Source organism: Tympanuchus pallidicinctus, unplaced genomic scaffold (assembly GCF_026119805.1).
Source record: "Tympanuchus pallidicinctus isolate F22 unplaced genomic scaffold, pur_lepc_1.0 scaffold4, whole genome shotgun sequence".
NCBI lineage: Eukaryota > Metazoa > Chordata > Aves > Galliformes > Phasianidae > Tympanuchus > Tympanuchus pallidicinctus.
Window position 1 is genome coordinate 30,673,486 of NW_026294758.1, and position 288,358 is coordinate 30,961,843.

Sequence of the window (288,358 nt, forward strand, 5' to 3'; positions counted from 1 at the left end):
GACCTCTTTATAAACATATATGTTTATGGTTATCTCCGCATATTCTTGTTTGTGATTGCCAGGTATCCTTAAAGGAGCAGACATTTTCTTTCCACATACTCTTTCAGTATATAGTTGAATGTTGTGGAAATTACCTCAGTGAAGTTCATTGAGATAAACATAGAAAGAATATTGTTAACTACTAGCCCTAAAGAAAAAAAAAAAAAAGTGAAAAGATTGTAAAACAACTGGGGATGAGTCACAGAACCACTCTTTCCTGCTGTGATAATACCTTACTTGTTGTTTTGTTTTGCAAAGCCAGATGCCTTCACTTCCACAAGTAATTTTGTTTTAATTAGATTTTTAGTTCACAGACACCAAAAACTTGTTTTAATACAGACTTTGGAAACTCAAATTGGGAGTAAAGGTCAGCTTCACAAAACTCTCAGTAATTTGGCAGTGATCAAAGCTTCATGTATTTATTCTTTACGTGTCCCAGTTTTGTAATGAATTATTCTTTTGAGAATTAATGAGCTTTATAAAGAGCTGAAAAAAATCTCATGCATTTTTTTTGTTTGTTTTTACAAAAGGTGAGGCTTGGATAAAAGAAAACTCACCTCTTTAACTGCTGTTAATTGAATATTAGAGCTGCCCCATGAAGTATCTCACATGGAAGTTCTTTGACAGTGCAGTATTAGAAAACAGATAGGAAGCAGTCATTTGCCTTGTACGTCCTCTGCATGTCCTCCAGGTCCAATAAATACAAAATGAATAAAAATGCTTTCCTAGACATGATCTCAGCTGGCCCCATCTGGCCATCTGGCCAACTGGATCTTTGCTTTTTGTTATCTGTATTAAGCTAGAAGAAAAGTTCGTTTTCCTTGTAATATACTTGAAGGGAAGAATGTAAAACATTCAGTCAACAGAGTTCAAGGGGATTGCCACCCAAGAAAATGGGAATGTTTCAGGACTGCATGGAAAGTGAGGTAGCTAGGGAGAAAATCTTTCCCATTGGGTAGGGAAGAAAACAGCGACTACTGATTTATTTTCAGGCCCCTGTGCTTTGCTTTTTCACTTGCTCACATAGACCATCAGCATCTACTTGCATTAAATTGTTTATTTGAAGGGAGTGAATGGGAGTAGAATTTACGAATGCAGAGAAGACAGAAATACAAGAAAACCAAATCAAATGGGATCAACTAAAGGTTTGAAGTAGTTAGAAACAAAGGGAATTTCAGCTGTTCATCACAAGTCTTTTTCCCATTCAGGAACATTTTGTAAGCAGTTTCATTCCTCTTTGCATGGAGGCTTGATGAATCGTGGCCTTGTGCTTTCCACTAACATGCTAAGAGTAGAAATGTGTGAAGACATCTCACCATTCAGTCTTCTCAGTCACATGATGTCCAAAAAAAGAGGTGTTCTTAAAGAAAAAAATGGATTGACAATACTGTCTTTTCCCCAAATCCATTTGCAGCAGCTTTCTCAGAACACAGCTGTTTGAATAGTTTTTTGTATTTGGAGGAGGCATTGCTAACAAAGTTCTTAAATAAGTCATAACTGTTGTGATGGAATACGGGCTGGATGTACTGAAAACTAGGTGAACTCCCAGGCTGAAAGGGCTGTGATTAATGTCATAAAGTTCAGCTAGAGTCCCATCACACAGGGCTTTGTGTCTCAGGAATCAATACTGACGCCAATACTGTAACATTTTCAGTATTGACTGGTTCAAAGGGGCTGAATGCACCCTCATTAAATTTTCAGACAAGAAAAAACTGGAAGGAGCTGCTGATACACTAGATGATTGTGTTACTGTTCAGACTTCAGAAATGATCAGGCCTTATGAACTTGAGCAAATGGAAGTGTGAAATCCTGTGTCTGGGGACAAGTGCACACATGATGTGTAGCATTATGCACTATGGCCAGCTGGAAAGCAGCTTGATGGAGAAGGACCTGGAGAGGAGTCTTGTGGACAAGAAGCTAACTATATACCAGCAATATGCCCTTGCAGCAAAGAAGGTCAATAATATCCTGGGTTGTATTAGAATGAATGCCACCAGCCACTTGAGGGAGGTGATCTTTTTCTTTGCTTAGCACATGGAGTGCTCTGTCCAGTGCTGGGTTTTGCCCATTCAAGGAAATACACAGTCTTACAGGAGCTAACACATTGAGGGATCATAAAGGTGATTAAAGGGCTGTAGCATTTCCAACCTAAATGATTCTTCAGAATGAGGAGAGGCTGAAAGAGCTGAGGTTTTCAGCCTTTTCTGAGAAGACTCAGGGGAACCTTATCAATATGTATAAATTCTTGATGAGATGGCATATGGAGGAGAGAAGACTCTTTTCAGTGGTACCCAGTGACAGGGTAAGAGGCAGTTAAAGAAGACAACTCCACCTGAATGCTTGACTCTCTTTTTCTTACTGTAAGGGCATTTGAGCAGTTGAACCAGTTGTCCATAGTATCTGGGGGAGTGGGTCTCTGTCTACAGAGAGATTCAAAATCTGACAACACACTCCCAGGCTACCTACTCTGGGTGATTCAATTTGAGCAGACAGCTTACACTAGATGATTTCATGAGGCCCCATCCAGCATATGCACTCCTGTGATTCTCTTATGGACATCAAGAACTGTTGGAACCAGGGAACACAAAAGCATTAGAAAGAGTCAGTAATTTCTGCAGACTGCTACACTGAAAATATTAGAAAACTTTCCTTCATTAACTTTCAAATTTGTTATTTATTCACTTGTTATGGCGTTTTCCTCTCTTTTGTTTTCACCATGCTATTTGCAGTGTTTTTCAGCCGTGACTCTAGTTTTCTTTTCCTGTTTGCAGTAGAGAAGAAAGACTGTATATGCTCAGTGGAGAAGCTATCAGTCATAATGAATGCACTGTTCACATCTCAGAGTTAAGTGTATGTGGCTGGGTGTCAAGCCAGATGAGCTTTGTATTCCCTCCATCTTGGCTTTCTTCTTAATGGGATTTGTTTTTCTTTCTGACACAAGACAGCCTCATGGCACCTCAGCTTTTGTTTCACAGGAGTATGAATGGGTTCACAACCATGTTCATGTGCACACACATATATAGCCACTCTGCTACTAACAAGACTTATCTGGTTGCATATGCACAGAAAGATTCTCTGAGTTAACATAAAGCAGCTTTTCATAGTCACTAAACTATTTGAGGGTGAGGGTGACTGTTTCTCTTCCTGCACTCAAACCAGCCAAGTTTCATCAGGCTCACCAGACTCCAATGTCTCTCTCCCTCAGTACTTACATGGATAACTTTATCCCAAATCAAGCTGCAGAGAGAATGAAGCTGTGGGTGAACATCAAGGTTACGGCTATGTTTTTCCATTGTTCCACCTTCTTCAGTGAAAAGTCCTTCAGAGAAGGGGGTCAGTTTCCAAGGAAATATGGTATCCCATTGAATGAACACAGAGTAGGGCATGCAAACCTATCATAAGAACAGGCTTAGCAAGGCTATGGAAACATTCCTGTACAATAGCAGTGCCCAGTAGAAGAGTGAACCCTATACCTCTGTTAGGCCTACAGAGAACTGCAATGAATGAGAAAGAAACATTAAAATCAGAAACTGAAGAGCAAAGACCGGAGGAACCCCAGGCATTCATACAAACTGGAAGGAGTGGTCTTTGAGAGCAGCCCTGTGGAGAGGGACCTGGGGGTCCTGATAGATGAAAAACTTAACATGAGCCAGCAGTGTGCCCTTGCGGCTTGGAAGGCAAATGGTATCCTGGGCTCCATCAAAAGAGAGTGGCCAGCAAGGACAGGGAGGTGATTGTCCCCCTCTACTTTGCTCTTGTGAGGCCCCATCTGTAGTACTGCGTCCAGATCTGGAGCCCCCAGTTCAAAAAAGACAGGGAGCTGTTGGAGAAGGTCCAGAGGAGGGCCACAAAGATGGTCATGGGGCTGGAGCACCTCCCCTATGAAGACAGGCTGAGGGAGCTGGGCTTGTTCAGCTTGGACAAAAGAAGGCTACGGGGTGACCTCATTGCAGCCTTTCAGTACCTGAAGGGAGCCTACAAACAGGAGGGGAATCAACTCTTTGAAAGGGTAGATAACTGCAGGACAAGGGGAAATGATTTTAAGTTGAGGGAGGGGAGGTTCAGGTTGGATGTCAGGGGAAAGTTATTTACAGAGACTGGTGAGGTGCTGGAACAGGCTGCCCAGAGAGGCTGTAGATGCCCCGTCCCTTGGAGTGTTCAAGGCCAGGTTGGATGGGGCCCTGGGCAGCCTGATCTGATATTAAATGGGGAGGTTGGTGCCCTGCATGTGGCAGGGGGGTTGGAGATTCATGATGCTTGAGATCCCTTCCAACCCTGGCCATTCTGTGATTCTGTGATTCTGTGAAAGACTATTTGGTTAGTTTTGAAACAACACTGATTACAAAGAATAAATGTTTTTTAAATACTTATATTAAATATAATTATATATATAATTATATTTAGTACAAGTGTATATATATATGTATACTTATATATATATATATACTTCTATATATATACTTATACTAAAAAATGGGAATTTTTTTGTGAAATAAATTCTCATCAGAAATCAGGGTTTCTTCAAATATGACAGTGCTAGAGTTTTGCTCCAACATAAAGAGGTTTCTTTTCCTCAAATTGCAAATGTTTGTCAGAATTAATGACAGGCAGTTGTAATCAGTAATTCTCCATTCTTTTGCTATTGATGTCAAAACTAGTCAACTCTTCAGTCACATACAGTCATGCAATGGATGGATATGACCTATGTTGCTGGGCATTTTCATACTTTTAGTTATTGGCTAATACCAAGTGAGTTACTCTGGTTGATTTCTTTCCCACGTGATTTCTGACCTCTCACTCTAGTCAATTACAGCATGTCTGAGATCTCATTTAAGTCCACTGGCATAAACCCAATCATTTCTAATGTTCTTCCATGGAAGCCAGCACTTTTTGCAAAACTTCTGCCAACCTTAATCTTTTTCCCCTCAGCAGAAACAGGATGGTTGTAGAATCTCACATGCAGAGGATGTGAATTCTTCAGGATATGCACATGATGGAAGATAACTGATATGGTATAATTTGGCATACAAGGATCAAAAGAAGGTGACTGGATTTTACAAGATTGTGGCAGGCTTTACTGTCTATTAATTATTCATTATCATGGATGAGTCATTCTAAATGAAATCTACCAAAACTTTTCTTCCCTTGAAGACTGCTGTACCCAGTGATTTACTATCATTTGTGTGCCTATGCATTTAAAACTAGATCTGTTGCCATGGAAGAGAAGTGAATACCCTTACTTAATGGTAAAAAAGAACCCACCTACCTACTTACCCACCTTTCCTAGCTAGCTACCTACCTATCTGCCTGTGTATTTTCCGGCCTCTTTCGCCTCTTTTAAACAGTGAAATCATTGATTTCACTTGTGGTGAGACACTCTTCTCATCAGGTCTAAAATAAAAGAGTATAATTCTTATGTGAGGCTCTTGCAAAGAAATCTGTGATCTATTGCATGGTGGTCCTTAGAGGTGATACACAGCTGATTGACCCACTAAGATCACTGACAAATGTCTAGACAAGGTAATTCCTCCTCTGATAGATAATTCACTCAGAAACAGTCCACTACTCACAGGTCACCAGCCTTTTAGAAACAAACCTGGCACTCTTGCATCAGCCAATTGGTCTGAAGACTGAAAGTAGCAACTCTAATTATAAGAGTAGCTCTCTAACTTAAATTCAGTGTTGTAGTTGTCTGGTCCACGGATGATCCCTAGCAAAGGAGATGTTTGATATCTAAAAAGCCGTTATGCATAGAGTTAAATCTAGTTGTTGGCTGATATGAAATGGTGCTTCCCAGGACTGGGCCAGTTGCGTTTATTATTTTTGTCAACAATCTGATGAGATCTTGATGAGATTATTGAGTTCACATTCAGTTTATTTTCAGGCAACACCAAGTTACCAAGTTGTGCAGGACTTTTAGTCTGCTTAAGGACTGAAATTCTGTGCAGAGGCATCTAGATAGGCCAGATCAATAGGCCAATTCGAATTGTATGACATTCAGCAAGATTAAATGCCTTTGGGTCATAATAACTCCACATAGCAGTGTAGGCTTGGGGAAGAGTGGCTAGAAATTGACCAACAGAAAAGGAACTGGCCTGCTGGTCAATAGCTGGATGAACATGAGCCAGTACTATGCCTGATGTCATCATGATCCACATCATAAATAGTGTGGCCAGTAGGAGCAGGAAATGACTGTCATCTTGCATACAGCACTGGTGAGACTGCACCTTAAATATCTGTGTTAAGTTTTCAGACTTCCACTACAGGAAGGATATTGAATTGCTCAAAAGTGTACAGAGAAGAGCAATAAAGCCAATGAAGGACTAGAAAACAAGACTTACAGGAAGTCTTGCTGAGGGAACTCATATTGTTTAGTCTGGGGAAAAAGGGGCTGAAGGATGACCTCATACCTTCAGCTATCAAAAGGAGATTGTAGTGAGGGAGATATCAGTCTCCTTCTCTATCTACACACAAATTTCCATGAAATTCATCAAAACTCTTTATTTCTGAGACTTTTACTCCTAGGTTATATGACATCATTGTTAATGATTAAAAAAATAGAGAGTAGACAGATTAATGTAACCATGCAAATGGTTTCGTACAATGGTTCATACAGTGGTTTGTATGGACTCTATAAACTAAAAAGACTTTGGCTCCTTCTTATTCTGTGGGACTCTGCATCAAGCTACAGCTGTTTTTCAGTTAGGTTGCTTTAGGGTATGCTTAACCACCGACTCCTAACACATTATTTGTACAGTTGTCACTATCTGACTACAATGCTGAAGCAGAAAACTCTCCAAAGGAAGTGAGTGATTTAGCCCAAAGTATAACAGTGGTGCAGACAGAGTGGAAGTGAAATAACAAATAATTTGTAGAGGAAGATCCAGAAGGGAATTTGCCACTATTACCAGGAAGATTGGAAACCTGGATAAGAAATAATTATAAATAGAAAACAAAATTTTCTGTGTGGTTGCTGAAACTTGTTTAGAATATTAATTTTTTAGTTCTGCATGGGCCAAGCATGAGTGCAATATGAACCAGGTCTCTCCAGCTGAGCTTCCCCAGCTCTTCCCCAGCATCATAGGTCATTTCGAAAAGTGCGTAAATTATCTCATTCTGTTATCTGCAGGAAGGGTGAGCTTTCAGATAGGCATTCATTTTTATCCGCAAGAATAATTATCTGCTTTGGTTGATAGGCATCAGCTGGCTTTGTGTATTTGATAAATGCTGTTATTTTATGATTAGATTTTACAAAAGGAGATTAGATGAGAAAAGGCACGTAACTAATTAGTGGCAAGTAATGTGGAATTAAAAGGCAGACAAATATATGGAACAATGCTTTTATTTCACAGAGATTCAGGCACATTAGTGATTAAGCATTCAAGTCATTGTATCCTGAAATGCTTTGACCCTCAACATAGAACATCTCCATCTATATATTTGCATCTCCTGAAAATTCACCGAACACAGTGCATTTTCTCATTTACTCAGTAACTAATTTTAGCAAGGACTGATCATGAAAGAAGGCCTAGGGTAAGAGTTATGCTGACAGATTATGTTTCTGAATCACATCATTTGTATTCAGGGAAACTCATTGGTTGAGATGTTCATGTCTACAGAAGCTAATTTGGATTCAGCAAAGCATCTACACATGTGCTTTAATGAAAGTATGCACTTACATCCAGTTTTTTCAGTGTAGCCTAAGGAGGTCCTTAAGTAAAAAACCTTCTGTAATACTTTTGCTGAAACTGGGATCTGTGTTTTGGCCATTCTTTTCTAATACTCAACTCATTCAGATTTAAAGACTTTCAGATTTTTTTTTTTTAATGTCTACTGAAATATTATTTCTTCTAGTCAGTAGTCAGCCATCCGTTTCATGATATTTTAATAGATTCACAGCTGATGCATTCCACAGGTGTGGAATCAATACACTACAGCCAAAATTTTTTATTTTCCTTTTTATTTACATGCACTGGGCACGGGAAGAACGTGGAAATGGAAAGAATCCAAAAGTCAGCTCTTTTTGGATCTATTTTAACTATAAAAGCTATCACAGGGTCAGGATACATTTCTGAGGTCTGATTTGCTTGTTGCTATGCCACAAGAAAATAAAGAAATAATGTAATAGACCTAGTAAATTTGATGTAAAAATCACACTACTGAGAAATGAATTAAGGCTGAATTAAATGTTTTAGCTCCATCTTCATTTGTCGGCACATGGGGACACCTTCAGAGAAAGAGTGGAGGCATACAAACTTACAGTCTTGTTGGGAGAGTGAAGAGGTCTCAAAAAATATCACACACTCAGAAAAAAATAAAGATGAAAACATATATCATAAGCTGACAAGACAAAGATGACTCAGGCAAAAGGATATTTGTGGATATTGTTGGAGCCTCTTGGAAAGAATTTGATGAAAGGTTAGTTAGTTGTACAAGGCTGTGGCTGCCCTTGTAGATAATGCTCCTTATTGCATGGACTTCATGTTTGGTTGTACATTGTGAAGGTATAGTTTCTAGTATTTCTACCTTCATGTAACCTTGTTCCTACAACACCAATGGATCTGTAATTGTCTAACACTGAAAGAACGAATGAAAGAAATACCACGGCAGTAAAAGCATGCAATAAATTTATTGGATTTGTTTATTTATATGAATTAAAAAGTCAACTCTTATGGTTCTGCTGAGGACACAAATTATTCTATGGTGAAATGTGTATGTATACTTTTTGTGGTTTATACAGACTTGTTATTTGCAGCTGCTGCTATTTCTTTCATCCTGACACAGCAAATGTCTCTCCCTAGCAGATTTCTTTATCCCATGCTTATGTTCCTTATTGAAGTGGTTTGTGTGAAAACAAAGATCAAGACCGAAACAGGAAGGTATGAAGACTCATGAGTGCAGTATGTTGTACCATATCTTGTTATTATGGTCTGTTTGGAGACATATGCATGTAAGCAGCAAAATGTAGTAACAGCTGAATTGGCCAGCATCTCACTCACACCTAAGAGTAATTGTGCTAAAAGTATCTAAAGTATCTAAGGATGCCTGAGGGAAAGTAAAAATAACAAACAATTAAAATGTTTGTTGTGAGTTGGGAAATTATACCTACTGATCTGAATAGCTCCCTTTCAAGCTGATCTCAAACTTGGGGCTGCTTTCTCTAAACAGTTGGGGAACTATGGGTCACAGCATCTGTTACCATATAGAGTCTCAGCTGAGCATGCTGTTTCCCTCTGTTCCTTTCCTTTGCCAAAAGGAAGAGTAATGACTGAATGCTAAGCATAGATCTAGCTGGCAAAATGGAAATTCTGTTCTAAAGTATGCTTGATGAATCTTGATTCCAGTCAAAATTGGAACAACAAAGGAAAATATAACGTGAAAAGAAGAGCTGCTCTAATATGGTGAAATGTTTCATTTTGATACAGACTTGCTTTGCCAGAGAAGCCCAGGAAAACTGAAGAAGAAAGTGTAGCATTTCTTTGCCATATCTTAACAGTGTACAAGTAAGTAAAAATATTTTCTTTAGATTTCTTGCCTTTATTCTTACACATAAACTGGCACATTTTGGTAAAACATACAGATTTGGATTACTCTTATTTGCTGAATTTAAAAATTTCTGTAAAAAAAACCCAAATACTAATCTCATAACAAAAGCCTGATATGCTCTGAGTAGATCATCAGAATAATTTAAATGGATCCTCAGCTTTGGGCCAAATTCTGCCTGCAAAAGAAATCTTATAATATAGAGCTGTAAAGCTGGAATCTACAGGACCCTTACAGCACTGTGCCTATCTGCAGGCATCACAGCCCTACTGAGACACAACTCTTAATCTGCCTGACAAGATAGGAGGCAGAGGTCTTGTCTGGAGAAAGGGTAGAACACAAAAAAAGAGACAGAGCTACAGGGACAATTGGAACAGATAAGAAACCACCAGCCAAGTAGATCGAAATTGTCAGTGGTTGCCCAACAAGGAGGCCTAATATGCAGGTCTGTTTATGCATGTAAGGAAGGCAGGCCAATACATCTTTAATTCAGGTTTTATAAGCATAGCACCTAAAAAATGTTTCTGTGATATCTGTAGCAAATACTTACCTAGAAATCTGAAGTGTCTTTTTCTCCAGAGCTAGCAGAAATTGTTGAAGAGTCCTCTCATAATTTTGACTTACAGGGAAAGTACTACTTACAAGATAAAGTATTTATATTATTCTATTTGGTTGGAAAATAAAGAATGTAATATTTGCTGTACGTAGAGTAAACAACAATAAACAAAGCAATATTTTTGAAGTGAAAAATTGCTTGAACTTCGAAATGTTTTGACAAGCAGCCACAATTGACAGCTCAAGAGCAAGCAGGAACATACAGCATGTTTGTGTTCAGTGAGCTAAACAGCTGGAGGGTCTGGAGCTGCAATGCACAAACTACACTTAGCAACTGTCCAACTCTTCTGTCTCAGCAGCTATCGATCATTTTGCCACTAGCTAATCATCTTGCCACTGACCAGGACTTCCTGCAGTGTACTTAACAGTGCAGCAGTTATACCACTGTGAACTGAGAGCAAGGTGGAAAAAGAAAAAAGGAAAGGAAAAAAAAGGAAGTGGGAAGAGGGAAGAGGGAAAAGGGAAGAGGGAATTGGGAAGGAGGAAGGGGGAAGAGGGAAAGGGAAGAGGAGGGGAGGGGAGGGGAATAGGAATAGGAATAGGAATAGGAATAGGAATAGGAATAGGAATAGGAATAGGAATAGGAATAGGAATGGGAATGGGAATGGGAATGGGAATGGGAGGGAAGGGAATGGGAATGGAAGGCAAGGCAAGGCAAGGCAAGGCAAGGCGTAGTCAACTATTTTCTGTAACCTTCATAAATGATTTGTGAGCTTTCTTAATAGTACTGTTTTTATTCATTTCAATTTAGCAGTCAAACACCATATGGAATTGAATAATCAAAGATTTCATTTAAAGATGTTGAGATTAAATATCTTGAAACTTTTTTTTTTTTTTTTCTGTTTGTCCCTGAAACAGACTTATCCTTTTTTTAGGGATCCATATCAGCTATGTATTCCATTTATATATGTGTGTGTTCCTCATATAATATGAGGAATGTGGCCATAACTGATTATCAGCTTACTCCACCTCCTTGAAGTGACATCCATAGACTGATGGATTTCCAGCTGGTAACCAAGAAGCTTGAGTTGTAAAGATAAAGTTCCATGGAGAATTTTGTCGTTAATTTTCCATGTCCTTCATCTGCACCAGATGACATAGCAGAGTGGGTGCCTCGTACTCTGATTCTGCAAGGAAAGAAACAGACTGCGGCAAAATCGGGAGCGCGGTGTGAATCAGTCACAGCGCAGAGCAGAACAAATTTTGTCCCAGAGGCAGTGGCGCTCCTCTGTCTGTGGTGCTGATGCAGAGCCTGCGTCCGCGTCCTTCCGCTGACCGGATAAACACTGCTGTTTCTGCGGTTTGTTCTCGTCCACTGAACATACTATCAAACTGCACTACTGCCAGCTTCACATTCATAAAAAGTTATGGCCGTGGAATATGCCATCAGAAAGAAAATACATGGAGCACTGCTCTTATCACTGCTATGGCTGGGCAAGCTGTTATTTATACTATAGCGAAAGTCATGCATCTCTGATAAACCACATATCAGATCCCCCAAAGTCCACTCAGAATACTGAGGGAAAGTTGTGTCAGGCCTACTCTGTTCCATTTCAGAAGCAAAAGTGTTCTCCAGAATTCTTTCTGAATCCATTAGGCAAAGTTCTATGAACTACATCACCTCCTTTTTACTATGCCCTTCCTTGTCTCAGTGTTTGAAACCTGTGTAGTGATGGTGAGAGTATTGGTGGGATCTTTCCTGACTGCTAGGTTAGAGTGCCTTCTGAACAGAAGACACCAAAATCAGGCTTACAAGCATTTGAGTTTTTGTTGTATAGGTACATCGTGTGAGAGTTGAGAGTTGCATGGAAGCTGATACTTGGGGTAGCAGAGAAATCCTGAAGCTGAGAGTATCTGTGTCTCACTGAGGTTTATAGTCTGGTGACTAGTTCCTATGATGAAAAATGGACTTTGTAGTGGTGGGTGCCATGATTCATGATTCATGGGTTTCTCTGGCAGCTGTATCATCTGGAAAAAGTATGCACAGTTTGGGGACCAGACTACCATAAAGCACCTTTGGAGGTAAGTTAGGGATTAAAGCAAGAGGGATTGTTTACTTGTTTACCCCATCCTTGCTTGTTATTATTTTTTACTTTTCTGAAGACTGTCAGTAAAAGCAAAGCACATCTCTATCCAGCTGAGCTTCCGAGGTTGATATTAGGGTCTGTCTAAGACATGACTTTCTGAGAGCAATCTGGGTCAGACCCAGGTGGGAAGATGCTGTCTTGAGCACTGAAGTATGCTTTGCTGTGCCTGCAGCAGACACCAAGAAGCTACGGTAGCCAGCATCACTGCACTGTAAGCAGGCTCTTAGTCTGCTGTGCCTGCCAGACCTGCTTGCCTTTCCCCGCGAGGCTCTCCCTGACCTTCAGACAAAGTCAACCGGCGAGACTATTTTACCGTGTACTGATCACTCCATCGCGCCACTCCCCCGGCTCGGGCTCCCCCTTCTACCGTCCCCATCCTCCCCCGATCACTTCGGCTTTATAGGGGTTGCACCAACGGTAGAATCCCACCTTTCGGGCTGGTGACAAGAGGCCCGATCCGCTGTAGAACTCATGCCCTCTCCACCCAACCCCGAGAGGGCTGTCGGCATGCCCTGTGCCCGGGGTTGGGTATTACTCTGCCTGGAGCACCGTTCTTTCCTCTTCTTCAAAATCCGTCCCAAACCCGGGATGGACAGCGGACCGCAGCCTTCACGCTCTTCAGCAGGCGACCGCACGGAGGAGGGTCCTTCTCCTCCCCTCCTTGCCCCCGCCCTCCCCCCATCTTCTCTTGGGATACAGATGGATCTGGATAGGGAGGGAACGGAGAGCTCAGCCGGCGATCCCTCCGGCCACGATACAATCCAAGCGGAAGGAGAGGAGAGGACGAGGCACTGCTCCCTCCCTATTTTCTTCGCGGCCTGTAACTCTTTCCAGGACCTAGGGGATGTCCGGGAATGACCCAGAGCAGAAGACGCGGATCGCTCCCACACATTCCCACCTTTTGCAGGAGGGCGTATTTGCAGACATTTCCCTACAGTCCTGAGGATAAGCAAGGAAGCAGTGGCAAAATACAGCAGCGGGCTAATCCCTCCCCTATCTCCGCCAGGCGAAGCGACAGGGATCCGGGCGCACGAAGACAGCGGGGATGGGGCAGGAGTACACACACGGACTCGCGCATCCGTCCGCGGGGCTGGCAGCGCCGGGGACCTTCTCCGCGGCGAGCGCCGAGGGGCGAGGGCGGTGCGGGGAAGGGGCGGGGGAGCGGGAAGCAGGGGGAGGGCGAGAGCCCGGCTTCTGCAGCGGGGGGAGGAGGAAGGAGGGACCGTGTAGGTGGGATGGTCCGGAAATCCCGTGATAAAAAGAGGAGCGCGGGGGAAAAGTAGGGAGAAGCTCCGGAGTCATTCGCTCTCCTCCACTCCTCGTCCGCAACTTGCCCGCTGGCACATGGGCGCCAGACGGAGCCGCTAGCGGCGGAACGACCCGCAGCACCTGTCCGCCACCGCACAGCGCCCGCGTAGCCAGCGAGGTACAGGCGCGGGGCGGGACGGAGGGTGCCGTGTTGTGCCGTGCCGAAGGGTTGCGTGCTGGCAGCGTGAGGGAGAGCAGAGAGGAGAGGCGGCTGTGGGCACGCGGCGGTCGGTGCAGCCCTCATGGCACCGGGGAGCTAGCGCCGGGACCAGCGGAGGGAGGCAGCTGGCTGCGCGGAGGGGATACCGCTCTGCACCCGCCGTCGGTCGGTCCCCAGCTTCGGCAGGGCATCTCCCAGGGAGATTCTGGCGATGCGCTGGGATCCCCGGCGGAGAAGTGTCGCAGACCCGCGTTCCACCGCCACGGCTGCATCCCCGCCGCGCGTCTTACCCTCTCGCCCTGCCAGGCACACGCGGAGCGTTTCACCTTCAAATGCCCCCTCCGGAAAGCCAGGTGGCGGGAGGTGCGGGCGGGGAAGAGGGAAAGTTTGGAGCTTTAACGCTTTCTCTTCCGGCTGCCTGCGGGCGCGCTACCGGCCACCCGGCCTCTCGGGCCACCGCCGCTCCCCTGCCCTCTTGCCTTCACCCCCGCACTGCTTGGCATTTCCCTGCCTTGTCCTGTAGAGCCGGAGTCCGAGGGACGGCGGCTGGAAACTTGGCAGGGGAGAAGGGCGGGGGGGAAGGAAGGAGCAAAGAGCCGCCGTTTTTCCTCCGGGAGAAACCGCTCTTCTCGTGTCTGTGCCCTCCCCGCAGGCTGCCCGCCGCCGATTGCCGGACTCTGTGCATGCGAGGTGTGAAGCTGGGCTGCGCCCCTGAGCCATCGTCATGGATTTTGTGATGAAGCAAGCTTTAGGAGGTAAGTACGGCCGGCGCGTGGGGGGGTCGCATCGTCCTTTCCCCCTCGGTATAAGACATGATGGACCGCTGGGAGCCTCCGGTGGGGCTGTGACCGGGAGAACTATTTGGTGGCTGCAGAGGGACATGCCAGCCAGATTCGTGATCCCAGAGCAAAGTGCTGGAAGAATCTGAGCAGGAGAGGGCAGCAACAAGCAGACACCGAAGCCTCAAGGCAGATGTGCTGAAAGTACCTGGGCGGTGCTGGGAACCTACCAGCTGTGTCCTGCTGTACCACGCATACCTGCTGTCTTGCTTTGTGAGGCAGCAGTGGCAAGGACAGCAGGCAGATTTAATCAGAGGACTCCCAAAGAGTGACGTCTGCCTTTGTGAGGGAGCTTCTCCTCCATCCTTCCCCTGAACTTTGGGAAGACACTGACCAATAGCCACTGCAGAGAAATTTGGTTTCTGTGACCTAGCATTTGAGAAGTGATGTTTGTTAATAATATTGCTGCAATAAAAAATAAAGTATTCCCAGGAAAAATAAGGTATTCCCTCACAACCAATGTAGTTATGGGACAGATCTTTAATATGGTTTTAATATATTTCCTTCCATGTGTGATGACTCGCTTTAACCTAATGGTGGGAAGAAAAGGCAGCAGTGTGGGGAGAGAAATGGAAAACAATACAATAGTGTTTGGGAGTGAGATTTCTTTTTTCTGCCACAGTTGCATTGCCTTGCTGGTCTGCTTGTCCCAGATGTTCAGACAAAGTGAAATTGTCATTGGGATGATACTGAATACAGGCTGCCAGTGGAAAGTGTTTGGCCCACGAGATGTTTCTGATCATTCTCTCTTTTTTACTGTAACTGATGTAACTGATGTGTCCATTAATTTTCCTTTGGTTAAACTGTAGCCATGGGACTGAGAGGATGTCCCATGCATAGTGTTACTGATACCATATGCTGCAGTACATGGTAGAGACATTTACTGCAGGACAGTTTTCTGTGGCATGGAAATGTGTTTTTCATTTTTGCAAGGGATGAACTGTTTTCTCACAATGGAGCAAAATCTCATAATTAAGGATAGAGTGATATCCCAAGTTTTCACTGTGGTGTTTTGAATGTCAAGGCCAAATATGAAGAAAGGTATCTTCATATCCTGCTATTTTGTGTGATTGAACTAGATCCTATAATGAGAAAATAAATGTTCCTATGGTAGCGGTGTTGCATTTCATCACTGTGCCTGTTTGAAGGACAAATACTCCTGAGGAGAGGAGGTTTTACACAGGTTATCTACACTGTAAGGCTGCTTACATGGAAGGGAACTGGGATCTGCATGGAAAATCCAACCTGTGCAGCTGGAGATCAGATAGCCCACTGAAGAGAAATAACTGCTTGTAGACTGCAGTTAGAGGCAAGGGGTGGAGGGCTGCAGCAGTGGAGTAACAGCTGAGGTGCATGGTCTCACTGTGGGGTAGTGACTAGCTGAAGTAGGGAGCAGTGCGTGCTTGCACCAAATAGCATTTAATCTGGGCAGGCATTCATTCTAACATAATCCTGCATGCCAGGGTCAGGATTTGCATTATAACAGAAGATGATGAGAAGTCAAGTTCAGAAAGGATCTGCTGGTGGAGCCTGAGTATCTCATGTCTCCAGCAAGATGCTGCCCAGGGCGCCAGCTTTTCTGCCAGATGACATAGTATATTAGCAAGCTGTGCCTGGCATTTGCCCCTTGCTGGATAGAGGAGAAGGCTCTGCAGACTAGTAAAAAACAGGAAATGTTCATTCATTATGCAGAGATGTATTTTTAACTTAGAAATGGTTTTGAAGAGGGAGAATAGCTACTTCCAGGGCAGATATATAATAGAGAAAGTTAAGGTGCTTTTGGACACCGTTTTCCCATCCAGTGGTAAAGCCACAACTGATGCAATCATGATCCTTCTGGGAGTTCTCCTGTCTTTGAAGCAATCTCTGAACATGTTTCCTGGGTCTCCAGTGGCATGAGACAATCAGATATGCATTTCCCCGGAGCTTTGCTCATCAGAGGGGTAGAAAACAGGAAGGTGTTTTGGAAAGAGATTGAGGTGAGTTAACAAGAAAGAAAAGGCAGTTATGTTGTGTAGTGTAGGAGTTTGGGAGTCTGTGTGACTCCAGAGGATTGGGGTTATGTGAAATTAGTTTGACAGGTTATTCTGAAGCAGAATATATTCATTCCCTGACTTGTAGTTAAAGGGGGTCTGCAGAAGCTTGCTCTGTCTGTGCAGTGGAGATCTCTCCTCTGTTGTGCTGCCAGCACTGGGATTTTGCTGCTAGTCTTGGCAGCAGTCATTGCCTGGTTGTTAGCAGGCTTGAAATGTCTTTGCAAATTCTTGCCCCTTCAACGTAAAATTCCTGACCCTCTCATCAGCAGTGGGAGCTGTGGTCCAGTAAAGCACTACAAAATATTACCTCACTTGGCCAGCTGGTTTCTATGGCATTTTTATTTTTTTCTCCACTCAGGACATTTCACTGCCCTCTATAGAAAGTCCCCCCTTGTGCTGTTCATGTTGCAGTGCAGGCACCACAGATTTGAAATGCAGTCATGATTCTGATTTGCTGTGTGGGATGACAAGAAGAAAACAACAAGGGGAAACTTGAGAGCTTAAAATCACTGCTTCTGCCAGAGAAGTGCCAATGACAGCAAAAAGATATTTTTACCTTTGCCCATAGCCAGATCCATGCCACACCAACTGATATTGACACAGATGTCTCTCGGTCATTTATCTGTTTCTGTGACAATTCACTAAGTGAATATAACCAGCGTGGTTGCATGATTGCATTTCACATTAGGAGTGTTCTTTAGCAAGACAAATCAGAACTCTGTATCACTGTCATCTTGATTCATAGGCCAAGATGTATGACTTCTCAGGAAAATGTTGGCAGTGAAAGACCTAATACAGTCCCAGGAAGAATATAACTATGGTATTTTTCAATGAACATCACTTACCTTTGCACTGGTTATGTGAAAGTAAGGGATGCTTTAATACCTGACCGCTAGTCACACTGCATTGGCTCACTTCCTCTATGACTGTGGACTGGACAAACAGAGAAAATGGATTGAAGGAGAACAGATGCTAACTCTCATTAAGCTTTGCTTTGCCACCTCCTTTTACTGGAAGTCTTGAGGGTCAAGGGACTTAGGCATTTTCTTAAAGAAAAGAGAAGGGGAAGCCCAAGGAAGAGTGAGGCAGATTTCACAAATATGTGATCACCATACAGGTTGAGAAGCTATGAAGGTAAGGAAATTACACAGCCGCCAGAATAGCTCTTACTCTGCTTTATATGATTGTACTGCTGGCCCCTTTTAGCGTGCTCCTTTTATCAGCAGACAGAAGAAACATGTAACTGCTATGCCTATCCTTAATGGTGACTTCTCCTAATGTCAACCTCTGTATTAGTCACGTAACATATTTCATATCATGATGCATGTAAAGGGTACTGTCTAAATTCTTTCTTCATACTGTCCTAATCCCTTGAATTCACTGTTTAAGCCCCATGAAGGAAAAAGAGCACACTTGTGTTTCTGATTAGAAATTCACTGGGCTGTATTACAGACATTTCAGTTTTACTGGCAGCAGCTTAGAGAGAGGACTACTGCTTAGCATTGAATTCTTTATCCATCAAGATTCAGTGGAAATTTGTTCATAAGGATTCCTAAAATACAGTAGGCAGAAAACAAATGCAAGCAGATCGCCATCTGGAATATGTCAGCAGGTGGGACTGACTGCTTTCTGTCCCCCAGCTGCTGCTTTGGTTCCATTATGTATATCATAGATCTCAGTCAAGCAGAAATCCTCTTGTTCTTGAAGGTAGGCAGAGATTTAAACCCTCCCAAAGATAATGGGATTTAAGTCACTGCCCAAAAGCTCTGAAAAAGCAGGCCCTATGCTATGCTTGTATTAGTAAAGATATGAGTGTGCAAAGGGCAGCTAAGCCTGGATGGAAACTATTGGTGTTTAACAACATCTTAGCAGCTTCTTTCTCTGAAGCTTCTGAAATGCATGCTTTGCTGCTGGACTTTACTAGTTTGTGATAGGCAGATCAAATCCTTGATTTGCCCTGGAGATGTCGATAAGATTGAGCACTGTGAAAGACAACACATATCTGTCCAGGGTGGCACAGAGCATAAAACGGGCACAGTGGTTTCTGTCTTCTCCTCCTCCAACTCAGCTTTTCTCTCACATTTGCAGTTCTCTGCTGAGCCTCTCCTGCTGTGGGACCTCATGCATCACTTAGGATGAGCTCCATTGCTTATGTTAATGTTTGGTCCTGGAATGGGATTGAAATTGCAATGCAGAACTGCAAGTTGTAGCACCTAGACATAGTGCTGGTATTCACAGCTGGGGTCTCCTTTGCCTGTAATCCTTGAGATATGTGACATATGAGGTATATCGTTTTGCTGCCAGATGCTTCCAGGAGAATCTCAGCAGGAGACCTCCACCACACTGTGGCACTTGGTGAGTGCTGGGAGCCCAACTGCCTTTGTTCTCAACTTCTGAATTGTTAAGTGAGCAAATGCATGAGATGAAGGCTGCAACTTCAATCTGTAATGTGCTGTTGATCCACTGTTTTCTAGATCCTTTTTTCTTTGTCTAATGCTTTGACTACATGCATTTTAATGACATTTTGAAGATGAAGAGGTAGCATTGATATCTGATGGATACATTTTTCAGAAGGGATGATATTATTGGATTTTTTTAATGCATACTGCTGGCAAAGATATTTTCTTCAAGGAATTGGATTATGCTGAATGCAATCATGATGTCTCTTGCTGAGATGGGGGCAACAGAAAAACAAAGCAAACATAGATGCTGTATTTGTTTAAGGCCTTTTAATCTATAGCAGATAAGAATCTTCCTTGTTCTCTTTTCTTGGTGCAAGATCCTTCCATGGTAATCTATAGACATTTTTTCTTCAGGAATTCCCATTAAAACCAAGGAGAAAGAAGTTTCTCAAGGAAGCCAATCATTGCCTGTGGAGATGATCTGATGAAACCATGTAAGTCGGGGCCAGTTGACTTATTTCATCTATAATCCAAATTAGAAAAATAAATACTGGCAAAGTCCTTTCTTGTGCCTTTCTTCAGGAAAATTTATCTTATATTTGCTTACTTCTGTTAGGTCAGTTGATTTTAGAATCATATAAATGCTCCTATTCTATCTTACTTCTGTTTGCCTTCATTGTAAAATTGTACAGAGTATGTGCTCACTTAGTTTCCTTACACAAAATGAGCAGCCTTTGGCCTGCTGATCTAGAAGATCTAGAAGGTAGAAGATATGCCACGAAGAGCTTAACTAGGATTGAACATCTGCTTGCCAAGAGCCAGCTTGGAGAAGAGTGACATGGGTAATGAAGAAGTTTTCTCTCACAGAGACGGAGAAAATGAGGAAACTTCATTTGCATTAGGGAATTCATCTAGAATGATGAACTAAACATGCTTCCTCAAAGCTGTCCTCTTTGACAGAAGTTCTGCATACTTTTCATTTAAACGTTCATTGCCATACATCTGAATCTTTCTGACTTTCTTTTATTGTATCTTTCATAATGAAAGTTGGCTATCTTGGAGACCTACGGAGTGTGGGGCTTTATTACCAACTAAATACTTTTGGCACAACTTGAGTTTGTCAGTGCTGAATTTTTGGCCTATGCTGCAGAAGCAGATATGGAGATGGGTGGGAGTCCAGCCACTGACATTTTACACTTCTTCAGGCTGTCCTGGTAACAACGGACTTTGAAATGCAAGCCACAATTTTGTCTTTGTGTTGATCCTTGGGGAGCAAGAAGTTCAGATACAAGTTTTAGTACCCTCCAGGATGGAAATCCAACAGTTTTTCAGGCATTTAGAGAAGGAATATAGTTTTCAGAGTGATGGGACATGAGTCCTCAATAATGCTGAATTTTCTTCTCCCACTTCTAAGAGTTGTAGATGAAGCATACTGTGTCTCTTACAAGTGCTGTTCTCTTCCAGTGATAAGGCAGAGAGCAGTCTGCCTTGAATGCTTTTGGGAGGCTGCAATTCTTCACTACCTCTGTGTGCTCATTACGTGTGCTGGGCTCAAGTGCTTGCTTCAGGCTGCACAAAATATAGATCATTAGCTAAGCTGTGGCTTTGAGAACTGTCTTGGTTGCTGTCTTATTGTCTTACCTACAGCTTGGTTGCAAAAGCTTAGTTATAGTTAGTTCTGTCTACAGCAGGTTGGTGAGCGGTATAGGGCATGGCTGAGAAGACTGAGAATTTCCACAGGTTGCTGAGTGGATGATCATGTGGTTTGCTAAGGTAACAGCTGTAATTACAGGCATGGTTGAGGTTACTAGTGATCTTCCTATCATTGGTATGAATCACAGTGCATATTAGAGACAAAATAGCTTAAGCAAATTGTGTGTCTCTCTACTAGAAGCAAATCGATGATCATGCTGTGCAATTCAATAATTGATTTTTTTTGTGCAGTTTTAAATGAACTGATTCAAATCAGACACCGTCACTGCATAAAAGCATTAGTACAAACAAGTAAATTTAATCTACTTTCTGATGTTCATCTTACTGAAATTTGAATTTTTCTGTACATACAAGAATGAAGCTGCTTAGCATCTACTTATTGTTTTGCAGCATAAGTTGAATCTTGCAGCTTATTTGCAGAGATTATTGACCTTGCAGGAATGTCATACATGCAACAACAACAGGAATTCAGGATTGAAAGGGCGGTGCCCATCTTCTGTGGAGTATAATGAAAGGAATGAAGAAACCCAGTGTGGTAGTCTGGTGGCTACACTGCTCTCTCATTCTCCATCCTCAGCTGAAGTTGGGATGGGGGAAAATGTGATGCCAAATCCAAAAGGCTCACATGTTGAGTTGAGGATAATTTAAAAAAGAAAAAAACAATCAAAGGTCATGTGAGAGCAAAGAGAAACAATTATTCTGTACTTTCCATCAACAAGTGATATTTGGCTACATCTTGAGAAGCGGGGTCTCAGTATGTGTAGCAGTTGTTGGGAGGACAGATGTATTCATAAGGTTTTTTACTTCTCTTTACCCAGCTTTTATTGCTGAGTGTGATGTCATACAGTATGGAATATCATTTTTGACAGTTTAGGCCACCTGTCCCACTTGTGTTTCCCTTCCACCTCTTGTCCCTTCTCACCTACTAATTTTAGGGGTGTTGGAGATAGCCTTGATTTTGTGCCAGCACTGTTCAGCAATAGACAAAATATCAATGTGATGTAAGTGGTGTTATACCTAGAAGCCCTAAGAACAGCACTGTATGGAGAGAACCCCATCCCAACCAGACCTGTACACCTCAGTCTGTAATGGTGGAGCTTTTTTGATAACTCATTAACTGGTAGAATGGGAGCAATAAATGGGAAAGCAGACAACAAAGGAGAAGGGACAGTAAAGGAATTTGAGTCAATGCTTAAGCTGGCAAAAAGCTGAACTGTACATGTCTCTGTGTCCCTAGATTCACCTCTTTTCTGATGCTGAGCACAGGCAAAGTTAACCAGCAGAACAGAAGTTTGAAGCTTGTGTTTAAGGTAGCTTGGTGAGATCTGATTGTCTCAAGTGCTGGACTCATCTGTGGGAGAGCACTGAGTGTCCTTGGGAAGGTCACTTGTTTGCTGATTTAGATGGTGGCTCTCATATGGGAAACAGTTTGTGGTTTCATTATCCTGAGAGTAGAACAGGGTCAAGTGTGACCTAGGTACCTGAACACTGACTTCTTCATTGGAAGGCAATAGCTTTCCATTTTGTTCTAGTACTCCTTCCTCTGCTTCTTGGTTCTTCGCAAGACTATTTATCCTTGACTTTCTTGACTTTCATCTGCGATGACCATGACTTTCCACTATTTTATTGCATATGCTGAGAGACCTTCTGCATGTCCCTTGAAGGGATAGCAGCTGGGATCTGCTTGCTTGGTCTCTGTTCCAGTGCCTGTCCGAAGAGTAGTTACCTGCTAAATTCCTTGAAAATGCAGGTGTTAGAATTTAATTTGCAAGAGGAATTTGGAAAGAGTTTCTTAAAATGTGGGTGTTTTTTTTTTTTTGTTTTTTTTTTTTTTAAGCTTTTATACCTAGTTTGTATTTTCTCAGCAATCAAGAAGAGAAAGGCTTAGCATAAACTTGAAAGACTGTGCAAGAAAAATACATCATATCCAAACAGCTGTGTTTTTAATCTGTGACAGCCCGTTATTTTATTCTGGCATTAAGTGTATGTGTGCCACTCTTCCCTGACACCAGAAAACAAAAAAAACCAAAAGAGCCAGCTTGTAGTATTTGATGGTGATGACAGTATTAATTTTTAGGACCTAGGCATCCTGTGAGAATTCATGGCAATTTTCTTATTGCCTTTGGAAATAGCTGAGTTTCATCCAATCTGTTTCACTTTCTTTTAAAACACGATTTTCCTAATCAGCTGCAGCTGTCAACATCGTTGTTTCCCTATCAGTTATACATCAGTTGCAGTACTGAGAGTACTCTTGTCCAACTTCAATACTCTTTCAGGTGAGACTGCTCTGTTGTCTTTTGAGCACTGTGCAATTCCAAGTGTTGCTCAAGAGTAGGGTGTAGGTGTAGGGTGGTAACTGGCATGAAATTCAAACATTTGGTCTGAGTGTTTGGTTTAAACTCCTAAATTTTTTATGAAGCATGCAAATAAGGCAGCCCAAAAGAACAGCAAAAGTTAGTGCTATTTTTTTTTTGTTGGTTTCATCACTGAAGAACAAAAACGAGATCCACAAGTGGCTCTGAGTGAAATGTTTCATTCCCTGTGAATGAACTGATTTCTTTGTACTATCCTTCGGAATTATTTTTACATTAAAGATTTCTTTTTCTTCAAATAAAAAAAAAAAAAGAGGAAAAGGAGAAATTGCTCAGAAATTGCCATTGCATTACCTATGTCTGTTCACAGTCCTAACCAGAAATTAAACTGCTTGTGAGAGTGTTTAGAAAATTCTGACTGACCTATATTAGAGACAGACAGGTCTCTGCATTTTTTATTTTATTTTTTCCCCCTGCATTCTGTATCCTTAAAACTCTCTTCTTGTGTCAGTTGAACTTTCTCCTGTGTATTTTTCTTACTGCACAGTTTAAAAATCAGCTGTTCCTGTTTCATGTCAGCCAGACTGCACAGTGACAGATTAAAAGGAGCATGAAAGGGGAAAATTATAATTGCATGGAGATGCATTAAAATGCTGAAGAAAAAGGTTAAGAGGGGACACAACTTCTCTCTCTAAATACACGAGAGAGGTGAACACTGCAGTGAAAGAAGAACTATTTAAGGTGAAGGACAATATCGGTAAAAGAATAATGGGAATAAATTGGCCATGAATGTACTTGAGTCAGGAATTAAGAGAGCTTTTGTCTAGCGAAAGAGAGGAGGTGGGGAAGCCCACTGATGGGGAAAGCGGGGAGAAATAGAAACTGATTCTCAGGTGGGTTTCAAAAATTTTGTCAGTATAATTGTGCATGCTATACAAATAGGGCCAGTAAGGCAGGAAATTGTTTTCTATTCTGAGCACTTTCATACCTTCATAGCAGAGATGTAGGAGCAGACATCCTCTGAATGATCATTTATAAGAAGCTTCATGGTAACCAAGAGGTTTAAAAGAGGTTTAGTTTTTATACTCCATTTTGATGTTATTCCAGTACATGGTAGTCTCTGAATGGTCAAGGGGTCCAGCCTAATTCAGTGGGAGTCACCAGTGTGCTCCTTGAGCGAGGGTGTCACAGAGCTGTAGTTAGATTTCCCCTTTCTGAAAACTTTAGTCTTATTGTGTCTGTGTTTGAGGAGGAGAAGAATGCCATTCATATCATCTTACTCGTTCAAAGATGGTCTGAAATCAGCGGTCAGATTCAAATTTAAAGTGATTTAAGTTTCTTCTGAGTAAAACGAGTTCCATATATCCTCTGGATAGTTTTCTAGCTGTGGTATTTTGGTCCAAGCAGAGATTTTGGACTTCAAGTAACAGCAGTTTGAACCAACTGTAGTTTATGTGCTGTGGCATCAGGATCTTTGGTGTTGTATTACTGCATCAGAGAATAGCCTGAGTTGAAAAGGACCACAATAATCTAGTTTCAACCAGAGGCAGAGTGTAGGTGAAGTGGACTCACTGTGAGCCATTCTGACTGGCTAAACAGAATCATACATCACATTTTTAAACTATCCCAATGAGATCACTTTAATCTATCTGTCACCTCCTTTTCCATTTCTGTTGTATCTTTTTCTCTCTCATTTCTATTATTTCAACATGCAGTTCACATGGAGGCAAGTTTTTCTGTAATGTTGTTTTCAGCACATTTCTTCATTTTCTTGTTTTACATTACATATGAGAAATTAATTATTTCAGGGCTAAGTGTCCCTGTGGAATCTCCTCCTAATTTTGAGTAGATGTCTGCCCCAGTAGATATGTTCAAAGTGTGTTTTTATGCTAGTTTGGCAACCAAGCAAAGAGGCATATTTTGCTTGCAGGACTGAATGACTTGGGCTCAGGTGTACCCTACAGCTCTGTGAGGTTCTGTCCTCATGACTTGGTAATTTCCCACCCTAGACTCCTGCAAACTGTGTGATTACTTCAAAAGTGTGTAGCCAACAACAGCCTTCACCAAAGCTACACAGGCAGATGGCAGGAAACAAACTCACTCACATAGTAAGATACTGGCTTCTGGAATAGAAGAGGAAGAGTGCCATCCCTCTTAGTTTTCTGTGTATCATACTGCATTGCCTGGGAGCATTCTTACCAGGCAGAGACCCCAGAAAAATTCATATTTCTCTGAACACCATATTCCCTTAGCCAGTGTCCAGGTGCAATCTTTTTTGGTCTTGTGGCTGGAGCTGTCCTGAGTTAGAGACAGTGGCTTGCCCTATGCTAGAAGGACAGGATGGTTTTGCTTTTCAGCAGTCAACCAATTAAACGTTCCAGGTGATTGTGTCTGTCTGGTTTGCAGTTCCTCTCATCCAAGACATGGGTCTTCGCTGTGATCGCAGCTGTGGTGGTGTTTTCTTGAAAATAGGTGGTGAAATGCATCCTCTTGATCACAACCACAGAGAAGATGATGACTAAAGTGAAGATAGACATGCTACTGTTTTAACTGCTTCAAATCTCACGTTGTCACCCCAAGTTTTAATGCAGGGTATGTCAGTTTCAATGCTATTTTAAGTTCAACAATAGCCAACTATAGTGAACTGCCTGTCCAGACTTAAGAACACACATTATTTTTGTCTCTCAGTTGTGAACAGTTGTCTTACTGATGGTTCTTACGTGGTTATTTGCCTGATACTTATTTAGGACTCACTCGGGAGTGCATTTTGCTTTGTACTCTATAATACTAGGTCCTTTTTATATGCTTACAAAATTACTTCTAATTAAAATACAGCAATTTAGCTCATCATTAAATAGCTAATCTAGATCAACAGAGAAAATCCCTGGATAAGTCAGTGAAATCCTGGGCTTGATTCTGTTCCTACAGATCCTGAGCCTTCATGGGCATTACTCTGATACGGCATAACAAAAGTTTCAAAACTATTTTAAACATCTATTTTAAGCATGCTGTTTTGGGCAGAGATATGTCACCATACAGCAGCTTAAGACCAGTGTTTCTACAGTTTTTTTGCAGATGCAAGGAGAATAATATACAGTCTGAAAAGGATGGATCATATCTGACCATCTCCACTGCTGCAAATACATGGAAGAGGACTTTGTGGCCCATTCCTAGGGAGAGGCTGGCTAGCTCAGGGATTATTAGTTACATAAGATCTCAAACATAGCCCAAGTGCAGCACTGATGTTTTGGAATGAAGCAATTATCTATTTTGTTGACTTAAGAGCAGAACGACCTAGATTCTCTCTTCTTTTTTTTTTTTTTATTCCTTTTTTCTCCCTTTTCCTCATGAGTTGGCCCACTTAGTTGATTAAACTGCAACTCAATTATGACTGGCTGTGTTACAATTGGGAATAAAGCAGATGTAAAAAGACAAGTTGATAGTCATTTATTTTTTGCCTTGTTTGTTAACTGGAAATTATGGTTGGGATTAAATGACAAGCATTAATTCTAGTAGCTTTCAGGTGACAGACATCTCATAATAGCTTTTGCTGGCAGTATATGGATTACATTCAGCTGGAATGTGATTCAAAGAAAAGTTGTTCATCTCAAGGTGAGGAAAAAAAAGGTACTGGTCTAATTTATAAAAGATTTAAAATGAATGTTAAATTCAGTGCAAGCCCTAAGTCAGCAAATAAAGCAGCAGCCTGATTTATGTTTTATTTGAAGTGAATCCATGAAACCCGTTGATATTCATGCACTATTTATAATTTTGATGCATCTGCAAATACTCTAACGAATCACTAGAGGTATCAGAAGGGCACATAAGCGATCCAGGAAGACAGTACATATTGAGTGACTGAACTTCAGCTGAAAACAATCCATGTGACACAGTCAAAAATTTATCCTTTAGGCTAAGTACATGGCAGTTCAGTAGAAATAAACAACTAGCCAGGTAGTAAAGCCTGTTCTTAATGGAAACTAACATTGGCCAGGGTCGTATTTGTTCCCTCAGCTGCTGTTTTCTTAGAGCTTTTTGTGAGCTGACAGGACACAACAAAACTAGTTAGTTCAGGACAACCTGGGAAATAAAATTTCTCTTCCCATGGAGTTCAAGGAGGCAAAAGATCCAATGAGACTTCTAACTCCTAAAGACAGATAGAGCCAAATTGCATGCCTAGGTGGATATCTGTAGGTGTATACCTGCAGCAGAGACTGAGCTTTAGATGAGACCCAGCACCAAATTTGTTTACTAGCTCTAAGAGGAGGGAGGTGCACCGTGTGTCTTTTTGGCTCTTTCAGCCTTTGAAAGTGGGCTCATGGAAAAGTGGAAGGTCTCTTCTGGAGAGTGCGAGAAGGGTGAAGTCCTCATCAGCCTGAATTCCCATTCTACTTCAGCAATTGAGAAAAGAGGTATCCACTTGTGTGGAAAATGGTCTGGGATACTTTGAGGTTTGAAAAAGCCCCTCAGGGATCAGAGAAGGCCTCAAGGAGAAGGAAAATCACTTTCTTGCATTTAACTTTTCTCCACCAAGGAGGAGAGGTGCTCATAAGGTAGCAGTGTGCAAGAAACACCATACCAGCATGATGGCTGAGTACATTTATGTCATTAGAGCCAGATCTTCTCCCAGCACAGCTCACGTAGGAAAAAAAAAAAAAAAAAAAAAAAAAAGATCTCACTCTTCTGTCTTCACTTTGTAAGAATGAGGCGTTTTTCATCTACATGGGGAAATTTTCCTCCTTCAAGAGGGATTCATCAGATACCACAGAAGATAAAAGCCAGTGTGATAATTTGAGGGCCTTGAAGGCCCTAGAAGGCCTTGACTCAAAGCTGACTGACATCAAGGGGAAAGCTACATTTGATTTCAAATTGTCAGAGTGCCGTTTGAAATTTGAAAACATCTGACATGCTTGCGCAACATTTCATATACTTTTTGTGTCTCTTCTATGTTATGCTTTCGTATTGACTTTCATGGTTAATTTTCTGTCCTTTATCAATAACTAACACACAAGGACATGGATACTGGTCCATTCTGCAGTCTTTTTTTTTTTTTTCTCCTTTTCATGTACTTTCCTATCAAGATGTTGTCTCTTTCTTTTTCTTTGGTGCTAAGGTAGCATTCAATACACTTAACAACAGAGTTTCGAAAGGTTCTCAAGGAGAGTGCACCAGGATCAGGCTGTTCATGTGGTATTTTTCTTGAATCTAGTGACATTTTGCTAATGCTATTTGGTCAGGTCAAAGCTGCTGTCTGTGTTTCATGGAAATGCTGTTCTTCCTTGTCACCTCTTATTAGGACAGTGATGGAAGGGAGGAAGTAAAACAACAAATCTGGTATCATTGAAAGACAAAGCATTCTAGTCATCCACCACTGAACAGAAGGTGCTGTTATCTTTCTGTGCACTGCTGTTCACTTGCAGCTATGTGCCTACGGTTCTGGCTCCTGCCACTGTCTAAAGTCAGGGATTTGCTGTGGCCAGCAGTCAAGATGGGGACAAGTATATGATGCTCTGTGAAACTGTACAGAACAGCACTGTGGATTACAGAGCTAATGTATCCATGGTGCTGCTGAGAAGCTGGTATGAGCTGCCAGCAGACCATACATGCCACTGTTAATGCTGTCAGAGATTATCTTTCATTTACTTAGATGTGGTGCTGTTTCTGCTCATGGTGATGTAGTAATTTGGTGATGAACTGGATTCAAAGTGCAATTGTAACGATTTATACTGCAACAAAGTGTGTGCATTTCTCCCTGAAGAAATCAGGAGTTGCCTTTAGCTAGAGAACGTGGTGAACTTTGGCAGGAATGTCTGTCCATGTGAGAGTCGGCTCTTCCACAAGTGAGGCATTTCTCAGATCTTGGTGGCAGTGTACCCTGTACTATTGCTGAGTGTGTTGTACTGTGGACCACAGCTGATGGAGTCTGTTCACATCCTCAATTCCATCAGATTTCTACTCATCAGAATGCTCACTACACACTTCAAAAAGCCATTCTGTGAGGAAAGGGGACATTTTGTTTCCCTCCTCATCTGTTAGGTATGTTCATTGCCACACACACACACGCACACGCACACGCACACACACACACAAAACCACGTTGCCTTTGCTAATTTGCTAGCCCTGCTGAGATGGTGACCTCTCTGTGTCTCCCACTGCTGAATGCTCACAGTATCTGCAGGATACTGCTGTTGTGCAGAGTACTCTGTTGTGCACAGTAAAAATTACATGACTACATATCTTTCCACACATTTGTGGAGGTGGTACTGTTTAGCTCATAACAAAAACATTGAATATGAGCAGAAATGAACCCTTCCTTCATTGCATTGACTATATAAGGAGAGTAAGCTCAGAGGTAGAAGAGTCCCTGTTGTCCACAGAAATTCCTTGTAACTTCTAATCCTTATGCAAGTTTGTCCCAGGGAATCAAAGGCTCGCCATAATTATATCCAAGTGATTAAATGCAGTTCATGGTTCAAGCAGACACCCGAGCTTTTGTATTCTCTGTGAAATGCTCACTGCTTATGTTTGTTAACCTTTTAATTAGAGCCAAAGTTGTAAAAGGTAACTGACTGGAAATGCAGAGCACTCTGTAGAGTGTTCATTTTAACAAAGCTCCTCTTCCCATTCTATTTAACTGCAAAGCTTTGGTAAGGGAACAGCCTCATGAGTCAGTCTTACGTGCTATTAAAACTGGTAATAATTGCTCTTTAAAAACAAAGAAATTAGTTGTGTTGAGGAGAGCAGGGTTTTTTTTACCTTTACTCAAATCCTCTCTTATGCCCTTAAAAGCAAAACAAGAGGCATACACCAGGGCACTAAGAAAAAAAGGCATCACCAGCATAGTATATCATCTCCTTGGAGGAGCTGATCTACCCTTGCAGCCTCTGCTGATCAAGGACAGAGCACAGCATGTGTAATCAGCCCCTTGGACACCTGGCTGACTTTTGGCTGACTCTGTGGTCATGAGCTCATACCTATTTGGTAAATGAGGAAGAAGTGCCTGTCTAAGGATTTTTCTCCCTTTCTGGATTAGTTCATTTTTCAGAGTGAATGTGGAAATCCCAGCAGTTTCACAGCATATTCTGGGTCCTGAAGAGGTTTGAGGGCACAGAGGGACAGGCAGGGAGCTTTCTTCTTCCAATCCATCGTCATCATAGCCCCCTATCTGTAGTAGGCATAGTTATCCTTTAAGGTCTCATTCCCAGAATGTCACTGACTTCAGTTCCACAGTGCCTTTAATTGTTCAGTATTTTCCCAACACTGTTTATGCATACTGCCAGCAGACCTCTCAGTTTGAACAAGCCTGATTTGGCTTTCACCTTCACTGACTTTTATGTATATCAGGATGATTTAATTTGTCATTTGGTGAGTTCAGAGTGTATGCCTCAACCCGCAAGCCTTTCTTGAAAGATGGTAGCTGTATCCTACAAGTGAGTGAAAGCAACACAAAATAACAGGACAGACAGCGTTGCCGTCCATGTTTTTTAAGATATAGCCTTAATCTTCTGATGCAGTGCCATACCAGAATTAGCTGGCCTTCAGCTGTCTGAAAAACAGTGGTCCTTTTTGTTTCACTGCTGTGAGATCCACGTCAGACAAGTTAGCACAAGCAGAAGTATGTGGTTGTGTGCTGCAAGCCACTTTGCTGCTGAGCATCAGAGACTGTGGAGAGTGGAATGGTTTCAGTGGAAGAAAAAAAATGTAATGAAAGCTGTTTATCATTATTTAAACTTCAGCTTAATTAACTTGTGACAAACTCATCTGTGTAACTTTCCAGCTGAAGTGTTGAAGTTCCGAACAAGCTCATTACAATCCTTAAACTGATAGACCAGCTTGACAATGGAGAGTAACACAAATCATTTTAACTTAAGATTGTTTCATTACTTAACATTTTTAAAATGTGCTTTTCTCAAGTAGATCTCATACCTCTGGGGAGCATTTGCAACTTCTTCCTGTGAGTAAATGTGTGTTCCTTCTCTTGCCCAAAAGGTGATAATGAAGTCTTTAACAGGATCTATGGTGGTTCTTTGCTACATAGGATGAAATACAGCATCAGTGTATATTCTGGCCAGCAATAAAAGGAACAGGGTGAAGGTCATTTAAACATTTTCAGCAGATCATAATCACTCAGAACACTGGGATGATTTATTGTCTGCTATACTCACACTATGCCAGGAAGAGAGAGAGCTGTATTTAGTAGCTCTTCAGTTTGCAACATGAGCTATTTCCTGGCACACTGCATTGATTTCCATCTCATCATGATCTTATAATAATTGCAGAGGCAGGACAGAATTTCAGCTAGTCTCATTTTTCTAGTTTCTTCCCTGCTGTAGGTGTGACAGTAGTTTAAATCTCTCTCTCCTCTTTTTCTGCAGAATTGCTAGTGAGTCCCCACTCCCTTCTGGGGAGTATACTTTGCTTGTTCTTGAATATTCTTCTCTGGGTAGACAGCTTTGGTTTTGCAGCCTGTTTGTGTCTTGCTATTATTTGAGAGCACTTGTGATGCTAATTTTGCCCTGTGTTGCAGCTTCTTTTAGCTTGCCATCATCCAGATAAAAAACAGTAGACAATCTGGTGTGCTTGAAGGTTACTCTCCCCTCCCTCTCCCCCCCCCCCCCCTTTTCCCCCGCTTTTATTTTCGTCCACTAATGCAAACTGTTTTGTCTCCTAACAAGAAGATCTCATACTGCCTTACACTGTCCAGCTTACACTTACACTGCTGTAACAGCAGGATAAGCATCCATGCTGTCATTCAAATAATTAATTAAAATGAGGTATAGACTTTGCATAACACTCTCACTGCAGCAGATCCTTCCAAAGTGACAATGAATCAGTAGTACATGGGGTTCTAGACTTAGCAAAACAAGACAAGTGGTCTTGAGGAGTCTTTTTGTAGTTGTTTCTGCAGTGTGATGAACACACATGACACTGTCAGAGGGTTCCTGAGAGAAAGTCTCCAGAGAAAAGCAGTGTGTAGTGAGCTTAGGGACCTCCCAGAGCAACTGACTCCATTCAGGTGTTTGGATAGGCACAGGCAAAATGCCATTACCATATCTGCCAGATGGCTGTATTTGTTGAGGTGAATCATACTGCGATCATCTCCCTGGCAGAAGAGAAGGCTCCAAATGGTCACAGTCAGAGATACAAGCCAGGTTGGCTGGAAATATTTGCGCAAAAAAGATCTGCTTTTGCTTTCATATTTCCCAACCAGAAGTTAGATTTACAGCTTCATGATGACCTTTTTACTCTTTTATTCCTTCATCTCTGTTTATGCTCAACAGACACATGGAGTAAAGAGGGCTGCAGAGAAACTAGAGAACAGTCTCAGAGGAATGAGGAGCTATCCTGACAGCAGTGTTTGTAGTTTGACTGGTCTTATGTTACCAGCTGCCATAGAGCTGTAGGTATCTCAGTGAAGAGACATGTTCTTCATCTTCTGGACTTCTAATAATAATGGTGGCAAAGAATCCATAAATTTTGTCATTTGTGTTATACCAATTAATCCAAATTGTTGCCTGTGCTATATATTCTAATGTACTGCATCCTTTACAGGTGGAAGGAACAGATTACTGCATGTTAATACTACAGCTATTCCCTGTCTCTGTGTGCTCTTCAGTCTGTTTTGGTAGATGTTGATCCTCTTTTCTTCAAAAACCAAAGTGCCTTCCAGCACCATGGAAATTCTCTCAAAATAGTATTGTGCAGAAAGGGTGGCATTGAAAGCAGGGGACATCTGAGAGTTAGTTCAGTATGTGAACCCAGCATGATGAAGCTCTCGCATCTTACATTTTGACAAAAGGGAGGACCTAATTAACATGAGCTATTTCCATGTTCTGTGGCTTCATTTAACTTTTTCAGTGCAGCACGTTTCTGGTGGAATTATAGCAACAAGCAGGAGATCTCTTTCTGAAAGACTACAAAGAGTGTTTCTAAAGTTGATGTAGGTGAAGTCAGAGGAAAAATCTTCTCAAGTAGTTTTCATTTCCTAAGCTGGAAGGAAGCTTTCATAATGTCATCCTGATATCAGACAAATTCTCTTTCTTCTCTGACTCCCTTGTGGGAATTATCCTCTTCATTTGGGCAAGCCAGTGGTAGGATGAAAGTGCAGAGATGTAGCAGGTTTTCTGCACAGTAATGTAGCCAGGAGGGCTGCAGTAAAGTTAGAACTGGAATTGTTAAACTGGAACCAGTTTGAGGATATTGTTCCCATAAGTCTGTTTAAACTTTCGTTATTTCCACTGTCCTTCATTGATACTTAAGCTTTCCCATTGAGAGTATGACCACGCAAGGATATAGGGCAAGTAGAAACTTGAGGCAGAAATGAAAAGAAGATGTCCTGCAGTGGACTTCTTATGGCTTTCTAAGCTGTATGAATGCATAGGCAGATTATCCGCTGAGACAAGCAAAGAATAAATGTTCCTGCAGTTTGTCTGTGGGAGTGACAATGGTGATATTTCTTTTGTTGCTGCCCTTTATTTGTGCTCCTGGTACAAAATCATAACCCTTGCTGGAACCAGAAAAGGGCTATTTTTATATACAGGCAACACAGTGAAGAGAGGAGAGGTGGAAATGAAAGAATGTAGAAAAGATGCCATTTTCACACACAAACATAAAAATAGGAACACAGTTTAAAGGAGCTAAAAAAAAAAAGATTACAGGGGCTTGCAATGGTAGTAGGTCCCTGAAATGTTCCTGAAGTTGCTGTAAGATATACTGCCACTCTTTTTGCCTGCCAGTTAACAGAAGGAGGCATGATTTCCCGGAAGTCAGTGTAGTGTTCACTTTTGTGTATGTTGTCTATGTGTCACTGGGAGAAGAAAGGAGGAGTCGAGATGAAGGAAAAACTTGTTACCCTGTCTGTCAACCCTACCACAGACAAATTTCAAAGAGGAAAAAATGTATTGTCTTTTAGTAGTTGTGTTGTTTCTTGCCTTAGTAATGTAAGTCTTAATATTAAGACATGACTTTCTGAGCAGACTGAATAATTGGGATATTTAGCATAAGAGGATGAAGATCAGTGGGATTCCTGTGATCTTAACGGATGATTTGAAACTTCAGTCTGGAGGTACCTTAAATTAAGCCCATTGGAATATGTCCAGTCCCTGTCTGAAAAGAGCATTTCAACATGAGCAGACCCCTTGTCATCAGTAAGGGAAGGCACAAGCTAAAATGTAATCATATGTATAGCTCCTGTGCTGAGCTAGGACATTATCATCTTTTATACAGAATGAGAAAACTGAAAGTTTTGCCTTTACAGATGCTCTTCCTTGTTATTTCGGTCTTGACAGAGATCTCTGTGTGACAGAAAGTCTTACATCAATGAGAGTAACCATATACTGAGACTTTTGAGAAGCCCCGGACTATAGTCATCAAGTGCCAGAATGCCTCCCTTCATAAGACAGCCGGTAAACCTTGTTTCCTGTAGCCACTGACATGTATTCTTGTCAGCAGAAGTACCTGCTAGCCCCTCAATTTTAAACATTCACTGTATGTTCTGTTTGAGGAGAGTGCAGTCACAAATTATTAAAGCCATTAGAATGGCCATGTTTCATGTTTCTTTGCATCAGTTCCATCTACAGTATTGCTTCAGATATGGAAATACTTCTGGGTTCCTTTGCATGGCAAATTTAAAATCAAGATGAGTCACTGACAGCTAGAATTGCAGCTGAGGGGGTAATTAGCTCACAGGGACACTTACATTTTCAAAAGCAATTTTAGGGTATCTTATGATAACCTGTATTAGAATGATAGAGCATCCCAGGTTGGAAAGGACCCACAAGGATCATTGAGTCCAACCACTGGCTATACAGAGGACCACTCAAAAATCAGACTATATGTCTAAAAGCCGTGGCCAAACTCTCCTTGAACTCTGGCACTTGGGCTGTGCCCACTGCCCTGTGCAGCCCATTCCACACCCACTGCTCTGTGCTGCAGCCCCTTTCCCTGACCCCCAGCTGCCCTCCCCTGACGCAGCTCCATGCCGTTCATCGGGCCCTGTCGCTGTCACACAGAGCAGAGCTCAGCGCTGCCCTCCGCTCCTGTGAGGAGCTGCAGCCGCCAAAAGGGCTCCCTTCAGCTCCTCTGCTCTGCGCTGGGCACACAGAGTCCACAGCCAATCCTCACACACCATGCCCTCCAGATCCTTCCTCACCTTCCCAGCCCTCCTTTGCATGCTCTCTAATAGTTTTATGTGTTTCTTACATTACGGCGCCCAAATATAAGAATAGTGTTTAAAAACTGCCCATTCCCTTAGGACTAAGAACCCAGTTTTTCTGCTGGTTTGATATGTAGTAGCAAAACCAACCACATATTTAGGAAGCAGCTAGATTTCTCATAACCCTCCCTGCTGTACAGAAAATTCTCTCCCTCCTGGATGTACTGGGATACCTTTTCATAACAACAGTGAATCCTGTTTGTTCAGAAGTTGCTAGAATTTACAGCATTATTTTCAAGGACAGGAAAATATTAATGTATTGCTTTTCATAAAAGTCAGAGCTAAGGCATAGAGGCAAAGGATGTCAGTAGATTGAACCTGCCATCTTGACTGAGATCTAGTTGTGTCCCAAGTGTTCATCTTTCCTGCCATTTTAGTGGAGTGATAGAGGGCTGACAGAACGTAAAATACGATTTTATTCTACTCTGATTTTTAGCCTCAAGTGTTAGCCTTTCAAACAGCAGTTAGTAAACTGCTGGTCTTTAAAGTGAACTCAGTCACCAAGGCATATGTGATACAGAAGGAGAGTTTGCAGCAGCTCAGAAGGGACTGGGGAAGGAAATGGGTACATAACATATAAGGAAAGAAGACAAGAACGAGGATGTTCAGAAGTTTCTTTTACTGGAAACTCAAATTAAGCAAATGTGCCTTAAAGGAATGCAATGTGGAAAATTTCACTTTGACACTACTATTAGTAGAGTTTTTACTGGAGAACTCTGAGCTCCCTTCTGACCCAAAGGATTCTGTGATCTTATTCTATTGAATGGTGGTTCTTGCTGGACCTCTTGCAGAGAGCAGTCAATGTGAAGATAAAATGGAGGTGAGAGTTTGTTTAGTCTGAGGTGCTGTTTTGCACCCTCAGTAGAGATTCAGCATGCCCTTCTGTTAATCTCAAGATCTTGCTATGGACACAAAGAAAATATATCTTTTATAAGTAAACCCAAGAATTTATTGTTAGTGTAACTGAAAATGTAACAGACTAATCAAATATTTATTACTAGTTCATATTTAGTTCTTCTAGAGAAAAGAAGAGGAAAACAAATGAAAATTACTATGCAGGGACATTGTCAGTTGTAAAAAAATGCAATTAAAATTGTTATACATACACTTCCTACTGTCTACTCATCTTTGTGGTGGTATACTTACTCTTCCAGTGCTCGTTGTGGTCCTAAGGAGGATAGGTTCCATCTAGCTGAGGGTAGGCATGAGTCATCAGTGGTGGATGTCCTTCACCTGGAGAAACATGGTGGTCATGCTGATGCTTTCTTCTTTCTCACTCAAGGAGCAAGCCAGAGCCTCTTTCTTTTAATCTATATTCAGATTAAATATATGTGATGCCACAAGTTTAAATTCTTTGTACTCTATTTTACACTATCACTGTTTTTGTCAGTCTGCAGGTCTGGATTTCCTTAACTGACCATTAGTATGTTGTAAGAGCTCTTAACCTGTGCCCTATCTACTGTCACATGCTCCTCTTCACCAGTGCCTCTTATCAAGGTACCTGCTATCACGCTAGGCCTACGTTCTTCTAAACTATGCCAAATTATGCTACAGTCTTAAATAAAATCAAATTGAATAGCATTGCCTGTTTGAACTACCTTCTCAAAAGCATTATTTTAGTATAGAAAAATAAACAAAAATAAAACAAATTAGTCATAGCAACTTGGTTCCTTCCCCTTCCCCTTCCCCTTCCCCTTCCCCTTCCCCTTCCCCTTCCCCTTCCCCTTCCCCCTCCCCTTTCCCTTCCCCTTCCCACAGAATCACAGAATCACCCGGGTTGGAAGGGACCTCAAGGATCATGTAGTTCCAACCCCCCTGCCTAGCAGGGCCACCAAACGTACACATTCAGATCAGGTTGCCCAGGACCCCGTCCAACCTGGCCTTGAACACGTCCAAGGACGGGGCATCCACAACCTCCCTGGGCAGCCCGTTCCAGGGCCTAACCACTCTCCTTGTAAAGAACTTCCCCCTAACATCCAACCTAAATCTTCCCTCCTTTAACTTGGATCCATTTCCCCTAGTCCTGCTATTGTCAGCCCTTTTGAAGAGTTTACTCCCCTCCTGGGTGTAGGTTCCCTTCAGGTATTGATAGGCTGCAATGAGGTCACCCCGCAGCCTTCTCTTCTCCAGGCGGAACAAGCCCAACTCCCTCAGCCTGTCCTCATAGGGGAGGTGCTCCAGCCCCCTGATCATCTTAGTCGCCCTCCTCTTGGACCCTTTCCAAAATCTCAATGTCTTTCTTGTACTGAGGGCTCCAGATCTGGACGCAGTACTCCAGATGGGGCCTCACAAGAGCCGAGTAGAGAGGGACAATCACCTCCCTGTCCCTGCTGACCACCCCTCTCCTGATGCAGCCCAGGATCCCATTTGCCTTTCGAGCTGCCAGAGCGCACTGCTGGCTCATGTTCAGTCTCTCGTCCATCAGGACCCCGAGGTCCTTCTCTGCCGAGCTGCTCTCAAGGACCACTCCTCCCAGCCTGTACAGGTGCCTGGGGTTCTTCCGGCCCAAATACAAAACCTTGCACTTTGCTGTGTTGAACCTCATTAGGTTCACCCGAGCCCAGCCCTCCAGCCTGTCGAGGTCCCTCTGAATGGCATCCCTTCCTTCCACCATATCAACCGCACCACTCAGCTTGGTGTTGTCAGCAAACTTGCTGAGGGTGCACTCAATTCCCTCATCGATGTCATTAATAAAGATGTTAAAGAGCACCGGTCCCAAGACAGACCCTTGGGGGACACCACTTGTTACCGGCCTCCACCTGGACATAGAGCCATTGACCACCACCCTCTGTCTGCGGCCTTTCAACCAATTGCTTATCCATCGGGTCTTCCACCCATCAAATCCACTTCCCTCCAATTTGGAGATGAGGATGTGGTGGGGGACCATGTCAAAGGCCTTGCTCAGGCCCAGGTAAATGACATCGGTCCCCTTCCCCTTCCCCCTTCCCCTTCCCTTTCCCCTTCCCCTTCCCCTTCCCTTTCCCCTTCCCCTTCCCCTTCCCTTTCCCCTTCCCCTTCCCCTTCCCCTTCCCCTTCCCCTTCCCCTTCCCCTTCCCCTTCCCCTTCCCCTTCCCCTTCCCTTCCCCTTCCCCTTCCCCTTCCCCTTCCCCTTCCCCTTCCCCTTCCCCTTCCCCTTCCCCTTCTCCTTTCTCTTCCCTGCCGCCAGTACTGCATTACTGCAGGGCTGCACTTCTGGAATAGTTCCAAAGGACCAGGATGAACAGGCAGGAATGGTTGTTGTGGCTGCTTCCTTGCCTCTCATCTTCCACCTGGACAGCTTGGCCCATTCCTTTTTTCAGATTTCCTGTTTCCAGATGCACTTTGTGTGGCAGACATACCTGTGCAGACATCCTGCTCTGACAGTGTCCTTATTATCTCTTTTTTTTTTCAGCCCTGAAGGAAAGTTGTGGCTCTACCACCAATTTAATATCACTTGCAATTTCATTATTTGATGCCTCCACACTGATCTATCACTCATGCAAATGAGGATTACACAGAGGTAACAACCCAAATCTTCTGATGCTTGCTACAAATATCCTGCTTTAGAGACTTCCCAGTTTCAAGTCCAGTGCATTGCATGGAATAATACACTGACTTCTGTAGCATTTGCAGGATCTTGATAAAAATATGAGAAATGCAGTACTGCAATTTGTTTTCATGTGAGATGCAATGCAATCTCAGCTCAAGATTTATGTGTTGGACTCCTAAGACGGTTTGCCATGGATTTGAAAGGTGACCCAGCTCTCATGTGGAAACTAACAGTGAAACGTATGTAACTATGAGCAGACAACATTCAAACTCTAGTTGGGAAGGATTAAAAATAAGTAAAAATTAAAAAGTAATTAAAAGGGATAATGAATGTCCAGGAGGATTATTCCAGGAACATATACATAATATCTTTATCCAGCACTAATTATGTTATAAGTGAGGCAGAAACAGAGGAAAATTTTATGCAGCAAGGATATATGTTTATTTCTGAGAATAAGGTGCAATTTTAACTTATCCTGTGAATTTACGTACCCATCTTGTACTTTTTATGACGCGTACCAAGGCTGCAGGTCTCCTTTCAGCAGGGTATATTTTCCACTGATATTGACTACCAGAATTGCAGGCTGCTTCACAGCATGTAATAACTAAATTTTTACCTGTGGCTCTCAGAAGAAGCAACTTGTGTGTCCACTTTATACACATTTTTACTGGTGGTGCAAGCTGACTAAAGTATGTGGGAGAAAATGAGTTCTGTATGCACATGCATTTAAAAATGGTGAGAGGCTACAAATGGTCTCAACCTACTCTGTAATCTAATTTGGAAAATGTAAAGGCAGAATGAATTACAAAGGGACAGAATTTGTGCCTTGCAGTGAGTTGTAACAATTTTTGTATTTGTCCTACAGGCCAACCGGCTTACAGGAAAGCATTTTTTGCTAATAAACCTAGGACAAAGACAAATGGAATCCTGTTAAGAACAGATCATAGTTGCTGATAAAGACAGATTCAACCCTGTGGTCCTCAGCTGTGCTAGTATGCAGCAGAATTGACCTGGATCATTCCAAGTAGCATGAAGCCATGAAAGATGAAAATCTTCACTAAGATCTGGTTGAAATAAGAACTAAGCAGAAATATTATACATTAGAGTTGTGTTTGGGGCCCTACCTCAGAGTATTTCTTACTAGCTGCTTTGTGGCTACTGTGACTGAAATTCCCCCAATATTTAATTCCTAGTGTACTTCCCAATTCTACGAGTTTAATCCTTCCTTTTGAACACTGGATGCTGTAAATCTGTGAAATCAAATTTTCTGCTGTTTATAGTCAGTTCAGAAGATTCCTAGATTTCAGGATTCTGGCAGATCAAATGAAAGGACCATATAAAACTGTTGTGTGGATATGCTGGTAAAGCAGTAAATGGATGAGTGCAGTGGGACTCTCTCCCAGAATGATTTCCAACCTCCAGCAATTGTGAGTTTAGATCTAGATGTTATACCTCTTATTTAATTGACAAGCACGACCACTGTCTCAATGCAAAGGAGTGTTTTTCTAAAAATAATTTGATTGGGGATTTGAATAGAGAAGGACAACAAAGTTTGTTATTCATTAGCTTCGTAAAACCATAAACAAAAACAAAGTGAAACATCCCACTAGTTTGGTGTTTTTATTCCTCTCTTTTTTTTTTTTTTTTTTTAAATGTTCTTAGAAAAATATTGAAAATCAAAATATTTTGCTACTTATATATTAACGATAATGTACATTTTGCAATGGTTGCTCAGAAAGTAATTCCTCCTGTTTTTATTAAGTTGGCCCATAGCATTGGAGGTGGATGTGGATGGTATGGCAGTAGTGGTTGAACCCTCCTGTTTTATTGCTGTGTGATGGCAGCAGAGGGGCAGTCTGACAAAATAGCATATGACACGGAAGTGCGTATGAAGCGAAAACATTTCATTGAATTCCTCCTTGTGGAAAAACTTGTACCTACTGACGTTAACCAATGCTTGCTGAATATTTATGGAGACCAAACAGTGGATGTGAGCACAGTGAGTTGGTGGGTGGTGCATTTCAGCAGTGGTTACTGTGGGTCACCGTCACTTGTTGCAGATTGTTATGAGTGTGGCGTGTAGGTTCTTGTTGACAAATGTTGACTGATGGCAAAAATGCACAGCTAATGGTGGCGACTGTATTGAAAACTAGCGTTTTTTAGTGAGAATTTGCTCTATCAAATAGTGTCATTGTGCTCTTTGTAGCTGTTGTTGTTTCTATGGAAATAAATAGGAGGAATTACTTTTGGACTGACCTACATTATGGCATGCTTTACTGAGGGAATTATACAGTTATCTCTTGAATACTGGCAGGCGTGGGGCTACTAAAAACTTCATTTGGCTGAGAATTTAGATTTCCTCTTAACTCCAGCTCAGTTAACAAATTTATTACAGGACATTTGGAAAACATTGGGAATAAGGATGCGATGGAGTCTGGAACATGATAAGCCTTGTATTTTTGCCTGAGCTAGCCATAAGAATACTCCTGATGTTAGAAATGGATACACAAAAAACATAAAACACGTGAGTTTTTTTCACCAGGAGTCTATGTTTTGTGCACATTGTAGAACTAGCTGCTCTTGCCTTCCTTTAGGTGTGTTATATTGGAGAGTTTCCCACAGAGTGGTATACTTTGCCACTGGGAAGAGAAATACTGAGTTTAAATAAGTTTTACAGTAGCAAAGTTAGCAGGTGTGAGAAACATGTTCTACAGAGATGCTGGTAGGTGAAAACTACTTCATTAAAGATGGCAACTTAGATGGTATTTTCCTGTAGGAGAGTTACAGGGTGAAGCCTACACTTACCCTTGTTGAACTGTGGAGAGCCTCAGGAGACTGTTCTGGCCATGCCTGTTATATGGATATTCCCATGTACACTACAAATTATACTGACCTGCAGATTTTCCTGCAGAAATTTTGCACATGCAAAAAATAAAATCAGTTACTGATACTTTTTTGTAAATTTCTCAAGTGAGGGAAAAAGTATCCTACAAGAAGATAAGGAAGAAAATAGTGCCAGAATGAAGAAGCCTTGCTTTTCTTCTGCTTTTGACTTATACACAGTAACTGAGTTATCATAAAGAGCTCTTGAAATCAGGAGGACAGCCTGGAGAATGGACAGATAATGAACTGCAATAGCGTCACACAGCAAATTGTATTTACGTGGCAACCAATATCCTAGAATTTTCTTAGCATTTGAGAAAATGCTTTATGAAATTCTTTTTTGTTCTTTTATGGCTTTTCTCTTTCCAACACTGAGCAAAGCTGTCTTACGTGCCATGTGCAATGTTCATTTTGTGAGGTGGGGTGTCACAGCTATGACAGCACTTCCTACTGCACAAAAGAGGTATGGAGATCATAGCTGCCTTTTAGAGTTCTTTTTTTTCTTTTCTTTCTCTCTCTCTCTCTCTCTCTCTTTTTTTTTTTTTTCTTCTTCTCCCCTATTTGTGTCTCTTCACAAAATCTTGTATAGAGAAAGATTCCAAGGTAAGGTATTCATGAATATACAGTGACATACCTGGTGTGCTGAATTTATAAGGACTGTCAGAAAATGAGAAATAATGAAATCTTTAGTATCTTCTTTCAATTCCAGAAAAGCATAATGCTTTGTCCAGAACCAAACTTTTTACTCTCTTTACCTGTAAGACATTTACTGTTAGCACTGCTTGGATCCCACAGTTAGTGGGAGTACCCTCAGAAGCACAGAATCACTGCGCTTGGAAGGAACCTGTTGAGGTCATCTAAGTCCAACCCTCCTGCTCAAGTATTTCCTATTTACTCAATGAGGAAGAGAGAAGCCATTCCCCATGTATATCGCAATGACAGGAGTACTGGTTTGAATTGAGGTTAGAAGAGGAAGAGCACGCAAGAGTCTGGATCTCTGTCAGAGAAAAGTTAAACTTTTGTTTGGGAGCAGGCACCTTCACCTGAAGGTTTAGAAACAAGTCGAAAAATGATCCATCAGATAATGTGACACAGAAACATTTCATGAGTCATGATAAGAGAATGGAGTTTATCACTTTTTTTTAGTTCTTTTGAATCCCATTTCCCACGATCGTTTTTCCCTGATATAACTCTTCTAAATTATTACTTTAATGAGGATTAAAAATTTCTCATTTTAGGTTGTGACAAATTATTACAGTCTTAATTAGAGCTTGCACAGCCAATTTATCTTTTTTTTTCTTTTTGAGGTTTTAAAAAAATTTCAATTACTTTATTAGTAGTAATTAGCATGCTCACTGGGAATTACAGGATTCTTTTCTTTTTTGCAGATATTTGTTTGCCAATAAACTTATTTCTCCAGATGTGTTTCTTGTTCTCATCTTGATGATGTATTTTCACTTGATATGTTTAAGTTAAGTCTTTTTATTCTGATAGGACTGGTAATGGATGCAAGGCAATGTGGATGTGTGATTGCCTGTAAAAACACAGATTGCCTTTCAAATACTGCTTAGGGATCTCTGTGAATGGGAAGCCTCTCACCCTGAATGTACAGTTAGCTTCAGTCCAGCATACCATACACTTGGTGTAGCATGGTTTTGTTGTCCCTAAACATATTGAAATAACAGAATTATAGAATTACAGAATGATTTGAGAAAGAAAGAATCTTAAAAATCATGTAATTTCAATTGATCTAATGGAAAGTGGACACTAGATCAAGTTGCCCAAAGTCCCATCCAACTTGACTTTGAACACTTCTTAAGATGGGCATTCACAGCTTCTCTGGGCATCATGTTCCAAATGCTCATGATGACGAAAAATTTCTTCCTTATATCTAATCTGAATCCACTCTTTTTTAGTTTAAAGTCATTATCCCTTGTTCTGTCATCTCTCCTGTAGGTCCTCTTTAAGTACTGGAAGACTGTAATGAGGACTGTCCCAGGGGTTCTCTTCTCTAGCCCAAGCCCCAGCTCTCTCAGTCTGTCTTCACAATAGAGCTGCTCCAGCCCTATGAGTCATTTACTTATGTGTTGTTTCTTTTTTTCCCTAGTGAGCACTATTTTGTGGGAACAGTGCAGCAAAACTGTTGCAGTTGTGAACTGATCTGTATATAGAAACACATGGCCAGGGTGTTCAGTGGAGTTTGTTAAGTTGCTGTGATGTGAAATTAAGAGGCCAAGTTGTCTCTCACCATGGTAGTAACAGTCATTCTTTGTTCAATAAAATCAGTTACAGTCCCTGTCTAACACTGCTGGTCCATTTCAGGGAGTGCAAAGCTAATTAATTTTTTTTTTATTTATTTTTTTTTTTAAATCCATGGTCATCAAAATGGCTCAAGAAACAGCAAAATAAAGTCTCATCTCCTATGAACCTCCTATAATTTTGTTTATCTTTCAACTGAGCTCTCTTTGCTTCTATGCAGTGCCCTTAGTTCACCACCATTATACCTAGGTTTCCAGTGGTATTGCAGCTTTTTCTCATCTACTTTCTGCCCTTACTGAGGTTTTGTTTGTTTGCTTATTTGTTTGTTTTGGTTCTTTTATATGCAGCCCATCTGTTTAGGTGGCTAAAGAAATGCTGATTGACTATTGTGTTGGAATAGGGAAGATCAGCACCTGTGGAAGCTGCTGATTTCAGTCTGTCACCCCTTCCCTGTCTTCTGATTTTCTCATAACATGCCAAGTTTTCAAGCTGGTGTATTCCATTCCTTCTTTTCCTACAGGAAAACATATCTGAAACAAATCTGAACATATCAGTGCATATTTACCTGTTCAGTGAGACAGTGGAGATGGCTACATGTCACTACTACACTGTGGTAGCATATACAGATAGTTTTAAAGAAGCAAACTTAAAAACCAGAGGAAAAAAACCGACAAAACTACAAGATTCAGTAGATTATGTAGCAAGTATTTTTCTGAGAAATTAAAGATGTCCTATCTGGTCCTGTCAAGTAAGAGAGATTGCAATCAGAATGAGAAGGTGGTGAGAAAAGGTCTCTAGAGGCTCTGAGAAAATGATCTGTGCCTACTAAAAAATTCAGTCTTGGTCCATAGGTTCACAGAGTCCTAGGCTTCCTCCCTGGGCTGATCTAAGGGCTCTGCCAGACTATCATTTCTTTTTCTTTTTTTTTTTTTTTTTTTGCAGAGGTCAGAGAGCGGCTACGTTTTGTTCAAAGCTCGGGTTCCCAGCCTCCATGCTCAAGGAAATAAAAAGTAATTATTGCTGGCCATAAAACTTGCTGAATTCATCTTCAAAATGATTTCTTGGTTTGCCACATAAGTTAAGGGATGAATGACTGTATAACAATGGGCCTCCAGGGCAGGACTAGTTTAGTCATTCTACCTGATGCTGTGGTTGTGTCTTCCTGTTCCCTTCTAAGGGCACCAAATGCCACTTTGAAGAATGAATTCTTGCACTGCTAAGAGATGGATTTTAGTCCCAAACTGTCTGAAGACCTGGGCTGAGGGTCATTTGGGTCATTAGTCATTAGTCATTAGTTTCTTTACAAGGAGAGTGGTTAGGCCCTGGAACGGGCTGCCCAGGGAGGTTGTGGATGCCCCGTCCTTGGACGTGTTCAAGGCCAGGTTGGACGGGGTCCTGGGCAACCTGATCTGAATGTGTACGTTTGGTGGCCCTGCTAGGCAGGGGGGTTGGAACTACATGATCCTTGAGGTCCCTTCCAACCCGGGTGATTCTGTGATTCTGTGATTAGTAGAAAAGAGGTCTTCTACCTAATTAATGTTGGCTTGCTGTTGAAGGTTTACACGAGCCATCAGAGAAATAGCAGCATGAACATGTTTTTGTGTCCAAGATGTAGAGAAGATGGGGACAGTGACTATCTCCCCTGAGAGGCATGTTTGACTTCCGACAGATGGAGGCAGAAAAAAATGAAAGTGTTAGGTGTGTTGCCCTAGGTGTGTTAGGTGTGTTAACCGAGATTTGGTTGGTTATGACACCAAGTGATGTGGAAAAAGCTGAGCTCTAGGCTGCTTGGTTATCCACTTTCATGTCAAAACAACACCAAACTCTGCTCTGCACTACTTAACAAATGAGATTCTAAAGAAATTGTAACTGCCTGTCACTTTCATCTTCATTTTGTGTGTGTGTGTGTTTCTTTATACATAGAGAAGAGCAATTTATCTTCTGAGGTTTTGAAGGCCCTACTGGCCTCCTATGCTAGGAAAACTTAAAGAAGGTGCTTGTTGTAATCTCCAGAGACAGCATTAGATCCAACTCTTATGGATGTTTTCTGCAATAAGCCATAAATACCTAACATCAAACAGACCTAATGTCACACAAAGGTCACTTGATTCTATTTTGAACTCGAAGGAACTGGCAGTGTGGACATTTGTCTTGGATAGAAATGTGTCTTCATTCATTTGTATTCACGCTCGTATGGGCACAGCCATGTTCAATCCCTTCAGCTGCTCAGTAGAGTCCAGGTAATCTCTGCTGAAGATTGAAATGATCCATAGCCTTCCCCACCACCTTTTGTCCCATTGGAAAACACAGGACATCATATTTTCTGTTTTTCGAGGGAGCTGTGCTGAGTGAGACCAGAGCTGTTGTGGGCCTCCTTGCCTGGCATCTATGGGAACACCTAGGCTCTTGCTGCAAAGTGCTAGTGCCTTTTTTACTATGTATGATTATACTGCAATGCTCAGCTTCTTATGCCATCTTTTTGATGAGCATGGGTTCTCCAAAGGTGGGCTTTCTCTACAACGACTTTTCTTCTGAGACCTCCGGTAAGGTCTGCTGTTGATAAAAAATCAATTTCTTCTTCTGCCATCTGGGATTTCACAGTTAGAATGTAGATTTCATCTATATGGAAGACTAAGAGGTAGAGACATGTTGAAGCCTACTGTGCTCACCTGCACCTTAAGCTATAATGAGTCCTAAAATGACTCACTCTGCTTCTGTAGTAGATAAATGTATGAGATATGGACATAGACCTTTTTTTCAGACTGGATGCTTAATCGCGGACCTTGGATATTCTCTGCTTTGACATAACAGTTATATTTCATTCCCTACTGAAGGACATTCTGTCATTATTTCTGTAATAAATTAATAAGAGTAGTACAAGGAAAATGCATGGATATGAATAACTTAAGATAAAAGTTCTTCAGCTTAGTCAGATCTCTATCACTGGATGAAGCCTGAGGGCTTCAAGACTTGCATTTGTTGTTTTCTTGCTGGAGACCAAATTCATTGACTTTGTCCTTTTGCAGTAGATCTTCTACCAGATCTCAGACACACCTTTGCATGCGTTATGTCCGACTGCAAAGCAGTTTTCATGCAATGGGGTTGAGGGAATTTGATCAGCCTAATTAACCATTCCTTACTAAATCCCGAGGTTTCTGGACTGCCCCTCGTACTGAGAAGATATCTCTATGTTAAGCTGACTCTAGCTTTGTTGGAAGTGGTTTGCTGACATCTAGCCCTCTTCTAAAGCTCTGTGGGAGCTGTGGAATAAGCTGTGACAACAGCAGAGCGGGTGGTTTCTGATCTCCAGGGCTGAATTTTTTTTCTGCAGGCAGCTGAGGATTGCACAAAGTTGTCACAGGGTTCAGCTTGTTATGAGGGTAGCACAGAAGTCATACTAAGGTAACTTCTGTTTCACTGTGCTTGTTAATTACTGAGCTATTAAAAAGCTGCTTGGAATGTGTTTTTTCCAATATTCAATTAAAAAATTCCAAGCTGTTATCATATGACTCTAGAGGTGCTTGGGAAATCACATCAATGCCAAGAGAGACCTATGATGAGCTTGTAAAAGCCTCCCTTTTCATGATCAATATGATACAATTTGGGCTTAAAAGACTGGTCAGGTATTCTTTCTTGACAGACATACACTGAAAATGTAGTATAATCACTCCTAAGTTCCAGGGAAGGAGACTGGTAGTACACAGCACCACTCATGTGTGGACCATGAAATAACAAGGCTTTTGGAAGCTCACTGAAGCACAGAAGATGTGTCACTAAGTGAAACTTCAGTACCACACCATATCTGAGCTCAAATATTGGTTAAAAAAAAAAAAGGCATGTTGCAGTGCAGTGGAACTTGTGGTACAAACAGTGCATTTACCTTCTTTGATGTAAAGCGGATGCTGTCAGGTTATGAGGTAGCAAAGTCCATATTCAGAAGTAATTACAAGGAGAATGCAGAAGACTAAATTGTTGAGCACAGCAGTGATTTACTTGTGTTAAAACAGGGTTGTCAGAGAAACTTAAATTGTGTTGAATCATCGCTTCTAACACTTTTAAATTACAGTGTTAGCTCTTGCTTAATGAACTGGATATCAGAAGATTCTAAAATGTAAAGTATTTTGGAGAGTACAACAACTGGCTATGTTGCAAGGCATTAACATTTCTCTGCAGTTGAAAACATAGGCCAAGAAATTTTTATTTGTATTCTTTTTTTTTTTTTTTTTAAACAATTTTGTCAGTCATATGCTCCTTTGACTGTAAACACTAGTTAGATGATGTTTTGTTTTGGTGACACTGTAGCCCTGAATTCAGCAGGAGATGAGATCACTCTCCAGACATTAATTATTACAAGCAAAAGATATTGAAGCTTAAGTTCTCCTTTGGAGGATATTTTTCATCCCCATGGGGTTAACTGATATAGGGTCTTTGAATACAGGATGTATTCATATATTTTTTCTCTTCACAAGACTTAAATACAGGTATGTCTTCCTGTTCCTTTAGGCAGCAACTCTTTCTCTCTCTGCTCCCTCAAAAAAGGCCAAGGTTCTGAAATCCAAAAGTCATAAAGAGGAATACGAACGTGAAGAAACAACTTTTAAAACAGTACTTAAAGAAAATAAGTAAAAAAAAATATTATAAGCATGTTCCCCCTGCCTCTGTAATTAGGAGATGTGTCCTCTTTCAAGCCTGAGTTTCAACCTCACTCCATGCTCTGTTGTATTTGCAGGGCAATATAACAGTGTATTTCAATATATTTAGAATATAGCAATACAGCAATTTATTGCAAGATATTTTACACCTTCCCCTGCACAAGAAAATCTCTTTTTATCACTACAGAGCTTCGGTTGTGGCTATATCTTCTCCTATCTGTATCATCTCACAAGCTAAACCTCCAGTGTCTAGACTCCCTGCTACTCAGAGGTACAAGGAGATATGGACTGTCTAGATTGCCTAGAGTACTTCAGATCAAACAAGTAAAACATTGTCTGAAAAGAAAGGTTGCTATTTAATGAGTTATAATCAGTGTGCTACCAGGTAAGGAAGGCATCTAGAACATACATTTGGTTTTATAATTTGACAAAAACTGCAGAATGCCAGGGGACTGCACAGGTTTATTAATAGCAAATTGAAAAACCTTGATGATCAAATCTGTTAGAGCCTGAATGCTTGGAGACACCAGAGTTACAAATCTTTAATTGAGCTTTCCAAATTTCCCTATAACATTTTTAAAAATATGGGACACCATGTGATTCTCTGCTCATGTCTTCTGTATCTGCTCCTGCTTAGCGCTGAATGTGTGAAAACTCATCCTCTGTCTGCTTTTGAAATCTCTGGGGGAAAGAAAAAATGGTTGTGCTGGGATACAGATGAGGAATAGTGCAACTGCAAGCATTCATGGCAGCCCATCAAAATCTCTTTGGAGAATTTGTGATTGTGCCTGTGCAGGCATCAAAACTGTTGAGCTCCCAAATGTTCAGCAGAATAGCCTGTATCCACACCCAAATGAAGCTAGGTCAACTCAATCTTCAAATGCTTCAGATCTCATTCCCTGGGCCTGTCCCCCAGACCTGAGCTTTGCTAGCCAACTCTGTTATATGTGTGTGAAACAAAGTAGACCAGATTAAAAATTAATTCCTTGCAGGCTGTGTCCACAGGAGAGCTGATTCTGGAATTAGTACAAAAGGTCTTGTCACAGAAATCCTACGTTGGTGTCTGATATTTTCCAGTTACCTACTGCACTGTTCCCACATTTATCTGTGTAAGAAAAGGAAGGAGAGAAAGAGATAGAAGATGAAAGGTGGTAAACTAAATCATTTTCAAGCAGCGAGGTCTGATACTTCTTCAGTAAACATTTATCTTCAGTACTGCAGTTTTGATTTCCATCTGTCCTTTTCATTCCTCCTTCCCACCCAGGAGGCTTATTCTATTAGTCAAGGTATTTTGTACACTGGATGACTTCTAACAGGTTATCCAGAAAACTCTGGTTACTCTCAAGGATGTGAATGTTAAAATAGGGACTGTAAAAGTCTAGATCTTTCCTCTTTTCATTTATGATTCAGATTGCTCAGTTAGACACATTCCATACCTCTATTATGAAGTATTTCTGTAGAGCAAATATAGCATTGTCTTATATTTCTAGTAGATCTTAGGCTTGCATTCATAAGATTTTTTTGTTTCCAGTTCCTGAGCTTGTTTAAAATTGTTGTGCATTTCTTATGTACATTCAGCCATGGGTTTTGTTACTCTGCTAAGAATTTTAGGACTGATATTCAGTAGAGTGTCTTAGAGCAAACTCTACAAACTGATGATTCTCTAGAGGATACACAATCAAGTTCATCTTAAGATTTATCTGCATGTAGCTTTCTTCTTGAAGATCTCATTTGGGACTGCCAGTTCAAGATGGAATCCAGAGCAGTCAAATTCCCTTTCAAGGATGCTGCTTTTTCCTGTAAGCTGAAAGAAGTTGTGGAAAATATTCCAAACAGCTAGTTGCATTTTGTAGGACTTTTAGATTTAACAGTGTAGAATTCTTACCAGTGGTTAAAAGTGGGTCTGTTCCTGACCATCATCAGAGGAAGCTGTGGAAAATTAATATATTTTGATTCTGTACTTGGTTTTTGTTGTTTTATTTTAGATTTTGTTTGATTTTGGTGTGTGTGTGCGTGTTTTTTTTTAATAGAACTGGTCCTTGTTAGTGATGTAAGAGTGATAATATGTGCGCATTTTAAAGTGGTGCCTAAGCAAAGAACTGTCTAAATATTGATAATACTGTAAAAACAGTCATGCAAAGCAGTTCAGCAAATATTTTATTATGGAAAATGAGTGCTCCTCGTACTATCAGCTCTGTATTTCTAGCCTGATTAATATTTACCCTTATTTTAAAAAATGTCATGTATGTTTAAAGTATCCCTGAGCAAAAACTTTCATTGAAACCATATTTGCAAGGCGATAAATTTGAATAAATTGTGTGTGTGTGTGTGACTGAAATGGGACAAGATGTCACACCAAAGAGACACTAAGTGGAAATTCCAAGAGAGGCGTGGAAAATTTGCATGTGGCCACAGCTTACATCTTTTCTTTAATGGTAACTGAGCTTGCAGTGTTCTCCAAGGAAGGGAGGTGTTTAGTAAGTGTCTCTACTGGCACAAATGACATAGCCACAGCATATAAAATCAGTTAAGTCTTTCCATTCCAGCGATATAAGAGCTTCTACAAGACCAGAAGTTTTAAATTGTGTATTGTCGATAAGTTTTTTGAGAACTGAGAGGAGTCAGAAGAAAATTTTAATTTCTTGAACAGTAAAGTGTTGAAAGAAAAATGAGTGGACTCAGCTTCAACAGCATACTGGGGGGAAAACAAACCAAAATAAAACAAAACAAAAAAATCCCACAAGCAAACATCTGGTTCAAGGAAGATAAATGCATATTTGTGTGATATAATTAATGTCAACGGATAGGAATTTTCTCAATAGCTTATCATGTCACATTATGCCAGTTCCTTCTAGAAGAACCTGACATATCAGAGTTAGAGTACTGTTGATATAAAATTGTTTATCTGGATCTTTATAAAGCATCTGACACTATCTTCTAGATATTATCCTGAAGAAATGGGTTGTTCATGGCTTGGTCAGGTATGTAGTTCACTGACTTAGAACTGACTGGATGATCAGGCTTAGGATCATACTGCATAAAGTTCAATCCAGTTAGTGGCCCAATGTCAGTGGCATCCCCCAGGGTTCACTGCTGGAGCAAGTTTTATTTAACATCTTTGTCGGTGAACTGGATGGAAGGATTAAGAGCACCCTTAGTAAGTTTGCAGATTATACCAAGTTAGGTTGAATGTTGATCTCTTGAGAGTAGGAAGCGTCTCCAGAGGTATATGGGTAGGATAGGTCAATGGGCCAAGTCCAATCTCATGACGTTCAGCAAAGCTAAGTGTGGAGTGCTGCACTTAGGTTATAACAATCCCAGTAGTTGGACTTCTGGAAGTTGTATGTAATGTCACTGAATAGTTTAGGAAATCCATGCAGAGCATACTAAGTGGATTGAAGCTGATTCCTGGATCAAGCTCAGTGCCCCTTTAAACAGAGATGGAGTATTCACAATGTGCACAGTTGTGTGGCTGGCAAAGCAAGACCTGGTGAGCCCATACTGAACTGATTGGATGCAAATGTCATGGTCAAAGATACCCTGCTGCCAGCTGTCTAACTAGGCCCAGGACCCAGCAATGAGACAGTGAAGAACCACGGAAGATCTTCTGTCAGGTACTCAGTAATAGCTTTCAGATGTAATGCTGTATATTGTGAGCTGCAACCTGGCTATTGACAGGCCAGGCTGTGCTCAGCTGCTGTAGTTCATTGATTGATGCCTTGAATGCAATGTAAAGCCCAGTGAGAGGATTATGTTTAGAACTGTTCTGACAGCTAATTTACTGTAGCAAATGTTGACAAGTACATTGCATGTATTTCTGAATGCAGTATGTACCAAAGCTTTAAAAGCTGCTGTACCAATAAATTAGTTTTTAGCAGCATCAGATTAGTACTCAGAGCAGATTTATCTGATGGCTGCATATGAGTCTTACCTACACAGTAAATAAGGCAGCTATCAAGTCATTCTGAGATCTTGTTCGTGTTTTATATTAGGCGCAAGAAAATTTCAAATTTCCATGACAGAGGGAGAAAAAGAAAGTTGACAATGCAAAGGGATCAGCACAGAGTTTTGATGGAGCTTGTCAGAAAATGAAATGATCCAGAAAAACCTGTTTATTCAGTTAAAAAAGGAGCTAGGGCATGTCAGGGGCAATCCCTTCATTACACAGTTTGGGCAAAGAATTAAGGTTGCAAGATTTTGCTAAATTTTATTAAGAACAAGTATGCTTTAAGATGTGCAAAGGAATGACAAAAAGTGCCTGTATGTCAGGCCTGGAAGATGTTCAAGTTTTTGTGTATTTTAGCAGCAGCAGCAAATGTAATAGAACAGAAGAGTAAAAGCCAAACCAGTACAAGGCGTCAATTCCATGGCAATGTAGAATCTAGTCCAAAGAAACCAAGATGAGCAAAACTCAACATTACGTGGGTCTGATGATTGTCTTCTGATGCTGAATGAGGTCCGCGGGGGACTTGTGAAGAGACAGTGTCCAGAAGGCAGGAGGCACTGAGTATCTAAAGAAGTTATGGAAAAGTTTAATAGTGGCAGATCTCTGGACTAGAAAAAAAAAATCTAGTTTAACTCAAAATAAAGGCAGGAAAGAACAGGAAATGAAAGTACAATGATCCAAATGCACCAGAGGAGTCAATAGGTAGCACTTTGGGCTGTAGAGCCACCTGGGTGACAAATGCAATTTTTTTTCCCCTTAGCTTTCGAATCAGCTGATGAGTTATCTTAAGTACATGCTCTCTGTTCTTGGGAAGACCTTCCTCTAATTAGTGGTCACACAGGCAACCTGCTTCCCTGTGAATGTCTCTTCACTTTGAGTACAACTTTTGCTTCAGCATGGATCATATTTACAAGCCTGCATTCCCACTTTGGTCTGCATCGCTTTTTCTGAAGATTGTCCCAGTACATACCAGAATCCTTCTGATTTCTGTTCACCCAATGTCCTTTAAGATCCTCTGTGAGAGACAATCTGTACAAACCCTACCAATATACAGGCAGATTTGAATATTGTTCTGTAAATATTTCTCTGATGAAACATTACATTATTTCCCCTTAGTTGGGATGGCAGGAGAAAGGATGCAGCTACCTGTAGAAATCTTTGTTTGATAGCCCTTAATGAACTAGGTGGAGTTAGGAAAAGAATGCCATCGGGAATGGTCTGTGGTAGTGCTGGCAGCAGGACTGGGCAACTCATTGTGTATTACAGGAACTGTCTTCTGGAGTAACCTGGGCATCTTTCTGTGCCATAGTGCTACTGCTTGTGGTGCCTGGGGCAGCTGGAAGTCACTGTATCTAGCAATGTTAACTGTTCCTGACCAGTCACATATTACTAGGCCAGAGTCTCTAGTTATTGTAGTTACAACAAAGTCAACTCAAAGTCTTTTATTAGTGAACTGTATTTTGTGTAGTCCTTGTAAGGTGGAGTGGCAGTGTGGTGTCAAATAAAAATAATTTGAGGTGTATGAGAGGATACCTTTATAATTATATCATTATATGTTTCTATAGTTATCCTGATATTACAACTAAACTCAAAGACACAATTAGCCTTTGTATAGAAGTGCCTTATGCTCTTTTAACCTGCATGGAAGCATACAACAATGGAAGTCAAAACCCTTTCTACTTGAGTCTGCTTTATGATGGGGTTCTATGGGCAGCTGAGAATACTGGAGGTTCAGAAAACTGTTGCTCAAAATGCTTCATAGACTTTCAAGGCCTCCCTGACCACACAAATGTGGCCAGTTTCATTTTGCAGATCCATCTCAGATGACTAAAAGATGTCTAGAATTGAAGAAGTTAGGAAGATAATTTCAGGTAAGAAAAAGAAGGGACAGGAATTAATGGTTGAATATATTGAGTACCAGCAATATGTGACTCTAACCAGTAAGGAGAATCATTTTTTGAAGAGATGCTAAGGGTTATTGGTTACATGATTCTGAAGGCTCTTGAAAGATGATCTGGTGTTATTTTTGGCCTTACATATGTGTTGGAGTGGTGCCAGGAGAGCTGCTGACTCTGGGAAGCTCGTGGGGACTGCCTGGGGAAGGAGGGCAGCCATGCGAGGGACCCTCCCATGTTGGACAGCAGTACAGAGATACCAGGGAAGAGTGGTGGAGATGGAGTGTTATGGACGGGGCGCAGTGCCCATGCATGTTCTTATGTGCTGCTTGGGGGGAGGAGGTAGAAAGATACGGATAAAGGGAAGGTGGTTTCATTTTGCTTTCAGTTCTCACTGCTCTGTCTCTCATTACCAGACAGTAATTTACACTAATCTCTCTTTTGATGAGTCTGTTTTGCTCATGATGGTAATTGGTGAGTAATTTCACTTTCCTTACCTCAACACATGAGATTTTTCATATTTTCTCCCAGTCTTCCTGAGGAGAAGGAGTAGGAGGTGGTGTTTTCACCCTACTGAGGTCAAACCACAACTGTGGTTTCTTCACAGAGGAAGAAATTCTGTAGTACGTCTCTATCCACTGTCAGAGGAACCCTGCAAAAATCTGTGCTTAGATGTTTGGAGTTACAGTGGGAGGGCATGTATGAGGGAGAGCATGAGGACCAGGCACCAGGTCCTGTCATGGCAAGTGCTTAAACTTCCATATATCTCAGCTGCACTGGGGTGCAGCATTCTGTACAACAAGATCTTCAGTCAGGTTTCATACACATGCAGAGGCATGGATAGAACCTTAGGCAAATGACTGAATAAAATGTAAAATTCCTCAGTTTACTTGTTTCCCTTTTTCTTTCTCAGAGAATCCACTAGCAAGAATATTTGCATTAGATAAATAGCTCCACAAATTTGCAATTCAGATGAAAAGTACTTGTGTCAGTGTTTGACAAAGCATGACCAGTGGGGCGCCCTCTAATTCTATCACTGTGTAGATGGGACGATGAAAGATTATTGCTTGCTGTATTTCATATAGACAGCACATTGCCCATCACAGATTTAATCCTCATAGCTGAAGTTTCACAACTGTTAATGGAAAAATACTGATGAAGTAAATTCTTTCCTGTTGAAACAGCAGGCCTCCGTTTTAAGATTTTTTTTAATGGAACAATTTTCAAGCTTCTAGACTTAAAGATTAAAGAGAGTATACGTATGTTCTTGAAATAAAATGATGTGATGAATAAGCAACAAATCTTTTATCTGTTCAATTATAAAATCTGTTTAAGGACAGGAGGTGGGACTGACTGTGGAGCTTACAGAAGTGAGGGTATTTGCCTATGAGTGTGCATGCCATTATGTTTCTGAGGCAGACTATTTAGAAGATACATAGTAAATAGAACTCCCAGTGCTTTCATCAAATTCATATACAATTCTGGGCCAAAGGGTCTGGTAACACATCACTGGAATTATCTAACAGTCTAGTCTTAATAAATAATGTTAGAAAATAGCACTTGATGAAGGGCTTGGTAGGAACTCCTTTTTCTGTGGTAGTGTCTGATGACAATTTTGATGTCTAGTTAGTGTGAGCTTCAGTTTTACACAAAAATGTGGCGTTAGTCTGTGTACTGAACTCCAAAACTCTGAAGCATGCTTGGAGATCTCAATGGTCTAGCTATTTCAAAGCTCATAGTTTGATAAAAGAGCATCTCTCATGTAGCAGAGAAGGACAACATGTTAGCTACCAAAGCAAAACAAAATGATGTGAAATTGCAAACTGGCTATACTTGCCTGTGAGAACATTATCTCCCAAGCACCGTTCTGAAGTGAAAAATCTTGTTTATATCCTCAAGATTACTATCAGAAGTAAATATCAGAATGCTTAATTTGAATGCCTGTAACCAAAGAATCGTTGATCTTGAGTGGTAGGCTCTGTGTTCTTTACGTCATAGACAAATTCTTCACTGTGACAGGCCCCACCTGCTAAAGGACAACATTCTTAATGTTACAATTACTTTATTTGTTCCTTCATTTACATGTTTCTGTGCCTATTACGTGGTTTGCAGCCTATTTCTCTACTTAGTCATCCACAGATGCTATGAAAGAGAAAAAAGAAAACAGAAAGATTATGCCAAAAAAATGGAAATCCATCTTGGCAACCTAAAGTCAAGTGTCAATAAATCTTCCTCATATTCCATCCTTATCCTTAGTGTTGTTTTACGATTGTTTCCTATGAAACTAGGGTCAGTTGGATGTTGAAAATGCAAAATCATTCATTTAGAAATGCTGTGTATTTGGGGGCAGGACAAGTTTACTTTTCAGAAAGAAACTAAGGATTTGTTTTTTGTCGCTGCAAAGAGTTAATGTGTGAAAGTGATGTCAGCATGAACTCAGGCATCTCTCTCATGGTAGAGTCCATTTCTATGGTCTGAAGGAATTCCCACTCCAGCTAAGAATGGGATGGAATGGAGTGCAGTAATTTAGTATGTTATATATAGTGACTTATATTTACTTATTTTACTTATCAGGAGATCTTGTCGGTGGAGCAGACTTAATGTGTATAAATATTCTGATGGTAACAGCCTTTTTTAGACTTTCAAACACCAAAAGATTGTGCATGCCAAGTAGTAATGTTGTAAAATAGACTCACGTTGCCTTCATCACATGGAATAAAAAGCTGCAAACGAAATCATCTCTTTATGGGACATCAGAGAAGATGAGCCTAGCAGAAATGATGGTAGAATTTGTAAAGTCACTCTCTCTCTCTTTTTTTTTTTAAGGACTCACACAAAGGCATTGGGTGCCATTCCTCCTCCTTGACCCAGGCCCTATTCTGAATCCTGATAATCTAAAGGTATTAACTCTCAGTTAATCTTTATGCTGACTCAGGAACATCTGAAATACAAAGGAGTTTGTTTATTCTTTGGATCTTTCTTCTTCATTGTCCTGCAAATGGAGTCTAAGTTACACATTTACAAGAATCTACTGCAATTCATGAGAAGTGCTGACTGCACATACACAGCACAAAATACACTCTTCTTCACAGATTTCCTCAGATTTTTTTCTGTTAGTGGACACAAAAAAGCTTTATTTACTGCTAGAAGGTCTTTCTAATCTTTGATCAGCAAGCACCTTTTTACTTAATTTGACAGATATTCACTTTTTGCTGCTGAGAAGGTAGTCTCTTTAAATCTTTTTTATCTTTTCCCTGCATAGAGTGAATGGCATAATTTTAGTTTTTCATAGAAGAAAACGGGAAGTTTCTCAATCTCGGCCCACCTGTTTGTAAAAATGACGCTGAATCCAGTGGCACTTGAGATTTCTGATAGATTCAGAATAACAGTTCTTCTTACTAATTCCTCTGGAGTGCTTTTGTTAAACATCTCAATGCTGAAACTGACCTTTTGATGTTCTTTCTTGTGTCTTCCAAGTTCTAAATTAGGCTTTCAGGTATGGTTGACAGTTGAGCAGTCTTGACCACCACTTGCAGTACTTGCTCCAGAGCTCAAGTGAAGAAATTCTATTAAGGGTTGAAATTCTGTGCTATTTAAGTAATAAGCTGTTGCAATGTAAATCCACATGAATTCAAGAAGTCAGAGTTACAGTCTTACACAACAATTTTGGTCTTCTAACACCTGGATAGGCATTAATAGAAGTGTTTTGTTTTAGGATTGTGTTCTTTACTCTTTCGTTCATTCAGTATTTCTGTGAGCTGAGGTAAATTTTGAGATGTAAGACATTAAAATATTGCTTTGTTCATATTTGAATGAGAATTTATAATCTCATATTCTGCAGCATTTCAAAATCTTCAACAGAAAAGTTCCAGAAAGGTATTTTTATAGCCCAAAATTATTTCATGCCCTTCAATTCTCTTTCGACTTTAATGCAGTAAAAAGAAAGTACAGAAATGACATCAATTATTTTTCTTGCTCAATTATCTCCTGATCCCTTGAGCTTTTCTGAATAATTCTATAGACTAAGGTAGCTCCATACTATGCTGAAAAATGCATGAATCAATAGCAGACATGGCCTATATATTAAAAAGGGATAGAGAAGCAGCTGCTGATGGAAGACCTAAAATAGAACAACCACAGTTTCTACAATCGAGGCTGTAAGGTGACTTGCAAGAGCTGTTTACTTCCTAGGTGTTTAACAGTACTGTGACTCTTTTTCTTGTTTCCTGAAGTACACTGTTTCCTGAAGTAAATTGCTATGAAATTCTGGAAAAAACTTTGCTTCCCTTCTTTTATGAGCACTGGTGCTGAGATGTGCATGTCCCAGCAGGGCTGTGTAGGTCTCACTCTGACAGAGAATGAGATGCCATGAAATTAAAGCACAAAGAACAAACCTATTTGGGCTCTTCTAATCTATTCTGTGTATGCAGGTTCTCTTCTGAATGATGCATAAACAGTGCTGCTGAATCAGGCTGTTTATAATGTTCAGACTTATGCTGCCTGGTTTTAACACAGAGCCCTTGGAAGTTGATGGCAAATGGGGTGGTCGTTGTCACATCTCATCCTGATAGCCTTGACTCTTACCTTTCTTGTATTTTTTGGACAGGAGAAGACAGAATTTCTTTGCATTTGGTTACACGATGTGGCCAGGCATTGGCTAGCACTTCAGGTGGCCATGTGAATCTTTCTCAGTCAAATGGCTTTCACAATTTATTTTTCAAAAAAGGGAGATTTCTTTATATTGACATCTTCAGAAAAGGCTGCGAAACAAATCTCATGTTAGTACACATAGATGGAATGCCCCTAGATTTGTCAGCAAATGGAAACAAATTGAAGCAAATCCAACCACCTTCTGTAGGAACTGTATCACAAATCTTTTTGCCAACATGAAAAGAGAAAGATCCATAAGCACAAATGTTGGAATGAAAGAGAAGGCCTTATCTCACTGTTGTAAATATGAGCAACAGAAATTTTATGTTATTCAGTTTGGGAGCAGAAGATATTTCCTGCTATTCCCAGATATTTTAAGCAAATTGTCTTTTCTTGGAATGTTTTTAATCATGAGAGACTGTGTTCAGGTAATCAGAATAGACTTACCACTCAAAAACTGGCAGGAAAAAGTGACTCTGTGTGTGTGGGGTGTGTGTGTGTGTGTGTGTGTGTGAGTGAGTTATTCAAATGTCAGCTTTGCAAACAGTGGGATGATATGCTTGAAATTCTTGACAAAAACATAAAGTCACCTTGATTGAAGGGAAGATAGTAATGCAGAGTTCCTGATAAACACTAAATACTGCAGCAGAATGTGGCTGGTGCATTTGAAAAGAGACAATAACCAGGCCAAATGGCAGCAGCTGTGTACACTGAATAAGGAAACATAGGAATGCAGCTTCTGACACTCTTTATCTTCTTTTAGGAATTTCAGGCCTCTCTTGCTTGGATACAGATTTCAGAGAACTTGCAGACCAAGCATTCCATACTGAATCTTCTTCCTGACAGGATAAATATTTTAAGATTTGTAAATGAAATACAATAATAAGAGAATAACTCCACAGTGACAGTTTTGAAAATAAGCTCACACATCTTGCCTGGTTATTAGACTTGAAGCATGACCAGTACTTAACAAACTTTAAATTAATCTGACAGAATTATTTTCTTGAGTTATATTTTCATCCTCTAAAATCTTTGGTGATTTGAATGCATTTTCAGCCTTCTGTTTGCACTTCCAGGCTCTTATAGTATGAAACAATGTAATATGCTAATAATTGCTTTGCCTTGTGAGATTTCTTATTTTTTTTTTTTTATAAACTAAGCCATAAGGTTCAAACAGAAAGATATTTCAGATCTTAGAGATCTTAGCTTTTCATGACTGAATTTTGTCATCTTAGATCTCCAGAATGCTTTGAACTCTGTTGGGTCTAGCTGCTCCACAGTGCTTTCTCTCCACCTTCCTGGAATCTTTTGTTGTTTCTTTTTATTTATTTATTTATTTATTTTTCCTTCCAGCTTTCTGAAAGTAGGCCACTTAGTGACCTACATGGATTCCTTGAAAGGCCAGGCAAGCACCTTGCTAAGTTGAATAACAGCAACCAGAGCCAAAGCCATGGGAGATTGAACTGTGCTTTAGAAAATGCTGGGCGTAGTTTGCTATTTCTTTCATGAACTAATTCTGTCTGCAGATGCTATTAGCTCAAAATTAGGAAGACAGATGGACAGACAAATTTATTGCAACTCAGTTTTAGTGGTCTGGGATACTCAGTGCTGCATTCTAAGCTTGCCTGCACACAGCAGCATGTTACCATCTCATTTCAAGAAAACTTTTCTCCTGAAGTTTCACTGTTGCCCCAGAAGAAAGGTTATGAGATGTGTGGCTTTGTGGGGAATGAAGAGACCATACATGCTGCGTAACTTTTACGTGGATTAGAGACAGCTGTGCTAAGGGCAGCAGGAGATGAGAATGGTCTGAGAGCAACTTTGGAGCTTTGACACAACAGCATAGTAGCATGGAGGTAGGTCCATCAAGCCACAATGATGGACAGGCCCACAGATCAGTGGCAGCAGAGTGCCAGCCTGGGCAGGACTGCTGGAGGAAAGCAGGCAGAACTTGTCAAGTGAGCCCAGAGGAGGGAACAGCCTAGGGCTGTGCAGTTGGTGATACAGTGCCTCCTGCAAGAGATGCCACTCAGACATCATGAGGTTTAGGAGCACCTCTCATATGAAGCCAAAAGCACACTCCTCTGCCTGCACTGTAGCAAGCAAGCCCTTGCAGCCTGGGAGTCATGTTTTGCACCTTCATTAGAAAGACACTGCAAAGTACACTGTCCCTGTTCTTCAGGGATATATACCTGTATCCTTTTGACAACTCTGGTGCAGCCTTAGCAGATGTTTAGAAGGGCAAAAATTGCAAAAGATGCCACACAACTACCTCTGCTTAGGGAACTTTTCAGAAATTGCAAATAAGTCTTTCATTTCAAATGTTATCATGTCTTTTAATGAGCTTCTTGGGGTTATGACATGGATGATTTCAGAAGCTGAAAATTTCTGAAGAGATTTATATTTAATTGAGGGAAGGTGGAGGCTTTTGATAGCTTCTGTTCTGATAGTCCTGGAGGCACACTTTGCCTTTTGCTGTCTGAATTTTTCCTTCTGGATGAATTTATCTGTCTGGGGTTTTATTTATGTTCCATCAGTGCAGCATCCTAGATAAAACTCCCACGTAGACCTGAAATAGACCAATCTGCAGGGAGAAGATGGAGTTAGTCTGGCTAGCAGATGCAGTGTTTGTGTGTGAATATATATGTTATGTTTCTGTCTGTTGGTATATAAGAACTGCTGAGAGCAAATGAAATTAAAAGACATTCCTTCTGGAACTGGTGTGTCTGCAATCACTGTTATTTCAAATTGTAAGTCTCATTGCTTCTCTGGAAAACTGTCTCTTCAACTTACAGCTTGGACCTATTGACCTTCAGGCTTGTGAAAACATGACACATAATTAAATCATTGTACAGAATCACAGAATAGTTTGGGTTGGCAGAGACCTTAAAATTCATGCAGTCCAACCTCCCTGCTGTGGGCAGAGCCATCTCTTATTAGATCAGGCAGCCCAGGGTTCATCCAGCCTGACCTTGAACATTTCCAACGATGGGGAATCCACAGCTTCTGTGGGCAACCTGTGCGAGGGTCTCACTACACTTTCTGTGAAGAATTTCTTCCTTGTACCTAATCTAAATCTACCCTCTTATAGTTTAAAACTGTTGCCCATTTTCCTGTTGCTGCATGCCCTTGTAAAAAGTTTTTCATCCGCAGCTATCCCCAACTTCTTCTCTAAAGGTCTTGTCTCAATACCTTCATTCACAAGTCTGTACTTATGTATGGAATTGCTACAGTCCAGGTGCAGCAGCTTACACTGACCCCCTGAGAGACACTACTCATCACTGAACTCTACTAGACATTAAACCGTTGACTGCAACTGTCTGTATGTCATCCAGCCAATTCCTCATCCTCTGAGTAGTTCAGCCTTCAAATCCATACCTCTTCAGTTAAGAGGTAAGGATGTGGTGTGGACCTCCTCAAAGGCCTTACACAGTTGCAGATAGATTACATCAGTTTGTCTTCCCTTGCCAACTGATGAAACCACTCCATCATAGAAAGCTATTGGATTGACCAGACACAATCTGTCTTGGTGAATCAGTGCTGGCTCTCTCAGATCACCTCCTTATCTTGCATATTTTTAAAGATACCTTCCAGGAGGATCTGTTCCATGGTCTTCCAGGCATGGAAGTGAGATTTACCATTATGTAGCTCTTAGAGTCTTTCTACTCATTTAAAAGAACTTTATCTGACTGACATGACTTTTCACATATGATGGAGAAGGGCTTGACAATACGACTTCCCTCAGATCTAGATGCATCTCGTTGTCATCCTTAGATTTATGCAAGTTCAGTTTCATTGAGTGGTCTCACACAAATCTTCATTCACACTGGGAGGGAATTCTTTGTCCCAGTTCCTGTCTAAGGTTCAGGGACTTGAGAGACATGAGTGAAAAAGTGATTGCCAGCAAAGACTGTGGCAAAAATAAACAAACAACACAACAACAAAAAAGAAACCACAACAAAAAAGCACTGACAGAAAAGATGTATGTTTACATTTCTTCAAGTAGAACTTGATTGTATGCAATAATATGTGGTTTATGGCCACCTAATCATAAGAGATCATTTCAAGTAATATTTTTTACTGTTTGATATAGTATCCCCTACCAATAACAATGCAGCTGCTAAGAAGCATCCCAACACCAGTGTATTTCTACTGGCAATCATTTAGGCTTCTTGAAATGTATTAAGAAAATATATGATGGGGTACTTACTACCTTTAAGAAGTTCATGCCCTTTTACAATATTCTCTGATAATCTCTCCGGTTGAGATGTATAACACTTGCTTAAACATGTCTTCCTGTTATGGAGAGATGCACAGAGATACTTCATCAGAAGAGCTCAGCCATCTGGGAAAGGCTCATCACCTTTGAAGGTGAATCACCCAGTTGAAGATCTGGGCCACAGCTCTTTTAAAACATTATGGTGGGAAGGTGTTGTATTTCAGTGATAGTTTTGCTTATTTCCAATCCTTCTCTTCCTAGTTCCCCTATGCAATATTATTTCTTCCTGCCAATAGATTCTCTTTGATCTCTTCTTCAAAGAGATATGTCTTCCTGGGAAGCCCTGCTGGGGCAGAGGAGGAGAGTGGTTTGCAATCTTCCACTTACTGGGGAAGTAACTGACATGGTCCTAACATCTTTCTAAAATACCTTCTTTTTCTTTTTTTCTTTTTTTCTTTTTTTCCTTTTCTTCTTCTTTTTTTTTTTTTTTCTTTGTTTTTTAATTTAAAAAAAGTTTTTCATGCCTGTCATGCTGCTAAGCAAATTTATCAGATTTCGACTAACAGGAATATAGATCTACATAACATTTTTTAACCTAACATGTATGTTCTGAGTACTATGGAACACAGAAGTCTACATAATGAGCAAAATTTAATGTGCCTTCCTGGCAGCAGATAAGTGTTACTTACCTCCCACCAGAGGGAGAAATTATGTCAGGATGTTGTTCTGACTATTTTTTCAGTCTCATTCCTCTCTTCAGAGAGGCCTTAGCCTGCTGCCTATTGTGAAACACTGTATGTATATCTATTAAACATGTCACCAAAAATCCCACTGTGTTGTATTGCTACAGCCTCTGCAAGCTGTTCTTTAAAACGACAGGGTGTTTCCTATCAGCAGGACTGTCTAAGAGGCTGATGTCTGGGCTTCCTGGGTAGGCTTATTATCCTCATCAATCAGAAGCCACAGGGAAGACTTTGATTTTCCAAGGCAACAGAGAGGATCTGGAATCTGTCACTAGAATAATTTTCAACCTGCCATTAGGAAACCTATTAAACCAGCAGAGATTTGCACACTTTCCAGTGTTGTTCTTTCCTTTTGGCTCTTTCTTGGGGAGCTGCACAGTGAGTGGAAGTGAATGGAAAAATAAACTGAGACAGAAGAAAACTGCTGAGCTAATTGTGGTTGCCTGTGCTAAAGTGAATAATTTCTGTGAAGCAGTGAAAGGAGAGTGAAACAACTATAAATCCCAGGCAAATAAATACTGTGGCAAGTAGACCTGCTTTCAGGTTCATTTTTCTTGTAGAAGTAGGAATTGCACGTGATTAATGCTGGGATTATGCAATGCAGGTGGTCTCCTGTGAACAGGATGCCTTTGTCCTCTTTTCCAAAGTAGAGAGTCAGCCAGCATGTCTAGAAGATAATTGTCCCCCTAAAGCAGATATTTTACTTGACCATCCCAAGCTTTTTAACTCCCTGGACTAGACCTCATTGGCTAGTAACAGACCCTGCACAGCCAGTTTGTGGCACCTGGATAAACAGTTATTCTTTATAGCTGCATGCTCACCATGTTACAGGAGGTGAATGGACAAGACAAGCATTTGCCAGGGATTATGGACCAGAACAACAACAGAAGCCCTGCCACCACATTTATGGTAAAAGTTGCCCCTTCTTTTCAATTGTGGACTTTTATAGGGTATCCTCTAGGATTGGAACTGCACCCTTCCAAGTGTTGTTATAGAGATGTAGCTCAAAAAAGCCTATCACTGGAGATTTTATCAGACAGTGAAAAAGACTGAAATCCTTGAGAAGGAGGAAATGAGGGTGCTGTGAAGCTCCCTCCCAAATTTGCATAAAGCAGTTCTGTAACAGAGAAAGCAGAACCTCCTGTTCTGTTTGTCTTTGTTATTTCTGTCAGTTTTAAGCTCACTCTCAATCCCCTTTCCAGTCACAAAAGCCGGAGTTCTTTCTTTTAGGGAAAAGATTTATATAATATATATTTTAAAAAGCAGTTCATACAGTGAATGAATAGCTTCAAAAATGACTAAAACTATATAAATACAGGGTGTCTGAAGGCAGATCCAGTGTTTTTCTAATCATTCACAGAATAAGTAAAAGTCTATGGGCGTTCTAGGTACCATGGAGGAACAACGACTTTCCAAACAGTACTCAGATTAGCAGCTCATCCTGATACACTCAGATCATCCCCCATCATCTCTGCATCGTTTTCTTTTCTGTTCCCTTTCCTGCTTTCTTTACCCAGTAGGGAAACAGTGGTTCAATATCATCTCAGTGTTGTGTGCTGAATGATGATGATTGTTTCAGGCTTTTTCTTTTTTTTCTCCTGCTGCCTTGTAGAAGGATTTAACTGACAGGAGTTAGGTAAGAAAAAACTCAGGAACCTGCCTGCTGTGTTTGCCTCAGGAATAGGGAGGCAAGTTCCTCCTGGCCACTCCTGGCATGTCTGTAGTGCCTGGTCCTTGAAGGCCCACCAGTGGGCACAGGCACCAGAATGGGATTGGGGAGTAAGATGGCTCCTGCAGTATATCTCTTTGTGAAGATGTTTGCACGAAATATGCAGAAGTGAAAGCCTATCTTTTGTCTTTGAAAAGATCTGCAACGAGGTGATAAATTAGCTTAGTATTATTAGTATGATGGTGTGTTCCCAGTCCGGGCCACCATTGTTAGGCAGGCTTGCTGGTACCCATAGTTCTGCTCACATTGAGCTTTGCATGTACATCATGAGGTGTTGCCTTGTATGAATGGGTTGGAGGTGCAGGTATGCTCTGTAAACACACAGGCACACTTTGTATTTGTAATGATATTGGAGTATAAAGTATGCATGAAGGGCTGCGGAAAAACTATTTGCACAGGTTTTCCAGTCAGATCTTCAATAGGGCCTGTTTGGTGTGCTCATCACTTTTCCCAGCCATTCTCTCTGCAATCACCAAGAATGTAAGTTCTAGCAGTGAACACAGTAACATTCATCCTTTTTTAAGGGCTTGTGTGCCTATTGAGACAATAGCAAAAGGGTTTAGCCCTGGGTTTGAATGTTGTAGAAGGATGCACTCAGATGAAAAAGAAGATGATCTCCTGTAGAATGTGAGATGTGTGTAGGTGTGGAGCTTGAATTTTTTAACCTTTCAAAACCCACTTGCAGTAGACTGAATCAATAGACCTTTTTACTGACCTTTGGTTTGTTTCTACTGTAAAATCTTACATTCAGTTCATTCACCTGAGTTTGTACCACCATATTGTGGCTACTGACATGAAAAGTCATTTTGTGACATCAGTAGCCATCTGCCATACAACATGTTTATGTATCAGAACACAATTGTTCATGCTGCCTTGTAGGCTTCATGAGAGATAGCAGAAGAAAGAACGAACGAACGAACGAACGAAAGAAAGAAAGAAAGAAAGAAAGAAAGAAAGAAAGAAAGAAAGAAAGAAAGAAAGAAGGAAAGAAGAAAAATAGAAAGAAAATGAAACTCAGTCAAGGAACGTAAAATGATACAACTAGGAAGTGTGCTTAATTTTCAAAAACAGGTAAAAAGAACACTGAGTCTAATGCATACAAATGAGTTACCACTGACAGGCCATCAAAAGTGCTTTCACAATTCCATTGTAAGATGCAGTACTTGCTCCAGCATGGAAACAACCCTATCAGGTCATTCTAAATAATACTTATTAGCCTAATGGTTGTTTGTAACTTTGTCATGAAATAGGAGCTATGATTGGCCATAGAAAAATAAAACAAAGAATGACTCCTATAGTTTCACTGTGGGTCTTAGTGACCAATGTCACCTGGTCTCTCCATATACATTGCTTAGATTTACTTAAAGACAACTCATTAAATTCTTGTTAGTGCAAAATTAAAAGAATTTAGCACTCCTGCAAAGAAATAAATCATAGAATCATAGAATCCTTAGGGTTGGAAGAAACCTTTAAAGGTCATCTAGTTAAGTTCCCCTGCAATATTCAGGGTCTACAACTCAATCATCTTGATCAGAACCCCATACAGCCTGGCTTTGAAGGTCTCCAGGGATGGGGCATCCGCATTTCTGGGCAACCTGTGCGAGTGCTTCACCACCTTCACCATAAAAGACTTTTTCTTTATATCGAAGTACGAACATTACTCTGAAAGTGACAGAGCACTGGAACAATGAAGAATCTCCCTCTCTGGAGATATTCAAGGCCCATCTGGACTCTGCTGTGTGATCTACTGTTGGGAACCTGCTTTAGCAGGGATTGGATTTGGTGATCTCCAGAGATCCGTTCTGACCTCTATGATTTTATGGTTTTGTGTGATTCTGACTGAAAGCAAACCAAATTGTATTGCAGAGCTACCCAGTTGTTGACTACAGCTTTGTTCACTGTTTTGCCTTCACCTCTATAATGTTTTGACAGCAGATCATACAGAAGACTGGCAAGGTCAGATCCTTGGGGCGATGTGTAGAATGAGACTGGTCTCTTGCATTCTCATTTAGTTGAAAGGTAATCTATCCAGTAAGGTAAGCAGGGAGAGAAGAACAAAGTAAAAAAACAAATCTATGTGTTGTAAACGAAGTAAGCTGAAGCTCTGAGTGTTCATTTTTGACTCCCTGCATGGCCGTTTGTATTTTACTGCTGGATAACTTTTGGACTACCATAGCTCACTGCTTGATATGTTCAGACTGACCTCACTGGGATCCTTCCAACTGTATTTTTCTGTGATGTTTCGTAAAACTAACCACTGAAACTGTTAGGCAATGTCACTGACCCAAAAATACACCTCAGGCTGTAGCTTAGCTCAATGAGCAAAAATGCAAATCAATCTCATTTGTTTAAGATTTTTCAACTGAGTAGATACGAAGTGAACAGAGCTCCATGTCTGCTTTGGGATTTGAGAGTTGAATTGCATCAAGAATTTTTTCACTTAGTGCAGTGATAATTATCCCTTTCAGAGATCCCCACTGCACCAGAAGGAGCAGAAATTGGCCTTTCCAAAGTTGTTATGATTTCTCAAGTACTTCTTAAGCGAACTTAGCATTAGTGGCTTGTTTACAGAAGTGAGATCTCTAACGTATTTCATAGGTGTGTTAGTTAGTTGATAAATTGTGATGGCTCCTTTTGGAGCTATTCAGTACTAATGTACAAACATGGTATTTTGTTCACACAGGTACTATTTTGGTAAAGCATATGATACTTTCCTGGAAGGCTGTTACATTTTTGCTCAAATTTTAGTAGGAAGAAATCAGTCTCTTTTCAGCTAAAGGATTAATGCGGTATTTACCTTTTGACTGGGAATTGGTATCTCATGTCTAATAAAACTGTAGAAAGAGGAGACCCTGCACCTTTGTCTCGGACCTGAAGGAGTGTAAGGCAGATATTAGAGGAATCTTTGTCCTTGTCTTTGATGAGACATGCAAACATCTGCAAGAAAACAGCTTTCTAAAGTGAGAAATGTACTGTTTTGCACCAAAAATATTCCTAAAATAGCACTGTTTTCTTTTGTACTACTTTCAAGTGGATCAGGAGGAGAAGTAGGTCTACTTTTTGTACAGGATCATAGTGGCTACCCTCTTATTGTAATGATATAATGTAAAGATAAGATCTTTGCTTCTGAAACAAGTGAAGCAACCTGGATTATTGTGGACCAGACCATCTCTGCCTTTCTCATTTCCATCAATTGGATAGAAAGGCCAGGGTTTCTGTTGGGCTTAATACGGTGATTTTAGATTAGTTTGTAATCTCTGTTGCTCATGACAACTTTGATAACTGTATGTTGAGTTATAACAAACTCTGCATTGGAATAGGCATCTCCTCGTTGAGGTGGACTCAAAGAAAGAAGAAATTGTCAGCTTTTTTACATCATGTATTTCAGGAAAACACAGAGTCCTTGAGCAATGTTGGCATCTACTATCATTGCTGCTTTAATGATGAAGAGATGAAAAAGGGGAGATGTAGCATGTCTGAAAAGCTAGTTATGTCTGAAAAGCTCGTAAGATACAAATTATACGTCTTAGAGGAAAACCCAGAAAAGAGCACAGATCTGCCTGGGTAGAGATCTTGAAAAGCAATTCACACAGTCTACTTTTTGCCTTCTGCACCTGTAAATTAGTTTGGGTCTTATACTCTGTCTCAAATTAAGATAAATTTGGACATTAACTTGCTGATCAGATGACTTTACTAGATCAGAATAGCTAACATGGAGCTTGCAGTGTAAGACAAGGCAAGGAGTCTACGTGAGGTATAGATGTCTGAGATAGGTATGTAAGCTCACCAAAGATGGGTGTGTGCCTTGCCTGGAGCCTAATGTGACCTTGGACTCTGTTGGTTGTGATTCAGGCACTGTAGGAAATGTCACTGATAAAACTGTAGACATAGAACTGAATCACTATGAATTGAAGGTCATAGTGGGCTTCCACTTGGTGTAATGGGAAGCCAGATAGCCATCAAACACTGAAATGTCTGTGAGCCCAAATCTGAATTTAGCCATCCCTGTTGGGATTTTGCCCTGGTTATGATACATGCGCTTTCAATATATCTAGCTCATTTTACACTTAACATACAATTAATTTGCTAGAGAAAAGTAAACAGGTTGAAGATGCAGTTTGATATTTAGATGAGGGAGTGGGAAAGCAGAAGCACAGCTTGTATTTTGTCTGAAAGAGTCTCACATACTGATGTGTACTTTGGCTACAATGGAAGACCAAGCTTGTATCACATTAGCCAGAAGGAGTAATCTGCAGGTACCTCTGTAACATGAAAGAGGTTTGGCCAGGAACATTTGGATAAGAACTGATTCCTTTGGATATGATTCACATTGCAATAAATATTTGCATACGAAAGTACTTTGTTTATTGAAGACTCCAGATAAATCTTAGTCCAAACTTTCCTGCCAAAGTAGTGATTAAGTGTCTTGATTTCTAGGCAGATGAAAGAATCCCGCAGTATTTGCTACAAGGTTTTTTTATTAATAGCAAATTCGCCTTTTTTTTTAGCACCGTACACAGTAAGTAAAATGGTAGAGGTCAACTACTAAACCAGCCATGAACTAATATGTGCACTGTGGCCAAGATAATAAAAAGTTTCTCTCCAGTAGTATCAATAATATGATGTTAGTTCTGGTTCTGAAGTGATGCTGCAAAACGAGTGGCCCATTCTTTTTCCAGTGTGATTAGCTGCAGGTGTTTAGATAATAGCATGAAAGTCATGCTGCTGTTTTAAAAACCCTGAAACATCAGTTTCCCTATCTGTTCAGTCTAAATATGGCTTAGCCACAAATAGTAGTACCAAAACATCCATCTCCTGGGCTTCCTGTCATGTAAGGCAGGGCAAAATGAGTTGCCATCTTTTACTCTTTTCAAAGTATAAGTTCTAAAAGGGAGGCTATTTTGATAGTAGTTATTGAATGTTTAAGAGAGAAATGTATTTTTAAAGCCGTTTTTCTGGCCTATATACAAAACTTTTTACCTGCAGAATTTCCTCAGGGCATTAATGTTTCAAATAACCCTCACACTGCTGCCTCTGACACCTGTGATTTAGAAGGGGAATTTCCGTAACATCCTCTGAGATCTAAGCACACATATTTATGCAGCCCTCTTGAAGACAGGCATGAGGTGCTATTTATCTGCATTATGGAATGAGTTTCATGTTAAAGTTGTTCTGCTGATTTGACTTAATTACCTTACCTGAAGTAAGTGGAAATTTCCATCATTCTTTGCTTGATTAAGAATGCCCAGGGTGCTCCTATTAATCTTTCTCTGCAAGTCATCCTTAGAAATGCTCTTCTGTACAGCTTTTGCAGAAAAGAGCTTTACATGACAATATTTTGGAGAATTGTTTTCAATAATTCTTTTTCTTTTTGAACCAGTAACAAATTGAGCACTGGTTCCACTGGTTGATTTTGTGTTTCATTTTCCTGTGTAAAAACTTGATTGGTGTCTGTGAGATTTTAGTACCTCACTAAAACTACTGAAGGATCTTAGGAGATGGTGCTCCTATGCCTGAGGTCAGGATGTCTAAGAATTTACTTTCCATCAATTCAGATGTAGGATCTGTTTGGATATGTGCTCTGCAACCTTGCCCTTGCAAAATGCACTTTCATTTAACATTTGTACTTGTGAGATCTGACAGAACCGCAGCACTGATGTCTGTGGGGACCCACTGAGATTGTTTAATCTAATCCCCTTCTCATGAAGTGGCATAGAACAGTCCTGTAAAATTCTAAACATCTCTGCAGAGGGAGACTCTGCTTCCTCTCTGTGCATCCTTTTTAAAAAAAAAACTACTTTTCTTATGATTAAATGGGATTTGCTGTGTTTCAGTTTGTGCCCTTTTCCTCTTGTCCTGGGCGCCATGGAGTGGCCTGGCTCCTTCTTCATTCCCTTTCACTAATTGTTTATGCATACTACTGAGACACTCCCTGGGCCCCTGACCCTTCTTGGCTCTGCGCTGAACAGTTCCAGCTCTCTCAATCTCTCTTCATATAAGAGATACTTCAGCTCCCTAATCGTCCAATTGACCCTTAGCTGGATCACTCCAGTAGCTCTGCATCTGTTTTGTATTGGAGAGAGCTCAAAGCTTGGCACAGCACTCCAGATAAGGTGTAGAGGGCTGAGTAAGGGGGAAGGCTGAGTAGAGGGAAGAATAAGCTCATGTACTCAGCTGGCAATGCTCTTTTTAATGCAGCCCAGTACGTTGTTGATGTGCTTTGCTGGGTGTATTGTTCACTACAGCCAGAAAAATGACAGTTTGCCCTTGTTCTACATCTCTTAAGAAGTAAGGATCAAAAACACGTTCTGGAGCTTTAGCCACTTCTGGGTTCATCCTGTGGGCTTACCTAGGGGTACTGGAAATATGCTGATTTCAAGCTCCTCACTGATTAGTGATCACTTTGGCATTCTCTGTCATACCTTTATGTCAAATTAGATGTTATGATTGGGATGGGAAAGAAGACAAAAAAGACGCTAGCTTATCATATGAACAGATTCAGTGTTTCCTTCTGCGTTACGTCAGAAGCTTCAGAAGACATGAGGACAGAAGTTCTGCTCCCTCTTGCAGCTTGCTCCTGTAATTGTACTGTTCTAGCTGTATGCACATAAATTCTCTGGAGCCCCACTGGTCAGCAGAAGCTGCTATCTAGGGGATGCTAATAGTAAAGCCCAATGTTTAGGAAGACAAAGGAATTTAGAAAAGATTTTCTACAGCAAAAGTTATGCAGGAGATTGGAATTAAAATGTACTGTAACGTCTTGTTTCTCATAATACGTTTTCTTCCAGTTCACTAACAATGGTACCACAAAGCATTATTGTACCCATTTAGAATGTGCCTTTGAAATATGTGGTGAATTGGGAGAGTCTGTGAAGATCTTGGAGCTTATTCTTGCTCCAGTAGGTGTTTTATGTGTTGAATAGCTGTAAAATCTAATGCTTAACATATTCAAAATCTTGGTCTTGTCTGAGAGAGAAAAAAAAAAATCATTCTTTGGATGATGAACAGAGGTGACATTATAACTTAATGATAACCTGGAAGAGTGCTTAGAGGGCAAAAAAAATCATCTCTTTCTGCTGTTGAAATCTGGTTCTTAAGTAACTAGCATATTATACTGTCTGGGTTGCTCTAAGTGGAAAGAAAGTAAAAGAGATAAGCTTGATAGAATACTGAACCCAAAGGAGTTTAACAATCAGCAGAAATTTATTTATTTATAAATAATATTTTATTGAGAGGAATCCAGAAATTAATGGTCATCAGTTATTTATACACAGAAAAACCTCCTTAGTGATTTATCTGCTGTAGGAATGTATGACACAGCTAGATTGCACTGCTTTTCTGCTTTCTATCGAATTCTAGCATGTCTCGCTTATAATTTCAGTTAGCCATTCTTGCATCCAAGGTAAGAAAATATTAATGAGGCTGAGTGAATTTGTTCCCAAAATGCCGAGGAGGCAAAATGATAGTAGACACAGGCTGATGGTAGCAAGGGAGCACAAATATTTCAGCTGATTTGTTGTGGGGTGGATCTCTGAGTGTCTTCTTTTACTCCACAGGTTTCCTAACAGTGTGGAAGTATCTAGAGACTTGCGATTAGCTTAGCTGAATGGAGGCAGTCATATTTATTATTTCCCACATGTCTAAAAGCCATTTATAGATGCTAGATGTTGTTAGGCATAAAATGATCAGCTTTCCCATGCTCCTCTATTGAGTATGTAAAGGCACCCTTTCTCTTTCACATTTTGGAGGCACTGGAGAGCTGCTTGCAGTTCTGGGTTTCTTTCAATTTAGAGCTCTGGGAAAAGAAGTGCTTTGGGAAAAGAAATGCAGGTGGAATAAAAAGAGAGAAAAGCCATGCAAAAGCTCACATCTTCACAAATTCTTTGGTGATTGTTAGAGACATTGATCATCAGGAATTGTTACCCTGACATACTGCAGATGTGTCTACCTGCAAGAACCAATATTCCACTATCTCCACTCTGGGAAGAGTAACTTGTAGAGCCTGTGAAAATGTCTTCCCCACATTTAACCTTTAAGAATGCCAATGAAGTATTATTTGAAAGGATTTCACAAGTCTCTTTCCAGTCTAAACCCTCTTGAGTGGGAGAAATGCGGAGACATGGCATCATGTTGGTTTTCCTACATTTTTACAAGGTTGTCTTCCTCTTGTGCTTTCTCTAGGGGCTACCAAGGACATGGGAAAGATGCTGGGTGGGGATGAGGAGAAAGACCCTGATGCTGCCAAGAAAGAAGAGGAGCGACAGGAAGCCCTCAGACAAGAAGAGGAGGAGAGGAAAGCCAAGTATGCCAAGATGGAGGCTGAAAGAGAAGTTATGAGACAGGGGATTCGAGACAAGGTAGGGATCTGGCTTTCAGAACGCACTGAGTGACTTACAGTGCTCAACGGAGAACTGCTGTTTTCAGCTGATTTGTAACCAGTCCCCTGAACACCCAGGTTAAAGCCAGGTGATTACTCTGGCACAATGAGCTTTCTATTTTGTGCACTGTTCCTGGATCTATGTACCTGATTAAACACACCTTTCATAACGAGAAGCACTGGAATATTGAAATAGAGAGTGAAGGAGTGAGGTGAAAACTGTTTTTCTCATCTTCTGTTAAATGCTCACATTATTCCAAATGCTACAGGCTTCTTTATGTGCCTACAGGCTTCTTTATGTGCTCTCCAAGCTTACATTTGCTGTTTATGGGGAGTGTCATCATTCACTGTGCTTCTGAGAGATAAAGTCTGTATTACTTTGGAGGCTTTATTTGTGTCGATGGTTGAAATGGCACCAATCTACTCAACTTTTTATATTTGGCTGCCACTACTTACAGGAAACTCAACTAGAAAGAGAGGTTCAGTTACCTGAGGAATTTAACCATTGGGAACCAATCTCGTCTACTGAATTTAATTGCTGATTCTTGGAATGTCACCATTTAGTGTGAAAAGAAAACAAATAATTGTGAAGATTCAGAATGAGACTGAAAACAAATGTGTGAAACAAATCTTTATTAGAGAAATTAGCTTAATCTAAGATTGCTGAAACTATTTTTACAATGCATTGGGTTTTGGGGATTTCTGTGTGTACAAAGAAGGCACTTTTGCTTCCTCATCCTCAAGACCAAAACAGCCTCTTTTGAAAAACTGAATTTTATAGGAAGAGGTCCTGGAGCTCTTGGAAACAGCATGGCTAATGTTAATGGAGAAGTTCCTAATAGTGAAGACTTGTGCCATGGTTTACAACATTTGCCAAAGAAAAAAATGTCTGGAAAGGAGTAGAGGCTAAGTGCGAGGATGGGGTATGGTAGCTCAGCTCTCATGGCGTGTTCAATAACAATTTTAGACAGAAAACTGTACATTAAATGAGGAAGTCCTGCTAAGTATAAGAGATATACCATGCGCTGTGCCTACAGTGCAGTAGGAAAACCTAGGAGTATCTGGGGGAAAGCTTCAGGTCTCAACACATTGCTGAGAGTGCCTGTGCATAAACAAAAAAACGACAACATGAGGCTGACCTTCTGATGCTACCATTATGATTCAGGACAGAAATGTGAATAAGGATGTGCTGCTCTTAAGTCATAGAGCATCTTGGAAAGAGGTATCAAGAACTGTTCTGCAAATAAAGAATTTGGGGCTTAAGCTTCTAAGAAGGCATAGAACTTAATGTCAATCATCTGGCTCTGACTCTGCTTCTGCCAGACAAGGGTATTCATATGATCCTTAAAGAGAAGGTATTAGTTATAAGACAGACAGATTCAGAAATTTAACTTTGTCAAAATCTGTTATTTTGGGGGGCATATTTAGTGAGTATGTATCCCTGTATTGTAACATTTTAATATAAATATGTTAACGTGTGCACTGTGTACTTACTGTGTTTTGTGTGTTTCTAAACATTGACATGAGTCTGATTTTGTCATTAAGAACTGTGATGAATTTCTAGTTGCAGGTACCTGGCCTAATGCCTTTTTTCCAACAGTCACTATCTGCTCTTCTTTGCCACTGAAGTGACAAGATAGATGGAGACTGCATTTGTCTTGATATTAGATAAACAAAGATAGATGTCACCTGAAGTGTTCACTGTTACAAATCATAGGAGACCTTGACCATCATAGAATAGGTGCAGACAGTTTAAGCTTGGCTGAAACATCTAGCCGATAGCAGTTTCCCATGGACATTGACAGCTTTGCTGAGTCAAGCTGAGTACTGGGTGTGGAAGTCTCTTGGAAATACATTGATACCTGATCAGTGTTGCTTTGAGTGGCGAATTGTTGGCTGTGCATAGAGGGTAAATTGGAGGAATGTTGTTTGATCTCAATCAAAGCTCTGTACTGCAGCTCTTACAGTAATGTGGTGGGTTATATTTGATATTAGCAACAGGGTCTTGTGAAATGCAGGAACCCATTCACTGGTTTACTCTTGTGGGGATAATCTCAGATAGCATGGCGGTTGAAAGAGGAAGCTGTTTTCTGCAGAATCAGAGAAGACAGATAAGGCTATAGGAAGGAGCAGTTTGGAATTTCTTTTTTTTTTTTTTTCCTTTTTTCAGCTTGACGGATGTGAAAAAGGGAGATTGCTTTATCCTGGCAGAGATCAATTTGATCAAGTATTGTAACTCAGTGACTAGAATTGTGAAAATAGTTTCAAAAGACTAGAAAAAAGCAATTGTTTTATTTCCTTCCTTGTTCATTTAGGAATGACCTTTGACTCTTTAAACAGAAGTCATTTTCATTTCCTGGAAACAAAAATGTAAAAGAGTATAAAGCCAAAACACAGATTCTGTGTCAGATAATAGAATCTGTTGTTAGCAAGTATGAACTATATTTGAGAAGTTTTAAATGTTAGACATCTCTCAGATGATTTTTTCCTTTTTATGTGAAGGAGTAAGAAATGAGCAAGTAAATTGAGAGTGTGAGTAAAAATAGATTATTTATTCAGAAGACGAGTTTGAAAGTACAGCACCTGGATCACAGACTCACAGCCACTGACACACCGTTAGTGTGGCCCAGGCACAGCTCAGAGCATAACAGCTTCATGAATCAGCTAGTATTGCTCTACGCAAGGTCAACTGAAGCAACTGATTTTTCATGTTGTTTTGGACTTTCTACCTTGGTACTTCAAGAACTGTCATGAATAACATCTCTCTTCTATGGCATCAGGAAAACATGGGAGCCATGGTGGAGCTTGAAAGGAATGATGCAGTACATATGCTCCAGCTAACTTCTGGTTTTTAATCCACTCTGTTAAACTGAAGTTACATATGAACTCAGCCAACATGGCAGCCAGGCGCAAGGAATCTTTAGGGTAATGAAAGAATAGATTATGCTGCAACCAAATATTTTTTCATTAAAAAATACAAAACATTTTTGTCTAGAAATAATTTTCAAGAATGACATTTGGAGATGACATTTTGAATTTTTTTGGCACCAGTTACTACGTGACATTAAAGCCAGCTCGTTCCTAATGTTAAAGTTCAGACTCTGATACAAAAATGGATTGATAGTGTGTGAAGAACTTCCTCCTACCCCAAATCCTATGTATGGAGCTTGCTTTCTGGCCTGATCCAGGTCTGACCCAGGCTTGATCTGAATGCTGCTGCTTCATACATTTTCTGGATTCTTCCACAGCTGCCTCTGGGGAAAGGTGTCACACTGGACTGCCACAGACAAAACTGCTGAGGGGCCTTTAATGCCCCTGAGCCAGATGAGTCAGTTCCTGATGCTCAGATGGTGGGGCAGTGAATAGCTAATATCTCTTTTAGCTTGATAACAGCCTAGCACCGGAGCTATCAGCATGCCATGCAAGAACAGCCATCTTGTTTCCAGTGCTCTTGAGTTGAATATCCTACTCCATAACCTTGTGTTACATACCTGCATACACAGGCTGTGAAATCTATTTACTTTTCTCACTGTTAAAATGCCTAATTACTTAATTACACAACTGTTTCCTTCATTGTGGTGGAACTCAGGCCTGAGAGAGCTCTAGGACGTGCTTTGTGATTAACACTCCACCCATCTCAGCTGCTAGTGAGATAATGCCTGTAGTATGGCTTCCTGCAAATCTTACTCATGCTTTGGAAAACGGATATTGCTGAGTGCACGCTGAAAGTTAGCAAAAGCTTGGGACTGTTCCTTACAGAGATGGGTTTCAATGAGAAAGTATTTAAGCGTGGTTCTCTGTTCAAATGGCTTGGCTTCAAGACAGAGTTCAGGTTTGTAGTAGTTATTGTACACTCAGTTCTCAGTGTAAAATGGGGTAGTGTCTCTCACGTAGCTTGTTTTTGACTAGCCTTATGTGCTGTAGAGAACAAAAGTGAAGTTTACTTATATTGTAAAGAATTTCTGCCCTGAAAGCTCAGCTTGCAGTCTGCATAAGAAACATAAATGTGGCAAAGAGAAAATTCAAAAACATTCATAGTTGCCTCTATGAATGTAATTTACTTTGCTGGATGCTGTTTAAAGATTGTGACACACTGCTTAGTGGCACAGTCGTGTTCTGTTTGTGATACTAGAAACCACACTTCTCTCATTGCATGCAATGAGCTGAACTGCTTGTTTAATAAGCAGGTGTACAGTACTTCATCTCTGCCATCCCAGCCTCACTTACTAGGCAGCATCTTGTTATCGTTGCTGTGCTTTCTTTAGCATAGTTGATTAAGATACCCACAAGACCTTTACCTGAAGTAGATATATCTCCCTAATTCTTCTGAGATTTATTTGGAAAGGGAAAAAATGTTTGTTTGCTTTCTATATTCTGAGTTTAAAAAATAAATAAATAAATAAAATCATTATGTATTTAAAGCCCTGGTGGCAAAAGAATGCTGACATCTCTTTGCATCAGCTGGCCCTGCTATGCAGCACTTGCTTGTCTCAGTGTTGGCTGGCAATGAGAAAATGGTGTTGAGAATGCTGGTGTTTGCTCCTGTAGGCAGCATATCAGACAATAGGAAAATGTGCAGTCTTTGTTCTGGTTAAATGTGAGTCCATCTGTCTCTTGATTAGAGCCATTATTTCTTAGCTTCCATTTAAGCAGTTAAATGCTCTCAGTTGATTAGAAATTTTCATCTGTAGGCAATAAGATTCTCTGCAGTATTTGGAAATGTCCATGTCCTATGAAAAACATGAAAAATTTTTTGTTCTTTGAAGATATTTGGACTTCCGTAGTTTCAATATCTCCATGATTGAAGTTAAGTGATGTTAGAATATTTGGATTACTGACAGTTGGAGAAGTTAAGGCTTTTGTACTCTCCAGAAGGAAAGTATTCCTATAATACTGCTTTCTTCTTCCTTTTTATTTTTTTTACTGCTTTCGAAACTCACTTTTAGTGATAAATCGCTCAGACAAAAAGACAAGCAGAACTTTCAGCTCTAGCCTTAGATTCTTGTTTCATATAATCAACATGCAATGTAACTATGTAACATAATTATTTACTTTATATTTCATTTGTATATTTGCATCTGTGACTGGTCACAGGGCAGAAGTAAACCAGAATGTGACCTGACTCTCTTTTCCAACAGTTTCAAACCTTCAAAAATATTCTGCAAGCTCAGCTGTGCAAACTTAACTTTGGTAAAACTTTGTTGCTATGGAATAGCTTCACAATGCTAGCTAAACTCTCCTGTGTTAGTGCATTTATGGAACATTTCATTCTTGGCTAGGTACTGGCAAGAGGTTTAAAAATTCCTGTTAAAAGGTATGAAATTTCACAGCTTGAAAACCCAGTTCTGAAGATTCAGTCTTCATTAGGAGGAAGAAATTTATATTACATTTTTCATTGAAGGCTATCAACAACTGGAAAAAAAAAAATAAATAAAAAAAATTGTATTCTTTGTGTGTCAAAAGATGAGGAAGAGATTTTCCTCAGTTCTACAATTCAAATAATAACATTCACATCTCAGTGAAACAGCCTGTCTGTTCCCTTTTAAATCATTGGTATTAAACCAGTGATGTGAACTTTTACCAGCATATGTGATCTAATTAAGCATTAAGCTGTGCTTATTGTTGTTCAGTGTGAAAATGTTAAGAGATTTTCAGAAATATCTATGTATTACATAAATTGAAAGATTTTATTTACTTGAGTCTTTTTGTGCTTTTGATAGTTTCAAAAAGCCCAAAACCTACTGTAAAGAAAAAAAACATTCCTTGCTTATTTAGGTTAGTGCTATCTGTGTTATAGACAGGAGAGTGTTTACAAGTGCCTCACAAGCACTCTGACTATGAGAAAGCAGTAGATCTGATTATGATACTCCCAGTGTGATGCTCTGTAGGACAGGGATTGCATTGTGCATTCACAGAAGTAAGCTGTTGGGTGAGAGGATATAATCATAACATCACTAATGATGATGATCAAGCAGAATTGCATTCTTTACAACAAATTAATCATGGCTTTCTCTGGCTATAAGCTGCAAGGACATGTCCTGAAGTGTTTAGTGCATATCTAGACAGATTTGATTCATTGGCTATTGAGGACTGTGGAAGCTGGATTAAATGCAGGCAGAGTAAAGGAAGGGAAGGACATTTGCAGGTGAGGTGACTGAGGGGGAACCATACCACTGTAGGTCATTTTCATACTGGCATTTGGAGACAGTAAAGATGATAAAGACAATTTGAACTGTACTAGACTTTCCTCCTGCCAGAACTTCTGTACCAACCTGATCCATGCAAGGATGTCCTGGCCAGCCTGTGTTGTCTCTGATCTAAATTCTCAAAGTCTCATATCACTTTTCTCCGTAACATTGAGTAAAAATCTTTTGTATGGAACACTTCAGAGTAAAGGCCATTAACATCTTTCTAAACTACCTATTTTTCTTCTCCAGCACTCTCAGCCTTTGGAATTACTCTTGCCAGGTTTGCATTTCTGCTTTGTATTTCTGTAAAAGTCTCACTTGGCTGTGAGGCAGGTGGCAGTCTTTTGGAAAAAGACTGACAAACCTCCAATACCAGAGAGCACAATTAGAAAGCTGAAGGTTAGCAAAGTTATCTGGATATGCCTTAGTTCAGCAGCATCTCTTGAAGGCTGAAAGAAAGAACACTAACCTCCCAGATGTACTTTTCAGCAGGGACTGCTGTCCCAGCCAAGGAGCTTGAGGGCCAGTATTAAACAGTCATCTTTGGATTTATTCAAAGAAATCTGTACTTAGCTAACCCTTGAAATTTCATCTTTATATTTCCATGAAAGTTTCCAGGATATGCAGTATGTCTTTGTTTTCATGAATCCAGCCACATTTATAGAATTCCCTAGGAAGTCTGAATGAAGGTGTATTTGCAAGGTCTTAACATTAAAATAACTGATCTTCCCTAGTGGGAAAACCTTTGTGGATTCCTCTGTGTGTTGTAGGTTCAGGCCATTTTTAACATAAGCAAAAAGGAAGCACGTTTCAACTCAAAAAAAAACCCAAAAAAACAAAACCTGACATCTCTCCATCAGTAAGATCTAGAGGTTCAGTTATTTAGAAGAACTCAGCATGTTCAGTTTCCAGCTGCTTAATCCCCAATTAATACCTAAGGGTTCACCCTGCAGCTCTTTTTGTGCAGCTCTACTGTAATTTCATTCCTACATTTCTTGCTAATCCAAATTTACACCAGTAGATGTCACTTTGGATACTTGCTAACTAGATCCCATTGGGTGATACTTCTGAACTTACTGAAATGTCTCTTGAAATACAGCTTTTTTTACCATTATGCACTGATTGGGTTGCCTTTAGAGTTATTCTACTGAAATCCTCACTTAAACTACTTCTGTTTTACTGAGCTGGTTGGCAAAACCCATGCACATTGCTGGCACGAGGATTCACCAATTCTGGATTGAGTGCAAAATAAACCCATGGAGGTGACACACAGTGATTGGTGCTGGGAAGACTTATGAGTGGTGTCTCAAGACCTCCTGGCTTCTTGAAATATGAACTCCAGACATTTGGCTCTGGCTTGTAAAAGCAAGAACAGTAGATCTCCCAAAATAGGATATTGCAAGCTCTTTTCCAGTATCATTGTAACTGAGCATCTGTGTCTGACCAGCCACCGCATCGGAGAAGCTGTTCTGTCACCTCACTGTCCAATACATACCGGGATGGCATGCGAGGATACTCCATTGCCATATGATCTGTTCGGAAACAAATATCCAGCATTTCCATTAAGAAATTCTTTGTAACAAAAATCTCCTCAGCCCTCCATCAGTAACCCATCAGTTACTTATTCATGTTACCTCCAGAGGAAAAGTGGGAAGACAATAGCTGTTGGTAATTTTTTTGTCTCATCACACTATACAACCTCTTTCTCTTTCCCCTGTGCACTTTTTTGTGTTGGTTGAACTACTGTTTAAGGAGTTCGTTTGGTTTGGAGGTTTTGGGGTTGTTTGTTTTCAGAGCAAACTGGCTACACTGCAGAAAACAGTATGCACGGCCACTGTAGATTGTCTAATTTGAGTGCAAATACAAAGAAATATGTATATAGGAAGAGATTGAATAGATTTTATATAATTTGAAAGATACTTTTTCTTTGTACATGCAAATGGAAGAAGATTAACACAATGGGAATGTTTGCAGTGTGACAAAACCTTTATTTATTCTAGTTTGAGTAGCAGTCTGCATTCATCTTTTTCCATAGCCTGAGAAAGTGCAAGGGTGACCTGCCCTTGTTCAGACGACTAGCAGTGATTTGCAAGTGGCTATGATTGAGTTATTTGAGCTATAGCAAATTTGGTGGTAGCATTTACAGCCATTCTGTCACTGACAGATCAAAATAACTGTGTGAAGAAGGAAGGAAAGCTTCCTATATGCTTGCTGAATCCATTGTTCCTTCATTGCAAGGTCTGCAATCTTCCAGCACGGTAGACACAGCCCACGGTGTGTCTCAGTTTTGGCCATTCATTCTTGCTGGTTTTCCAAGGCAAGAACTTTCCAAGCTCGTAAAAATGGAGCTAAGAAAAATATGATGGCTGGTCTTTTCAGAGTATTTCTGCCTGGATTCACTATGAAAAATATAATAATATCATTCATCTCAGGAAGGTAGCTCTATTTCTGCCTTTTTGATGCTTCTTTGCAAATGGAAGTGTAGCCACATGGTGCTTTTTATACACCAGCCAGCAAGACCTTATTATGCACAAAATGTTTTCTTCGTCAAGACAGCTCCAGAGTATGTATTTTAAGTGTATGTATGGCATTACTGTTGGTGAATTACAGGTGGAGAAACTGAGTCATGGGAAATGGAAGCAACTTGCCCAAAACCATGCAGTAGCTGAATTGGAAATAGATTTCCAGAGCTGGATGCCTAGCGTGTAATCTGATCTTCGTGAAAATGGATTTTCTTCTCTTCCTCATACCCTAGGCACTTCCTCAGGCAATAATTCATGACAAAAGTTACGAATGTGGAAGCAGAGACCATTTCAGACCTTGTTCCCCTTGCTACTGCTCTCTGGAAGTGGCTGCATTGCCCAAACTGCCACTTGGAACTTTCTTAGCCAGCAGAGCCAAGACCATCTGGAATTTAGCTCTTGACTAAAACAAGGATATGAGCACACTCTCTTTGTACCTATAGGCAGAACATTTTATTTATTTCTTTCTTGTTTTGAGGAAAAAAAATATTCTTTCTTCAGCAAAAAAGCCCCTTAATCAGGATAGTGTAAAATTTCATTAAGTGACTGGAGGAACTTTGAGTTCACAGAATCACAGAATTGTAGGGGTTGGAAGGGACCTCCAGGGATCATTGTGTCCAACCCCCCTGCCAAAGCAGATTCCCTACAGCAGGTCACACAGGTAGGCATCCAGGCAGGTCTTGAACATCTCCAGAGAAGGAGACTCCACAACCCCCCTGGGCAGCCTGTTCCAGAGCTCCATCACCTCACTGTAAAGAAGTTCTTGCACACATTTGTGCAGAACTTCCTATGCTGCAGTTTCTGGCCGTTTCCCCTTGTCCTGTCTCCACTCACCACTGAAAAGAGTCTGGCCTCGCCATTCTGCCCCCCAAACCTTAGATATTTATAGACCTGGATCAGGTCCCCTCTCAGTCTTCTTTTCTCAAGGCTGAGTTCTTTCCAGCACCTCCCCCTCATATTTTTTTTGTTTAGTCTTTTAATATTTTTTATATATCCTATATCTTTTTAATATATCTTTTAATATAGTTAGACTGTTGTAGATCATGCTGCTTGTGTCAGCCTCAAAATGCAAATGGTATGGAGGTAATTTAATCAGTACTATTGTCTGTAATAAGTACAGCTACAGCATTACATCATTTTTTTTTTCCCATGTACAGCTGTGGGATTGCTTTTTTTTTTTTTTTTTTTTTTTTTTAATGTCAAGCTAATTCAAGGACTGTCAAGGTCATGAAATAGGATATTAAGGTCTATTTTATTTTTGCTAAAGCCAAAGGACTCTCACTACTGCTTCAAATCAGACATTAGCTACATTATGTCTCTTATATTGGCAGTTCATTATCTGAATCTTGGATGAATAGACAACTTACCAGGACTTAATGAGACTAGTGGAATTACACCTGCTTGAGAAATCAGCCTGATGCCTTCACTGTTCTGCTAATGGATACAACATTCTTTGCTGTTAAAAGTTATCAGAGCTAGACACAAGCTTTGAAATGCAGCTGCTTCCTTACAGCAAGATGTGACTTCATGCTAACCTCACTGTAAAGTTACGCTTTTATTCTGACATTGCTTGGAGTTTCATCAGCATAAGACTGTCAGAGAGAATTAGTCACCTCATGTGCCTGATAGAAGATGGCTAGTAGAGGGTCAGATCTGAATTTGGGCAAATCTGAGAAGTTTAGGGCATGCTTTGCTTGTGGTAGCTGCATAGTCTTTGCCTGCCTTTGCAGTGCATTCCCTATGGGCTCTAACTGCTACTGGTGATGCTGAGGAAAAATGGAGAGTTTTCATATTGTCTTAATTATTGGAAGAGATTATTCAACATTTATAATATACCTGGAGGAAGATTAAGGCAGCAAATTAAGCCAAATGCTATCCAATTGACTTATTACAAATTCTAAGCAACTAAGGCATGTGGGAAAGATGGGAAAGTTAGAGAGAAATCCTAGTGAACGGTTTACAAAGCAGGAATAATCACCACCAAAAATCCAGTGACATCTCATTGATCCATAGGGAGGCAGCAAGGTGGTCAGGGACATCTTGTTAACCAGCTTGGCTGCAGTTCGGTGGAGGGGATACCCGTTCTGCCTTGTAACTCCTTGGGTTTTTATCCTATTTATGGTCGCCAGGGGTAGCAGTTGGTTGCCAAGGGCACTTCGGTTTCATTCATCGGGACTTGCTGTAGTTGTCAGGAGCATTTATGTTTTGTTCATCAGGGGCATAGGTAGTTGCTAGGGGCACTTATGTTTTGTTCATCGGCAGCAGCAGTATGTCTGTAGTACACGCCCCTCCTGTTGAGTAATCAGCAGCTGATAACACAGTTGTTGCATGGTGGGCTGCTAGGTATGCTCACTGCCTGCGTGGTGGTCCCCTCCTCTGAGGTGACACCCATAAGCCAGCTTGAATGCTCAAAAGAAGCAACAGCTAAAAAGGTTTCTCCTGTTTGCCTAGCTACATATGTTTCACTTACCGCTGTGCTTATTGTAACCACTAACTCCAAAAGCTTGTTGATCAGGTTATGTATGGATGGGTGCTGCTGAACAATTTTGAGCCAAAAATTGTTCCAGCTTCTTACATATTCCTCTCATTGTCAATTCACATGGCCTTCTTAAGGGCCTCAGGACTCAGGAGTTTCCTTCCTCACTGGCCAGTTTTGAGGCAGTTCTGAAGTAAACTTAACTTATTCTTACCAGACTACAGTGTGAGACGTCCAGTCTGGGGGTGCGGACCAGGCCAGCACTCTTGCTGATTCAGGAGGAGGTCTGTGGCCTTCTTCAGACCATGCTGAGGAAGATAGAGAATTTGCTTCTGGGGGAGAAGTAGCACCATGTCCACAAAGCCTTACCTCAGCCTCCTCTGCTTTGGCCTGAACAAACCAAGGGACCTCAGCTTCTCCTCATATGTCTTGCCTTTCAGACCCTTCACCACCTTTGTAAGCACTCTTATCTGGGTGCTTTCTAACGGTTTTATGTCCTTCTTATATTGTGGTGCCCAAAACTGCACAATGCTTGAGATGACGCCACACCAGCAGCCAGGATACACTGCTTAGAGTACAAACTCAGCTTCTCAGCATACCGGGAGAAGGAAAGACACAAACAGCCCAACGTTTATAACAAAGCAGCTGAAACTAAAGCTCCCATACACAAAGCTAGAAATGAAATGGAAAGGACCAACTGCGCCCTGCGATGCACCAGGCCCAGCACTGTCAGCTAGATGAGGGGAGGGGCTTGTCCCATTGTGCAGCCTCAACTCCAGCACTGCCTGCAGGCTGGGTGCCACAAACATGAGGGACATGAAACTACAAGGGAGTGTCTGAAGGAGGGTGATGAAGATACTAAAGGGTTCAGAGGGCAAAATGCAACAAGAGCAGCCGCATTCCTCGTGTGTGCTTAGCGCAGAGCAGAGGAGCTGAGAGGAGCCCTCATGGCGGCTGCAGCTCCTCACAGGGAGCGGAGGGCAGCACTGAGCTCTGCTCTGTGTGGCAGCGACAGGGCCCGAGGGAACGGCATGGAGCTGCGTCAGGGGAGGGCAGCTGGGGGTCAGGGAAAGGGGCTGCAGCAGAGGTAGGCGGAACAGGCTCCTCAGAGCAGTGGTCATGGGTGGTCCTGTGTGGGGCCTAGGTGATCCCTGTGGGTGCTTTCTAATATTCTGTAATAAAAGTAGTAAAAAGATATTGCAGAGAAGCAGGGGTTCAGCCTCATTAAGTCTGTGTTCTTTTTCCAGCTGCTTATCTCGCTAGAAAATTCACACTTGCTATCTTCACATTTACTGTGCTCTGATGTTGTTATCACAGATTTCCATGCACTGCAATTAGGAGGGGCTATTAGGTTTGTTGAGACAGCAGGAAGCTAGCAAACTGCCTCCAGTGAGTTGAAAAGGAGCACCTCCACTTTCTGCAGTCAATCTAAAATCAAATGACAAACAAGACCTTTCTGCTTCTAAATGTTTTCAGTTAGTCTAGCATAACATGGGCTTTTAGTTCAGCTGAGGAATTTGAGTCTGTAGATTAAGTTTAGCTGAATTTACTGTGGGAGTGGGGCTGGGAGATTTATGAGAGCAAGACATCTGGGATATTCTCCATCTTCTTGGTGACTATTCATACCTCCTGACCTCCTTGCCACTATTACAGCCCTTCTCTGTTGTGTTTGTGCTCCTCAGAACCTCTGACAGGGGAGGTAAATGTGAAAATTTAAAGCAGCAACAGAGAAAGATATTTATGGAACAAGTACAGATCTCCACAAAGCCTTGGTGCAGAGTCCTCAGGAAATTGAATGGATCTGTTCCTTGATCTCACATGTAGACATTTAAATCTGAGGTGGTTAACTAGCCCCAAGCTTGCTTTAATTAACTCCTAAAAGTTTGACAGTGTTTTATAAATTAAGAAGTACAACACCAATGTTTTTTATCATTGTGCCAACTAGTCTTCCAGTCTTTTCAAATCTGTCCTTTCTAATTTAGAGAAACAGTTCTCACTCTTTTGTTACCTCCTTCTATAAAAGTGGCAATAATTCTAATATTCTCAATTCTGCTGTGTGCTTTTGTTCTTCGTGTGCCTTTCTCCTATGTTGTCTTGAAGGAGGAGGCAAATTGCAAAGAAGGAGCTGAGGACCACAGATAAAACTGAGCACTGCAAGAAAGTCTTTGTGTTGAAGTCTTGCTGGGATGTCTGATGTATGTGGACAGTGAGAGGACGATGGACTTTCATCTCTTTATAAGCAGTTGAAAAGAGTTAGTTTCATTTCCCTGTAGGGAGAGGATGCTGTTCCTGTTCTGTTTCTTAGAGTTTGTTGCAAAGGAAGATAATAAATTGTCAGATTTCAGTGCATAGAGAAAAAGTTTAGTCGTTTTTAAAAAAATTTATTAGGAATGGTGACAAGGACTTATCTACTTTTGGATGAATGGCTATTCTTTTGTGATTCAGACTGGGTGTTTGGCAAATGGCTTGGGGTGATTTTGTGCTGCTACAGGCTTTAAAAGTGTACATGGGTGTTGAAGGACGTAGGAGCAGCTCTGTGGCTTCACTTTAGAGAGGTAATAGGAGAACCTCAAATCAGAAACTGTCAGATGGGGCTATTCCTGCTCCTGCAGGGGATCTGACACTGTAAGGGAAAGAGGAGAAAGCTGGCTTAGGGCTGCTCTGCTCTGGAGGCACTTTCCCTTGACAGAGGTATGTGATCCCTTGTTCAAACTTTTATTTTCTTGCAGATTTAGCATTCAGCTTAGTTTGACAGGCTTACTAAGAGTCAAGGAGAAAGGCCTGTCATTTACGCTGGTTGTAGTCTGCCTGTCACTCTGATGTGTCACATTAGAGCCTGTCTAAGAGTCACCCTGTGCCCTTGCGGTTGGATCACAAGTCTTTTCTATGAGATCTTTGGCAAAACCTCTGAGTGAACTTAGTTGGCAACTACAGTCACAGTAGTTGAGGATTACTCAAGACACCAACATTTTTATTGATTTTTCTATCCCACCCTCTAGCTGAAAACTGGTGCTATTTACATTGCATGGTCGATTTGTGTTCACAGCACTGCTCTTTATCTGTGCTTGCCTCACAAATGCAAAATAGGATTAGAACATGAATAAAAAAGTAAGACTCTGTTCTTCTTCCACTGACTGATTGTAAGTTTCCAGGGGGCAGCTTCCCACTGCAAAATACAACTATTCCTCATGAGTAAACTTGGGATTTTAAATACTGAGAGCAATTTCAGCTCTCTTGTACTTGTACTTGTACTTGTACAATCTTGTACTGAGTTAGATCTGACCTGCCTGAAAATTCTTTGTCTTTTTAATTTAATGATGCACATAACCAAATGAATGTAAGAAGTTCTAATAGTTTGATCCCATTAAACTGACTTAAATCTGTTTAACATAATTATGAAACCAGAATGTTGATAAAACTTAGGCAAAAGTTTTCATTCTCAGTTAACATTTTCAACAGGTGTCACTAATTGGACACTTCTGAGACCTACATTTCCAGTGACTTTGATATCTGTGGTGATTTTCTTAGCTCATTCTGAAAGTAATTCTCCTATTCATTTACATGGAAAATACAAAAGTTACAAAGAGCACAATAACACCACTTGATAGAGCAAATTCTCAGCCACAAAACATTCCTTTTCAACACAGCCATCTCCACTAGCTCTGCATTTTTGCCAATGATGAACAGGAGCCTACATCCTGTGCTTGTAACAATCCATACTAGCAGAGGTAGCCCACGGTTTCACAGCTGCTATGATTGCTAGGCATTATTGCTAGGAGAACATTGCCTATGCAGTCCGGCTTTCACTGTGCTCACAGCCACTGTTTCATCTCCAGAAACATTCCACAAGCACTGATAAATGTCAGTGGGTGAAGTTTTGTCCACACAAAGCAACTCAATGACACACCTTTGCTTCATACACACTTTGATATCAGAAACCATTGTCTCAGGCTGCTCCTCTGCTGCCATCTGCTATATGGCAATAAAATTTAATGAAATATTTGTGGGAAGGTTTGACCTCTGCTGCCATACCACCATCTGCCTCTGACATTGTGGGCCAACATCATAAAATAGGAGGCATTACTTTTGTGGTATTCCTTGCATACAATTAATGCATATAGTGAAATCCTGGCAGGAGATGGCATTTCAAACCACCTCCCTACAGCGTGTATCTTAGTAAGCGTCTTAACCACAACACAGTGTGAATGAGAGTACTGGTATAAGCATAGTGGCTTTATGAACAGTGCCAAGGATGTCTTTTTTACCATCTGCTTTTAGTAAGAATATCCAGAACTGAGAACATATACTTTAGGCTTAGTGATTCTTTTGATGGATACGGACTGTTTTCCTTTTAATGGCCTGAAGTAGGAAGAAATTTTATTGTTTTTTTTCCCAAAACATAATTATTGAAATCCTTGAATTTCCCCAGCTTGATGTAAAACACTGATGAGGATCCAGCTATTAATTTACAAGGGAGTGTGTAATTCAGGTGTATTGAGGCCACTATATTTTGTCTGTCCTGATATTACCAAACAGTATGAAATTGATTCCTGTACCTCACACGTACGCACAGTAAGCCCTGAATACACAACATAACACTGCTTTATTAGAAGAATTTCTTGACATTTGCTCAGTGATGACTCACAAATAACGTTGTTAAGCTCTGCACTATTATGTGCGTTTCTTTGTACAAGATTCTGATGAAGCCTGAAATACAGATTTAAAACCTTTGACACTTGGTAAGCATTCTTTGAAGGAATTTGGGAAGAACCACATGGGACAAAGCTGTGCCTCTTCCTAGTAAAGCTGTCTTGCAGCAGAACTTCCCCATGCATTTTGTAATCAGAGCATCATGATTGCAAAGTAAAGCAGTTGCTTGGGAGATACTAAAAATGTCACAGCTCCTATAATTAAAATCAGACCTGAAAGCTCTGAAGTGTTGACAAAGTAAAGTTATAGTTTTTAAAGCACCTGGGTCTTGCTAGGAGAATTGAGGTCACTCAAGCTTTACTGTAATCAAGGGCACAATGAACAACTTCACTAGATGAATGAAAAATCAATCTGGAAGCTGCATCATGGGATGCCTCTGTAAACAGACTAATTCATAAGCTGGTTCAGAACTAAGAAAATGCTACATTGGATTCATTTATCATGATTTTAATTAATAAAACACAGTACAATGAAATTCAATGAAATTTGTGATCTATGTGTTTCCTAATATCATACTTTCAAACACAGCTCTCCTTTCTGTAAAACCTGGCGGAGTTGCTTGCAGTATTCTCCTCGCCATGCAAAAACATAAGATGGTTTACAAAATCAGAATTCAAAGGCAAGAAATTCAGTTATGTGCAGTGACTGGGAGAATTTTGGTCCCACCTGGGAAGTGCACCATGCACTTAGTTTTAGTGTTATCTCTGTCATGAGGGCACTGTAATAGGGGCATGCCAAAGTGAGAGGAGAAGATGCAGAGAGGGGGTATGGTGTGGACTAGCTTTATGCACAGCCTGTCTTCCTCCGTGCTTTTGACAATTTGGTTTATGATACTGCAAGGACTTGTCTGGCTCCTTTCTTAGCCAGCTGCCTTCAGCTGGGAGGCAGAACGTTTTTGGAAGATAATACTACAGCTAAGAGCAAAACACTCTGTGTGAGAGAAGTGCCAGTATTGATCCTGATACAGATTGCGTCCTAATGATGACAGCAGAGCTTAAGTTTGCCACGGTTCCCATCACTCATGTGCACAGAGTGTTCATTTAAGGAGCCATCCCATTCGAAAGACTACCAGAGCATAGCAAGAATAGATACATACAAGCTTCTTCTGAGTCCATGTCCTTTTGTATCTCTCACCCCTGGAGGAAAAAAATGTTGAATCTCGATTAATTCAAAGTCACAGTAGGTTGCTGATTACGAGCACAAACAAGATAATCATGCATGACTTTTTCACTTAAAAAACAATCAAACAAACAAACAAAAACCATCGAACAACACTTTATACTAGCTACAGGTTAAAGTAACTGACATTTTTATTTAGAATTCTTAAACTGCAGAGAAATGATCTACAGTATTTAATTTGTTTAAATGCAAATTTATGGATTAGTAAAAGAGCTGTGATATCGTTATGCTAATCACAATATTTTTCATGTTTTCCACTAAAAGACAGTTTTCCATTTCTTTTGTTTCATTTTTTTATTTCCTATTCCTCCCTTCATGTCTTCAATACACCATGGAAAAAAAGCTCTTCAGTATTCTCTTCAGGTTCCCATTCTATTAGATCTGGAGCATTCTGATTCTTTGTTAGCCAAAGAAAGTATTCTTATCGAAAAATGCAGGGTTATTTTACCATGTATATTGCACATACTGCAAAGGAGAAGGTTTGCATTCATTTCTATGTAAATATTTAAACTCTTTCTGTGTTGAGTTTTTGTGGATGTTGGTCGTTTCTGGTTTGTCTAACCTAAGATATCAGCCCTTCTGCTACATGACCGCTTTTCAAACAGTCTGTATTTGTTTTTTGCTCTTAAAACAGTATCACTGTTCAAAGAAAATTTTAGAACTTGATATTATAACTGACAATCAGAAAACACTCACTATAAATTAAATAGGTCTTTCCTATGTCTTTTGTCTGTTTAAGCCATAACAGAACATAATTTTTACTAACTCATAGCAAGGCGCAAAATAGAAAAAAAAAAATCAGTCAAGATTTAAAGGCTCTCCTTTAAAAAAAAAAAAAAAAAGAAAAGAAAAGAAAGCTTCTGTATGTGTGGTAAGTGGTGGTAGAGGTGGTAGATACCTGGCAAGTATTTCTGAGGCCAGCTGTGCAGCTGCTGGTCACTCCCAGTTCTCAGTGCATTCCTGGACAGCAGGTAATGTCTGGTATGAGCTGCTGGGTTCTGCTGCATGCAGGAATGAAGTGCTATTAGCAGAGCTTAGACTATTTGCAATGCTAAGTTGGGAGGGATAATCATGAAGAAACTGAGGAACAATAATACAGTCATTGTGATAAAATGTTGCAAAATTTATAAACAAGGAAAAAGAGCAGAAGTAGAAATTTAAAACTGATAGAATTAAGGGCAATAAAAAGGTGATTAAAAAAAATGTATTGAGAAAGAATAACCCCAACATTATTGATTTGCCATGAAGTGAATGCTGTAAAACTATTAATAATATTGGAAAGTGCCAGCGGTGGTCAATTTTTTTTATTTTATTTTATATATATTTTTTTTTTTTCTGGGAAGAGGAGACACAAATAGTGTATATAAGGTGATTTTTTTTTAAGTCAGTCACGACCGGGCAGTAACAGCTCTGACACATTAAAAGAGCAAATTTAGATGTCCGATATTGTAGATACTAGGAATTGGGCCACTGAGATCGATATATCCAAAAAAGAAATATAGGTAAGATAGTACCAGTGAGTTTGTATTTGACAGTCTTAGGATGAAAGGCTGAACTGACTCTTGTGTATGTTTAGAAGTTTGATTCATAATGTCATAGGATATTCTTAGGTATGGCAAAATATCACATATGAATTGTTAGCCTTAAATATATATTGCCAGCAGAATCCCTGTCAAGTGTGTAGTTCCTAGCTGAGTCTTGTGAATGATTAGTCCAGACTAGTGAAGGTTTACACTAAGGAGATAAGGAGAGGCTATAGAATGTACAGAAAACCTCTTTCCTTTACAGCACATCAGATGAAGAGCAAGAAATAACATAACATGAAAAATGCAATGAATCATCATTGGTAACAATGTTGTAACAATGCTGTAGGCAGAGTTCATTCTAGCCAACAAGCCTGCAGTTCATTGATGAAAATGAGAGGAGTTCCATTACTCTTAAAAATAGCAGCTCTACTCAAAACCATTGTTGAAATTTATTAAAATAATAAAATTTTAATTTAAAGAAGAGGAAAAAAAAAACATTTCATGGTAAAAATACATTGTGTGCAGTCATAAATTGTTCTGCATTCTCTCAGACAATTACAGGCAGGAACGAAATTGTGCATTGGATGGTGCTAGGGTAGGATCATTGCTCTGCTTGCTCATGATTCTACTTCACCTAACTACTCCTAAGCCACTGGTGATACCAGAATTGAACAATCAAATTTGAAATATGAATGGATTTCTGATAGCTTGCTTTCCTCTCTCCTGGCTGGAGTGAGAAGAGGGAGGGATATAAAAGCTTGAAAACTCCCTGGACCAAATTCTTCCTGAAGTTTTCATCCATAAAGATAAATTTTATGCTGCCTAAAGGGCCTCTCTGTTTTGGTCAGTGTGCCTCTAAAAGTCCTATCTAGTGATTGTCAGAGAAAAAAGCATTACCAAAAAACTGATATTGAAGACTTTTCAAGAAAATGCATTAATTTGAAAGGCATTTTACTGAGTAACTGAAGAACTGTATGTTTCTGTCATGATGAAACAGTCCTTTCTCAGACAGTATTTTTCTTTAATATTTTAACAGTTCTTCAAAAGAGGATTCATCATTGAGAGCAAGTAAAATGACCTCTGTAGAGCAATGCCTTAATTTTTATAAGACAGATCGATTCAGCCTTTGTTTGGAACTCACTTCCATGTAGTACAGCTCATTTTTATTAATAAAGAGCAATTTAATTGAGGGAGAAAATAATGAAATGTGCAGAGCTTATTCCAAAACTGCAAATTATTGCACCCTTTGAGTTTTTGTTAACACTAATAGCAAAGCTACCACTGAATTCTTTGGTGCAGCATAAAATGTAAACAACTGGTCATAAAGAGGTCAAGACAACAGAGAGAAGAATACCAAAGAAAGGAGGCAAAATAGGTTAAGTGAGATCAGCAAGGTGACAGAGCAGCTTCATGGTAAAGCTCACGAAAATACAAGTTCTCTGAAATTTTGGATCTGTTTAACTGTGTGGGTCTTCAGCACTGGAAGGTGATCCCAGTGATTTCCAATACCATAAACAAGAAAGGAAATTCAGCGGAGATTGTTCACTGGTATGAACAAAGGCACAGTCATGTGCTTTAGACCCTGGCAGAGTAGGCAAAATAGTATACTTTGTGCAAATACTCTAAAACTTTCCCTTGGGGTCCTATGCTACCATGGGAGAGCAGAGCTCAGCACTGCCCTCCTCTCCCTTTGAGAAGCTGCGGCTGCTATGAGGGCTTCCCTCAGCAACTCTACTCTGCGCCGAACACACTGAGGGACCTCAGGTGCTCTCAGACCTCATCCTCCAGATCCTTTATAGTCTTTGTATGCTCTCTAATAATTTCATTTCCTTCTCATATTATGAACTGCACCAGCACTGGAAGTAAGGCCAGAGCAGAACAGAAGGGACAACCCCTTCCCTCATCCAGCGGCAGCACTGGGCCTGGTGCTACGTAGGGTATGGTTGTCCTTTTGGGCTACCAGAGCAAACTGCTGCTCATGTTCAACTTGCTGCTAGCAAGAACCTGCCGATCCTTCCCTGCAGGTCTTCTCTCCTGCCTCTCATCCCTCAGTCTATACATGTATTCAAGGTAGCATCATCTGAGATGCAGAATCTGGCACTTGTTCTTGTGACTGTCTAGTTTGCCAGAATCTCTCTGTAAAGCCTCTCTGCCTTTGAGGATGTCAACAGCTCTTTCTAAGTTAGTGTTAGCAAACTTACTTAGTATGAGCACTTATCGTTACTACAGCCATGATCCTCCATCTTAGGACTCCAGGGGTATCAAGGCCCATCACTTGTGTTGAAGACAGAGGAAGAAGGCATGAAATGCTTTTGCTTTATCTGCATCCCTATTTGTGAAGTGACCATCCTCACCAAGTAATGAACCAATCTTATCTCCAAATAAATCTCTTATCTTCCAAATACCTTTTCAATGGTTCCAATGCCTTTGTGAATTATAAAATGTAAATTGGTAAAGAGCAAGGAAGTCGTTAACACTCAAAAGGATAAGGGTACCAACTGGAAATATGTACATCTCTTCTTTTCCCAGAATGGAAAATAAGGAAATCATCTCTGATCTGCATCTTTAGATCAGTAAATTCACATCAGTCTGTAAGCTCAGTTAAATCTCATTATGAAGACAACACTTAATCTTAAAGCATAGGATGGTAAAACATAGAATTGTTTCATATTTATCTGGTATGTATCTTAGGAAGATTTAAGAGCTTTTCTTTATTCTTTATTTGCATATTCCGAAAACATAGCAAAGAGCTTCTTTGTTTCTGACTTTTGTATGCATTTTGTATGTCAGTAGTAAATGAACAGTGTGCTTTACGAGCACATATTGAAAAAAGCATTCATATCACATTTCAGTTTTTCTTAAAAAATAAAGACATAGTCACCAAAAAAGAATTCTGAAAAAATGGATTTCACTAAGTATTGAAGAATTAATTGGTGTTGTCTTTTTTTTAAAGAGCTTTGAAACTGAAATGACAGAGAACGGGAAGATTATGTACAAAAATGTTCCTCCAACAGTATGTTCTTGCAACTCTGCTCTAAAGTTTTAAAAGAGAAAAGCCAGTTAACTGATTTGTTCTTCAGGAATCAGATCTGGAGTCCCTGTCAGGACCTACCTGGATGCTTTCCTGTATAACTTACGGTAGGAAAACTGAATTAGCAGGTAGTTGGACTTCCAGACCCTACAATTCTGTGATTTTGTGATTCTGTGTAACTCAAGATGTGCAGAGAAAAAGAAAGCTGAACCTTTTCTCCTGGACTTTTATCTGTAGGAGCTCTCCAGCTCAGCAGCATAATTGAAAAAAAGGTCCACAAGTCACTGCTGGGAATAGATAGAGTTACTAAGGTGGGGCATCAGGCCTGACATCTCAAGAGCTCATCTATTCCTGCTGCACATTGAAATGATCATATCATACATTATCCCCTAACCTGAGGGGAAGGTAACAAATATTGTTAGAGTGACTGGGAAGCCATGAACTCTGTTGGAGAAATTTAATGTGAGGGGAGACATCTTCCTTTTTCCAGTGGAGTGCGAGAACAGAATCTAGTGAAGTTGATTTATGATTCCTCAAAGAAATAAGTCCTGCATTTAAAAAGAGCTAAGAGCTGGCAAGCAGCAAGAAGTCATGTTTTAAAGAAATGAGACTTGCTTGAAGACAATTCTGGAACTGAAACTGCGTCCATGTGTAAGTACTCCAAGAAGTATACTAAATCAGCATTAAATGAATGTAGTTTGCCCTTGATTATGTAAGACTCCTCTCTCTTTCTTTTTGTTCGTGCTGGCTATTAGCTGTGAAATTATGTGTTTCATAATGTACACCAAATCCAATTGGGATAACTGTGAATCTCACAGCTATTGCCAGCTTTCATTAGGAGAACCCCAATGTATTCCCAGGCTGTTTCCATTTCTGTAGAAGGAATTGAACAAACATGAGGAACAGGGGGAGAGAGAGAGAAAGGAAGAGGAACCTTGCTGCTTTCTCATTTTAGAGAATCAGGCAGAATGAGAACTAGTAAGTAAGTATCTATTTTAAAAAACTTAACCTCACAAGGAGCACCCACAGAGTTTGGAGTCAGAGGGAAATGAAATCAACTGAGGATTGAGCCTTGGGAGTATTTTGTTATCACTTTAGAGATAAACAAGTTCATTATGGAGTTTGCCTTATCAAGCTTTAGCTATCTATTTAGTTTATAGTCTCCACCTAAGCTGGTGGTCAAATGCTTCTTCAGTACTCAGCAGAGAGGAATGTATCTTCAAGGGCAGTGTCCTAGTTACCTACCTTGGGACAGGATGTATTGCTATCTGCATTATCCATCTCTCTCACTGACTAGAATATCTCAGAACAGATGTTTTACTCATAGCTGTTTCAAACCAACCAAGGTGCTCTTTCTACTATTCTACTATTAAGAGAGCTTATTCTACTATTATTAGATTAATTGCAAAGTTTTTATGGGGAGCATAATGGAGGCTTAATAAGTAGTACCTTAGTTCTTCTTAATCTTGTTAAAGAATCACGGCTTCTTTAAGTATCAGCTTGCAATCTGTGAGTCTGTCTCTCTGCACACTATTCTTTCTGACTCACTCGCTTGTGTGATGAGTTTAACCTTAAGTGGATATTGGGCGCAAAGCCGTCCTCTTTCCCTCCTCGAGAGACAGGAGAAAAAAACAAGGAAAGTTGCTGGGTTGAGAGAGAGACAGGAGAATGAGCATTTCCTGTCACGGAAAAAACAGATTCCATGAGGAGAAATTAATTTAATGTATTACCAATTGAAAGTAAGAGTAGGATGGTGAGAAACGACAACAGAAATAAAATCACGTTCCTCCCAAGCCACTTTTTTTCTCAGCTTTTCTCTTTCAACTACCAACATTTCTTACCTCCTCCCACAGGAGTGACACAGAGAGATGAGGAGAAGGGGTTGCAGGCAGTCCGTAACAGGTCTTCTCTTCCATTCTCTCCTTCTCAGAATTTTCCCCTGCTCCAATGTGTTTATCTGCCATAAAGGGTAGTCCTTCCAGAGCACACTACTCCACGCGGGTACCTACAGGCTGGGCAAGGAGGGCCCATCCCTCCATGAGCCTCTCCTGGACTGCAGGAAGCTGCTGCTCTGTGCCTAGAGTGCCTCCCACTCTTCTCCTGTGGTGAGCTGGGTGCCTGTAGGCCTGCCACTCTTTACATTTTTATTCCTGCACACTCTCACATCTATGGCACAGCATGTTTTTCCCTTTTTTAAATCTATCAGTGAAGCATCATGATGTTGGTTGACGGGCTCAATTTTGGCTTGTGGTATGACTTGAGCATAGGGCAGCATTTGTACTTTTCTCATAGATGCTACCTCTGCAGTCCACTCAGCTATAAAAACATTGCCAAATACATTGTGTCTCACCAGGCTTTTTCCTTCGGGCTTTGGAAATGTCCGTCATTTTTAAATCATAGTGCAAGGGGGAATTATTCTTTTGTCTAGTGTTCTTGCCTTTTGTTTTGAACATACATTCCAGATGATATTCCAGAAGGGAAAGCCACCGGGCAAAGTGGGAAAAATGTTAACATCAGCTAACTAAATTCATTGAAACAAAGCTCTTCATCATTGTCTGTAGTGTTGCTGACACACCCCCAGCATGAGCCAGCACCTCCTCTTGGGGGTGTCATGCCTGCTCTGATAAATTATGAAGTTAGTACCCCAGAAAAGTTTCGAAATACAACCTCAACAGTTAGACAAATAACATTTCCACACAGCACTACTGTATAATAAAACAGTGTGTTCAGGTCATGCTGCAAAGCAGGTGTGAAATGGAATGCTGATAGGATAGTGTAAAGACAGCTATGATCATGCTGTCAGGGAGATACTTAGTCTTCAGACAGTAAAAGACTACGCATCTCCAAAGCTCCTACTTTCTTCTCCTGACACACCTGTGGGAGGTTGATTATGTTTTGGAGGGAACTGAGTCTGATGAAGAGGAGGCAGGGCTGAGGAATATGACACACTGGGAAAGTGACAGGCAAGCTGTTACTGGTAAGGGTGCCCAGAACATACGAATATATAAATAGGAGGAAAATTTTTTATCAGTAAGCAAACTGATAATGCAAACTGAAAATGCATCGCATTTTCCACTCTCTTTGAAAAAACTTCAGTTAGAAGCTTGTGCCCATCATAGTAATCTGCACACAAATTTTTTGCCAATGTGAAAGCTTCCTATTGCCCTCCTCCACCCAATCCAAGTCCTTTTGCCTAAATTCTTGTAGATGGGGGATTCTGTCCCTCAAGCCATGTCAAGCCAAGAGCAACAAGTGGCAAAAGAGAAACACATGCCTCAGCATTTGCTAAGCAAGATCAGAGAGGTAACATACCTGCTCAACCTCCTGACAGAGTTCTAGGAGCCACCCTTTGAAGGGCATGACATACCATCTCCTTTCCAGTTCCGCAAACCCAGCCAGCTCAGACACTCATATTCTATTGTCTATTTCTATTGGTTTCTATTCTTCTGTTTTGCTTGTCCAGCCCTGGCTTTTTCATTTCTATGGCTCCCACTGTGCTGAGTTGTTTGCTGACTTCTCTTTTTAGAGTCCTTTCCTTTCTAGTTTTTCTCAGAGACAATGTTTTTTGTTTTTTGTTTCTTTCTGATGATGTTAGTTTCTGTTTCCCTCATTCCATTTGTTTTAGTTATTCTGTGGGTACCTGCATGACAGTAATTTCTGAAATACTCTACTGGTAGCAAAAAAGTCCATTTAATGAACAAATGTCTTCTTCTGTAACAGCAGACATTGAGATTTCAAAGAGATTTTCTTCTTTCTTCTCAGTAAACACCATTCATGAAAAAGTTCCAAGTTTTAGAAGCAGATTGGATTACCAGGGCATGGTGAGGCTTGGGAAAAAAAAAAAGAAAAAAGAAAAAAAAGTCTCAGCTGATCCCCAAAAGCTCGTTTTCTTTTAGTTATTCTTTTTACATTTTAAGAATATCTATTATGACTGTTCATTAATAGCCAGAAGAGATGGAAGATGGAAGATGGAAAGATGGAAATTTCTGAAGTGACAGCACTCCTATTGGCTCATTACTCCGTTAGGCATTCGTGAATGCTTTATGAAGGGAAAAATATGGCAAAGTACTAAATAGTGATTGAAGACATGCAATGGCATGGTCAACTAAGCATGCTTTTGGTGTGCATGGTTGTGCTGTGAATTCAGGCTAGATTACTGATGCGTTTCTTTCTACATATTCTTTTCCACTTTACATCATGCATGGTTTTCATTTCTGTCAGGCTGTAAAATCTCTATCATACATACCGCCATATCTCTCAGGAGTGCCCAAGGAAGTCCCAAGAAGAAAGAACTAGTTTTCATTTTTCAGTCATCAGAGCAGCCCAACAAATTCTTTGACAGATCTCTCTCTAATTTGCCCTGCAATTCTCAGTTTGATGCGAGTCACAGAGCTCCATGGGACCTGCCCTTACGTAGCATTTATGATGAGAAACTTACGTTCTCTGATCATGGCCAAATAACAGAAGTGATGAGAATGGGTCAGCAAGTGATTCCACCAGAAGCAATTGATGAACAAGCACCTGATTTCTAGTGCAGATTTTGAGATACCAGTCTACACCATTTGCAGGCTGTTGGAATGGTGGAAGCTTTATTTTGCAGTAGTTGATCACAGGTGACATCAGTGTTCTGAATTTGCAATAGCAACCCTGCCATGCAGCACTATAGAATTATTCTTTCTCAAAGCGGAACATCATTCATGCTATTCAGTTCATTGTTAAGGATGCAATAGGTATTCTCTCTCACTAAATTCCATTCGCTACAAACATGACTTCTATAGCCTACTGAGGAGCACGAAGACTGTGGTGACAGATGAAAAAGGTCTAAGGAAAGGTGACAGGCGTCCCTCTGAAGGACTACAGAATGTGAATAAACACTTAAATTTTCTTACTTTCTCTTTTTAGCAAGAAGCATTTGACCCATTTTTAAAGCATCTTTATGTTGAAGTTCTCCTCTTTATTGCTGGTTGAGGGGACTGAGAAGTACTTTTTGTATTTCAGACAGGATTGTTAGTTGAAGGCTTGAAACTGACTATTAACCATCTTTGATTTTTCTGAATCGTGGCTCTCATCTTAGAGCATTACTGTGGACTCCCCAATAAACTGTCAGGGCATGTGAACTAATTAGATCCTAGCAACAGTGGGGTACTGCAGGATTTCTTCCACATGGAATACCCAAAGACCTGATGACAAAAACAGTCTCACAGCAAGGACTAAAGATAATCACCTAACTAATCATTCCTGAGATTTTACTATTGCAGAGTTACATTTTCTTGCGCTTTCAGTGCAGTCAATATTGAAAAGGAAAAAAAAATCCAAGTGAAAAATTTGGGGGAGCTTAATGTCCTGTAAACCTTTCAGTCAGGGGATATATTTAGGACACAATAATTTTGAGAATAGTATGGAAGTAATTTTTTTTTTTTGTAATTTAGTGTGGCATCACAACAAGCTGTGACCGTGTTTCTAAGCAGAAATATCACTGCAACTCCTTTGGTAGGATAAATGTTACTGGTGTTCTTTGTCCACAAAAAAGAAATGAATCCTCTGTCTTATGTGTCACTTAGAAATCTAGGAAAATTACAGCTGAGTACCTAAAGGTCAGTCTATGGGATTGTTTTTCCTCTAGGTTCGCTGCCAGGATTCTCAGCAGTATTGATATGAGTGTCTGTTTTTAAACTGGTACTGTCAGTTGACCCTCTAGACTCTGAATATTTTTGCTCCTAATATTTTGAATTATTACTGTTTTTTAATTCTAGTCTTGTGTAACAGTTATTAAGCCACGAGTTTATGATCTATTGTCTTTGTTTGGATTGAATTTCTTTTTTTTTTTTATTTCCCTCAAATCTGCCGTCTAGAGGACTGCAACTGAATACAATTATTCCTTACAGTAAAGTGCAATAGAGAAGAAAAATGTGGCTGGAGCTTACTTTCAATCACATGAAACAATATCCCTCTCTTGCCTTCTAAATGCTTTTTAAGTTTCTTCCTGATATGCAGTGACATGCTCTGTCCTCCATCTGTTTCTTTGATTGTAGCACACTTTTACATATTCACAGAATCACAGAATGGTTGGAAGGGACCTCAAGGATAATGAATCTCCAACCCCCTGCCACAAGCAGGGCCACCAACCTCCCCATTTAATACCAGATCAGGCTGCCCAGTGCCCCATCCAATCTGGCCTTGAACACCTCTAGGGATGGGGCATCCACAGCCTCTCTGGGCAGCCTGTTCCAGCACCTCACCAGTCTCACTGTAAAGAATTTCCCCCTGACGTCCAACCTAAATCTTCCCTCCTTCAACTTAAAACCATTTCCCCTTGTCCTGCAGTTATCTACCCTTTCAAAGAATTGATTCCCCTCTTGTTTTTAGTCTCCTTTTAGGTACTGAAAGGCTGCAATGAGGTTGCCCCGCAGCCTTCTTTTCTCCATGCTGAACAAGCCAAGCTCCCTCATCCTGTCTTCATAGGGGAGGTGCTCCAGGCCCCTGACCATCTTTGTGGCCCTCCTCTGGACCCTCTCCAACAGCTCCCTGTCTTTCTTGTACTGGGGGGTCAAGAACTGGACACAGTACTACAGATGGGGCCTCACAAGAGCAGAGTAGAGGGGGACCATCACCTCCCTGTCCTTGCTGGCCACCCCTCTTCTGATGGATCAGGATACCATTTGCTTTCTGAGCTGCAAGGGCACACTGCTGGCTCATGTTAAGCTTTTCACCAAGACCCCCAGGTCCTTCTCTGCAGGGCTGCTCTCAAGGACCGCTCCTTCCAGTCTGTATGGATGCCTGGGATTCCTCTGGCCCAAGTGCAAAACCTTGCACTTTGCCATGTCAAACCCCATTAGGTTCACCCAGGCCACCTTTCAAACCTGTTGACATCCCTCTGCATGGCATCCCTTCCTTCCACCGTGTCAACCGCACCACTCAGCTTGGTATTGTCAGCAAACTTGCTGAGGGTGCACTCAATTCCATCATCAATGTCATTGATAAAGATGTTAAAGAGCACTGGTCCCAAGACAGACCCCTGGGGGATGCCGTTCATTACCAGCTTCCACCTGGACATAGAGCCATTGATGACTGCCCTCTGTCTGCGGCATTTTAACCAATTTCTTATCCATCGAGTGGCCCACCCATCAAATCCACATCTCTCCAATTCGGAGATAAGGATGCAGTGGGGGACCATGTCAAAGGCCTTGCTCAAGCCCAGGTAAATGACATCACATTTTCTAGTGTGCTACAAAAAGTAGGGACAACTTCATAATAAGTTCATAAGACAAGTTCATAATAGCAAATGTTGATGTCCACAGAGAAATGAATGCATTTAGTTGCATTCTAGAGATCTGATGTAGAGAGCTTATGTACATCATCTACTTTAAAGTTGAATTTGAAATTCTGGTTCAGCTTCTGAATTTTGCCCGGCTCCAACCTTTGGTCTGTCAAAGTACTTGTGATGAATAAGGTAATGAGACCTGGCTCAGCAAGCACAAAGCTAGCAATATGGAATCATAATCATATCTAAGCTTCGTGAACAATGGATGAGTTCCCTATCCCCTGGAGAGAACAAGCAATAATTCCTTTGCCCGTTATATGCATCTTCACTATATTCTGCACAGGAAGACAAAGTTGACCCCTCATCTTACCAGTTCTTATCCAGTGGAGTACCTGTTCTTGTAGAAACACAGGCCCATGCTTACCTTGACTGGACTAGAGCTCTGAAAATAAAATAGAACAATATAAAACACACACACACACACAAATAGCTTTTCACACACAGTAAACAGAAGCTATGGTAAGTAAATAGTTTTATCTAATTCAAATTACTGCCTTGTTGTCAATGGCTCTATGTCTGATTGGATGCTGGTGACAAGAAGTGCTGTCCCACAGGCATCCGTCTTGGGATTGGTATTCTTCAACATTTCTGTCAGCAACATAGACAGTTGTTCAAGTGTACCCTCAGTGGATTTGCTGATGATACTAAGCTAAGTGGTGCAGTTAACAGAACAGAGGGAAGGGAGATCATCCAGAGCAACCTAAACAGAAAACAAAACAAAAAATTGCAGGAGGCAAGAAGGAAGAACATCTTGATCTTAAACACATAAAAATACATACATGTATATATATATATATATATATGTATGTATGTATATGTATGTATCTTACTGTGGTGGGTTAACTTTGGCTAGTTACCAGGTGCTTACCTAGCCACTCTCTCACTCCCACTCTTCAAGAGGACAGGGGAGAGAATGCAATGGAAAAACTAATGAGATAAGGACAGAGAATCACTCATCAGTTAGCACCACAGGCAGAACAGACACTGCTTGGGAAAAATTAATTTGATTTATTGACACTTACTAACAGACTAGAACAGTGAGAAGAAAAAGAGCAAGCTGCAAATATGTTTCTCACATCCACTTTCTTCTACCTCCTCCACCATAAGAGGTGCAGGGAAATGAGGTACACAGAAGCTGCAGTTAGCCCATAATGCTTCATCTTTGATACTGCTTTGCAGTCACTGCCTTTAATTTCCAGTGAGGAATATGTACCTTTCTTCTTATCCTATCTCAGGCTGCTTTAAAAAATATCATTGATCTGGATTTCTCTACTTGAAAACCCCAAGGTAGGTTCTGGATTTTCCAAAACACGTAACAGGTTTAAGATAAGAAAATGTAAAGTATTCATCTTAGCCCTGTGTTCAAGAGTCATTGTTGTGATTTTAGCAAATCCTCCAGGTAGCAAAAACTCAATATTTTGGAGACATGTGTTCTTTTTCATGAGTCAGATATTCTCTGCTTACTCTGGAGATTTCTTCTCTGATTACAATATTCAGCAGCATACAATATACAGGATTCACTGTTATTCAGCACTAATTTAATTACCTCCACTTCTGAAACTTTCTACATCTCATTCCCTCTCAGTGATACTGAAAGGTCTTGTTTTAATGGGCATTGTGTATAAAGAGGAAGCAAATTAATATATTTGCAAACACAAGAAAAAAGAATGCGTTTTCTGCTGTATATTTAGAAAACATCATTATACGTATATTGGATATTTATGCCTGCTATTCTTTTTTTCCTAAAGAACAATAATTTTGTGCACAAATTGCAGTCCACACCAGCTCAATGTGGTAATAGAAAGAAAAGTATTTTGTCTGGGACAATGTAGGACAGTCCAGGCAGTGGATTACTAAGCAGAAGGGCCAATTCACTTTGTTATACAGTAAGCACCCACAGCTGATCAAGCTGAAACTTGTTTCCCATCTTCCTGTTCATGTCCACTTCACTGAAGCCAGTGGAAAGCATTCCTTGATCTGAGTCAGCAGCTGATTCACAGTGTCTTGGATGCTAGAGGACAGTAGGTATTCCTATAGGAGTTTGTTGCAGTCCCTTGGCCAACTGTAACAGAAAACAGATTTGTTGTTCTTAGGCAAGACTGTGCAGAGAAGGAGAAGAAAGTGACCATCAGATCACCACAGTGTCACCCTGCCATTGGAATATCCAGGAGGTGCTGATGGGACACTAGTAAAGAGCAAGTGAGAATTCTGAAGTCCACATTCATGTCTGTTCTGTACATGTGGTGGAAGCTGAAAGCTGTACATCTCTGTGTGCCTGTCATGGGAACTCCATGAGGTATAGGCACATCTGAGTGCCATGAAAGAAAGATGGGCCTGAAACTTGTGATGGAGGACATGATTCAAGGTATGAATGAAGAGCTGGTGTGATTTTTACATAGCTGAATACCTAAGCTAGCAGAAAGGAGTAAAGTAATGCAGGAATTCCTGGAGAAATAGTGCCTTGGAGGAAGTTAGGGAGTCAACACACACAAGCTTTGTCCACAAATAACCTCTGCTGTTGGAAAAGCTGGCTGAAAGATTCTGATGCACCTCAAGAAAATGGCCCAAGTAGATCTGCTCGAGAAGAATTGAGGTTCTGTTAACAGATCAACTTTTCTTCTTAAGTGCTCCCTTCCTCCCTTCCAAAAATTTTATTTCTCTTCTTTCTGTGTGCCACCTCCCTCCTGGTTCTGTTCACAGAATCACAGAATCACAGAATCACCCGGGTTGGAAGGGACCTCAAGGATCATGTAGTTCCAACCCCCCTGCCTAGCAGGGCCACCAAACGTACACATTCAGATCAGGTTGCCCAGGACCCCGTCCAACCTGGCCTTGAACACGTCCAAGGACGGGGCATCCACAACCTCCCTGGGCAGCCCGTTCCAGGGCCTAACCACTCTCCTTGTGAAGAACTTCCCCCTAACATCCAACCTAAATCTTCCCTCCTTCAACTTGGATCCATTTCCCCTAGTCCTGCTGTTGTCAGCCCTTTTGAAGAGTTTACTCCCCTCCTGGGTGTAGGTTCCCTTCAGGTATTGATAGGCTGCAATGAGGTCACCCCGCAGCCTTCTCTTCTCCAGGCGGAACAAGCCCAACTCCCTCAGCCTGTCCTCATAGGGGAGGTGCTCCAGCCCCCTGATCATCTTAGTCGCCCTCCTCTGGACCCTTTCCAAAATCTCAATGTCTTTCTTGTACTGAGTGCTCCACACCTGGACACAGTACTCCAGATGGGGCCTCACAAGAGCCGAGTAGAGAGGGACAATCACCTCCCTGTCCCTGCTGACCACCCCTCTCCTTATGGAGCCCAGGATCCCATTTGCCTTTCGAGCTGCCAGAGCGCACTGCTGGCTCATGTTCAGTCTCTCGTCCATCAGGACCCCCAGGTCCTTCTCTGCCGAGCTGCTCTCAAGGACCACTCCTCCCAGCCTGTACGGGTGCCTGGGGTTCTTCCGGCCCAAATGCAAAACCTTGCACTTTGCTGTGTTGAACCTCATTAGGTTCACCCGAGCCCAGCCCTCCAGCCTGTCGAGGTCCCTCTGAATGGCATCCCTTCCTTCCACCATATCAACCGCACCACTCAGCTTGGTGTCGTCAGCAAACTTGCTGAGGGTGCACTCAATTCCATCATCGATGTCATTAATAAAGATGTTAAAGAGCACCGGTCCCAAGACAGACCCTTGGGGGACACCACTTGTTACCGGCCTCCACCTGGACATAGAGCCATTGACCACCACCCTCTGTCTGCGGCCTTTCAACCAATTGCTTATCCATCGGGTCGTCCACCCATCAAATCCACTTCCCTCCAATTTGGAGATGAGGATGTGGTGGGGGACCATGTCAAAGGCCTTGCTCAGGCCCAGGTAAATGACATCGGTCACCTTCCCTTCGTTCACCAATGCCGTCACTCCATCATAGAAGGCCACAAGATTAGTTAGGCATGACCTTCCTTTGGTGTTCCTGTGTTTCACACACAACTGCACAAAGAAAACTGAAGTTTCCTGACTTTGCTCTGTTCTCTTCCATTACTCATCAGCCCTCTTCCACTGTCACAGTGACAGAGATTTGGTTAACGTAGTTGTCAGCAGCACATCTACGTGACTAGAACTCTTGGACGCACACATGCATAAATACAGATGCACAATCCTATAGACTGATTTACCTCTCCTCAGGGAGCAGAGGTTTCACTGCTCCCTGTGTGTCAGGCTCTGATGCTTTGTGTATCATCGGTCATAAAGCACAAAGAGTCAGATAGGTGAGCTGCCTGAGCTGCTTGTGCTGATACTGTATGGCATAGCTTAGAATTAAATGGAGTGCTTGTGGGGAAAAAATAGTCTTCTCCTTTCAAACATATTGAAAGACTTCCCCAGAAGTTTTCTGGGACTGCATTTCTCTCCTTCACCATAGCAACTCGTTCAACCTCAAGCCAGAGATAAATGAATTGATTAAAAAGACAAGCGGACAAAAGGGAAGAGAGGTGAGAGGAGGAGAGGGGAGGGTAAGAGAGGGGAAACAAAATAAGTTCAGCAGGCTGAAATGACTTCACTGATAATATTCTACACACCATAATGGTACTCCAGATTTACACCACTAAAGATGTGGCCATTTGAAATGCTAATAGCTGCTAGCAGCTTTTCTTATGTAGTCTTAGTAGGATAGAAACAATCTCATAACATATGCCTGACTGTTTCTTAACCAGAGCTTAGTCTACACATTACCACCGCCCTGATTATTTCTCCTTCTGTCATTGCTCTAGGCTTTCTGCAGTCTTGTTTTTTGAGACGGCTGTGCAACTGAGAAGGAAAAAGTGCTGGAAAAGTATCCCCTGCTCTAGAAGCACTATGGCCATCTGTATTTATCCATCTCTTTTGGATTGTATCTTCCTTTATTTCTGTCATCTCCAAACACAGTCTTTATGCCAAACAATACATAAATCATGTTCTCACTGCTTTGCCTAGATACTGCAGACTGCTAAGTGGCCAGCCTGCTGTGCTCTCTGACCTCAGCATCCCTCTACTTCTGTTTGCTGATTCAGACTTTAAATCACAGTAGGAAACAGCAGCAAGCTGCGTTATGCAAAGGCTGCATGGCCATTGCATTGCGACAGGCCTTTGCATACCTCCAAGTGACCCATGTTTTTCTGAACACTTTGCTGCATAGTTTGGAGAGGATCTGTTACCTGGTTCAGCTACTACACATACAGTTACAGAGGTGTGTATGCATTATGACCAATGGGACTGTCTTTTTCATCTGCTGTTGGATAGCACAGAGGACTTGATCATCTAGGAGTGAACACAGTACAGAAGTAACCTTAGGAAGAATATTTCAGTTTACCTGCTGTGAACACAGGCAGTTGTCAGCTCTGTTTCCTTAGCAAGCTGGAAAAGCAGGTATTCAGCAGTACAAACCTGTCACCTTCTGCCAAATCAATGTGTACTGATAGAAGACCTTCATCATCATTCAAGGCCATCTGTGGAGTGTTATCATTTGTGTTTCTTGCTTTGGATCCTTAAACCAACTTCCTTCTAACAGCCCTTCTGCACAGCCCTGATTTCTGTCTTTTAGCCTCAGCAAAACACAGAAACAATTGCAAACATTCATTCATGAGCCTTGCTTGTTGAGGCAGCTCGCCAGTATGTACAACAGCTGACTCCTGCGCACAGTTATTCCTTTCTCATGCCATTCCTTTCCTTTCATGGCATTTCTGCTAAATCTTTTGAACAAGCTGAATTACTTTGTCAAACAATTTCTTGGTCACTGTTATAAAAAAAAAAAAAAAAAAAAGAGGAAAAAGATGAGAGAACCCAAGAGTGAGTGCTCACTCAGTTCTACCACAGACTCACAGACTTCCTCAATTAGATTGCAACTTGAGGTATCTGCACTGGTAGTTCAGCGACTCTTGACTGTAGACAACATACTACCAATTCATAAAGTACCGTTTAAGAATAGACAAAGTCATTCCTATTCTTTTATCTTAATTCTGTCCATGAAATAATTCACTTCCTGGTATGGGATAAAATTCTCAGAAATCACAGCATTGGCAGTAATATATTTAATATAATTTGATTGTCCAGGGAGAAGATCTTCAAACTGGTTAATGTACAACATTTGTTTAAATTTTTATATAAGATTCTAATGTTTTCATATGAAAAGTTGGATCTTCTTTTAGTTATATAAATTAAAAATTTGAATGACCATTTGAAATAAAAACTAAAATTTGTTTTAGAGGACTGTCATATCCTGTTTTTTTTTTTCACTTCTCTCTTCCAAAAATGTACTGAAGCATGAAGCATAAATATATTTTCTGCAAATAGCTTCTCTTCATGCTAATGAAGAATCCCAATTAAAAAAAAAAAAAAAAAAAAAGGCTAAAAAAAATTGGAAAAGTGCTGTACAAGTCCCATCTGTGCATAAAATATATTATGGGTCAGCAAAGAATAATATAATTCTGTGATTCTGAAAGGAATCATAGAATCATAGAATCACCAAGGTTGGAAAAGACCTTCAAGATCATCCAGTCCAACTGTTCACCTATTCCCAATAGCTCCTACTAAACCATATGCCTCAACACAACATCCAGCCTTTCCTTGAACACCCCCAGGCTCAGTGACTCCACCACCTCCCTGGGCAGTCCGTTCTAGTGCCTGACCACCCTTTCTGAAAAGTAATACTTCCTCATGTCCAGCCTGAATCTCCCCTGCCGTAGCTTGAAGCCATTCCCCCTGGTCCTATCACTGGTGACACGAGAGAAGAGGCCGACACCCAGCTCACTACAGCCTCCCTTCAGGAAGTTATAGAGAGCAATGAGGTCTCCCCTGAGCCTCCTCTTCTCCTGGCTGAACATTCCCAGCTCCTTCAGCCTCTCCTCATATGGCCTGTGTTCCAGACCCCTCACCAGCTTTGTTGCGCTCCTTTGAACACGTTCCAGGGCCTCAATATCTTTCTTGCAGTGAGGGGCCCAAAACTGGACACAGTACTCGAATTTACTCACCGCTTTGTGGAGACAAATATCTTAAGTATTAGCTTTCTGTTTGTATAAGCTATGAACTACAAATTAGGCATAATAAAAAAAAAAATGATGCTGAGGGGTGGAGATCTTTGATATGATCATGGTAAGGAATTCATAATGGACATTCCCATATAAATTAATTAATAATTAAATTAATATTATACTCATTTTAACCTGGTGTAGTTAGAATTTACATTGCTGAAGTGTTCACAAAGTTAAAATTGTGTTGCATTGCCTCCTACGATACTGACCTAAAACCAGGCCAGGACCAAATGACTGCACACACACACCAATATGATGAACAGCAAAATGGCCTTTATTACACGTGAACTCTAGCTTATATAACCTATGTGCTTTGTCTACGCCCCTAAGGGCACGTGCCACACATCAATCATAGAGCAGGGAGAGGGCCTATCGCGTCACATCCCATGGGGGGGTCTCGCAGTTGCTGACAACAAAATTGGACAAAATGATTTTTAAGAAAAACCTTAAAATATTGTGTTAATGAAAAGGGATTGCCCAAAGTACATAGAACATTTTGAAAGTGAAGCAAGCGGGATGATTTTTTTTTCTACTCTCTGGAAGATCTCGCAGCCTTCTTTGGAACATTTACTCAATTTTGCCAGAAGGACACTTATTTTTTCCACTGTTTTCAAAAGAAATTACTTTCTGTCCCCAGGCTTCCAATGTTGTGGAGTTAAAGATCAATTCTAAGACTTGGACTTTACTCAAAATTTGTTTCAGGCCTGTTGTGGTGGATTAATTTTGTCTAGACAACAGGTGCTCACCTCACTCCCCTTCCCCAACAAGATGAGGAGAAAATAAGATGAAAAAGCTTGTGGGCTGACCTAAGGACATGGAGTTCATGCATTAATTACCATCACAAGCAAAACAAATTTAGTTTTGGGAGAAAAGCTTAATTTACTGCTTATGAATAACTAAAAACAAAAAAAAAAAAAAAAAAAAAAAACCCACAACAAATAAACACCTATCTCCTACCCCTCTTGTTCTGAGGTTCAATTACAAATTCAGTTATTCTACCTTCTCCCTTGCCTGAGTGGCAGAGGAGAATGCACAACGGGTGTTGCGGTCAGCAGGAGAATGGAAAGATTGAAAGAACATTGCATTGGTATTCTCTTTGGTAATGGAGGTAGAAAAAATAATTTAGAACAAATAATAAGTGAAACCTAGCAGGTTGAAAGATAAATCTTTTCACAATACCTGTGTCTTTTCAGTTTTCCAAATTTCTTTGAATTAAGAAGTCATCTCAGAAATAATCAGGGCAGACTTTAAAGATAGAGAATTGTAAACTTCAAGAGTAGGTGCGAATTCTTCACTGCAGAAGGCTTTTAGTAGAGGACTTGTTTATGTCAAGCTGGCCACTGTGATATCAAGGTGGGCAAGCTGTTCTCATTGACTTCTCTAAATGTATATTTTCAATTTGGCTGATACATACATTCTTTTGCTGTTGTTGTTATGGTTTACAATGTGAATGAAATTTCATAGACAGTACTGTGTAAAAAAAGGCATATTGTAATTTATACAGGAAGCAAGTAAGGAACACGTTCTGAAAATTCTTTTAAATGCTGAAAAAACTTTTAAATGCTCACTCACCTACTGATTAAATTAATAATTCCAGAGACGGCTGTATTTGTTCGTATGTTCAGGCACAGATTCTGTTCTACCTTTTGGCCATACAAAACCAGTGGGGAGAAAAATCCTCTAAAGAGTAATGTAATCATTCATTAGTCATACATCAAACTTTTCCTAGAAATTGAAACTGATAGCTAGCTTATATGCAGCATTATATTCAGGAAAACTTAAAAACAATGTCAAGCTTCTCAGAGAACCCTGGAAAGATGAGGTATTTACACACTGGGAGAATAGCGACATTGCCAGTCATCCTCAATGACAACAAGCAGCCACGAACAATTCCCAACACTGTGGGTGGTGCACAACTGTCTTCTGGGGTGTCTTTTTTGCATGTCTCCAGGTGCCAACTCTCCAGATGTAAACACTGTGTAGGAACTTAAGGGACTTTTAATCACTCTGACATCTCTTGGTGGGACATCACAGCTGGCCATAAGCAATCCAGGAGATTCCTGGAATGCACTGATGAATCCACTGATGATAATTTTATTCTCCAAGTGACAGAAGAGCCAATGAGAGAGGTTCTATGATGGACCTTGTTTTTACCAACAGGGAAGGTCTTGTGGAGAATGTGGAGCTCAAAGGCAGTCTTGGCTGCAGTGATTATGAAATGGTGGAGTTTAAGATCCTTAAAGCAGTGAGAAGGGCACCAGGCAAGCTCACTTCTCTGGACTTTGTGAGAGCAGGCTTTGACCTTTTCAAGGATCTGCTTGGTAGAGTACTGTGGGATAAATCTGTGGAAGGAAGACACACCCAATCAAGGTGGTTAATATTCAAGGATCCCAGCAAAGAAGGCAAGAGGTCAGGAAAATACATCAAGAGACATGAATAGATGAACACAGAGCTCCTGGCCAAATTCAGAACAAAAAAAAATCTACCAGAGGGTAGAAGCAAGGACAGATATCATGGGATACAAAAACTTTGTCCAAAAAGTCCAAGAGCTACTAATCAAGTTGAGGAAATTGAAGACCAGGTTGAATTGAATTTGTCCAAGGGCATCAAGGGCAACAGGAAGGGCTTCTGTAAGTATCTCAGTAATAAAAGGAGGAATCGGGGAAATGTGGGCCCTTTCCTGAAGGAAACAGTAGACCTGGTTACCTGGGACAATGAAATGGTCAAAGTACTGAATGCTTTCTTTGCCTAAGTTTTTAACAGCAGAACTGGTCTTCAGGAATCCCAGGTCCCAAAGCCCAGGCTGAATGGTGGAAGAGGACTAGGTCAGGGAATACTTAAAACTGAAAATTTACAAGTCTATGGACCTTTATGGGATGTATTCATGAGTCCTGACGGAACTAGTTGGTGTGATTTCAAGGCTACTTTTTATTATCTTTACTCGATGGCAAGTGAGAGAGTTGCTCAAAGACTGGAGGAAAGCAAATACCACTCCTATCTTTAAAAAGAACAAGAAAAGAACAAGGGAATACACCTTGATGCTTGGGAAGGTGATGGAATAGCTAATCCTGGAAATCATTTCCAAGTACTTGAAAGAGAAGAAAATAATTGAAAGTTGCCAGCATAAATTCACCAAGGGGAAGTCATTCCTGACCAGTCTGAAAACCTTTTGTAATGAAATGGATAGATGAGCCTGACATATGAGGGAAAAGCAGTGATTATTGTCTTCCTGGACTTAATTAACTCTTTTGGCATTGCACCCCATAAGTTCATCATAATGAAGCTGTTGAAGTATGGGCTGGATGAGCAGACAGTGGGATGAATCAAAAAGCTGGACCCAGAGGGCAGTTGTCAGTGTATCCCAGGGATCAGTACTGGGTCAAATCCTGTTTAACTTTTTCATTAGTGATCTGGATGATAGTAAATAATTTTTTTTTTTTTTAAAGTTAAAAAAAATGCAGAACAAAACTGAAGGGAATGACTGACTCATCAGTTGTTCATGCTGTCACACCTAGAGACCTTGACAGATAGAGAGGTCAGCTGGCAAACACAAATACAGCCTCTGATACTAAATTTTGTGGAACTAGACTTTTAGAAAAATGTGAAATTATTCTCATCCTTCACATGTTTTAGAGGTAATGCAATTTTTTTTCCCATCTTCAGAAAAGCCAAAGAATGAAAAAGGCCCATTATATTTTTTGGTTGTATACGTATTTTTTTAAGTTCTTTATTAACTTAACACAAAACTTTTAATGTGAAGAAACTACAATGCTTGTGTTCATTATTTTGTTCCTGTTACTTTAAGACTCTCCTTTCAACTTCATCTGAAGCAGTTTCATTTCTAAAGAATGCCACTTTTCCGTGCTGCAAAAAATTACAGCATTGTGTTTTGATTATAGAGCATTTAATTTTAACACTGAGTAATCAGAGCTGACCCCTTATCAGAAAGAAATGCTTTTGATGAAATTACATCTTTCTCCAAGGAAGAATATTTTTTTCCAAAACATAAATTACATTCGGGTATTAAATAGGTACTGGGAGTTTATAACTGCTTTTCTTCATGTTACAGCATCATGACTGGCAGCAAACAAGAAAAACACATTTTTGCACTTTCAGCTTTTGCCAGTAAGTTGGTACAGTGGAATCTGGTTTTCTCTACTGGTCTTTCAAAGTGAAGATTTCTCTCCCAGGCCGCTATTGCTCTGCACTGCAGCTGCCCATAAAACTGGCCATACATTATAAAAATTTAAGGTCAGTCTAGCACCATGAAATTCAGAAAGAACAATCAGTAAAAACTCCGTAAGGAAAGACAGAAAAACAGGCTGACAAGTATAGTCCTAATTCTTTCATATAATTTAGGTTTCCCTTAGTCAGAGGACACAGTTGCACTTGAGTGATTGCTTTTGTTCCATAGATTCTGATCCCTGGATGTTTATTCAATAAGTTCACAAGCTACAGAATCCACCAGCCATGAAATGATACTTGAAGTGAGAAGGAGTTGCAGATGACTGGTGGATTACTGTGATCTGTGTGGTCTTTATACTGCTTTTCTCCTCTGTCTGGCAAAGGAAAGTCCTGTGTGCAGACAAAAGATGCTGGGGAACACCTGAAGACATTAGGTGTAACCTGGGAGAAACACTTGCTACGTGTGTCATTTCCGCTGCAGTGCTGGCTGTGTTGGATCTTCTTTTCCAGCACTGAGCTCTGTGGCTGCGAGCCAATCAGACGTTTCCTTAGCCTCAGATCACACCATTTGTCTTGAACGTCTCTTCCATGAAGTCTGATTTGACTGGCATTTGACTAGGTATAAAAATCGTAAGATGTCATTAATGAACATTTTGCCTTGGAAGAACTGATTTAGAGTATCACTTGATATTTTTTAAGTTACTGGCTTCAGTTTTACAGAATGTTATCCTAAATATGAATGATGATGGAGAAAAGAACCAAAAATATTGCCTTTGTTCAGAAATGTTTAGAAGTTTCTTGTCAAAACGCAAAGCATCTGAAGTCAGAAAGTCGTGACAGCAGCAAGGATTTTTCTGTGCTTCACTTGTGAATATTTGGGCCCTTCTTTATGGGAGAAATGAAAAGAGCAAATTGTGAAAAAGACATTTACTTCATGTCTGCTCAGCTGTTCTGTACTATTGATAATGAGAAAATACTGGATACTTTGTACCAACACAATTCTTTGATCCTTTTGAAATCATACCTAATTTTCTTTTCAGAGAGGCCTGTGCCTGCCAAATGTTTTGCTCACATTTGCAGGATTTTAAATTGGTTAGTCAATTTATACTTCTTATATGCTGAGAGCAATCTTAATTCCTCTATTAAAATTTAAGCAGAAGTAAGGGAGTGGCTCTAACACAGCAAGAATCTTGAAGCTGACAGCTGCTTCAGCAAACCTGAGTGCCCTTCCCTTCCTCATGGAGGTCAAATGCTTCTGCTGTAGCTGAAGTAATTTCAGTAATGATGAAGGCAGCTTGAATATATCTTTGTTGCTGTAGATTTACATATGACAGTTAGAACTGATTTTGGTTTTGTCATCTATCACTATTATCTCAAAAATTTCAATGCAAGGACTTCTGCATATACCACTAAAAACCGAGAATTGCTGAAATGTATGAGGGCTGAAGAGTGATAAGAGCTAGAGATACAGGAATTATTTTCCTTGGACATGCCTCCAAACTAGAAGATGGAAAGAAAACCTGAGTCACTGTGGGAGTAGAAATACTACAGCACTGCTCTCCCCAGCCTCATTCACTCAGGCATATTCTTACTCCCCTATTAAATTTAAAAATTTGAATACAAAGTCATGAAATGGAATTCCGGTTATTCACATAAAATCTTACTTCCATGCCTTTACTTCTCATTTAGAGCAGTGAATTTCAGGAATCCATTATGCTTGCAGGCATAGGAATGTTTCTCTCCAGACAGGATGTGTCAGCTTTATTTTAATTCATGTAGAGTTTGGTATGCCAATCAGTGTCTTAAGAAGGTTTATTTTTACTGAGAGGTCTTACCTCATCTCAATCTGTCTAGAATTGTCATTTTTATTTCAGTCTGCCTGTCTGTCTTAACCACTTTGCTCTACATTGTTGATAATTAGCTTTTCCTGAGAATGAGGTCTTGCCTCATCCGTATTATTTTATTATAAAATGTTGCAGATGGAATTTCAAAATTATTTCAGATGATCATAGAATCACAGAACGGCTTGGGTGGAAAAGGACAACAGTGATCATCTAGTTTCAATGCCCTTGCTATTTGCAGGGTCATCAACCACCAGACCAGGCTGCCCAGAGCTTGGCCTTGAATGCCTCCAGGGATGGGGCATCCACAACCTCCTCAGGCAACCTGTTCCAGTGTGTCACCACCCTCTGTGTGAAAAACTTCCTCCTAATACCTAAACGTCTGCTTAGTTAAAACCCATTCCCCCTTGTACGAGCACTATTCACCCTCAAAAACAGTCGTTCCCTCTCCTGTTCAAAAGCTCTCTTCAGGTTCTGGATGACAGCCTTCAGCATCAGATTTAATAGATAAGAGAAAGGATAGGATTAAGAATAGTAGAATACCATTCAGAAACTGACTTAACACAGCTGGTATTGTCTTTGCCAGGCCCACGGTTCCATGGTCCCAAATTCTCTCCTGTATTTGTTTCTGAATGATCTCAGCATCTGACCATCTTGTCTTGAGAGTACTGTCTGTCCACTGGGCTGTATTTAAGGGACAGCTTTAGAGATGGTAATTTGGGTGTCTTCGAAAAAAGAAAAGCGGAACATTTGCAATGGTGTGAATATTACAGAATATGAGGCACCACACACAACAGATCTCTTGATCAGCCAGCCTGTTGAAAGGGTGACTGACAATGTGTTATCTTTTCCCTACAGTATGGGATAAAGAAGAAGGAGGAAAAAGAAGCAGAGGCCCAGGCTGCACTGGAAGCTAATGCTGAAGGAAGCCTGACTCGTCCAAAGAAGGCTATTCCTCCTGGCTGTGGGGAGGAGGAGGAGGAGGAAGAAGAGAGCATTCTAGACACAGTCATCAAATACCTACCAGGTCCCCTGCAGGACATGTTCAAGAAGTAATAACTGCAGACTGCTAGATGGGCATAAACAGTACTGCAAAGGATTTCTCTTTTGCCCAATGGGGATTTACAATCTTGCCATCCATCACGCACCTCTGCCCTCTAATGCTCACTAGGAGTCCTTTTGCTTCCCATTCTCCACTGTCTCTTCCCTTTGCCTCTACCCCAAGACTCATCAGTCCTTTTTTTTGTACATAGTCACATCCAGTAGATGCCTCTGAATGGATGTACAGATTAAAAAGCTGCAGACTACACAACTTTTATTATAAGCCATAGTATTATGTATGTTAAATAAGGCAACTGTACATTAAGCATAGAAAAGGAACAACCTCACATGTATTTTGACCCAAAGCAAGAAGTGCTCACTCAGTGTGAACAGTATCCTTTTTAGTTTTATTTAATTATTATTACTGATAATAATTATTAATTATTTTTATTAACGTTCTTGTTGATTGGGTCACACTAGCCATTTGTTGTTGAGTACATCTACCCTTGGAAGGAATATCTCAGTTCTCCCATGGAAGCAGAGCTTTTCAGTTTTAATTCCATCACTGGCATAAATAAAAAATCATTTGGAAGCTAAATCATGCATGACTTACACAGCTGACATCACTCAGAATGATAGAAGAAGTGAGTCATCTGCCCTCAGATGCTGATAGAAGTTAAATGCCTCAGAATCTAAGCAAGAGTCATGTCACTTTGGTAATTAGCCATACACTTAACTTGGAAGAGCAGATTTGGTCTGACAGGTGCCATATAGAGAGCCAGAACTACAGTAGGGTGTGTGGTACTATTAGAGGACCTTTCCACTCCTAGGAAGTCAGAGACCAAGAATGTTGGCCTCTGATTAACTACACTTCCTCTTTCTGCCCAGTGCCATATTTGACAATCTCGTTCCCAGCAGTGCTTGCAGGAAAGGCATTTGATCTCCAGTAAATTGTCATTACTGTATTCTACCCATCCTTCAATGCAGTTGTGGGAGAAAGTGAAAGTTAGACAAGACACTGGAGAGCCAGAAATTCTAAGTTTCCTACATTTCCTGCTAAGTTGCTCTGCTGCCTTGGAGAGATAATTCATTTTTCTGATTCAGCTCCTTCAGCTGTTCACAGAATCACAGAATCACAGAATTGTAGGGGTTGAAAGGAACCTCCAGAGATCATCGAGTCCAACCCCCCTGCCAAAGCAGGTTCCCTATAGCAGGTCGCACAGGTAGGCATCCAGGCAGGTCTTGAACATCTCCAGAGAAGGAGACTCCACAACCCCCCTGGGCAGCCTGTTCCAGTGCTCCGTCACCTCACTGTAAAGAAGTCCTTGCGCACATTTATGCGGAACTTCCTATGCTGCAGTTTCCAGCCGTTTCCCCTTGTCCTGTCTCCACTCACCACTGAAAACAGTCTGGCCTCGCCATTCTGCCCCCCACACCTTAGATATTTATAGACCTGGATCAGGTCCCCTCTCAGTCTCCTTTTCTCAAGGCTGAACAGACCCAGATCACTCAGCCTTTCCTCATAGGAGAGAGGCTGTTAAACTGAGCTTTCAGTCTACACCTACTGTAAAAGGATGTAGTAAGGATGGATTGCACAGTTCTTTTCCAGTGCTTTGCAGGAGCTAATTAATATTATAGTAGTGTGTATAAAAGTATGAGAAAGTCGCCCTCTTAACATTGTCTTTAATACCTTAGCCAGACATAGCTACAGATGTTTTCCAGTACGGCACAGTAAGCATTGAGTAACTAAATAGGAAAAGCCAAATTCTTCTGGAGATGTTGATTTGCTAGTACAACACACACTCAATAGATTTATTTTGAACACGATCCCTTGCTAAGTTTTCTGGACTGTCATCTGAAAAGGTGATCATAGTATTTTTGTATTTGGCTACATAACTGTAATAGCTGCTGTAAGAGCATCACACCATCTCAGTCTCACAATCTTATAGGATAATCACAGAACCATAGAATCAAAGAATATCTTGTGTTGGAAGGAACTATCGAGTCCAACTCCACTGCTATCCCAGGTTTTTCTTACACTTAAACAGGTCCACCTAATTCAATGATATGCTATTTCTTTTTAGAAAAGGTAGTTTCCTTTCCTTGAAGGGTGAATCTTGGCCTCCCCATTAGTTTTTCAAAATTATAACATTATGACACTGTATTAAAGTGGTAGGAATCTACTGACTAAAAAAGGCGGAGAACTTGTAGTTCACCAGCATGCATCATGTACAGTGGAAAAGTACCATCTCCATGTCTTCATGGTTTGCCTCACAGAAGTAGAACTGTTTACAACAACAGAAAGGAAAGCAATATCTCAGATCGTTTTCCTTTCTGTTGTTGTAAACAGTACTACTTTTGTAGTAGTAATTAAGCATTTTACCCTAATGGAAATTACTTGATTCACTTGTTCAGAATAACTGACCTTACGCAAATATTCCTGTACTTTTCTGGATACAGAATTTAAAGAGATATTTGTCATCCTTTCAAGTAAGTATAAGCATCATAGTTAAGGCAGTGAGCCTTAACTATGTAAACTAGTGTGAATTATGTGTTTTTAACAGCATCTTGTACAGCAGGAAAAAAAATACCATGAAAGAAAATAAATATATTCATTTGGTCCTATTCTTATTTGGGTATATCAGCAGTCCTTGCTGCTTCCCAACTAACTTCAGTGGCAAGCTTCTATCAAATCTAGGGTGGAAGCTAAGGATGTTTAACTGATCTACAAGTCAAAACAGGCTGATAAAAAAGCAACTTGTTCTGGGTTGGATCTACAAACAAGACATGCAAATTGCTGAGAGTTTGTGAGTGAAATGAGTGTGTCCCACTAAGACTTCAAAGACCCAGAACACTCTTTAACTCTGGATCAGTACTTGGGTAGTGCTGAGCAACATACCATTTTCTAGGGAGAGTGTCCTACTCACTCCATGCAAATTCAGCAACTATTAAAGTAGCAAAGCCTGTTTAAGTAAATTAAATAAAGCTTATTTAAGTAGATCTCAAACAACTCAAAACTCTCCTGCCACAAAGGCAGCAGGTTTTTTTTGATGCTCTGAGAGAGAATTAGATCCAGCACCCCTGAAAGCTAGAGAGCCTGGATCTTTGCTCCAGCCATTCATTGGTAGTGAAATCTGTTGACACATTAATGTCACATCTTCTGAAACACTCTGACTGATGTGAGTGGTTGGTCTATGTTCCCCAATGCATAAGTCAAACCAGCACAAAAGTTCCCCTGCTAAAAGACATATATTCATTCATTTATAATCTCCCCTGGTCTTGTCCTGGAGGAGTGTACAAACAAATAAACAACAGGATGAACTCATACTGCTTTGCTTTGGATTTCCCTAAGGTTTGTTTGTTGACCTATCCCTAGCCCCCCATCAAGAACTCATTTCTTCATCCAGTCAAATATTGCCCGTGGGGCAGAAGCAAGGTTTGCTACATGCTATCCCTTACGTTGGACGATACTGCCAATTGTTTGTTGGTGTTCATTCTTCCCGGCACCTTGACGAGTGCACTTGTGTGTGGAAGAGGAAGCAACAGAGGGTCAGGAGAGAGAACAGAGGGATATTTGATGTATTTTTTTCTAATTGTGCCTCAACAGCTGTGCCGTTGACTGGTCTAAGTCAGAATCTTGTGTAGCCTATGCTCTAATGTCATAAGCAGGTAGCATTGTTCCCACGCTCAAAGTATTAAAAAAAAGGTATTTCTTTTTGTGAGCTGAGCCCATGAATGGTGTGTACATCTAGATCCAAACTCTGAAAAATGCTGTGGGAACACTGTGTGGAGTTTGTTACAAGCCAGGCTCACAAAGCAGGAGCAAAAGGGGAAGTGGTTTATTGAATAATATTTGCTGAGCATTTTTCATTGTGAGAGCTTTCCAGCCCAGCCATGTCATCACTTCTGTACTTCAGCTCTTCCAGCCCACAGTAGACCTACTTCATGGACAGTAGAGTTCAGCTAGTTGTGAGCTGCCAGATATGAATTTTCATTTTAATTTTCAATTTCTTTCAATAAAGAAACATGACAGAAGACCTATTACAGGCACTGGGCAGATTTTTCTTGGTTTTGTCTCAGATAAACTTTGGCACCTTGTATGAGTTCTGGGCCTCTCCCCAAGGCATTCCTTTGTCTCCAAAGTGCCTAAGCCACTCTGAACAGACTCAAAAGCAGGCACTCCCCCCTCCCTTGTGCCCGTTCTTTCTCCTTCCCCCTCCCACCCTGCACTACAAACATGGTGCACAAGACCTTTGGCTGATGTATAGGTGTGAGAAGCATTGTCAGACACTATCCCCCTCAGGACACAAGCAGGCATTGAAGCACTTGAACAAGACCAAAGATAAGTATGGTTCATTCTTTGGATTCTGAATTTCTCTTTGTCATTCCATGCCATTGTTTCATTTGTGTTGCTGGTCTGTTCAATCTCAGGTAAATGAGGTCTTTTTTTCTTTTTTTTCTTTTCTTTCTGCCCCTCCTCCCCCCCCCCCCCCTCCTCCCCCCTCCGCCCTGTTCTTTTTTTTTGGGGGGGGGGGGGTTGGATTTTTTTTTTTTTTTTTTTTTTTGGTTGTTTGTTTCAGGTGGCAGGTGTTGATTAGTTTTAATTTACACAGAAATGTTGGTGGCTAGAAACTGCAGCCATTTTCCTTTGCAGTTCCAAGACCCTTCTGGTTACCAACAAATTCAAGGGGCCTCCATCTTTTGGAGGGCAAATGAGTTTGCCACTGACCTTTGCGAACTCATACCTATCTTTAGAGAAAGCCATATGAAATCAGACTGCAATATTAATTATGAATGATACTCGTGTTTAAAATAAATAAAATGAGATACAAGATCATGTGCTAGATCACTCTGGAGTTCCTCAGTCTATGTTTCTAGTACCATATGTTGGCTTATGTCCTTCCTAGCCCCTTTCCTTCATCAAAAAACACCACACCAATGCTGCTTAGTACATCCTTTTGCCAAGCTTACTGTGCTAGAATAAGCGTTGTTAGAAAGCAGCTGTTGTGACCTCAAAGTAATGTCTAATGTATCTGAAACCTGTCTGTATTCAATCTGAATATGTTATCAAGATACTGTTTCTTCATGTGCTGAGTTAGTAAAATGTTTCAATACTGACATTAAAATATTGCTTGTTTTCTCTCTCTGTTCTCCACTGTTGCCCACACACATGCACAGAGCAGAAGTCAATCTAACAATGCATTTTCTAGTAGAAATACTTCTTTAAGATGCATGCAGTACTCTCCAAAAAGCAGCCAGAAGATTATTTGAAGTATAAACCTTGTGAATGTAAATTTTGTTATTTGCCTGCTACTTCTTCCTGCATGATGTAGATAAATGATATGATGTTCTTTTAAAATGGAATCACAGACAATAAAAAAAAAAAAATAAAAAAAAAATTCATACATTTTGCAATGCTTTCCTATGAAATTCCTACACAAGGAAATGAAAGTAATGCTGTTTGAGGTTATGGATAGAATGGAAACATATCTGAGGAGAAACATGGACATTCTGTGATTATTTTAATACTGATAAGAGCTGGCATCTACAGATGATTACCATAAATTTTAAATAAGTTTTGCTATTAGGAATTAGTTTCCTTTAGGAGGAACAGAACAGAAAACCATTCCTTGAAACAAACTACAGGAATGTAACAATGTGCAAACATATTTGAATCTTAAAAGCGTAAAAAGCTGATTTGCAATGGTATCAAATTTTTCACTAGATCCAGAACATGCGATACGCATAAAATTCATGGAGTGACAAGCTGAACACAGATAGTCCTCATTTTACTTCTTCAGGGATGAGTCAGAAGTTGAAATGTTGATCATAAAAGCATTGCATCATTGTGGAAAAAGAAAGTAAAATAAACATCTCATGTAAGAAATGTTGATACTCTTTCCCCTGGGAAAACTCTCCTTTGAGAACAATGTACATATGATAATTTTTATCTTATTTTTATTTTTTGTTTATTTTATTTTTTTTATCAGGAAAAGCAGCCACAGGGGTCTTTTATAGAGCATAAACCTATATTATTTACATCCCATAATACCTACCCAGACTTTGAGCCCAGCATTGCTATAATGAGGACACACTAATGTCACTGCCACCTATGTGCTCAGGAACAGGCTTTTCATTTGCTCTATGCACAATTCATGATGTATGCTTGATGAAAATAGCAAGGGAAAAAGGTACCTTCCAATGATTCCCCTATGAACTCAACAGAGTCAGAATAACCATATCACACTAGTGTGTTATGGGAAAGGATTTGGATGCCAGAGAAGAAAAGCAGGTGATTCTAACAGGCTTCATTCTGGAATAGCAGTGAATTATTTCTGGAGCTTCTTCTTTACTATTAAGAATACAAAAAAATCATTCTACTTTTTCCTGCTTTAAAAGTTTACTTTGTCAGGAGAAACTTTCTTGAGCGGAACAAGACAAAGAAATCAGGATGCGCATCATGACTTCTTATAGTGAAAAAAACCACTCCAGTTATGAAGTCATTCATGATCCCTGCTTTAGGTATCATTGCATTTTAGGATGCAATGATCAGCCCTCTTATAAGCTCCCAGCACTTACAACGACGGAGACACAGACCACATACTTGGGGAAGATACCCAACTACTAAACGAAAAGCTGAGTGCAGTAATCCCCACCACAGGCTATCTTAAGTCTATTGTATGGCTTCATTTCATGAAGTACCACAGACAATCTAGGTCTCACAATGCCCTCTTTGAAACTGGGACTTGAATATCGGTGTGTTTTATGTACTGACATCACAGGATGTTTGTGACTATTACCATAAGTTAAAGCAAGCCAGTCAAAAATTCTCAACCAAGATTTTTAATACTCTCCCTCTGAACACTTCCTCCTCTCTTTGGGTGAAAAAGGCTACAATTGCATTGAGACAGTCCTTGTTCAAGATAGCTATGCTGCACACTCAGTCTTCAGTGATTTTTCAGATGGTTTGAGATAGGTGGTGAAACAATAACTAAGACATACAAATGTCTGGAGCATGCAACGTCAAATATCTATGCTTTCTTGAGCCTTCATTATTCAAAGGGGAACAGAATTCTGTTTGGTCTGTGGGATTGCAATTATTTTTCCAGATTTTTTTCCTTCAAAACAATAGTTTTTTGTGAGAGGGTTAGGTATAATGACAAAGTATATTTGGCCAAATATACTGTATATTTGGCAAGCCCAGGCATCAGCTGCAGAAACTAAGTGTGTTTTCAGTCAGAAAATAGATTATTTTAAACTTTTGTGTAAAATGTTTCAGATGGACTGGGAGTGATTTAGAGCACAGTGTGCAATAACCGCATGATCAAAAATGTATTTCAGTTTATTTCATTTTTATTCAAAAATTATTTCTAAATTCACATGAAATGGATCAAAATCTTTCAACCTTTTCAACAAGTGATTCCAGAATAAGTGAAAACAAAGTAAAGGTCAGGTTGCATTGGAAGGAATACTATATCCTGATATGGAATTTAGGTATAAAATGTTATGTTTTATTTTAGTTTCCACTTGACCAGTACCGAAATAACCAGAGTATATTTTCAATCACAGTAGACTGAACAAGGTGTCTGAAGCTCACACAAGATTGCTATAGGACTCTTTATTAATCTGATTTCTTAGACAGATAATCTGTGAATTTTCTACATAGAAGGACCCAATATCTAGCATCTGGGTTTTTAACTGTTGAAAATGAGACACCTTTCCAAGTTTCTCTATTTTATCAGCAGCTGAACAGACACTCATCAGATACTCAGTCCTCAGTCCTTTTTTTTTTTTTTTTTTGTCTCTGTGTGTCTGTGTGAAGATCATTTCAGGTGAATGAATTTATAAATGAATAGATGAGAAATCGAGATTATCTCTCTGAAAAAATGTATCAGTAATGAAATGCAGAGAATTAGGAAGAAAAATCAACTACTTTTAGCTTTTTTGTTTGTTTGTTTTTTTGTTGTTTTTTTTTTTCCCTAAGTCATAATTTAAGACATTCTAGCATGTCTATTCCTAACTGTTTGTGAACAGTCAGGTTACAGACTGAGAGCCTTTATTTAGATGATTGAATAAACAACTAGATTTTACAGTACTAAATGGGAATGAGACACGAAGAGTGTGGAGGTTTTTCATGTAATATTACAGCATATCATTAGGAAGTTCTTTATGATCTCTTGTTTTTCCCTATAAGAGAGATTCTGCATCCCCTGTGGTACTGCAGCCATTTTTAGTGAGAAGATGAGCCAGACAAGCTTAACAGACTCTGACAAAGAGAGGAAAAATAAAATGTCTACTACTCAGTTAAAATCATGGGCTGGCAGATGGTGATTGCTCACAATTATTTTTTTTCAGGTCAGCCCAGCACAGCACTGATCTACATTCAGAGAGAACAGAACATTTTAATGGAAATTTCCTAAGCAGAGGATACAAATTCTCTCATTTACCACGATTGTGAGAAATAGCACAACCACAGGAACACTACAATCGTGCACAAGAACAGGCTGTGTAGAGCCAACCTCATACTATTAACATGGGAGCACACTGTCCAGTTATTATTTTTCTATTCACTTACCCAATAAAGAGCTCCTCATTTACCCTCAAGGGCAAAGTAAGGATAATGAGGATAATGATATTGATGCCTCTTTGAGACCTGCCAAAGAAAAGCACTGCAGAATTATGCGTTGTTGTTTACATCCACAGCCTTCTCTGAGGACTCCTCCAACCCATATCTCAACATTACTTAAGTAATGCATGGCAAACTGACTCTTGGAAATGAGATGAAACAAATGAAAAAGATGCAGTGTAACAAAAGGCTATCAACAAAAAAATTAGAGCAGCAACAGTGACAGTCAGACACCTAGGTTTGTTTAGTGTTCAGATGGAAATGAATTTGCCTGTAAAGTCCACTACATACTTACATAAGTGGAGCACATGGCAAGCCTCTTTAAATAGCTAACTGTGGTTCCAAAGCAGCTTAGCAAGCAGAAGAGACATAACCACTTCACTGCAATTAAATGTTAAGGGAAGGTAAAATTGACGCTCTATTTATTTTTCCCTACATGAACTGACCCAAACTTCTTCAAACCTGGCATTTAAAGTAGCCATCTTTTCACTTAGTGTTCCTTCTTGTTTCTCAGCGTCTGCAAGCGTTTTGTACTCAACAAGTATCTTTTTGCCCTCATTTCCTTTCTCAAATGCTGAGACTAGACATTCCTGCCTGATCAAGACACCCTGTAGATGTCACATGTTGAGCTTTTCCCCACGTAAAGCTGAGAGGGAATGTGTTAAAGAAAGGGGGGAAGAAGGCTCTGCTTGGCCTTCATTTGCAGCTTAACAAGTTGGTGTCAACAGGCATTGAGAGATCACTTCAATAACTTCATACTACACCTACAGGAACACAAAAGCTCTATGGCTGTAAGTAGAATCTTCAGACTTTACACCTTGCTTCCGTACCTTCTTCCATATGCTTCCCTTCCACAGCTCCTTCAGTGGTGCATCCTGATTCTTCTTTATTTGTTTACGTATGCATTTGGAGAGAATGTAAGATCTTTGACAACTTTGAGGTATCAACAAGCCAGGAAGATAGACTTGCTATCATTGCTCACAGATAATAGCAGCTGAGCTTGCACAGCACTTCTGTAGTGTTGCCAGGGGATTCCTTGTGCCTGGGGGCCTAGCACTTGCTTCTCCAAAGTGACAGGATTAAGATGCTTATTTCTCAGCCAGGTTGGCTCCAGTTCTTTCCCAGGAGTGCCTCACCTACACTCATGCAGCATTTTTGCATGCAGACACCACAGAGTGTTCAGATAAGTAATGTAACAGCAGCACCTGTCAGCTTGAATTTGGAGATAATGCACAACAGCCTTTCCCTAGTGTTTGGCAGAGAGTGTCTGGCTGTGTTCCACCTTAAGTCTCCACAGGCATATAACACCATTCTGCTTCATTAATTGCTGGGAGCTTAAGCTTATAGCTATCACAGACTGCCTCACTATCACCAAAAGACTTTGGCAGGTAACAATGAAGACATTCAATTCATACTTCTCTGATGAAGACCAAGAGCTAAGGAGGGAAAAACAACAACTCTCTTATTCAAGAGGATTAATTATGCCTAAGCTTTCTATACTATTGAGACAGGATTATGAAAGTGTGATGAAGAATGACAGATCAACAAGAAATTTATCCATACTAATGAGCCTACAGTTGGATTGGTTGTAGGGAAATTGATTCAGAAAAGAATGATTATTCTTACCATTTCCCACTGGGTTCAAAAATATAGTGAATTGAAAAATCCTCCAATGCCTAGAATTTTGCTCTACCTAAACAAAAAATACACTACATACAAAGTCATATCTTTGAGTTGAATGCACCTCTGAGCAGAACTGTGATCGTGTGAATAGACATAATCTCAACATGACTGTTACATTCTCACCCCCTCAGGTGAGCATTCCTTCATTGGGGTTTAATTAAAACATGTCACATTTTTCCTTAAGGCCCTCCCTACTCTGGCCTCAGTAGGGGCTGAGCAAATCCTTATTGCTGAGTATTGAAGAAAACTCTTCTCATCATGCTCTGAAATTGCAGCTGTCAAACTGACCTGTCCAGTTTCTGCAGGAGCACATTTTGTTATAACAATTGCTATACTCAAACAAATATATATGTAAGCACACTACTTAGTCCTAGAAATACTGTTAGATGACCACATGATATAACATGTCATAACTTTGGCTGACAAATAGCAGGTAGAAGACATTTCTGGAAAATCTCTATCTTCCCTAGGAATGAGAGTCTCTGATTAGTGCTTAACTCTACACTGTGCACACAGAGCAATTCCCCTGCAAGTGGTATCCATCACACTAGACATCAACATTGAGCAGAACAAAAGTACTTATGTGAGGATCAGCCTGTGTCTTAGAGGCTTCCCACCTTACACAGAATCCCTTTATTTAGGGAGAATCTGATTCTTGTATATGACAGATGCCATGTGACTCTGCTATGCTATTGTGCCAAGTGGAAGCTGTAATCCTAACAAGCATGTGGCTGACCAGCTGCCATCCTGTGGCAGGAGGTGCATGGGAATAATGAGTTACAAATGATAGTGTGGCTGGTTTTGAAAGTAAAGGGCCAAGCAGCACTGGGAAACTAACAGTTTTGCAGGCTGACTGCAAAGTACAATTCACCTTCCAAGGTGCAGTGAACATACTCCATATGTGCCCTATCAATATGCCACAAGATGAGCTCTTGTGAAAGACTAAGGAAGAAGTTGAATGGCCATGGCACTTCATTAAGACACACATCTGTCTGTGAGGGAATTTCCTCACTAGCTCCCCACTCCTGATCCCCTGCTGTGGTCAGTCTTGCTGCAGAAATGTCATTTTTAGGAAGGAAATACACTACTAAATGTCTCCATGAGTTCCTACATTCAGAGTGGTCCGTGTTTGGTACTAGTGTCCAAGAAAGCAGAGAAATTAAACCCGTTTATATAGAGTACAAAATATCTTCCAAAGGAACATGAGATGGGGCAGAGTGGAGGATGAGGATATTCAAGAGAACAAGGTTACTTCTATCATCAGAGTCATGCATGTTTTCTATGGACACATAATCCAAAATTAAACAGTGACAAACTCCAGCCTCAGCTAGCAATGCTTTCTCTACCATGTCCCCAGAGATCAGATCTGTCAACCCATTTTGTAATTACCCCCCCAAGTTTCTCACTAAATTCAGGCTTAACTGAAAGCACAGGCTGCTTTCTAATAGAACCATGTGTAAAACAGTAACAGATGAACAAATAGATTCTTTTTTTTTAATGTCTGCCTTAGATCTCTCAGACATAAAAGCCTCATGGTTGAGAGCCAGTGTTTGCTCATGGTGAGAGCTCTGGGCAAAACACAGCAGCCAACCATTTCAACTCTGTTTTAAAAGAGCAATAAGTGAGCTCTTTCAAATCCTCTAATTCAATAACCATAACTAAGCACTAATATTTTAATAGCAGTCACTACAGAAAAGAGTCCAGTGGGACCACAACATCCAAGGCAGGCATTTCTTCAAAGTGTAGCTCATCAGGACTAAAATAAACAATTATTTCTTAGGTTAGGTGAAAGTGGGGGTAAAAAACAGAAATCAACAAACCAGATCTGCTTTTAATAATAATCACAGTTTTGTAGTTAAAATCCTGTAGGCATGCATGCTTTTGTAACTGTCAGATGACTACATGAAACTAACAATAATGGCTGATAGGAGCAGTGGAGGAACTAATCTTGCAGCAATAAACACAGCCTTCAAAACCAACCTCCCTTAGTTAAAACAAGACTGCCTGAATGCTGGGGGGCTAATGAGAAGCTGCATATGACAGCAATTGTCCGAACTGGCTACAAGTGAGTATGACCTATGAAAACTGCTCAGCAAGTCCAGAAAGCATATGAAGTTTCTGGAAGAAAAAGCTACTGTTAGATGTGCAGTTAAATAAACTCAGATACACACAAGCATGCACTCACTGTCTAATGCAAGCACAATATCAAAACCTGCAAAAAGTTCAGAAAGTTACCTCATAAACGCTGTGCTCCTGGCTAGCAAATGTCTCCTTTCACAGTAGCAAACTTGAGATGAGAGCTTATTTTTTCAACATTTTCTTAGCTTTGAAACTTTGCTGGCAAAAGGCAAAGATTCAGCATTTGTCTCTCACTTGACAGTAAAATTCCCCACATCTGAGAATACTACATGATTGTAACCTAAACAAAGTGGGTGAGCACCAAAGTGAAAGATGAACTTTCACTTTGAAAGTGAAGAGAAGAGCTCTTCGTCATGTCATGAGGAACTGACTCATTCCAGTGGTGTCAAATTGGATCCCAGAGGAATTCTGGAACGTCACTTGGAATGAAACCAGTAGATTGAGTCCCCAAACTGGGAGCTAGAGGAGCTCTCTTCTGCTGCCTCTTTTTGCTGCCTTCCACCTGTAAGTTGAGTTCACAGCAATGTTTTGTATAGAGCCAGCAGCAGAAGTTTCAGCTGATGCTCCCAGAATATAAATTGTAATATAGACGTGTATTTATGTTGAAGAAACAAATTGCTAAGACACGGGTGAACTTGATTTATAAATTATATAAAACCAGTAGAATATGGGGAGTTTAACTCTTATGCCAAGGATTAAAGAGTTTTTTTGCAAGAAAAAAAAAAACAACAACAAATACCTGAAAACTCTAAGGAGTTTTCCTTTTGCAAGAACTATCAGAAGGAGTCTGTTTATAGATTTTTGTCTTGTATCTGAATTTTACATTAATTACAAATGCAAAATAAATGAAGATTTCAAACTTTTAGAGCTCGTAAAATATTCAAAAACATGCTTCAAGATCTAGAGAAATGTTCTTCTCTTATCTCTTTACATGCTGTAAGACAGAATTTGTTAAAAAAGAGAAGAGAATGAAATTTAGGTCTGTAATCCATAGCACTAAGAAAATACGTGCTCAAAAGTAGAGCTTTAACAATCAGTGAAAAAATTCATTGTTAAATCTCAGTCAACATTGCATTTTGACTATGTTGTGCATTAAAATGTGATGCATAGAGAAATGATAATGCTCTCGAAATTTCTATTACAATAAAAGACTAAAATGAAAGTTTTATACAGCTGAAGAGCAGCACAGCAAAGACAGAGTCATGAGTTAATAGGCTGCAGAGTCTTGGGGATGGGAAAGCAGTGGTGAAAAAGCTGTTGGATTCCTAGAGAATGCTTATAGATAGAAAATAACTTACTCCTAGTAGCCCGTTTCTACTAAATTTTTATACTAAATATTAATTTTAGGAGTGTGAAATAATTTACAAAAAAAAAGGAAAAAAGTTTACCACCTTTGGAAGAAAGGGCAGGTAACTCAGGAAGAGTATGAGGATTTTGCTAGGATGTGCAGAGGGAAAATGAGAAAGGCAAAAACCCAGCAAGAACTCAATCTGGCCACCACCCTAAAAATAGCAATATGCACTTCTACAAATACATTAACAACAAAAGGAGGGCAAAGGAGAATATCGACCTTTTACTGAATGCAGTGGGGAACATTACTGGCAAGGAAAAAGAAAAGGCTTTTTTGCTTCCTTCTATGTTTTATAGTCAAAACAGCTTTCCCAGAGTACTCAGGTCCCTGAGCTAAAAGTCTGGGACGGAGATCAGAATAAACTCCCGTCTACATCACAAGGAAGCAGACTGCAACCCCACCTGGACTATCAGAAGTACATGGGATCAGGGAGAATCCACCTGAAGGTACTGTGGGAGATGGGGAATTGGTTGCTAAACCACTTCCTATCATTTACCAGCTGTCCTGGTCAACTGTGGAGCTAAGAGATGACTGAGGGCTTGTCAATATGATACCCATCTACAAAAAGAGTTGGAAGGAGGATCTGGAGAACTACAGGCCTGTCAGTGTGACTGCAATATCGAGGAAGGCAATGGAGCAGATCATCCTGAGCTTGATTACACAGCACATGCAGCACAGCCAGGGGATCAGGACCAGCCAGCATGGGCTCATGAAAGGCAGGCCCTGCTGGACCAACCCAATCTCATTCTGTAACCAGATGATCCACCTCATGAATGAGGGAAATGTAGTGGATGTAGTGTCTAGATTTTAGTTAATCCTTTGATACTTTCTCCCCCAGTATTTTCCTGGAGAAGCTGCCAGCTCATGGCTGAGACTGGTGTGTTATCTACTTGGTTAAAAAAGGGGCTGGATGGCCAGGCCCAGAGAGCACTGTTGATTGGAGTTAAATCCAGCTGGTGCCTGGTCACTGGTGGTGTTCCCCGAGGGTCAGTATTGGGGCCCTTCTTTTTTAGTATCTTTATTGATTATTTCAATGAAGGGATTGAGTGCACCTCCAGTAAGTTGTTAGATGACACCAACTCAGAAAGAAGTGTCAATCTCCTTGATGGTATGAAGGCCCTACAGAGGGATCTGGTCAGGGTGGATTGATGCGCTGGGGTCAGCTGTATGAGCTACAACAAGACCAAGTACTGGGTCCTGCACTTTGGTCACAGCAACCCCATGCAACACTAGAGGCTTGGGGCAGAGGTGCTGGAGAGCTGCAAGGAGGAAGAGAATCTGCGGGTGTTGGCCTACAGCCATCTGAACATGAGCCAGCAGTGACCGTGGGTAGCCAAGAAGGCCAATGGCATCCTAACTTGTATCAGAAATAGTGTAGCCAGTAGGATTACTGAAGTGACCATGCCTCTGTACTTTGTCCTGGTGAGGCCATACCTCAAGGACTGTGTTTAGTTTGGAGTCTCTGACTACACTGAGGCACTCAAGTGTGTCCAAAGAAAGGCAATGAAGATGTTGAAAGGTCTGGAACGTAAGTCTTACAAGGAGTGGCTGAGGGAGCTGGGATTGTTCAGTCTGGAGAAGAGAGGCCCAGGGGAGACCTTATTGATTTCTACAAATCCCTGAAAGGATGTTGTGGTGAGGTGGGACTTGGCCTCTTCTCCCAGTTGAGGGATAAAGAGTGGTCAGGCATTGGCACAGGCTTCCAGGGACTTGGCAGAGTCACCATCCCTGAGGTGTTCAAGAAGCATTTAGATGTGACACTGAATGACATGGCTAATGGACACGGTGGGGATGCGATGATGATTGGACTTGAAGATTTCAGAAGTCTCTTCCAATCTTAATGACTGTGTGATACAAAGCAGCAGGGACTAAGCCATTCTGTTCCAGCTCGTATTTGTGCTCGATTCTCATCCTACAGCAGGAAGAAGGAGGAGCTCTTGTAAGGCAGACCAACATAGAATGCTACAAAAGTGAGACCAGCATTGTTTGCAAGCTAATCTATCGTATCTAATGCTTTCTTAGGCTAAAATGAATCACTACTGACTTAGCATATAGAAACTAATTCAGACTAGAGCATTTACCTCCTAGAAACCTGTGGTTATCACACAGAAAGGTAGCATCAATCCTCTGTTACTCGAAAAACTAAAGCTTTAAATTGCAACTTAGTGGATTTTGTTTTGGCAAAGATTAGAACATTTTCTGTTGGTTATGAGTTATCCCTAGAGGAGCTTTTTTTCTAATAGTTATTCTTAGGAAGAGGTTAACATTTTTTGACATCATTTAATTGTGTAATGGTTGAAAGTCACTTCATATCATTTAGTAAAGATGCTGGTTTAATCTTTTTTCTTTTTAAATTAAATTTCCTTCAGTGATGTATTTGCATTATTAAATCATCTTGCATTTACAAGAAGATTTTGAAAACAATATATTTTTAGAATGACTCATGCTCAATCGATCATCTGTATGGGCCTGCCAGGATGAAGCAGGCTGCAGAAGGCACAGCAGAGACAAAATTTCCCCCAGAGAAGGATGCAGACCAATGTAGTTCACTGCAGCACGCACTGCATCAGTCTTAAACCAGAGCTATAGAAAGGGCTTATGTTAAAAACCTGGAGTGCCTTAACATCAACAGAAGGAAGGATATTTTCATTGTCTGATAAAGGTCATTATTTTTATTTTTAATTTTAGAAAAGGGTTTTGATCAGCACTGACAAGAAACTTAGGATCAGAAATGGCACACAGCTGTCAATAAAACCCATGCTTGGAAAAATGAGAGGTAAAACCATATTCTGTATTTCAGGATTGAGACAAGCAGAACTGAGTGTAGAAGCTCCTTGCTATACTCATTAATTGGCAAAGTCACTCTGTCAGATATCTATCCTGCCTCTTCTACTGGTCTCCTGATAATTTTACCTAAACCAAAAAGCTGAAGAAGAGTCTGTCTTTATAAATGGGTTCCAAAACCCACTAAATCAACACAGTTGTTATGCACAATGGACAGATCTCCTTGCTATCCCAGGTCTTATCTCAGAGTTTTCCAGCAAAAAGGGAGAAGATCTCCAGACTGAGTTCTGAAAGGAGTGACTGAGTGTCTCACTTAGCAACTCTGAAAAACAGTACCCCAAGGTCAGTCACTAGTCTACAAAAAGCAGTTCCTGCTTTTTTATTACTCACTGTGTATGTCTACCTCTTGTCTTCAACAGATTGCATGTAGAACAGTAGTCTAGCTACTGTTTTGTGGGAAAAATTTTTTTTACCTTGTTGTACATTCTTTCCATAACAAGAAGAAATTTGTATTTGTACTATCAATACTCCCATAGGACAGCAGACGTGCAGAGAAAGTGACAATCCACCTCCATATTACAATATGCTCAGCTTCATCTTCACCTTCTCTCAATATCTTCTCTCAATTACAGCACTGACATTTTGAATGAAGCTTAAGAAATGTTTCTTGCCAAGTAAACAACAAGAAAAGTTAAGGTATTATTTAGATATTTTGGAGAATTAGAAATGCCATTCTGAATGGGTTTGATTGCCTGCAAGTATTTTTATAACTAGTAACATAACTGATGTATAACATTTATAACTAGTAACACTTCACATTAGTGCTTTCTTTATCCATGGCCTTTGCAGGTCAGATGCTGAGGAACATATTTTTTAAAGAATGAGTGTACTTTCCTTGAAGACATGAACTATTCAAAGGACCAATGAGTTTTCCAGAAGAGAACTCAGCTTTGGCAAAATCATCTTGTAAAATAAACCATCCATCATAGTCCTTCTGATCTGACCTCAGATGTGGTATATGTGCTGCACATTAGAACTTCCCTAGAATTTCATAATTCTTCACCTTCTTCAGCCCTTTTCGTTACTTTCAGGCAACAGACACCTTGCAAATGAATATGAAAGGATGTCTGAATCTGATACTTTTTTTTCACAGAGGGACTTTAAATTACAGAAAAACCTATGCTGAACACTCCACTGCTCCTCAGATGCTTTGTAATTTGCACTCCTCAACAGCACTCAAAGTTATAGTTAAAGTTTCTGTAAGGCATAGTAAATTAACTCAGTGACACTGGAATCCAGGCTTTGATGTTATGTTCCTTAGCCTCAGTAAATTTCAAGCTCAAAAAATAAAAGAATTAGTCAGCATCAGACAGAAGTTTTCCACATCTTGTAATCTACTTTTAGCAATAGCTCTGCTATTGTACTGTCATGGTTAAATACACATTCAGATACCGTAAGGATAGAAAAAAAATCTAGTCATCTTCATAGCACACTGCCTATGAATAAAACTTTAATCATCTTAGAAGTTTCAAAAAACAGTTAAACGGTTTCTAAGAGTTGACCAACTAAAACCTGGCCCCAAGAAGGACTCCTGTGCTATGCTTTGTTTTCTAGTAAGCTTGTTGTTTAAAAATATCCTGTGCAATAAATGAACAAATGAACAAATAAATAAAATATAACAATCTGTGAGAAGTTAAATGAATTTTTGGGGTGAAAATGTCTTTGCTCATTAATAAGAAAAAAGAGCAGGAATTTGCTTTTTTTTTTTAGCTTACTTCATAGTCTGTCAGCACAGTCACACTAAGCTGTAAGTTTGAAAATTAATTATCCCCAGTATCTCCAATGAAACCCTAGCTAATCCTCTGTAATATTTCAGCTGTGTGATACAGAGGCAGTGAGTTCAGAACAGTTCCTCACCCATCTGATGGCACAAAAAGCAAATTCTGCTTTCAGAAAGCCCTGGAGTTAATTTGGTGTTAAAATGGTTCAACTGACTCAAGGGTTGTCTGTCACATTTCTGAAACAGACAGCTAATTTTCTTCCATCTTCTTCCACTCCAGCTGTTTCTCCACCCATTACTGCTCCCATTGGCACAGCTTGGGATTTCTCCTGTTACAGGCACTCCTTACTCCTCCATCTGTGTGTCAGTGCCAAACTGAGTTTCTGATTCCTACCATTTTCAAGCTGTAATGGTAGTCATTTTGCCTGGTACTCTCACAGCTGGTCTTTCCAGAATCTTGGAGCACCAGTTGTGTTACTGGGAATTGCATTCCTGGAGCACCAGGAACTCCTGGAATCCTGGCAATTTCCTTAGCTTAGTGCTGGCTAGTAAGCAGGCCTGATGCCTGGGGCAGCAGAAGTTTCTGCTCAAGCAGTACTCATGAAGTTTCTTCTCTGGTGCTGTTCCCAGGGCCAAGGAATTTTGCTAACATTCTATGTTCCCATTCAATAATTTGTTTTCTTTTTTGACTTAATAAGGGTGAACAACATCATAAGCAAAACTAGACACAAAGGTGCAGTTTTTACTAGTGATTTTAATAATACCAGTAGACACATTAACAAGTGTACAGGAAATAAAATGGCAAAAATATTTTAAAAATACTCAGCTTTTATGGTGATCGGTACTAGGAAAACATTGGAAATGCACTGCTTATTTTGTTCAGTATAACCTAACCCTTTGGTTCCTATAGCATTGTGTGTACAAGATAAAACCAGCTGAAGCATATCTGGGTGCACAGTCTCACAGTAGAAGTATTAGAAAAATGTTCTGAGTGCTCACAGTGCCAGCTGAAGCACAGACTCCTTGAGCTGTGTAAAACACTCAACCAGAAACACCCCCTGGTCAGGAACAAGGAGAGCAGCTGGCTATTAGGCTGCTGACACTCATGCTGGGTTACTGCCAACAAGGGGCTGAGAGCATTGTGCAGGCACAGTACCAGACATCTTGGGATTCTGGAATCAGTGCTCTGACAGGTTTTCAGACATTAATCATTTGCACTTCAGTCTTACAGTTTCTTGTTTGCTTAAACTGTTGTTTCCAGGGCTATATATGGGTGTCAAGTCTATTGCCATCATCCACTAAGGTTATTATAGTAATCGAAATGGGTATTTTTCCCTATGACCCCAAGTATTTTCTCCAGGTTCTTAGATCAAGCTGAACCTACTCAGATATTAGGCTTCTGAAAGCACTCAATGGGCAAAGCCCTCCATATATTTTGTCTAAAAATTAATAGACAAAAAAAAGCAACTTGCTACATCAAAGTAATCTTAAACAAAAATATTCTGAAAGCACTCTGAATACAAGAAACTGCTGCCTGCATTTGTTCCTCCTAGGTTCTCCAGTGACTTACCATTGCAGAATTTCACAGGAAACAGCTCTCTAAGATGTCTGTCTCAGAGGGCCTGTGCCAGGCTTAGTAAGGAACCAAATGAATTAATCACATAGTTCACACAAAGAGACTGCATCAGATATTTGTCCTTGTAAATCTCAACTGCACAGAATAATAAACCATCCCAGGGATGCTGTGTTGCCTGGAAGGGGCACTGCAGACCAAGTGGGATGTCTTCTCCTAAGTTCAAAGTCATTCCAAGTCTCCAACTTCTTCACAGAATCCCAGAATTGTAAGGGTTGGAAGGGACCTCTGGAAATCATCCAATCCACTTCCCTGCTAAAGGAGGTTCCCTACAGTAGGTTACACTGTAGGGAAAGCATCCAGAAGGGTCTTGAATATCTTCAGAGAAGGACATTCCACAGTCTCTCCGGGCAGTCTGTGCCAGCACTCTGTCATCCTCACAGTAAAAAAGTTTTTCCTCATATTCAGATGTAATTCCCTGTGTTTCAGTTTGTGCCCATTGTCCCTTGTCCTGTCAGTAGGTACCACCAAAAAGAGCCTAGCCCCATATACGTGACTCTCACCATTTAGATATTAATAAGCATTGATAACATTCTCCCCTCAGCTTTCTATTCTCCAAGCTGAACAGCCCCAAGTCTCAGCCTTTCCTCATACAGAAGATGCTCCTGGCCCCTCATTATCTTTGTAGTCCTACACTGGACCCTCTATTGAAATTCCATGTCTTTCTCGAACCGGGAAGCCCAAAACTGGACATAGTAATTGAATTGTTATCTTACTGGGCAGAATAGAAGGGGAAGATCACCTCCCTTGACCTGCTGGCCACGCTCTTGGTAATGCATCCCAGCATACCACTGGCCTCAAGGCACACTGCTGGCTCATGGCCAACTTACTGTCCACCAGCACACCCAGATCCTTCTCTGCAGAGCTCCTTTCCAGCAGGTCAGCCCCTAGCCTGTATTGATGCATGCAGTTATTCCTCCTCAGATGCAGGACTCTACACTCGTCCTTGCTGAACCTCATAAGGTTCCTCTCTGCCCAACTCTCCAGCCAGGTCATTTCAGGCTTCCTCGTTTTAGAGACATTTTAAAGCAGTTCAGCGATTGAATAAAAGCAACGAAGAGGAGAACGATCTGCGTAGCCTTCTTTCATTTTCCATTTCCAGTGTGGAAGGAGGTGAAGTCAGTGAGCCTATGTTTCATGAAATCATTCTGGATGTTTCTCTTCAAATGGAAAAGAAGTAGCAACATGTAATTATCCTTGGATTCCTGAAATATGGTGATGAAATATTGATCCAAATACCTTTCAGGATCTCTTCAGCCTGGCACTGTTAGGTTAGGACAAGTCAGACAACTGCATGAAAAGCTACTGGATATGGGAACTCAAGAAAAAGCTGTTCAGACCAGCTGCTGCTCTGAGCAGTTCTTTCCTTGCTCCACAGCTGCTGCCCTGAACAGCTTTTTTTTTTTTTAGTTCCCACAACTAGACTACAGGTAATTTCCCAAACTCTGCTGTAGATCCATCCTGCAGATATTCTTCTCAAATCCACTACTTCTCTCAAAACAAACCATGGCCTGCATTCTTCCGAAAAATCATACACAAGAATGTTGATTACATGAATTATTAGCTGGTGTATCACCACAAGTAGTTTTGTTTAGCACAACAGACAAAATCCTTTCACCCTGATAATCTCTCTCCAAAATAAATCATTGGAATGCTCTGAAGTCATTAACAGTGTTGACTTCATAAAGAAAGCATCTTCTAGATTTTGGGGTAGGGAGAAAGAGACATTTCAGAGGCAGACTGATAAGATGAAAATGTATGAAAAGGGAAAGAAGCAGTTGCATTATTTCAGTAACAGAATCAAAAGTGTTCTTTTGGTAAATATTTCAGCTTTATTTTGGTAAATGTTTAATTCCAACTGAGGCCTTTCTATATGTTCTTTAGTAAAGTAATTTATGTTCTTCAGTGAGGTAACGTGCCAATCAGAAGTTTCTTTTTCTCATAAGCTGCAGCAAAATGAATTTACCCTCTGGAAACTGGCAGAAATGAAAGGAAAAAGAAAAAAAAAAAAGAAATAGAAGAAGAAGAAGGAAAAGAAGAAGAAGAAGAAGAAAAAGAAAAAAGGAAAAGGAAAAGAAAAAGAAAAAAGGAAAAGGAAAAGAAAAAGGAAAAGGAAAAGCAAAAAGGAAAACCAAAAAGGAAAGGAAAAGGACAAAACCAAGATAATTTCATCTAGTTATTATTTAAAAAAACACACACACACATCCCATTATTTAATTCTTTACCATTGGCAAGGACACGCTTTTCCACTAGGAAGCTTTATTAACACAAAAAATTAATGCTAGAACTACGTAACACTAAAAACGAAGTGGAAATTACCCTCACAATGTCTCACAAGAGAAATGATCCAAATGCCCAAGCCTGCCTTCTCCCACATGCGAAGAGACACCAGTCTAGTAGTGATATGACAGAAAGGAAAACAATTTGTTGGGTTTGGGAAAGCTTTCAACTGTTCTGGTTAAGGCGAAGTACATCTGATGGTTCACAGCTCACCTTACAGACATCAGCTTGCTTCAAGATCACTTTCAAAGCTTTCATTTCATTGACTACCAAAAAATAAGACAAGATTTCAGAGCTGTAATCAGCTATTTCCTCCTCCTGCCACTGGTGCTTAACATTAAACTGATGATTTATGGCTGTTTAATATTTATAACTTTTATCATTTATCATCACAAACAGATAGCAAGACTCAACTGCGTATCCCATGTATCACAGCCTCTTTATATAATCTGTACCCTTAATCATTCCCTGATTAAAGGCATGTCAGCTCCTCACTCTCTTGGGCTAACTCACTTGGCTAGAAAACGTGCCTCTCTGGTATGTCCTGATAAACTGTCTGGTTGTCATCTCATTTTTTCTGATCTTGTGCCATCAATACATAAGGGAGCTGAGGTGATTTATGCTACATCAGCAGAAGGAACATGACGTTCAAAAGGTATGTCTGTGTACATAACATTTTGCCTTAAAAATATGTGAGAAAAGAATTTAAACTTACTGGTATTTAACTACTTATGATCAGAATTTTCTAATGACATTTCTTTCACAGGAAAGGCAGAAAAAAATTCAGATATTGTCAAAACAAAATATTTAGCATAAAAAATCTGTTTTTCATTCAAAATCAAAATTCAGTAGGAAATCTGAACAGTGCTGCTGTAAGACTGAATTCTTAAAATGTCTGAAGTTTTCAAATTCTTACCTCTAAAAAATAATTTTATCTCATCCAGTTCAGGGCAAGAATCTGAAATCTTTATTTTTCCATAGCATTACTTAGAGGTGGTTTAATTACTTTCTTGTTAGTATCTTCCTGAAGATATCCCTTAAACTCCCTTTTAATTTTACTTATTTATGGATGGATTTCATTAGGGCTAATAAATAAAGAGCTGTAAAATTAATGAAATTTTTATGACTGGGTCAATACGTTCCCTAGGAAATGGTAATTATCCTAGCTTTACCCTCTTCAGAATTCAGAAATTCAAGCACATTCTTATCGTTTAATCATTATGAATTCCTTTATCACAATCCACAGCTGTCTCCAGTGTCCTGCCACTTCATCATCTTTCCTAAGAGGCATCTGCATCACCCTATTCTCTACGCACCGTGCATCAGTATCTCTTCCCATCCACATTTGTGCTCTGAAGTGTCTTCATAATGCTAGATAAAAACTGTCTGGCATGATTTGAACTCTGTGCCAAATCACATTCAAAAAGGCAACCTGTTTGGTGAATACTTATTCACAAGAAGGAAGTGCTGGACTTCTGCGTATTTTTGTGTAATGAATTCAAAAGCGGATATGCAAACATCTATGATTCTAATCTTCTAATCTGTATAATTGCAGAATAGGGTGGTGTTGCAGGACCATTTCATTCCCCTTCATTTTTCTACCCTTTATGTGAAAAGATGACTGGCAAATTTGAGCTGGGTTTTTGTTGAGCTGACAAAAAATAGTGTTCGTGCTTTGTTTTATTTTTCGAACATGTTAGCATTAAAGTCAAGCCACTAAAAAATCTCAGAGTTTACAATTAATGTTTCAGATCTTATATGATATTTCCATTCTTATTTTCTAACCAATGCTTTTTCAGTTAGCTGCAATTCTTGAAGACATTCTTGTTTTGTTTTGCTTCTTTTGTTGTTTCATTTTGTTTTGTTTTGTTTAATTTTCCCTTGAAAATTGTGCTTCTCTTCCAATAGCGTTTATTTTTTACTAATAGCAACTCACTTCTAGTTTGAACTAATTGCTTTTTATAGTCTCACATGGACCAAACTTATATGGCAGGACTTATTTAAATTCTGAAACGTGCTTGACTGTTCAGTTTCTTCTTTTCCTGTTGAAGCATACTTTGTAAATTTGTTGTTGGGGAACTGCGAATATTTTTTTCATAAACATTAACAATAAACAACAAAATGAAAAAGGAATATTTCCAGAATAAATTATTTTTGTTTACGCTATGATATTGTCAGCAAGGACTATTTTGCTTTCTTGGCATTTTTCCATCCAATTTCTTTGGAGCAAGTGACACTGCAGTTCCTCTGCATAGAGCAGTGATGACAACTATAAGCTTGATAGAAGGAAACAAAAAGCAGAAAAGAAAAAACACAAACCCTGCAGGGCTGTAGGCTGAAAGAAGAGTTGAGTCAACAGGGATGATTTTTTTTTCCCTTAGTCGTTATTAACTTTGTCCTTGGTCTTGCACTGAACAGTTGCAGAAAAACTACTGCCTAAAGATAAAGTCAGGAACAGATACTCACACAGGCTGCTTATTTCTCTTACAAAAGAGACCAGAGAAGGCCCATTCACCAAACAGAAACAGATAGAAGCTGTAGGCTATAAATGTTGGTCCAGTCCCAATGGACCAAAACCAGATAGTGTGGAATATACAGAAAGCAGATGTATCAACTATTAGGGGGAGACATGCTGGAAAAGACAAAAGGGAATCCCAGGGCTGCCAACTGCTAATTCCAGCAAAGGAGAACTTCTAGTACAGGAAGCATAAGGATTTAAACAGAAACCTAAACCTCTTCTAGTTTCAGATTACTCTGATTAACAATTTATTCTGGAAGTTTCACAGTTCACAATAGATGTGAACCTCAAACACTAGCATTCAGACAGCCAGAGAGATACGTAAGATGCTTATGGCGTCAGGCTCTTTTTAGATGTCTTTAAAGAGAAATAACAAGTGATTATCCCCAGTGAAATGCTGGACTTCTACTTGTAGCCTAGAATAAAGATAGTGGAAGAGGAACATTAAAAAAAAAAAAAAAAAAAAAAAAAAAGGTACATTCTCCAAATTTCTCAAGTTCTTTGTATTTATTTTCCCAGTTATGCTAGCTCACATCCTAATCAGGGAGAAGTAAGGCAGAGAAGTGAATGAACTAGAAAGTGAATGCAGTATCGTGAGGTGATGAATTCCAGTTTCACCTCTCAGAGATCTATTATGACATTCTACTATAACCTTACCAACTGTATTTGTCATTTACTCTAACAGTTCCTCAATGTTTTGCATTATATCATATCACATTTGTATTTTTGTTGGTATCCCAGCTTCAGAATTTCCTTTCCACATATGGGAATCCACATAGCTGGGAAGAATAGTCCTCATACACCTTCCACCATCAGCAAAGATTCCAAAATGACAGTGTAGGGATTGGCTAAAACATGTTGAGGCACACATCACACACCTGGCCTAAGCTCTGCATGATTTTCTGTATATTTATGGGGCCAGAAATCTGATGATTCACTGACATTTGTGGAGAAAGATGCCAATTTTTCCTGTGGGGGTCCAGCATGAGCCTTAGCTTATTCAATTGTTTCACTAATGACAAGGAAGATGGAGAGGAAAGTGCACTTGCAGCATTTGCAGATGACACTGAACTGAAAGGGACGCTTAGAGGTCTGGATCAGAATTCAAAATTATCTTCACAAATTTGAAAGACGGTTTCAGGTCAGCAAGGTTAAATGCCATTGAAACAAGCAGTGTGTTTTAACGGGGAAAAAAGCAAATGTTCAATTACAAAAAAAAGTAGACAGACTAGAATGTTAGGTGTTTGGAGATTGGCAGAAGCTCACAAACTGAAAATGCAGGAGGATGCTACTGGACCTGTTGTGGGATATGTTAATAGGACTACGTTAACAGGACTATAGAAAGTACAGTCTAGAGAGGGGGAGAGTCTGCAGTTCTCTGTCCAGCATAAAGCATCACACTTCAAGAAAAAAAGAAATACTCCTCTCGATTCTTTCTGCGTACAAATGAGATCTGAAAGAAATTAGAAGACATTCTGGTTATCAGTTTCCTCTAGTTGTTTCCAGCTCAAGTCATGAAGTCATTCAGTGGAAGAATACAGTGCCAGAGAGCATAGCTGAATGAAGGGCATTGGATGATGTGGCCAGGAGGAATTAAAGATACAACAAAATAGGAATTAAGCAGAGCTACCTCAGCCCTCACAGGTTAGAAGGCAAAGTCTACAAAGCCCTATTATGGAGAAGTCCCCCAAACACTTTCTATGAATATAAGCTGGGGTGTCCCACTTAAGTACCTGTACACTAACTCATGCAGTACTGGGGAACAACAAGATGAGTTAGAGATGTGCACATGGTTGCAGGGCTATAATTGTATTAACATTGCAGAGATGAGGTAGGATGGCAGCCATGATTGGAATGATGCAGTGGAAGGATAAGGGGAGAGACGAGGAGGGGGTTTTACCCTTTACGTCATTGAGCATGCTTTATGTCGATGAATGCATGACTGAACATGACTGAAAGTTTATGGGTTAGGATTACAGTGAGAACATAATTATGGGACACTGTAGTGAGGGTCTGCTATGGGCTCTAATCATGCAAATCAAGCGGATTAGGCCCTCTACAGACAGACACAACACTGAGCTCACAAACCTTTATCCTGATGAGGAACTTCAAACATCCCAGTATCTGTTGAAAGTACAACATAGCAGGGTGTAAGCAATCTGGGAGGTCTCAGATTTCTTACTACCTGACATGCATTTCACAGCAGTGGAGATCAATGAGGTGAGAGCAATAGCTATTGTGTACCTAACTTCAGAAAGGCTTTTGACATTTACTCCCTTAAAAACACAAAAGGCAAGCTGTGAGCTAGAACAATAAAATATGAATTATATGAATGTTATTATATGAATGATATAGGGGCACAGGGGGCAGTGATCAGCACTGAAACAAACTCTCAGGTTGCCCAGAGAGGTTGTGGAATCTCCTTCTGTGGAGATATTCAAGACTCGTCTGTATGTCTACCTGTGCAGCCTACTGTAGGAAATCTGTTATAGCAGAGGAGTTGGACTCTTATGATCTCTTGAGATCTCTTCCAACCCCTGCAATTCTGTGATTCTGTGTAATGGTGCAGAGTCTGGTTGGAGGCCAGTAAGTACCAGCGTATCCCAGGGGCCAGTACTGAGTCCAGTCTTTTTCAACATCTTTGTTAGTCATCTGGATGGTTGTCTACAGTCTACCTTCAGCAAGTCTGCAGATGACACAAAGCTGGGATGTATAGTGGATATAACATTTTGTTAATATGCCCTCAAGAGGGAACTGCAAAGCATCTTTGAGAAAAGGACCTGGGAATCCTGATGAACACCATGCTGAACAACAGCCACTAATGTGCTCTTTTGTAGACTTGCTTGAACAGAGATTGGACCTGATGATCTTCAGAGGCCCCTTTTAACTTGACTTCTGTCATTTTGAAATTTATTATGAAAAAAAAGATTAGCTTTTCTAAGGGGACTGCATGGGCTTCAGTTACTGTGATCATGAGAAACAAGGCTGGAAGCATAAGCATAAAGAATCCAACAGGCATTTTCATGTCTGCTTTTGGGAGGCATGGCACTGCCACCAGAATTTCTGTGGCATGTTTCTTTGTTAACCCTATCCAAAGCAGCAGTGCTATTGCTGCAAGATACTCTTCAGTGGGTGTGCTTAAAAAAACTGAAGGAAAACTGCAGTTACGTGATGAAGAGAAGGTTGGTTAAGTGCAGGAAATGCCAAATTTCAATTGAGTGGGCACTAATTAATTGAATTTTGTACCAGCACAAAATTCATTTTGTAATGGTTTTTCTGTGGACAGAAATTCTAACATGCAAACCAGACTCATTTAGGCTCTTGATTCTGTGAAAAAAGATCATTTCCACTTTTCACAATTAGCTTCTTCAGGTAACTGAAGAATACAGAATGCATCATTGTTTTGTCTGTGCTTAATGCTTTGATACATTAAAAAATTAAACATTTTCCATCAAATTCAGCACAGCTCATCTGGGTGCTCAGTGTTCAGTCAGAATCCTAATGCCTAATGTCTCCTTCAGCCATTAATCTACATTGTGTGACAATACACAGCTAGTTTTCTTCTTGCTTGCTATTTTCCCCCATGTTTTCTGTTCTGCATCTTTTCAGTGAGCTTACACAGAAGCCTGAAGTTTCCAACTAGCACATAAAAATGCATATAATTTTTGTCAGAACTACTGTGTTTTGATCTGAAGTTCAGAAATTTGTTTTTCAAAGACAAACCCCCAAATTGTTCTCTGCACAGCTTCTGTTGGTGTTTTGTTGGCAGTCGGTTCTGTTTTCAGTAAAATAGTCCTCAAACTGAGGAATGACTTTATATAAAATGAAAAATTTAACTTCTTACCCATTCCATGGTGCAGTCCAATTCAATCTTTCTCAGGTCATATCATGTATTAACTTAAATGTTTTTTTACATTTACAGGAGTTCCTGTCAGGTCACTTCTGTTTTCTTATTAAGTTAATTTGAGCAATTCAGAGATTAATCTATTTAATATTTCTTGGTAAAGTAAAACCAAAAGAAAATATTACAGTGAATCAGGGTTAGCCCAGTTTTGGTGTAAATGTTTTTATTGGGTTAGTGCCAAAACCTTTGTTCTTGTTTTCTATGATTGGATTCTTTTCTACAAGTACGTTATTTATTAGCTTAAAATATCCATTTAATGAGATGTATGAAAGATGTATGAAGCTCTGTGGCAGGCCAAAACAGTCTGAGATTCCAAAACAGAGGGGAAAAAAAAAAAAAAAAAAGAAAAATAAAGAAAAATAAAAACAAAACTATCCCACCAATAACTCCATTCTTTATTAGGTTGCTCTCGATTGTTTAGCTACCACTTTTCCAAGTGTTTATGACCAAGTCTAATACACAGACATTTCTCTGGAAAAATACACAGACATTTCACTTTGGAAAAAATCACACATTTCAAGTACCAATTTATTGCTCTCTGAATTAGAATTCAAACATAGATAAGCAACAGTTGTTGTGGGATTCAATTTGTGTAATTATTTTGTTCATGGAAATTTTTTATTATTATTATTATTGTTGTTAATTAGTTTGTTTTGGAGGTGGCGGGAGGAATTTTGCCTTAGTATTTCTAACAAAACAGCTCCAGCTAACCAGGAACCCTGGTAACACAGGAGAAAAGTAAGCAGCAATTTAGCTACCTGGCAGGATAGAATACACAGCTCTGCAAGGTTATGTGGGACACCAGAATGTTTACTCTTTGAAGAAGAACTGCAGGACTGATGGGTCTTGCAAAATTTGAATGAAAAGGAAAGGAGGGAGAACAAGCAGTGTCAGGCAGCAATCTCACTCTCTGTCCCACATGCCAGGGGCCAGCCCTCACTGATACTTTCTGATATTTGATCAGGCTGGAGCCTGATCAGAATTCGCCACAGGTCCACGATGCCAGCGACTGCAGCCCATGAGACCTCAGTGCCAGACCCTGGGCTATGGGGATGTGTAACCTCCAGCCCTTAGGGCAGGAGCTGAGCATGTCCCCACCCTGCTGCAAGGCTGGGCAAATGCAGGGCTCTGTGCCTGAGGCTGGGGCAGGATCAGGGAGCCCAGAGGCCAAGCAGGTGAGGCCTGGGTTGAAGAGGCTGGAGGAGATGGCCATGCTCCTTATAGTGCTTAACAGGCTCAGCTCCACAATTGCGTGTGGTAAATCTGGCAGAGAGGAAACTTGCTCTGGTAGTCACTTTGACTGCTGCATCCAGATCCAATCAGCAGACATCACAGGACTTGTTTTTGCCTCTGACCTCCAACTGGCATGTGTCCATGCTCAATTGGATTCCCCCCAACCTCTCCTATGTGAGCAAAGGGATCTGCAGCCAAACAATCAGGAAGAAAGGCAGAACTGCTGTTGCTAGAGGCTATCTCTGATTTGTTCCATGGTTCAGCTAACATACTCTCATTCTTACAGCTACTTTTTCCAGAAAGCTAATTTACCAGGAGATCAAACCAAACACTAAGAAGAACTGAATCAAAATAGTGAATAGTCATCAGCTTATGTCATCTCATCTTACAATATACCACAGTCCTTAATAAGTAACTTCCAGCCAATAAGCTTTTCTGGTCAGTAGATCTTTTCCCATCAGTTTTTTCCTCTCATGAAAGGATGCTTTGCTTAGTACCTGTAAGCTACACTGCCCTAAATGGCAAGTGTGAGCACAATCAAGTTATTCTCAAAAGAGGAAGAGTCTAAGTAGAATCTTAATTAAAGATTATTTAATTATTTAACTAATTCAAGATTAATGTGTTTGTCTTTGCTTGTGAAATTCCATTTTTCCACAGCTGCTGGAGAGCTCTTTAACATGCTGCAGCATAATATATAGTACCTACAAGACATAATAATAAATGATAATGTGTAGGTTTGTCCAGTCCATTGTGTTTGGCCATAGCTTAGAACACTGCAACAGAAGCAGCTTTGGGAGATAAGCAAATTTCTGTGTGTCACAGTAAAGACAGCGTAAAGAATCCAGCTCCATCTCATGAGGAGAAGGGATTTCTTTTACCTCTCTCAAGCATCTTTTTAACCTTCCACAAGATTTTTTAATGGTAATATAAAAGAGCTTCAGAAACTCCTCACACCAACCACAGATTTCCAAGGGAAAAGAATCTTGAGAACTGTGGCCTCCATGGTCTCTTTGTGCTTAGGAAGCTGAGAAGCAGCTTTTCCCAGATGTAGACATATCTGTTCAAATTGTCTAGAGTGGAAGAAAAAGTTTTGGTTCTCTTCTCTCTCTCTCCAGCATGCATCTGCTCGTATATTTCATACACAGATATGAAGTTTGATACAGATCTTCATTCATATAAAGCCTCCCTGCAGATGTCTTTCCTCTCCCAGTATTGCAGAAAAGCATCCTAAGTCAGTGACAGATTAAAAAACCTTGGTCTGATGTATTCACAGGCTTAGGATGAGACACCTCTCTGCTTCCAGAAATGTAGTTAACCACAGAATCACGAGAGTAATAGAATTGTAGGGTTGGAAGGGACCTCTGCTAGTCCAACCCCCTGCTAAAGCAGGTTCCCTATAACAGATTGCACAGGAAATTTGCCCATGCAATTCTTGCGCATCTTCAGATAACAAGACTACAGAACTCCTCTGGCAGGCTGTTCTAGTACTCTGTAAACTGAATAAGTTTTTCCTTATGTTCAAAAAGAGCGTTGTATGTTCTAATTTGTGTCCATTGCCCCTTATCCCTGGCTGCCACTGAAAAGAGGCTGGCCCCGCACACTTGGCTCCTGCCACTTAGATATCAATAAGCATTCCCCTCTCAATCTTCTCCAGGCTGAACAGTCTGAGGAACCCAGAACTGGACATAGTACTCACCAGAACAGAGTAGAGAGGGAGGATCAGCTCCTTTGACCTGCTGGCCACACTCTTTTTAATGCAACCCAGGATACCACTTGTCAGCCACAAGGGCATACTGCTGGCCCAGGAGCAACCTGATGATGACGAGAACCATGAAGTGATCTGCTTGGTGTTGTGAGTGTTTGATGACTCTCCAATAATGGGAGGCTATTTATTTCTCTGACATGTTTGTCTTCAGATTTGTAAGTTACATCTAGTACATCCTATTGTGTTGTGGTACATTATGCCAAAGAGCACTTCAAGACCTATGGACAGAAGAATTTCACAAGGAGTGACAAGCTCATCAAAACACACGTGAATCTAAATATTGTATACACGTAATAACAGTGTTCTTCCTGTTTGTTGAATTTAATTTAAGGAAGATAGCAAGGAAATCCTGCAAAGAAACTTCATGATAGCTGAAGAATTCAGAGCTGGTCTATAAGAAGATTACAGACAGATAATTGATTTCAAAATAAGAATTAATAATCTACTAAATAATAACTCGCGAGAAGATCTCAGGATCTATAAAGTCTGCAAAACTTTTGAAGGTGCTATTAATCTTTCTTTAATAAACTTATTCTCAATAGAATTTTTAACTGTGCTGATTCTAGTTAGCTTGGAGTTTGAATGATTACTACCAGCTATGTGATTATTATGATGGGGAAGATATCTCTTCCATTTATAAGTGACATTTAAGATATTCATGAGCCTGTATGCACACATAGAGAGCTAAAAATAGGCTCAAAAATTATATAAAAAATAGGAGATTGTAACAGAGAGTGGTGTGCTTTAGGGAAAAAAAGAGAAAAATATGCAATAGTTATTTTAAAAGCCCACCACTTACAAAGCATGATCATGAATTTGTATGAGAATATATCTGAAGTTTATAGCTTTGAGATTATTTCCTTGATTGCCTGAGTAAGACTTCACCAGCACAACAAAACCTTCCTCTGAGCAAACTGACAATAAAGACAAGTGAAGGGATACCCAGCCATTCACTCTTCCCACAGGCTATCACAAAAAGGGGTGGCTCCTTAGGGAGGGAGCCAGTAGTGCTAGATCTCCTCCTAGTTGTACCCTGGGCTCATTTTCTCCCTCCTGACGTATCTTACTATCACCTGCCTCAGCAACATGTTCAGTATGAATTAAGTAGCCTATTAATTCATTCCTTGGGAAGGAATAGCTAGAGATCACCAAGATATTTAAGATGAGTGCCAATAAAGCTAAAAGGGCTTCACTGAGGGGCTTGGTACCATATAAACCTGAGAAGGAAACTGGGGAGAGAAAGTGACATACCCAAAGTCAGTGGCACAGGGTGGAACAGTTCCTGTAAGACTACAGTTATCTGACATCCAAATCATTTTTCCAGCACTCTCGTATGCAGTAGAGATAGCTATTATGAGTTGTCTAACTCTTAGAACAGCCATAATGTCCCTTCATGGATGTTCTAAAATACTATGTTTCCTCCCTAAACATGCAATGTAGGTCTTGGGCTTTTTCTGGTCTGGGCCCTGTTTATTCCCTGTGGCTGGAGACCAAAAAAATGTGAGACCACTTTAAGCGTCCCAAGTGCAGCATCTTATTCTCTCTTCCATAGCACACCTGGTAGTCTGGTAAGGACTGACAAAAACTTCGGTTTCCCAGTCACAATCAAAGGGAGCTTGTATTCTAGTGCAAAATAATGTTGTAGACAGTGAGCCATTTCCCAGTCTTGATCTACCGTATGGCCCACATTAGGTATGCTGCTGCACATTCATAAGCACTCTTCATTTGCTTTGCAACTCATAAGTTTACATCGTACAGACCCACTCCTACTTCCTCTGTGAAACAAACAGTATTAAGGACTGTGAAGATGAGTGGCACAGAAATTGAAATTGCTCTCAAAAGCTTCATTTGACCCCTGCTGTGCAAAGACCTGCCTGCTTTCATTTCCCATAGCAACTCAACACAGCTCAGTCTGTTCCATTAAATTGTTTATGAAGTTTAAAAAAGCTAAGGGCAGGCTGGCAGGGCCAATGCTGGAGCTGCCTAGGTGAAAGGGAATGGAATCTAAAGGGTCTTTCTGAATGCTGCTATGAAGGTATGAATTGGCATGATAACTGGGCAAAAGGTCTGGGAGAAGAAGCTGATGTGATAATACTGAAGAGGTTGGGGCTGAAAAATGCATAGAGCAACCACTGGCTCATCAGTACGCTGCTATCTCATTTAGTCCATCCTGTGAAGGGATGAGGAAATGCAAAAGAGGCTGAGGTAGAGCTTTCCTGCTGTCCTTGGGAGCTCTGTGATATTCACATGGCCAAACTCCAAGCCTAAAAAAAAAAACAACTCAGAGATTTCAGCAGATACTGCAAGAGCTGAGGCTGTGATCTTGCATGTAGAGTTACTTTACTTCCCTGCTTTTTCAGCTGTTTTTTTTTGTCTCATTGTCTAAAGGGAAATACTTTTGCTAGCATTCTGTGTGCACTTCTTTTCCTTCCTGCATACGTAGACCTTCTCCACATCTCCTGGCCAGCAGCAAGAAAATACCGGAAGATGTTTCCCATTCTTCACCATGACTATGTAGGGGCTGCTTATGACTATGTCACCCGCTGCTTTTCCAGTTTATGTCCTTTTGTGTCTGCATCCTAAGCATTTTTTCAGACACAGTTATTTTACTTTTTTCCTCCTTGATATGTGTTCTGAAGGCAAAGTAAAAACAGTGTTTTAGGGATACGTGGCTCTGTGGTCTGAACTCTTGTATTTCGGAGTAGCTAGTCAGGTCACAGACAACAGCTCTGTATCTCCAACAGGGAGGCAACAAATTGAAATCAGTCCCACAGACAATGCCTCAGTTATCATTACTGTTCTTCTACATTTCTTGTGTGTATGCCTGTAAGAGAACAGATGGATTTCCGACAGCATACTATGCAGATCCCATGCAGAGAGTTTGCTCCTTTTTGATTACTCCATTCACCACTTCTACTATCACTCAGAAAGGATGTTGACATGTAAACTTCCAGCAGCACTGCCAGAAAAAGACAAGGCTGTGCAGGTGCTGTGATTACCAGCGCCAACAGGGAGCTCCTTCATGCAAGGAGTTGCCTGAGATTGTTGGAGTAGCACAACAGAGGTCTGAAAGCAATGCCCTACATGCAGCACAATGCCCCACAGCACAGGTCTGAGAACACTCAGGTTAGAGCTCAGGTGGTTTAATGACTCCTCAGTATGCAATCATATCCTGATTGTCATCACTACCGTACCCCTTAGAAGTGCATTCTCTGAACAGCATGCTGGCAAGTATTGAGTGCTCTCCTACTTCCATCCTTCTCACTCTCCATGTTTTGGCTCCTTATGGTGCTACATGGTACCCTGTCCTTATAGACTTTAAGATAAGTCTAGATGATCTTTAAAGGTCTTTTCCAACTGTAAGGATTCTATCATTCTATAATTCTTACATTTGTTTTACAAGTTTCTTCAACGAGTAGGCTTTTTTTGCAAGTTCATTGTATGCCAAAGCAGAATTGTTCTCTTTGACATGGGGTCCTTTTCATTTACTGTAAGATTTCTACTAGGCACAAGCACTGTGGAAACCTAATTTCACAATTAGTCATCACTGAATTGATGTAATTATATCAGTTCTGCATGTAAACCAGCTGCTAGGACACGCTTAGTTTTCTTCTGTGTATTTAAAATTCTTTTGATTAGGTGCAGCACTTGGGGTAGCTGGCTAAACAAGGGTTGATGGATGGAGAAAGAGCCCTCTGGAGCACTCTGTGCTGGGAGGGTACAGCCTATTCTTCTATATTAAATCCAGATGTGAGCAGCTGTCTGCCTATTTTCATTCATTTTCATGTATTTTTTAGAAAATTACATCTAGTACAAAAATTACTGTTTTTTGCTGAGGAAAAAAAGTGTGACTGCCTTATGAATCATCTTGTAAATATGAGAGCCTTTGCAATGTTTAAATAAAGTATCATTCCCAATTTTGTTTTTATAATAATTTTTAAAAGAATGATGTTTCTTGTCAAGTAGGACCTTGTTCTCAAAGGGCTATTGTACTAGGAATCATGCTGACTGCAATAAACAAAAAAATTAATTAATCACAGATCAAAGCCTAGGGAAGAGAACTAAGCCCGAAGTAAAATTTTAAGCCTCTTTTCTGGAGATCGCACAACACATGTACATTAGACTTGCATAGCTCTTCTGCAGTTTTCCCACCTGTGTATCCTGTCTACTTGAGCTGTGCATAGCTGGGTGGCTGCTGGGAGCCTCAAAAGCCACTAAAAGGTAATTAATCTTATCTCTCTGATAAGCTGCTGGATGAAATGCTGATATAATATCACGTTAGGCATTCAGCAAAACAAGCATCTCCAAAACACTCTGCTGCTATTAGTGTATGAAATCAGAAAGGCTTGGCAGGTTTGCCTGAGAAAAGCAGTGGTTTAACCAAGAATTCAGGTCCTGCTTCTTTTCTGATATATATTTGCACAAAAAAAAAAAGCCATCAAATCTGCACAGCACAACTGAGATTTCACTGTAACAGGCTAAAAAGGAGATGCGGGCAGGCTGCTTACATTATTTCATTTCCCTGGAAAAATATTTTCACAGAAAGAAAATATTTTTCAGAAAAAAATTGTAAATATCCTGAGATAAGTAATGACTGAAGGAGAATGCAGGGAAAATGAAACCTGTAGGGTCTGCCTGCAACAGACCTAAGAGAAATAGAAGAGTGCACTGTTAAAAACAGGTTCCATAAAAATTCAAAATCTAGATTTCCACATAAAAAAAGAAACAGTGTGAGAGGAGAGAGCATTAAACATAATAAGAAAGAATAAAGTGTTCATGGCACCAGAAGTCAGAGGTGGACATTAGCCAGTAGAAGAACCTAAGGAGAGATGTTTTTTATGCATTTTGATTTAGGTGATGTTTCTGTGCATAGCAAATACTGACTGACTGTGGATAAATGATTAAAAGTAATAATTTCTCTTGCATTTTTTCAGGCACGTCTTGAGTGAAAAGGAATGATCAAAATGCATCAGTCTTACATATGTACTAAAACAGTACTGCATAAACATCAGTTTCTCAAGATCACCACAAACCAACAAAGCAGGAATATTGCCAACTATACAGCCCAACTTACAACCCTCAGGTCTTCTTCAGACCTGCAGGTGGACAAACAAAATCAGATATTAATAAAAGTGAGTTGCTTGTTGTCAACAATGTGTCAGTGCATCTGTAGTTTTAGATGTATCATAAAACATAACTAGAGGTATTGGTTAACGCTGGATGGACAAGAAGGCCAATGACATCCTGGCTTGTATCAGAAATAGTGCAGCCAGCAGTAGCAGAGAGGTAATCGTTTCTGCTCCTCAGCTGTGGTGAGGCCACGCTTTAAGTACTGCATTCTGGTTTTGTGCCCATCACTATATGAGAGGTATTGAGGTCCTGGAGCATGTCCAGAGAATGGCACTGAAGCTGAGGGGTCTGGTGCACAAGTCTTATGGGAAGTGGCTGAGGGAACTGGGATTGTTCAAACACTAGAAGAGAAGGCTCAGGAGTGACCTTATCATTCTCTACAGTCTGAAGGGAGTTTGTGATGTGGTAAGGGTCAGCCTTTTCTCCCATGTTACTAGCAATAGGACTAGAGGGAATGGCTCCAGTTTTGCCATCAGAAACTTAGGCTGGATATTATGAAATATTTCTTCTCCAAGAGCCTGGTCAGTCACAGGAACTGCCCAGGGAGGTGGTTAAGTCACTGTCCCTGGAGATGTTCAAGAAATGTTAGAGATATGGTACTGAGGGACATAATTTGGTAGGTGGATGGTTGAACTTGATGACCTTAGAGGTCTTTTCTTGGTGATTCTACAATTCTTTGATTCCTTGGTTCTACAATAATAGGTAAGAGGCTAAAACTCAAGGAGAGAGAGGAAGTGAGATCTGATGGTAGCAGTGTCCAGATCCCACAAAAAAAGTCAAGTGGATCAGTCTTTTGTGGTTAATCAGAATCAGAACAAATTCATTGATTCTGAATGTACACATGAATTAGACTGGAAGTGCTGGCAATTAAGCAGATAAAAAGCACATGCAAAAGAAGGAGGAGATGATGTGGAGCACCAGGTTTGTCCTGGGAGCTAATGTATACAACCAGTTACTTCTATAAGAGCTGAAAGAGCATTTGGTCACTGGGTCAATAAATTGGACAATGCCTCTTAAAACTGAAGGTGCACCATTATCCCCTAAATAGATCAAAAGTATTGTAAGGAAAGGAGTGCTACAGGAGACACTTCACCAAAGCATTTACAGCAACAGAGATCACAATTGTACATTTACATGTGTAATTAGCATGTGATTAAATTGTGAATTTGCAACTATGATTTTACTGGCAAAGAAATTGAGGACACTGAGGCTTAAACAGAAAAACCTTTAGATGGAAAAGGAGTATTTTGCCTTTTGCATTCAGCAATAAGCTAATTCAGAGAGACCCCCAAATCATTTTAAGCCCAGCATTTGCCCTGTGGTGTTGTCCAGTTCTCCTCTGCTTGGTTCTCTCCTCATTTCTCAGTCATGAGATGTCACAAATTATCTACATGGGAATACTGAAGGTGACTGTGGAAAGGAGACGCTGAAGGAAAGGTGAGGTGCATGCATACCAAAACTGGGAGAAATGCGGGCACTGCAAAGTGGAGGGAAACTGAGAGTCAGAGAAACCAGGTGGGTGTTCCTTCTTGCCACTGTGTTACAGCAATAGATATCAAATTCATGTCTTCCTCGTATTATAACCTTTGTACCTCCCTCCCACAAAACCAGAAAATAGTAGCAGTAAAGACAGATGTGGTGTGAGTAAATGGCAAAGCACACTGTCCTGATTGGAAGCTAGGTCTAGAGAGATCTGGGAAAGCACACATCCTCTGTCACCTTCTTCTGAGTCATCTAACGCTGACAGATTATTGCTACAGATATAACCAGAAGGAAGTCTGGATGCCGGTAAAGACTTAGCATTTTCTGAAAATAACAACATCTTCATTACAGTTTCATTGCTTTCACTTCTTGCTGGGCTTCCCTTGAACCCTGGGTATAGCAATTTGTTCCCACTCCTGATGCATTTTCCAATCTTCTCAGAACAGCAAAACATGTGTGCCATGGTGAGTGGCATTCAGATGCAATCAAAAACCTGAAACTGTTATTTCAAAGGACATTCTTAAACTTGAGTTCATTTGTAATCCTACTACATGGGGACCTGTTTAGCTTGCCATTACCTAGTAACAGATGTAAATCAAGCGTGAAATAGAAGACAGCAAAATCTTTATGACTGTAACATTTAGAAGCATGGGATTTGTTACCACAGATTAGGAAGTAGAGAGGCCTCATTTTTGAACAGATTTTGCTTCCAGCTTGGCTTGAAATGCTGCATTTTTAGGAGAGTTTGTAAGCAGATTGCTGGCAAGATCCCGCATCTCCCAGGAAAAGATCCTAGTGGGCTGTGTCACTTTGGTCATGGCCGTTGGACTTTTGGAAATACCTGTGCAAGTTTTCAGTGCTCACTGGTAGCAGGTGCACTCATAGTTCTCACTGAAACTCATTGAGTGAATTGCAATTCCCCTTGCAGTTTCCCCTGCAAGATTTCTGTAGCCTCCAAGTTCCTTGGAACAGGGACTCTCTTTGAAGTACTTCTAAGACAGAGAGACACGTGGCTTCTTGATGGAGGCCCAAAATAAATGTTACAAATAGAATAAAGTGGCCTGGCAGTGATAAAGCTTAAAGTGGCACCAAAAAAAAAGTACAGTGATAAATCATCGGGAAAATGGGACTTTTCATTTTTATCTTTACTGTCCATGTGCTCTCCTTTCATATCAAATATATAAATGAATGCACCCATATGCAAGCCTTCAACAAGAAGAGGCAGATTTTTCATGTTCCAGTTGAGCTTGTACATCAGGTAATAGAGTTGTAAAGAAAATGTTATTTTGGGTTTTCAAAGGAGTACTGACTTTTTTACAAACAGGAAAAAACTTTCAGAATAAAGAAAATTGAGTGTTCTAACTGATACTCAGAAACAAGATCTCTAACATGATTTACTCCCGTCTGGGCTGGACTCAGGCTGGTAAAAAAAAGCCTCTTTTCTCATTCCTTTCCCTGAAAATCTAGCATAGATTTATATAATTTATATAATAAAGGCTGCTAGGTTTCTTGCTTTTATCTTGTGCAGTCTGGCAACTGTCCTAATTCATCACTGAGAAGAGTTGCTTCTTTCTATTGCAACAGTACTTATCCAGAAAACTATCAGGTATTTTACTTTATTACAATTAAGAGCGCCGAGGCAGTTTAACATGCTTCCTATTTTAAAAGCCTTGATTACCTAACCTCCCTTCTCTGAGAGGTAAATATCACCATAATTGTCAAGTCCAGGTTTAACAGAAGAAAAATCTGGTATTTTTTTCAGCGTCCACTGAGCTTACCAGAGGCTCAGACAGTTAGACAGACATAAGCTGAGTGTCTGAGTAAGCTTTGAACTACTTACTCCTGCACGAAGCTCAACTGCTTAGTTGGTACATGATGTTGATACTTTGCTTCTTTGAACATCCATGTCTGAGCCAAAGCTTTTGTGCTTCTTGTTGACTTTGTGGAGCTCCCAAGCCCAAATTAAGCTACAGACCAAGAAAGAGGGGCTCAGCAATGTATCATGCATTTCATCTGATTGTTTGATAACCAAGAGCCAGTTAATATTTTTTCATTCAGGGAGTTAGAAAGCAACTCCAAGTGAAGCTCCTTCCTCCAACTGATCACTGTGCATGGTGCTCAGTCAGAACTGGGTCTTGGTCTCCTCTCCCTCAGTTTGCTGTTTTCACTTGAGATATGATGCAGGAGGTCATTTTTACTGTATCTCACTTGCGCATCTTATAAACACTGCAAACCTAAGGACTTATAAAGGCTCCTCTACAGCTTTTTGCTTTCTGTGGCCACGACTCTGCAGACTCTCTAATGAAGCCCAAATGCGATAAAGAGATCCAGCCAGCTGAGGTTATACTACCCGTATGAACAGACTGGGAGTGGTATGCCAATGCTCTCTGGATATCCCTGCCCTGAATGACCCATAGCCACATTGTTCCAGAGCCAGCCTGTCAACATGGATGGTCAGCAGGCTGGCTAGCACTCCTCTCAGCATGGCAGAGACAGCATCTCTCAGCAGAGGCCTCAGAGGTGGAAAAGAAACATGCCCTGAGTTTGCAATCTGCTCTGGTACCAGCTTCAACAGTGTAACAATAAATGCTGCATTAGCTGACAGTATCCATCAGCTAGATGAGGATCCGTGCTATGCTATACCTTGTGCTAGTTCAGTGCTCATTAAGACAAAAATGCTAGGTTCCCAGAAAATTTGTGGAAAGCAGTATGAGAGAGGAATTAACCCTAACTGTGGCTTTTACACAGAAAAAAAAATTAAGAGCTACAGTGTGAATGTCATTAAAAGGACGCTATGCACAAGATAACCCAGCAGACAAGGCCCCTAAACAACTATAATGCAGCTTAAGCTATTTTAGTTCAGAGCAGCAAATCAATAATTCTCTATGAAAAGCCCTGCAGAGAAAAGGAGAACCTGAACTCTGACAGGTGATCTGTGCAGAGCCTATAATGGCAAATACCTGATTATTTCAAGAAGTGAAATTTGGCATTTCTTTGTGTGGCTCAGTATTATGTACAAATTTATCATCAGTGGGAGGACATCATCATTGCAAGTAGAATGTCATGAGGCCTAAAGAGGGAAGAGATCAAGGTCCTGCAATATACTTTGTTTTCACAAATGGTGTCAGGAAAAAGGTGGAAAAAGAGATTGTCCAAATAAAAATTCTGTTTGTCAAAAAAAAGGCTTCATGAAAGAAATTTTCACACAAGCCAGTAGCACAAGATAAGTTCAAAATCAATTTTAACTGGGACTTACTGAATACCTGTACTTTGTGAAACAGCTGGAAATATTGCACATATTAAGACATGGTAGCATCAGCAAAAAAAAACCAAAAAACAAACAAACAAAAGAAACCCAAACACGAATAATCAGCGTGAGCCTTTCACAGTTCTACTATATGAAATATACTGTATTTCCATTTCAGTTTACTACTAAGCAGAGACTATTTCAGTCACAAGATAGATAGAAGATCTGTGCAGCTTTAAGTCCCAAAACTATGCCTGCAGTAGAAATTATTTAAGATATTTCCTTTCTACAATAAATGATCCTTTCCCTCTTTTACAAAAGAATGATGAAATTTTATTTATACATGAGTTAAATCTTTCTATTTGAGTAAAAAGAGAACATTTGTATGAGACAGGAGCTGGATTTGCAGATGTCTTTTGTCTCCCAGCAGTGGATCATAGCAGTTACATTCCAGTTTGCACGAATATCCTCAGTTTCCCTTCTGGTCCATCCTCTCTGCCATTTGTGTAAAAGAGGCTCCCAACTGCCCAATGAGTTGGGCCTACAGGTCAGAAGTGAGGAAAGTGAATCCCATGCAGCTTGTCAGGGAGATATGAACAAGACAAAAAAATTATCAAGGATTTGTGCTTCTGAAGTCCTTCTAAGACATGTTTCAGTTCTTCCATCATTGCCAGGATTGATGCAAGACCTACCAGGTGAGGCCTTCTCTTTTGTTGCACAGTAATTCCAGAGGATCTCTCTTGCTGTGTCCTCTGCAAATTTCATCATAGATCTCTCAGAATTAGGGCTGTGGCTCAGAGCTGCTGTGTTCTGAATGGAGTGTCAGCACAGACAGCAGAATTATGTGACCTGAGATTGTCTTTTCCAAACAGATGAGTAGCAATGTACTGACAAAACTGGAAGTGTGTAATGAAAAGTTAGTACAACCATCAGGACCCGCCAGCCACAGAGTTAGCTGTGAATAGAAGCAATAGAAATCAGTCTTGCAAGAGGAAATATTTGGACCATAAGCCACTTTCTGATCAGATTAATGCAGATCTTTTATTTATTTTCTGCAGAGCCTGGACCAAGACATGTTTAAAGAAACACAGAGAGACAAAAAAAAAAAAAAAAAAAGAAAGAAATACACAAACAGTACTATATCCATCATATACAGCCAATGGAATAAAAGTAATTGTTTGGAATCAAGAAAATATGTTTTCAGAAAACATTTCATTGATTTAACAACACATAATTAAGCTCAAATTCCAGAGGCTGAAATTCACTATATACACACTATAAGAATGAAGTGAGAAGTATATTCTGGAAAGATTTTCCTAGTGTGTATACTGGTTTGAAAAACCTTAGGCCTTATTTATCAGAACACATTTGGAATTGTTTGAAGTCATGTCAATACATGTAGGTCATTCCAAAAGCAATGCTTCCTATTTATTTCCATGAAAACTACAATAGTTACAAAGAACACAATAACACTATTTGACAGAGCAAGTTCTCTTCTACAGAACACTCTTTTTTGACACATTCCCACTATTAGCTCTGCATTTTTGCTATCAATTAACAAAGCCTGCATGCTGCACTCATAAAAATCTGCACCAACTGAGGTGACCCATCGTTTCACAGCTGCTGGGACTTATAATTGCTAGGAAAATGTTGCCAACCCAGTCCATCTTTCATCAACCCAAGCTGATGGAAGTCAGAAGGCATTAAATCTGAGCTATGCAGTGGTGTGGTAGGGCAGTCCAGCCAAGACTGGCAATGCGCTGCACTGTCTGCAAACTGGTATGGGGCCTGGTTTGTCATACAGCAAAAAAAAGGTTGTCTTTTTCTCTGGTCTAACTCTGGATGTTTGAGCCTTCAGCTCAATGTCATGCAGCAAAAAAAAAAAAGGTTATCTTCTTCTCTGGCCTAACTCTGGATGTTTGAGCCTTCAGCTTAGTCAGTGTCATGACGTAGCAGTCAGATCTCATGATTTGTCTGGGTTCCAGGAAATCCAGAAGAATCACTCCTTTCCTATCCCAAAAGACAGTGCATATCACTGTACCTGCTAAGGGCTGTGTTCTGGGCTTTTTATCTGGTGGGGAATTCACATCACCACTCCATGGACTGCTGTTATAAGTCTGGCCTATAGTGGTGATACATCTCATCACTGGTAATGATGCAATCCAGGAAATGGTCACCTTCAGCCTTGTATTGGTACAGTAGGTCCTGACAAACTTGTGTGCAGTATTCTTTTTCTTCCTGTGTGAGCATGTGTGGGATCAGTTTTAAGAAAACTTTGTGATATTACAGTGTTGCCACTATTACTTTTAATGTATTGAAGCCAATTTTCAGCTTCATAAGCAGTTCTCTGGTCCTAATCCTCCAATTCTCATGGATGAGCTGATCAGGATACTCTTCATTTCGTGCTGACAGCTGTGCTTGGCCATCCAGAATGCAGCTTGTCTTTCACATGACTGTCACCACTGCTGAAATGCACCATCCACTGCCTCACTGTGCTCACAGTCAGTGTTTGGTGTCCATAAACACTCACCAAGTGTCAGTGAATATCAGTGGGTGCCACTGTTTCCACATAGAGAAATTCCATTCCCTCCTTCCCCATTTGCTTCATCTGCATGTTTATGTCACACATCATTCTGTTAGAGAGCCATTCTGCTGCCATCTCTCACATGGCAACAAAATGTATTGGGATATTGATGGGAAGGTTCCACATCTACTGCCATACCACCAACATCTGCCTCTGATGGCGTGGACAGACATCATAAAATAGGAGACATTACTTTCAAAGAAGCCTCCTTACATGGCTGAGTTAGAAACTTAGTGAGGAAACAGTTCTTTAGCTGACAGCTTTGCTCTTTTTCTTTGAGTGGCTGCTGTCACTATATAAGATTCAGGCTGCTGTTAATATAAGATTTACCTGTAAAGCCCTGTTACCATAATAGAAAGGGATTATTTTCTCATCCTTCTCAAAAATTCAATTGTGCTTTCCCAAGCCAAGGATCAGTCTTGGCACAATCTGTCTCCAACTACCGTGAGGTAGTGCCTTTCATTACTGCAAACAAAAGATCTTCTTTCTAACTGCTGTTACTGCAGAGAATTCAAACCACACACAAATGGAGGATGACAAAAATGTAGTGAGCTTGTAGTTGGCTCAATTCTCAAATCCCGGATATTTCTGAATATAGCTTTAGGCTCCCCAGTTTGTACCTACACATGCATAAGTGAACAGTATTGATTCCACAGCATGACTGCTATTGCATTTTTGTCCTACACAGAGAAGTAAAAAATGAAAATCGCATGTGGAAGTAGCAAGAGAAGGAAAGGATTGTGCTTACTTGAAACGTAGAGAAAGTTTTTTTTGGCACTCATGAAAGAGAACCTAGCAGAGGCAGACAACACAGCCTGGATGATAAACTCATAAAACAGAGGAAACTTGGTCTTGTTCAGACATTTCCCCAGAGTCCTAAAAGTTAAGTTATATCTGTCTCCAGCATTAAGCCACTTGTCTAAGCTGTCAGTCACACAGCACCTCTTATGTTCCTTATCTGCAGCTCAAAACAGAACAGTTATCTGTAGGGATCAGAGAATAGAGGACAGCTATTGTGCAGCACTTATTGTCTCTGCTGGCCAGTAAAGTGCCTCCTCTTCGCTGCTGAGCAGTTCTGCAGACTCCCCTTCAAGACCCAACACCATGCAGACATAAATCCCACAGTGCCTGGATGGGTGTTGGGGAAGCTGCAGAAAGGTGATCTGGTGTCACATCTGTCACGTCTGTAAGCAAGGAAGGCATGAGCCAAAAAAATGGTAGTTTTTTATTAGATTGTGCTTTCTTGCTGCAATACTTTTCTCAGATATTCTGATGCAAACAAACAAACAAAAAATGCAGATCACACAAAGCACAGGACATGGCTTACAGGTCAGAAGTGAGCAAAGTAAATCCCATGCAATTTGTCAGGGAGATATGAACAAGACAAAGACATTACCAAACAGATACCAGAGGATTCATCTCTCCTGCCTTTTTCCTCTGCTGCTTCTTTCTCTGGTAACTCTCATTCACTTCCAGGAAGTATATCACCAGCCACAGGTCTGTTTTCATACTTTAAGTTTCTTTCAGCTCTTTCTGTCTAAGGCAGTTCAAAGCCACAGATATTTAATCAGCTACTTCTTCTTCTGAAGTGAATTTATAGAATGTAATCTCAGTGAATCAAATTCACTACATAAACAATATTTTTAACAGGATAGTAGAATTTGTGAAGCATGGTGCCAAAATACAACCTGTCTGAGAATTTCACACTGCTGCACAAAGGGGAAGTTCCATTTACTATATACCACTTTCCAGTTCCTCATTTTCCTGTATTGACACGTTTGTCTTCAATTAATATCTATTCTCTTTAAGACATTCTGAGATTCTTTGACATCATTTCCAGGGAAAGAATAAAAAAAGCACATAAAACCTAGAAGAGAAAATTGTCAGCTTAGTCTGGTGAAGAGAACTTAATTCTATGAGACATAACTGCTTTGGATCTGCAACTTTCCCCTCTGCACCATGCGGGTGCAGTAAGGCTGAGGTTATTTTAAAAACTTGCCCAAGCTGAAAGCACACAGTAGAGTTTTCTCCTTGATCACTGCCTAGGAATACTACAAGCTTTGTCAGGGATCAGTAACAAGAAATGACAGGAGAGCAAATGCTCATGTCCATCCACTAAATTGAGATAATTTGTTTGCTTGGATAAGAAAGGAACCTGAAAATTATCAGGAAACAATTAAAAAAACAAACATGATTTTTTTCCCTAGAGTAAAATTTCTGGGGGAAAAGAAGGAACAATTTCAGGATAACTCAAATACTGTAACATCATCAGAATGTTGCACTGCAGTATGAAATATTTGTCCTTACTATTATAAGAAATCAAAACAAATCAAGACAAAATCACTACAAACAGAAAATCAAAAACTAACTCTGAAAAGGGCTGACCTTATCAAAGCACTGCACTCCATCCTTTTCAAGGAAATTTCATCAAAATTGAAATATTTTTTGTGAAGTTTTTATTCTAATGAAGTGGTATTTTTGGAAATAAGAATATTCAGTTAGTACATTTGCAAACAGCTTCATAAACAGGGCATTTATGGAGACCTGCTATATCATTATTTGCTTGGAAGATTTATTCATTGTTTAGGTAATATGTGTACCAGCACATAAAGTGCCTGATGAAGTAGTATCTTTTCAGACTGAGACTTCTCCACCACTTTAACAATAGAGCTATTCTGGCTTTACATAAACTGAACAATTACAATTTTGTAGCTGTATCAATTACGCTGTATTCTGAAGGCAAGCTACTGCTGAAATTGAAACATCAAAGGACTTACACAGCTCATTGTTTTCACCTTAGCTTGCCAGCAATTCTCTTTCCTGCCTATCTACCACAGAATTCTATTTGATGTATACACCAAGGACAGATCACAGGGACATATTATTTAATTACTGATCTAAAACCCAGGCTTTTGTTGTGCTCTGTTTCACGTCTGCCCATTTATGATTTATGCCACATGTCAAAGACATGCCTTTTGCAAAAGCACAGTCCCTCTGTGAAGCACAGCCTGCATGTAGCCACTCTGGGGAAGGAAATGAGGCAATCCTGGAGACAGCATGCAGAAGGGCAAAACTGTTATAGGATTCCTAGTCAAGGGGAGAACACTGTGTAAGTGGAGACCAAATATTTTTGTTGTTACCATTTACTGCCCTCTCAACATGAATATTGCATTTTGAGCACAAAGACTCAAACCTTATAATACAGAAATATGCAAACCTTATAATACAGAACAAACAAAAGCTGAAGAGACTTCTTTAATTCTTGCCTTTCTTACTATTCCTCTCCTCAAGGTTAGCTCCTCGAAGTGGTGCACCTCACTGTGAGGCAAGGGTCAGTTCTCAAAATATTGAGCCTTCTGAGCTCTAGCACTGAAGTGTTCATGCCGCTGCGTGGAATGAGGCTGTCCTGGGCACTCACATTTGCTTCACACCCATAAAATCTGTAAACTGTCCATCCACCTATCCCTCCTCCCTCTCATAAGCATCCTACCAGGCTACTCTAAATTTCTAGATTCAGTAGCTTCCAGAGCCGTCTCTGGAGATATACTTCAGGATGAAGGGACTGTCCAGCTTTAGGTAGCAATTAATACTGACCAGAAAACTGCAGTTAATGAGAGATATTGGCTCACTGCCTGCAAAACAGATGCACTTTCATCTTGGCTTGCAGAGCAATCAAATTTACATTGCAGTTGGCATACAGCCAGGAAAGGGAGAGAAATTTCCAATGGCTGTGAAAAACAAAACAAAACAACAAAAACAGCAACGACAATAAAAAAAAACCAAAACAGTAAACACATTGGAATTTCACACTTTCAGTATATATTTTACAAAACCCTGTGAACATGTCATGGCCAATAGAACTGGCACATCCAGGCAGATCCAGCTCTCAGCAGAGCAGCACATTTTGTGAATAGCTAAAATAAACACATTTTTACTGTTTGAGTATCTGGACAGTCAACCCTTTTAAACTATCAAGCTCTTCTTAGCCTAAATGAAGCTTCCGGAAATAACATGGAAAATTCCAGTCATGTTTTTCCGATTTGTCATGCAGATGTGAAATTTCTCACCCTTTTATTGTTTAGAAGTCCATATGAACAAACCAGCCACTGTTCAATTTGTGGTGGTTTTCTTTTAGACAAATACTGTTGGTTTTTTTTCACTCCTTCAGGCCCAACAGCAGTGTTTGAAAATCTTGCCTTAAAAATCTTGGTCAGGTTTTGGAATAAAAGTATTGATGTCTTACTAACTTACTGAGTCTGGTTGGGACCAATTATGAAGATAACTTTTGTCAGAGCAGCCCATATGTTCCCTGCTGTGCAAGACTGTGCTCAGACATAACACTGGGAAAATAGGAGGAAGGAGACCTGAGGGCTGTGGAAGAAGCCACAATGGAGCAGGTATTTCCCTGCAGCCCATGAACAGGATCAATGCACTGAAAGACTTTGGTAATGAATATCAGAACATGATTTTCAGAAACACAACTTCAAGGTCACTTGAAATACAGCTGAGATACCGAGAAATATGGAGCTCAGCTTCAAGCAGTCCTGGAGCTGTTTTTCAATTGACCTTGTATTTATGCCTTCTAGTCCAGTCTGGCTCTGGACTAAGGATTCCACAAAGAAGTCCATTTGTAGTTTACCAAAGCTCTTTGGTACAGCATTTTATTTCCTGTGGCAAGGCTCCTCACTGAAGGAAGTTTTTTTTAACAGCTGTATTTTTAACAGCAGACTGTAGACAACTGAACATCATTCTACAGAAGGAAAAAAAATCATCAGTACCTGCTCACTTTTTGTAGATCATTCTTAGAAGTATCGAAGTATCTCCTGGAGGTAAAAAACAAAACAAAACAAAACAAAACAAAAAAAAACCTCCCTTCCTGCTCTCATCAACAGCTGTAAATTCTCCTGCTGGTCTTGGCAGTTCCACACTCTTGAATTGGCTTTCTCCATAAATGAAATCCAAGAAGCTGTTTTCTGGACAGTTACTTCCTTCATAATCTCACATGCAGAATGACATGGGTGTTTTTGTTTTGTTTTGTTGTTGTTGTTGTTTTGTTTTGTGTGTTTGTTTGTTTGCTGATTCATTATACAGAGGCTCTCAAATGCTAATGTTATCGAACATACAAAGGGACCTTTTCTTATATTCCTGTCAAAACATATTCTCTCCTGCACAGCACTGAAGTACAGAGAATTTGGCAGAAGTCAGAGTGTTCTTTCACAGTTCTCTGTAAATATGAGTGCAGGAGTGAAACAAACAAACAACAACAATAAAAAAAATTGGTTAAATGATGATTGTAAACAAATTGTTCCTTTGAGGATGAGTAATAGGTGTACAAAATTTATATTCAGTATTATTTTACACAGTAAATCACAATCATACAGCTTACAAGATCTGAAAACTCATAATTCTGTTTAGAAATAGCCATCAGAGAGAATAATGGTATATTACTCTATAGCAAATGTAGGAAAAAATACCAGGTGCAGGGAACATCTGTTCTTTTCTTTGCATGATAGTTAACAGGTTATGTTCCCCTTCCTGAATCTGCAGAGATCTCAGCGGCCTTGCTTTTTTTCTGCCATCAGGAAAGACTGAGGCTGCTGATGTATTAATGTTTAGTAGTAACTGCATTTCAGCAGCAAATAGAAGACAAGCAGAACTAGTGAGTCATCCTCTCCTGCACCCTGGAATCCTGCACAGCCTTGTGCTACTCATGTCACACAAAGTACAAGAACAGGGCAGTAATAAGAGGGAATTATTACAGAGATTCTGTGCATTTAATTTTAGCAGTCTGCTATTAAGGCAAAATCTACAAGCTGAGTCTCTTGCATAGACAGTGGTGGAATTGTAGCACATCTCATCTGAGATTCGCTCTGTTCTCATCCACTAGACTGCACCCAGCTTCCCAGCTCCAGCAACTCGACTGTCCATCAGGACCTCACTATTTTTCTGCCCAGAAACAGTCTGTTCTAGAGGGGGCTGAGCAGTTCATAACTTAGCCTGAATGAGTATTCCCACACCAACTCTCCCAGCTGTGTGTCTGGGAGAGCTTCATAAAGAAGGGGACTAGAATCTTCAGTGACTTGCACAGGTCATAGTAACTAAATGAGTGGCAGAAAAGTGGTAGATGATATCCAGTATAAATAAACAGAAGATAATATGTCTAGAGAAAAATAAATTTAAGCCAGGTCGATGTAGCTCTTAAAGCAGAACAGGGTATTATAGCCCAGGACAGAGCTCTCATAGTCACTGCAGACAGGTCTCTTAAATCAAAAATTTGGTACATTACAGAAGAATGCTAAGCACCAACAGGGAAGGCTGGAGTAAAAGACAGGAGAATCATTCTTCAGTACATAAAACCATAGTACACCCGCCAGGTAAGCACCGTGTGCAATTCTGGTCTCTACACCTCTGTAAGGGCATGGTGGTGAAGATCAGAAGGGTAAAGGCAGTGAAATGGAGGACTTCTAGGGAAAGAGGCTGAATTCGATTTGGAAAGGAGAAGGCTGAGAAGACTATGAAGGAGTTTACTAAACCATGACAGTAGAGTATAATGTAGATGCAGAACTGCTCTGCAATGCTTGAGCAAGAGGCTATTCAATGAAATCAGTATGAGATTTGTTTAAAGCAGTAAATAAGCACAGTAAGAAATAAGCCTGTGGAATCTCCTACCACAAGAGGATGTGTAAACAGATTTTGTCAAGAGTCACAGACATCAGAGCTTTAAAAAGACAGTGCTCCTTTAACAGCCTAGCTCCAGCAACAGACTGAGTAGGAAGGCTACAGAAACTGGCCAAGTTACCCTGATCTCCCTAAGTAGCATCTATACTGGTAGAGATAGAAACAAAGCATTGGCCTAATCCTGCATGGTATTCTTTGTGTTCTACACCACCTGTCAAACTCGCAAGAATATCTTTGGCAACCTGTTTTCCAGAACCCAGAAGATGCAATGGTGCCCCAGGACAATAGCCCAACAATGCCCACTGGTTTTAGTGACCAAGACAGAAAAAGGTATTTTGTGGTACCACGTCGACATTTATGAACTGTGTTAGAAAATCAGAAAAGGAAAGTCAACAGAAATTGTACCATAGATATATTCCCTCGTAAGTTTCACCACTGTTAGCTTGTTTACCCACCTGTTCAGACTACAGCTCAGCGGCCATAAAAAGCAGATCGAACTTCCAGAAGATCATGACACTGCAGCTAGAAGTCATTTCTGATCTGTGTCAAACATGCCAGGAAGATCATTTGCAAAGACTCGTAGAACAACATTCTGCAGACAGCAAGCATGGTTTAAAAGGAGTCAAATGGATTTAAATCCCAGTTCTCTAGAATGTATTATCTCTAAACTGAGAGATATAGATTTGAAGGCTAGCCTATTCATTCAAGGCCAGGCTGGATGTGGCTCTGAGCAGCCCAGTCTAGTGATTAGCAACCCTGCACATAGCAGGGGGGTTGAAACTTGGTAATCACTGTGGTTCTTTTCAATTCAGCCCAATCTATGATTCTATGATTCTATAAATGATAGCAGTCAGAGGATTGTTGTCAATGGTACTATGTGAGGTGATCATGAATTGTGTCCCTCAAGGATCAGTCATGAGACCACTATTTTTCAACATCTTTATTAATGACCTAGATAGTGGGATTGAGTACACAAGCAGCAAGTTTGTTGATGACATCAAGCTGAGTGGTGCAGGTGATATAATAGAAGGACAACATGACATGGACAGGCTCAAAAAGTGGGCACAGAAGAACCTAATGAGGTTCAACAAGGCAAAGTGAAAGTTGTTGTACTTGGGTCAGAACAATCCCAAGCACGTGTTCAGAATGGAAGAAGAAATCCTTGAGAGCAGCCCACCTGAAAAGAACTTGGGTGTCCTGGTGGTTGAAAAGTAGGACGAAAACCAGCAGCATGCATTTGGAACCCAGAAGATCAACAGTATCCTGAGCTGCATCAACAGAATGGTGGCAGCAGGGAGAGGGAGGGATTGTCCCCCTCTGCTCTGCCCCATTGGCAGTATTGTGTTCAGACCTGTGGCCCCCAATACAGGAAAGATGTGGATTTATTGGAGCGGGTCCAGAGGAGACCATGATGATGATCAGAAGGCTGGAGAACCTCTCCTGTGAAGAAAGCCTGAGAGAGCTGGGCTTGTTTAGCCTGGAGAAGAGAAGGCTTCAGGGGGACCTCACTGCAACCTTCCAGTACTTAAAAAACAGCTTACAAGCAGGAAGGAGATTAACTTACTACACTATATGATATGACTATATGATAGTGATAGGACAAGGGGGAATGGCTTTAAATGAAAAGATTTAAGTTAGATGTTAGGAAGAAATACTTTACTTAGAAGGTGGTGAGGCCCTGGCACAGCTACCCAGAGGAGCTATGGTGCCCCATCCCTGGAGGCACTCAAGACCAGGCTGGATGGGACCCTGAGCAGCCCGAGTTCATGGGTGAAAAACCTGCCCATGGCAGGGGGTTGGAATTGGCTGATCTTTAAGCTTCTTTGCAACCTAAGACGTTCTATAGTTTTGAGATTTTTTGAACTTCTTCAATTGCCTCTGTTTCCTGTTTTGCTGCCACATCCCATACAACATTCAACTTCTTTTCAGTTTCTGAAGGATGCTGTGCTGAGAACATCGTCACTGCAGGAGAGCAGAGGGAGCTGGTAGCAACACTGAAACTTACCTCTCTCAATATGAGCCCTTACAGTATATCTCAATAGCAGTGTGAGAAGAATTTTAGCCTCTTTACTACAGAACCGGCTCTGTCTTTTCTGACAGTATCAGGAGAGAGCAAACTGGGGACAACTTTGAGAGAGGAGAGGATCTACATGGTGGCTGTTGCCTTTTCTACATGTTAAGAATAAAGCAGAATGATTCTTTTTCATGATAGTTTTTTGACAGTCTGGTTACATGCAGGTGGCCTGACCCATCATATGTCAGGAGACGGAGCAGTTGGAACAGGCTGGAAGTAACAAAAATAATTTGGATAAACTCCCCGGTGGTGGCTACTTAAAGAAAGATAACGTACTGGAAGAACAAGCAGACATGAGCTGCAGTGACAGTCTGATTTGACCAGGCAGAACAAAAAGGCAGGAACTGATCTTTAGGAAGGAGTGCTTCCCTGTATCGGCACAGATATCCACTTTCAGAAAATGGAGACCATACATAACCAAGTGGTCTCAAAGAATCTTGAAATAAACAGACTAAATGAAAATGTGGCAACCCGTGGAGTGATAGGCACTATTCAAGCACAGAGTTTCCTTTCAAAGCTTTCCAAGAATTTATCCCTTGCAGCTGTGGAACATTACCACATCCACCACAACCTTTCCTCCTCAGGGCAAACATCACGTGTTTCAATGGCATAGCAGAGCAGGAGGGAAAGAAACTCCACTGACAAATACTCTTAACCCTCTGGGCTCACACAAAGGTTATTTTAGTAGGGAGATACCTGAATATTATAATAGTAGAGACTCAAATAAGAGTTTAATCTTTCAAACAGTACCTCTGGTGGGAGATTACATTCTGACCCCACTGGTAGGAACGTTCCTTCATAGGCTTTGAGCTACACTAAAGGTAGGAGTATGTTGCAGTACCCAAGGAAAGCTCTGCTTTTAAATTCACTCCCTGCACTCAGAGTACAATAGATAGTGCTTACTCAAATGCTAGGTTAAAAAAAATTAAAAAATAAGTGGTGAGATGAATATTTAAAGGTACTTGGAGACTCAAAGGATAGCACTGATTTCATGGGCCCTACGAATAACTTTAAACAAGATGTTGAGAATGGTTGCTGAGCAGAGTCCTGGGTGGAGAACAGTCTTCCATTTAGAAGATCCTTGGACCTTCCTGTTACTGACTGCTGAGGAAGAAAAATTACCCAGGGATCCTTTCTCTTTACTGGCTACTTCCATTTATCTGTCTAATTAGAAATAATTTTCACTACTTGGTATATGTTGCTTTTTGTATCAGTGTAGAAGCGTGTCCCCAGATGTTGATGGATGCTGTGTATTTTAACTGATCCACTGTGCATAGATTCCCTCTTTACTTTGGCCCTGTGCTCCAGGAATCATCTGAGTTGCTCTTTCACATTATATCTGCAAATCAATGATCACTTCCCCCACATTCCATGCAGGACCACAGTGGAGGTGAAAGCTAGACCAAATGAAACTTTTGAGGAAGGCGAAGAATGTTTCAGCCATTTGTTGGCTATTCACCCAAGTAGAGGAGCCTAACAATACTACACACAGAATGACCCTAAACAGCCTGCAAGACATGCTAACTTACTGTAGTGTTTGCATTCTAGCTGGCAACATCCCTTCATGCTGCTTATAGAATTGATCAGTACGTTGGAATCTAATGCCCAGATGGATCCAATATATATTACATGCAACTCACTGCCAGCAAAATACGATAATGAATGGAGAGTCATGCAGCCAGCGCATGCACTAAAAGAATTTGTCTTATCTTTAAAGCGTGTGGAATTTAAATCAGACAAGCTGACTGCTTGAATGTCAGAAATGAAGATGGTTTCAGGCCATTTCAGTCTGATCATAAAATCTGCCTTTTATGAAGATTATTTCAAGTCCAGAAGCCATATTTGTCCTTCTTCCTCTTCATCTTTTGAGGAGGAAGGAACCATCCTTTCAAACAGTACAATGTACGAATGTATTGTGTTGATAAATATTGTGTAATAGAGCTTTGCAGTTCTAGAAGAGAATTTTTTTATTGTTTCTAAATAAACTTTTTCCTTTTACAGAAGGCAGAAGCAGAATAGACAAATAGGCAAATACTAAAACCCCGAAGCTGTCAGAACAGCACTTTTGAGAATTTTTAGTCTGCTGGGCATGTCATGGCCCATCACACTGATTGCTGTATCACTCTGCATCTTAAATTAGCTTTTATTAGCAAAAGAAAGCTAAAGTTCCCTCCTTCACCAGCCCACCTTCCCCACAACTGAGACAGAGTGCTGATGCCATTTATACACTCCTTCAGCACATTAGATATGGCTTTACATTTCTTTGCTGCTGAAGACTGAGAAAACACTGAGCGTTTAGTCGAGCAGCAAAGATACAGAATATAACTCAGGTTTTGTTGCTGTTGCAATGTTCTAAATTTGTTTCTGGAAGCTTTTTGTAAAATGACACGTGTACCTTCATTCCACACTGCTACTTCTCCCCACTGTGGGGAGAGAAGTAGGTGATTAGATTTGGTGAGTAAAGATAAGGAAGGAAACAGGGCAATGGTCTGAATATGTTTGCTCTTTGTGAGAAAAAACTGGTGGAGAGGGAAAGCAGTGCATAAGACATCTCGTGATCATAATGAAAAAGGGAAAAACAGGATCAGTTCTATGTTTTTGGGCTAACAGTTTTTCTTCGCTTTTGAGTTGAGCACTGGGAGTAAATCAATAAAAGCTCAGCTTTTAGCCTTCCACCAAGGCAAAGAACAGTGGCAAAGAAAGTGACTTGCCTTAATTAATATGAACAAAAGAGGAACATCGTGAGGATCTCTGTATGATTCATAAATGCAGTGCTTCTTTTAATCTAATGACACAGAATTTCAAATTTAACTCCATGGGAATTTTCCTTTCTGCTCCCCATTTGGTGAATTTTTTATGACTGTTTCAACTGCTAAACTAGCCTCAGATACACTGATCTGGAAAAATCTTTTGCATTAATGGGAAACAATGTCTAAGGCCGATTGCATTGCTGACACAGTTATTAGCTGGTAGCAGAAGAGTGGGGGAGACCAAGGATTTGTGGTAGGCAGTGTCTGCAGGCCTCAAATGCACAGTCGGTTTCTCTCCATCTTGCCCAGTGGGTCTGGTCTTCAGACCTTATTCTTTCCTTTTACCCTTTCTTCACTAGAAAATCCCTTCTCTTCACTCCACTAAGCCTGCTTCATTCCAGTGCCAGGCAGGAAGTTTTCAGTAAACTTTTCCCAAGTGATCAATTTTTCCAAGCAGATGAAAACAGTAATCAATTCTTCCTCATTTTCCCTTGTCATTTCCATTACTTTCCCCTGCCTCAGACTCTGCAGCCAGCTCCTGGCGCTGGCAGAGACTTTCCGTTTCCTATGGCCTGCATACCATGTGTGCAAGAGGGAAGAACTGCACACCTGATTATCCAGAAATGATGGCAAATTAATGTAAAATGAAAAGCTCTATGTGCACATGAAAGTCTCAGCAAGTTAGTACATCGTCATCTTCCTTTCTGAGACGTCTGGATGTCCTAGCCTGCTGTGCTGCAGATGTGCTTTGTTGTGTCATAATTCTCACAACACTGCCTGATAGGTCTAACAGAGCCAGAGAAATAGCCTTGAAAAACCTCAATAAACTGAAGCTGAAAGGTAAACAGGCAGGTGGGAGCAGAAGTTCAAAGTGCTAATTTCATTTTCCTCCTGGAACACTTCCTTATTTTTATTGTATTACTGGGATCTGCTATTAGGGCCCAAATTATGGCTCACAGTAATAAGACCTGATAACAAGTCACGGAAAGATGATAATTCACCTTCAGCCCACCAACAACCTCTGGAACTCAGTGACCAACTATTAAGACAAGAACTGCAAGTTGTTCCTTTCAGCAGCCTTGGTTTTTGAAGGGTCTGATGAATAATAAACAAGACAACAGCAGAGCTGGTTTTGCTGGCACACTGCTGGAGCAAAAATCAGCAACAGATATAAGACATTTATCTGTGGCAGAGCACCACCATATTTTCTGGGGATCTATGGCCTGGCATAGTTGCTCTGTGAAACCGTTTAAAAGCAATTACTGAAGTGGACAAAGTTTTGAGCTGATCAAGTTGGAAAATGGTTTTGGAAAGGTAATGAAGAAGATGGCAGAGATTTTGGTGTCTCAGAAGCAGTGCTAAGGTTTGAGCTGAGGGTCACATTTACATTTACATTTACATTTGTTTCTGGCACTTGGGCCATTTAGGTATTTGGGAAGATTGCCTTTTCCATTTTATTATCTCAATCTGAATTTCCTGCTGCACAAAGAAAGTGCACTGAAGTCTTAGTAACTCATTCTGCATACCTGAGAAGAAAGTCTTGACATGAAAGTCTTCATCAGCACATATCCAAAGGAGGAAAACAGCATCTTTGGAAGAGAATACTCATTTCAGATTTCATGCTAAAAACACCATTAAGCAGAAGTTAGCAGAGCAAAACGCTATGTAAGAGCTCACCTTCCTTCCCTTTCTGTGTCCATGGAGGAATACCAGCCTGCTGATTTCTGCCAAACAGCCATTTCCCTGCATAGGTCTGTGATACATATTTTAACCACAGACAGAGGCTGGCTTGGCAACATCTTTTTTTTTCTTTTTTTTTTTTTTCTTTTATTTATTCATTTCTTTTCTTTGGTGTCCAACATAAATAAAATCCAACCTATTCATTTAGTCCTGCAGTTAAGAGACACAGGATACAGCACTGAAAGGGAAGAGTCTTTGCCAGCTTGAATCACAAATGTCACATGTAGCTTTCCACAAAGACACAGCCACTGCCAATTTTAGCAGTTTCTGACATGTCAAAATATTCAATGGATGCATGACAGAAGACAAAGGCACTGGTAATATAGTTGGCTTTTTAACCTTTTCTGTGACTGTCTTCATAAAGACAAAGTAAAAATCTGTCTGTAATTTCATTATCCATCTTATGTGATTCTTTCATTCATCTATTAAGAATTGATGACTACAATCCCACAGACTCATTTGATGCTTTTATTTGGGTATTTACTTTCCAGGAACTTTCAGACTGATGTGTTACCTTCTTGTGAAAATACTGTTTTTTCTGCTTAGCTAATTGAGGCAGGCAGCAAAGAAGTGTGAATGACAGTACTACTCACTGGGAATTTCTTCCCTAAGCCAAATATTTCCTTCTAAAAAATAACAAATGCTTCATCTTTCCCTCCATTTTCTCTGTTACAAGCTGAGCTCACTGATGATACAAAAATTCTCCAGCCCCTATTACCTCAACCTACTTAAGATGTATTCAAGGACAGATTTGAGCCAGAAGGGTAATCCATAGCTTGTTACAACCAGTGTTGAACACAAACCTAAGATAATGATAGAGATGTATGGTCATACTGTGTCCATGGGAGTGTGTCTAAGGAAAGGATCTTGTCTGAACAGCAAAGAAGTAATTCACTGTATGGGAGAAAATTTGACATAAAAAGAAGAGCTGCTCCTGTGATGTTCTTACCCACTCCTATCTACTGTAACACTTGTTCTAGTACACTGAGATACCCACTTTCTTTCTGAGCTCCTTGCTGGGTCTGAGCAGCAACTGAAAGTTTCTTGCTCTCCACCAAGGAAGGCAGTGTTCAGATCCTTTAGAAGACTCCTTAAGGGCTGTTTCTCAGCTCTTTGTTGATTTGACCTGTGGAGTAGGTATAGAGGGTAGGTCAGTATAGTGAGAGCAAGTGATCTGAGAGGCAAGGATGAATAGTTCCTAGATGAACTAGATGATCCTGGAGGTCTTTTCCAATCTTGGTGATTCTATGATTCTATGAAACTCGGGAGATTTTGCCTCCAAGTGTCTCAGCCAACCACAACAGCCATTCCCTGTAAATGTCTGTTCCCAGTGGAAATGGGGCAGATGGCTCCCTAACAGTTCTCAGTGTCATGAGAGGTGATAAAGCTCCTGACAGCACAGGAACATCACACACAGTGCTACCTATCATAAAGCATCAGAAATAGCTTGGGACAATTTTGGCAGAGCCCAAGGCTAGCAGGTGTTTTTTGAAGACAAAACCTAAAAGCATGAACAGCAAGTCTGGTTGATCCTCCTCCTCACCAATATAACCCTGTCCCAGCCCCTGAAAGTGCAAAGCTGAGATTAGTGTGTGTTGCTGCACAAGCTAAACCAGTTATGAAGCACAAACAAGAATCTTGCTGCAGTGCAGAAGCTCATGAGGAACAAGGAACAGAGTAGCCACAGCAGTGCAGAATAAACATGGAAAAAGACTCTGCCTGTCATGCCCATACCTATTAATCAATTACAGGGGCTGACAGCATCAATCTTGCTCCAAACTTGTGTAAGGTTCTCAAACAAAAGTCTGGAAAATGCTTGATTGTTAAATACTATGGTTCACATTGAAATAAAGAGCCTGATAATGGCCAAAGAAAAAGTTATCTTCAGAATATTCCATTGGCTTCAGCTCAAAGTTGTTTACCTGCGACTGTAAACAGACGGGAGTTCACAGACACCTGCTGGCACTTGCCTTTGCAATTGATGGTAAGAATCTGTTAGTCAAAATGCAGTTATTGTTACTGCAGTCATTACATTGTCTCAATTTCTAAAGAGAATAGTCAGATTTTCACTGACAGACTTCTCAGCCAATGTTCTCACCAGCCTGACTTTGCCACAGAGCAGAATTTGGCTCTTAAACCTAGAAAAATCTGAGTTTTGCCAGTGCAGCTGGACTGGATTTTAGCACACCCACACTGTGTCCTATCCCCTCATCCTTATACTTCCCCACCTTCTACCCCCATCTCTGCTGATTTCATCAGTATTCACAACACTTTTCTCCAAAGAAGTATGAACAAATGAATTAAAGGAAGAAGGAGACAAATGAGAAGTGTTTCAAGGGAAATTTATCATAATAAAAGCTAGCAATTCTTTTAAGGTTTTCTTTTGAGGTTTTCTAAATGTAAGGACTCTGCACACCAAACACACAGTCCAGCCTTTCTGGACATGCTCATCTAGGGTCAGCAAAGATATTTATCCACTTCTTCATGAAAAATCCCATCTGTGCCAAGAGATAGGGAACTAGAAACTACTGTAATATCTCATCCAATGTATGATTAATAGCAGTTCTGTACCCTGACAAACAGGATGAGAAAGAAAAATCAGCTGGGTGGGCAAGATAAACCTCTGCAAACTGAAGCATCAGCATCTTCAGAGCCCCTCCTACCAGCAGTATGAAGGCGTGAACCACTAACTGCTGCTGCTCACTGAATTATTATGGAAAAGTCATGGCAGGATTAATCTTTCCACTTTATTCCTACTAGAATAATAATTTTATTTTATTATTTTAATAAAGTAAGTCTTCAGCTTACTTTATGTCAAAAACTGTATGTGCACCCAAGCTGTGTAAAGGCTTTTGTTCCTTTTCTTTCCATACATTTTGACCATGCATATTCCAGCCCAATAAGTCATGGGAATTATCTCCCATAATCTCAAATCAATGATACTTACCATGTTTACAACATTATCAACTTCTCACATACATAGCTGTACTTTACTGATTTCTTATCAAACTTAAATAAGTTTTGCTGTGGCAGAAACACATGGAATAAATGAGTTTGTCAGTTAGAAGAAAGTAGCTGCCATTTTCTAAGTTCAGAACTGACTAACTGCATAAGAGTTCACATGCAACATATATTCTGAAAATAATTTTTCTGAAACTGATAAAGAAAAACGTCCAGGAAAAGAATTCTAAGAGCATAACTCTGGAAATCCCTCATCTTTAAATAAAAACAAACCAAGAGAAAACAAAAAAATACACACACAAAAAAAAAATGTTTAAAAGCTAGAAAAAAAAAAACTGTGAAAAAAAAAAAAAAAAGGTAAATGTGTTTGGTTGTTAGGAAGTGGTTTTTACTTCTGCCTTTTACTTTAAGCAGTGGCCCTCCAGACAGCTGACAACACCCACTTAGAAATATCAGCTGTAGAACTGTGCTTGTCCACTGTCTATCTGCCCTAGGTTTGGGTACAGAGGATGGATCTGAGCAGCTCATGAAGTTCTTTGAACAGCATTAACAAAACCTGGGAACTACTCCTAATTGTCGCAGACATTATGCAATAGGGGAAAAGCAAAGTGAGCATAAATGTTAAATAATCCTGCATGGACTGAAAATCTCAAAACTGAGTTTCAGGGGTGTGCACATTCGCATTCATGACCTACACACTTGCAACAAGAGAAGATGAAGCCCTTCAGAAATCCTACACAACAAACAAAGGAAAATACGACAGACATTTCTCTGCTTTCATGGTTTTAAGCCTTCCAGGTTTCATAGATGCCCCTATCTCAAGCATTCTGAACTGCAGAACATGACTTTTTTTCCCTGGGTCTGATTTAGGACTCATTGCTTATTCTGCTTGAAGTCAATAGCTTACCAAGGGAAGTTTTCACACAATTCATTCTGTCTCCTAAATGATCTAACAGATTCTAAAAACAAAGATTTATGTGGGAATACTTTGGGGATGTTGTGTTTGATTGTCTTCATCATTAAAAAATATCACCACCTTGTGTTGCTTCCATCCAGTAAGACAGACTTTCATATGTAAATCATCCTCTAAGCATCCTAATGAGGTACATAAAACTGCCTCCTTTTTCTGAGCAGAGACTCCATGGAGAATTTTCTGTTCAGCAGCTCTGCTATAACTTATGAGCAACCTGGGGAGCACACTAATGTATCCAAAGCGGCCTTAACCTTTATGGAGTAGTCAATAAGTACCCAAATCTCAATTCCTTACTCAGTACTAAGCATGCTTTCATGTCCTTCCAAATACAAGAAAAGGTAGAAAGATTGGAGGCAGTTTTATATTTTCAAGATAAGACTTCCTGGTTAAAAAACAAAATCAATATGTTTGCTGATTGAACCTTCTTGTCATGGGTGTTTCAGTGGTAGCAAAAGGAACAAATATTTGACTTCTGTTATAGGACACATGTCAAGTGCTTTGTGAAGAAGTGCTTCATGACGGCTGAATACTGGGTGAGAAACACCATAAATCCTCACAGGGGTTGGGATAAAGTGGCACTTCCACCGCCCTTGGAACAGCAGGAAGGCTTAGTGGGTATCAGTGATTTCTTTATACAAAGATAGGGACACTGCCATATAGGGGGGTTGGAGATCTATATGTTTTTGTTTCTGACATTGTGACATTAATTCTGTACACACCAACTCTTCTACAAAGAAAGATTTTGCCAACATAGTCTCAGAGGGCAGCACAGGTGTACCCAAATCTCATATATCATACTGCCTCAGGACAGGCTTTTGTTCTGTGAGAAGATGCCCAGAGATCTACACAGGTGATCATAATGTCCATCAGTACTACTGAATGCCAATGGTATCCAGCTTTCATGGGATCTGGCTGTTGGCCTCTGGAACTGTAGGCCACTGTAGTGACCTCCACAGCTTTGTTCATCCTATTTCAAGTTTGTAAATTCTGTGCATGGACTCAAGCTTCTCTCATCAGAAGGCCAGACAAGCCTAACTGAAAGGCACTGTGGGCATGCAGGGGTGAAGGCACAAAATAGGTCTGCAAGGCTTACTTTTTAGTTCTGGTGGTATGGCCTCAGAGTGCGTGAGATAATTCCAGCAGGATTCTGCTTGCATGGCTCAAAGCGTGCATAGATAACAGGCTTAGATTCTGACAGTCTAGAAAAACTTGGTACTCAAACTACCAGCCAGCCTGTCCTCTTGGGGAGGCAGGTTTGGCTATTTGTCCTCCTTAAAGGGCAGTCAACCAAAGATTATTTATCTGTGGCATCTCCACCAAACACAAGCCATGCTAAAGCACTGGGACAATGGACTGTACCTGTCAGTATGCGTGCAAAAAAGCACACAGTTTTCATCTGCATTAGCCAAGGAAAAAAATGGAGGGAGTGAAAAATCGTTTTGTTCACGAATTGATAACAGATCCTTGAAGCTCTTTTGACAAGAGGTGGCTTAAGTCAGAAAGATCAAATCATGCATTAGTGTGCCACACATTCAAAAGTGCCTTGCATATCCTCAGTAGTCACAATTAATGGATTAAGAAGATTGATAAATGGAGTTCTAAGGGCAGATGAGGCCCTTGTACATTGGAGAATAGGGCGGTGAGGTAAAAGATAAAACGCAGATAAAATGCACAAAGAAAAGTCCTGAAATCATTGCAGATTAATAAGTAAATGCAAATAGCAGTCTGTGGAGATAACAGCAAAACATTTGGAAAACTGAAACACAAACATCAAAAGACATGACAGGAGAAAAAAAGCTCAGTTGCACAAAGTTCAGACTTAGTTAACGGCACAGTAATTAACAAAATATAATAAAAAGAAAATAATAAAATAAAATCTATAAATCAAATCAAATAAATAAAAATGAAAATTAAAAAAAAAAAAAAAGAGAGAGAGAGAAAAAGAGAAAAAATGAAAAAGAAAAGAAAAAGAATCTCATTTTTTCAACGGCATTCTGTGAGCATGGGAAATGTCACTATTTAAATGCTTTTATTGTAAGACACCACTGTGAGCATCTGCAAGAACAAAGAGCACATCAATCATTAAAGTCCTGTGTTAGTGAACTTATTTGGCCAGCCTTCTCCAAAAGAAAAGCAAAATAGATAAACGCTAGAGACTGCCTAAACTGTCCAGATGCAGCCCTTCTCCCAGCAGTCCCTGATCATTAGCATTAACAGTCTGTGCATGCCTGGAAGGTGTTTAGGCAGTAGAATAAGCAGAACACCTCTCTACTTAAATCTACTTTGAAGAGAGGAAGAAAAAAATATGCTTTCATTAAACCACAATTCTTAATTACAATCAGTGACATGATAAGAGAGACCAAAGCGTTGTGTCATGTAATTCTGTCATAAGTAATAATCAGCTTCTAGATTTGCAAAACCATGCAAATTTTTCAGATTAATTTTCCAGCATCATGTGCAGAGTTGCTTTTTAACATAAGAATGACCATTTTTGCTCTAAAGCAAAGGAACACTTTGCCCAGCTTACCCGTACCAGTAAACAATAGCAGAAGTATTAGAGCTAAAGAGCTGTGAGAGAATGCTGCAATGCTTTAGAAAATACTTTTCTAACCACCAGTAATTTTGAATTAAAAGACTTTCACAGTCAGAGAGGATTTGTTTGTTTGTTTGTTTGTTTGTTTTTAACTTTAGGAGAACGAATGAATTCTATGAATCTGTCTAGCTGACTTCTGAGCCTGAGCAAATTTTTAATAGCTAGAACATCCTGTGACAAAGAGTTATACTAACAGTATCTCATGTAAAGAAACAGTTCTGCTTTGTCCTATTAGAATAATTGGATATGCGATGTACAAACATTTTCTCACAGTTAGGGATAACCATTCCTAGAATATACATGATCACACACAAATTGCCCCATTTCCAGAAGTATAAATTTGCTTTTGTTTAAAGCAGTAATGACAAAAGCTATTAACTTACATTTTACTATTTATTTCAAGCCTCTTCTCTGAGCTCCCAAGACCAGGTTTTCATAGGGAAATGCTGAGATTCATTGTTGCCTCTGCAGACTGGAACCCAATTTCAATTTGAGCACCACTGGCAGCTTTCTGAGATTCTCAGTTCTATTATTACACAAAAGAGCTCCATACAAGGTGCAATATTCCCTAGCCCTCGAGATTACAGCACAAAGCTAGATAATGTGAGTCAACAGTACCACAAGAGATCAAAAACCATGAGGAAAATAAAATGAGCATGGCATTTGCTACAGTCACAAATCATAAGCCAGACTTGCAATTTCACAGAGAATGATGCAATTTTGTATACTTCAACTTAGCCATACTTCCAGATTAGTTTAAAAGCCATAGCTAAAAACTTCTGATAAGCATAAGTGAGAAGAGCGTAATTGCACTGACTACTGCAAGAGTATGAAAAAAGACGGCAGAAAACCATCAGAGATTTTTCAGAAGAGAACTGAGAGTATAAATCCTATAACTGGAGTATTCAAAGTGAGAATAAAACTGCCTGCTGTGGTTGGAGAAAAACAAAACAAGACAAAACAAAAGAAAACAAAAAAAGCAACAACAAGGAGATCTGGAGGAATCACTCTTTTGAAGAGTCAATGTAAGCTTATAACAGTTACAACCAGAGCTGGATCACCTCTCAGTCACTCAGTGAAGTACAAGCATCACCTGCAATATGGAAAGATTGTTTCTTTCTAATAGTATGAGCTGCAAAGCTACCAAACAGGATGAAACAAAACCAAAGAGCACTAAACAGACCCGTGCTACTTTTCCTGAGGGGGTCTTATTTAGAAGCGTGGCTATGATTTGTCATTATTCATAGAATTTTAGAATGACCTGAGTGGAAAGGGACCGCAATGCTTCCCCTCTTCCAGTCTCCTGGAGAAAGGCTCTGCTTCTCAATCTGTGAACATCACAGAGTGGTACTGGTCAAGTCAGAAAGCCATAGTTAAAGCAGTAGGTAATCCTCACTCCTTTCAGAACTGATGTTTCTAAGATTGCAGTCTCAGACATAAGCAAAAATAACTTAGTGCAACTACTAAAAAAAAGAAATGGTAAAACAGGGGAGAGAAGGATAAGACCCTCATCAGTGGGGCAATGTAAATATTTTTGGCGTTGAGGTATTTACTTTGGAGGGAACATTTTTTTTGTTTTTTCCTAATTGCTAAGCCAACATACAAATGGTGATTCATTAAAAAAATTGCCCCCTGCACTTGACAAAAGCTTGAGTCTAAGAAATTAAAAGGGGCCAGCATGTTTCAGAAGGCTTTAGTAATAAAAAGTTAGCTTTACCAGAAAAACTAAATTCAAGGTAAAATGGCCTAAGAGATAACCACCAAACTGAAGGATTAAATAATCAGTGAAACTTTCTAAACTGCAGAATTAAATTGCAGTGATAAAACTGTTACTGGGCAACTTATTAAAAGGAAATTAAAGTGATCAAAAGAGAACATAACTGACTGCAATTTACCATAAAAATTATCATATCCAGTCATCTGGATCATTCAAAGCAGTGTTTGTTCTTTATTTCTCTGTGAAGTAGGAAGGTGTCCTGTCTTAAATGACAGACAGCCCCATCAGTATTGTTCCCAATGGCCACATATCAGGAGAAGGTTGTACCTTTTCATCTGAAACAGTCAAAGACAATTCTTTGGACAGTATTTCTGCACAAGGTGCAGAAAAAATTATTAAAGATGGAGGTTTTTACAGAACTGGAGACTACTTCTTTTAATGCAGCCTAGCACTTAAGGCTTTCAGTAGAGAAAGAAAAGCAAATTTTCTGTATCTTTCACTAGATCCTTGGAAAATAACTAAAGAAGTGAATGTGAGTCATCACGAAGAAATGTATATATGTATAGTTTCTAAATTCACAGTAACATTCAAGACAGTGGAAAGCCAACAAAACCTAATGAAAAGCACCAGTTTTATCAGAAGTGGGGTTCTTAAGAGATCACCAAAGTAAATATGTATCTGCATCTCTAAAAAACAATATAAAGAATACATAAAGCTATGAAATGTCAATCTATGCAAGCAGCTTTCCATGCTCATACTTTAACAAGCTGATCTGAATAGATCCACCTCATGAATTTTAACTATCCTTCCTGAACAATGATTGTACATAGTAAGATATGCTCTTGAATTTCACCTTTTCCACTGCATCATGGCATAAACGTCCTGCAAATGCCAAGGTACAAAAGCTAACAGTGCTACAGAGAAATCAATGCATATCCGTCTATTGAAGCAGAAATATTCTATGAATATGTGACTCATTAAGTAGTGAGAGACTGAAATCATATGGCAGTATATCTCATTGTTATCACTCAGTTTACAACAGAAAATTGCTTGTAGCGGGTTTAATGAAGACCCAGTTGACAGCAAAGTGAAAAAAAAAAAAAAAAAACAAGAAATAACTGAAATTAATGAGGAAGCAGAATGGGAAGCTGAAAGGGTAGAGCTGCTCTTGGTCAGCATGGTTTGATCAACATCTCTTCTCATTGCCTGAGCTCATAATCCTCATTATCATGAGGGCAGTGAATTTATTTGCTGCACACTGTGACCTTTATGCTGACAAGCATGACATTATTCTATCAGTTCCAAAGGCTCAAAGGAGCCTACATTTGCCTACAGTACTGGGCTGTTAGTTTGGGGCCCACTTTACTCTTAAGTGTCACAGTTTTGCTAGGGTCTGAATCCTCCAAAACTCACTTCTACATCTGTGGAGGAAATAAAAGAAATCCCAGCAAATTTGAATGTGGCATACAAATCATTAAGTGAGATTCTTCTGTGCATATCTTTCCATCTGAGCATACAGCTAGATGCAGATGTTGACCTTGAATGATTCTCTGTTTAGTTAAACAGAGGAAACAGCACTTTACAATTCCTATTAGTTTAATTTCCTCAAGTGGAAAACATGCTATGGAACACAGTGGCCACAGTTTTGAGCCCACTAGTTCCTTCTTTCCAGTGTGACATGGAACCAAAGCAACAGATCAGTTTTCTCATTTATAACTGAATTTTCTCCAGAGAACTCCACCAATTTGTGTATGTCCCACCTGCAAAAGTTTCTTGAGTATAATTGCTTTGTCTACAATAGGCTGTTATCATTGTCTTTTCAATGTTGCCTTTTTCATATTGTCTTTTCCATGAGGTGCAGTCTTCACTTCTTTCAGATATGTCTTCAGATTCTGTCAGTACTCTGCCAAATAAAAATAGAGTAGAATAAATAGAAGTCTCTTAATTGAACTGCATTTCTCCCTCTGATGTAGTATTCTCATTGATCTAAGAGGAATTTTTTATATATGTTCTGCAAATATAAATGAAAACATTTCCTCTGTCTTGCACAACAGACCAACCTAGAATCTTACAACATGTATTTGAGTCTCAAGCCTCTGAATCTGACCTTTATCTAAACAATACACAGATCAAGGATCAAGTGAAAAAATCTACAACAGCTCTTATGTTCGGCTGCAAACTGTGCTAGAGGTCTAGTAACCATCATATAGAAGGAGGTGGTGGAAGTGATGGACTGGATGGACTGGTGGTGGAAGGGCATTGGACTGTGTAGATGCACTTGTATAGAAAGAACTTCTGTAATCATAACTAATCTTACCTAAACAGGGAGTCTGGAGAGAATGAACCATGGTCATACAATAGAAACTTACAATAAATGGCACTTGAACTGCATGATATCCCACCAACAAACACAGCAGAGCAGGTGAACTATACTAGCCAGGGTTGAGCTGACAGGAGACTTATAGTCACTGCAGCTACTGAAACACTAGCTAGCTGACAAGTGAGCAAAGATGTCAAAGTGACAGAGATCTATGGGCACCCTCAGTCACTTCTAAGCCCAGAAAGTAAAACCTTTCAAAGGATGATGGGGATATAGAGAAAACCAAACACTGTCCCATACTCCATTACGTAGCCCATTCCATGAATTTTGTGCCAGCTGAGTTCTGCCTAGTAAGCCTGTGTCATGACCTGAAACTGGATGGGAATTTCAAGTGTTGAGAAGTCCAACACAGTCAAAAGTAGGCTCCATGTCTGTTCCTCAGGTAGGGGTATTACTCTTTTGTTTGCACCATTTGACCTACTTCAGTTCATCAGAAGGGAAAATACAGAGTACAACTTTTGGAATTCCTCTCTGTCCAGCTCCCCACAATTCAGCTGCCTGCACTGGCTTTGATTTTGACCTCTCTCAGGTCACAGAAGAACTTGGGGCGGTGGCAGAGCTGCTATTTATCTCACCAGATTACACTAGTCATTTACACAGAGCATGTTGTGACTACAGTGACATGAAAGCAATGCCATGTGCCTTCTGAATGCTGTTCTTTTGTGTCTGAATGAACACACAGACAGGTGGACAGATACAAACAAACACAGGATATCTTGAACAAATTCTGCTTACTAAAAATTATTTCTAATTAAGATGTTCAGTCATTCTGGGTCAAAATCATTCCTCTGGAACAAAATTTGAAGAGCACAGAGGATGTAACAGTCACTTTGAATCAGGGGAATATGGAAGAAGGGACAGCATCTCAGATTCAGAGAACTCACCAAATTGTGGTGGAGCATCTAGCTGTATGCTCAGATGGAAAGATATGCACAGAAGAATCTCACTTAATGATTTGTATGCCACATTCAAATTTGCTGGGATTTCTTTTATTTCCTCCACAGATGTAGAAGTGAGTTTTGGAGGATTCAGACCCTAGCAAAACTGTGACACTTAAGAGAAAAGTGGGCCCCAAACTAAAAATGATTCAGTTCCTAGACTGAACTAATATTACTGAATGCAAAGAGCAGGGAATCAACACTTCCAGTACTGACAGTGGGGTCTGCAAAAACATGAAAAAATACTTAGGAAGCATTCAGTTCAACTGCTCAGAAGCTTCTCCAAGATCTCCCATTTCAGGGTGCTGAGAATTAAAATGTATTTCTGATCAAACACCAAAAACCTTTTATTCTCTGGTGTGAGCACAGTCATGCAATTCATTTCTGCTAAGGATACTGACAAACAGACAGCTGGCTCTGGATTCTCCATTCCACTGTAGAATGAGCAATCATACATGCATGCTAAATGTGTGCAGGGAAAGGAAGATGAAATTGAAATGGGAGCATGTAGAAGAGCCACACAGATGAAATGGAGATTATTTGAAGCATATTTGCCCTGATGCAACTCTTCCTCTCTGTGCCAAAGATTCTTCATTTACTACGAAGCTGCATAGCATAGAGGAGACCTCAGCTTTGCCACTGTGAGAAAAATAGTTAAAGATTAGGTAGTATCCAAGGAAGACACAAGTCTGCACACTCAGTCACAGTCCTTTGACACACCTGCATAAGGGGAGAAAGACAGTAACAGCCATCGTCCATAGTTTTTTTTTGCTTCCAGAAGCAAAAAAAGCCAAAAACATGGTCAAGAGTTAATGCTTTCAGTACTCACAGGGTTCCTGGGTTGGCAGTAAGTAACAGGGAGGCCCAGTGGTAGCCTCTGCTGAGACGAAAGGGTTCTGAATACAGCATCATCTCATTGACATCTTATGACTTTTGATCGTGAAAGTAATCGATGTTTTCTTCACAGTGAAGCAAAGCAAGACACAAAACAAAAGGACAGACCAAGAGAACTGCTTCCAGCTGCTCAGGCAAACAGGTACCCATAAAGAAAAATCTTTTAATCATCAGGAAAAAATATGCAAAAAGTTCATTCATTATCTGATTGAAATATGGCAGAAATCAAGGTAATGGCCTTCCACACCCTCTCTACATAGTCTAAGCCTGAACTGTGCTAACAAAAAGCATCAAGCTGATCAGGCAGTGACACCGATCAGCTGACATCATTACTTTTGGGTTCAGAGAGTGGCTACTCCTTTATAAGTGATGCTTCTCCAATAATCATCACCTTCTGACATGTTGTAAACACACACGCCTGGACTCTGCCTACTGTTGGTATGAGTGAGATTTTTGTTTTTCTACACGAACAAAAAGCTATGCTGTTAATAAGCCTTTCTGCCACTAAAGATGGGGTGTGGAGAGATTACCATGTATCACTTAAATCACCTACAGCAGGGTAGTAGACAACACAGCATGCCATGATGTGCTTCCCATTGCAAAGAAATGTGATGTATCCTGTTACATGTAGACTATCGCTAAAATTTCACACAGAGGCACACTGTGGAAATCATCAGGGAATCATCAAACAGTAAAGGGACAATCGTCTTTCTTAGAAAATTCATACAACTGCTTTTGATATCTTTTTTTGGGATTTGTGACTCTTTCTTTTCTCTGCTTAGTTCTGATCTTTCATCAGGACTCCTTAATTACGAGGCATAGCTTGAGCCTCAATAGTTTATCATCTTGCATTTTATTGAGTTCTTATTCCAATGTTTTATTTTATTTTGAACTCTAATTCATATTCTCAGTACAGGATAGAACTTAACATTTTAATTTATAGAAACTCATTTCCAGAAATGGTACTGTGCACCATAATTCTGTTATTCCTCCATATAATTCATTCTTCTCTAATGATCTTTGGTCTGTCTATGCAGGAAGCAACAAGAGACCATGTTCTCTCAAGCACATTTAATAAGACCATGAGATTGAAAGTGCATTTCCCCACATACTTTAATTTCATAAACATTTTTTTTTTCCTGCAGTAGCACACAGAAAAATGAGAAACTTAATTTGGAAACATTCTGTCCTTCATAGAGCACATGTTTCCTCCTCAGATCATGACCTGGCACAAAAAGAGAGACTACTCTATGCCCTGCTGATGATAGCTGGATCACAGTCAGTCGGCAGACACTGGAGGCTCATGATTCAGCATAAGAAGAGCATTTCACACCACTCTGCAAAAAGAAGATTTGCCTCCTGGTGGGCATTCATCAGCTGCATGCTTTTAAGAAATATCACACTTTACTTAAAAGATAAGGAGCATGACATCAATCTCCTTAAAAACACAGCATTTGACAAGACTTGGGAACTTTAAAAAATGAGTAACTGCTTTTCTCATTTCACTATAAGAACTCTGTATAAGTACTTCATTTACACGCTTAAGGTTCTGCCTCAAGCACTAGGTGAAAGCTAATGAAGTTGAGAGATGCAACAAGAAAGATCCATATTAGACACTGCTTCAGCCACGCTCAAGCCAAGAGGATCCTGAGGGACTTCATTGGAGCCCACTTTGTAAGTTAAAAAGTTAGTTTGGCCAGGAGGTTCTACTGGAGACTTCATGTGAGTGACAAGAATCACAGTCTGCAGAACCCAAACTCCCTGCTGCCCCTTGGATCATGTCCAATGACTCTATTAAAGAGTTGAATTTACACTGTCTTGCTCAGTCTTCCTGAAATACAAACTCTGCCAGTGTAAAACCTTCCTTGAAATTTTACCAACACAGTCTGGTATTCTAGAGATTTTTTGTCTCTTGGAGGTATTCTTGAATGTCTGGCAGACTGCAACAACACATTCATAGCTTTTCCTGCAGCAGAGGTGTCAGTACCCTCTCCATTCTAGGCAGTACAACATTTGACCTTTTGACACTTTAAAAATCTCGAGAAAGAAGACTCTCTGCAAATTGGACTCACTTTACAATCAACATAAAGCTTAACACAATTGTCATGGGAAAAACTACTGCTTATACATGAAGTCTGCCTGTCTCCTTTGCCTCACTCACACTGCCTTTTTAAGGGTGTTTCCTTGCCACCTCGTGTAAACTTTACATGTGCTCATGAGCAAAGTTGCCACCTGCCTTCTACTCAGATTGACAATTTGGGTGGCTTCAAACAGGGGACTTTTGTCCCCTCAGTTTCCGACCTGCCCAGAGGCACAATAAGTCTTTTAAAAAAAGTTATGGCATGGGCCAATGGTGACATGGAGCTGCTATACACATGTATGAAATGCAGCCCTGAGAGTCTTTGTTTAAAAGGGTATGATTGAAACTGGGTGCAAGTGAAACTTCTCCAACTTCTACTTTTTCCAACTTCTTCTACTTTTCTGCTCATTCTCTGAATGAGCAAGGCTCTAAACAAGAAAAAATAGAGCACACTTCTGTCTCCTCAGCTAGCCTGCTGAGACCCAGGGGCAAAACAGCATGGCAGACAAACCACATGATCAGAAGAGGGCTAAGACTTCAAGACTAGGTGGCAGGCAGGGCTAGGTATCTGCCAGAAACAGTGTGTGAGTCACCCACCATTTCTCAGTGAGGGCAGGTAAGACTACAGTATGCTTAAAGAGTTGTTGGAAGGTCTTCAGGTGTTGTAGGAGAGAATTTTGGACAAGCGCAAGGAGAGCAGGATAGGGTTTCACATGCTGAAAGAGTGATTAATCGCTTGGCTTTTTTTTTTGTTCAGTACACCATCTCATTTTATTTCTCATGGAGAATTCCAGATGATTCAGAATAAAAACCTATTCTGTTTTCCCAGTATGTGGGATCAGCTTTCCTTAACATCACTGTTACTTACCTGCATGTATCAAGAGACCAATGGATGGGAGTGGGTTGTGAGTGACCTGGAGTAAAGAGGGGTTAAGTGGTGAGTAGCATTCTGAAAGTGTCATGGTACTTAGTCTATAACTGCACAGGAACAGACAGCACAGCTGTGTCTTTCAGTCATCCCCTGTCTTCTATTTTGTCCTTTCAGCTTTGTCAGTGGAAATGATACGTTTACTGAGGCTTGGTATAAAAAAGCTCTTCTGTCATATCTGCTCAAGAGGTTTTTACAGATTGACCTCAATTGTCAGGTTCATTCATCTGCTTTCAGTGCCTTGTCTGTTTGCCCAGATTTTCCCTGAACTTGAATGCGTATGAAGCAAGAGGGAATATGTGCAGGCTGAAAATGCCATCAGCTGAACTATTACGTAAAATCCAGATGCCCACATTTAAATCTTTTTTTCTGCCCTTTCCTGGGAAAAGCTGGATCTCCAGGCTGTGCCCTGATGTTCAGTTCCATCCCTTGCCTGGTGGACAGAAGCATTTCAGCAGCATTTTAGCAGCAGACCATGCATTTGAACACATGCCAGCATTCCAAGACAGTGGAAAGTGACTCATCATATAGAGAAACCCATTTTCTTTTACTCTGAAACAGCAAAGCAGATAACTAGAAGAAGCAGCAGGAGAGCACTATAGCTGTAGCACTGTGTTTAAAATGATGTTTTTCTCATTAATTGTTTCTCTTTATTGTTTCAATTGACTTCTTGTCAAAAGCCAGAGCCCAACTACTCCAGTGAGATCTTGGCTGGCCAGGGTTAAACATACTGATCAGGACACAAGTGCCATCATCCTCCAGTGAAATTTGCTGTGGTTGTGCTCCCTGGAGATCCAGAAGCATTCCTGTTATCAGGAGAAGAGAGAAACATGATTTCAGCTAGGCCATCAGTCAAGCTGAAAACAGACACCATGTTCTCTGGATTGCAACCTGGTGATTTATCCTTTTGATGCTCTTTTAATCTGGTGCAAAATAAATATCGAAGCCCAAGAACTGCATGAGAAACAGCCTTTCCATATCAAGAACACAAAGCATGGGCTTTGCTGCACTCGTAAACTTTGAAGTGGCTTCGACAACAGGTTCCTACCCATACAGATCCTGAGTTTATCCTCTGGGCATGCAGGAATTGTCCAGGAACTGACCCCCCTCCTCTGAACACAATATACTCATTGACCCTTAAGTTGCTTTCCACACTAAGGAATAAGAGCACACTCACATGCAGAAGACTCTAAGAGAGCTCCTGCTGGAATCATTCTGTCACTCCTCTCCTTTGCTCCTCTCGATTGCTCCAAACTCTACATGACCCCTGCAACTGCTATGAAATCCTCTACGTTTCTCAGGTCTTCTGCTAACAGCCCAGGCCTTAAAGAAAACTCTCAGCATAGTGGAAGGGATTTCAGGGATTCTTTGCTAGACCCACTGACAAACTAGAAAAAAAACACTGCTGTTTCCAAGGCATAAAGGCATATTTAAGGCATATTCATACTTTCTGTTTGTGTGTCTGACAGCTGCCTCTCATCAGCTCCCAGGGATGTCCTTGGGCTGAGGAATGGACAAAGCTGTCAGTGACACACTCTCTTCTTTACACAATGAAAAACGAAAGAAATAAACACAGACTTCTGCTGTTACAAATGTTGGCACATTGCATTTTTTCCTCCAATTCCTTTTTCAAAGATCTCTCTTTAAGACTCATTTTTTCTTAAGCTACAATTTGAATATGACCATGCTGTCTGGTTAAGCATGGTTTAGCAGCCAGCTGATGCTGTCTGATTTCTTGCAGGCAGGCAGTTTGTTTCCAGAGGCCACATTCAGTTCTTAATTTCCTGCTAGTTTTATTGATTTAGGTGAATGTATTATATTGCATGTCACAGACCTACCTTGTAGGTGAGCAGGAACTGTCTGCCAACCCTCAGAGTGGGCCTGTATACAACCCTGACCCCAGAGCTGAGCCTTCCCACTTGTGTTATAACCACTTCACATAAGCATTTCTGCCACTGTATGTTCTTGCTTGGTAGTTACTGAATTGCAGAGCAACACGGGTGTGACAGACAGCTTTTGGCCCTCAGAGAGCCGCAGGAATCAGCCATGGGAAACTCCTTTTCAGACACACAACTGTCTGAACCTGTACAGCAGCCTGATGTGCTTCTGTGTGCACTGCGTTAGAGCAGCTTGCACACTTAATCCTCATTTGAAAGGCATTAAATAACACTGTTTGCCTCATGCTAGCTACACACACGTGAAAATGAAGTGTTGCCACAGCTGAGTTGCTGTGTAGTAATTCTGTGAACTCAAAAAATCAGTGATATCTCTGAGCTCTTAGGTGCAAAGATTCCACTCCTTTTATAACCACAACCACTCTGTGTCTAGCACCTTAACATCTATTGCTGCTCTCCTCAGCATCTGCTGACTGTGGACCATGCTCTCCTGACCCTCGCGCTTTCAGACACCTCCCATGGGTGGCACGGGCCAAATTCCCAGTTCACTAAAATCACCATGTCACTAATTTTAAGTCCATAAGATTGCACATCTATACTTTGTGCTGAGACTTTATCCACTACCAGAGATGACAGGTTTTCAGGCAAAAAGAGAGGCTTAGCACAGGTGCTTCAGCAACTAGGTAAGGGAGAATGATGACGGCAGTTTATACTTTATGGTCAACTTGTGCCTTACTGGGACCATGGCAGTTACAAAGCACTGTGCAAAAGCACACTTCTGTATCATGGATGGCCTTCCCCAGCTGGCACATTTCAGTAGATAGCAAGGCCTTACAATGCATTTATCCCTATCTTCCTTTAATTCGACTTGCTGCTTGCTTCACTTCCAATAGCTTGATTGCACATTCAGCCCAGCCACTCAGTATCTTACCTCCCAGGGTGGCAAAGATCCTGCTGATGTAATCACCATTATTATTCTTTGCATTTTAATCTTTTTAAAGTTTGAGATAGCAAAGGAAAAATGATGAATCTCATCCAAGAGGGTAGGTATAAAGTGTGGCAGAATCTTTCCCCTTTTCTCATTAAAAAAAAAAAAAAAAAAAGCCCAAACAAGCGTTATGCCTGGCATGAGGTCACCTGAATAATTAACAGGAGCAGATGGCTTTGCAAGTGTATTTTTTAGTTACTTTTATTTAATAAATCTACAAATCCCCAAAACTTTATTCTGTAATGTTGTTGTTGGTCTGGGATTGAAGTGGTGTTCAGAGATGGAACCTAACCTGCACTACACCTACCACACAATAGAGGTTTAATCTGTCTTACTCCATTTGAGTGGTGAAAGTAAAAAATAATTGCTTTTTTAGAAACTGAAATTGCATAGAATATGCATAGCTGATGTCTTTCAATATGCAAGTGCCATGCAATTGCTTCGAGAACCCTGTGTGTCTTACAATTTAAGGATACACAGCACACTAGTGCCTGCATTGTACTCAGCTCTGATAGCAGAAATAATTGCTGCCCCTGGTATGTGTAAGAAACTGGAGAGAAAAAGATATCATGAACATTGTAAAGTGCTTCTCTTTTTTGTTGGTTGTTCATAATCAAAAGATTCTGCTTACCTGTTTATTTATGGTGAATACACTACAGGTCTTATTCCATGCCTTTTCAGCTCCCAAGCATGCAGGAAATAAAAGATCATCTCTACGTGAAGCATCTGTATAATAGCTGGAAATTTCTGAAATATGCAGATAATAACCCAATACTTCTTATTTCTTGGGCACTTATGAGAATGATCAGTTGCCTTGAGGCAAAAATAACAGAGAAGTTCAATCTGATAATTTATTCTTGTAGACATCTCTTGATCAGGATGCTCTGTCAGAAGATAAAGTTCCAATTTAATGTTTTCTTTTTTGGCTCCTTAGGTGAGTGAAAAAGAAATCCTCTTCTTTTCTGTGTTATCAGATGTATTCCCCAAGGGTATGCTGTTCTGGAGCTAAATTGTGCCCTGAGGTCTGTCTTGCTTTATCAAGTTCAGCATTTTGAATACCCTTATTACTTCCTAACTTCAAAGCACATGAGTCTTACCTGTTTTGATGTGTGCATTTCCTTGAGTAATATTTTCATTAACTGTTTTTTCCTAAATACTTAATCACCTAGCACATAAATGTGAGCATGTTGCCACTATCGCTATGGAAGTAACACATAAAACAAATACTGTCACTGTACAGGCCACTTCTCTGAGCCCATGGGAAAACAAAATAAGACTTCATTCCACAAATTGGAACTTAGTTTCAAGAAAGCATTGGAAATAGTCTTTGGTGAAGATGACCTCTATAGACAGGCTTTGGGGGCACTTTTCTGTCAGGGAGGAAACAGGCAGGCAGGGTAGTGGTGTCTCTGTGGGGAGGGCTGTGCAACAAGGTGCATTAATGTCTCCTTGTATGCAGGGCAGAGAAAGGTACTGCAGTACTGCAGCAAAGACAAATGCAAGAGCTTTTTTTTTTTTTTTTTTTTTTTTAAATTGTTTTGTTTTGTTTTTCAATGTCTATGAATCTAGTTACTGAGTTTAAATAGCTGCTTGTATTTATAGCCCTAAGAGTTCTCATGCTGCTTGGGGATTAGGTATAAACAGCTTCAGAGAAAATATTAAAGAAAGGAGGAAAGTTAAAGAGTAAAGGAAGAGAGAAAGGAAGAGAGGGAGGGAGAGGAAGGGAGGAAGAGAGCTAAAGAAGAAGAAATTTAAAATGTAAGGACAGTAAACCCAAATATATTCTCTCTAAATAAAAGGTAGTTGTATATCCTTCTAATATTCACAGATAAGCTAATGTCTTGAAAATAAGCAGTGCCTGATTAAGAATGCCTTGACTAATATACCAAGGCGCAGTGGGAGATTTATTCTTGTTCATCTTCCTTTTACCTCCTAGGAAAGCAGGGAGTAAGGCAAATTGCAATAATTTGTGACTGTAAAGCAAACATGGAGATCTAATTATACTGTTTTTCACCGACAGTCACTTTAAATACAGTGTCCTGGCCTGCATTTGCTTTTCTAAAGCACATTAATTCTGTCAGTTGTGTTTTTCTTGGAGGAAAAAGTTATTCCTGCTGAGTAGCCTTTGATTATTTTCATTATTGTCTGAGACTTTGTACAACTTCCAAAGCATTCGCTATGCCCCCTGGCCACTTCAAATGCTACTGCCTCTCTTCAGCTTTGCTTGATTGGATTTGAGAGGCTTACATGTGATTCAGAAGACAGGAAAATGTTTCAGCCAGGTTTTAAAGTGTTTTTTTTTTCCTTGACCTACAAATATAATTTCCTGTCAGCAGTTGCTCTTTGGTTGTCTTAGAAATTTAGACATAGATGGATGTACAGACAAGCTCTATTCTGCTGTCCCTTTATTTGTTTATCCTCTTGAATATCATGGTATATGCCCTCATACACACTTGGCCTTTCACTATGCTGGTGGTATGCACACTCTGGGCAGCAATGGGTTAACTGCTCATTATGCATTTTAGAGTTAAAATGACAGCACCAAACCAACCTGAGAGGCTGTAGATTTAAGGATGAACAAGAAATCAGGAATGCAGATTAGACAATTGTAAGTTATCTCTTATGAGTCTGCACTGATTGCTCCTACTTGAAGATTTTTTTCTCCAGAAGGAAAATAAAATGTGAAAAAGTTAATTGTGTCATCTCTTACATGATTGTTGTGTTCTTTCAAATTTTTAAGCTGCTTCTGTATTGTTAAGGTAGGAAGGGACTACATCCTGGTACCGATATGACCTAAGGTTGCAAGACATGAAGTTACATAACATAAGGTTCAGTGATACAGGTAAGTACTGTGGTGACACTCACTGTGCTGAAGGAGACGATGAGAATGATACTTATTCAAACTGAGAGGTTCCCCCATTAGGAATTTCCTGTAGATTGCAATAGCTCCACAAGAAAAGACCAAAGTCACATTTCCAGAGTCCCTCCTGCTGGGAAAGCCAACCAGCAATTTCCCTGCAGCTTGACTTTGCTCAAACTCTCTTCATATATCCTGAGCCTTCTTATCTGAGATTTTTCTCTTCAGTATAGGTGGGGCAGCAGATGAGGTCCATCTTGCCTGGAGGTAATTCTGATGTTTTACAGAGCAGAGATGTTTGAAAAGCATGCTGCTCACTGGGAGAGTGAAGAAACACATGACAACCCTAGGATGACGTCTTAGGGCAGGGGATTCAGAAGAGGTTAGGGATTCAGAAATTGAACCACTCTAAAACTAATGCCTAGATTTCTGCAAGGCCTTTGACACGGTCCCACACCACATCCTTATCTCTAAAATGGAGAAATATGTATTTGAATGTGGACAATTTGGTGGATAAAGAGTTGATTGGATGGCTGTAGCTAGAGGGTTGCAGGCAATGATTTTATGTCCAGGTGAAGACCAATCACAAGTGGTGTCCTCCAGGAATCAGTCTTGGGACTGATGCTTTTCAACTTCTTAATCAATTACATAGGCAGAGGGTTCGAGTGCACACACAGCAAGTTTGCTGATGACACCAAGCTGAGTGATGTAGGTGATAAAATAGAAGGGAGGGATGCCATCCAGAGAAGGGCCTGGACAGCCTTGGAAAGTGAGCTCATAAGAGCCTGATGAGGTTTAACAAGGCCAAGTGCTATGTGTTGCACTTGGGTTGGGCCAATCCCAGATTACATATACAGAGAAACGAACTACATGAGAGCAGTCCTGACAAGAAGGTCTTGGGGGTCCTAGTGGATGATAAGCTGGGAAAGAGCCAGTGATATTCACTTGCAGTCCAGAAAGCCAGCTGTATCCTGGGCTGCATCAACAGAGGGGTGCAGCAGGTAGAGGAAGGGGATTGTCCCCCTTAACTGCCCTTGTGAGGCATCTGCAATACTGCTCCCAGGCCAGGAGACCCCAGTACCAAAAAGGTGTGGAGCTGCTGGAGTGGATCCAGAGGAGGTCACAAAGATGATCAGAGGCCTGGAGCACCCCTCTTATGAAGCAGTTCAGTTTGTTCAGCCTGGACAAGAGAAGACTTCAGGAAGACCTCATTGCAGCCTTCCAGTACTTAAAGGGAAACTGACTTTTTACAAGGGCAGTTAGTAATAGGACAAATAAGAATAGCTTTAAACTAAAAGAGTGGAGATCTAGGTTAGCTATTAGGAGGAAATTCTTTACTCAAAAGGGTGGTGAGGCCCTGGCACAGCTGCCCAGAGAAGCTGGAGGTGCCCCATCACTGGAGGTGCTCCAGGTTGGATGGGGCTCTGGGCAGCTGGTGGGGGGGCAGCTCTGCCCAAGGCAGGGGATTGGAACTCAGTGGATTTTAAGGTTCTTTTCAACCCAAGCCATTCTGTGACTCTATGATTATATGATTATATGATTGTGTGATTCTGATTCTGTGATTCTATGACTTTTTTCTTCAGTGTACAGCTTTCAAATCCTCTCTGTTTGTCAGTTAAACTTTTGCAGAAAATATATTTGCTGCTAAGAATCATAGAATTATTGAAGTTGAAAATACCACTAAGATCATCTAGTCCAGCCATTTACCCATCACCATCATGCCAACTAACCATGTCACTCAGTGGTTTCTTCAGACTGTCTCCACTTTCCAATAGTAGGACAGTTTTGATTGTGTCAAGATATGAAGTAGTTCTGAGGTAAGCAGCACTGTGCAAGCCGGAGTGAATTGTGAACTGTTTCCAAGAAAGCCATGATGATGGTCTGGTTTTGCAGCTTTTTTGCCATTAGTTTAACGTGGTCCTTCGGCTAATAGAACAAGAAAGAGTACCTGTCTTCTGAACTATTGGTTCAGTTAACTTAAGAAATGGCAGTTGTAATTGTAAGTAGCTTTTCAATTGGAGTAGAAAGCGATGCTTTTGAAATGCTTCTCAGTGTGTGAGTTTTCAGCCTGGTAGAGTACAGTGAGAAGGAGCAGACCCTAATGTTTCAGGTAACTTAGGAGATGCAGTCATTCCACATCCCAAGCAAATTATTCTGTTTTTTAAGCAATCAGTCAGTGCCTTGAATGCCTGAGAGGGTTGGAAATATAATTTATATTACTTCTTCCTCTCTTGCTACTGGTACCGAACAAAAACGAATGTTCGTAATGCCTTTCTCTGTTAATCCCAAGAAGATGAAATTTAGTTGAGAAGATCTACTGCAGTTCTTTGCCTACCGCTGCAAACTCCTGGTGGTAGTTTAAATGCTAAGCATGCAGTTAATGCCAAAATTAGTACTTAGTAGCCAAAACATGTAGCCTAGTTTAAAAATATGAGCAGGTATTAACATTTCTAATTCTTACACTTTCTATACAATGTATTTTTGAGATGAAATGACTCTATTCTGTTGTTTACCTGCTATAAAGAAGGGTAACAGGGAACTTTGATTTTGCACAGATATTATTTGAAAATACAAATACATAGTTGAGAAACATTCCTCAAAGCCAAAAGAGAAGGAAATAAAAATGCTATCAAAGATAATTTTTTGTTTCTGAAAAGTCAAGTTTTTTATTCCAGTGTTCAAGTAACAAAATATATTGTTTTGAAGTCTTTTTTCAACTAAAATCACTGTTCATCCCCCCCCCCAAAAAATTGACTATCTTTATTGATTGTTTTAAAATATTTTTTAAAGGAAATTATCTCTGGGATTCCTCCTTGCAAGTAATAGGTAGATTACAAGTGTTTTTTTGTTTTTTTTTTGCCATTTTAACTTTATGGGGTGGTGAATTAGTTCTTTTCATTGTTCTCTGGAATTAGAGGAGTCTGCGTTTTGAATTTCCTGAGAAATTCTGATGAGGAATGTCCCTTGGTAAGATTTACAAATTGTCAAGACTCCTCTTTGTACCAATTTTCTTTAAATTGTTCTTTTTTGATGTTAATAATTCCACCAAACTCCACAGATTTACAACTCTCATAGATAACTAAATACAAGTGCTCCATCATATGTATGAGAAAAGAGAATAGAAGAGTTGACTATTTGTTCCTTAGTGCACCAAGGCATTAGGTCTCCTAATTCATGACATTAATTTCTAATTCATTGCACTAATTTCTGGGCCAAATGTCAGCCTCTTTTTCTTTCTGTTCAGTCCATTTTCAACTACACTATCATCCAAGCTAAAAGCCATTAGGAGCCATTCTAAGCTGCCTAGAATATCAAAACATACAAATTTATATAAAAACATCAAATACATTAGAGTACCCAGACTTATTAAGTCCAGCTAACTTCCACAGGGATTACCTCCAATGTCTGAGTGAGATAAACACATGCAGCTGGTTTTATTTGACAACAGGCATGCTTGTCATCCTGATGCTGATGAATTATGCATTAGAAATTTTCTTCTCATATGGTTTCTAATAATAGATCAAAAATAGTCTCCTTTTCTACATTTCATCTCTAGAATTATTGATCTCCTGTGGTATCTCAAATACACATATATATTCCTTCCACACTTAAGAAATCTGTCCTGTTGGTTTTATCTGTCCATTTTCTTTTTGGCCTGTATCCTCAAGCCATTTCAGCAACATTGCCTACATTATGATTTTGTATATATTCTTTCTTCCTTTGTCTTTCTTTATGTCAGTCCCTCTTCACCTAAGTCATGCCGTCCATTTCTGCTACTATGATTAATGCTTTCTACAGTCAAAAGTTCCCCTTTGCTTCCTGCCTCTCTTCAACTAGCTAGAAATTTTGTATACACTGAGTTTTGCTGCCATGTGTTCTTTGGAAACTGTGCAGTCCACCAGTGTTGTAGTCTTGCAAATTCCTCCACTTGGTTGAACTACTGTCCAGAAGTCCACTAACAAGTTAGGCAGATAGGTACTTTGTGAAGTTCAACAAGGATAAGTTCTGCATCTGGGAAGGAATAACCTCAGACATAATAGGAGCTGCTCAGCTGGAAACCAGATCTGCTGAGAAAGAACTGGGAGCCTGGTGGACACCAACCTGAATGTGAGCCAACAATGTGCCCTCAGAGCAAAGATACCTACTAATGGTATGCTGGATTGAATTAGGTAAAATACTGACAGCAGATCAAAAGAAATGTGATCCTTCCTCTCCACTCAGCACTGATGAGGCCACACATGGAATAGTGAGTCCATTTCTGGGTTCTTGTACTGTGTCGTGTACCGGAGAGAGATGGAGGTACTGGAGAGAGTCCAGCAGAAGGGCAGGAAAGAGACAATTAAGGAACTCAAGCATCTCTCCTGAGGAAAGGCTAAGAAAGTTGGGACTGTTCTGGGGAGATCTTGACTCCTGAGGGGAGAATACAGGTTCTTTTCAGAGGTTCCTCAAGAAGCAATGGCCACGAAGTTAAGCACAGGAGTTCCCTCTGCAAATTGTAAAAAAAAATCTCTATTTTGCAAGTGACTGAGCAATGGAACCAGTTATCCAGAGAGTTATTGGAAGATCCCTCCTTACAGAAAATCAGAAGGTATGTGGACATGATCCTGTGAAACCTGCTGTAGATGCCCCTGCTTGAGCAGGGGAATTAGACCAAATGACCTCCAGATGTATCTTCCAACCTCAGCCATTCTCTGATGCTCTGATTCCATGAATTGGAAAGGATGGCTGCCAGTGAAAACTGCATCAAGTCAGTGTTTCAAGGCTTTCAATACTTAAATAATCTTCATTTCACCTGGAGGCACAACACTGACTCCTAAGTGTATTTGATTACAGGAAATTTCATCCTCAGGATTATAAGCACTATAATTTCAACTGGAAGTGACATGAAAAGCTGGTTTGCAAGCTGTAGGGGTAATACATACATGGTGAGTTGCAAACAGGAATAACAAATGTACTTTGAATTATGTGAGGTCTAAGCAGCCTTTGAACAGAACCTAAAATAGATAGAGTCGCTATATGTTCAACAGGGAGAGAGGTATAGTCAGAGCATAACTCTTGCCAAGTGTATATGAAAAAAGATGTTTACAGCAGCCTAGTAAGAGAAAGAAGGGAAAAAGGAAGAAAGGATTACGAAGTGTTCTGTCCTTTTTTCTTGCTTATTGTTTGAACAGGCAGATAAGATTAATGATCCAGCAAATCACACCAATCTCCAAGCTTGAAATAGCAGGGAAACTACACTAGCATCTTCTCCCTCCCACTACTTATCCTGGAGTGCGCCTGAATTAGACGTAGAAGATCCTCTCTGCATCTTCTGGATTAAAGTAGTGGTTGAGTACCGGAATGCACAGGGGGCTCCTCAAACTAAATTTCTTGTTCAGGCTCAGATGTGTAAGTGTAAGCAGTAAAAGTGCCAAAGACTAGGTCTTACACACACAGCTGCATTCAAGATGGAAAATAAAGAAACAGGATAATGCAATTACTATTATCAGTCTCTTGCAGAAGACAAAAACACATTCAATAAACCAACGTAGCACTGGTTTCAGATAAGTTATTCTCTGCAATGAATGAAGGCAGGCTGTTCCAGATGTTCCAGGGCTGGAAGGAACCTCTGGAGATCATTCAGTCCACTCCTCTGCTAAAGCAGGTTACGGTAGGTTACACAGGAAAGTGTCCTTGCAAGCCTTAAGTACCTGCAGATAAGGAGACTCCACAACACCTCTGGGCAGCCTGTTCCACTGCTCTGTCATCCACACAGTAAGGGATTTATTTTTCATGTTCGGATGGAACTCCTTGTGTTCCAGTTTGTGCCCATTGCCCTTTGTCCTGTTACTGGGCACTGCTGAAAAGAGCCTGGCCCAAAAATTTTGTCAGCCAACCTTTATATATCAATAAGCATTGATCAGATTCTCTCTCAGCCTTTTCATCTCCAGGCTGAACAACCCCAGGTCTCTTAGCCTTCCCTTAACAAGAGATGTTCCAGGCTTCTCATCATCTTTGTGGCCCTCCCCTGGACTTCTTCTAGGAGATCCCTGTCTTTTCTGAACTGAGGATGCCAGAAATGGACACAATACATGAGATGTGGCCTCATGAGGGCAGAGCAAAGGGGGAGGATCACCTCCCTCAACCTGCTGGCCATGCTTTTTGTAAGGCTTCTTAAGACACCATTGGCCTTCTTGGCCACAAGGGCACACTGTTGGCTTATGGCCAATCTGTTGTCCATTAGCAACCCCAGGTTCTTCTTTGCAGAGCTCCTCTCCAGCAGGTCACCTCATAACTTGTACGGATGCATATGGTTTTTCCTCCCCAGATGTAGGAAAGTCTACACTTGTCCTTATTGCATCTCATCACATTCCTCTCTGCCCAATTCTCCAGCCTGTCTAGGTGACCTGGTTCTATCAGTATTCCATATTATGACACCATGCAGTAAACTGTTTAGTATTGGAACAGTGCTGGGGAGATGGACTTTCCTCTGTCAGCTCCTAGCAATTTCAGCTATTTGCACTTCCTGGGTCCTGGCAGCATCAGCTATTCTTCAGTGATTTCTGGCACTCCAAGAGGAAGATTCATTGACAAGAGACAGACTACAGTTCCCAGAAGTCACAAGCATTCTCCACGTGATTTCTCATTCTGGATAAAAGAGGTAGAATAGCACAGCTATGGGGTTGAAGGCTGTTTTCCACTTCCACTAATGCAGCAAGCAACATGATCAGAACTCCTCTCACTCCCATTTGTTTGATTTACTGTAACCCCTTTTCATATCATGTCTTACATTCTTTTATCACTTGTAGTAAATTAGTTATCCCTCCTTATCTTAGTCACATCCTTCCTACTTCTTCACCCTTGGAAGAGGGAAGAGGCAGGGGGAAGGGAGCCCTGTCACTTGTGATAGAATAAGCTAAACTGCAACACCAGTTTTCAGTGAATGGCAGCATATCTTTCAGCCACTTCTCCCAGCATCATATCATCAGCAAACTTGCTGTGGGTGCACTTGCAGAGGGCAATCTGTCAGTATTATCTGTCACCCCACTGATGGCTAGGGTTGATTCAGGTGATCTTGTTCCCTCACTACTCCATGTGCATCCCTCCTGTGTTTGATCAAAGAGGACAACTTTCCCCAATAAAGATGTACTGTTCATCAGTCAAGAGTATACTGTAGCTATACTGCCTGGCTAGAACCTCTGAACAATCTTCATAGATTACCATTAAAAAGAGTACACATCAAGACTTCAGTCAGCCATGCTGAAGTTCCAAGCTGGCAAATATGCACTGTGTGTTTGACTTTACATAAAGATGTAGATATGATAAATAGAGTAGGACTGTTCAAAGTGCTGAAGATGGGCCGGATAGCTGCACCTCTGCTAGCACATTAAACATGTTCAGGAATGATCCTGGGCACATGGAAACATGACAAGGGCTGACCTCTTAGTAATCTGTCTTACTTTCCACAGCAGGGGGCTACAGGCTGAGTACTCATAGGGAATAATCACTATAAGGTTCTTTTTGGGATGACAGTAGTTGCTCAGGCCAAAAGTACGCCAGGAATCAATCTAACCATCTAGTCCTCTCTACTCAGAACTGGTGGTGAGGCCACATCTGGATTACCACATCCAGTTCTCAGCTCCCCAGCAGTAGAGAGATGAGGACTTTCTAACACAAGTCCAGTGAAGGGCCAAAAAAATGATTAAAGACATTCTTCATACAAGGAAAGGCTGAAAGAGCTAGGATTCTTCAGCCTGGACAAGAGAAGTTTTCAGGGAGAACATTGTCCATATGTCTAAATACCTGAATGGTGGAAATGAAGAGGGAACTAGCCTCTTCTCAGTGGTACCAAATGACAGGACCAGAGGTAATGGGCAAGTGATGAAATAAAAAAATCATATTTCATTATTTTTCAATACATTTAAAAAGAAAATTTTTACTGTATTTTTACTGATTGTGATTGCCTTGCCCAGAGAGTCCATGATTTCTCCATCGCTGGAGACCACCCAGATACAGCCCTTGGTGAACTATTTCAGCAGCCACTGAGTGAGCAATGGGCTGATCTAGACAGTATCCAGTTGTGCCGATGTGACTTTGTGATTCTGCCATTCTGTAAGCTGGAACACAGTGTGGATTTTAGCACTAGAAATACAAATCTATTAATTATATAAATATTGCATAACTTGATTCTGATGTCAGCAGTAGACTGTGATAAAAGTTAATACCAAGATGTACATCATCCTTTAGAAGGTCTAACTTACAAAGCACAATCATTCACCTTACCAGAGGAAGAAAGGTGTGACATCACAGTTTTTAAAATCAAAACATTATTCCAATTAATCATTAGCTGCTGCTATACAATAAACATAACCAAATGTGACCCGTAATAGAATCTCTAGAAATCTTATTATATTTGTGTAATGAACTGATATTTCTGAGCTCCAGAGTAGATCATATTTATTTCAACTTCTTTATGTTAGCACATAGCAGGTTCTTAATAATAATAATAATAATAATAATAATAATAATTGATAATGATAGTAATAAAAAGATGTCTGAACTATTTACAAATACGAGTCAGATCTGGCACAAAGTTTCTTTTTTTGAGTATGGGAAGTTCCTCCTGGGCAGCTACCTGTGTAGACTGCTGCAGGAGGCCTTCTTTGCAGGGGAGCTGGAATTGATGATCTCTGGAGGTTCTTTCCAATGCCTATAATTCTGTGATTCCATGATTCTGTGATTCTTCATTAAAAAGAAGTAAACAAAATGAAACTAAGAAGTAGCAAAAAATATATAATTAATATTTTATTTTAAGTCAAGAAGGGTACTTAATTTGTCCTTAAAACAACTTATTGTTTGCTCTATCAGAAAGAAAAAGGAAAAAAGATCTCACTTTCATGCTAACTTAGAATTAAGTCACTGAATAACCATTTGCTACTAATTGATATCTAGTTACTTACATAACTACAAGATTGTTTAGAAAACTATTCCATGTTCTTCACTATTTCTTCAAATTGAATACGGATCTTTCATTATCAGTCTACAGTTCACAACTTCCCATAACAAACAATCTATTACCTTTCACATCTTACTGGTCTCTTCTCAGATCCCTTGATCTTAGCTTTTAGTACGTGCAAGATAATGGATGTTTTTTAACATTATTGTATGTGATCTATTCTTTGTATTATCCTTTTCAAAAAAAGAAAGATAGTGATAGTTATCTAGCACAGGATATGTAAAAGGCCTACAAAATTCCTATGATAATAATTCCTATAATTCCTATAATAATACCTAATTTGGGTTCTGTGTAGGCATGTCTGTTTATGCAGCCCATGTGTTCTGTTTTTACCAATCTTTCGTTTGCATAACCTTCTGTTCTGTTTGCTATACAGTTACCTATATGAGTGCCTCATCTGTCACATCCTTCTCCTGTTAAATACGCTTGTGATGGTACATCTTGCCTCCAATTGTTTCTTTGTCTAGTATCATGTTGAAACCCAGTCAGGCTCTACAGCCACTCCAGAAGGTGGAATTCTTGTCTGATATGGATAAAACCTTCAAAGTTACTGCAATAAAATACAAACCTGAGAAAAGTATTCACTTTAAACCACAGAGTGCTGGAAGGAAAGAATACTTGAAATACAATGTGAGTATTACCAGTTACCAATAAAATTCTTTGCTTACCCATATTCACAATAAAAGCCTGCCCAAAACTTTGACCCATCACAAGTATTCATTTTCTATGAAGAGTAGTATTGTATAAATTCTCCTCATAAACCAGCTGGTAATGACATTATAAATTTGGTGTAAAAAGAAGCATACAACATAAAAAGTTCTCCATGATTTTCAAGTTGCATCTAATGGCTTTTTCCTAAAATCCCATAACAAGCTTGTGCAAATGGAGTTTATGAAAAGAAACTTGTTTGAAGCACACTCTGATTTCTCTTTTATTATACTTTACAATGCCAGCAGAAGCTACAGTTAATGTTACATTTCTATTTCTATTCTAAACTGTTCCCTTTACATTCCCTTCTGTTCCACTGAGCTTTCTTTTTCTTCTTTGTTCTCACACTTAGGGGGGAAAAAAAAAAAACCACCACGAATAACAAAATCTTTTACAGAGTTAAAGAGGAGAACAAAGATTTTTTTTATTGGAAGAATTGCCCTAAAGATCAAGGGCCAGCAGTTATTTTCAAAATTAGATGCATGAAATTGTGAACAAGCTTACTAAGACTGTCTTTTTAGGGCAGTAAAATGCACTCTGAAGAAGAGGGAAGGCTGTTTTACCACTGTTATACTTGGTTTAAGGAGTTTCCCTAATATCACTGAGGTTCTTCCCATTGCCAATATAAAGATCTATTCTCTTCAAAATTCAACTAAATGTTTGCCAGCAAAGAGCAAATGTATGACAAAGAAACCGTGACAACATATAGGACTGAATTACTAGATAAACTCCGGGTCTGCTGGTCTATTTTACATCTTGTCCCTTTCAGTCACAAACAGAATTTGTTTTAGATGGAACTTCAAAGACTCCACCAGTGAAAGACAAGAAATAATCCCTCTTGTTTTCCTAAAGTCTCTCTTCACAATGATGCCACCTGATTCAGTAGAGATGAAGAAAATGGATAAGTCCAGAGGCTTAATATTAAATTTTATTTTCTGAGTATTCATAAAGAAATACACAAGCACAATATGATGAGATAGAACTGATTGGAGACGTAGTTAGAAGAGTAGTTTTCAATAATAACCTTTTAAATTAACAGAGCAATCAAATGAGATCCCACTGGTTTTCACTTTGATTCTGTTGTTCCCAATTTATTAGCATCTTTGATAACACTACTTACAAAAGTTGTAGCTAATAACATGAGCAAGGGCAGAACATACCAGCTATCTGACCTCAGGTTCCCAAGATCACTGCAGAAAACGTAGTCAATGTCAGCAATGGCAGAAAGCCCAATAATGAGTCCCAAACATAAGGAAGGAGAAGCTAAATGTGGAAATAAATGGGGAAGAACCAGTAAGCCAACTGGAAACCAGAACCGGGTTCTTAGCTATATCAAGTAACAAACTACATGAACCCATGGTGTCAGGGAGATAAGACACAGACAACACTGGGGTGTATTTACAGCATATAAGTATATAAGGAGTGGAAGACAATTATTCTTTTCCAATCTGTTCGGCAGTTATACTAACTCAAGTAGTCAGTACTTTTCCAGGTAGATCCCGCAGACAAAAAAGATATACACAAGCTGAAAACTCCAGAGAGAGCAGAAAACATAGCCAGTTAGAGAAAGGTTGAAGGAGATGGATTATTTTAACCTTAGAAGGAGGACGCACAGTAGGTTTGATTAGTTCATCCCAGTAACAAGGCTTCCCTGATTTGTAATTTATTCAGTCTAGGCAACCTGCTTGTCCTTGCAAACCCTCTGATGTCCAGTATCAGTCATGCTGTCAAGGAGACATTCTGATATGGAGAGGATGACTTGTTATTGTCTTAGGGTTGTGAGGTTTGAGCAAGAAGCAAGAAGCCAGCATGTGCAGGAAAGATCATAATTAAAAGAAAGTGAAACATCCTTACTGTGGAAGTAACAGTGTTTGGTGGCTGGGATTAGAGGGCGGATGGGGCACACTGTTGAAGGAATGATGTTACTGCAGCAACTACCAATATCTTCTCACAGAAGGAACCAAATGAATCAAAGATCTGGCTACCCTCTTTGCAGCACAGCCACAACAGTGATACAACGATTCATTGGGAAAATGAATGAAAAGCCTGTCAAACTGCATGGCTGACATACAACCGTGTTTCCCCAGGAGAAGATTTCAAATACTCTTAAGAATTCTCTCAACTTATTTATCTACCATCTCTTAAACTACTACTATTTCTTGGGATCTTCATTTCCAGAGGCTTTTCTGGTCTCTTTTTCTGACATCGAGGAAATGACCTACATTCATGAACTGAAATTATTATTTACTGACAATAAAATATAAAGAGCTGATAATGAAATCTCCAAGACAGAGAAAGTTTTTCAAATTTCCTCCAAAGGATTTTACATCATATCCTAATTTACAGGAGAAATCATGTGGAGTACATTTAAGGATGAGATTAAGGCATTGTGCAAATGCATTCAAATTTTGCATAATTTCCATGATTACGTTCCTGCCAGTCAGCATGCATTTTAAAGCATTCTTCAGCACCTAGTCCTGAATAACAACTAAATTACATGCTACCAACACAGCTTATTTGCTTTATTGAGTTACAGCTGGATGAGTGAGAGAACAACTCAAAATGTTTTTGCTTCAGGTAATTCAAGTTTATGTTTCAACGGCAACCGGTCTTCCTACTTGTACTTTTCCCAGCAAAATGGACCAAGACATTTTCAAGCATCTGCAAGAATTCTCTTTTGTTCATGCTCTTCCATCATTTAATTGAGTCCATATGTGTGTCTTCTTGATGTTCAATAGCTGTACACAGCAACTGAAGACTGAAGAGAGGACAGAAAACCAGGCAAAATGAATTGCAAAACACTGGAGGATCCTGGACGCTGCTGCAGAAACTGCCTATGTCATCAGGAGTTGGTCAAGGCAACATTAAATTTCAATCCTCTGGCCTTTCAATCTTTAAGAGATTGTGAACTTCTGCTGAATATTTTCCAGGCAGCTTTTTGTTTTGTTTTGTTTTGTTTTTCATCGTCTCTCTTTATTACAGAATTTTGTTTATTAAACTACAAGCAGTAGTTTCTCTGGTTTCAAATTTCTACACAAACTCTGTCAATCCCTACCACTCACAACTCAATCCCAGTGTTTTCTGGCTCCTGGATTAACATCATGAGATGAAAATCAGTTTCCACTAAGACAGAGAAGGAAAGGAAAAAGCAAAAAAGTTTGTTTCTTAGAGTTACAAATAAAGACTTTAAACTGTACATTCTCTTTTTTTTTTTTTTTCCCAGCACTTAAAATAATTGTTTTTCATAAGATTAGATTAAAAATAAATATTCTTAAGTTACATGTGGTTTCTTTTTATGAATATTTGAATTTTTCCTGTTTTGAGTCTTGAAATTTAAATATGCTTCATTCTCAAATGCTTTGGTGCACTGGGAACATCTAAAAGAATATTATTTTAATGAGCAAAATGAATTAATCCCACAAGTCTAGAAACTAGTGTTTTAAAGTAGGAAATCTGATTAAATGCCAAGCACTGATCATTCTCTATCAGTTCACATCTCTCCAGGAACAAATTTATACCTCTAAAACTCTTCTTACCATTCTTCCACTGCCCTGTATTTGAAGATTATCAATTGCAGGAAGAATAATGAAAGCAAGTTACACAAAATCCCAATCAAATATTACTAAGACAACTCAAAAGATGCACTTGGCAATTCACTGCACCAGAGCTGCCTTATTCCTACTGAGACAATGCTGAAGAAACTGCCTGTTGTTTCTGAATAGTAATACTTACAACTTCTCTAATGTTTTACACAGAGCATTAGATTTGCTTGACAGTTTCACACCTTGAGACATGGTTTAATTAATATTAAGAGAAAAATTAATAGCTTTTTAAATCTTTATGCATGCAATTATCTACACTTTATTGATGAAAGGTGTTACTATAAGGTAATGCTGCAACATCTGTCTCCTTCATTTTCTTTCAGAATCACCAGGCATAATAAACAGACGTGTAATTACACTGAAGACTCTGCTATTCAGTGCAGATTGGATTGCCAAATGTATCTGTAAGAATTTCTGGTTTCTGGCACACGGGTTAATATCATGTGACAATGATCATCAGTTAGAGAGCGGAAGAAATTAAAAACCTTGAAGTAAGATAAGGTTCACTACGACTGTGCATGCCTTACAGAACTAGCAATGCAGCTTCAGTATGCTCTGTAGCAATAATGAAAAGCCAGATGACAGATACAGTTTCATTGGCTGGATATAGTTCCAATGATCAATCAGCTTCTGTGCTGAGAAAAAGATGTCACCCAGTAGAATATGTAGTAAACTGGTAGTGACTTGATTTTCTGTAAGATTTTCTAGGGTGACCAAAGTCACAACTGAAGAGCCATAAAATCTGGATCCCTATTATAGTAACCATTACATCTGAGGCTACACATTATTCTTCTGTTTATGTAATGGCACCTTGGAGGTGAAGTGACTCTGTTAGACTCCAAAGTGATACACAGTCAGAAATAATCACTTCCCTGAAATGTCTGCAACTCATACTGATGAGAAAGGATGGGATTTACTGGTGCCACTGGATTTACTGGATTTACTGGAGTAAGTTCAGCAGCAGAAGCTACCTCAGGATTCACATTGCCTTAGTGAAATACAAATATCTGATATATCTTATGTATCACAATACATGAGATGTCTGCAGTCTGAGTTTAGTCTTGCATCATGATAGAATCAATTTAAAAAAAGGAAAAAAAAAAAAAGAGAGAGAGATCTCATAAAATAATTAAGCAGTAGCATTTCTAGCCTTCAAAACCAAGAACTGCAGAATCTCTGCCTCCTTAGTTTCACAACAAAGAATTAATATGTGCGAGATGTGATGCAGCAAAAAAAAAAACTTACATCATAACTTAATCTTCACCAATTGCCAGTGGATTGGATTTCAGTTAACCTTGGAAAATGAGGAAAAGCCTTGAGGGTGGAGGTTTTACAGCCCACTAACCTTTCCTGTGCTACAAAACATCACTATATTCAAACCAAGCAGTAGCCTATCTTTGAATTTCTGCTCACAATAGTTGAAAATTTGCTTCTCTAAAGTCTGAAAAACATATGAGAAACAGAACAAAATAGAACTTCATCAAGTACTGAGTGCAAGATACTTAGCACTTTAAAGGTAGATGTAATTCAATTTAGTTTCTTAGAGATAATAACACTTTTTTATCTTCTTACTTAGCAAATAGGCAGCTTGTTGGACATTGAAGAATCTAAACTCCACTTGAACTTAACCTGCAGTTTAATGGCAATACATTCCCTAGTGTGATAGCAGCACATTCTTGACTTTGGGTATTTCTGAAAAGTATGCAGTTCACTGACACCTTCTGAAAACTCAACAGTGCATGAATTGTTCTTCATGATGAGTAGCTTCTCTGCAGATCTCATTCTGCACTGGAAAGCCGAGAAGCAGAGCCTGGATAAAAGACAGCTCTGTAACATAAACCAAGGGAATTTAGAGGAATATAGGCTTTTTTGACAAACCTACTTCTGGGTAGACTCCACACTGGATAAAATTGATCCTAAGAAGGCAAAGTTGGTTTTACTAGGGAAGCACATTTAATCTCAGCTCATCCTGCCTCACACATTCTTGTAAAATCTCTTTTAGACAGATCCCAAAAATGAATTTCTTGCTCCTTGCAAACCTATGCCTAAATTCACAGGCTAGTGATGGAAAGTCAGCTCTTTCTCCATTGCAGAGAGTTGTTGTCTGGCTGTACATGGGTCAGCCAGGCCTGCTAGCTCTATCAGTTATTGATGTAGTTATTATGAGCTGATAAGATTTCTTGAAATTTCCAAGCTTTTGCCTTCTTCTTTTTGAAAATATAATGGCAAGAAACAGCTTAGGACTCTTATGTATCTTAAAACAAAAAAATTTGCCAGTTAACAGAAAACAATAGCTCTTTCTGGAGGTGCTCCCTGGAGGCACTCAAGGCCAGGTTGGATGTGGCTCTGGGCAGCCTGATCTGCTGGATGGCAGCCCTATCCACAGCAGGCGGTTGGAAGCGGCTGGTCTTTGAGGTCCCTTCCAAACCAAGCCATTCTGTGATTCTATGATTCTTCCTGAGAACACTTCAAATCACATCATGGAGTGAATTCTCCCACCGTCTGAAGTCCTCTTCATCTTCACATTGACTATTAAGTGGGTCCAGGGCAGCCAAATTCAGATGCTTTGTTGAAATCAAGATTTATCACACTTTCATCTAGAAGACCAGACATATTGTCAAAGAAGAAAATCATATTGGTTTTATATGATTTATTCTTGATGAAACCATATCAGTTGCTTTCTGTCCCTTAATATGCTCGTGGGATCTTGTAAATGTATTGCTTAATAATTTGCCTAGGAATAGATAAAGTCTGGCTGGTTTTTGCTCCCCGTGGTCTCATTTTCTCTTTTTACAAAGAAGTAGAATGACAGAAGTTTCCAGACTCCTGGGGCTTTCTCCAGCCTCCACAACTAGTTAAATATTGTACTACGGTCCCATGAGGCCCTGGTAATAAAATATGGCAGCAAAGAATTGGATCTTAAGAGCTGTTTATGGAATCCTATCAATCCATGAGTCCTTTTCCCTAATTAAGTTGAACAGGCTGTCTTGCATCCCTGGTCATTTCTAGTCCTTTATGATCTAAAAAGAACTTAAAGAGCAGGCAGAGGGGACTGCACAGACAAAAATGAAGTGAATAATGACCTTTGATGCCAGTATAGATCAAAGTAGTCAGGCAATCTGAATTCAGTCCTTGATTCCTTTCTCTCCTGTAGGAGTTTCTCTGATGCAGTCCAGTTAACTGGTACAAACCATTTAGCAGCATGTACCATAAATCAGTTCTTCAGGATTCACCAAGTAGCTGAATGTGAAGATCTAGTCCGAATTCTGTGAGAAGCTATGGGAAGGAAGAGCTGTCACACTTGACTTAAAATACTGCAGTTTTAATAGCATGTTTTTAGCAGCATGTTTTGAGTGAGCATTTCCACAGTTTCCTTTCTGTTCAGAATGTGACTTAATTTCCTTCTGAGTTCTGGCAGTGCAATGGAGTTCAAGAACCTCAATTTTTTCAGTCAGTTTTTGTTTTCAGCTTTTGATTTGTCACCTACCTCATGGCAGGACTGTAAGACCATGCATGTTAAGACAGTCACGACTGCAAAGTGTGAATCATGAAGATTGGAAAAGACCTCTTGGATCACAGAGTCCAACCACACAGTGGTTGCAGTAAGCACATCCCCCAGAGCCATATCCACACAGTTCTTGAACACCTCTAGGGATGGTGCTCCCTGGACAGCCTGTGCCAGTGCCTCACTGCTCTTTCTGAGAAGAAATTTAGTCATTAGCCAACTACCATGACTGAAGTGTGGCCTGAACAAATATAACAAGAGAAGACACAGTGAAATGATATATGTATCTGACATATAAAATAGAGCCTATGTAACACATGCAATCTACATAATGCAGGGATAATAATATACTTTTTTTTCTCTACGACGAAATCTGTACATAGTTCAGCTCTTCTGGACATCCACCTTTGTTCTGAAAGAACTATCAGTTGGTCTTCCTCTTTCTCATGTCAGAGGACAGAAGTTCTGACAAGTTTTCATTCCCTCAGAAATAATCTGTGCCACGAGAAATTATCCTGTGGTTTTAAAAGGTACAGTTAAAATACAGATGCTACTGCATCTTTGGAAAAGTTCCTGAAATTGTTCATTGTCTTCCATCTGAAAAGCAGGAACCTTACTTGTAATCTGAATAAAGTCTAGTTTTTGTTTCCAGACAGCAGCTTTGCATAGCAGATTTTGCAGCTAATCTAAATCTAAAGCTAATGCCTGACAATCCTGATGTGATCTCATGGGTAGTCCTGCTTCTTAACCTTTTTACAGACTTAAGTGGAGGAAGGAATAGCCTTCTGCAACTTAACTGAACTTTTTTAATCCTTCTCTTTCTCACATATATCATCACGTCTGAAACAGGTCAAAGCAGTAATAACCCTATGCTATGACTCAGTACTGGAAATCCTTCCTGGCAGAATGATGTCCTTCCTCCAAAGAATAACTATGTGACCTCAGACTGAGAAGATGAACTCAGAAGTTAACACCTGCTCCTCATAGTTTTGGTTTTGCTCTTTTCCCTCACTTGCAAGAAAAGAAGTAGAAAACTGTTTCCTTTTCTTTCAAAGATGCAAAACCTCCACAAAATTTCAGATATGAGAATACCTTTAAACAGTGCTTACCTTGAAGTTCCACATGTGAAATTTAAGTTCTCCCATTTACAAGGAAGTCCTCATCTATAAACAAAAATAAAGCTATATATTAGTTTCCACTGTGCCACAGTGTACAGTGCATTTATATTCAGTATGTTACCATTTTTAACTTCAAATATCATCACTGAAGAATATTCTCCTTCTGTATACAAGTAAGAATAAAAAAGTTGCTTTGATATTGAAATACCGAACATATATATATGTATGTATATATATATACAGAACATATATGTTTCAGAACGTATATTCTTTCAAGTAAGAAAATGAATACTCACGTTTTCACCAAAGTATGTCAAAAATATTTACTTGTGATTTTTGCAAATATGTTGAGACACAGTTAGACCTTTACTTACCAACCAGTCCATATCTATTAATTCAAGCAGCATTGGACGGACAGGAGGACAGATGTGTAGGCCAGTGGAAAAACTGAGGAATTCTTTCACAAACAGATGATTAAAGTAGGTGAGATTAGATATGGCATAACAAAAACTACCTTCAAAATTTCAAAAAAAGATTAAATGAAAAATTGCATTGCCTTTCATACCTCGCAACAAAAGATACATATGAGTGATCTGTTCCAAATCATTATAAGAATGAGGAGAGGCCATTCTCATAATTACCTTGAAAATGATAATTTACATTACAGCACGTTAAGAACTATCATGCTATGATGCCCTTACCATCTCACCAAAGAAAAGTGTAATCCACAGAGATTGTAAATCTACAGGGACTAAAACTCCTGGGGCTCTCAAAACATGGGCACTAAAGTTTGAATAGTGGATCACATGCCATTTGCAAAATATCAAGCTTCTCCAGAACAGCGTGCAGTAGAGCAGCCTGATCTGAAGGAACAGGGACAGCTAAAGACAAAGCATGGGCTTTATCCAACATTCATAAAGAAATTCATTAAGAGAGGTGACGACAAGAATATGAACAAGAGATAATCTCAGCTCAACAATCATGGGGGAAATAAGGTTGCTTATAGTTTCATATTTTCCATCAGATCCAACTGTTCAAACACCAGTCACAATATTCAAAAGCTTGAGCTGGGTAATGGTTCTCACTGGAATAAGTGAAACTCACAGCATGTATATTTTGCTTCCCTTCCTTCACTCCTAATGCCTCTTCTAAAATAATAATAATAATAAACAAAACAAATCTTAAAATCAGAAAAACTATTCCTGCTAGACTGTTTCCAGTGCTTTGTGACGTGCATTATTATGAAACAAGAAGTCAGCACTTTCCATTGAAATCTTATTGTATGAGGCATTTTCAATAGGAAAGAACTGTTCTCCAAGGTCACTATGTTCTCCAAGGTCAGTGATCTCCAAACTTTTGATTGCACATCCCATCAGTAAAAATTTGGAGCACACACACACACTAAATATGTATAGTTAGGGTACGTATGTAAATATATGTGTTCTCCTATATCAGTATATAGGAGGACTGCTCTGAAAGTAATGCCTCCTGTTTTATGATATTGGCCCACAGCATCAGAGGATGTTGGTGATACGGCAGTAGAGGTTGAACCTTCCCACCAATATTGTATTACATGTTGTTGCTGTGTGACAGATGGCAGCAGATGGCAGCAGAAAGACACTCTGACAGAATGGCAGCTGACATAGAAGTGCAAATGAAACAAAGGTGTGTCACTGAATTCCTCCATGCAGAAAAAGTGGCACCCATTGATATTCATCAGTGCTCACTGAATGTTTGTTGAGACCAGTCAGTAGCTGTCACACAGTGAGGTAGTGGGTTGTGCACTCCAGCAGTGGGGACAGAATGGAAAGAACAAGCTACATTCCAGATGGCCATGCAGATTTTTATGAGCGTGGCATGTAGGCCCTTCCTTGCTGGTTAAAATGCACAGCTAATGGTGGCTACTTTGTTGAAGAGTGTTTTGTAGCTGAGAATTTACTGAATCAAACAGCATCATTGTCCTCTTCATATCTGTAGTAGTTTCCATGGAAATTAATAGGAGGCATTGCTTTCAGAGTGACTTATGTATATAAATACATAAGCTTCTCCCCACGTGCCTAGTCCACTTGCTGGGGCTTTAAAGAAGACTCCACTCTCAGGTAGTAACAGAATTGGCAAAGACATTTACAAGTTTCCCTTCCCTTTTAAAATGGTTAGTTTGACTAAACAATTTATAAGCAACAAAAGCAGGACAGCCAGCTCCTGAAGCAGATGGCAAAGAAGGTAACGCTGCACAAACCTGCAGGGCTTCTTCTCTTACCATATGTTCTAATTACTCCTGGTGCTACTCGAAGACATGAAAAATTTGGCTCACTGAGCAATGCCTGAAAAGCTATTACTTTTCAGCAATGCAGGTGGCTCATACTGATGATACATTAACTATTTATATTGCCATTCAAACACACAGTAGATTCTACACTAAACGAGGAGTTCTCCCACTGGCATGCAAGCTTTTGTGAACTAAAAAAGCAGAGAGGCTATCAGGTAACCCCCATGTCTCTTTCATGAGATGTGACCGTGAGAGGTGACCGTGTGCTGCACATCTGACAGAGAATGTGTTGGTTTCACAAGGATAGGCAGCTCAATTCCACCATGCTGTGCTCTCACTTCCCCATCTCTAGGGAAGAAGGGGAGAAAATACAATAGAAAAAGTGCTCCAGGATTGGTGTGAGGACAGGGAGATCTCTCACCAATAACCATGGAAGGAAATACACACTCAGCACAGGGACAATAATGCAATCTATTGCCAATTAATAACAGACCAGAACAGTGAGAAGTAAAAGCTCTGCTCGTGTTCACTCGGTATCACCTACAGCTCAGCTCAGGCAGTGGCAGGGCACTGCTCTGATAAGGGGCTGCTGGGCACTGTGAGCACTGCCCTCCGAAGCCTCTGGTACCAAAACATGGCCATATAAGCCCAGTATAGAGAAGCAGGAAGAAGTACACATAGTGATTCCATCTGATAAGTTTGGTGAGGCCTGTTGCCAGTACAGCCACTGCAGCCTCTGCTGCCTCAAATTTCCCTGCTGTTGCAAATGTCTTTACCAGATGGATGTTAGCTCCTCTTGGATGCAGTGTATGTTGCAAGTGTTGGCATCACCTTAAAATAGGTTCCAGGTCACAGCTACACAGCCTACATTCCTCTTTGAATCCAAAGCTACTGGACCCTTAACAATGAATGGTAATTAGAAAGACAGAAATGCTTTTATACATTCCCAAGCTCTTTCTTCATAAACCTATAGCATGGGTAGTACTTTCAGTACCATTTCATGGTTTTTACTAAGTGACAGCTAAGACTGTTGCAATGTCTCTGGCAAATGCTATTCTGAAGCTATGTTGAAGCTTGTCTCCAGTTCTTGTATCTGCATTTTTTTCCTCCACAAAGGTATAATTTTGCAAATAATTTTGCAGCCTGGTCAAAAATTAATTTTTGCCTCTTTGCTCCCCCCTGAGGACCCAAATCCTTTCCTAGTCACAGGCACCCTCCTCATTCTCTGCTATCCAGCTCCATATATGTATGATTATTAAATGCAAGGCCAATTAAAGGGAAGTTGGAAAATGAAATTGGAAATGTTGTTTGAATATTCCAATCAGTAGACTTCTGCTGGGAGAGAAGAAACACAAATGAAAACAAAACAAAACAAAACAAAACAAAAACAAACAAACAAAAAAACCCACCCACTTTACTGTGTTTGCCATAAGGATCGCTTCTTGGTAAATACTGGAGGATGAAATGCAAAGCTTCTAGATTCTCAGGAAAATACTTCTATGACCATAAGTCCTTCTCAAAAGTAAAAGTTCGCAGCGTTAAAAGCTAGGGCATAGAAGTCTCTGGTCTTTTGGAGGCTATTTCATGTCATAAAGGAGTCATGTCCCCATCCTACTTATATTCAGAAAGTTGCTTATTTTTTTTCTGTTCTTGCCTGTTGCACCCATGTGCTCCTTATCAGACATAAGAACCCTGCTGTTACGTCCTCTCTTTCCTTTTTTTTTTCTTTTTTTTTTCTCTTTTTTTTTTTCAGCACAACCCATCCCACTCTAGCTCTCTTGCAAATGTTGGATACTACTCCAAAGTTCCACCTATATGTGTTACAGCTATGTTGTCCAACAGCATCCAGAGAGATAAGCTCTGAGTGCACAGTTCTTTACATACTATGGCTCAGTAGTCATCTCCTCCTGGGAAGAGTTTTCAGTATTGTTATTCAGGCAAGGTGCAAGAACCAATTAATATTGCCACCCGATGTGGAGAGCAAGGGCGTGAGTTTTTCCATGCTGTACCAGAAGGCTGTGACAGTGCTGAAAAATGGAAAGTCCTTAAGCTTATTTCTCATGCTACTATCATTTTACATATCGACAATCTAACAGTTCAAAATTCAGGAAGTTATATTTTTGGACTTCTGCTTCTGTTTTGCATTGCTGGAGAAAGACAAATCCCAGTTGTCTATCAAAATTAGAACTAGGCCTTCTGTGTGTTCTGTAAATTATACAGAGCCAAATGCTTTCATGAAGGAAGGACAAACTCAGAGTTCTCTAATTCTTCTCAGCTTTGTGCATGATGCTCCAAACTTTTAGCAGGATTTAGGAATTGCATTTTATCCCACAATTTTGTGCTTCACAGCTTTTATAATGTTTGTGTGTGTGTGTGTCTGTGTGTGTGTGTGTTTGCATTCATATACATCTTATTTTATAAATTATGCTTTACTTTACAGGGAAATAAGAAGAAATGGCAAAAAATCTTCAGCCGTTAGCAAGCACCACAAAATCCCAGAAGTTTACAATCTCTTATTAATGTATTTTTAAAGCCTTTCTTGGGTACAAGTGAAAAAAAAAAAAAAATCAGCAAAATGTAAAATTCTATGTTAAATTTGATGGAGTTCTTTGTGTAAAGCCTCACAGAATATGCTTCACAGACCTAGATGGATAGCAGAGCAGAAACTTTATTAATACATTAGGACCAAGAAATGTGAATGGGTTTCATTGCGAGCTTTGAAGGACTAAAGCACTGTCAGTGTCTCTGGTGACCCTCTCCTTTACACCACTGAGTATCTAGTATAAAGCAGCAAAACCTTGATTATTTTGTACCTTTTCAATATTATATTTCCCTTTATTCCTTACCCATAGAATTATGTGAAGTGTAACTTTTGGCTACGTAAGTGGTTTGTAGTAGTTTCACATGTAAGGTGATAACTCTCATCTTGCTTACGCAATATGATGGAGTAGAAAAGCTCCAGGACTGATTAGTGGATGATACCAGATACTTGCTAATATCAGAACTACAGCATACAGAAATTTGCCTCTGGTCAGAAGCAGGAAGGTCAGGAGAATATGTAAAAAAATAAATAAGAGTTTATCATGTATTTGAAAGACAGTGTCATCGAACACTGTGAAAATACTGGAAAGCAAAAGCCTATCTTAAGTGGTTCAGTCCCTTGGCTTCTATTCCTTGGCTTATAAAAAAGCAGCAAGCTGTGCTCTTAACCTCAGGGTAACCACAGAGCCTCACAACAGTCGTAGAAGTTAAGACCAGGAGATACATCTGCAAAAAGATGAAGAAAGCCACTTCAGTTCCGCTCTGACCCTTTGGCCAAGCAGTCTTGTGTTGAAACAAAAACATGCATTTCTTTTCTTCTTTTTAAGATAGCTCACACAGTGTACTTACCCCAAGATTAAACAAAAAACAACCAACCAAACAAAAAAAAAATCTCATATTCTTAATCATGAAGGCAAGTACCATCTCTTGGCTCTAAATCACCTCAGCATGAGGTTACCATAGCAAGACTGATGTCAGACTTGCCAAAAGCTAATTTGTTTCCCATCCTTGTGTCTCTCCATCATTCCAATGTGAGCAGGAGAGCTTGTTGTCACAGGCCAAAATTCTTTAAGAGATAAAGGTTGAGAACATAGCAACTCAAAAGAAGCAGTATTCAGGAAGGGATAGAGAAGAGACAAATGCAGGAGCTCTTTGGAACTATATGATCTGCATGAAATTTATCAGTGACTTTAATTTGGCTGAACAGTCTAGGCACTGTACTTTATGGCAATTCAGGTATTTTCCAGGTGCAATGATGAAAACAGCACAGTACTTAAAATCATGCAAGAAGAGAGCATGAGTAAAGATGTAGATGCAGGGAAGTCAGTGGATGTCACTGACCTCAATTTAACAAGACTTTCAGCACTCTTTACTGCAGCATGTCCAGGAGAGGTCTACATGAGTAGATTACTATGTGATGGAAATAGTGATTGGATTGTTGTGTTCAAAAGCAAGTGTCTGATGGGTACTCAGAATCACAAAATAACAGTATGGTTGAGGTTAGAAGAAAAATCTGGAGGTCAACTTCTCTAGTCCTCTGCTCAAGTGCGTCCAGCTAGAGCAGGTTACTCAACACCATGTCCAGGTGCCTTTTGCAGATTCTGAAGACAGATACTCCACCCAGCACCTCTATGGTTAACATGTGCCAGTGCTCTGTCACCCACACAGAATGAAAGTGCTACCTAATGCTTAGGTGGAACTTCCTGCCTCCCATTTTGCACCCACTGCTTATTGTTGTGTTACTGGTAACAACTGAAAAGAGCCTGAGTCCTCTTTGCACCGTCTCTCCAGATACTTATGTACACTGATAAATTTCTCCTGAGCCCTTTCTCATCCAGGCTGAAAGTCCCAGCTCTTTCACAGGAGAGGTGCTCAGTCCCTTCATCATTGCAGTGGCCATGCACTGGACTCTTTCCAGTGCACTTACGTCCCTCTAATACTGGAGTCCAGAAAAATGGAGAACAGCACTCCTAAAGTGACCACATCAGTATTAGCAGAGAGGATTGGATCACTTCTCTTGACTTGCTTGAAGTATTTGTCTAAGGTGTCCAAGAATACAATTAGCCTTCTAGTCCACTTGGGGTCAGTCACAGGTGACTTTCCTGAGTTTTATCCAGAAAACTAGTTGGTATTTGATATGGTTACCAATAAACTGAACGAGGAGATGTAAAGCATATCCACACATCTGAGGATGACACAAAACTGGGTTATAGTTTACCTACTCGAGGCAGCATAAGCACAGAGTAGAATAGGACAACCTCTCCCCTGTCTGACTGGCAGTGCTGGGCCTGATGCACCCCAGGGTAAAGTTGGGTCTTTGGGCTTCCAGAGCGTACTGCTAGCTCAGGTTCAACTTCTCATCAGCTAAAACAACCACATCCCTTCCTGTGGGGCTGCTCCTCAGCATAATTTTTTTTTCAGTATGAAATCACAGAAATTGGAAGAGATTTCCCAGAGAGACTGTGCAGTCTTCAATTTTGGACACTTTCCAGGCTTCATTGCTTAAAAACTGATGCAGTTTGATTTGAATTCACTACTAGACTTGAAGATGATGTTGGATTACATACATATGAATCAAATTGAGAAATGTGGGAATTTCACAAGGAATGAGAGATCATATGTGTCAGCTGGCTTCCCAACTTCCCAGACATTGAAGAGCCTCACTTGTCCAGACTTAGACATGATCTTTCACTTTGATACAGTGAGGGCCATCAGAATAGATACTCTTGAGGAGCCATCAGAATAGAAGACATGCAGTAAAAAAGCATACCGTACCCTTGGAATGATAGGTAATCCCATCAAGGACCATCTGCAGGGAGGGTCCTCTGCAAACATCTGCCATATCTTTTTACAAATTCAGACTGCAAATCATACCAAGGATTATTGTCCACGTAGTCTGGAAAATGGCAAGTTCAGGTTCCACAGATAATCGGTCTCAGATATAAGCCATATATTCCATACTTCACGAAAGTACACACAAAAAGCAAAATTTTTCTCCTCCAAATTAAATACTTCCCAAAAGAAGCTGGCTTTTCTATTCTGGCATCACTGAAAGGAGGAGTTTCACTGCGTCACTCAACATGTTCCTCCATATCATAAATATGTTGGGGTTAAGAACTTATTACTCTTTCATTTATATCAGTTCTCTAGACCATACGAACCAATACCTTGTAAAGCATCTATCATCTCAATGTATGTCATCTCTATGCATCTTTCTCATAAATATTTTGAAAGAAAAAAAGTGAAAAATCAGCTTTTGTTTAGAGGTAGGATACAAGCTGCCATTTGTAATGAAATGTGAATGACATAATTCCAAATGAAGGAAAAAGAAATATTGAGCAGGCAGGCCTTTGGACCAAGACCCAAGAAACTTAGCTTTAATTTCTCTCTGAGTTTAATTCAGATTCCAAGGACTTAAAGCAGCACTTCTATCTCCATGAGAATCTTGGGGCTGCACTATAAAACATAGAGTTAATAGTAATCATGTGGAATTTAAACAAAGAAAATTAATTGATGAATTAAGGCTTTCAGTTTTTGAGAAGAAAACAGCAAGTAATTATATTTGATGACAGTATCTTTAGTCATAGATACTGTGCTATTCTTCATCTGGAATTTGCCATGAAGACAATGAAGGCAGGAGCATGGCCACCTACAAAAGACTTAAGAATTGAAGGAGGAGAGTTAGAGAGCAAAATGGTTAATTGAGAAAAAACCTCTGCCAAGTTGTTTTTCATCAAACATAACTACTTGCATTTGAAAATTCAGCCCCAGAAAGGATCTCTCCAGTTTTGCTTATAAACACATGTAATTAGGAGTTTGTTTATTGTGCCCTCAATAACAGAGGAATCTACATTGCCAGCTGAAGTCAAGATCATCCCCATCTGAGGTAATGAATTTTATATCTTAGAAGTGAACTGACTCAGAAAATTGGAAAACATCTCATAGACTTCTGACATCATGATAGCTTTCTCCTCAAGTCGTCCACTTCTTATCATCGTTCATCATATTTATGGTCACATTTATTCCCTCTCTTATTTATACCTGTTGATGATACTATAATGAGTTGTGTGCAACTCATTTTTCAAGAAGAATAAAAAAAGAAATGTATCTGTGTTTTGTTTCCTATGGAGCTATAAAAATCTTCCTATGATGTTCTAGTGAATTTAGACAAAAAAAAAAAAAAAAAAAAAAAAGAGGATATAGGTAGAATCAATTTAGAGAAATATCATTGTTGCACTGAGGAAATCCACCTTAAAATACTGCATAGTAAGTAAGCGTGTTACAGAAACAGAGGAATATATGTAGCTGAGAGACAGCATGGCCATCTTTAGATTTATCAGCACTGAAGCTAGTATTGCTGTATTATAAACCTCTCTCAGAGGTTCACATGGCAGATGAGTGAAAAGCGATCTCATGTTTTTAAACCCACAACACTGAGTTTTCACTGGGCAAGCAGAGTCATGCTGTGTGCAGTATGATGCTCTGAGGTGTACCATGCTCTGTTTATTATCTGAAGGCTAATAACATATTTCCGTCTAGTGGTGACAGATTTATACTGTCTTTTCCTCTATGTGATCCTTTCCATTTCCTCAAAACCTATGAAAACAGAGTATGGTTGGACTTTTCATTTCTCTCCACATTGTGGTGACGTAACTCCCCACTTACAATTATTAAATAAAGTAAAATATTTGTTCAGATTTAACAGAAAACTGTGGAGTAACATAGTCTCATTTTTTTCTGAAGGAAACAGTAGAAATTGAGTTTCATCTTAATCTATGCCCTGTGCTGGTGTCTACTTCTTCATCTCTTATTAATAAATGGAAGAAAATCCTATCAACCAATGGTTAGATTAATGAACTGCCTAACACTGCATAATGGAAGGAATATCTAATAAAAGCTATTCCAATTAAAATACTCTCCTTCTTTAATTGAATATTAAACTTATATACTTTTAATCATGTATTCAGTTCCTTTACTCTGCCTTTCCTATCACCCGAGCATAGAATTTCTACCACAAAATCTGCTTCTTGAATGTACTACAGAAACATTAAGTTTCTGACCATATGAAACAATTTAAAGTAATCTAAGTACACTTGTCATCAATGGCAGCCTTTTTTCTCTTTTAGTACAATCAAACTTATGTGAATTGATCATGCTTTTTGCTTTAGGATATTTCATATTTTTATCTTTCAAGACCACAAGGAGTAACCAATTGTGACTGCTTACTCTGCAAAACTTTCTAGTGTTAGTAAAAACTCTGTGAAAACTTCATGTCTACAGCTAATAAAATATAATGCCACTGCAGATTAGGTAAAGACTGCCTTATTTCCCCTGAGCTACACCCGTCACCCCCATTGCAGCAATACTGACAACTAAGTTACTATCCTGATACAGTAAACAGATGGCTTGGTGATTCTTCTCAGTTCTTTCATTCTCTTCCAAGATCCTTGATTACTTGGCAGACACAGAATCATAGAATCATTTGTTGGCAAAGACACTCAGGACCATGAAGTCAAACCATCAACATGACCGAATGTGTCCCATCATAAAGTTGTGTCCCTTAGTGCTTCATCCATGTGATTCTTAAATACTTCCAGGGTTAGAGACTTCACTACTTCCTTGGACAGCCAATTCCAATGACTGCACATCTTCTATGTGAAGTAATTCTTCCTAATGTTCAATGTAAACCTTCTCTGGTGTAACTTGAGGCTGTTGCCTTACATCCTAGCACTTGCCAGCTAAGCAAAGAGACCAAGACCATTCTTAATCTCTTTCTAGGTAGTTGTACAAAGTGATGATGCTTTCCCTCAATTTCCTCTTCTCCAATCTAAACAGCCCCAGAATACTCAGCAGCTCATTACATGTCTTGTTTTCTAGTCCTTTCAGCAGGTTCCTTGTCTCTACACACTGCAGCAACTCAGTATCTTTCTTGTAGTGAGAGGCTGGGGTTTAAAGACACTATTTGAGGTGTTCTCACCAGTGCCACCTATGAGGGCACAGTCACTTTCCCACTCCTGCTGGCAACATAATTTCTGTTGCAGGCCAACAAAGTAATGCTGATCTGGATCTCAGATACCAGTATGTTTGGAAAAAGCCAGCACAAAAAAAATAATAATAATAATAATAAAAAAAAAATTGCAATAAAACTCTCTTATTATAGCAACTGATTAAAAAATTAAAAGTGTTTGCGTCTATGCTGAACATTTCTGAAACATAAAAACCCACAAATTCTCAGTCCCAAGGAAGATACAAAAATCCTTAGATATATTTATCATTAGATTCTTGCAAAATCACCATAGCCATTTCAATTATTCATAAGCAGATGTACTAAAATATAATCTGTTACTTATAAACTGTTTGCTGGGGTTTCGCATTGATATTTTGATAGAAATGTCTCTTGCTGGGGTTTTGCATTGATATTTTGATAGAAATGTCTCTTAAAACATAATTCATTGCATCTTTAAGCTGTAATCTGATCTGATTTCTTTTATTATCTGATTCTTCAATGCAAGTCTCTATCTGTGTGTTCCAGAACAGTCACATTCAAAAGGCAAATGCCTTCAAGTTACTAGCTTCTTCCCTCCTTCCCTTTTTATGAAGGAAATAATGCTAAGACTGGCCTTATAATTTGTTCTTTTTTTTTTTTTTTTTTTTTTTTTTCCTCCAAACATCCAAACATGGAGGACTATAGTTAGAATAGAACCCCTCTAAAGAAGGTTTCGCTTGCTTTTTGGTGAGTTAGGATTTGTTTCAGAGGATATTTTTTCATTTTCTGTCTCTGCTGCAGTAAATGTTTTAGACTGATCAGCCCACTTGTGGATGGTAGAAGAACTGCAGAGCTTTCATCCATTCTAGGCTGCTTTTGATGAAGGTATATTGTGGATTCTTCTAAGCAATGCAACTGCTGAATCTCCATCACAATTAGAACTTCTATTTTTATTAATTTTCCCTAAATTAGTGTTCATGGAAACTAGTAATAGCATGTCAAGAAATGATCACTCAATTGTTCTGATGGGTTTCAAGAGTGAACTAAAAATGATTTTAATTGTCGTCTCATATATAGTCAAAGAAACATCTCTTCACCCTCCCACATGTCAGTCAGACACACATTTCTAATTCCCTTTAAAGGATACTTTTTCCCTGAAGAAAGATTTGCAGCGCAACGCAATATGAATTAATATGTGTAGGATTGTAGCATTTTCCTTGTAACAAGAAAATGTTCTGTTATTTAAGATGTTTTGCTGTTGTTTTTGTTTGTTTGTTTTTACAGTGTGGCAAGCATTGCTAACTTCTGTTTTATAGATTTTCCTTTTTATTTTCCTTTTTTAATTAAGAAAAATCTCTCTTCAAGACCACCATTACACTTACACCGGTAATAAAAAAGCAAGAGAACATCATAATTGTCCTTTTTCCTCTCCTTGACAACAGATGGATTACAGATGAAATATATTGGAAAGATTTAATGGCCAAACAGAGGGACAGTCCCTTCTAAACGTGCTATGTGAAGAATAACTGAACAAGAAATATGCCAGACTGAAGCTGCATGGACATCTCATTTCAAGCTGTCCACTGTGTTAAAAGTGCTAGACTGGCTCTTATTAGTTTGAAAAGCAACCTATTAAAAATAGGTTTCTGGAGAATAGTTCTTTCTGCCGGCTTTAGAGGAGATATCAGCACTTTGCAGTCAAGAGCATTGAGCCTATTTTCCACAGAGATGATCAAAGGCTTCATGGCAGCTTCACCACTTCTTGATCTTTCTCATGAACAGGCAAGTAAATCACAGAAAGGTCATTCACATTGTTTTCCAGGAGAATGAGGACCAGAGGTAAGTGCCTCTTAGTTTAAAATATTCAGAATTTTTGCATGACTCTGGTTTTATCAACATATAGCTGTTCCCCTCCTGCTGTTTATCTCAAGAAAAACATAACAAAACAAAAACTTGGGAACAATCTTCCCGTGTCTAACCAAATGCCCACTTGCCATGAGAGATGTCCTATATAGTGATCACGCCAGGGAGCTCACAAGAACATGGTATGTGCCTCATCCACCACTTTCAGGTACATATTTCTCAGCTTCAGAAATTCCAGAGCTCTGGTTCTTCGGACGGCCTTCAGTCTGGCAGGGGCTGCTGCAGACGCTGATGTGCCAGGCAGCAGCGCTGAGGGAAGATACCAACGCTTTGCTAGGAGAGACTTGTCTACGGACAAGAAATTTTGGCAGTCTCCTATTTGCTATTCCTTTCATTTACAGGGCAGCGTTCTTTGTACCAGCATTTGAGAAGGAGCACTGCTTTGCATAACTATCTATGCTTGTCTATGAATGGGGCATATTTGCATCTGATCGGGCTTATTTGCATCTGAATACACATCTCTAACAGAAGTCCTTGTCTGGCCGCACCACATTACTTCTGGGGACTGCAAGGAGAAGCCTGAATATTAAATTCATTCGATGGACAGCAAACCGGTACCATCTCTTCTGCTCTAAGAGAGGCCAAGCCCCCACTGCTGTTAAATGTAGGTGCCCAGATGCATCAGAAAGTTTTGTGCTGTCTAGTATCAATATACTACAAGATTTTAAATGCGTAAGGCCAAAATTAGGCTAAGCTATCTCATCTCTTCTTAAAACACTACCTTACAGAATTTTCTTCCTGGATAGAGAACTGGTTTATATAAACAGGACTATGTGAAGAGACTGCAAGACCACTACCCCAAGATCTTGATGACCAGAGCTATTAGCAGGTATGTAAACAATTTCTTGCATCAGCAGACTTCCTTAAACTGCCCTTCTTACCTTTCTTCAGTCCAACACCATCTGAGAGTCTCACTGCCATCAGGTTCTTCTGATCAAAAACTAGTTTTCAGGTGCTAGTTTTCAGCCACCAGCACCACCTCTCAGTGGTGGGAGAAGAATGGAAGAAAAAGCTAGAGCTACTTCTGTTGCTCCTTATCCTCAAAATCCAGCTACTCACAGTCACAGAACCTCTGCATGGGCCCTTCCCAGCTTTGAGAAAAATAGAGGGAAAACGTCCAGATTCCTTCTAGCTTTTCTAGGTCATTCAAGGAAAAAAACATCAGCACTCCTATCAAGCAGGAATTTATTGTTTTGTATCTGCTCCTTGGTCTGTGCTGCTGTTCTCCCATCCCTTTACTCATATATACTGAATATATACTGAAGAATCATATAAAATAAAACTTTTTTTTTTTTTTTTTTTTCATTTTTGGAAAGCAATGCAACAGCAGACCTCTTTGGTGCAGTGCTTGGGTGTACATAAGGAGGCTGTCAGAACAGCCCCCTTTTCTCCCACCTGACAAAGAAACAGAGGATTAATTATTGCAAGTCTCCTGGCTTTGATAGAAATATCTGAAAAAAACACAGACTGCTCACAGATGCCACAAGAATGGCAAAACAGGTTTAATCCCACAGGTGAACACTTTGCTTGTTCAACCAGATCTAACTTTCAGTTTTTCACTGCAGCTTTTCAAAAGCTCAGCAGCTCTGCAGTGTAGCATTGCAGTCTTACACTGCAGCCTCCAACGCCTGCATTGAGAGCTGATGACCGTGCACTGCAGTGCAACGCTCTGCTTCCACAGTACTGCAGTCTGTGCAGGCTGAGGGCAGCAACAAAGCAAGAGCTCCTGGCAGAGCTTGGTATCCTGTTTATCTTCAAGGATACTGCGTTGAGGAAGCAGTTGTTTTAATGCAAAACCTGAAAAGGAGAGGGCTGCTTCTTTGATTTCAGTTCTGACAGGCAGTCTGTGGTTGAGGATTAACTGTGAGATGACAGAGGGGCCATGGGGCCTTCCGTGCTGTATTCAGCTCCATGTTTTCCTTTTACTCTGATGAGGAGAAGTTCCTGGCAGATCTGCTTAGCACTGCATAAGTTTCCAGGTGGTACTGGAAATATTTCTTCCTCGCTTTGGGTTTTTTCCTTTTTCGCTTCCTATCCATCTTCACAGAGCAGCATTTCTACACAAACAGGCAGAGCTGTGCTGTGAAAGGCTGTGGCATACAGCCCCATGCAGAGGGCAGCCCGAGAACTGAAGCCTGAAGGCTATGGTAGTTCCTTGTCCAGAGATATTGGATGTATAAGAATAAAACCGAGTAAGAATCCCAAGGCATACTTTGCAAGAATCCCAAGGCATACTTTGCAAGAAACTCTGCTCTTGACTAAAAAGCCCGAATACACAGACAATAGCACGTATAAGATGAACAGACAGATTCAGCCCAGCCCTTTTTCCTACATTACAGGAAAATGTGCTCACTAACTCCAGACTGCTGAGATCCTTCACCCTCCATTTAAGTCAGTGGGAGTGTCAGATTTGTTAACTCATTAAGTTTGGCCCAAGTTATTACAAAGAGAATGAAAAGATGCAAAAAAAAGTAAAGTAAAAACATGACCTAAATCCCATCTTGCTTGTTATGCTGCCTACTTACAGTCAGAAAGTACTTTTCCCTCTACCACACAGCAGAGACTATTGCGTTATGGGAAGATGGAGTTTCAAGCACTGACACAGTCAAATGGTTTTCATCCTGAATAAAAAGGCTCATGCTTGGCATTCATTCTTGGTTCCTATTAGTGGTGTGAGTCTGGTGAAGAGATGTAAGAGAGATGTCAGGCACTTTAAGGAAATACTGCATAACAGATTGATTTTGCTAATAACTGCTGTCATTTTAATGCCTCAAAGCAGCACTATTTTTGGAGCCATTTAATAATGCAGCTTCAGTATTCTCAGAACAGAAAAGTCTCACAAGCTGAACACTTGCAAACTGGGGACAACAAGAACAGTTCTCTCTAAGTACAGAAATAACTGGAGAGCAGCTCATTGGGTACCTTTAAACCACACAACAGAGACTGTGAGTTTGGCCCCACCTGCTAACAAGAAAGGAAGGAAATGCTCTTTGCATTTGACCTTAGGAATTTTACTTTAGCCAAGGCTATCTTCTTCTATTTCAATTTTTCAGCACAAGAAATCGAGCTCCATTTTTCTTTCTCTTCTAATTTTCTGATATGCTATATTCCTCCACCAGTTTCATCCGTATTCTTTTACTTCAGAAAGGTAGCACAAATTATCTTGAGCCCTTTCTTATGGAGTCTGTTCTGCCTTTTAACACTCAAGCTGTGCTTCTCTGACCCAACCTGACAACCTGTTAGACCAGAATTTAACTCTTCTCCTGGCAGGTCTGCTGAGACAACAGGTACCTCCCAGACAGGAGTTTCCTGAAACTCTGTGTTCAGAAGTTATGCAACTTGTTGTGACAACTCCATTCTACTTGCACCCAGCTGTGCTTACAAATTCTTAATGCGAAACTGTGAACAGGGAGGTCTCCAAGCAGGTAGTTCGCAGTTTGTAGTTTACACTCAGACGCAGCTCTTGAGATTCCACAGACAGTATAATAACAGATCTGTAACAGCAGCAGTCAGCAGGTCACTTCATTGCTATCGTGCTCACATGCTTTTCTTTTCTCCATTTCAAAGTTTCTTCCATGCTGCTGCAGGAATCATGCTAAGGCAACAGATCCCATTCCCCCAAAACCAATTTTCCGTATGTGACCTCAGTCCTCACTCAAAAAAGTTCCTCCTACACATCCTGATGTACCATCATTCTCCAACAAATCTCTTCTTTAAAACTTGCCACAGGCACAGAGGACTATGAGTCATAATAACTCCTTACTACACTAATCAAAATTATCCACTGCTTCCTGTGATTCTCTTCTGCACCTACCAGTTCTATCTTGCCTTCAAATACAATTATCTCTTTTTGTTTAACATAATGTCTGTCACAATAGGATGAGTGTACCTGCCTGGTAGTGAAAAATACTGCAAGAATACACATAGCAAACCTTCTGATAATCCACTCTGGATCTTGTGGACAAAGTTCATCCCAGAGTGATGTCAGCAAGACAGAGGTATAAATGTACTGCTGATGCACAGAGGAAAGCAATACTGAGAGTTAGCAAATACAACTGTGATGCTACAAGACTGGCTCCTAGAGATGCAAGTAATTTCAGCAAATGAAAATTTGAAAGACCACAGGAAAAAATATTTTTCAGGTGGAGTATGTGGAGCAAGATTCTGCAGATATGTTCCATATTAGGAAGATGCACAGCAATGACAAAATAATAATAACAATAACAATAATAGGGGGATGTTCCTAAGAAACAAATTCCTGTTAATATGTATTTTATATTTTGTGTGCTCTCTTGCCACACAGTGAAATGTCCTTGTAGTTACTTTTCTGTTAGTCAGAAAAGTAATTGTATGATGGCAGGAGCACAAGGGACTGGTTAACAAACAGGTACCACTCCAAAATTGCAGCCTATAGGGTGAAAGTTTTGGGAGCAAAAAATGCATTGTTAGAGAAGGGATCCAGAAACACGTCCCTGAAGTATAGCCTTACAGTATAGAGAGAGAATCAGAGTAAATATTATCGCAGATTTGGGTGCCTCATGCCTTCCCATCTCCAGTAGCAGCCCTAGTGTTAACTTATATCCTTCTGTGAGGGTGCCATCCCTTGCCAGCAGTAGCACTCACATTGCCTACATATAGGCAGAGGCAATGGCCCTGGTAGAAATGTGAGGGCTGACTCAAGCACATCAGAGCCACCTCCTCTGTGTACACCTCAGGGTATGTGGACCAGCTCTTATCTAAAGCTGACATCACACCTACCGCACTGACCACTGGAGCTGCGTCTCAGAGCAGTGGGTAAGAAGCTCTGGGAGGAAAGCTGTCATTCATATAAGGATGCCAGAAGCTAGCCGCTTCCTGTGAAGCACTGGCTATTGCAAACCATCCATGAAGGCTGATTCATCAATCCTGACTTCTACCCAGAGCTGCATCTGACCTAGATGGGGATTTTTCTCTCTGTTCCTGCCAATAAACAGGCAGATGGATTCCAAGCATGACTGCTCTGACCCATTTTGGTCACCTGTGTGAATACACACTGAATCACAGCACCTAGTTCTTCCCTCAGGCTATGATGGGAGGATAGGGAAATGCAGGTCTAGGCATAAGTCAGGCCAGAGCAAGTAGCTCCATTCCCCTGGAGCAGAGAAACAGTGGGCTGTTAAGAACATACCTGCTTAGGTGCTCCTCATCACTAAACTGAGAAATATGCTGAGGAGATCAATTTCCCTTCACAGGCCAGAAATGACTCCAGTTCATGCTTTACTGCAGTGGACAAGCAGAGGAGCTAGTTACATGGGAGCTTTAAAAAACACCTTTTAAACTTGTACTCTTCTGTACATCGCTATAACATTATTAATTCAGATCTCATCCAGGGTACATTCTGAACTAGCTTTCAGCAGTCTAGCTGGCACCCAGCAGTAAAGAAAGTGAGTCGCTCTCTCAGTTTTGTGTATGTGAATCCATTTGATGTGTGTGAGTGCAAAGTGAGAGTTGCACACAGAGATCAAGCACACGCAAAAGCCTCAGGAGCCATGTGGCGGATCTGCCTGTGCCTTATCAGATCTACAAATGCAAGCTTGATTCTGGCCACATTTTATTTTCTTACTCCAACAAAACACTGGCAAATTAAACTATGCACCACAAAGAGTGGTTGAAAGGATACTAAAGGGCAAACTAAAACAATTCTCAGTGTCCATAAACTGGAAATAAAAAAAATGGAAACAGAAATTTAAAATAGAGAAAACTGAGTAATCACTCATTGTTTCAGGAAGCTTATTATACATACAAATATCTCTTCAAGGAAAAGAGTTAAACTTCTGTTCTTGTTTCTCCATTCAATATTCAAATTTTGCAGATTGAAGTTGGATTTTACTGTGTGAATGAATGCTTTCAAACAAAAGGACACTGCTTTCATCCACTGCCTATAGAGCTACTGTGGAAAACCAAGTCTCAGAGATGACAGTCTAGATTACACTGCTGTGATTCACTTTGCTGGTACATAACTAGTCTGGTTTTCAAAACTAGGCACAGCTTTAAAGACAACTTATTCTCCATTTTTCCTCATTCTTCTTCCCAGCCCTTCACAATTTATATATGAAGATTTCCAGCATCAGGGTGAGGCTCTGAGCATGTGCATGAATCTGGCATATGAAAGGTCCAGTTCTCAGTCAGTGACTGCAACTGCTGAAGTAGCGTAGTGCTGAAAATGATACAGATATGGATATGGACATAGATATATTTGGAAGCAGAAAATGCCCAGAGACAAATTGTACTTCAGAGTTTAATATCAAGGGCAGCTGTTTCAGTAATGCTTTTGTGACCTTCCATTTTTAATCATTATGCTTCAAGTTCTCAACTAGCCAAAACAGCAGATTGGTTTTAAAATGTCACCCAGTAGTTATTTTAAATAAAAGAATCTGCCAAATGCTGAAAATTGTATTACTAGGAAATCAAAATCATTAATTTGACATTAAAGTAACCTTTAAAAATCATTCCTTAGAGACAAAGCTAACCTTTTTACCTAAGCGATAAGAAACATTGCACAAGTCCATCTTAGACCTGATACTTCCCATCAGCTACACACATTAAACTGTGAGTAGGCAACAAGCACCTTTAACCTCCAAAGGCAGCTTGCTCAGACATATCTGGCCAGACTGAGTCTTTCAAAGATGCATATTTTTTTTCTAATAGAATTTTTATTAAACACGATCCCAGATGATGAGTAAGGGCAGATGTGAGACACACTGATCCATCTCCTATTGAATTTCCCAAGGGACAGAGGTAGAACAAAGAGACAGTCTGTTTCCAACCAGTTGCTAAACTGAAGTACTTAGTCCATACTTACTGGTAAAATCCTCCCCTATGGTTGGAATCTGTTGCCCTGCGCATGAACTCAATTTATGGCCCATTCTGATCTGCATGTGGTTCAGCTTTAGTCCTGAATGAAGCAGGGGATAAAAGATGAACCTTGGTCTTGAGTGTCTCCAGAACAGAGAGCAATGTTCTGGATTGTTTCTGTTATAAAGCCTGGGTGGCAACAGCACAGATGGAAAATACTTGCATTAATTAATCCGGTGTATGAGCGTCCAATTAAGCAAAGAACAAATAAAAAGTGGCATTTTGCAGTGTGTGCTGGCAATGTTACAGTTAATTCATGAATTAACATGAAGAAAAAATTCTGCACCTGGTATTTAATTGAGAAATAAATGGCTGTAGTGCTAGCCACTAAGAGAACTGTGTTTACATTGCATGAGCTAATCAACTGCATGCTATCTACTCAACCATCTAGCTGAGTACTCTCCAAAGCATTTATTATTTATCCAAGAAATCTGGCAAGCATAGAAAGGAGTATAGCAATATACTTCACACCACAGCTTGAAGTGTTTCTATCTAACCTTGTAGTTTTCCTTTCTTAGAATCCTCCTTTTATCAGTGACAATACTACAAAGCAGGCTAGTGAAAGGAACCATATTCTAATGATTCCTCTACAAATCTGGGCAAGTGAAGGTTCCCATATTCTCCACTTCACAAGTTCTTAGTGTTGCTCAAGGAGCCCTTGGGGGTCAGAAACATTTATTTGTCTTAGATCTGAAAAGCTTGCCAGCACGTTTTGGCTGTACTGGCTCCTCTCTTGTGTGATCTTCTCTCGCAAACAACAGCTGCTGTGGCTTAGTTCTCTTCAAGAAGTGGTAATATATGCCATAGCTGACCCAGAAGTTCCTGGAGTGCTAGCTGGTGATACTCTGTGCAAACAGGATTACTGTCTGGCTGCTGCCTTCAAAGAGAGCTGTGACCTGCATGCCTTTCTCTCAGCCAGGGATATAATATTTGGATGTCTTTCCTGAAAGAGACCTCCTCAGCTCAATCAACTTCAACTCAGCTTTGTAAGCAGGTTTAAAATTAGATGTAGGAAGAGAAGATTTTTCAACAGAAGAGATGTTGAAAAATAGCTGGGTAGAAATAGTAACTTCATTAAGCTTTTTTTTTTTTTTTTTTTTTTTTTTTTTTTAACATGAAGACATGCCTATATAAAATAGAATAATACAGAAGCATAAGGAAAGCCAGACAAAATATACCTTTTCTCCTTTGGTTTCTGATCAAGAAAATGTGAAAAATGCATCTATAAGGAGCTCTCCTAGAAATGGCATAGAACCAGTTGCTGGTTTTGGAAAGGGTCTGGCATCACTCATGAAGATGCCAAGGAGATAGCAGAAGCATATCTCTGCTAAACTAATTAGTACAGACTGATAGTTGAACAGTGTTATCTGTCAAGAGTGAAATGAATTATAGAATAGCCCTCATGGAAGAATAGGATGTTGGAAATACACTGGAGTGGTATTGAACATGCAGAGAGTACCAGCAGTTCCTCTGTGCTTCATAACAGGTGTCTTAGCTCGGCAAATAGTAGAAAGAGTAAATGTGTCTCAGAACAGCCAATTCTGGGGTAGCTGGTATTGTAACATTGAAACCTCACTATGAAACTGGCTAGGAAGAGGCTGGGGAGTCCTCTGCATGGAAGTGTAAGATAGGAGAGAAGTTTGGGGGCTAATCTTTCTTCTTTTTTTGTTGCTGACTTATTATTATTTGGAGGTTTTGTTTGTTCTGTTTTGTTAAAATAATGCAATAAGAAACCAGAGAAGAAAAAAAGTTTGCAAACTGTAAGATTGTAGAACTTGTCTTTCAAGTAGGATTGGCTGTAGGATTTAAGATCATCATAAAATATTACAGTGACAGAGATTTAGGACGCTGTGTACAGGAGGTGTTGTTAGGCAAAGGAGCCACTGAAGACCCCAAGTTAACATCTGATAAAAATAATAATTTTCTATTCTGAGTAAGTCTTGCATATCAGCAATAGTTCTGAGGTGAGGAGCACAAGACTTTACCACTTTGAGCATGAAAGCCAAAATACTGCAGACAGCGTGAGACAAAACGTATCCAGAGGTCACAAAACAGGGAATAGCCTGCAGACTGAGACTGCACTGGCACAAGATGTGGGAACTGGCAGAGCCTCATCTCCCTACAAGTGTCTTTGGATACTCATAAGTGGAATAGCACAAAAAAGCCAGCAAACAACAGTGGAGAGATTGTGTACAGGAGCAACAGACAGTGCTGTATTAGAAGATGAATGGACACTCAGGCTAGAGACAAATGGGATATTTACTCATTTTGTGTTGAAAACAAGTGCACCAGCCAACACACGGAAGTTTGCCAAAACTGATGAAAGCACTGGGAGGAAAAAGGAGATTTCAGTAACAGGTAAGCAAGATCCTAGGTTCACAGTAATGGTATTGCTCCAACTAAGTACATAAATTAAAACTGAATGGACAAAAAGCAATTAGGAAAAGAGTTGTAAAATTGGAAAAGTACCACTCTTAGACAGAAGTGTCCTTTACCTCATCAAGTTGGTACTTGCATTGAGGAGACAGCTGCACAAGGATTTTCGGGAAAGAGAATAGCCCTAGCTGAACATGGCTGTTGGACATGAGGTATTGTCTTGTAAACAAGAGTTAGTTAACAGCGTAAGAAATCCATGGCACAAAGAGTCGGGGGCTACTGACAATCATATGCCAATGATCTTAAACAGTGTCATTTCTAGGCTTCACACAGAATTTGCAAGACCCCTGAGCTGAGGAGTGAGGCTTGTCTGGTCTGTCCTCTCTGAACATTCCTTGACCCACTGGTAGATTTGTTTTCTGTTCTTACCTGTGATAGTATAATTTTTTTTTCCAATTAGCCAGATGCCTGTTGAAATTTCCTTGTTCCTTTTCTTTTTTTTTTTTTAATGAAATGCCCTCAATCCTAACATGAGATCGAGGTGCAGAGAAACACAGGCCTGGTAAAATAGCAGAGGCGATGAGAACGGGAGAAAAAGAATGTGACAGCACATCCTAGGGTTACTTCAAGTACTTCTAGCCTGGAGCTGGACAAAACTGCATAAGGGAAAAAAGAAATAACATATTGAGGTGGCACTGTATGTAGACATTTGGGTGTAATACAGAAGAGCCTCTCAGCAAGCATAAAAATGATCTCAAGTTGCTGCTAGAGGAAAAGAGAAGAAATCACCAACATGAACATCATATTCTTCCTGGCAAATGACTCCAGATGCTGACAGCTCTCAGTCACAATCCCTCACTACCACCACAGGTATGAAACCCTCGATCCCAGGGTGCAGGGGAAAAGAGGAAGGGTAAGTGTAACAGTTATAGAAGTTCCCTCACTGCACGGCTACTCCTTCATTTTCATAACAATTAGACGTGGATTAATACTGAATGGACTCGTTATATTTCACTTACGTTAACAATGTATCCCTGGCTTTACTAAAATGTGAGAGATGCATTCTTCTTGACCATACGCAATATTTTGAGTATAAGCGCTTGGTTACTGCATGGATCAACAACAGTAAAAGTTCATTGTCTGAAACAGAAGAGTACCCTTTTGTTCCAGCCTCTAAGCAAAAAGAAAAAAAAAGAAAAGAAAAAAAAAGAAAAGAAAAGAAAAGAAGAAGAAAAAGAAAATGAAAGTCATGTCTTACAAAGACCAGATCCTGCTAAAATTGACAGCACCAGAAGAAAATCATCATTCACTTCCCAGAAACACAGAATGGCTGATGTGGAGAATACCTGGTCCAACTTGCCTGTTCATGCAGGGTCAGCATTAGCAGATTGCCCAGGATGATGTCTGGTTAGATTTCTATTACCTCCAGAGATGAGGACTCCATAATCTCTCTAGGTAACCTTTTTGCCAGTGTTTGGTCAACATCACAGTAAACTTTCTTTTTTGTGTTCTATTAAAATTTAATGTGCTTACATTTGTTTCCATTGCCTTTTAATACTAGGGATCCAGATCCATAATGAGGAAAGTTTTCCATTTTGAGGAAAACTTGCTGCAATAAATTCTCTCCTGTCTACCTCAATTATTATACTGGCTGTAGGGCTGTGCCTCCTCTTCCCCCTCCCCTTCCCTCCCCCTTCCCCTCCCTGCCCCCCACCCCCCCCCCCCAAAAAAAAAAAAAATAAAAAATAGCAATCTATAGACAGGAATAATAAAAATCTTATAAGAAATAGCTGCTTTTGTCTTGAGATTTGCATGGGAGAATTCCAGAAAGGATTCTTCTTGTATGTTATGTAATGAATAACTTTATCACAACATCTGGATTTAATGGCCATTCATCTCCATTCGAAAAAAAGAGCACCAATTTATAAGTGCTCAGTCTTTTACCAGTGTGTCAGTGATAATGTCCAAATGGCTGTTTGACTCCACATCATGATGAATGGCTCATTTCGTACGTAGATCTAACATAGACTGAAGGTTAAACACAAAAAAAGCAAAAGCTTTCCTGAGATACATGAATGGAAGGTTGGTTCTGTGGGATATATGACATGGTCTCCATTATGGTTTCAGCTGGTGTACAATGTCCAGCTTAGGGTGCTGTCTTTAATATACGCATGTGACGATTTAGGCAAGGAGAAAGAATAAGCAAAGATTTGTATAACTAAACTTACCAAGAAAGACTTGATGAGAGGTCAATAACAGTTTCAGACTTACAAAAGACAATTGTAAAGAGGAAAAAACAAAATTTCTTACGTACAAAGTGTATTGAACAGGAAGCAGCACAATTAAATAAATGGAAGGAGGCTGGCAAACTCAGCTGCAAAGAGTATGTGATCTTCATCCCTGGAAGCTTTAAAAGACAGATTGGAAAATGATGTGTCAAGCATGGTTAAGATAGAGTTAGTCCTGCATCGAGACATGAATGTAGACTGTATGCTCCATTGGCAGTCCTATTCTGTCTGATTCTTCTTCACTTTCTGTCCAAACTTAGCAAAGCATTAAAAAGAATTTATCTGTAATGAAAGAATTAAATCCAGTTGACTTCAGCAAAACTACTTAAGCATTTAGAATTAAGGAAATTAAGCTTGGCTGAACCAGGCCTTAGGAAGAATTTAATCAAACCATGAATTAACACATAAAATCCCTATAAAAGAAGATAAACGTTGTACTTCAAATGGAAACAGATTATTTTCAGAATCTAATTTGTTTTTCTTTCCCTCCCTCTTTTTTTTTTTTTTTTTTTAATATATTTTTTCTAGAATCAACATTCCCATAAGTAATGCAGGCTTTTTAGCCAAACATGACATCTCTACAGCCAGTTTTATGTCTCTGGAAGTACACAGGTTTTGTTTGTTTGTTTGTTTTTGTTTTTGTTTTTTGAAAAAGGATAAGTGGAAAGATTCTCAGTGATTCTGGAAGGATGAGGACAGGTAAGATTGAGGAAGCAGGGGCTGGGGGAATGCAAATACTTCCTCATCATTCTTTTGGGGTAACTCAGCTTCTTGGTCTCTAATTCTAATTCTTTAATTCATCATCCTGGACTGCATTCTCAAGTGCAATCAGACTTATGATATCAATATCCACAACATCCACGGATTGTTTCCCTGAACCTTAAGGCAATATGGAAGGATTCTGAGTTTTTCTGATATCAGCAAAAGACTTATCCCAATCCCAAGACACTAGAAACTCAGTGAGGGGAGGAAGGATAACTAGAACAGTTCTCTTGTGGTCTGGTTGGTGAATATCCTTTTTCTTGTTCCCCTGCTGACATACATTTACAGTAACTAGATCACACCCACTAGAGCTGACGCCACAAACATTACTGCTCCTTGGGCACTCCATTGTACGAGGAAGAGAAAGCAATGCCATGACAAAGACTGTTGGAAACACTATGAAGATGAGAGGCAGTGACTCTACTTTTCACAGATTCCCTGGAGAGTCACCAAAAATCCTATTGCCCTCGAAGTCTGACAGGTCCTTATCTGCTCCCTCAGGAGTAGTTGTGATGACAGCATCAACATCTTTTGATAGGTGTCTGAGCCCAAGAATATGATGAATATAGTTAATTAACACAGAAATATCAACCCACAATATTATAATATGGAGTAATAATAATAGTGATGCATGAATACCTGTAGTAATTTCAAGTTTCAACCTCAAATAAAGCATATAAGAATACAAATCTAAATTGGTATTTTATTTAGTCAAAATGTTCTTTTTAGGTAGTTGGGGGAAAAGTAAGATTTATGTAAGCAATGAAGGAACATTGGGCAGTATTAGAATGAGCCTTTTTTATTGTCAGCATTATCCCAGCAACTCTCCAGGGAATATATATTTAAATACTTTCCTGAGAATGCATTAAAACTTTAAAAGATTATTGGATCTGATTATAAATGTTATTATTATAGGCAAACACACTCTGCATATTAACAGAATACTTGCTGAACTAAGCTGAGACTATAAAACAGGACATTCAGTTATCGCTATGGCTGTGTTCTGTGTAGCCCTGTTAAAATAAAACCACTCAAAAATAAGTCGCATGAAAAGATGTGATACAATCTCAGAAAATTATAACCGGGGGACAGAGAGAGGGAGAGAGGAGAGTGTTCAAATACAGTGTCAGTGCTTCAGACAATGAAGTATACTTGCTTATGTCTTTACAGCCAGAAAATTTCTCCATTTCCATAGGGAAATTTCCAAGATAAAGGCAAGGAAGCTACACTGTATGCAGCTGCATTTCTCTCCTAGGACATCATTTGGAGGAAACAGACTTTGTATTCTTGTTTCTTCAACACACAAAGAGGGCAGCAAATAATTTGGATGCAGCCAAATCCCTTGTCTCAACAGGAGTAAAAGGCTGCTGGATTGCACGTGAGCTTATTTCTCAAACCTGTTCCATGCCTGTGTCTGTCCTGCACTGAATGAAAGTATTTACTTAATTTTTGGTTCATCATCTTTCAGTAGCTGCCTAACTTTCTTCCTCCCTGCAGCTTTTCTGCTGCTGTTAGGACAACATGCACACATAGCACTACCTACGAAAGATATCATGATCACCAGAAGTGAAGGGGATAGGCAGGCCCCCTTCTGCCGTTCAAGCTCTACCCAGCAAGAGCTTCCTGTCACTAGCAGGGAAATGAAATCTGAGGGGATAAAGATTTTAAGAGATGAATTTGGCATTTCAAGCTCTTGGCACGTTTTCTGAGTACCTTGGCTGCAGTTTGCCGAGGTCTGCTTCCACCTCATCAATCCAAACTTCATGGAAGAGTATGCAAGTCTATGCCAAGGTCCTCCTGAGAGTTTCAGCAGCTCTCAGCCTGCACCATCCTACCCCTAATCCTTCAATCATAGTGTGACACCAGCACTTGGGATCAGCGGCACATTCCTAGCCATTGATTAATGCATGAGGATTAATGGAAGAGGGCATCTCCAGAGGCTCTCTGCACCATGGTTTATAGCAGGAACTGCTTTCCAAATCTTATTTTCTTGGAGCCTTTATCTCATTGATCTCTAGAGGAATCTGGGACTGTTATTAACAGAGAGAAAGGTTACATGCATAGACTGTCTGGGTTCAATAGTGAAGTGTCCCTCCAGGGTATGAGAGTGGAAAATGCTAATGAAATAATACATCCATTCCAAATACTTACCCATTGCTTCAGACTTTGTACTTCAAAGGTTGTCCAGCAAAACAAAAAAATCTCCATTATTCTAGTGAATTGAAGGTAAGCTGTATGATTTGTAGCCACCACAAGTCAAACACTTGCCTGCTATTCACTATCTGTCTGAACAGCTTCACTTAAAAATCCATTTCCCATGTAAACAGAGCTGCCCTGCAGCCTCAGTAATGAAACACGAGTCTAGACTTGTCTGATAGGAAACAGCTATCACCTTTCCTATGAAACATATGCTCATAAAGTTAACTCTTGGGGCATAGGATTTCAGTGATGGGTACTGCCATTCCCTCTTGTTCCATGCCATGTCATATATGATGTTCCTCCATCTTTTTTTTTTTTTGATGAAGGGAAGCTGCATGAGAGCAGTCTTATAGCAGAAAGAAGAGAAATTGGAAGGAGATTCCAACAGTACAAGGTCATTGAGTCTAATAGCAACAATGCTGCAAAAACTGGAGCTGGGCATTATGAAACCAAAAGCAAGGTGCCTTCTAGCTACTTTGCTGGGAAGTAATTCCTCAGGAGGTTTTCATCAGTATTATGATGTCTTCTCCAACATATAAAGTTTCTAGATTTTTATGCAGTGGCCGACAAAACTTGTTCAAAAATGAACAGCAGCATTTAGTCCCACACACAGGGAAGGCTGTGTGGGGTTCCCAGTTTGTGCTGTGCAAAAGGGCAGACTCAGACCTTACAGCCCAACACTTCTGACTCAGATTTGGAGGATGTGGCTATGAGAAGGGATTACCAGTATCATTGGAGCTTAGTGTTCCTAAATTATATATAAGAAATGTAATAGCACAGCAGATACTGAGCAGGCCACAGACAAGGATATGAGTTACAAAAAAAAGCACCAAAACCATTAACATTCTTCAGTCAGTACCATATAATCTTCCTGTGCCATGGAAATGTTCTTCCTTGAACCTCAACTGTTTCCAGTGAAGAAAATGCAATTCTTTGCCCCCAAAGGCAGAAAAAAAAAAAAAAAAAAAAAAAGTTGTCCCTGACAAGTATGTAAAATTACAGCAGATTTGCTTCAATCCTCTAATAAATATCAATTTGAGAGCAATAAATAAATAAATAAATACATAAAAGCAAATAATTTCAGACTGCCTTTGACTTCTTTGCAATGATCTTTTGTTTCCTACTTGGAAATAAATGATGATCTTTGCAGGGCAGCAGGAAGACAGAAAGTACTCTGGGTTCAGAAGACGTTAGAAATCAACCTCATTCTTTTATTTCTGTACCTGCAGTGCTCATCACTTGGTTCCCTATAGACAAATACATACACACATACTGCTAACAGGACCACTACTTAAACCTTTACACTGATCCCCTTCACTCTAGGTAGGATTTGATTGCCATCCACTGTGCTATTTCCTGCTTATTTGTGTCCTTTAACATAAGTAATTGTGCTGAACGACACCAAGGAGAAAGGATCCCAGATGAAGGGATATGATGCCCTTTGGAGTTGAATTTTGGATCTTTACATATTTAATGCACTGTAAAACTAACAACCCATTAGCACCAGAGACAGAGGGTCAAGGCTTGAGTTCTCCAGAGAGCTCCTGTGATGCAGAAGGGAAGAATAAGGCTATCTTTCACCCCACCACATGAGTGACTGATGTCCTTGGTGAGAAACACCAGACAGCACATGGCAGAGCAACACAGCAACTCCTGCAAGAATTCCTCCATTGTGATTCTCTTATGTACAGGAATTTTTAAATGCTTTTATTTTCATTTCTCTGCAGTGTGCAGCCTTAGCATAGCCCAGTGCTTTTCATCTAGTTATGACTTAGTGAAAACTGTCTTTCTGGTTCCCTCCTTCCAGATCTTGTTACGAGATCATTTTTGTCAGCACGTGATAATAAAACAACAGCAGGAAAAGGTAGTTGTCTCATCTTTCTCTGGAGGAGAGTAAAGAAAGCACTGAGAACAGCACATCAGCATCGAAGGCATGCTCTAGACAGGCAGAGTAGGACACTGAAAATTCACAGTGGAGCTGGAAAAGTGACACCAAGAAGAGAGCAGAACTAACACCTATCACTACAGCAGCAAGCTCTGAGCTCCTTGGTTTCTTTCTTTGATCTTCACGTATCTTCCTATCTAAACACCTTCTAAAACAGAAGGTAGGAGCAGAGCAATCACTTTGCATTTTTGTCCCGCTGGGAGACCTGACTGTGTTGTTATTGCTGGCAATAAGAAGTCACAGCCCAGCCTTGTCAATGTTAACGAGCTGTACACTGGCTATTCAGCCAGCCAGCTGTCAGTTGTCTTGAATAAGGGAGGGAGAACTGCCATACTTGGCCCATTGGAGGTACCCCATATCAAAGTAGACTGGGCAACACTGGGTATATACATCTCACCTTCTTTTTGTTCTCCACCCTGGATGCATTTGTCATTTTGCTCCAAATTATGCATGTGAAGGGCTTATCACACAGCACAATTAGGAGAAGCTTCAGGACGGGTTGCGCAGGCAGCCCAAAGGCAAGTCAGCTACAAGCAGACAACTGCGCTAGCAGAGTGCTAATCTCCACTAAACACATTTTTTGAGTCAGAGTCCAGCAATTTGGCACAACAGCGTGCACTTTCATTAACGGAAAACCAGAGCAGGGAGCCGCTTTGTGACTACCTGACCAAGGGGACAGTGAGGAAAGAACTGAGGTGACGTGTAGGATAGGACACAGGAAGTGGCTAAGCATGCTCTTAAACTTATAGCAGGACAGGCTGCAACCCTGATTTAAATTTCCCCTGAAATAATATTATAGAGATAGTGATATAACTAGCTGGTGATATCACCAGCTATAATGAATAAAAAGTCTCCTAAAGTTCTTCCGAGGCACATAGGTTATGCTTCAGCAGAAGGAAGAGGAATATCTTAGTCTAGTCTGCTTGTTTTTTATATATGTATTTGCGATACTGAAGGAAGCATCCTCACCTATAAGAGACCTTATTAGTGATGTGACCTTACACAAGATCAAGAAGAAACAGTAATCTCATTCAAGGAGTTAAGGCTGGTAGTCACTCAGGACTCTATTTAGCCATAGGAAAATGAAGGGAAGGAAAATGGCCTTCCAAAGCAGGGGCTTCGATGGAGTGCTGCACTACTGCAGGGCAGGAGCTGCAGGAGGCTTCAATGGAAGAGTGCTAGATAACATGCTGATGGGATGTCATCCTCCAGGAGGATGTACCTGTCCTTAGCACCTGTGCAGTCCCCAGGAGACAGCTGGTCCTGTGCACTTGAGAAAGCAGTCACACAGTACTGGAAGGAAGGCAGGAGAAATAAACATCTTAAAGGCTATTAAATTACAGAGATTTGAGGTCAGACTATCTGCTGATGTACATCAGAAAGAGGTTTTATTGGTCTGTCCTTCAGATTAATTTGCCCCTAAAGAAAAGCAAATCAACCAGTTCAAGAGCAGTTTACATAGCCTCTGCTCCTTGACATCTATACTGTTCTCTCTCTTCATTGTAAGCACTGCATTTCTGTGTGAGGACCTTGAATTGCCTGGGATTTGTACATGTTCTCACAGCCAGGAATTGACGGTATCAGTGCAGAGCCCATGGGTTCTGTACAAAACCTGCCCGCAGGCAGTCCTTGGTATGCAGCAGGTTCAAATATTAATTGTTCCTGCTGCTATGGCTTGCTGCTCTGAGGCAAGAAACTCCTTCTAGGAATATAAAATAGCAATTAACAATGCCAAACAAGTCCATATAACTGTCTACTCTGCATTAGTCACGTGTATCTTCAGGCTGGGTCTGTCAAAACATTCATATTCAGCACTGTAGTTGCTATAGGCTTAGCTGCAGTAAGCATTAGGCAGAGAAAAATTGTGTCAGACATCAGAAATGGCATTTCCATTGCTTTAGGGCAGGTATCAGACTGCCCTAGGGCACTGTGAACAAACCCCCAGCTTTCAGCTGGCTTGCTAGGAGAGAAATTGTCTCCATGAACACAAAAATGCCCATCAGAGTTCATGTCATCAGCCACTACCTAGAATAACAAAATTTATTGATCCCCTTAAACCAAGAATAGGTGTTTGTAGTATGGGGTCTTCTATTCCAGCCCCTGAGTAAGAGTACAGGAAGGAAGGAAGGGAGGAAGGAAGGAAGGGAGGAAGGGAGGAAGGAAAGGAAGGCACTTATACAATGCTGAGCTGCTGGGGGAAAACTATCGTTGCACGAGTGGATCCATTGAGTGTGAGGAGATGTAGGGGAAGGCTGGCAAGCCTTAGCAATACTAAAGCACCAGTATATATTTAGAGAACAGTTTTTCAAGAAAGTATACAGTGAAATAATTGAAAACACACAAGGCAGTACCAAGAGCTTGGATTGGGTAAATCAAGGAAGCAAGAACTACCTGAAGTTTAAACTAGAAGGAGGAAGCAAAACTGTCTCAAAGTTTGGCGGAGAGGTAAAGAACAATGCTGCTTCCTGGCAGAGAGTGCAGTGGAACACATCATGGCAGAAGGTAATTCATGCTACACACAAAGAAAAGCTTTCCAGCAGTAGCAGTAGTTAAAAGTCTGGAATAAACTTGCTGGAGAGGAGCATTAAAGGACTTCATGAATGAGCACACATATATGTCAAAGATGGTTTTAATGCAATTCATGCATCTGATTTTTCTCTTCTACTGAGCGTGCTTGTTAGTGTTGACATTGCTCGTCAGATTAGTGGTGCATGATTAGGCAATGTCAAGGCACATTTTAGAGAAAGTAGTTAGTTTTATGGCAGCAAGCCCAATTTGTATAATTGAAATTCCTTTAGTAGCATTTTTAAATCTCTTTTGAATTAAAAAACTGCATTTTTTTTAAAATTAGCCTTTGGCTATAAATGAAAATATAACATTTTAGTCTCAAATCTCTCTCTCTTTTTTTTTTTTTTTTTAATTTCATCAAAATACAGAAATTGAAATCCTGAAAAAAATCTCCTTCACAAAACTCTTCTTCCATCAGAGGTTGAGGACAAAGCATCCAGGACTTAAAATCACTCAAACTAGAAAAATACTCAAGCTTGCTGACACAAAACATATGCTCAGAAACATCAGACTATGCAAAGCATTAAGTGTCTGTTATTTCTCTTAGAACAGCAAATTTTTTTTGGCCAGAGAACATTTCAGAAAACCCCTGACCTACGAGAGAAGTAGGACAAATGCTTTGGTACTGCAAAACTGCTTGCAAGTCCTATGTGTTCTAAAGCATGCAATGGCTGGAGCAGACTGGGGCTTCAGCGATGATGTAGGTGAGGTCAGCTACTCAAGAAAGGGAGATCTCCTGTAGTGATCATCAGCTCTCCGTTATTTCCAAGAAAGTGTGTGGCACAAAAAAAGGGGAACATTGGGTCAAAATAAACATGTGGAAGGCACTCTTCATACAACATGTCACTGGGCTGATTAACACTTCTTGCCTAAAGATGTGTTTTACAAAGTGTGCCAAAAACCTGGAGTTCGACGAGAGTATGAAAAAGTGATTATGTTCTGGTACAGGGAAAGCATTATACAGATTTGTCTGCTATCATTCTTTTCCATACTTCTATTAAAAGCTACTCTGTTTTGTTGTTGTTTTCTGTGAAGCTTCAAAAATGCTTGCTGTTTGTCAACAACACTGGAGTTACAAACATCACTTGGATACAGACTGAGCTCACAAATATATAGGACATGCTGACTTTACTACTGTTCCTATGAAATACATATACAAGAATGAAACCTCATCACCTTGCTACTGAGCAAGGAGATCATCACTGCACGTAGTTCATGGAAAGACTAAATGGAGGAGAGATGTCAAAGTCACACACCATGAATCAAGGGAGTTCCTGAGCAGAGGAAAGTCGAAGAGCACAGCTAACGTTCAGATACTCCTGTGGGAATATCCCAAACAGCAGGTGGAAAAAGGAGAACTCAGCATAAAAAATATCAGTTAATGAGGCCTGGCTAAGTGTATGCTACTGCAGAAAACATAGAAGCTTAGTATGGTTATGTAGAACTGTATGTCTACAGACTCACTTTTTAAACCTCCAGTTTGACCATTTGCGTAGCAAGCATGGGAGCACTGCAGTGAGAGAGGCTTGCCTATCCCAGTCTTGACAGCTTTATCTGACCTACAGCCATAAGGACTTCTAGTGAGTGACTTCCCCCAGACTGGAAAAGTCTGGTGATGCAAAGGACCACCCAGACAATTGAAGAGACACAGAACAGAATTGGAATATGATTTTTTATTGTTGCTTTTTTTTCTTTGTGTGTTACTGAGTGTCCTGTAATCCCAGCAATCAGTGAAGTTCCTCTCTTTCTTTGCTTACCAGGGAGAAACAGGACTCTAACTGCAGATTCTGGAGAATATCCAAATCTGAGAGAGCTGCATCACTCTCTGTACCTGCTCACTGCAATGCATTCTTCAAAACGCAAAGAAGATTTGCTTCTGAAGGTCTACCAGCCATTATTAGCTTTATAGCCATTGTTGGAAACATAATAGCAAATACACAGTGGTTGTCACAAAATAAAGCAGCTGGGTCAGTTCAAATCAAATAAACCACTAATATGCTCGTGCCTTACAGGTAGGCTGCATCACTCCAAATTGCCTCAATACTACTCAGCTCAGAACATCCTATTTCTGTTTCCTGTCTTTCTTCTTTAGGTAGATGAAAGCCAACAGTGCAAACAATCTATTAATCCCAAGTTATATAACTGCTTGTTCTGAATAAAGCCAGGAAACCAGTGAGTCCAGAAAGCTCAGTGCTGAGTATTATATCCTCTAGAAATCTCAGTCATTCGTATATATTTGTTCTGAAGCCTGGGTGTCCCATTTTAATGCAGTCTTCTAAGAGACACCAGCACTGATTCTCTGCAAGGGATAAAATGAATCAGAGAAGCGGCAGAAGTCAGCAGATATGATCCTAGGTTAAAATTTCACAGCAGTAGATCAAGCAGAGAAGAGAAAGAGGAAAGAGGAAGGAAACAAGGAAATGGGAAGGGAAGAGGGAAAGGGAAAGTGAAAGGGAAAGGGAAAGGGAAAGGGAAAGGGAAAGGGAAAGGGAAAGGGAAAGGGAAAGGGAAAGGTAAAGGGAAAGGGAAAGGGAAAGAAGAGTGGGAAAAAAAGGAGAATATTTCTGGAGTGCAGATTTGTCAATGAGCACAGAAACTGCCAGGTGCGGGGGAAAGCTGTTGTAGTTCTTCACTGGCACCAGCACTAACCTAGTTCCCATTTTCCGTCTAATCTTCCCACAAGAGGCTGGGAATAACCTTGAAAAGGTTAAAATGCAAGAGCCATGTGCTAAAGAAGATAGACCAAACTGTCAGAAAATCAGGATATTTAAAGCATCAGAAAAAAAATTATACCAAAATAGCAGCATGTAGAATCACTCATATTCTCTGAATAATACTAAGTTTCTCTAGTTTACATGCTTATTTAAGATGACAATTCAGTGCAGAAAAGGCAAGCAGAGCTTAGGATGTAATTGTGTGGTTCTAGCTGGCATTCCAATTGGTCCCCACTGCCTCCTTCACAGGGCTCAGTGCTGCAGAGTAGAGGAAAAAAGCATGCTCTTGACCAAATCTGCTGACTGCTTAAAGGAACAAAACACAAAACAGGCAGACAGAAGGAGGACACATAGGAAAAATACACTGAAAGGCAGGCTGTGGTACAAAAAAATCAAACTTTTTCTGAAGAATGTTCAGCAAAGAAGTATTTTATAGACTGAAATTGAAAAAGAACAGGAATCCTCAAGAGAATCAGGTGCGAGGTGTCTTCTCCTTGGTAACAGTTGCTTTAAAGAAAAAGAGACAAGCACCTCCTTTAAGATGCATCTCCTGAGCATTGCTGCTTCTGTGCAGCACTCAGGCCAAGGAATGTATAATTGCACATACAGTCCCAATCACACTTTGCAAAGTATATTCATTGATATTGTTGAATCAGTGTTTGAAAAAGATCTACGGTGTGCTGTTATATATACTGTAGGAAGAGTGCAGGAAGAGGAACAACTTTTAAAGTCTGCATTTGATTGGAGGGTCTTCATAGAAGTTCTGTCTGATTTGTTACAATTTTTTAAGAGTGTAAATTGAGGAGACCCAGTTTCAAAGCACAGCTGTACTGCAGTTGTCCGTATGTGATCTTGAAAAGCCGCTTAACCCTTCTTTTCTTCTACATCTGGCAGCCCGAGGCTTGGATGGGTACACTCTTGGCTGGGTAAGGAGCTGGTTGGAGGGCCGGGCACAGAGAGTGGTGGTAAATGGAGCTAAATCCAGCTGGCGACCGGTCACTAGTGGTGTTCCCCAGGAGTCAGTGCTGGGGCCTGTCCTCTTCAATATCTTTATTGATGACCTGGATGAGGGCATTGAGTGCACCCTCGGTAAGTTTGCAGATGACACCAAGTTGGCTGGAAGTGTCGATCTGCCTGGGGGTAGCGAGGCCATACAGAGGGATCTGGACAGACTGGAGAGCTGGGCTGAAGCCAATGGAATGAGTTTCAACAAGGCCAAATGCCGGGTCCTGCACTTCGGCTACAACAACCCCAGGCAATGCTACAGGCTTGGGGCGGTGTGGCTGGAGGACTATATAGAGGAAATGGACCTGGGGTATTGATTGATGTTCGGCTGAACATGAGCTGACAGTGTGCCCAGGTGGCCAAGAAGGCCAATGGCATCCTGGCTTGCATCAGAAACAGCACTGCCAGCAGGAGCAGAGAGGTGATTGCTCCCCTGTACTCAGCTTTGGTGAGGCCGCATCTCGAGTACTGTGTCCAGTTTTGGGTCCCTCACTGCAAGAAAGACATTGAGGCCCTGGAATGTGTTCAAAGGAGGGCAACAAAGCTGATGAGGGGTCTGGAACACAGGCCATATGAGGAGAGGCTGAAGGAGCTGGGAATGTTCAGCCTGGAGAAAAGGAGGCTCAAGGGAGACCTCATTGCTCTCTATAACTTCCTGAAGGGAGGTTGTAGTGAGCTGGGGGTCGGCCTCTTCTCTCGTGTAACTGGTGATAGGACTAGAGGGAATGGCTTCAAGTTGTGCCAGGGGAGATTCAGGCTGGACATCAGGAAGTATAACTTTTCAGAAAGAGTGGTCAGGCACTGGAATGGACTGCCCAGGGAGGTGGTGGAGTCACCAGCCTGGGGGTGTTCAAGGAAAGACTGGATGTTGTGTTGAGGCACATGGTTTAGTGAGTACTATTGGTGATAGGTGGAGGTTGGACTGGATGATCTTTTAGGTCTTTTCCAATCTTGGTGATTCTATTATTCTATGAGTCTATAACAAAGAACAGTTCTGTCCCCTTCACTAGGACAAAATGAGAGGAAAAATTCCAGTTGTCTCTATAAACAAGAGCAGTCATGCTGAGGAATTAAAGTGGAAAGGGAAAGAAACAACGGATACTTGCTCTTATGATATTGAGATAAATTTATAGATACACAGACATGCAGAATTTTTCTAAGTCCACAGATTAAGTCATGTACACTTTTTTTTTGTAATTCATTTTCCAGATACAGGATTGTGTGTTACTCTCCATGGATACAGGTACCTTCAAAGAGCTGTTCAAATACAGGTTCATTAGCAACTGACACACAGTATCATAGTCTCAAATACAAGTTTCCCTTTACAGCATGGGTAATACATCCCTTTTTCAAAAGCAAGCTTTCTTTGGAGGTGATTTTCCACTCAGTTTTTGCTATGCTCCTGCTTTTGGCAACTGAAAAAAACATATATTTCTGACTGTGTTGGTCATCTATAGTTTGTTGTTTATGTTTGCAAATTGCTTTGCAGAATTCAGTACATTTTGTATAATGCAAGAATTCTCTATGTGACATTGCTGGTTTTGTATGAGTAGAGGCTGAATGATGGGAGAAAATATCCATTAAGCTTTTTATTAAAAAAAGACTGACTAAATCCCTGTGAACTACAGGCATCCTTCTTTTTGATTTATTTCTCTTTGCAGAGGACAATATGTTGTTTGCTGGCCTTTGTAAATACATAATTTCCAACTGACTATTACTGGTAGTTTATTTCTGAGGTATTTATGGTCCCAGTTAACACTAGCTCACAGAAATGCAAAATAGGACTAAGTATCTGACCCTTCCAATCACGTTAATTTATACTGTTATCTCTGTATCATTCAGTTTAGATTCAAATTATACTGGCAGCCCAGCCAATTAGTATCAATGGCTGCGCATTTGCTGCTTATCTTACTCCACCTGCTGGGACATGAAGCTCTCTGCAACGCACAGCAGTGGACACAAACTTCAGACATTCTTATGACATCATTGTATGGTTCTCCTCTTGTGAAGTGAAGTAAAACCAGACCAACGAGAACTCATGTAGCCCTTATAAAACTGTTGTTCAGCACAGCAGGGCTGCACTGCTGCATGCCTATGAAATCCAAATGGAAACCAAAGCAAGCACAGCAAGGTTGAGCTGAAAGACAGCAAGAAAATGAGGTGAAAGTCTATTAAGATGAGAAAGCAAATGCTTATTAAACTGAGAGGGTGATAAACAATTCCAGTTCCTGCTTGAAAATTAAATCAAAGGAAGGTGGTGTGTATAGAGCTCTCGTCTATTCATCTACTCACTCATCTACTAGGCAGGGCTTGAGAACATGAACTCTGCTTTCTTTCCATTTGCCACTTATTCAGTACTTTACGTAATAATTAGAAAGTGTCACTTTTCTATTTAGCAGGGAAAAAGCTAGCCCTAGAGTCCTATCTTCTGAATCCCAGAGTGTTATATGCTGGTTGGTTCTGCACCAGCAATCCTCACCAGTACATCCAAAAGGCTGCCACGAGGGGAGAAAGCACTGTGAATCATGTCCGTTACTAAATGCTAGCAATAAGGCACATCTTTGCACATATTTCACTGATGTTTACTGCTTACAAGCATGTCATGTAACAGTGCAGGCGTAAGACACCTAGCACCATCAAAGGGCTATGGTGTTTTCTTCAAAACTGATATCTGCAGTGCCATCAAGTAAAGCCTGGGTTTGTTTTCTTCTCTTTCTTACACACCAAATGCAGAAGCCACTTCAATATTCTCATAGTACTTATACCAAGGCACAAGTATTCTCAAAGTGAATACTAGCATTTTTCAAAAATTAGCACTGACTTCAAATTCTTTTGATATCATGCAGTACTGATGAAACCTTTACAGTGATCTGAAAAACCTTCATATTGAATGAAAAAAAAAAAAACCAACAAAGCAGGTGAACGCATGCTATATATACACAAACCAACAGATAAAGTTACAGTGATATGTTCAGGTTCTGGAGAATGTAACAGAAGACCACAGTCAAACAAGCTGTACTGCAAGTCCATTGAGCTCCCAAGGGCTCTAAAAGAGTCCTTGTGATCCAAAGGGGTTATGATATATTGATGATATGAGGCTGATTATGAAAACCACAGAAGTCAAAGTAAATCCTTCTCGAAACAACAAGAAAATCATATATATCGGCAAATATCCCACATAATGTCACAGATGAGGCTCAGACTGCATTATCTCCCTCTATGAAACCTGCCTTGCTCTCAATTCAGACAGCAGCCAAGCTGTCTGTTCAGGGACTGTTTAATGATCCCCAGGTTTATTGCACACTTTGCAGCCATTCTGTTTATCACAAAGTTGGAGGAGATATGGGAAAATTCAGCTTTGTTTTTTATTTCTCAGAATCACTAACTTCTCCTCAGGACATCACAGAAATGAGAGACCAGGGAGACAGAATGAAACAGCGCTGACAAAATACACTATCCATGCCAATGCTAGCAGGATGGAAATTGTCAGGCAACAGCTGCCATCCCAGTTTGGGGGCACAAACCGTGCACTGAATGTGCAGGTCAGTACAGCCAGGCAATTAAATAATTGCTTATTTGAAATTGCCTATCCTTATGAAACTTCAACTGTTGGCCTCTGCTACCAAAGGAAAAAAAAAAAAAAGGAATAAAAAGTAAAACATGTCATGGGCATAACACATACTTGTGATTTTGTCATTGAAGTATTTGACAGCAGGGATAAGTAGGCTTCATCTGTGTTCAAGAGGACTCGAGGCCTTTTTGGCTATGCCTTGAAAATGATGTCAGTCTCAGTTACCAGAGTGTACAGATCAGAAGCTTGGAAGCAGATGAGGACAGTGCATATTGGGCTGCATTACATGCCAGAAAAATTGGCCTGAAAATAAAAAAGCTTTCACTTTTTACCATTGTGCTCAGGATCAGGAGAAAGCACATCTGCTTTGTTTAGTCTAAAGCTATGCCTTCCATCACAAGTACTTCTTGTCTAGGAGCTGAAGATGAGCTCAAGACTCAGATATCCATGAGCCACTACACCAAAACGATTGCAAGAAGCCACAAACCCCTTACTCATATGGGGGTCTTCACAACTAAAACAGCAAATTCAGCATAATGAGATGGTTAGCAAATTGTACGGCTACAGACACAGAAATTTATCATGGCATAGGTGAGACTCCCAGCTAGACAGTGACACAGTCTCCAGTAAATCTGGCTTTACTGGCAAAACTCCTCTGAATCCCCTAACCCATAGACTTTAGGTACTGAAAGGTCACAGTGAGGTCTCCCTGGAGCATTCTCTTCTCTGAACTGAATAAGTCCAGCACTGTCGGCCTGTTTTTGTTGGAGAGTCCTCTAAATAGCTATGTAGCCCTCCTCTGGGCTCATGCTTCTTATCCTTCTTGTGGTAGGGTTCCAGAACTGAACACAGTAATTACTGAAGGACAGTGAATCTGTGGGAATTTTGATACTCTCTAGAGCAAGATACAGAGGACCAAAGGAAAAACTGTACTCAGAGGGTGTTCAAACTCCATCACAGGTTGCCTAAGACAGTTAATGGAGTCTCCATCTTTGAAGATGCTCAAAACTGAACTGGATATAGCCCTGAGCAATCTGCTCTAGATGGTCATTCTCTGAGCAGAGTGGTTGTACTTGACAGTTTTCAGATGTGTCTTCTAGCATCAGTCACTCTGTGATTCTGTGTAAAAAGCATATAATATTGCCACAAGTCAAGATAACTTGAATAACAGCCAAATAGATGTAATTTCCTGCTGAGAGGTCAGCTAGGACATTCTAGCTAGAATTCTGCTGGCTAGCACTAAGAGCTACATGTCTGTCTTGTACTCTGAGATTGATTCATTTAGTATTCAGCACCTGTAATCTGTGTGCTCTTACTGCAGCACTAAAAGGATTTCCCTGACTTTACTTTCCTGTAATTCTGTGCCCAGAGGCAATCTGATTCCTTGCTGGTGCTGCACAAGATGACTCACTCTTCTCTTTTAAGAATTCCATTACCAACAAGCAGTGACTCATCATGACCAGATTAGCACTACTGAGGTTTTGTGACTCTGGCCATTTCTCAAGCCTCATCCTCTGAATACCTGAAATTTTGCATTCTCACCCAATCTGGGTATTTGAATAAGAGTACACTGATCTAGCTGTTTTCACTTTGTGATAAATATGCATTTACACTGACCTATGTCACTTTTTTTCATGTCAGACAATGGAGCATCAAACGGAGCATCTGGAGCAATGCTGGTTGTTTGGCTATCTCTATGTAGTAGACCACAGTGGCAGGACATCCCTCTAGTCCTTTGAATTTCTTTCATCAGAATGAACATCTAGCTAGCACACACAGGACAGCATCCAGGATATCGTAAGTGAAGGCAAAATGAAAACACATATTTTTCTTTGGAAGCTTTTTTTCTCTTCATACATTAAAATGTAAGTTCTCCCTATTAGGATTACAATTTCTTGCTAATGTTAGAGTTGCAACCAAATAGCTGCATTTTTGTAGGTTCTCATTCATTGCTGCTGCTCTCTCATGAAGAATTTTTAATTTTTGAACCAGAATCCCACCAAACCAAAGGGTATATCTTCTCCCAAAAAAAACTTTATTATAAGATGATCCAGAACAGTTATGCATAGTGGCAGACAAGTAAGGAAGAAGAAAATAGAGATTGTCATGAGAGATACTTTGTAAAATAACTGCAGCTTAATCCAATTATTGATTTTTATGTACATCTTTGTGAAGGTGAACATTCAGGGGAGCTGTGCAGCAGAAAACTGAGATAGGTTTGAAGACACCTTAGTACAAAACAAGTCGAGATAAAGTTAGCGGCTAAACTGAAAAAAATCTATCTATGCATGTTGGTTCTGCTGATAAAATGGAAGCCAACACTGACTTTTCAATATTTAATAAAGAGGAATTATATCTTGCTTGACCTTTAAGAGGGTGCATATAGTCAGCACTTACACTTTAGAGAAGGGAGATGAACAGGGGTCTGACATGATCAAAGGAATGGAGCTGAGGCCATGACATTTGCAGCAAAGTTAATCTTTTTCAGCACCATGTAGAAAATTTCCTCCAAAAACTCTCTAAGATACCACAGTAATATACTGATTACTATCTGCCTTCGATTTTCCATGCCATAACCTGTAGAGACATTCAAGAGCTCAAGCCAAAGCTGGACCTTACAGTTTAGTTTCCAGAGGATTCAAGTCTAATGCAGATTGAACCTGATATGATGAAGTAATAGGGCCAGAGTTCATCACTGCCTGAGCTTTATGTATTTGACACTGGAGATTTTTGATTTCATAAGCTCCGTTTTGCTTTAACACAAAACTCTGAAATAATTTAATTCTGTCAATACATTCGTGAGCTCATCAAGAGAAGTGACTGCATTAAAAGTAACATCAGAGAGTTGGCTTTGCCCAGTTTGTCAGAGCTTTAAGAAAGCAAAGCCTGAGGCCAGTTTATGAAATACTCAGCTACAGCAAATGAGATTATAATCATATAGCTAAAACTGGAAGGTCAATTCACACTGTGACACATAATCGAAAATATCTACTGCTGAGTCTAGTCACACTTAAGCAGTTCATGTTAGTCAAACCTGGGGCATGTACACCTGTCATAACACAACTGTTCCATCTTGTCTTCCACATTCTTAAAAACTGGGTTGGAAAGACACTATGCGTTGCAAACCTGTGTTCACTCACCCTGGTGGAACATTCATGCATATCTCATGGAAGTCAATGAAAATGTATGCTGTTACACAGACTTGTGCTAATTCACCATTCATTTTCAGGCCATAACAAGTTTAATGTGGCAGATGATTAGAGATGTCTTTCTAATTCACAACTGTCCACTAGCCAGAAGTTTACAATGGGAGTTCAAGCCAAGGAGTAAGGTGCAATGGCACTCTAGCTACACCACAGAAAATTTACCAGAATCTTCCTTGGGATAAATTGAACCTGTTCTCAGATATAATACTTCACTTATCATCCATGCATCTTCCCAGCAGGTTTTGTTTCATTTAAGAAACTGTATAGAGTACCACATGTAATTTGCATTCCTTTGTTTTCCTCAGCTTTTTCTGAATTTAAGGAAAAATGGTGATATGACTCTATACTTCTACAAATCACTTATGGCTTTCAAATTGCATTAAGATTAAGATTTTTCCTTCAAAAGTAAATGCTGGAGAATAACTGAAAATCTGCACAGTGGGGTTCTTTTTAATTGCCAGCATTCTTTCTGACTACTCTTTCTTTTCTTCTTATAGATCCTTTCGGGCATTTTTAGAATTTTTTATCTTTCTCCCTTTCCTAGTTGTATTTTGAGAAAAAAGAAAATCTGTGCTACGAAATCTAGAGATTGTTAATTATGATTTGTTCCCATTTGTCATAGATCACCAGGTGCTATTATGATAGCATTGAGATTTCTATAATTCACAGTGTTCCTTCACTCCAGGACATTTGCACAATAAAAGAATCATATTTCATTTCAGACCTAGAAAATGGCATGGCAGTTTTCATTAAAACACACTTATATTTCTATCTCTTGTTCCAGAAATATTGTATTTTTATAGTCAAATGTGGCACATCAATGGTTGTGCCGTATTTATTATTTTCAGAAATTTTATTTGAGAACAGGAAGCTGAGTAGCCAACGGAAGGAACTAATTTAATTACCACAGCTTGGATTAATTCAAATGTTCATTTGATATGCTTGCAGCCAAACCAGTTCAAATCTAAAAATGAAACTCACTCTGCTGTCACTGACTATACAAAATGATCAGAAATGGCAGACAATTTGTTCAGGATTGCTACAGGATGGTTTCTTTCTAATAAAGAGTAGTGATTAAGAAAAGATTAAGAAAAGGCTGAAAAGAACATCATTCTTTTAAACTATTAATAAGATTATAGTTTACTTCCAGAGCATGGAGTCAGACATTTTATAGAACACGTTATTGAAAACTGGCAACAAGATAATTTGGCTTTGACCCCTCTGGAAAGCAGTATTATGACTGTGCAGCATGCAGCATGCAGCATGCAGCAACTTCAGGCACAAAGCATACCGGAAATACATTCATGGTCACAACACAACTACCCAGGGAAGACTAGCATATCTGGCTGTTGAAGCATGGATAACTCATGATATCAGCTGTCCAGTACCACTAGGACCTTATCAGGGATGCTTATATCTTTTCTGCAGATTCATGGAATCCCTTTTCTGTGTTATGCTAGTGTGACGAATTATCATAGTGGACTACCGTGAGTCAGGCACACTCAGGGGCTTTGCTGAACAGACAGGCTGACACAACTCATTAAATGGCAAAAAGCAGGAGTGATATCCCCAAAGAAGATACTGACCCCCAGGTGATAACTAGTATATGTCTAGTATATGCATGAGTATGTATACCTTTCTGGCTGTGCACATTTCACATGTAATATTTCTCAACCATGTACCACACTGAGAAGACCCTGTGAGGAGGAGGATGGAGCAATACCTCTAGCATTTCTGAGATTACTACCCGAACAGGAAGACTGACAGGAGGATGACAAGAAAGACATGAGAACTGAAGACGGAAGAGTACAGTAGAGTAAAAAAAAACTTCTGCATCTTGAAGCAGAAGTGAAGACGCGTGTCAATGGTTTTGGGCCTAGTTCAGCCCATTTTCATGACTAATAGGATGGGGGGACTCATGGGCCCCAGGAGAGGAGGAAAATGGAAAAGGTAAAAGGTAGGAAGATGGGCCTAAAAACAAAACAGTGGCAACTAGCTAAGGAGAAAAACTAATTTACTAAATATGATAGCAGAATGAGAGATAACACAATATAATACAATATAATTAGAATTGAAGCTAATAAATCAAATAAATGAGAGAGGGAATGTCCAAAACAGAAGATCTTACTCTAATGTAGAAGATGAGATGGCTAGAGAGCACACACTGCATAGACAAGCACACAAAAATTAGGGGATAGTCTTGTGACTCCCAAACAGTTTTATTTTTTCCTCTGAATGGAAAATGGAAACAGAACAGTGAAGTCTTCAGAGATCTGTAGCTCTTCCTCTCTTCTGAGAACAAGGTACTTGGAAATACTGACAACCCACAGAACTGGAGAACTGACTCTTTAATTCCCAGAGCATTACGTGACGTCATGATGTGGAATTCCAATAACAGAAATCTAAAACAATGACAACCTGTAATCTTTCAGTTTGATAAATGCAACTCCTCCTGCCCTTGGAAAGGATGTCATACTCTTTTATGACAAGGGAGGTCAAAGTCTTATGATTCTAACTGCAAGCTCCTCTCAGCAAAACAGTACTTCCACTCCGCAAGCTTAAGGCTAAGCAGAAAAGTGTATAAGAGAGGGACAGGATGTGGATGATGGCTCAAAACCTAACTACCAGACAAAAGCAGTTGTTCCAGGTGGAATTTATTAGAAGGGGAAGATACATCTCAAGAAACTGTGACTGAAGAAGAAGCCCCTACAACTGAAATAGTTTCAAAGAGACTCATAAGGTAATGTCAACAAAACTCGGAGAATAATGTAAGGTGAAACTGATCGCAGCTGTTGCACAGCAAGCAGGTTTTATCTCAACACAAAGGGGACCAAGGGTGTTTTGGCTAAACAGTTATGTCTCTTGAGTGGTTCTCTTGACTGTATCAACATCTGAGTGGATCAACCAGTGGAGTAAATGCTATTCCTTGAGTTCCTCTGAGTCTGAATGCTTCTATGAGTAAGCTCAGAGTGTGAGGGGAGTGAACATGTTCAGCCTAACACTGGGTGTAAAGCTAAACAACAGAAGAATTTTGAAGAAAGAAATAGGCTTAAGCTAGCTTCAACCTATGTATTCCTTCCTCATGACAGGGTATACCCAGCATTATTACAGGAGCATATATTAAGTATATTACAGAGATCAGGAGCGGGATTCACGTTGGTGCTGTAACTGAACTGTATATTGCGGTTGATATATTTTGCTAAGTGATCAATCTTGCATTGTGCTTTCTGTGCATTTTATTTCATTGTCCTGTAACAAAAATGCCATGTACCATCAACCATTTTCAGATAAGTAAGTTTGATAGTAAACATTGTACCCCTCACATAAGGAATATCTAAAAGAACGTGGTAAGAGAGCGTAGGTCTCCTTGTGACATTAATCTGAATCATAATCAGTTTATCCAGAGACAAGAAATACACACAAAAAAAATTCCTCAGTGTGCAAACAGCAAAGAAGGTGCCAAGCTAACAAACTACCCTGTTAGTCAATGAATGCTGGGAAACAGGCAGGGGCACAGATGGAATGATACTCACCAAGTAAACAGAGAGAAGTGGTCACTAAGGCAAAGCAGATGGAATATGAAAGAATGAATGTCTGTATGTCTCAGATTTCTCATTTCACTTTCAGAAGAGATAATCATTCTTCCTTGCTGTGAAAGAGATGAATTTAAACCTAGGTCCAACCTGTTCTCCTAGCACCAGAAAAATAATTTACAAAAGAAATACAGAGAAAAAAAAAAAAGGTTTTAAAGACTCCATTCAGGGTTAAAAGTGCTACAAAAACAAGGCGATAAGCTGAATTCATTCTAGAGAACGATTGTCCTAGGATGGGTAACTAAGGGACTGTATAGTATAGACATGACAACAAAAAACTGTATTCAATTTGCTTGATTTAATCATGGAAACAAAAGACAATGAAAATAAAAATTGCATTATAGTAAAAAGAAGAGGGAATACAACTGTATAAATTGATAAAGTAGCCACAGAAACCATAGCCATTCTTCGACTTAATATAAGGCATGTATCACTTCTAACAGTGGAATTGCATAACCTTATGATCTGAGACTCAAACGAAAAAGGAAACAATCAGATCTAACTGAGGGTTTTGCAACAGGAAACTGTAAGACAGAAATGGTATCTACATAGGCAGTAAACAAACAAATTCAAAAGAAAGGATTGAGCAAAAGACAAAGGTTGAGCAAAGATGCAATATAGGCATCAAATGCTGGCCATTTTCTTGCTATCAGATAGGGATCATTCATACTTTCATCCATAGCTCCACAATTAGACCAAGAACAAACAAACAAAAAAAAAAACAGGATGCTCTAGGTGGAAGATAGGCCAAGTGAGTTCCACAGTTCTTTCCTAATTTTCTTACCATAGTTAGCTCTGTTAGATGTCTGGTGGGCCCTTGCAGATGGACTCCAAAACCAGCCTCTGTTACCACCTACAGTAGCAGCTGGATGAAGGGAACTGGTCCATAGCACTCTCAGCATCTTTGACATTGCAACTATAGCAGTGCTTAGACAGATCCAGATCCTTTCTGCTTATGAATCACAGCACAGTGATTTCTTCTGCTTCCTCCAGTCCACTTGGTAGCAGCACATATATGCCAGCAACTCAGAAAAATATGCTGAACAGCAATAAGCTGATGGATGGACAGAGAAGAAAGTCCAGTGCTGCAGGGGACACAGGAATACAGCATACAACCACAAACAGTCATTGCTAGAAGAACCACGGGAAAAATATTTGAGGTGTGTGTATACAGACAATAGCCTGAGCCCTAGGTAGATGTACCCATTTGCAGGGGATCTAGTGATGTGCTCAGCACCCTGTTTGACATGAGTGTAATCAGCAGGGGAAAAGCGTGGCTGCACATCTCTCTGCGGCACTGTGTCAGAACACAACTGAAACACATCTGCCCTACTGAGGAGAGGCTGCCAAGCTGCAGCAGCAGATGCTGCTGGTTTTCTCCTGTTTAGGCTTTTTTTCCCAAAATCCTACCACATAGTTTTAGAGAACCTGTGAAAATGTCACTTCTACTGGCAAAATAAATAAACAAATAGATGGATGGATAGATAGATAGATAGATAGATAGATAGATAGATAGATAGATAGATAAAAATAGCAGAAGCAGACAGATGATCAGCTGAAAAGGAACATAGCAAATTGCAGATACTTAGTACCAGGCCCATGCTTGTTTGTGGCCACATCATAGTGCTATAGTGCATAGTGCATCACAGTGCTCCCTTACACTGATTTTGAATGCAGAGGGAAACTCTTCTGTAATACCTCTTCATTGTGCATAGTCTTGCCAGGGTTATTGCATAGTACACTTCCTGTGCACACATAGATCTAAGACTACAGCATTTAGGAAATCTTCATTGAATTTCTTATCCATAGCAGATCTCTTCAACCTCACCAGGTATGACTGGCTAGACTTGACACTGAAAGAAATACCCTATGAATCAGTGTGCTAGGAAAGAGCCTGGAAACAGCTGCTACAGATTACATTATCCCTCAGTGAATGAAATGCATCAGGTAGACAGGATCAATTATCCTGCTGGGAAGACAGAGTTAATGACCACTGGAAAGAGGGAATCTCATGCCTGGTCACAGATCTGTCTAAGTCAGATTGGCTTTGTAAAAGTCAGCTTCTGTTTATAAGCTTCCAAAAGCTACCTACTTGCAAAAAAAAAAAAAAAAAAAAAAAAAAAAAAAGGAAATCTTGGCAAATTATTTAGGAATTTGCAGGGAGAAGATTTGTTGACTGTTTTTTAAGGGACACTAGAAATGCAGTTTTTGCATTTCTACTTTTACTGTTTGAGTTTCTTCCTGCTGATTTATTGTTTAATACACTACTTTCAGTATTGAGTGGTAAAAGCTTCAGGGCTAAAAGCTTCCAGATGTGGTTAGTTTCAAGGATGCATTCCTGCAAACAAAGTGATGTTTCTCTGAAGCAATAACACAGTGCCTGGAGGGAAGTCTGTGTGGGAATCACCAGCATGACCTTAAAATTTTTTCTGTTCCTTATCATTGGCTATAAGTGAACAAGGAAGCCAAACAAAGTAAAAGGAGCTGGATTATTTGTGTCTGCTGCTGCTGCTAATTACCAGTGTGAGCAAATTTATTACAACTTTGCAGATGTAATGCTCAGCTCCTCCCCACACTCTGTGACAGTAGAGAAATCTGAGATACTGTCCTCTTAAATAGTTTGGAAATAAAGTACCTACCAAGATAGGAGGACACATTCAAGCTTTTTCATACTGATGTTTAGGAACAAGTAGGTTTTTATCTCCTTTTATACAACATGGGGAAGCATGCTGAGTACTTGAAGATGGCACAATTATAATTGCACTTAAGTTAAAGAGAAGTCCCCATAAAGTCCCTAGTGAGATATAGTCAAATTTGAAAGTGCTGATGTTTCTTTTCTTGTTTTTCTTTCTGTTTTGAAAGATGGAGATTTTCTGCATATATTAAACTGACATTATTTAAGCTGTGTCTGACTTTCTGCCGGACAGATGGACAAAAACCAGCTCTGTCCCTTCATATCCAAAAAGCATTAATCAGTTGGAGATCTTTAAGTCCAGAAGGGAAACAGTTCATTGCAATTCAGACAAGTAGGCATATCTCAGTGGTGGAAGCACAACAAATCAAACAGAAGTTGTCCGTTTAGCCAGCAAACTGGAAGCTGCATGGGGAATGCAACACAGTTACTTATTGCAGTAGTTCAATGAAATACTGAATACAACAGTATGTTCTTGTGTGTCTCCAGGGTCACTGAAGGCTGAAAATGACCTGCTCCAATCTGTTAATTTCTCATATTTCCAAAATATGCACCAGAACCTGAAGAAATTAAATAAAAATTGACACTGGGAAAAAAACTTCCAGCCAGCCCTAAGCCTTTTACAGTGTCTTAAGCCTAAGTGAACTGAAACGAAAGACAGGAGGGCCAAAGAGAATGAAAACACTAGCAAAATGTTACATCAGGTCCAGTAACAAAAAATTAGCAAAGGCCTACCTTTGCACACCAGAAGATCATGGCTTTTCCAGGTGGCCCAGTGTCTGCAGAACTGATAGCAAACTCCTTAGTACAAAAGGGAAAAAGTGGCTCTGATTCTGCTTTAAACTACTCCTCTGTGCAAATGAAATAACCTCATGAAGCTACTCAACTTCTCCATCTTATTCCATCATTCAATACAGTGACTTTCTTATTTTAATTACTTGTCTGTGTCATTTACACAGAGAGGCTTGGCATGAAGATCTACAACTAATAATTTTTTGTTTGTTTGTTTCCAGAGTCTTGGATGAAACATATCAATAATGTTGATTTAACTTGTTGTTACTTGTTTCTCTAGCTGACCACCTATGCAATGTTTAACTGAATAGGAACTGTTCAGTTCCTAAGACATTTGATTTTGAATAATGTTGTCAAGTTATAAAAGAAAGGGATAATGATTTGAGAGGGTTAAATGTTTAATACAGTCTTTTGTAAATATGTTAAAAAAAAAAAAAAAAAAAAAAAGTTAACACCATATTACCTTAAACAGTTTTTCCCTATCAACTGCATGTCAGCTCTGAATAGTATCAGGAGAGAGTCAATTGTTTTAATACTGCTGGAATTAGGCAGAAGAGAACAGACTGCTGAAAAGATTTAGTTCTCATTCTCTCACTACTAAAAGGGAAAGGGGAAGGGAAGGGAAAGAAACAGCAAATCAAGATACAATTTAAACCAATTCAGTATCCTAGAGTGAAACTGGAATGAAATGAAATAGCTGTCATGAATGCCACTTACATTATTTTCCTCTTCGTAACTATCACTTGGTAACTCTATTCTTGTAATAACAAAAAATAAAGAAATGCATTCAGATGACTCACACAGAGCCAGAAAGGTAAGCCAAGTATATGCTCTGAAAGTCTTATAGTACAACATACAGAGATGTGAACACACCAGATAAAATAGTATCAGATGAACAGAATATTTATTGGTCTTTTATAGTAACTAAAAAACTGGACAAACCAAATGAGCCAGAATACCACACTGTGTCCTGCCTAATCTAAGCACTTTTTTTGCCTAGAGCTAAACAATATACACTGCCAAATCATCTGGCTGGCTGCAAATCCACTTGGTAAAATTCATTAACACAGATGAGTTGCAGAAAGTGTATTTATTCCCTGCTTCATTCCAGCATAAATAGGAACAAAACTGCATATACCTAAAGCATCTATGTTTTTTACAGTGATGGAGTTAACTCTGCACTGCTTTTACATTGCTTTCCCCAGCACTGCAAGACTGGAAAGGGGGCTGTGTATTACAGTTAGTCCTTGATGGGCTTGGGTCTGGGCAAATGGAAAAGAGCCTCTGATAAGCAGGAAGAGATGACGTCTGTTATCAGAGTAGGTGGATGCAGGCAGGATGGAGGAGAAGATCAAGTATTTCTGTTTGAGGCAGTGTATGTGATATAGAGAGGAGTTTTTGAAGCCATGAATTGTATGTGATGATCCTCGTGGGTCCCTTGCAACTCAGTATATATTCTGGGATTCTGGCGTCCTGGGATTCCAGGATTTTGTGGTTTTATAATGTAAATGAAGTAAGAATTGTTACAGTTTGTTTGGTGGTTTTTGTTTACTTTGCCTAACATACCAAATTCCAGTTCAGGAGTTCTTTCCATCAGCACAGACTCCACAAAAACCTTTAATTCCCAACTTGGAGGGAGTTGTAACTCAGGGGTAAGAAAAGTGCTCAGTGATCAACTTCCAGTGGGACTGGTGCCACTGGTCAATAGCTCCTCATCCTGCAGTAGGAATCAAGCCTATTACCCTCACTGCTGAGTTCAGCTGGCAGCATTCTCTTTTAATTCTTCACCCAAGTGCCAGTGGGCAGTATTTTTCTGTCAAAGACTGCATATGGTGTTCCTCAGCAGTACATGCTCAGCACTTCAGATAGCCCATTATGATGTACCATGGTTTTTATTCAAAAGCGAGTTCTACCAGAAGGCATCATTAGGACAGAGATGAAAGAAGAGCCAGTGCATAAAATGGACAAAACCCACACACGAGCACTTCATGTTATGAGAACAAAGCACTCAGAGACGTGGGTTTCATCTGTCATCTCCTGAAGGAAAGGCCTCTTTTTCAGTATTCATCATCAGAGACTTGGAGACAATACTCATAAAGACATGTTTGTGCTGCCACATAAACACACAGCAGCATTCTTAGCACAGGAAAATCTTCAAGGAGTAATGTAGCATCAGTAACAGGACCAAAGCAGGGTATTGTTCGTCACAGTGACACTTCCCTCTGACAAAAAATCGCCTCATTTTCATTGAAAATTAGAGCTAAAGATATGCTTAGCAGCCTGTTGAATCACAAAAAGATCAAAGAAATCATTCAGAATTGCATAAATCAAATACACATACAGTTTTCTGTCTTACATTTTTGTTTGTTCTGAGCCACAGAACCAAGGCCACTTGCTGTGAATAAAGATATTTTGAGTAGGCAAGAATTTGAAGATAAAATAATTACATTTACCCTTGGCTGCACACAGACTGATTGTCCATGGTTATAGATAAACAAACATTGATACATCTTTCACTAGTGAACATTCTTAAAGTAACTATATCAGGGTTCAGCCTTGAGGGAAGACAGAGATAAGAGGTGATCTAAATGATCTATATGAGTGATCTAAAAGCACTGCAATCCCTGCAATGCTTTCAGATTTTTGTCTCCATTAATTTACTGTATGCTGGGATCTTCCTTTCCATGGAAATCTCTGGTATGATGAAAATGCAGTTTTGCATGCAGTATTTTCAATTGGGGAAGCTGAAACTAAAAGCTTACTTTCAGGTCACCATTTATTCCTTCCGAGTTGAACTTCAGAGCTGTAGGAAAGAAGGAAGTTCCCTCTAGGTGTTCTCAGTGTTAGGAAAACACCTCAGAGTCAATGCTGAGCACAAAAACAGTTCAGACACTCACATGGTCATAGCAAAAATATCTGTTTCTCTGTTTTTCCATACCAATCTGAATCAAAGCTGCTCAGCAGCTCTCATGAACAGCAAGAACATTATTTGCTTCTCCTTATATACCTTCTTTAGTTCTCCTAGCCACATTCTTCTTTTTCACTTCCCCATCTGCTTCCAAATTAGCAGTCTGCCTTGTTGATTCATTGCCCAAGTCCTGGGTTTGCTGATTTTTTGTTTATTTGATTTTTATGATGTGTCATAACATCTGTTTTTCATCAGCAACTTCTTTAAACTTGCAGTCTCATTTTTGGTGTTTCTCGTGTCAATGGTTTTTCAAATTTCTGCCTCATTAATACAAGTGAGGGTTTGCTATCTGCATGCACAGGTAGTCTGGTACCTTCCACTCTTCTCCCTGAGCTTTGTTCATGGGCTGAACCATGGTCCCTAATGTTGCACAATGGACAAGGCATCTTGTGTTAAGTTCCATGGATGTGACTATGCCTTCTGCATGGTTTTTCACAGCCCATTCACAGGATACAGCATTGGGGGAAGGAGAAGAAAGAGGGTTCAAAACATGTGAAGCTCTATTCAGGTGCTTAAGCTGTAGTAGTGCAGTGCCAACCCCATCGCTGTGCACCTTTGTATGTGCAACTCACTTTCACGGGGGACCCTGCCCGTCCATCCTCCTTTGCACTTGCCTGCTTCCTGTGGCTGCAGTGAGCTCTTGCTGACCTGGCTACCCTGCTTCCTCTCCCTACAGCAAGACATGAGCCATGGAAAGACCTCATCACAGTTAGACTTGGTGATAAAGGAGAGGGCACCCAGGAGCCCTGTGGTGATGCTGATGACTGAGAAGAGGTCTTCAGTGTTCTCAAGTCTTCCTGTGGAGCACCTTGCACAGAAATAATCTCAGCCTAAATTTAGGAGCAGACAAGCATTTCCAAAAAGAGGGTAAGAAAGGAGCTTCCCCTTATGGCTAACCAAGTGAAAGTGTTTCTTTTAGTGTGGTAGAAAATACAGAAGAGAGAAACACAGGAATGGCTTTGCAGCATCAAGAATAACTGCTTAGTTATTTTCACGGTCTCCATAGAGAAGTTGTATCTTTTTTTCAGTATGTCAATGATTTTTCGTGTTTGTATCATCAAATTTGCTCATAGGTTTTCAGTTCTGTGTTGAGCAGCAAGGAATGTTTTCAGAAAGGAAGGAAGAGTTACAAATGCACTCCAGGGTAACAGTTACAAACCACAAAAAATTCTTGAAGTTCCTCTTCCCTCTTTTATTCTCTTCCCTGAGCTTCTCATAGCCCTGCAGTGAACTTCTGCTTTGCACAGAGCAATGTGCTTGTCTCAGTATGTCAACAAAGAGTTAGCAATCCCTGTTGCCAGAAGAAGTCCTTCCTGTGGCATGTGCTGCAAGGGGAAGCTTCCCAAGAGCCATGAGAATAAAATTTTCCCTTCTTCATCTAACTTTGAAAATTCTGACAGATGGCTGAATTCCTACATCTTCCTGCATTCCCACGTTCAGTTTAGCAAAGCCCTGCCTACATGAATCGAAAGCACACTGTGAAATGTTCTTTGACTTGCCATTTATGTTGCTGCCAGGAGGAAACCAAAAACAGCATATACAGAATGCTAAGGGGCTCCCTACCAAATGTGTGAGAGTCCCTTGCCCTAGTGGAGCTATTAACAAATCCCAAGACTTTTCCCCACTATCCCCAGTCACTTAGAGGGATTGGATTTTTACACCATGCCTCCACCATGCCCAAGTAAAGCACAAGATTAAAGTGAGCTTAATGGTTAACATAGATTCAATCTAGCAGAAGGAACAAGGGTTTCATTTCTCATCTTCCTGCAAGTCCGGTAGATCTTTCCAACAGGAAAATAGGTTGATAGTGGTCACAGTCAGTGAGCTAATAGCCCAAGTAAGGCATATAACACTCACGAGGTGGAAGGCAGGTTATCAACCCTGCATGCAGAGGAATAAAAGTCAGATCTTCCTACACCATCAGAAATTTCAGAAACTCCAATTCATGAAGCATGAGATCTACATCATGGACAGCACATCTTAGGCATGAAATAACTCAACTGCTGAAACAAAATAACCAAATCCAAAACATGGCTTAATCACTTATGCTTTGTCTCACTCTGCATGGCACTGTTAGCTATCTGACTGCCAGCAGAGAACAGAGCAGTGTTTTGAGCTAGGTCAAAACTATGTCAACAATAAACTTACATGAAAAGCACGCTGCTTGTACAGTAATAGATCTTAGAAAGAGATTTTGTTTCCAAACAAAAACAATCACCCTCCATATGCCTCTCTTTACACAGCCACAAACTGAGATAGCAATGAGATAGTCCCACAGTACTGTGGGAACAACAAAGGGTTATGGAAATTTTCCAAAGTTATAGTGACATATTGTTAGGATATCATCAAAATTTTCCCCTACAGTTTTCAATTTCAACTTGTGATAAAAAAAGAACAAACAACCAAACAATCAAACAAAAAAAACCTTCATACTTTGGTACTAATTTACCAGTTTTGTTTTTCTTTTACTAAAGCTATGTGAAAGTGTTGCCATGTTGTCGTTCCCGAATCTGCAAGTAAACCTCAGCAGGCTAAGTTTACATCATCTCACATCCAGTTGTGCCAGTTGGACTCGTGCTGGTAGCTTTCATGTCACATCTCATAGACACAGATAATTGTGGTGCACCATGAGATAATGCTGCACAACCATGAATGATTGTGTAGCCAGTAAACCGTATTGCTGTCTGAATAACCAACCAAACAGGGAGTCCATTAGAGTGGACCAATCAAACAGACAAATTGTTCTTCCTGTATAATGTCACACATTTTTCACATAGTACAATCTATAGAAAAGAGTTGCTTGGGTGTAAAATTACTCTGCCCCTCATTCCATTTGGTGGAAAAAAATTAAAAAGAAAAGGAACCATCACAGCATCCCAGCCTTTACCAAGAAGGACCCACATGGATAGGCACCTTATATCAGAACAAATAGCATCTTAGCAGTTATACATGCAAAAAATAAGCAAATGCAAAGATGCAGACTTCAAAATAAAAATCTCCTGGAGGATGAATTTGGCTGTTTTTGGTTATCTTAATCATCAGCCAAGTTCCAGATACACTGTTATATCTGTAACCCCTCTTACATTTTGGCAGTTCTTTCATCGCCTCCATCCATAAAGGTATGTGCGTGTTTATGTCATGTGCACATGAGGTCTTACATATCAGCTTTTCTACTTACAGTCTATTCTATAATTTGTATTTAGTTGTAGATATGCCACAGGAAAACTTTCACTGTACCACTGCTATGGTAAGGACCTGTACAAATTAGCTCAATTTCCTTTGAAAGGAATCGAGGCAAAGCCTGGAAAGGGTGAAATTTAGGACTGTTTAAGACATTGGTTGGGAGAGTCCCTTTGGATACAGTCCTGAAGGATATGTGGCAGGGAATATCACTACAAAGGACAAGGACAAGGCCAAAATACTCAGGGCCTTCTTTGCTTCTGTCTTCAATAGTGAAAATAGTAGTCTTCAGAGTACTCTGTGCAAGGGTAGAAGGATGTGCTAGGATATTCAGGGAGAAAATCCTAAGGCCAAAAGCCCAGCAAGAACTTCATCTGGACAGTGTTCTAAAAGATACTGAAGAAATGTTTTCACAAATACATTAGCAATAAAAGGAAGGGTAAGGAGAATAATCATCCTTAATTGGATGAGGCAGGGAATGTTACCACCGAGGATGAGGAAAAAGCTGAGGTACTCAATGCCTTCTTTGTTTCTGTTGTCAGTAGTAAGAACATTTACATTCAGCCCCCTGAGCCAGAAGACAGAATGGAGAGCAAAATAACCATCCCCCACAAACCATGGCAAAACAGTTAGTGACTTGTTATACCACCCATCACAAGCCCATGGGATCAGCTGTGATCCATCTGAGGCTATTGAGGAAGCTGGTGGAAGTGATTTCTAACCCACTTTCTGTCATTTGTCAGCTGTCCTTGACAACTGGGGAGGTCCCAGATGACTGAAGAAGAAGGGTCAAAAGGAGGATTTGGTGAACTACAAGCCTGTCAGCCTGACCTTGGTATGGAGGGAAGGTCATGGAGCAGGTCATCTGGAATGAAATCATACGGCACGTGCAGGTCAACCAGGGGATCAGACCCAGTCAGCAAGTTCATGAAAGGCAAGTCCTTTCCACCTTGGTGGATGACAGAAGGGCTATTACTGTGTCTAGATTTCAGTAAAGCCTTGGACACTCTCTTCCCCGCAGCATTCTCCTGGAGAAGCTGGCAGCTCAAGGCCGAGAGTGGTGTAATCTTTATGGGGTAAGAAACTGGCTGGATGGCCAGCCCCAGAGAGTGGTACTGAACAGAGACAAATCCAGCTGGCCAGTGGTGTTCCCCAGGAGTCAGTACTGGGGCTAGTTCTGTTTAGTAGCTATACTGATGATCTGGATGAGGCAATTGAGCGCACCCTCAGTAAGTTTGCAGATAACACCAAGCTGGGAGGAAATGTTCATCCTGAGGTAGGAAGGCCCTACAGAAGGACATGGATGGACTGGATTAATGGGGTGAGGCCAATTGCTACAACAAGACACGTGGCTGAGATATGATATCCTATAGACACAAGGCTGAGAGGCTGGTGCAAATGCAAAAATTTGGAGTTCTTTGATCATGGGGTGGTCTACTCGGCACCTGGTATGAGGGCTGCCAATAGGTATCACCTATCCCAAAGGGGAAAATGGGTCCTTGCCCAGGAGTTGGCAGGACTTGTAGAGAGAGATTTAAACTAGATATGAAGGGGGAAGGGGATAAAACCGGACCTACTAGAAATGAGCCTGGGGGAATGGTAATGGGATTAGAAGTGAGGCAAGGAGTTCACCTGAAGTGCATCTACACCAACAACATGGGAAAGAAACAAGAAGATTTGGAAGCCATTGTGCGGCAGACAAGCTACTACCACCTAGTTGCCATTACGGAAACATGGTGGGACTGCTCCCATGACTGCAGTGCTGCAATGGCTGGCTACAAACTCTTCAGGAAGGATAGGCAAGGAAGTAGGGGTGGTGGTGTAGCTCTCTATATTAGAGAGTGCTTTGAAGTTCTTGAGCTTGAGGCTGGGAACCATAAGGTTGAATTCCTATGGGTAAAGATCAGGGTAAGGGCTGATAAGGCAGACTTCCTGGTGGGCGTCTGCTACAGACTGCTGAACCAGGATGAAGAGACAGATGAGGAGTTCTACAAGCAGCTGGCAGAAGCCGCAAGATCACCAGCCCTTGTCCTCATGGGGGACTTCAACTTCCATGACGTATGCTGGGAATACAACGCAGCGCAGAAGAAGTCTAGGAGATTTCTGGAGTATATGGAGGATAACTTTTTGATGCAGCTGTGAGAGAGCCAATGAGAGGAGCTGCCCTTCTTAGATCTGCCACTCACAGAGAAGGTCTGGTGGAAGATGTGGAGGTCGGGGGCTGTCTTAGACAGAGTGACCATGAAATGGTAGAGTTCTCGATTCTTGGTGGAGCAAGGAGGGGAAACAGCAAAACTGTTACCTTGGAATTCCGCAGGGCGGACTTTGAATTGTTCAGAAGACTAGTAGGGGGAATCCCTTGGGTTTCAGTCTTAGAGAGTGAAGGGGTCCGAGATGGCTGGTCGTTCTTCAAGAAGAAAGTTTTGAAGGCTCAGGAGCTGGACCCCTGAGCCGCAAGATGAGCCGGGGGGGGAAGAAGACTGGCATGGATGAACAGGGAGCTATTCTTGAGGCTCCGGGAGAAAAAGGGGATCTACCTCCTGTGGAAGTAGGGACGGGCGACTCAGAAAGAGTACAGAGAAGTTGTTAAGATGTGTAGAGAGAAAATCACAAAGGCAAAAGCCCAGCTTGAACTCAACCTGGCCGCGGGGGTAGAAAGGAACAAGAAACCCTTTTACAAATACAACAGTAAGAGGAGGACTAAGGGGAATCTTCATTCTTTACTGGATGAGGCTGGGAATGTGACCTTTGAGGATAAGAAAAAGGCAGAGGTTCTGAATGCCTTCTTTACGTCTGTCTTTAAAGTTCAGACCAGTTATCTTCAAGGTACTCCACTCTCTGACCTGGTAGTCTCAACTGCAGGGTGGACAGAACCCCCTGCAATTCAGGAGGATGCAGTCAGAGACCTACTACTCCAGCTGGACTATCAAAGGTCCATGGAACCAGATGGGATTAACCCGAGAGTGAACTGGCAGAGGTGATAGCCAAGCTGCTCGCCATTATCTACCAGCGCTCTTTGTTGACTGGTGACTGGTGACTTGACTGGTGAGTCCCAGAAGACTGGAGTCTTGCCAGTGTGACTCCTGTCTACAGGAAGGATTGTAAGGAGGATCTGGGGAACCACAGGCCTGTTAGCTTGACCTCGGTGCCAAGGAAGGTTATGGAGCAGATTGTCTCGAGGGAGATCACGCGGCATGTGCGGGACAACAGGGGGATCAGACCTAGCCAGCATGGGTTCACAAAGGGCAGGTCCTGCTTGACCAACCTGATCTCCTTCTATGATCTAGTGACCTGTCTGGTAGACGAGGGAAAGGCTGTTGATGTAGTCTCCCTAGACTTCAGCAAGGCCTGTGACACTGTCTCCACAGTATTCTCCTGCAGAAGCTGGCAGCCGAGGCTTGGACAGATACGCTCTTGGCTGGATAAGGAACTGGCTGGAAAGCTGGGCAAAGAGAGTGGCAGTGAATGGAGCTAAATCCAGCTGGCGACCGGTCACTAGTGGTGTTCCCCAGGAGTCAGTGCTGGGGCCTGTCCTCTTCAATATCTTTATTGATGACCTGGTTGAGGGCATTGCGTGCACCCTCGGTAAGTTTGCAGATGACACCAAGTTGGCTGGAAGTGTCGATCTGCCTGGGGGTAGCGAGGCCATACAGAGGGATCTGGACAGGCTGGAGGGCTGCGCTGAAGCCAATGGAATGAGTTTCAACAAAACCAAGCGCCGGATCCTGCACTTTGGTAACAACAACCCCATTCAATGCTACAGGCTTGGGGCAGAGTGGCTGGAAAGCTGCATGGTAGAAAAGTATCTGCGGATACTAATCGGCAGCTGTCTGAACATGAGCCAGCAGCGTGCTAGGTGACGAAGACCAAGAGCTTCTTGGCTTGTACTGAACATAGCATGGCCATCAGGAACAGGGAGATGATCAGCCCATTATTCAGCACTGGTAAAGCCACACCTACAATACTATGTTTGGTCTTGCGCCCCTCACAAGAACGACATGGAGGTACTAGAGTGTGCCCAGGGAAGGGCAACAAAGCTGGTGAGGGGTCTTGAGCTTACAGGGAGCAGCTGAGGGAGCTAGGATTGTTCAGTATGGAGAAGAGGAAGCTCAGGGGACACCTTACAGCTCTCTACAATGACCTGAAAGGAAATTTCAGTGAGGTGGGGTTCAGCCTCTTCTATCAGGTAACAGCAGTAGGACGAGCAGTAGAGATGCAATGGCCCTCAAGGGAGGTTCAGGTTCCATATTAGGAAAAATTTCTTTTCAGAAAGAGTGGTCAGGCACTGGCAAAGCCTGCACTTGATTGGTGGAGCTGAGCCACCTTGTGCCCTGCGTAGAAATGAAGCAGTGCCTACTCTGTCATTTGCCTTTGCAACGTGTTAAGGGAGGTTGTAAAGAAACAGTAACAGCAGCACAGGAGGCCTCCAGGCCCAGCAGAGCTCAGACCTCCCTCGTGCACAGCGCTGACAAAGGCACTGGGAACAACACGGAGACTTTTCTGTGATTTTATTGCAGTCAATTCTTGGAAAGGGTAGATAACAGCGGGACAAGGGGAAATGGTCTGAAGGTGAGGGAGGGAAGGTTCAGGTTGGATGTCGGGGGGAAGTTCTTCACAGGCAGAGCGGTGAGGCTGCCCAGAGAAGCTGTGGATGCCCCGTCCCGGGAGGTGTTCAAGGCCAGGTCGGATGGGGCCTCGGGCAGCCTGGTCCGGTGTTACGTGTGGAGGTTGGTGGCCCTGCCTGTGGCGGGGGGGGTTGGAGATCCGCGATCTTTGAGGTCCCTTCCAACCCGCTGTTGGCTGTGCCCCAGCTGCAGGCCCGGCCCTGTTCTCGTCAGCTGCTGGGGCGGCGTCCTAGTGCTGCCGGCGGGGTGGCCTCTTGGCAGGAGGTGCAGAGGCCTCAGAGTTGCGGGCCCTCCTCTTTGGAGCTCGCCGAGGCGCCCTGCGTGAGCGCTGCCTGGCCCTGCTGGTGCTGGAGGGACCTGGCACTGCCTCCCCCGGCTCCTCCTGGGCTGCTGCTTGGCCGGTCCGCAATGGAGCCGGGATGGATGGAGGCTGGCTGGGACCCTCCTCGTTGTCTGCCATGGTGCTGCTGGAGGGCTGTGGGCCGGGATGGGGATTCTGTGCACCACGGGCAGCTGCGGGGCTGCCCTGCTGTCTTGTGGCAGCATGGGAGGCCTCGGGGCCAGGCAGACGTGGCACCGGCCCGTTGCACACCTGTGCAGCTTGCGCAACAAGCCGTTGCACAAAGCTGGCTGCCCGGCTTTCCAGGAAGCTGAATAGCCAGAAAGTCAGAGCTCTCTGGTTCAGGCCAAAGAAGCACAGGCCAGAGATGACTTGGCGCTGTGCTGCAGAGGCGGCCCTGTGGTCAGAACCAAAGAGCCGACTCAGCTCCTGGCGCAGCCAGGGCAGCAGGGGCCGGAGCACAGCAGGGACCGGAGTCTGGCGGGAAACGGACGGCCAGCTGGGCACCGCCCCTGTGTGCTCTTGAGCCGGTGTTGTGTGATCGGCTGCTGTTCCGGCCCTCTCCTGCTGTCCAATGACAAACTCTTCAAAGTTGTCGTCTGCACGCACGGAGTGCAAGATGGACTGCACCCTGCGTTTGCAGAGAGGGCACGTGGGCCTGCTCTCAGCCCACCGCTGGATGCAGCCAAAGCAAAACTGGTGCAGACACGGCATCACGTAGCTGGCGTCATCCATGGTGTCCAGGCAGATGGGGCAGCGACGGTCCAGCTCAGTGGCCATGCTGTCCAGCTGCTGTGGTGGGCAGGAGAGCAAAGGGGATGAGGATGCTGCAGCTGCAGAGGTCACGCTAGGAAAGGAAGAGAGGCCACGGTCACTCGCTGACCCCGTCAGCGGAGGAACGAGTGCCCGGGTCCCTCAGGAAGGAAACCCTCCCAGTGGGCTGCCCAGGCTGAGGCGTCCCCTTACCGGTTCCCTTTGCTGCTGCGGCCTCCTGGGTGCCCCGGCTGCCTGAGCCAGGCAGGGCGGGGAAGAAGCTGTGGTGGCTCTGGGGACGAGCACTGAGAGCGGCTGTCGGCAGCTCCCAGAGCACGAGACCAGCACCAAGGCTATCCTTGCTGCTCGCTCCGAGCCTCACGGACACGCTCGGCTGGAGTGCAGGCACAAGCCAGAGTGAGAGACTCTGCGCCCGGCTGCAGGCAGTGAGGGCCAAGAGGTCACAATCCCTGCTGCGTGTGTCACTATCCCTCACGGAGGGCGTCGGTGCCAGTGATGTCACAGCGGGCGAGCGTCATCTGCAGCGCTCCAACCCCAGCAATGGCATCCGGGTTTTCCGTGGTGCCTCTGTCCGTTCCGTTCCCTATATTGTGTCTGCTCGCTGTTGGCATTTTGCAGCAGTGTCTGGGGCTTTGATTGAGTCTTCCCACGTCGCCCCAGTTGTGACAAATCTCCAGATCCATTGAGCACTGGGGTGCCTTGAACAAAACCCACGTCTTCCTCTGAGGCAACAGGACACAAGCCTCACTGACTCTCCCCCCAAGTCAGCACTGCTGCCCTGCCCTCTGTGTTGGTTCCTTCCTACACCAGGACAAAGATGGCCTGTGGCTCGCCCCTGGAGATTGTCTTCCATTCTTCTCCCCTAGCTGGGGGCAGCAGGGCTGATCCTCTCTGCCCAGCATGTACCAGGCCTAATCCAGGCTCTGCCTCCTATCTAGGATTGCAGCCAGGAGTGACACTGCCCATCCAGAGAGGCTCACTGGAGACTACGGAGGCAGTGAGGCTGGAGCACTTGCCCAGCAGGAGCAGCTTGTGTGGCCAGCACCATTCAGCATAGGGCAGAAAAGGAGAATCATAGTCATAGAATCATGGAATCATAGAATTCTGTGGAATCAGAGAATGGCCTGGGTTGAAAAGGCCCACACTACTCAACTAGTTTCAAGCCCCCACTATGTGCAGGGTCATCAACCAGACCAGGCTGCCCAGAGCCACATCCAGCTTGGCCTTGAATGCCTCTAGGGATGGGGCATTCCCAGTCTCTTTGGCAACCTGCTCCAGTGTGTCACCACCCTCTGTGTGAAAAACTTCCTCCTAATATCTAACCTAAACCTCCCCTATCTCCGTTTAAAACCATTTCCCCTTATACTATCACTATCTATCCTTGTAAACAGTCATTCCCCCCATTTGTATGCTCCCTTCAAGTACTGGAAGGCCACAATGGACTCTTCCAGAACTTTCTCTTTCCCAAGCTAAACAATCCCAGTTCCCTCAACCTTTCCTCATACCAGAGGTGCTCCAGCCCTCTGATCATCTTAGAGGCTCTCCTCTGGATCCATTCTAAGAGCTCCACGTCCTTCCTGTACTGGGGGCCCCAGGCCTGGACGCAGTGCTGCAGATGGGGCCTCACAAGAGCCGACTAGAGGAGGGCAATCACCTCCCTCTCCCTGCTGGCCACCCCTTTTTTAATGCAGCCAAGAACACACTTGGCTTTCTGGGCTGCAAGAGCACACTGCTGGCCCGTGTCCAGCTCCTCGTCTGCCAGTACCCTCAAGTCTTTCTCTGCAGGGCTGCTCTCAAGCAGTTCTTCGCCCAATCTGTATAAACACCTGGGATTACCCCTGCCCAAGTGCAGCACCTTGCACTTGGCCTTGTTGAACCTCATTAGTTCAACACTCTCATTCGGATGGGCTGGTGGTTGGACTTGGTCTCAGAGGTCTGTTCCAGCCTTAATGATTCTATGGTTCTGTGTGTGGTAAATTCATGGAAAACCAACAGAAAAACAGGAACTGCCAGTAGCAGGCAGCATTTCCTGCCTCACCATGAAACTGATACCACTAATTAGAATTTTCTCTTGCAGCAACCATGTCTAAACACCGATATACCATATTTCCCTCAAACCTGTTTTTTCCAAACAAAAGTAATATGTTGTTCTGAGGTGATGCTTAGTATTCACTGGCACATAGCATTACCATAGCATGAGTGTGCAATGCCACTAATTCACTTAGGTTGTGTTACAGCAAACAAAGTTTCCCTTGCTGTATGGCTGGCTGCTCAGCTCAGGACACCTGACACCCTCAGCAAGGCCTGTTCATTGCAGCAAAGCAGGGACTGCTTTACTCCACTCTGCACTGAAGTCTGGAAGGAGTTACAGCTGGGAAAGTAGTGGCAGGTCACAGTAGTCTGAGTATAGTGCCACAACCCCATAGCAAGTTCTTACATACCAGTAAAGTACTTACTCTACTATTTACACACCGTATTTCAACTAATGATGAGGAGCACTACCAGGCTAGCAGTGATATTTAATTGCTAGAGATACTTCAAACAGGTTGTATCAAACTATTTGCATGCTTATGTACGTGTGTGAGTCCATCTGTGTGTGTGTAAAATGTTTTTATTTGTATCCACAAAGAATGGATTAAAATCACAATAAACAAAAACAGTCTATCCTTGCATATTCTTTTCCAAATTATCTGCCAAAATTAATTTTTAATATTTTCAAGCTTTATAAGGCTGTCTTGCTTAATCGTTTCATTGCAAATGCCTTACGTACAAATGCAAAGTGGAGTAAACGACATTACAGACATCCTGTAGGACAAATGAAAACAACATATGCAGCAAGGCTCTCATATGATTCTAGGCACAAGGAAGAGGTTTACTCGTCTTGATCGTTTTCTTTTGTAGAACACAGAATGCAAAAGAAACACAAAAGCACTTAGCAGGACAAGATGTTCCTGCCACTTCTCATTACTCACGTTGAAATACTGTCTTGCTCCAGAACAAAAATACCTGTATGTCTCAGGAAATACCTGTGTCAGAGTACCAGTTCAGTCTGTTGCTGGGGATAAGGAAAGAGGAATTTTATAAATGGCAGGAGATAGACAATGGCAGTGAATTGTCACCACCCTCAAATTTTTGCCCCATTACCATCAAAAAAGTTTTCAGTATTTACGTTTTCAGTACATGAAGAAAAATGAGAAAATTTTCTCTGTGGTGATGCCTTGCCCAAAAGATGGCTCTTCATTTCCTTAGAAATGTGTAACTACAGACAAAATTCATACTTACGCTTTTCCAGGACATTCCTTTACATACTTCACACACAGGTACGAAGCTGGTTTTCAAACAGCCTGCTTGGAAAACTTCACTAGGGTTTTCTGAGAATCAAGGTTTACTCTTACCGACTTGCTGTCAACAGTTTACGGGCTGGTTCGGCCCGGTTCCGTGACGGGATCCGCAGATCCGCACCTCCGGAAAAAAAGGAAACAGGGGACCCAAAAATAATTAAAAACAGTGGCACCGATCTGAGGAGAAACAAACTTATTTACTAAATATATTATCGGAATGCAAGATAACACACTATAATACAATATAATCAGAATTGAAGCTAATACATCAAATATAATGAGAGAGAGAATGTCCGAAAGGTGGATAGGCCTCACCACAACGCTGAGGTGAGATGCGCAGTCCAGTTGAGCAGCGGGGGGACGGGAGCAGTGCCCATGACGAAGGGCAGATGAAAAAAAGTGTCAGGTGACCTTGCAAGGAGTTAAATCTCCTCTCCCTGACCACAGAGTCCCCTGGGGAATGTAGTTCTTCTTCTCTTCTGGGCAAATACCCAGGACTTGAGCATTAACAGTTAAACTCCCAGTGCCCCACATGATGTTATGATGTGGAATACTGATCACCAAAAATCACAAAACCATGACACTTGTCCATCTCTTCATTCAAGAAACACTTTCAACATATGCAGCCTGCCCACAACTGCAGTGTCAGCCTTCATTGTGCATATTTGCCACATGAACTCTGTCATGTATCCGCTTTTTATCAGAGTACTCTGGAGGATAACAGCAGACACAGAAAAACGGATGAAGCAATCTTTCAAATTGTCATAGGAAGCCTCTGTCCCACTGATACAAGGAAATAAAAGGAAAGCCCTGAGAGAAAGTGAGCACTTTGGAGAGATAATTCAGGGACAGATCTAATGCTTTGACCGAAGAACTGAGCTTGTGACACGTACAGGAAGAGTTGACACTGACATCAAGAACGCTGTAGAAGACCATGTGGTATAAGACTGACTGTCCTTACTTTCCTCTGGTAAAGAGATTGCAGCAGATCACTTTATTTAACCTAGTATTATCACTCATCCTGACATCACCTTTTCCCGGCCTCTCTGTCTCTTCTACATCAATACTTCTTTTTCTGTGGGAGAGTCACACAAATTTATGTGCCTAATGTCAAAGAATACCCATCCCCTTGTTCCCAACCCCATTGTGTCACACCTGGCACATGACATAGCACAAACTGTTCAAGAAAATATAATTTTGTATGCATGTGTCTTAAAAAATAGTGCTGCACAATGTTGCTTGCCCCGAGAATCTAGAACACATCTCCGTATCTTGGTAGTCCTCTTTCCCCCCCTAAAAAAAGACTCCTCAGCTTTCCTGAGGGTTTTGCTCCACAGTCCTCAAGCTGGGCTTTAGTCCTGAAGGAAGAATGCTTACCAAAACTACATTCACTAAGGAAAAAAGGCAAGGCAGAAGTATAATAGAGCAGGGAAAACGAACAGTCAGTCTCCAGAAATGCACACAGAAGGAATAACTGCCATTGGAGGTTCAGAAGTCAGCCACACACCTCTTTACGCAGCCATAGCGAAAGCTGAGGTACTCAATGCCTTCTTTGTTTCTGTTGTCAGTAGTAAGAACATTTACATTCAGCCCCCTGAGCCAGAAGACAGAATGGAGAGCAAAATAACCATCCCCCACAAACCATGGCAAAACAGTTAGTGACTTGTTATACCACCCATCACAAGCCCATGGGATCAGCTGTGATCCATCTGAGGCTATTGAGGAAGCTGGTGGAAGTGATTTCTAACCCACTTTCTGTCATTTGTCAGCTGTCCTTGACAACTGGGGAGGTCCCAGATGACTGAAGAAGAAGGGTCAAAAGGAGGATTTGGTGAACTACAAGCCTGTCAGCCTGACCTTGGTATGGAGGGAAGGTCATGGAGCAGGTCATCTGGAATGAAATCATACGGCACGTGCAGGTCAACCAGGGGATCAGACCCAGTCAGCAAGTTCATGAAAGGCAAGTCCTTTCCACCTTGGTGGATGACAGAAGGGCTATTACTGTGTCTAGATTTCAGTAAAGCCTTGGACACTCTCTTCCCCGCAGCATTCTCCTGGAGAAGCTGGCAGCTCAAGGCCGAGAGTGGTGTAATCTTTATGGGGTAAGAAACTGGCTGGATGGCCAGCCCCAGAGAGTGGTACTGAACAGAGACAAATCCAGCTGGCCAGTGGTGTTCCCCAGGAGTCAGTACTGGGGCTAGTTCTGTTTAGTAGCTATACTGATGATCTGGATGAGGCAATTGAGCGCACCCTCAGTAAGTTTGCAGATAACACCAAGCTGGGAGGAAATGTTCATCCTGAGGTAGGAAGGCCCTACAGAAGGACATGGATGGACTGGATTAATGGGGTGAGGCCAATTGCTACAACAAGACACGTGGCTGAGATATGATATCCTATAGACACAAGGCTGAGAGGCTGGTGCAAATGCAAAAATTTGGAGTTCTTTGATCATGGGGTGGTCTACTCGGCACCTGGTATGAGGGCTGCCAATGGGTATCACCTATCCCAAAGGGGAAAATGGGTCCTTGCCCAGGAGTTGGCAGGACTTGTAGAGAGAGATTTAAACTAGATATGAAGGGGGAAGGGGATAAAACCGGACCTACTAGAAATGAGCCTGGGGGAATGGTAATGGGATTAGAAGTGAGGCAAGGAGTTCACCTGAAGTGCATCTACACCAACAACATGGGAAAGAAACAAGAAGATTTGGAAGCCATTGTGCGGCAGACAAGCTACTACCACCTAGTTGCCATTACGGAAACATGGTGGGACTGCTCCCATGACTGCAGTGCTGCAATGGCTGGCTACAAACTCTTCAGGAAGGATAGGCAAGGAAGTAGGGGTGGTGGTGTAGCTCTCTATATTAGAGAGTGCTTTGAAGTTCTTGAGCTTGAGGCTGGGAACCATAAGGTTGAATTCCTATGGGTAAAGATCAGGGTAAGGGCTGATAAGGCAGACTTCCTGGTGGGCGTCTGCTACAGACTGCTGAACCAGGATGAAGAGACAGATGAGGAGTTCTACAAGCAGCTGGCAGAAGCCGCAAGATCACCAGCCCTTGTCCTCATGGGGGACTTCAACTTCCATGACGTATGCTGGGAATACAACGCAGCGCAGAAGAAGTCTAGGAGATTTCTGGAGTATATGGAGGATAACTTTTTGATGCAGCTGTGAGAGAGCCAATGAGAGGAGCTGCCCTTCTTAGATCTGCCACTCACAGAGAAGGTCTGGTGGAAGATGTGGAGGTCGGGGGCTGTCTTAGACAGAGTGACCATGAAATGGTAGAGTTCTCGATTCTTGGTGGAGCAAGGAGGGGAAACAGCAAAACTGTTACCTTGGAATTCCGCAGGGCGGACTTTGAATTGTTCAGAAGACTAGTAGGGGGAATCCCTTGGGTTTCAGTCTTAGAGAGTGAAGGGGTCCGAGATGGCTGGTCGTTCTTCAAGAAGAAAGTTTTGAAGGCTCAGGAGCTGGACCCCTGAGCCGCAAGATGAGCCGGGGGGGGAAGAAGACTGGCATGGATGAACAGGGAGCTATTCTTGAGGCTCCGGGAGAAAAAGGGGATCTACCTCCTGTGGAAGTAGGGACGGGCGACTCAGAAAGAGTACAGAGAAGTTGTTAAGATGTGTAGAGAGAAAATCACAAAGGCAAAAGCCCAGCTTGAACTCAACCTGGCCGCGGGGGTAGAAAGGAACAAGAAACCCTTTTACAAATACAACAGTAAGAGGAGGACTAAGGGGAATCTTCATTCTTTACTGGATGAGGCTGGGAATGTGACCTTTGAGGATAAGAAAAAGGCAGAGGTTCTGAATGCCTTCTTTACGTCTGTCTTTAAAGTTCAGACCAGTTATCTTCAAGGTACTCCACTCTCTGACCTGGTAGTCTCAACTGCAGGGTGGACAGAACCCCCTGCAATTCAGGAGGATGCAGTCAGAGACCTACTACTCCAGCTGGACTATCAAAGGTCCATGGAACCAGATGGGATTAACCCGAGAGTGAACTGGCAGAGGTGATAGCCAAGCTGCTCGCCATTATCTACCAGCGCTCTTTGTTGACTGGTGACTGGTGACTTGACTGGTGAGTCCCAGAAGACTGGAGTCTTGCCAGTGTGACTCCTGTCTACAGGAAGGATTGTAAGGAGGATCTGGGGAACCACAGGCCTGTTAGCTTGACCTCGGTGCCAAGGAAGGTTATGGAGCAGATTGTCTCGAGGGAGATCACGCGGCATGTGCGGGACAACAGGGGGATAAGACCTAGCCAGCATGGGTTCACAAAGGGCAGGTCCTGCTTGACCAACCTGATCTCCTTCTATGATCTAGTGACCTGTCTGGTAGACGAGGGAAAGGCTGTTGATGTAGTCTCCCTAGACTTCAGCAAGGCCTGTGACACTGTCTCCACAGTATTCTCCTGCAGAAGCTGGCAGCCGAGGCTTGGACAGATACGCTCTTGGCTGGATAAGGAACTGGCTGGAAAGCTGGGCAAAGAGAGTGGCAGTGAATGGAGCTAAATCCAGCTGGCGACCGGTCACTAGTGGTGTTCCCCAGGAGTCAGTGCTGGGGCCTGTCCTCTTCAATATCTTTATTGATGACCTGGTTGAGGGCATTGCGTGCACCCTCGGTAAGTTTGCAGATGACACCAAGTTGGCTGGAAGTGTCGATCTGCCTGGGGGTAGCGAGGCCATACAGAGGGATCTGGACAGGCTGGAGGGCTGGGCTGAAGCCAATGGAATGAGTTTCAACAAAACCAAGCGCCGGATCCTGCACTTTGGTAACAACAACCCCATTCAATGCTACAGGCTTGGGGCAGAGTGGCTGGAAAGCTGCATGGTAGAAAAGTATCTGCGGATACTAATCGGCAGCTGTCTGAACATGAGCCAGCAGCGTGCTAGGTGACGAAGACCAAGAGCTTCTTGGCTTGTACTGAACATAGCATGGCCATCAGGAACAGGGAGATGATCAGCCCATTATTCAGCACTGGTAAAGCCACACCTACAATACTATGTTTGGTCTTGCGCCCCTCACAAGAACGACATGGAGGTACTAGAGTGTGCCCAGGGAAGGGCAACAAAGCTGGTGAGGGGTCTTGAGCTTACAGGGAGCAGCTGAGGGAGCTAGGATTGTTCAGTATGGAGAAGAGGAAGCTCAGGGGACACCTTACAGCTCTCTACAATGACCTGAAAGGAAATTTCAGTGAGGTGGGGTTCAGCCTCTTCTATCAGGTAACAGCAGTAGGACGAGCAGTAGAGATGCAATGGCCCTCAAGGGAGGTTCAGGTTCCATATTAGGAAAAATTTCTTTTCAGAAAGAGTGGTCAGGCACTGGCAAAGCCTGCACTTGATTGGTGGAGCTGAGCCACCTTGTGCCCTGCGTAGAAATGAAGCAGTGCCTACTCTGTCATTTGCCTTTGCAACGTGTTAAGGGAGGTTGTAAAGAAACAGTAACAGCAGCACAGGAGGCCTCCAGGCCCAGCAGAGCTCAGACCTCCCTCGTGCACAGCGCTGACAAAGGCACTGGGAACAACACGGAGACTTTTCTGTGATTTTATTGCAGTCAATTCTTGGAAAGGGTAGATAACAGCGGGACAAGGGGAAATGGTCTGAAGGTGAGGGAGGGAAGGTTCAGGTTGGATGTCGGGGGGAAGTTCTTCACAGGCAGAGCGGTGAGGCTGCCCAGAGAAGCTGTGGATGCCCCGTCCCGGGAGGTGTTCAAGGCCAGGTCGGATGGGGCCTCGGGCAGCCTGGTCCGGTGTTACGTGTGGAGGTTGGTGGCCCTGCCTGTGGCGGGGGGGGTTGGAGATCCGCGATCTTTGAGGTCCCTTCCAACCCGCTGTTGGCTGTGCCCCAGCTGCAGGCCCGGCCCTGTTCTCGTCAGCTGCTGGGGCGGCGTCCTAGTGCTGCCGGCGGGGTGGCCTCTTGGCAGGAGGTGCAGAGGCCTCAGAGTTGCGGGCCCTCCTCTTTGGAGCTCGCCGAGGCGCCCTGCGTGAGCGCTGCCTGGCCCTGCTGGTGCTGGAGGGACCTGGCACTGCCTCCCCCGGCTCCTCCTGGGCTGCTGCTTGGCCGGTCCGCAATGGAGCCGGGATGGATGGAGGCTGGCTGGGACCCTCCTCGTTGTCTGCCATGGTGCTGCTGGAGGGCTGTGGGCCGGGATGGGGATTCTGTGCACCACGGGCAGCTGCGGGGCTGCCCTGCTGTCTTGTGGCAGCATGGGAGGCCTCGGGGCCAGGCAGACGTGGCACCGGCCCGTTGCACACCTGTGCAGCTTGCGCAACAAGCCGTTGCACAAAGCTGGCTGCCCGGCTTTCCAGGAAGCTGAATAGCCAGAAAGTCAGAGCTCTCTGGTTCAGGCCAAAGAAGCACAGGCCAGAGATGACTTGGCGCTGTGCTGCAGAGGCGGCCCTGTGGTCAGAACCAAAGAGCCGACTCAGCTCCTGGCGCAGCCAGGGCAGCAGGGGCCGGAGCACAGCAGGGACCGGAGTCTGGCGGGAAACGGACGGCCAGCTGGGCACCGCCCCTGTGTGCTCTTGAGCCGGTGTTGTGTGATCGGCTGCTGTTCCGGCCCTCTCCTGCTGTCCAATGACAAACTCTTCAAAGTTGTCGTCTGCACGCACGGAGTGCAAGATGGACTGCACCCTGCGTTTGCAGAGAGGGCACGTGGGCCTGCTCTCAGCCCACCGCTGGATGCAGCCAAAGCAAAACTGGTGCAGACACGGCATCACGTAGCTGGCGTCATCCATGGTGTCCAGGCAGATGGGGCAGCGACGGTCCAGCTCAGTGGCCATGCTGTCCAGCTGCTGTGGTGGGCAGGAGAGCAAAGGGGATGAGGATGCTGCAGCTGCAGAGGTCACGCTAGGAAAGGAAGAGAGGCCACGGTCACTCGCAGACCCCGTCAGCGGAGGAACGAGTGCCCGGGTCCCTCAGGAAGGAAACCCTCCCAGTGGGCTGCCCAGGCTGAGGCGTCCCCTTACCGGTTCCCTTTGCTGCTGCGGCCTCCTGGGTGCCCCGGCTGCCTGAGCCAGGCAGGGCGGGGAAGAAGCTGTGGTGGCTCTGGGGACGAGCACTGAGAGCGGCTGTCGGCAGCTCCCAGAGCACGAGACCAGCACCAAGGCTATCCTTGCTGCTCGCTCCGAGCCTCACGGACACGCTCGGCTGGAGTGCAGGCACAAGCCAGAGTGAGAGACTCTGCGCCCGGCTGCAGGCAGTGAGGGCCAAGAGGTCACAATCCCTGCTGCGTGTGTCACTATCCCTCACGGAGGGCGTCGGTGCCAGTGATGTCACAGCGGGCGAGCGTCATCTGCAGCGCTCCAACCCCAGCAATGGCATCCGGGTTTTCCGTGGTGCCTCTGTCCGTTCCGTTCCCTATATTGTGTCTGCTCGCTGTTGGCATTTTGCAGCAGTGTCTGGGGCTTTGATTGAGTCTTCCCACGTCGCCCCAGTTGTGACAAATCTCCAGATCCATTGAGCACTGGGGTGCCTTGAACAAAACCCACGTCTTCCTCTGAGGCAACAGGACACAAGCCTCACTGACTCTCCCCCCAAGTCAGCACTGCTGCCCTGCCCTCTGTGTTGGTTCCTTCCTACACCAGGACAAAGATGGCCTGTGGCTCGCCCCTGGAGATTGTCTTCCATTCTTCTCCCCTAGCTGGGGGCAGCAGGGCTGATCCTCTCTAGCTCTCTGTCCTCTTTAGCTCTTTACGCAGCCATAGCAGTATGTTGAGCAAAGCCACTTATATTTGCTGTGCCTTTTCTGTCTGAACACAAGTTGTTTCACTCTATTTATCTGCGTTGGGACTATAACATTTCTTACTGTCTGCGCACTATAGTAAAGTAGGAAAATAGGACCCTGAGTGTATCACGGGACCACTGTCCAGATGGAATGTCCACATATTGAAGACTGAATTCAGTACATACGCATTTACCACTAAACTCAGTTTCCAGACACAGTCTTAGTTTTACATCTAGAATTCAATGAAAAACATCCTCTGAGAAGTGGAAGCTCAGGCCTCTGGCACGAACAAAGGAATTATCCTGCAGGAACTATCCACTTTATAATACAGTTTTTTGACAGACAAGATTGCCATTGACCTTTCTGAGAGGGAGGAGAGATCCCTACACTCTTCTGAACAGAATTGCAAATAATTTCAACTACCAATGAAAAAATCCATACCCATCATTTTCCTGCTCTGACCTCAGATGTCCTTTACCAACGGTAATGCTCAGGAGTTGTCTGAACAATGTTCCCTGAGAACTGAGAGGAAAACTTTGCAATCAAGCACTCAGCAAACAGCTGAGTTACAGCTTTTACTGTTGATTTTACTTCAGCTGCATCATGAGCAAAAGCTTTTTCCATTACTATCAGGTCAAACCTGGACACATTTTGCTCCATGCCAAAATAGAGACAGAATTGCACTGCTTTTGCTGCCAACAAAGAGGGAGGAATAACAGAGAAGTCTTTCAGAGAGCACAAAGCCATATTTGGTTCATTCTTGTACCAGCTGCACACTCCTTCCAGGAAGGAACATGTCTGATCAAACTGTGAGTGGATGCACTCCATCTTGAGATATGATTATGCAGATAAATCCTGAGAGGAAAGAGAGTAAATTGGGAACACTGTCATAAATTCATCTTCATCAGCAAGTTCTGCTTTATCTCATATACCAGAGCAACCTTGCTCAGATTTCAAGCCTTATTCGGAGATCCTTCTGTAATTCAATCACATTCTAGCCAAGCAATGGTGATTTTGATCCTCATCTCTTGTTAGGATGAAGAGAAGATAAAAAAATTTTATTCACACACAATGTTTCTGCAAGTACAGACTTATTGAGGGTTAATACACATATATTACTATGACTGTAAGAACTGTGACTGAGAGAAATACATTAACAAAGGCAGAAACACTGGTTTACTAAAATCAATCATCTTGAAAAGGAGAATGATCCTTTGTTAGTGTCAGTGGACCCCAGGGTGTCAATATGACAGGTGTTGTGCGGTTGTGTTGGATAGCTTGTGCTCTAGAGCAGACAGACCAAATGTGGGCAGGTGACCTGAGCTCAGCTGAAGCTGGAGCTATAGAAAGGTCTTTGGCAGAACTAAAATCTCTGAAGCCCTTTTCAGTGTTCTGGTCAGCTGTTGTGCTGCTGAAAACTGCCCTGCATATTCTTATTCATGAGTTATCTCAGCTCATGTCCTCAGTACGAAAGTCAAAACAAAAAGGCTATGACATGATGCAAGACATATATATATATAGGATGAACTATCTAATGTTTCTTACATGGGGGAAGCATCAGGACAGATACAGAAAATTTGCTTAATTGGGTTAGATTTTTCTGGCCTGATCCATATTCTAATTCAGCTGCATTCATTTGTATTTACTGTTATGGAGAAAATCAGTTATTCTTAGTGAGTAAAATTTGTGATCAGTTTTTAGACCTTTAGATGGTAGCAGTTCAATCCTCACAGTGACAGTTTCTTGCAGTTTGCTAGAAGTCTAGGTGGAGATAGTTTAATACATTCAAACAGGCTCCAGACAGAACATCTTACACTGCCAGGCCTGTGAGAAGTGACTGTTTGCATCACTCATTTTGGCTATGCAAGTAATGTGCTTTAAATGGGGACACAAAAGTGCTCTCTGAGAGTTAAGACATACATTTCTGACAGTATATGTTTGGCCGCAGTGTGTTCAGTACCTATTCCCTTTGGGAGCAATATCATGGCTGAGGGATGAGAAGGGAACTGGAGACAAGGGTCTGTGCTCATTTGCCAGTAGTTGCTTGTATGGATGGGAAGCAGAAATGGATTATGTAGAAGTTTAACAGTAGTGGACGTGTATTAACGAGAAATGGTGATAATATAAAATTCTTTTAAAAAGTGAAGTTAAGTAAATCTGCACATTATAAGGAAGATTTTCAGGTGCAGATGAATCACAGAATGGCTCGGGTTGGAAAGAACCTCAAGGATCACGAATCGCTACCCCTCACCACATGCAGAGCCACCAAACTCCACATGTATACTACACCAGGCTGCCCAGGGCCCCATCCAACCCGGCCTTGAACACCTCCAGGGATGGGGCATCCACAGCCTCTCTGG

General features: G+C 40.8%; 1 protein-coding gene across 2 annotated transcripts; it reads left to right on the forward strand.

Moving 5' to 3' along the window:
* Positions 1 to 13,496: 13,496 nt before the first annotated feature.
* Positions 13,497 to 118,330, forward strand: CPLX1 (complexin 1). Of its 2 annotated transcripts, none has more exons than XM_052701251.1 (4): positions 13,497 to 13,710; positions 14,405 to 14,507; positions 73,955 to 74,130; positions 117,036 to 118,330. In XM_052701251.1, exons 2-4 carry the CDS (start codon positions 14,477 to 14,479, stop codon positions 117,231 to 117,233), a joined length of 405 nt encoding a protein of 134 aa, XP_052557211.1. In that variant the 5' UTR covers positions 13,497 to 13,710; positions 14,405 to 14,476; the 3' UTR covers positions 117,234 to 118,330. The 2 variants fall into 2 exon arrangements, with proteins under 2 accessions (XP_052557211.1, XP_052557212.1); XM_052701252.1 differs by lacking the exon at positions 13,497 to 13,710 and adding an exon at positions 13,833 to 13,917.
* The last annotated feature ends 170,028 nt before the right edge of the window (positions 118,331 to 288,358 follow it).

Bases quoted from the DNA above. Each gene is read 5' to 3' on its own strand.
- CPLX1 (XM_052701251.1), top strand. From the start codon at position 14,477: ATGGATTTTGTGATGAAGCAAGCTTTAGGAG. The intron at 14,508-73,954 runs GTAAGTACGGCC...TGCTTTCTCTAG, and splicing joins GATGAAGCAAGCTTTAGGAG to GGGCTACCAAGGACATGGGA. The intron at 74,131-117,035 runs GTAGGGATCTGG...TTTTCCCTACAG, and splicing joins GACAGGGGATTCGAGACAAG to TATGGGATAAAGAAGAAGGA.